This window comes from Bubalus bubalis, chromosome X (assembly GCF_019923935.1).
Source record: "Bubalus bubalis isolate 160015118507 breed Murrah chromosome X, NDDB_SH_1, whole genome shotgun sequence".
NCBI classification, from domain to species: Eukaryota; Metazoa; Chordata; class Mammalia; order Artiodactyla; family Bovidae; genus Bubalus; species Bubalus bubalis.
The window spans coordinates 105,773,124-106,061,481 of NC_059181.1; the positions used below are offsets into that span (position 1 = coordinate 105,773,124).

Here is a 288,358-nt window from a genome sequence, read left to right on the forward strand (position 1 = left end):
ATTACTCTGCGTAATCTTGTTCCGACCTTCCAAGACCTCTTGGCCAAGAAGAGAAAAACCCAAGGGCAAGAGTTTGCAGCCAAATCACCCAGTTTTCTCTGCTGAGAGACTGAGCTCATGCGATTGATTGATGGCTCCCTTCTCCAAGATTACCCTCAAGGAACTATAGAAGTCTGAGACACACACAGAGGGAGAGAGACAGACACACACATACACACACACACACAGGGAGAGAGACACAGAGACACACACACACAGAGGAAAGGGAACTATTGAAATTAAGACAGTGGGATACCATGCACAGATAGATTAATTGAGCAATGAGATAGATTAGAAAATGCAGAGATGCACACTGGCTGGTGTGTAATTGTGGTATCTGATACAAGTGCCATGTTAGGTGAGTAAAGAGAAACTTTTTATTAAACTACAGTTAGGAAGTGTTTGGAGAAGGCAATGGCACCCCACTCCAGTACTCTTGCCTGGAAAATCCCATGGATGGAGGGGCCTGGTAGGCTGCAGTCCATGGGGTCGCTAGGAGTCAGACACTGAGCGACTTCACTTTCACTTTTCACTTTCATGCATTGGAGAAGGAAATGGCAAGCCACTCCAGTGTTCTTGCCTGGAGAATCCCAGGGACGGGGGAGCCTGGTGGGCTGCCGTCTATGGGGTCGCACAGAGTCAGACACGACTGAAGCGACTTAGCAGCAGCAGCAGCAGCAGGAAATGTTTATTTATATTGAAAGAGAGGAACCTGGAACCCTTCTGCATGCCATATGCAGAAATAAATGTATTCCAGATGGATTGAGGACTTCTTTGTCAAAAACACAACTTCAAAGCTTTTGACTAAAAACATCAGCAAAGAACTTTTAGACTTTGGGATAGAGAAAGATTTCTTAAACAATGCAGACAAATCATCGACTGTAAAAAATATTAATCAGCTTGACTTTAACATTAAGAGATTTCACTCATCAAAAGGCAAACTAAAAAAGCAAAAAAGACCAGATGTGACTTGCGGAAAATATTTTCAATACAACTGATGAAGAATTCCTATTATGAATATATAAAGGTCTACAAATTAATAAGAAAAACACAAACAACTCAGCAGATCAATGGGTAAAAAAAAAAAAAAACATGAGTAAGCATTTCACAGATGGAGAAACACACATGAACAATAAACATATGAACAGATGTTCAACCTCATTAGTGATCAAACCACAAGGAAATACCACTGTGCCTCCATTAAATTGTCACAAATTTAAAAGTCTAACAATATCAAGTGTTAGAGGAGATAAGAACCCATGTGAGTTCTTGAACATTGCTGCTGAGAGTCTACATTTGGCAGTACTATTTAGGAGAACAGCTTTGTGTTTCTTCAAATTGAACATGCATCTCCCCTCTGAGCCAGCAACCCCACTCCTAGATGTATATATTGATGCAATTCCAATAAAAGTCTCAACAGATAAGTTTTGTGAAACTGGAAAATCTCATTTTAAAATGTGTGTGGACTTGTAAAGAACAATGTGGAGGGACTTGGCTTCCAGATAGCGCAACCTATAACAAAGTTATGTAACTAGGAGAGTGTAGGACAGGTGCAGAAAGAGACAAATAGACCAATGGAACAGAAAAGAGACAAGAAATGGTGACATGACAAGAGGTGTTGCAGACCAGTAGGGAAAGGACACACTTGCACTTAGGGCAACTGGGCATACTGGGAATCAAAACAGAAACCAAGACTGGTCACAGGTGAAGGCACACAGGCTATCGAAACTATGGCAGCCAGAGAACTTCAGAGGCAGGGAGTCCTCAAGCAAAATGTAGTTGAAGTTTTTCCTGAAGCCAAGCTCAGAGTGGAAAAGTACTGGGAAGGCAAATGGGCTGACTCTGAGGAGGGCTGGTCATACAGCTGGTCTTCTTTTCAACATGCGCTCGCCTGTTTCTGGCCGGCTAGTTCCAGTTCAGTGTGCTCAGTGCTCAGAATGAGGCCTTGCTCCCGAGAATTTATTGCTTCTTGGAATTTATTGCAGCTATCTGCTTTTCTAAATTCCTAGAACTGCTTTGAGGCACAGAAATTTAGTTCAGAGTTCACGACTGGAAAAACATGGTTTCTCACAATTTTCTTTAAAAACTAAAATTAGACTTGATCTCACCTCAAAGAAAACTTTATCCCGAGGAGCTGAAGGATGTAAAGGTGAAAGGCAAAACTGTTAAACTTTTAGAAGACAACATGGGAGACGTCCTTTATGACTTTTGCGTGGAAAGGGGTCCTTAAACAGATGCAAGGAAAATCATCGCCAAATCACAAAAACCACCACAATATTGTAAAGTCACTAGCCTCCAATTAAAATAAAAAAATTATCGCCAAATCAGACAACATTAAAATCAAAATACAACCCTCAGAATGAGGGATGGTATGTTCCACATTTCTAGCCTACAACATATTAGTATACTGAGTATACAAAGAAGTCCTACTGATCAGTAAGGAATAAATGAAGCTAAAATTAGAAAAATGGGTGCAATTCATTAACAGGCATTTCATAGGAGAGAGATAAATGTCCTATCAACAGGAGAAAAGATCTTCAATGTCATCAGTTGTCAGGGAAATGCCAAGTAAGAAAACAATAAGATACTATTTTCTATCCACCAGATTGGAAAAAAAAAAAAAATGAAGACTATGATGTTATACAGAGAAGGCAATGGCACCCCACTCCAGTACTTTTGCCTGGAAAATCCCATGGACGGAGGAGCCTGGTAGGCTGCAGTCCATGGGGTCGCTAAGAGTCGGACACAACTGGGCGACTTCACTTTCACTTTTCACTTTCATGCATTGGAGAAGGAAATGGCAAGCCACTCCAGTGTTCTTGCCTGGAGAATCCCAGGGACGGGGGAGCCTGGTAGGCTACCGTCTATGGGGTCACACAGAGTCGGACACGACTGAAGTGACTTAGCATAGCATAGCATGATGTTATATCTTCTCAAGGGTGTGGGGTTATGGGGGCACTTGGCCTTTGACTCAGAAAGGCAATCACAGATGACACTCTTCAGAGAGACTCTTGCACGTGTATCCTACTAGACATGTGCAGTAATACTTCTGGAGGCTTTATTCAGAATAGAAAAGACAGAAACAACACACATGTCTATCCACCGTCAATGGGCTAAATGAGTAGAGGTCTTTTCATACAGTTGGGTTACAAAGGGGTCACTGCAGCTCCAGGCATCCACGTGGCAGAAGCTCAAAACCAAAAAGAAGAAAAGCACAGAAGAGAGTGCACGCCTGTGGTTTCATTTTCAGAAAACTTAAAAACAGGCAAGGCTCTGGCATGAGGAGACTGGATGAGGATTACAGGGGGTGGGGAGGGGGGGCGGTGAAGAGGGGCTGCTGATCCTAAAGGGGAGAAGGACTGTGAATGTGTCCGCTTTGTGTAGTCTCCAAACTGTACACCTTTGACTTGTGCTCTTTGCTGTAGGTAGGTTATATTGCAAAAGAGAAGCTTGAAAAGTCTGGGGCAGCAAGTTTAGGGAGACTTCAGGAATTTGTAAAATCCCAGCAAAATTAAATAGTGGATTGCCTAACATAACTGGCATGAACTGCAGCCTACCAGGCTTCTCTGTCCATGGGATTTGCCAGGCAAGAGTACTGGAGTGGGTTGCCATTGCCTTCTCCAAACTGGCAAAAACATAAAGCAAATCAAGGACACAACAGAATATTCAAGAGAACAGGAGGGGGAGGTCTGTGAGCCTTGCACAAGTGTGGCATGGTAGCACGCCTGCAGCCTCTGACCCAGCCATTCCCCATTCAGCAATTTGCCTTAAGGAACAACGTGAGCAAGATAAAAAGGACTGTGAAGGTGTGTGTAAGGAGGCAGCTTAGATTTCCCTCCCCAGCCCCCATGTGCTGCTTAGTGGGGGAAAATGTAAGTTCACGTCCTGGCTGATTGAAAGCTCAACACAACCTGGTCAGTTCAACTTCCTCTTCAAGTCTGATCAAAGGATGGTCTCCTCCCACTGAGTGGAGTCTGAGACGGAGGGTGTGTGCTGGGATCTCACCCCTGTATCAGTCAGAACATCCTTTTGATACATGAGGCAGGGTGCTCAGGGCTGGTACACTGGGATAACCCTGAGGGATGGGATGGGGAGGGAGGTGGGAGGGAGAGTCAGGATGGGGAACACCCGTACACCCATGGCTGATTCATGTCAATATAGGGCAAAAACCACCACAGTATTGTAAAGTAATTAGCCTCCAATTAAAATTAAAAAAAAAAGAAAACAAGTATACAACTCACTAGTTTTTAATAAATTAACAGATTTGTGTCAGCTTTCCAGTTTTTATATACCTATGCTGTTTAAGTTGCATGTAATTTAAATAATTCTTAAGTGTCTATTTACCTCAAGAATAAATGATAAGTATATTAAAAAAAAATAACACCTGTTCGGTATTTCTCTTTGCATTTTTTGAGGCAGTAAATTCCTAACCTCCTGTGGTTTGCCCAGACACCAGCCCCTGGCTTGCTCAGGGGCAAAGTCCAGGAGGCATTCTCTAAGCTTCAGTTCTTTCCCACTCCTCATCCAATCACTGTTCAAATCCTGATGGCTCTCACTTCTCCCTCCGTCCAGATTCTGACACTGACTGCAACTCTGCCAATCCCTACCTTGGTGCCAACAAGGCTATGTCTCGCCTGGATTTTGGCAAACCTCCTGGCTGGTCTCCCTGCTTTGGACCCTATCAACATGGCGACTGAGATGACCCTTTAAAAACACCCATCAAATGACTTTCCCCACATTCCATGGGCTCCAAGGAGAACCCAGATCTTTTCTGAGGCCCACCAGGTCTTAACTCTGCCCCGGGCAGACTCTCACCCTAGCCCCCTGGTGCTGCTGTGTCTTCCACTCTAGCCAAGCTCGCTGTCTGCCTTGTTACTTGGTCAGAACAGGAGGTGTGCCATAGTGTTCACGGAGTGAGTGATTTCCAACTCGGAACAGCAACTTCAGTGCAGTTCAGTTCAGTCGCCCAGTCGTGTCCGACTCTGCGATCCCATGTACCGCAGCACACCAGGCCTCCCTGTCCATCACCAACTCCCAGAGTTTACCCAAACCCCTGTCCATTGAGTTGGTGATGCCATTCAACCATCTCATCCTCTGTTGTCCCCTTCTCCTCCCGCCTTCAACCTTTTCCAGCATCAGGGTCTTTTCCAATGAGTCAGTTCTTTGCATCAGGTGGCCACAGCCAAGAGGAAAGCAAATGAATAATGTGTAAAACTATCACCTGCATTACATGTATAATAGTGAACAAGTAGGAACCCCCTAGGTCTTCCCTGGTGGCTCAGCTGGTAAAGAATCTGCCTGCAGTGTGAAAGACCTGGGTTCGATCCCTGGGTTAGGAAGATCCCATGGGAGAAGGGAAAGGCTACCCACTCCAGTATTCTGGCCTGGAGAATTCCATGGACTGTATAGTGCATGGGGTAAGTTATTATGGAGTGGTGATTAAATGACTTCAGTTGAATCCACTGCAAGAAATACTATGCGGCACTTACTGACACAGAAAGATAGCCACCATGTGTCATAGAGTGAAGGAAAAATTAGGCTACAAAATATGATAGGTTGGTGAAAGAAAGGATCTCAGTGAGCGACTTTCTGTGATTGTGTATACATCAGCATTCACTCGATTAAAAAAGCCCATGTTTACATTTGTTTCAGAAATGCCTGTTCTACTCTTTTGTGCAAATCCATGTTAGCCTGTGAAAGGCTCTTAGAAGTGCTGGAGCAAAGAAATACGTTTACATTTATTTAATTCAGCATCTCTCCAGCCTAATTGGCCACACAGTCTTATTGTCTCATAACATTTATTAAAATGAAGCTATTACTTTGAGAACAGATTTTGGGAAACTGTTAATATAAGAATAGAAAAAAGTTTGAAAGAAGATACACCAAGATGTAAAGAATGTTTTTTTCTGGGTGCTAGAATTATGGGTATTTTCTCTTCTTTCTATATTTTATGATTTTTTTTTTTGCGATAAGTATGTATTATTTGGGGCTTCTCAGATGGCTCAGTGGGAAAGAATTTGCCTTCCAATGCAGGAGACAAGGAGAAGGCAATGGCACCCCACTCCAGTACTCTTGCCTGGAAAATCCCATGGATGGAGGAGCCTGGTAGGCTGCAGTACATGGGGTCGCTAGGAGTCAGACACGACTGAGCGACTTTCTTTTCACTTTTCACTTTCATGCATTGGAGAAGGAAATGGCAACCCACTCCAGTGTTCTTGCCTGGAGAATCCCAGGGACGGGGGAGCCTGGTGGGCTGCCGTCTATGGGGTCGCACAGAGTCAGACACGACTGAAGTGACTTAGCAGCAGCAGCAGGAAACAAAGGTTCGGTCCCTGGATTGGGAAGATCCCCTGGAGGAGGAAATGACAACCCAGTCCAGTATTCTTGTCTGGAAAATCCCACAGACAGAGGAGCCTGATGGGCTACAGTCCATGAGGTCACAGAGAGTCAGACACAACTGAGCATGATGTATGATTTTATAATTAAAACAGTAATGAGTCTCTTATCATTTTGTTTCAATTGCATGTTTTAAAGGAGAAAATAAAGACAAAGATCGTTTAAGATGTAAGATGATTTAATTTTACCTGGTAGATACTTCCTTATTGTACACAAATATCACACTCTCCACTCTCTTGGAATCCAGCAAGCTAAGCATTACACTTGTCCATTGAATCTTCTCATACATCATTGGACTGGTTCACCTATTAGAACACTGGGAAAGGAAGAGACAATGATGACTGCTGAAGTGAATTTAAATTCCAACACACTGTATTGGTCTGCAGAGTTACTTTGTCATTATATCACCTTTCCCAAGATAGGATTTTGGACTGCTTTTTGTGTTAGTATGAACCAAGTGATTTCATATCGTGAAAAGGCTTTCATGACTTGAGAAAGTAAGAGTGTGGGATTGGATGTAGAGGTAGAGTAGAAGTAAGTTCAGATAGTTTTTCTTGTTTTGAAGTTTCTTTTTAAAAACTTCCTAATTAAACAATTTGTTTTGTTGTGGAAAGATTGAAAAGGGCAGACAAAAATAAACCTGAAACTAAGTAACAACAATCGTGATTATTAAAATCACCTATTCACTACCTGAAGGAGATAACCAATGTCCAAATCTTTGGTTAGATCCTTCAAGGATTTTTCTTTCCCTGGAAGTAGTTTTTTTCACAATAAATTGGCTGGAATTGTATATCCTCCATTACAATAGGTGTTTTTTTCACTCAACAGTATTTCATGACTCTGATTCCATGGGATTAGTATGAATGTTCACGGCTTACTTTAACCAGCCAAGAATCATTTCAGTTGGTTCTATTCCTTTACTAGTGAAAACCATACTAAAAATTCCTTATACAAGTATTTCTGCATCTCATGATTGCCACCAGAGAGGTGAGAATTCTCCAGGCTTCAGTGGGGATTTGCTTAGCTACCCAGTGGCTATCCCAAGCCTTCATTGTAGCCACCACTAATGCTTATAGAGGGTTAATAAAGAGGCACAGAGAAACTGCTTGCGGTCCTTACTGCGAAATGTAATCATAGAAAATCAAGTATTAGTGCCAGTCCACAGTGGGCTCAGTCCCAAGTGCCCATCTTTCTGTGTGATTTGAGACTCAAGCTTTCCTTTGTTTCCACCACATGTGACAAAATTATGCCTTGAAGTATTTGTTTCTGTTGTATTATTTTGGTCCTTTTTCTACCAAAAAATTCATGGATATGTCTCCTACATCTATCATTTTTTTATCTAATCTTACTTTCACTGAAGTCTTTGTTTATTTGATAGAGCCAGCTTTGGGGGTCCTGCTTTCCCTATCTCCTTTTATATTTTGTCATCCACGTCTTTTTTTTACCCCCTCTTAACGTCCTTGCTTGTTCCCAGCAACGGTTTATTGGTTTTTCTCCCCAGGCTGAGCCATTTACTTCAAAGAAGGAAGTCTTTCTCTTGGCATGTTGCCTAACTATCTTCACAGAAATCCTTCAGATGTTTCTGAGGCAGCTGGCCTGCCGGCTGGAGTTGGAGCCACAAGGACTTAAAAGATACAGAATTGCGTGCATCTTGGTTTGACTCCCGGCTCTTGCAGTTTCGACATGCAATCTTCCTCTGGGCTTGGCAAGGAGGGACAGGATTGGTGAATACAGAGCCTGTACTTCCTGGGGTGGCCTAAATCCTGCAGCTGCCACTCAAGGTGTACTGATAAAGGGAAGAGCACTCCGAAGGGGCCACTCAAGGCCTTGCTGTGCTTGCAAGAAAGTTCAGCTTCTCCCTTCCCCGCTGCCCTGCACGGGCGTGGATCCCTGATAAGGGATCCTGATAAGATGCTGCACACTCCCACTGCCCAGCCTGTTTCCAGAGTGTTTGCTGGTCTCAAGTCCTGGTGTGGCTCCTCTCGGGAAAAAGAACTTTGAACTGAAATCAACCCATGTGCCCCTGATCACCACCTCTGCCATCTTCCATACAGTGAAGGAACAGGAAGTGGACAACTGCCATCAACCCTCCCTTTGGAAAAGAGGAAGACTGGGAGGCATGTAACAGTCCCTGCTCTGTAGTCATTCTGGAATCCTGCTGGTCAGACACTCAGCACGCAAACTCTTCCATCAAATTGAGCTCCCTGGCCCACCAGGGCCCATCCTCTGGGAGGCTCCTCTGGTCTACTGTTCCCTGCGGCTGCATCTGAAGTGTCAGGGAGAAAGCCTCCTAGGGGCCTTCAGAGCCCCTGTCCTTCTCAGGTCCAAATACTGCTTTACAGCTCAAACAACAAATAAGCTCACTGAGTTCTGTGTGGCTCCAATCAGTCTAGTGTGCTGAGAACCATATCCAACTTTGCTTCCCAGACATGGTTCTCCATCCATGGGTGTCTTGAGGTTGTCAGGAACCACACCCTTCACCTGATCTTTGACCACAGCCACTTGATTAGATTCTTCAGTTTGAAAACAGCCCTCCCCTACACAAAGCCTTTTCAATCCAAGTTTCTCTACGTGGGCTCTGTCTCACCTCAGAGTCCTGATACATCAGGCTGTAATTATTCAATCGTGTTATTTCTCTCTCTCTAGTAACCAGTACAGAGACTGGCAAGTGGTCGTCTCTTAGCTAAATACTGATTAAATTAATGAAATTGAGGCTTGTCTTGGCTTCCCCGGTGGCTCAGCTGGTAAAGAATCTGCCTGCATTGCGGGAGACCTGGGTTTGATCCCTGGCTTGGGAAGATTCCCCTGGAAGAGTCCCTTCCCATGGGAGAAGGGAAAGGCTACCCACTCCAGTATTCTGGCCTGGAGAATTCCATGGACTGTATAGTCCATGGGGTTGCAAAGAGTCAGACACGAATGAGTGACCTTTACTAATTAGGTAAGCTTAAGTGTTTGGTTAGAGATTTCAAGAATCTCTGTGGCTTCACGTGATTTAATAGTAAATATTTTGGTCCATTTTTGAGGCAATGAAGTGAAGTTTCTCAGTCATGTCCAACTCTTTGCAACCCCATGGACTGTAGCCTACCAGGCTCCTCCGTCCATGAGATTTTCCTGGCAAGAATACTGGAGTGGGTTGCCATTTCTTTCTCCAGGAGATCTTCCCGACCCGGGGATTGAACCCGGGTCTCCTGCATTATAGGCAGACACTTTACCGTCTGAGCCACCAAGGAAGTCCAGGCAATAGAGAAGAGTTAATCATTTGTTTATCATGTATGATTCCTATACCCAAGGGAAGGATAATTAGAAATTAATTAAGTTACTAAAAAAAAAAAAGATCAGTTGCAAATACCGGTCTTTAAATGTCACCTGTCAAGGGATGGAGCAGAATGGAGAAAAAAAGAGAACGTGGAGGAGAATTTTTCAAAGAGGGGGTCACATGGCCATTCCTGCCTCTCCCTAGGTACATGTTCCCTCCCTTCCCTCCTCTTCCAGAAGCTTACGTGAGGCAGCAGAGGATCCCCAGTATTGCTGACATAATAAGAAAAATAAAAATGGCTGCTGGAGGGATGTGGCTCCTGATGAGATTGCAGAGATAATCCTTGAAGTTGCTCAGCCAGGACCTGGAATTTTCTTCAGGAAGAGAACAGATGTTCACTGAGTCAATAATGAAGTTGGGATACAAACTCTGGTTCAAGTTCAGAGTTGTCCCAGATCTGACATTCTTATAGTGGCCCAGGGCTCATATTTTTAATGACACTGTTAAGCTAAGTGGTTAAAGGAATACACATTTGGAAAAAAAAAGTGTATCCTCAGATGGTTTCATCTTTGCCTCTGGTATGTCAAACAGGAGCAATTATCTCCATGAATCAATGTGGAACTTTGTGAGAAAGGAGCTTGATTTCATAACTACCTGCCTAGAGGGTGTTTGGGAGGCAAAGGCCCCTGCATGTCTGGTGAAGAGAAGAGACAGTCACCAGCCCCAGAAGCACCCAGAGGGGACAAACAGGCCTTGGAAGCTGGCAGAAGGAACTTCACAGAGTCTGGTGATCAAGGAGAGAGGTAGGGTAAACACACGTGTCTGTGACCTGAAGTCACGAGGGGTCACTGCTCACCACAATTCACTTTCCAGTGCCGGGAAGGACTCAAGCAACACACTGGGCTCTGGGAGCACCTAAGTTTCGGGTCAGTGACCTATTAGCATTGGCTAATTTTGCTAATTTTACATTTTGCTTCCTTCCTCAAGTCCTTCCTGACCCCTCCCCCACAAACAACTGTAATTCTCCCTTTGTCCTCAGGGCGCATTTGTCATATTTCATGGAAGGTTGACACCTATGGGTGGGGCTGCCCACCTGTGAATGCCTAATCCATGTCATTTAGCACACGGATTGGTGCACGGTAGGTGGGCTCGTGTTGGTTGAACTAAATTGAACCCAACCAGGAATAATGGACATGAAGATTAAAATAAAATAATAAAATAAAATAAAAATAATGAAGATTATTTTTAAATACAAAATCAGTTTTTCCTGACCTTCGATGGGAATCTTAGGTCCTATGGAGGCCGGAACTTGCATCATAACGGCAAACACACCCACTGAGTGTTGTGGCAGTGACACAGAGGAAGCAACAGTCTCCAGCAAGAGGCAAGTCAGAGAGCACAGCAGAAATGTGATGCTCAGCAGCTTCAGGGCTTCTACAGACTCCCCTGTGCCAAGGCCAGATGGTTTTTCCCTTGGCTCTTTGCAAGCCTGCTTTGTCTGAAAAGTTAAAAACGATGGTTTAGTTTTTTATCACAAAACTACAGCTGTTAACGAACATAAAAATCCACTGACTGACACTGCTGAATCCTGAACACAGTTTCCCAAGCAAAAGACATTCTGCATCCAAGAAAGAACACAGGACAGAAATTTACCGAGCTTCAGCAGATGAGACACCTGCCGTTCCCTCCTAACCAGGTCCCCCTTCAGCCTTCTCCAGCTCAATGAGTGGGAAACACTGTAAGTCGTTCAGGCCAAAATTGGTGTTGTCTTTGACTCCATTTTTTCAGTCCCACATCTTTTTTTGTGTGTGTTTTGCTTTGTTGTTGAGTTTATTACTGCATGCATGCTAAGTTGCTTCAGTCGTGTCTGACTCTCTGCGACCCTGTGGACAGCAGCCCATCAAGCTCCTCTGTCCATGGGATTCTCCAGGCAAGAATACAGGAGTGGGTTGCCATTTCCTTCTCCCGATAGGTACCTAGTCCCTGAAATTCTACTTGTGGTGTTAGTGCCCAGGGTTTATTTCTAAATCAGCAAATAAGCAGTGTAAATGGTTAACCTGGTATAGATTTCATGGGATCAGGGGGCACAGTCCGTCATGGGGGTGGCCCAGGAATTCTGCAGTCAGTGCAGCTGATGTGAAGGGAGTCACAGGTCACAAGAGTTTATAGCTTCCTGCTTTCTGCCATTTTTATGATGATTAGGGACCAAGTCCACTGACTACCACATAAGCAAATTCCATGCTGTGCAGTGGTAAGTTCCCATCACACATGTGCCTGTTTGAGTCAGCTTTGTTGACGAAACTTGGGAGAAAATAGAAGTATATTTTTGCAGAAACTGTGTGGTTTGGGGTCTAACAGCTGATCTATCAGAAGAATTGGGTCGGCTTGGTCTCTAAAGTGTATCCATATCTTGCCACTTTTCACCACCTCCACTGCTACCCATCGTCTGTCTCTCTGTTATCATCCTTGCCTCTTTTCAGCTTCTTCTCCACTGAACAGCCAAGGAGATGTCACTTTGTTGTAAGTCAGATTGGGCCCTACAAACTGCCCTGATCTCATGTCTTATCATCTCCTTTTGATCACTCCACCTCAGTCTCATTTCCTCAAGAACAAGCCACGCACGCTCCTCTCTCTTTGGTTCACATAGGCTGCTCAGGTGCTCAATAATATTTTTTTTGAATGAATAAATGGATGGGCAGACTTTTTTCATTGCTGATCATCCCCACCCCCTTTTTACTTATTACATACAACCCAACAGTCTAGAAAAGTTTAGTTATAAAAAGATACCATTTTCTCAGCCATCCTTGCTGCTAGTAATGGCTACAGGCCCCACTTTTGGACACTGAAGCATAATGGAGATTTGATGGGTGGCTTCCGGGAAAACTTTCTGCTGTCTTGGGAAAAGATATGGTGCTACCGTTTACCATTTATTCTGCCTTGAACATTCTCTAAGTGTTACCTGAACTGGAGGAGTCATCTTGTGATCAGCAGGAAAAGCATGAGAAGATGACCTGGATTTGGCTTTGACAATTTTAGGCCATGAAACCTACACCTTTATCTGCCCACCTCTCAACTGCTAGCTCTGTGAAAAATAAACTCGTATCCGAGCTTTCTATTACTTAAGACATTTACAACTGATATACTCAACCACTGCTGAGACCTGTGTCAGGTAGGGAGGTGAAGAAGCCAGTGAATCTGGCCTCAGTCTTCAGAAGAAGCTGACCTGAGCCTTCTTTTAAGGCTTCTGAAATTCCAAATAGAATTCTCTTCCCTTTTATGATATCATTGACTGCACTTGACCTTCCCCCAGTCTCTATCTGACAACTAAGCATACAGATGTTTTCTTCAGTCTATGTGGAAACATCTGTGCTGATACTAAAACCCATCTTTATGGTAGCCGTATCCTCTTGGCTTGAAGAATTCTAAGATATTTTGTTTGCCACATGGCATCAACTACACCATAAAATAGTGCATATATGGCAGTTTAATAGATGGCATTTCATTTCAGTGGGGAAAAAGGGATGGTTTAATACAATGATTGGTTATTCATTTGAATGTACTCACTGAAGTTAGAGTCATACACACAAAAAAATTCTAGATGGATCAAAGACTAAACAAAAATAGAACCATACACATGTTGGAATAAAACATGAGTTTTTGTAATATGGGTATGAAAAAATTTACTCTGAACATGTTGTAAAACCCCAAAGCCATAGGTGTAACTACTGATAAATTTATTGCATAAAAATGTAAAGCTTTCATACAGAAAAACATTGTAAAGAAAGATCAAACATTAATGACAAATTAAGTGAAAAATTCCATAACATGTAAGACAAATAATAGGTTAATGTTAACGTACAAAGAACTGTTGTTACAAATCAAATTTTTAAAAAGGATGATCAGATCCATAGAACTGGCATAAATGATGTATTAGTCAGAAAAGCAATGGATAAATAAATTGTCCTCAATATTCATTGGAAGGACTGATACTGAAGCTGAAACTCCAATACTTTGGCCACCTGATGCAAAGAACTGACTCATTTGAAAAGACCCTGATGCTGGGAAGATTGAAGGCGGGAGGAGAATGGGACAACAGAGGATGAGATGGTTGGATGGCATGACCGACTCAATGGACACGAACTCCGGGAGTTGATGATGGACAGGGAGGCCTCGCGTACTGCAGTCCATGGGGTCGCAAAAAGTCGGACATGACTGAGCAACTGAACTGAACTGAAATAAATTGTAATGTATAATGGATTGAAACTGAATGTGAAAGTCACTCAATCGTGCCCGACTTTTTGCAACTCCATGGAATTCTCCAGGCCAGAATACTGGGGTGGGTAGCCTTTTCCTTCTCCAGGGGATCTTTCCAACCCAGGGATCAAACCCAGGTCTCCCACACTGCAGGCAGATTGCACTCAGATTACCAGCTGAGCCACAAGGGAAGCCATAATGGATTACTATACAGCAATTAAAATAAGCCACTAGGAAATATATACAAGGGTTGTTTCCTGTTTGGAGCTGTTTCGAATAGTGCTGCCCTGTCTCTTGTTTCACGTGGCAATTCTGGGTCTAGGTCATTACCCAACAGAATTGTCATAGGGTATCTGTATGCTCAACTTTTGTAGATAATGTCAGATTGTTTTCCAAAATAATTATACCAGTTTGAGTTTATTTTTGTATATGGTATGAGGAAATGTTCTAATTTCATTCTTTTACATGTAGCTGTCCAGTTTTGCCACACAACTTATTGAAGAGACTGTGTTTTGCCCATTGTATATTATTGCCTCTTTTGTCAAAGATAAGGTGCCAATAGGCACATGACTTTATTTCTAGGCTATCTATCCTGTTGCATTAGTCTATATTTCTGTTTTTGTGCCAGTACCATACTGTTTTGATGACTGTAACTTTGTAATACAGTCTGAAGTCGGGGAGCCTGATTCCTCCAGTTTTGCTCTTTTTTTCTCAAGATTGTTTTGGCCGTTCATGGTCTTTTGTGTTTCCACATAAATTTTAGAGTTGTTTGTTCTAGTTCTGGAAAAATGCCATGGGTATTTTGATAAAGATTGCCTTAAATTTGTAGATTGCCTTGGGTAGCGTGGTCATTTTAACAATATTAATGTTTCCAATCCATGAACACAGTGTCTTTTGTCCATCTGTCTGTGTCATCTTCAAATTCTTTTATCAGGGTCTTGTAGGTTTCTGAGTACAGGTCCTCCATTAGCCAAAGTATTTGGGGGACAAATGAAACCACTAAAGTCCTAAAAGTGATCCCAGGACATCTTGGCGATACAAATGCAGCATCTACCTCTCAAATCCACTCATTTCTCACATTAGGCTCACCAGATTCTGCCACAGCTTCTCCAGGATTCTGGTTGGTCACAACTTCTAGAAAACGTATAAAAGGGGGATTAGTGGGATGTGCCAGAGCCCAGACTGCTGCCTTAATCCTAAGAGATGCCTGAATGAATCACTTGAGTGCCAAGCATATTTGTCTTTGCTTTTCCTGTGTACCAGCCATCCTGAATACTCAGAAACATCAGGGTTTATTACTCTTTCTAAAGTGGAAATGCGCATCTGTGAGAAAAGAAAGAGAACAGTGCTAATGGGTGTCAAGATTAAACATCTCTCTCTCTCTCTCTGCTACTGGATCAAGGTTACACTTCTAATTTTTTTAAATGTTAACTTCACCTCATAACATATCACTTTTTGCTGCATTTTACATGAAATCTGGTTTTCTAACTCACTCGGTTGTTTTTCTAAGCTGTCTATCTTGCCATTCAGTGGCTCAATTTGTTTCTGTAAAATTCCATTAGTTCAGTTCAGTTCAGTCATTCAGTCGTGTCCAACTCTTTGCAACCCCATGAATTGCAGCACGCCAGGCCTCCCTGTCCATCACCAACTCCCGGAATTCACTCAGACTCATGTTCATTGAGTCAGTGATGCCATCCAACCATCTCATTCTCTGTCGTCCCCTTCTCCTCCTACCCCCAATCCCTCCCAGCATCAGAGTCTTTTCCAATGAGTCAACTCTTCGCATGAGGTGGCCAAAGTATTGGAGTTTCAGCTTTAGCATCAGTCCTTCCAAAGAACATCCAAGACTGATCTCCTTTAGAATGGACTGGTTGGATTTCCTTGCAGTCCAAGGGACTCTCAAGAGTCTTCTCCAACACCACAGTTCAAAAGCATCAATTCTTTGGCGCTCAGCTTTCTTCACAGTACAACTCTCACATCCACACATGACCACTGGAAAAACCATAGCCTTGACTAGACGGACCTTTGTTGGCAAAGTAGTGTCTCTGCTTTTGAATATGCTATCTAGGTTGGTCATAACTTTCCTTCCAAGGAGTAAGCGTCTTTTAATTTCATGGCTGCAATCACCATCTGCAGTGATTTTGGAGCCCCCCAAAATAAAGTCTGTTTCCACTGTTTCCCCATCTTTTTCCTGTGAAGTGATGGGACCAGATGCCATGATCTTAGCTTTCTGAATGTTGAGCTTGAAGCCAACCTTTTCACTCTCCTCTTTCACTTTCATCAAGAGGCTTTTTAGTTCCTCTTGACTTTCTGCCATAAGGGTGGTGTCATCTGCATATCTGAGGTTATTGATATTTCTCCCGGCAATCTTGATTCCAGCTTGTGCTTCTTCCAGCCCAGCGTTTCTCATGATGTACTCTGCATATAAGTTAAATAAGCAGGGTGACAGTATACAGCCTTGACATACTCCTTTTCCTATTTGGAAACAGTCTGTTGGTCCATGTCCAGTTCTAACTGTTGCTTCCTGACCTGCATACAGGTTTCTCAAGAGGCAGGACAGGTGGTCTAGTATTCCCATCTCTTGAAGAATTTTCCACAGTTTATTGTGATCCACACAGTCAAAGGCTTTGGCATAGTCAATAAACAGAAATAGATGTTTTTCCAGAACTCTCTTGCTTTTTCCATGATCCAGCGGATGTTGGCAATTTGATCTCTGGTTCCTCTGCCTTTTCTGAAACCACCTTGAACATCTGGAAGTTCACGGTTCATGTATTGCTGAAGCCTGGCTTGGAGAATTTTGAGCATTACTTTACTATCATGTGAGATGAGTGCAATTATGTGCTAGATTGAGCATTCTTTGGAATTGCCTTTCTTTGGGATTGGAATGAAAATTGACCTTTTCCAGTCCTGTGGCCACTGCTGAGTTTTCCAAATTTGCTGGCATATTGAGTGCAGCACTTTCACAGCATCATCTTTCAGGATTTGAAATAGCTCAACTGGAATTCCATCACCTCCACTAGCTTTGTTCGTAGTGATGCTTTCTAAGGCCCACTTAACTTCACATTCCAGGATGTCTGGCTCTAGGTGTGTGATCACACCATCCTGATTATCTTGGTTGTGAAAATCTTTTTTGTACAATTCTGTGTATTCTTGCCACCTCTTCTTAATATCTTCTGCTTCTGTTAGGTCCATACCATTTCTGTACTTTATCGAGCCCATCTTTGCATGAAATGTTCGCTTTGTATCTCTGATTTTCTTGAAGAGATCTCTAGTCTTTCCCATTCTGCTGTTTTCCTCTATTTCTTTGCATTGATCACTGAGGAAGGCTTTCTTATCTCTTCCTGCTATTCTTTGGAACTCTGCATTCAGATGCTTATATCTTTCCTTTTCTCCTTTGCTTTTCACGTCTTTTCTTTTCACAGCTATTTGTAAGGCCTCCCCAGACAGCCATTTTGCTTTCTTGCATTTCTTTTCCATTGGGATGGTCTTGATCCCTGTCTCCTGTACAATGTCATGAACCTCTGTCCATAGTTCATCAGGCACTCTACCTATCAGATCTAGTCCCTTCAATCTATTTCTCACTTTCACTGTATAATCATAAGGAATTTGATTTAGGTCATACCTGAATAGTCTAGTGGTTTTCCCTACTTCCTTCAATTTAAGTCTGAATATGGCAATAAGGAGTTCATGATCTGAGCCACAGTCAGCTCCCGGTCTTGTTTTTGCTGACTGTGTAGAGCTTCTCCATCCTTGGTTGTAAAGAGTATAATCAACTGATTTCGGTGTTGACCATCTGGTGATGTCCATGTGTAGGGTTTTCTCTTGTGTTGTTGGAAGAGGGTGTTTGTTATGACCAGTGCGTTCTCTTGGCAAAACTCTATTAGTCTTTGCCCTGCTTCATTCCGTATTTCAAGGCCAAATTTGCCTGTCACTCCAGGTGTTTCTTGACTTCCTACTTTTGCATTCCAGTCCCCTATAATGAAAAGGACATCTTTTTTGGGTGTTAGTTCTAAAAGGCCTTGAAAGTCTTCATAGAACCGTTCAACTTCAGCTTCTTCAGCATTACTGGCTGGGGCATTGACTTGGATTACTGTGATACTGAATGGTTTGCCTGGGAAACCAACAGAGATCATTCTGTCATTTTTGACATTGCATCCAAGTACTGCATTTCGGACAATTTTGTTGACCATGATGGCTACTCTGTTTCTTCTAAGGGATTCCTGCTCACAGTAGTAGATTTAATGGTCATCTGAGTTAAATTCACTCATTCCAGCCCATTTTAGTTCACCGATTCCTAGAATGTCAACGTTCACTCTTGCCATCTGTTTGACTACCTCCAATTTGCCTTGATTCATGGACCTAACATTCCAGGGTCCTATGCAATATTGTTCTTTACAGCATTAGACCTTGCTTCTATCACCAGTCACATCCACAACTGGGTATTGTTTTTGCTTTGGCTCCATCCCTTCTTTCTTTCTGGAGTTATTTCTCCACTGATATCCAGTAGCATATTGGGACCTACAGACCTGGGGAGTTTCTCTTTCAGTATCCTATCATTTTCTCTTTTCATACTGTTCATGGGGTTCTCAGGGCAAGAATACTGAAGTGGTTTGCCATTCCCTTCTCCAGTGGACCACATTCTGTCAGACCTCTCCACCATGACCCACCCGTCTTGGGTGGCCCCACATGGCATGGCTTAGTTTCATTGAGTTAGACAAGGCTGTGGTCCATGTGATTAGACTGACTAGTTTTCTGTGAGTATGGTTTCAGTGTGTCTGCCCTCTGATGCCTCTCACAACACCTACCATCTTATTTGGGTTTCTCTTATCTTGGACGTGGTGTATCTCTTCACGGCTTCTCCAGCAAAGCACAGCCGCTGCTCCTTACCTTGGACGAGGGTTATCTACACACAGCCGCCCCTCCTGACCTCAGGCATGGGGTAGCTCCTCCCGGCCGCCTCCCCTGATCTCGGGTATGGGGTAGCTCCTCCCGCCCATTGCCCCTGACCTCGGGTGTCGGGTAGCTCCTCTCGGCCACGCTTCTGCACAGTCCTTTGCAGCTGGTGGGCTTCCATCATTCACATTTAAATTGCCAGTAGCCCAGAGATAAACCCACGCACCTATGGACACCTTATCTTGACAAAGGAGGCAAGAATATACAATGGAGAAAAGACAATCTCTTTAACAAGTGGTGCTGGGAAAACTGGTCAACCACTTGTAAAAGAATGAAACTAGAACACTTCCTAACACCATACACAAAAATAAACTCAAAATGGATTAAAGATCTAAACATAAGACCAGGAACTATAAAACTCCTAGAGGAGAACATAGGCAAAACACTCTCCGACATACATCACAGCAGGATCCTCTATGACCCACCTCCCAGAATATTGGAAATAAAAGCAAAAATAAACAAATTGGACCTAATTAAAATTAAAAGCTTCTGCACAACAAAGGAAACTATAAGCAAGGTGAAAAGACAGCCTTTAGAATGGGAGAAAATAATAGCAAATGAAGCAACTGACAAACAACTAATCTCAAAAATATACAAGCAACTCCTTCAGCTCAATTCCAGAAAAATAAACGACCCAATCAAAAAATGGGCCAAACAACTAAATAGACATTTCTCCAAAGAAGAAATACAGATGGCTAACAAACACATGAAAAGATTCTCAACAGCACTCATTATCAGAGAAATGCACATCAAAACCACAATGAGGTACCATTTCACGCCAGTCAGAATGGCTGTGATCCAAAAGTCTACAAGCAATAAATGCTGGAGAGGGTGTGGAGAAAAGGGGACCCTCTTACACTGTTGGTGGCAATGCAAACTAGTACAGCCACTGTGGAGAACAGTGTGGAGATTCCTTAAAAAACTGGACATAGAACTGCCATATGACCCAGCAATCCCACTGCTGGGCATACACACGGAGGAAACCAGAATTGAAAGAGGCACGTGTACCCCAATGTTCATCGCAGCCCTGTTTATAATAGCCAGGACATGGAAGCAACCTAGATGTCCATCAGCAGACGAATGGATAAGAAAGCTGTGGTACATATACACAATGGAGTATTACTCAGCCATTAAAAAGAATACATTTGAATCAGTTCTAATGAGGTGGGTGAAACTGGAGTCGATTATACAGAGTGAAGTAAGCCAGAAAGTGATGTTGGAGAAGACTCTTGAGAGTCCCTTGGACTACAAGGAGATCCAACCAGTCCATTCTGAAGGAGATCAGCTCTGGGATTTCTTTGGAAGGAATGATGCTAAAGCTGAAACTCCAGTACTTTGGCCACCTCATGTGAAGAGTTGACTCATTGGAAAAGACTCTGATGCTGGGAGGGATTGGGGGCAGGAGGAGAAGGGGACGACAGAGGATGAGATGGCTGGATGGCATCACTGACTTGATGGATGTGAGTCTGAGTGTACTCCGGGAGTTGGTGATGGACAGGGAGGCCTGGCATGCTGCGACTCATGGGGTCGTAAAGAGTCGGACATGACTGACTGAACTGAACTGAACCTAGAAATAAAAACACCAATACAGTATGCTAACGCATATATATGGAATTTAGAAAGATGGTAACGATAACCCTGTATGTGAGACAGTAAAAGAGACACAGATATATAGAACAGTCTTTTGGACTCTGTGGGAGAGGGAGGGGGCGATGATTTGGAGAATGGCATTGAAACATGTATAATATCATATAAGAAATGAATTGCCAGTCCAGGTTTGATGCCGGATACATGATGCTTGGGGCTGGTGCACTGGGATGACCCAGAGGGATGGTATGGGGAGGGAGGTGTGGGAGGAGGGGTTCAGGATGGGGAACACTTGTACACCCGTGGCAGATTCATGTTGATGTATGGCAAAACCAATACAATATTGTAAAGTAATTAGCCTCTAATTAAAATAAATAAATTAAAAAAATAAATTGCCAGTAGAAAAACAGAACTCTCAAAGGCATTTGGTTTTACATGTCAATATTTTATTCAACTGATTATTGACTATTCCAGCAGGAAGACAAAAGAGCTGGTTCCAAGAACATTTGAAAAATAGAGATGTATGCAGTCAACGGGAAGAGAATGCTACAAGAAGATGATTGAGGTCAACATCAAAGTGGTTAACCTTTTGCAGGCAGTCAAACCACATCATTTGGGGGATTAACATCTCTACCAGGCTATACAGCAAAGCAGCTTACTGATTTCTGTAAATTAATTTCTAATTTTCACTGACTTTTCCAGGACAGTAAACCATTTCAAAACTTATCTAGGAGGGGTGTGGCAAGGCGGGGGTTCCTCTTGGAAAGGGCATGTGGCTGACTGGAGGAATTTTCTCTCTGCTTCCACCAGCTCAGTTTCCTTCTGACTTCCCAATATTTAACTCTGTAAAGAGGGCCTCTAGTTTTCAGTCACGGTACAGAATTTCCTAGTACATCGTGTTGGGTCTCCTACCCGAGAGAGCCATGGAGTTTCCTCATTTTTCTGAGGAAATGTTAAAAACATGTCCTTTAGAAGCCTAGTTTGGTCTTGACCCTTCTTCATCACCACAGAGGAGGAAGTGACTGCCGCTTCTGTAGGAGAATGCTTTCCACATGACTCCAGAGAACACAGTCCCCATGGCAATTGATTTGGGTGGCTTCAGGGCACAGCTGCTGGCATAGAGGCATTGAAATACAGCGAAAACCGATGGCTCTGTGGGCAGCGCAGGGCAGGAAGTCACCTGGCGGAAGGGCTCACAAGGATGCTGCATCTCAGTTAGGAAAGGCTGAGGGACAGGAGGGAGGCACTGGGCCTCAGTACTGCTGCTGCGCCTCGCAGCCCAAAAGCTCCAGCCTCAGGGCGATATGGTGTGCCCAGCTCCGCGGGTGAATCCGAAGGAAGCGGGTAAACAAAGGGGGGTCTAGAGCATTCACCACGGGGGTGAAGGAGTCTTGATTTCCCTGAAAAACCTAAAAGAGGAGAGACAGCATGTGTTGGTTGACAGGAAAAGAATTACAATGCTTATACACCTTCACTGGCCTCCTGCATGGTCTGGAACTCACCAATAGCTCTTCATGGGCACCCACCCCAAAGCTGAGGATGGAAGCTTTTTTCATTTCAGGTTGAGGGATCCAAGCTTCCCATAGTTCGATAGTCCGGGATTGAACCCTGGGAGGTGACTGAATGACTTAGTCCCCTGAATGACTTAGTCTGTGCCTGGGAAAGGGCGTATGACATCTAGAATTAAGAGCCTTCTTGCTAACCTGTAGGACTTCCCTGGTGGCTCAGATGGTAAAGCATCTGCGTGCAATGTGGGAGGACCCAGGTTTGATCCCTGGGTCAGAAAGATCCTCTGGAGAAGGAAATGGCAACCCTCTCCAGTACTCTTGCCTGGAAAATCGCATGGACAGAGGAGCGTGGTATGCTACAGTCCATGGGGTCGCAAAGAGTCAGACACGACTGAGCGACTTCACTCACTCATTCACTCACTTGCTAACCTTCTGTGGAGCCCTTGCTTCCAGCTATGGCTTACCTCTGAGAACATTCTCACCCACTTTCTCAACTAATTTAAGGAAGCTGTAAACATCATGGCATTTTACTCTCAACTACTTCAACCTGCCAAGACTTTGGGTTTAAACATTATCTCTTTAGAGAGCTCTTCATCTTCTGAAACAGGACTCTTGTTGACTCAGTCTCATCTAGGTCACTTTTCTTTACAGCATTTGTTATCTTTTCATTTATCTTTTTACCTGCTTATTGACCATTACCTCTGTTTTCACCACCAAATGTCACTTCCATGACAGCAGAAGCCTTGGTCACTGATCTTCCATACATGCAAGAAATGCAGTATATACATAGCAAACATACTATAAACATTTGCTAGAGTTTGTATGTTTGATAAAACTTTTGGGAAACAAAGACATTCTTGGATAAATATGTTTGGTAAACTTTTGAAACCTGTACATCTTCTGTTAGGGTTATTCCTTGTTGTTTCCCCCTCAAGAAACTGAAAGAATAACAGAAGGAACACTCACATCTTTAATGTACAACACACTCCTAGTCTCTGGTCTGTTTTTGTCCTTCATAATGTTGACATTTAAAAAGGCCTAGGATCATTGTGTTGATAACATCCCACATTTTAAATTTCTGTGACTATTTTCTTAATTATTAAATCTTAGTTCAACATGTTTAGTGAAAATATTAACTAAATGATGTGTCTTTCCCACTGTATCATATCAAAGGACACATGATACTGATTCCTTCAGAGTTTGAGCCTTACTTAAGGTGGTATCCACCACATCTCACTTAAATAAAGGTAATTACTTTCCTTTCCTTACAATATGTGGGGTGAGGCTTTAATGCTGTATAAATATTCTCACAAAGGAGAAAAGGAAAGATATAAGCATCTGAATACAGAGTTCCAAAGAATAGCAAGGAGAGATAAGAAAGCCTTCCTCAGTGATCAATGTAAAGAAATAGAGGAAAACAATAGAATGGGAAAGACTAGAGATCTCTTCAAGAAAATTAGAGATATCAAGGGAACATTTCATGCAAAGATAGGCTTGATAAAGGACAGGAATGGTATGGACCTAACAGAAGCAGAGGATATTAAGGAGAGGTGGCAAGAATACACAGAAGAACTATACAAAAAGATCTTCATGACCCAGATAATCACACACCTAATGGTGTGATCACACACCTAGAGCCAGACATCCTGGAATGTGAAGTCAAGAGGGCCTTAGAAAGCATCACTAAGAACAAAGCTAGTGGAGGTGATAGAATTCCAGTTGAACTATTTCAAATCCTAAAAGATGATGCTGTGAAAGTGCTGCACTCAATATGGCAGCAAATTTGGAAAACCCAGCAGTGGCCACAGGACTGGAAAAGGTCAGTTTTCATTTCAATCCCAAAGAAAGGCAATTCCAAAGAATGCTCAAATTAGCACACAATTGCACTCATCCCACACGCTAGCAAAGTAATGCTCAAAATTCTCCAAGCCAGGCTTCAACAATACACGAACCATGAACTTCCAGATGTTCAAGCTAGATTTAGAAAAGGCAGAAGAACTAGAGATCAAATTGCCAACATATGTTGGATCATTGAAAAAGCAAGAGAGTTCCAGAAAAACAGCTACTTCTGCTTTATTGACTATGCCTAATCCTTTGATTATGTGGATCACAACAAACTGTGAACAATTCTTCAAGAGATGGGAATACCAGACCACCTTACTTGACTCCTGAGAAATCTGTATGCAGGTCAAGAAGCAACAGAACTGGACATGAAACAACAGAATGGTTCCAAATTTGGAAAGGAGTACGTCAAGGCTGTATATTGTCACCCTGTTTATTTAACTTCTGTGCAGAGCACATCGTGAGACATGCTGGGCTGGATGAAGCACAAGCTGGAATCAAGATTGCCAGGAGAAATATCAATAACCTGAGATATGCAGATAACACCACCTTTATGGCAGAAAGTGAAGAACTAAAGAGCTTCTTGATGAAAGTGAAAGAGGAGAGTGAAAAAGTTGGCTTAAAACTCAACATTCAGAAACGAAGATCATGGCATCTGGTCCCATTACTTTATGGCAAATAGATAGGGAAACAGTGGAACCAGTGACAGACTTGATTTTCTTGGGATCCAAGATCACTGCAGATGGTGTTTGCAGCCATGAAAGTAAAAGACACTTGCTCCTTGGAAAAAAATCTATGACCAACCTAGACAGCATATTAAAAAGCAGAGACATTGCCGACAAAGGTCAGTCTAGTCAAAGCTATGGTTTTTCCAGTAGTCATGTATGGCTGTGTGAGTTGGACTATAAAGAAAGCTGAGCGCCGAAGAATTGATGCTTTTGAACTGTGGTGTTACAGAAGACTCTTGAGAGACCCTTGGACTGCAAGGAGATCCAACCAGTCCATCCTAAAGAAAATCAGTTCTGAATATTCACTGGAAGGACTTATGCTAAAGTTGAAACTCCAAAACTTTGGCCACCTGATGGGAAGAACTGACTCATTGGAAAAGACCCTGATGCTGGGAAAGATTGAAGGCAGGAGGAGAAGGGGGCGACAGAGGATGAGATGGTTGGATGGCATCACCGACTCGATGGACATGAGTTTGAGCAAGATCCAGGAGTTGGTGATGGACAGGGAGGCCTGGCGTGCTGCAGACCATGGGGTTGCAAAGAGTCAGACACGACTGAGTGACTGAACTGACTGACTGAAGATGTTCCAGCGTCACCTAGCATCTTCATGGCTCCAGTCTTGGCATCTCTGAGAGGCAAGCTTCCTTTTACTAGGACATGCTATTTGGAAACCAAGACTCTTCTGGGTTAGCTGAGGCTCTGCTCCAGGCCAAGGCTCACATACACTGTGTCTTCTCAGGTTGGACATTTTAATCTTATGGCAGAGAGCAGAGTCAGAAGAGAGTGAGCCAAATACATGATCACACTGAAAGTTTCTGTCCGAAATTGGTGTATATCATGTGCATTTACATTACGTTGGTCAAAATGAGTCCTATTCTCAAAGCCAAAGTCAGTGAAGTTGTCAAAGAAGGAGGAAGTGAAAAATCAAGGATAATGCCTTTTACCTCATCTGCTATTTCTGTTCACTTGTCACCAGCAATACAGTGATTTTATGTGGCAGATATATAAGAGGTTTGGGTGGCTGGGTAGGTTTCTTAGTCCGTGAGCAACCTCTATTGTTGATAGAGAAAAGTGTAATTTTTTAAATAGATGGGGCAAGAAGATATGTCTTGTGATGGTTTTTGCTTTTCCAGAAAACTTTATTTCCACCACTTGACTTCTTTTTTTGTTAATCACCAAGCCTCCAAGAGATCTATCCTCCTTCACCAGAAACAGTGCCACCTCTAGTCCCACATATTTTCCATTCTTTTCCTTTCAGATCTCCAGAAGCCAAAGCTATGACACAGGAGAGCTCAAATATTAGTATTTTGTCACTGAGGGTCAGACTTTGTCTTTTTGGAAGTGATTTTCTCTGTGTTCTATCACAGTCTCTCCTGGACTCTCCTCTGCAGAGCTGGCTTTACATGTTTATTTTCCACTTACTTTTTGTAAATTGAAACTTACAGCATTCTTTGTCTTCTAGTTATTCTGTAAGTTATGAGTGGTTTTATTTGCAATATTTAAATATATATAATAATTTATATATATTATATAATATATATTTATATATAATTTATAATATATTTATACATATATATTTAAATATAGCTACAGAGAGATATATTTGGTAAAGATTGAAGGCACGGGGAGAAGGGGACGACAGAGGATGAGATGGTTGGATGGCGTCACCGACTCAATGGACATGAGTTTGAGCAAGATCCAGGAGCTGGTGATGGACAGGGAGGCCTGGTGTGCTGCAGTCCATGGGGTTGCAGAGTCGAACATGACTGAATGGCAGCCATTCTGTCCGACGTGAGATGGTACATCATTGTGGTTTTGATTTGCATTTCTCTGATAATGAGTGATGTTGAGCATCTTTTCATGTGTTTGTTAGCCATCTGTATGTCTTCTTTGGAGAAATGTCTGTTTAGTTCTTTGGCCCACTTGTTTTTTTGTTTTTTTTTTTGTTTTTTTTTATCACTTCACTGCTTTATTTTATTATTATTATTTTTTTTTACTTTACAATATTGTATTGGTTCTGCCACACATCAACATGAATCCAGCATGGGTGTATGCGTGTTCCCCATCCTGAACCCCCCTCCCACCTCCCTCCCTGTACCATCCCTCCGGGTCATCCCAGTGCACCAGGCCCAGGCATTTGGCCCACTTTTTGTTTCGGTTGTTTATTTTTCTGGTATTGAGCTGCATGAGCTGCTTGTATATTTTTGAGATTAATTCTTTGTCAGTTATTTCCTTTGCTATTATTTTCTCCCATTCTGAAGGCTGTCTTTTCACCTTGCTTATAGCTTCCTTCGTTGTGCAAAAGCTTTTAAGTTTAATTGGGTCACATTTGTTTATTTTTGCTTTTATTTCCATCACTCTGGGAGGTGGATCATAGAGGATCTTGCTGTGATTTATGTCAGAGAGTGTTCTGCCTATGATTTCCTCTAAGAGTTTTATAGTTTCTGGTCTTATATTTAGATCTTTAATCCATTTGAGTTTATTTTGTGTATGGTGTTAGGAAGTGTTCTAGTTTCATTCCTTTACAGGTGGTTGACCAGTAAATGGATTGTCTTTTCTCCATTGTATATTCTTGCCTCCTTTGTCAAAGATAAGGTGTGTGGATTTATCTCTGGGCTTTCTATTTTGTTCCATTGATCTATATTTCTGTCTTTGTGCCAGTACCATACTGTCTTGATGACTGTAGCTTTGTAGTATAGTCTGAAGTCAGGCAGGTTGATTCCTCCAGTTCCATTCTTCTTTCTCAAGATTTTTTTGGCTATTTGAGGTTTTTTGTGTTTCCATCCAAATTGTGAAATTGTTTGTTCTAGTTCTGTGAAAAATACCATTGGTAGCTTGATAAGGATTTTGTTGTATCTATAGATTGCTTTAGGTAGTATACTCATTTTCACCATATTGAGTCTTCCATTCCACGAATATGGTATATTTCTCCATCTATTTGTGTCCTCTTTGATTTCTTTCATCAGTGTTTTATAGTTTTCTATATATAGGTCTTTTGTTTCTTTAGGTAAATTTATTCCTAAGTATTGTATTCTTTTCATTGCAATGGTGAATGGAATTGTTTCCTTAATTTCTCTTTCTGTTTTCTCATTGTTAGTGTATAGGAATGCAAGAGATTTCTGTGTATTAATTTTATATCCTGCAACTTCACTATATTCATTGATTAGCTCTAGAATTTTCTGGTGGAGTCTTTAGGGTTTTCTATGTAGAGTATCATGTCATCTGCAGACAGTGCGAGTTTTATTTCTTCTTTTCCAATCTGGATTCCTTTTATTTCTTTCTTCTATGATTGCTGTGGCTAGGACTTCCCAAACTATGTTGAGTAGTAGTAGTGAGAGTGGTCATCCTTGTCTTGTTCCTGATTTTAGAGAAAATGCTTTCAGTTTTTTGCCATTGAGGATAATGTTTGCTGTGGGTTTGTCATATATAGCTTTTATTATGTTGAGGTATGTTCATTTTATGCCTGCTTTCTGGAGCGTTTTTATCCTAAATGGGTGTTGAATTTTGTCAAAGGCTTTCTCTGCATCTATTGAGATAATCATATTTTTACCTTTCAATTTGTTAATATGGTGTATTACATTGATTGATTTGCAAATATTGAAGAATCCTTGCATGCCTGGGTTAAAGACCACTTGGTCATGATGCATGATCTTTTTTAATATGTTGTTGGATTCTGTTTGCTAGAATTTTGCTGAGGATTTTTGCATCTATGTTTATCAGTGATATTGGCCTGTAGTTTTCTTTTTTTGTGGCATCTTTGTCTGGTTTTGGTATTAGGGTGATGGTGGCCTCATAGAAGGAGTTTAGGAGTTTACCTTCCTCTGCAATTTTCTGGAAAAGTTTGAGTAGGATAGGTGTTAGCTCTTCTCCAAATTTGTGGTAGAATTCACCTGTGAAGCCATCTGGTCCTGGGCTTTTGTTTGTTGGAAGATTTTTGAGTGCAGTTTCGATTTCTGTGCTTGTACTTGGTGTGTTCAGATTTTCTATTTCTTCCTGGTTCAGTTATCGAAGGTTATACTTTTCTAAGAATTTTTCCATTTCTTCCAAGTGGTCTATTTCATTGGCATATAATTGCTCATAATAGTCTCTTGTGATTTTTCATATTTCTGTGTTGTCTGTTGTGATTTATTCATTTTCATTTCCAATTTTATTGATTTGGTTATTCTCCCTTTGTTTCTTGATGAGTCTGGCTAATGGTTTGTCTCCATTTCTTCCAAGTGGTCTATTTCATTGGCATATAATTGCTCATAATAGTCTCTTGTGATTTTTTGTATTTCTGTGTTGTCTGTTGTGATTTATTCATTTTCATTTCCAATTTTATTGATTTGGTTATTCTCCCTTTGTTTCTTGATGAGCCTGGCTAATGGTTTGTCTATTTATCTTCTCAAAGAAGTAGATTTTCATTTTGTTGATTTTTGCTATAGTCACCTTCATTTCTGCTCTGATTTTTATGATTTCTTTCCTTCTACTAACTTTGCAGTTCTTCTATTCTTCTTCTTCCAATTGATTTAGGTGTAAAGTTAGGTTGTTTATTTGATGTTTCTCTTGTTTACTGAGGTAGGCTTGTATTACTATGAACTTCCACCTTTGTGCTGCTTTTACTGAATCCCATAGGTTTTGGGCTGTCTTGTTTTCATTTTCATTTGTTTCTATGCATATATTGATTTCCTTTTTTATTTCTTCCATGATCTGTTGGTTATTCAGAAGTGTGTTGTTTATCCTCCCTATGTTTGTATTTTAATAGTTTTTTTTCCTCTTGTTGACATCTAATCTTACCACATTGTGATGATTTGTTTTGAATTACAATTTGTATATATTGTGTGTGTGGTATCTTCATTCTTTTGCATGTGACTATACAGTTTTACTGGGGCTTCCTAGGCGGCTTAGTGGTAAGGAACCCACCTGCCAATGCAGGAGATGCAAGACATGTGGGTTTGATTCCTGGGTCGGCAGGATCCCCTGGAGAAGGAAATGGCAACCCACTCCAGTATTCTTGCCTGGAAAATCCCATGGACAGAGGAGCCTGGTGGGCTACAGTCCATAGGTTGCCAAGGTATTTGATTAGTCAGCTCTCCTGGGTCTCCAGCTTGCTGACTCAACCTGCAGATCTTGTCAGCCTCTATAATCATGTGAGTCAATTGGTTCTGTTTCTCTGTAGAATCCTTACTAACATACTCATATAAGTGGAACTATACAACATTTGTAGTTTTATATATGCTGTATTTCATTTAGCATGTTTTCAAGGTTCATCCATGTTTTAACATGTATCAAAGATACACCCTCTTTAAAATAGGAATCTCCTCTAAAACATATATTATCAATACTCTAGTCCACTACACTGCCAGAAGCATAAGTGTTTAATTCAGCCTTGAGGGAACAAGCAATTCTTCTTGGAGGAGATCATGTCTATCTGAGGCTTGAAAAAATGAGCCAGGTGAAAGGGTCAATAGTAAGCACCTAAAAAAATGTCCTAGGTAGAAGAAATAGTATGTATACAAGTGTAGTGTGAGAAAGAACATGCTGTTTTTAGAGACCTGAGGGTTTCTTAGTATGAGTGGGACTTAGAGAGTAAAGCAGCAAGTGGCAAGAGACTGCACTAGGAGATTGGTAAGGTTCATGCCATGGTTAATTCTTGCTGAATCTAAGTTGAGTTGTTGCTGCTGATACAGATCATTAAGCATTCTGTGAATAAACTCTTATTTTTCTTCACTCCTCTGATGCTTGCCACAATCTTGAATGACATCAACATCCCTGAGGATAATCAACTTTTGGCTCTACTCTGCCTTTCATAGTGTCCTAAATGTCAAGTGCTAAGAGAAGTTTTGTGCCTATGAGATCAGCATACCTTCACTTTGCCATTCTGAAGAAATGGAGTCCAGTTATGGCCATCTTGACTACTGGATATGAGGAACTCCTTCACATACATGCTGGTAAGCAGAGATTTCACCCCTTGGGTGATTATTCCTGTAACTCTCATTGTCTTCTGGAAGTCCACTTGTAGCCACTCTTTTGGATTATTCACCTGGGGAAATTAGAGTAGTGTCTTGTTGATCACTATTTGCTCCCAGAAATCACCAAATGCCTTCTTAATCATAACTCAGCACTTATCACTCTGTATTAATTATGTTTGCCAGTCCCCCGTATTAGACTCAAAGCAAGCAACTGGGGTTGCCCACTTATAGCTGCCCAGTAAGTGTTCACTGAATGAATGTATGAGCAATATACAGACTGACAAATATTAGCCCAGTACTGCATACAGATATTTTGTTTCCAGGAGGAAATGATCCCTTTCCCCCAATGAATGTTGTGTGAATGCCCATGGCACATCCACTAAATATCTGTGGGGTTTTCCGTGCATAGTCACCTTTCCTTGACACTCTTGGTGGGAACAACCAGATGACGGAAGTAGCTGAAGAAAGAGTTCAGAGCTGTCCCTATTCTTTCCCAACCACTGCTCCTTATTCTGAATCAGTTAAATGGTAAATTTGTTCCCTCTTACCTGGGGTCTCCAGGCATTTGTCCTCCCTTGAAGGTTAAGTCGGGCTTGTGAAGGAGACCAGGTGGCAAACATGTTGCGTAAGTGGGATGAGGCAGTAATCTGTGTATCTGATATAGCTTTATTCTCCATTCCCAGTGGCATGTTGCAACCTTGAAGAAATGGAACAAGAGTGTCATCACAAGAACAGGTTGCAGCCAAAGTTCTGCCTCCACTGACATTCTAGTTGTCATCACATCATTTTCCAGGCATTAACTTTTGCATGTTACTGTTAACATGCCCTGGATTTTCTGGTCAGCTCTGCTAAGCTCTGTTGGGCTTTGATTTGCCTTGTTAATAGTCTCGTAGGCTATGGCTGACCTTGGGGAATTCCATGGTTAGGATGAGCAAGTGATGGGTTTGCCCAGGACTGTACTGGTTTTAGCATTGAGACTTCTGTGTCCTGGGAAACACCTCCCTCCCCGTCTCAGGAAAACTAGTATGGCTAGTCATACTACCCATGGTTGGGAGAGGGAAGTACATGGGATTACTTGAAACTTACTGTTTAAATCACAGCCCATCAACTCCATGCGAAGAGTGCTGCGGATGCTGTAATGTGTTGGGTGCAAACGGATATATCTAGCAATAATTGGAGGGTTAAAAATATTGTGTTTTACTCCAGATGAATCGACATTGCCGAAGAACACCTGTAAAATGAAGAAAGAATAAGAAGCAATTCCTCCCAATTAAGTTTTTTCTTCTAAATTTGTTTGTGCATGTCTCAACAGCTCCCTGGTGGCTCACATGGTATAGAATCTGCCTGTGATCCAGGAGACTTGGGTTTGATCCCAGGGCCAGGAAGATCCACTGGAGAAAGGAATGGCAACTCTCTCCAGTATTCTTGCCTGGAGAATTCCATGGACAGAGGAGCCTGGTTGGTCCAAGGCCATGGGGTCACAAAGAGTCAGACATGGCTGAGTGACTAACACATTCACTTTTCAACATCACCCAACACTCAAAACCATCCTGGCTAGACAGGTGTTAGAATACAAAGGATGAAGGAGAAAAATTATAGGAAGAAGAGTGGATCAAGGGAAATTATGTCTGTGCAGGTGAAGTAGTCTACCCTTGGGGTAGACTGTAAAATGTTCATCAAACTCCTAATTTATCCACCCCCTCCTTTCCAACTTCGTAACCATAAGTTTGTTTTCTACGCTTGTGACTATTTCTGTTTTTAAATAAGTTCATGTGCACCTTTTTCTTTAGATTCCACATATAAGCAATATCATGTGATATTTGTCTTTGTCTGTCTGACTTACTTTACTCATTATGTCAATCTCTGGGCACAGCATTATTTTTGATAAATAGATCAGCTTCATTTTAACCTCAATTCTTATGTCTTGATTAGGAAGACATAGGAAGACAAAGTATCTAGATATTTAATGCAATCCCTATGGAACTCACAATGCTCCATTTTACAGGAATGTAATAGCCAACCCTAAATAGATATGGAATTTCAAGGGACCCTGAATAGCCAAAATAATCCTGGAAAGAAGAAAAAAGTTGGAGGACTCAATTCTGGATTTCAAAACTTACTCCAAAGCTATAGTTATTAAAACTGTGTGGTATTAGAGTAAGGATAGACACACAGCTCAGTGGAATAAAGAATCTGGAAATAAACTCATCAATTTATTCATGTATATAAAGCCCAAAGAGTTGAAAACAAGCATTCAAAAAGAACCCGTACAGGAATGTCCACCACAGTAGGCACAAGAGAGGTCACCTAAATGTCCATCCACTGCTGAGCGGATACAAAACATGTGTGGTCTAGCCATACAGTTCAGTTCAGTTCAGTTCAGTCAGTTCAGTCGCTCAGTCATGTCCAACTCTTTGTGACCCCAAGAGTCACAGCACGCCAGGCCTCCCTGTCCATCACCAACTCCCGGAGTTCACTCAGACTCACGCTCATCGAGTCAATGATGCCATCCAGCCATCTCATCCTCTGTCGTCCCCTTCTCCTCCTGCCCCCAATCCTTCCCAGCATCAGGGTCTTTTCCAATGAGTCAACTCTTCAGATGAGGTGGCCAAAGTACTGGAGTTTCAGCTTTAGCATCATTCCTTCCAAAGAAATCCCAGGGCTGATCTCCTTCAGAATGGACTGGTTGGATCTCCTTGCAGTCCAAGGGACTCTCAAGAGTCTTCTACTACACCACAGTTCAAAAGCATCAATTCTTTGGCGCTCAGCCTTCTTCACAGTTCAACTCTCACATCCATACATGACCACTGGAAAAACCATAGCCTTGACTAGATGGACCTTTGTTGGCAAAGTAACGTCTCTGCTTTTGAATATGCTATCTAGGTTGGTCATAACTTTCCTTCCAAGGAGTAAGCGTCTTTTAATTTCATGGCTGCAATCACCATCTGCAGTGATTTTGGAGCCCCAAAAAATAAAGTCTGACACTGTTTCCACTGTTTCCCCATCTATTTCCCATAAAGTGATGGGACTGGATGCCTTGATCTTCGTTTTCTGAATGTTGAGCTTTAAGCCAACTTTTTCACTCTCCACTTTCACCTTCATCAAGAGGCTTTTTAGTTCCTCTTCATTTTCTGTCATAAGGGTGGTGTCATCTGCATATCTGAGGTTATTGATATTTCTCCCGGCAATCTTGATTACAGCTTGTGTTTCTTCTAGCCCAGCGTTTCTCATGCTATCCTCTGCATATAAGTTAAATAAGCAGGGTGACAATATACAGCTTTGATGTACTCCTTTTCCTATTTGGAACCAGTCTGTTGTTCCATGTCCAGTTCTAACTGTTGCTTCTTGACCTGCATACAGATTTCTCAAGAGGCAGGTCAGGTGGTCTGGGATTCCCATCTCTTTCAGAATTTTCCACAGTTTATTGTGATCCACACAGTCAAAGGCTTTGGCATAGTCAATAAAGCAGAAATAGATGTTTTTTCTGGAACTGTCTTGCTTTTTCTATGATCCAGCGGATGTTGGCAATTTGATCTCTGGTTCCTCTGCCTTTTCTAAAACCAGCTTGAACATCAGGAAGTTCATGGTTCATGTATTGCTGAAGCCTGGCTTGGAGAATTTTGAGCATTACTTTACTAGCATGTGAGATGAGTGCAATTGTGCTGTAGTTTGAGCATTCTTTGGCATTGCCTTTCTTTGGGATTGGAATACCATACAGTGGAATACTATTCAGCCAGGAAAAGGAAAGAAGTGCTGATTTGTGCTACCACGTGCATGGGCCCTATGCTCAGTGACAGCAGCCAGACACAGAAGGCCACCTATTTATTGTTTGCTTCCATCTCTGGGAAGTCTCCAGAACAGGCAAAGGGCTGTGGATAGGAACCTGATGAGTGCTTGCCTGAGGACTATGGGGGTGGGGTGGGGGAAACTGCAGGAGAAGGCAGTGGGGAGTCACTGCCTGGTCGGTACAGGGGTTTCTCTTTGTGGTGGTGCCAACGTTCTGGAACTAGACACAGTGGTGATGGTGGCCCACCACCACCAGTGTATACTTGGTGCCACTGGGTGGCCTACTGCCTTCTCTGTACAAAGGTCTCCTCCCGTGGAAAGGGAGAGTTCTGACAAAGAGAGGGTCCAGTGGGCAGGGTGAGCAGGATTCTGCCAGCGTCATGTCTTTGCAGGCTCAGGCCTGTGGGGGTTGGGATGGGGTAGGGGGCATGGGAAATTGGTGATCTCAGGGAGTCTGCCTGTCACAGACTGTGTGCCCCGACCAATGAGGGGCCAGTCCATGGTTGCTAGGATACGGAGTAGAGGTCTGAGAGTACCGGTTGTCTTGAGAGGATGGGACCAGCTGACTCATCCCGCCGCATCTCATTTCACCGCATCTCATCCTTCCACATATCATCCCACCACACCTCATCCCACTGCACCGCAAAGCGAGGCCTCGGAGAAAGTGGGCTCAACGGTCAGCATGCCAAGTAAAAGGGGCCGTTGAAGGTCATTTGGTCTCCACTCCCACACCGCCCGTGCCGAGTTGTCTTTCTCCATGAGCCACATGGAGAGCCTCCTGTGGGAAGGCCACTATGCCCAGCGCCTGAGCTCGTCCGCACCCATCTTCCTAGCAGCCATCATGTAGCACCTGACTGCCAAGGTCCTAGAGCTGGCAGGCAACGAGGCCCAGAACAGCGGTCAGAGGCACATCACCCCAGAGCTGGTGGACACAACAGTCCACCATAACATTCTGCTCAGCGGCTCTTTTGGGATGACAACCATCTCCCTGGTGGCCCTAGCCTGGCACTAGCTGCTCAACCACAGCTGGGTCCCGGGTTCCTGGCCCCCAGACGGGCCTCCCCCCGGCTGTCGGGTGCCAGGCCTGCTCACTGACCGACCGCACAGCCCGGTGCCTCGGGCCCAGTCATGTCGAATCAGTGTTTCAAGACATCCCTGTGTGTGCTTCAGTCACTTGGCCTGGGAGGTGGTGGTGGGACACCCCTCCTTCGAGAGGTGGGGGTCGGGGGTCTGACTGGAGCGGAGGGGGAGTGTTGTGGGTATGGGTGGAGTCAGGGATGGCAGGCAGAGAGGAGCGGTCGCCCACGGTGACAGCGCATGCGGTGGCCGTGGTGAGAGAAGCTGGCTGTGGCGGGGGTGCAGTGGAGTGGAGTCTGTAGGGGAGGCCGGGGAAAGGAGGGCTCCCCCGTTGGATCTGAGCAAGTAGGAGCAAGGCCAAGTCCCCAGAGGGACCGGGGTCCTGGTGGCGATGTTCAAGACCGAGAGGACGGCATCGTGGTAGGGTGAAAGTGCCAAGGTGACAGACCGCCCCGCAGCGTGGGATGCAGGGATGGTGGACAGCGTGCTTGACAGGGGTTCCCATGGCCATAGGGCCTAGATGCCCATGGGGGCAGGGGCCTAGACCACAAGACTGCGGCAGAATGGGGACTGGGGTGGGCGGGACACAACCCGCACGTATGCAAAGTCGGAATCAGGGTCACGCGGGATCACCAGTTGACTTTTTGGTCCTGTGCCTTTAGAGATGCCTGGAGATGCCCTGCTTGGCAACCTGCGGGAGCAAGCTATAACCTAGCAACGGCCGGCTCCCCGCCAGGACCCGCTATTTGCATACGGTGCCAGCAGCCAATCACGGCCCCATCTCCGCGCCCGCTCTTTTGCATATCACCCCAGCGGCGGGAGCGTCAGGGCGGCCGCACCGGCGCCGTCGCGCTGTGGGCCCGAGCCGGACGCATGGCACGTCGCCGGTCGCCGCCCGGTCGCGTCAGCGCGCCTGGAAGCGCCGGGGCGGCGAAGATGGCGGCTTCCGCAGCCGGCCTGGGCGGCGGTGGCGCGGGCCCAGGGCCCGAGCCAGGGGATTTCCTGGCGCGCTACCGCCAGGTGTCCAACAAGCTCAAGAAGCGGTTCCTGCGGAAGCCGAACGTGGCGGAGGCCGGCGAGCAGTTCGCCCAGCTCGGCCGTGAGCTGCGCGCCCAGGAGTGCCTGCCGTACGCGGCCTGGTGCCAGCTGGCGGTGGCGCGCTGCCAGCAGGCGCTCTTCCACGGGCCCGGCGAGGCGCTGGCGCTGACAGAGGCCGCGCGCCTCTTTCTGCGGCAGGAGCGCGACGCGCGCCAGCGCCTGGCCTGCCCCGCCGCCGCTGGGGAGGCCCTGCAGGCCGCTGCCGCCGCGCTGGGCGCCGCCGTGCGCCTGCACCTGGAGCTCGGGCAGCCGGCCGCGGCTGCCGCACTCTGCCTCGAGCTGGCGGCCGCCCTGCGCGACCTGGGCCAGCCGGCCGCCGCCGCTGGCCACTTCCAGCGCGCCGCGCAGCTGCAGCTGCCCCAGCTGCCCCTGGCCGCCTTGCAGGCCCTCGGCCACGCCGCGTCCTGCCAGCTGCTGGCGCGGGACTACAGCGGCGCGCTGGCGCTCTTCACGCACATGCAACGCCTGGCACGGGAGCTCGGCGGCCTCCCGTCGCAGCCCCCGCCCCCGCAACCCGCAGCCCCCGGCCCTCCGCTCCCTCCCGGCGCGGGGCCGCCGGCTGCCGCCGCCCCGGCCGCGCTGGGCGCCTTCGCCGACGTGCTGGTCCGCTGCGAGGTGTCCCGTGTGCTGCTGCTGCTGCTCCTGCAGCCGCCGCCCGCCAAGCTCCTGCCGGAGCACGCGCACACCCTGGAGAAGTATGCCTGGGAGGCCTTCGACGGCCACGGGCAGGACAGCAGCGGTCCGCTGCCCGAGGAGCTCTTTCTGCTGCTACAGTCCTTGGTCATGGCCACGCACGAGAAGGACACGGAGGCCGTCAAGTCGCTGCAGGTGGAGATGTGGCCCCTGCTGAGCGCCGAGCAGAACCACCTCCTGCACCTCGTTCTGCAGGAAACCGTCTCCCCTTCTGGCCAGGGGATCTGACGAATCCCTGACAGGAACCCAGCCACGCTGTGCCTGTTCCTGAAACTCACGCACCGGCCTGAGCGTTTGCGGGAGCATGAAAGATCTTGATCCCGGCGCTTCTGCCTCTGCAGTGTATCTTACTTGTCTTGCCACCGGAGGAATGTAGTTGACTAAAGTCACCTTGTTTCCATAACAGTGGCAGAAAAAAAACCCATATAATAGAATCGGAGGACACAGCTCACCTCACCAGAAATTTCAACATAAATTTGAGAATCCCTTGGGTTCCTTTCACCCAATTGTCCCCCCAACCTGCTTCCCACCCCCGCCCCCCCCCCCCCAGAAGGCTCCCCTTTCCCAAATCCTTGTTTCACACAGGATTTATTTGCATAGCTCTGGCTCGGAACTCTAGCTGCATGATTTTTTTCATGGTGATTTTGATTCCTTAGTATATTGTGAGCCTGCGTGATCGTCCAGTTCCTCCTTTGTTCAATGCGCCTCATACGTTGGAATCATTGTATTCAGTACTCCGCGGTTGTCACTACAGCCCTCAATACATGATAAAGCCTTTCTGACACTCCTGACTTGTGGTTTAGATTTATCTCCTCTGTTAAAATGGGAATAGCTTATCTACTTGTCAGAAGGCAGAAGCACAAACAGATAGTTCCCTTTTAGATCCGAGGTGGATTCATTCACTCAAAATGGACACTGCCTATGAATCTACAGAGATCATTCGCGATGTGGTCCTTAGCTGCAATGTGTATGTTTTCGGTACAAACGGGGTGGGCCTGGGAGTACGGGAGAGGGCGGGGTGAGCTCCAGTGCAATGGTGTCAGATGTGCACTGGAGTTTTCAGTTGCGGTTGTTCTGAGAGTTCCAGGTAATCCATATGGGCAGGTTTTACTTGTAGTATGGACCCTTCTACAAATCTTCAACTCAAATATATCAAATCAGCATGCTTCTTTGGTCTAATGTGATCACGTATATGCCAGACTGTACCCTTGGTCCCCAGAAGCAGGATGGCGTTCCATTTTTAGACACTAGATTTCTGGTCCAAATGATACATGCAAACTGACTTAGCTGTTTTCTCAGGTTTTCTTTAGCGCTGAGTGTGGTGACAAGAACTCTTTAGAATATATTCTCATTCTCAGCCATTCAGTTTGGGAAAATGCATCTTTTAGGCTGAAGTTGTAGACAGCACTAATCTTTTGTGGGTGAGTTTTAAGCACTCAGTTTGGGAATCTATCTTGCTTTTGCATATTTGGTGGGGAGGGGGAATATGTGGAGTGTTGTATGAGATAAGTGCCCCCAAATGGGTGGGACTTTTAGGGTATGCTTTTGGACCTCTATTTCAGCAGTGTGGAAGCAATGGCTAAGCAAGTATAGGGGAGCCCACTGGAGACATATGCAGGCACCCCTCCTGTGCCCTCACGTGGCTGCCAGGCAGGGTCCTTCAAAGCCCTAAAAGCCCAGTCCAACTTATTGCCAAGGCGGTGAGGGTGCACGCTCCCTTGTGTGTTTGCTTTTTCCGGGACACTCAGCCCTGGCTGCCTCCCTTACTGTCCTTAGGACAAGAATGCTCAGGAATGAATTATGGAGTGTGCCTGGTGAGAGCATTTGGGTTTAGGTGCAAAGTAAAGCCTCCTTTGTTGTTGTTGTTTAGTCACTAAGTCATGTCTGACTCTTTGTGACCCCATGGACTGTAGCCCCATGGACTGTAGCCCACCAGCCTCCTCTGTCCATAGGATTTCCCAGGCAAGAATACTGGAGTGGGCAGCCATTGCCTTCTCCAGGGAATTTTCTCAAGCCAGGGATGAAACCTGCATCTCCTTCACTGGCAGATAGATTTTTATTACTGAGCCACCAGTGAAGCCCTTAAAAGCTTGCTTTGAGGGGGTGAGGTGAGGAATTACCACAGAGCCTGGATTTGCATATTCAAGCCTAACTTTAGAAAACACTAAAGGCTGTTTTCTGTTTGCCATTGGCTCATTTATGTGTCTTCCTTAGTCACTTTGTAGTACAGAGAGCTGGGCTAAGGCCACATCAGTTATTTTGACAGAATTTTCTTGCTATATATCATCACCTGGTGTCAACATTAACACTGATTTCTAACACAACCAAAGATAAATATTTTAAAAGGACAGGATTAGTGTTCTTTTAAACTTGAAAACCAGAGGGAAAGATCTGCATCACTGGCAGTTCAAAATTCACATTCAAAACATTATGAAATATTTAAAATAGTGGCCAGTGAAGCAATGATCTTTAAAAGGTGTTGGGTTCTTTTACTCCCTTTATGAGGGACTTCTGTGATGAGACGTTGCTTATGAAAAAATATTTTGCATGTGAATGGTTGCCCAGGTGGTTTACACCTGGTTTCCTGGGGTTTCCAGGTGGCACAGTGGTAAAGAATCTGCCTGCCAATGCAGGAGATGCAGAAGACTCGGGTTTGATCCCTGGGTGGGGAATATCCCCTGGAGAAGGAAATGGCTACCCACTCCAGTATTCTTGCCTACAAAATAAAATGGACAGAGGAGCCTGGCAGGCTATAGTCCTTGCGGCTGCAAATGACTGAGGGACTGAGCATGTGGATGGTACAAAGACTTTTAAACATTTGAGAACCATTATACTGGAGGAAGATGACTAAGACTGAAATGTGTAAATTAATCAGGCATGCTCTGGGATGACAGAGTTCTGGTTAGTGTGAACTGTAGAGACATCTCTATTGCCATTAGACTAGACCACCAGTCCAGAAACTTGTTTGGTAGAGGAGATGGAGATATTTCAGTTTTTCTGATCCAACTAAACATTCAGTGACTAATATACTATGACTAAGGAAGGTTTTCCCAGGAATGCAGCACTGAGTTGTACTGGAGCCAGCTAGGACTAGCTTGTGAGACGCAATTGTGGCTGGCTGCTCCCAAGTCTGCATTCAGTGACCTTGCATCAGCAGCTTGAAATCAGGTATGATGGGAAATATTTACATCATGGAAATCCGCAAATGTTACAAATAAAGGCCCTTCCCCTGACTGTCCTCCATTTTGCCCCAGAGCTGGTTGTTAAACATTCGCCAGCCCACCATTGAATGAGAGTATAATTTACAGCAAAGAGAATAAACGTGATCATATCCAAGATGCTGAAAAAGCACTTGATAAGTTTCTACAGCCTTTCCAAATAAAGTAGGAGCAAGAAACTTTTAAAATGTGATAAAAAATATTTGAAACTAACAGTGAACATTATATCAAACTGAAATATGGGATCCATTCCCATTAAAGTCAGAAGCAAGAAATACTCATTTATAATAAAGATAATTTATCTGTATACATATCTATCAAACTTCAGGCAAAAGAACAAAGAGCATTTTGCTCACCACCCAAGTCTACAAAGACTGATCTGCTGCAGCTGGTGATAGGGTACTGGGTGTTTAGAGGAAGAGATTAACAGGATAACAGGATGAGGCACTGTGTGTTTCAGAACTTAAACACTGTGTGTTTCAGGAAACTCAAGATGATAACAGGATACTCTGTGCTTTGGACAGACAGGTCCTTAAGTAGTTAATATGCATTTCAAGAAGAATTGTAATGAACCCTGCTTTTTGCATCTTCCCATACATAGAAAAACAGTATAACCATGAACTTGAAACATCTGTTCTTTGTGAGTAGCAGTAATATTTCACCAAGATGTATGTCTGACTACATGTATGCCTTAACAGCAAAACATGTAAACTAGCTTCCCCTCACCTCTTCGGAGCAGCTCCCAGAGCTATGTGAGAGACTTGTCTCCCAGACTATAGTCCTCAGTAAGACCCTGAATAAAATTTAACTCACAACTTTAACATTGTGCATTTTTCTTTTAGTTGACAATACAATATATACATATTTATGTGTCTGTGTATATATCTCTGATTAAACATATATTAATCACAAAAACATTTAGAGTGATTATTATTTTCTGTTTACCAGGGCCTGTTAGCACAATCCCCTGGAGAAGGAAATGGCAACCCACTCCAATATTCTTACCTGGAGAATTCCATGGACAGAGGAACCTGGTGGGCTACAGTCCATGGGGTCACAAGAGTCTGACATGGAAGTCATCATAATGTCTTCCATGTAATGGAGCAGTATGGTGTTCTGTGGGATGTCAATATATTTGGGGTCCCTAGGGTCTATATTGGGCTTCCTTTGTGGCTCAGTTGGTAAAGAATCTGCCTGCAATGCAGGAGACCTGGGTTCAATCCCTGGGTTGGGAAGATCCCCTGGAGAAGGGGATCCACTTCAGTGGCTACCCACTCCAGTATTCTGGCCTAGAGAATTTCATGCGACCATGGGGTTGCAAAGAGTCGGACAGGACTGAGTGACTTTCACTTTCATTTCACTTTCAGGGTCTATATTATGATAAGGAACAAAGGAACTGGCATCGCTTTGAGGCATCAACCATAAAGTTCATACTCTTGTTCCCACTTCGTAAATGCAAATCTATTCTGACTTTCGTTGTCCGTGTCAATGAAGAAGAAAGCACCCTTCAGGTCTGTGGTTCCATATCAGGTGCCTGGTGCTGTGTTAATTTGCTCCAGAGGAGATACCACACTTAGAGTTGTGATTTTTTTTTATCACCACCTAACTAAATTTGTGATGATCTGTCACTTTTCCATGACTCATCTGGCTTTTGTTAGTGGCCACTTAGTGGCCTAAGGAGACTAGCCACTGGGTTGGAAGGCAACTATTCCAGGTGGAGCAACTGAAAGACTTGTGTGCACAGCAGGGATGACTGCTTCAGAGACTGGGGAAAGGTCACCTCCTTCAGCAGAGAAGGTTTAGGGCAATTTAGAGGTTTGCAGTTCACAGCCTCATGCATGTCTGCCTAAATGTACCCACCCCAGGTCTCAGAGTTCCACCCGTTTCCACCAGTGCCATTACCTTAGCATAACAACCATATCAGGGCTGACCATTTAATTGTGACTGAAACTCTGTGATTCACATGCTTTGCTCCTAGGTTTGGTATCTGCTCCTTGGTCCAAGTATCTGCCTATAACCCCAGGACATGGACGACTCCTCCAGAACTCCATGATTCCATCAAGAATCTATCTATCTATCTATCTATCTATATATATGTTCATGGATGTTCTTTGTATATATTCATAACATTTAATTTCTTTTCCCCCCTATGTATGCTGAAAAAGAAGATGCATACTCAATTGTGTCCAACTCTGCAACCCTGTGAACTAGAGCCTGCCAGGCTCCTCTGTCCATGGGATTTCCCGGGCAAGAATACTGGAGTGGGTTGTCATTTTCTTCTCCAGGGGATCTTCCCACCCAGGGATTGAACCCGAGTTTCCCATGTCTCCTGCATTGCAGGCGGGTTCTTTACCACTGAGCTACCTGGGAAACCCAGACATGAAAAAAATACAGGTCACTCTACTGTCAGATGATGCTAAACTGGTTGCCATAGCAACCAAATGCTACTAACTTCCCAATGTCTTCCTTCCTTATCTGAAACTCATCCTATTGTATCACCAATGACAATCTGAGAAATTGTGATGCCACCACATGTCATGGGTTATTCAACATCCAATCTTCTCGCCAAGTAAGGAATTATACCTGTCTTCCTTGAATATATTAGCAACATAATCCTAGAATTCCATTTGTAGTGTCTGTTTCCTGGGGCTACATAAGAGATATTTCATACTACCTTTTTTGTCCATAGGTCCATCATCACTCTATTGCCCATGAGTGGAAAATGCTTTTTGTGGGGGCCAAGATGTTGAAGCCGAAACTCCAATACTTTGGCCACCTGATGTGAAGAGCTGGCTCATTTGAAAAGACCCTGATGCTGGGAAAGATTGAAGGCAGGAAGAGAAAGGGACAACAGAGGATGAGATGGTTGGATGGCATCACTGACTCAATGGACACGAGTTTGGGTAAACTCTGGGAGTTGGTGATGGACAGGGAGGCCTGGTGTGCTGCAGTTCATGGGGTCACAAAGAATCAGACACAACTGAGTGACTGAACTGAAGTTTCTAGAAACTGTGAGTGTTTGTTCCATATCTGAAATCTGTCAAAAGCTCCTCAAAAGATTCAAGCATTCTCTTGAAAAGGACTAATTACATACCATTAAGGTCCCAGTGGAGTTCCCCCGATAACCCTGCCACCGCTGTCCATCGAGGCTGTACATGATGATAAACTGAGAGATGTACAGGCTGGAGAACTTCTGCCGGGCACCCTGAGTCAGGATGCTGTGAATAATCATCGGCGCCAACAGATCCACCTACCGATGAAAGCAACACTTGATTTTACATGGAGGTATGTGCCATATTCTGAAATGATTTCTCTGCTTAAGAAGAATCTACCTCAATAGAGAGAAGCCCAATATTCTCTTGGAGGTGCAAGTGCAACAGAGACCAGTGTGGAAATGTAGATGTGTGGGAAGCTGTGGAATCAATGACGGGAAGTGTGTTCACTGAGTTCCCAGGCCACGCCCTGACAAAGGAAATCACTTTGGAATCATTGAGCCCCACTTTTCTCTATATACATCCTTAGTGCTGCACACCTGGACCCCATAGAAGGTGCCTCCCTGACACACCAACCTCTGACTGGACAAAGCCATTTGCCTTCTCTGTCCCCAGACTACCCCCCTCCCACCATCACTATCAGTGCTAAATTACTGTCCCTCCTGCAAGTGTTAGTGCAGAAACTCTTTCTCCTGATTAGCCTTTCCTAACTCATCCAGAGAACTTTCGGGTGGCTTCTTTTCTGCTTCCAGTCCACTTTGTATATAATTTCACTATAGTAAATTATTGCACCGCATTGTGAACTTTTCTTTGCTTTTTGCTTTCCTCGTTAGACTGAGATCCTGAAGGCAATAAGCCTGTCTGAGTCACCTAACCTCTTTGTGTCTCAATTTCTTGCTCTGTACAGTGGATTTAATAATGGTATTTATCTCAAAATGTTACCAGAAGGATTACAGAGTTAATACATGCAATGTGCTGAGTTCACTGCTGGTGCATACTAAACACGTAATATGTTAGGTTTTACATTCTCTCTAGCCCTGGCACCTAACAGGGATCTGATGGAATATTGATCCTTAGTAGTAAGGAATGGTTGGGTCTGAAAGAAGGGGGCATGAGTCATACAAGCATTACAGGAATTTTGACATCAGTTGGTACCCTAATTTCTCCCAGATGCCTGGCACACTCAGCTAGGACTGGTCTGGACTCTTGTACTTAATGACGATCTTTCTCAGTTGACTAAGCTCTATCTATACATCATTCATTGATTCATTCATCAAAGAATATATTTTTAGCATTTGTTATGTGCCAAGCACTCTTCTTGGAGAAGGAAATGGCAACCCACTCCAGTATTCTTGCCTGGATAATTCCGTGGACAGAGGAATCTGTCAGGCTACAGTCCACAAGGTCACAAAGTGTTGGATACGACTGAGTGACTGAGCACAAGCACTTTTCTGGGTACTAGCAACAGAGTTGTGAACAATAAAAAAAAGCCCTGCCCTCATGGAACTTACACGGAGAAGGAGAAGGGTGTGCAAGGAAGGAGGCATGTTTGAACATTAGTCCTGACTGCTCACATGTTGACATGATAATATTTTTGGATATGCTGGATTAAAGAAAATGTATTATGATTTTTTTTTGGTAGAGCCACATGGTCTGCAGGATTTTAATTCATTGACCAGGGATTGAACTCAGGCCCCCGGCAGTGAAAGCACTCAGTCCTAACTACTGGATCACCAGGGAATTCCTGAGACGATGTATTATTAAAATGAATTTAACATGTTCCTATTTTAATGCAGCTACTAGAAAATGGAAAATTACACATGTACTTAGCATTTATGGTTCACATGATATTTCTGTTGGCCAGCGCTACTCCAGAGGACATGGGGAAGGGAAAAAAGATGAAAGACTGAGTCATTGAAAAAAAAAATTGAGTTAATGTAAGGACACTTTCAGTAATGACTCCAAGTTGGTTGACCAGATTTGGCCTAACTTTAGCAGGCTTTTCTTACTACTCTGTGGTGTAGAATTTGTGAAGAAGACAGCTTTGGTTTTAGAAAAGGAAGAAGCCACATTTTCTTGCCTTGTGGGACCAGGGATCAAGCCATTTGTTTTTGTGTTAACATGAAGGAATTGGAGGACTCAAGGATACCTAGGCAATTGAAGACATCTAAAAAAAAGAATACGCGGTCTTTGGAGGTGGTAAATTTGATGTTATAGAAAAATATTCAGAGATTCTAATCCCAGTAGAAAGATTAAAAACACAGTGTAGGACTTCCCTGCTGGCACAGTGGTAGAGTCTGCCTGCCAGCGCAGGGAACATGTGTTTGATCCCTGGTCCTGGAAGATCCCACGTGCCTGGGGACAGCTAAGCCCATGAGCCACAACTACTGAGCTTGTGCTTTAGAGCCTGGGAACCAAAACTACTGAAGCTGGTGCTCTGCCACAAGAGAAGCCACCACAGTGAGAAGCATGCACACAACTAGAGAGCAGCTCCCGCTTGCCACAATTAGAGAAAAAAACTGTGCGATGAAGACCCAGTGCAGCAAAAATAATTAAAATACAAAACACAGAGCACTCAATTCTATTCCTGAGTCTTTCAGTCTTGACTCTTTTGGTACAAATCATAAGCCACTCTGTTCTTCAGTTCTTTCCTTGTCTATTACTTGGGGTTTGATGAAAATGACTTAGGCAGGAAGGAGGTCTACAAGGCATTGAGCTTGCCAAAGGAATGTGTGATGTGATGGAATGCAATGCATTTTCTAACCTTGATCCAAGGAGAGGGATCCTTGGTGCTCCAGGCGTTGATTGATCCAGAATAATGAAGTCTGGCCAGCTTTGGGGCCCACTGTCCTTTGCTCGAGAAAGGGAAGAGAGATTAGATTCAGCTGGGTTGGTCCTGTACACGTGGGAATAAAATTACTCTCTTGAGAAAGGTTAATCTTAGCTGTGAAGACAAAGGTATAAAGCAGAGTAGTATCAATGACTACTGAAGTGTTTGGCTTGTCCTTCTTGTCTATTTTATTTTCTAAAATTTAGTAAGTTTGTTGATTGTTTGTACCTCTAGTTAGCTAATACTAACGTGTCACCAGCACCATCAATTAGTATTATTTCTCTATTACATAATCCATGTTCACTGGAGAAAAATTAGAAATAAAAAGAAAACATAAGTTAAAAAAAATAAAAGAAGTATAAAACATCATCCATCCAAAGAAAAATAGTACTATTTTGGTATATATCTCTCAAACATCTTTTTCAAATGCTTTTTTTCCCCTCTAAAATGGAGTTTGGCAAACTTTTTTTCTGTAAATAATTTAGCCTTTATCATCTGGTGTTGTGACATTTAAATGCTGTTGTAGAGTGAAAGCTACAGAGACTTCCCTGTAGCTCAAATGGTAAAGAATCTGCTTGCAATGCAGGAGACCAGGGTTCAATCCCTGGGTGGGGAAGATTCTCTGGAGAAGGGAATGGCAATCCACTCCAGTATTCTTGCCTGAAGAATCCCATAGACAGAGGAGCCTGGCAGGCTACAGGCCATGGGGTTGCAGAAAGTCGGACATAACTGAGCAACTAACACACACAGACACACACACACACACATAGTGAAGGTGCCCACAGATAATTGTAAATGAATAAGTGTGGCTTCTTTATGAACACTGGAATTAGAATTTCATATAATTTTCACATGTCATGAAATATTCTTCTTTTGTTTTTTCCCCAATCATTTAAGAATAGAAAAATAATTCTTAGCTTGAAGGCCATACAAAATCAGGTGATGGACTGGATGTGACCTGTGGGCTACAGTTTGAGAAAAATGCAGCTTCTTGCTACAGCAAAGAGAATGGATTGAAGGGAAGCCACGTGGAAGGCAGGCAGGACATTTAAAGAGGCAGAGGCATTACTTGGGTGAGAAGAGAAAATAGATTGAGAGGCACCTATGGAGTAGAATTTACAGAAGCATGAAGATGGATTGTTTATCTGAATTTTTCCAACAGAAATAAAAAAACATATAATCAGCTCAGTGCTTTGAGAGAAAGGAATACTGTTTACCATATTGTCCTGAAGCTGTAATCTGAAAATCTCTAATGCGTCCAGAAGCCATTCCCAGTGGAATTTGACACTCTGAAATCAAACCAGGGGAGCACAATTGTTAGAAGTGCAGAAATAGAGCTTCACAAATGCAGGTCAATGAGAACACCAAGAAATGCTCATATTTTTTAGTGTTTACTACATGGCGAGAATTGGATGCAAGATTTTTTATTGTACTATCTCATTTAACTAGTTCCAACAGGAAGGTGCTAGAACTACTCAGATTTTGCAGCTGAGTAAAGCAAAGACATTACTTTGCCAACAAAGGTCTATCTAGTCAAGGCTATGGTTTTTCCAGTAGTCATGTATGGATGTGAGAGTTGGACTATAAAGAAAGCTGAGCACCAAAGAATTGATGCTTTTGAACTGTGGTGTTGGAGAAGACACTTGAGAGTCCCTTGGACTGCAAGGAGGTCCACCCAGTCCATCCTAAAGGAGATCAGTCCTGGGTGTTCATTGGAAGGACTGATGTTGAAGCTGAAACTCCAATACTTTGGCCACCTGATGGGAAGAACTGGCTCATTGGAAAAGACCCTAATGCTGGGAAAAATTGAAGGCAGGAGGAGAAGGGATGACAGAGGATGACATGGTTGGATGGCATCACCAACTCAATGGACATGAGTTTGAGTAAACTCCGGGAGTTGGTGATGGACAGGGAGGCCTGGCATGCTTTGGTCCATGGGGTCGCAAAGAGTCAGACATGACTGAGCAACTAAACTGAACTGAAAACTAGGGTCCATACATAAGTAGACCCGTGGTTCTCTTCTTGTTGAGGATTAAAACTCAACTTCTTCCAGATGATATTTGAGAGTTACACTTCATAAAGGGACCAAAATTAAGCTTCAATATTTGCTCCTGGAGCTCTTGGGACTTCAGTGTTAAAGTGTTCAAAGCTTCAAGCAGATACACCCTCCTCTGAGGATTCTGATTTCTGCCTACAATATTCATTTTAGATTTGGTAATGACTGTGAGCTTGTATGCAGTTCTTGGCAAAGGCTACCCTTCGAGGGAGGTGGAAAGCAGTTGAGTGCCCAGTGCCACTCACCCTTGCTGTACACCAGGAAGAGAGTGCTCATCCCAGCTTGTAGGTGCTCGCCAATAAGACATTCTATCCGCCAAGTCCCAACCTTGGATGGTAGCATTTCCACCGTCTCAAAGACACCTTAGCAAAACCAGAAGGCAGAAAAGTGACTTCCTTTCACCAAAACGGGCATAAGACACATCAGATTATGCAGAACATCAGAGGAGATCTAGCCAAGTCAGTTGCACCACTCTTTGACCTAAAGTGCCTGTGATGTAACCTCTGCAGCTGGAGACACTGGTGGTGAAGTTCTGACCCTGGGGAAAGGGAGAGTAAGAGTACCCGGATGCTTCAGGGGTGGAGACGGGAGAAAGCTACTGCGTTAGGACTGGCCTGCACTCTCAAGGCTTAGCAGAGCCAGAGGTGGATTTCTCATTGACAAGATGTGGGCTCCCTGCCTCAATGAGTAAAGTAACCCCAGGAACAAGAAGCTAGAGGTGAATGCTGAGGGGCTGAAGGCTGAGTGATAAGTGACCGTCTAGAATAAAAGTGGAACCAACCAAGTCAAGAGGATTTCATGTAAGAGGGTCCCCCAAAGGAGTTTCTGCAGAGCCCCTGAAAGTACCCCACCAGAGAAAAAGTCCTCTTTAAATATCTGCCTTGCTTCCCTGAGAGCTCGGTAAAGAATCCGCCTGCAATGCAGGAGACCCTGGTTTGATTCCTGGGTCAGGAAGATCTGCTGGAGAAGGGTTAGGCTACCCACTCCAGTCTTCTTGGGCTTCCCTGATGGCTCAGCTGCGAAAGAATCCGCCTGCAATGCAGGAGACCTGGGTTTGATCCCCAGGTTGGGAAGATCCCCTGGAGAATGGAAAGGCTACCCACTCCAGTATTATGGCCTGGAGAATCCCATGGACTGTAGTCCATGGGGTTGCAAAGAGTCAGACACGACTGAACGACTTGCACTTTGGCTTTTCACTTTCACTTTAAATATCTGCCAGGTGCAGACAGTGGTGCTATCCCTTATCTCTCCCCCCTCCAAGCTATGGTTCAAAGCAGAAACCAGCCAGGGGTGGAGGGGGAAGCATAATAAGCATAAGAAGGAGACATTGAAGTTAAAATCAAGTTCCGAAGCTAAAGGCCAAATTAGTGATCTGGAAGAGAAACCTAAGGACATAATGCAAAAAGGCAAGCAAATAGAATGAAATGAGGGAAACTGAGTCATAGAAGATGAAGAAGTCCAAGACTTTTCTAATGAAAGTTCTGCAAGGAAAGAAAACAAAGGTGGGGGGCGGGAATCAGAGAAATGATAAGGAGAAAAATCCCCTAAAGCTTAAGAATGAAATGCATGATTTCAGAGCGAAAGGGCCCACTGAATGCCAAAGCAGAGCACTTGTCATGAAACCCAGAAGGAGGTGCCTCTTGCAGAAAATCTAGAATAAAACCTTATAAAAGGAAATTCAGAATTTTGATGAAGAATGGAATTTCCCCGGCAGTACACTGGTTACGACTCCATGCTTCCATTTCATGGGGCGGAGGTTCCATCCCTGGTCAAGGAATTAAGATCCCACATGCCGTGTGGCACAGCCAAGAAAAAAGGGGAAATTTTTTCTTTGATTAATGTATTGAAGTTGACGTTATGATGTCTGACTTGAATTTTCTTTGTGATGTGAAGTGACTGCAGGCCTGTTCATTACTCAAGAGTCAGCAAGAAAAGTCACTGGGCTTATCAGAATTTTTACACAGAAACAGAAGTTTACTTCCACTATTAAACCTATTTTTTTTCTTCCTTCTGTTTTGCCTGCACTGTGAGGTATAGGGGATCTTAGTTCCCTGATCAGTGATCAAAACTGTGCTCCTTGCGGTAGAAGCACCGAGACCTAGCCACTGATCATCAGGGAAGTTCAGAACCTGTTTTAAAGGAACATTCAAGAATTAAGATGATATTCTGTTTTGATCAACAGTGGGAGCAGTGTTTAATCAAAATTTGGTCTTCATACATAAACCAATCACTCTTTGGGAATCACTAATTGGTGATTCCAATTAGTGATTGGAACCAATCATTATTGGTGCCCTGTGGGATTCGAGTTGGGAGAAAAATCCTCTTTTCCTAGGAAAGTGCTGGGACATCCATTGTCCATGGATTCTGCTCTGTTTCCTTTACAGCACATTATCTGTATCTTAAATGATCATGTTCGTTTGCTACATTCTTTATGATCTCTCTGCTTTGTTCAAGGGACATATCCCCAGGGCCTAGACCTTGAAAGGAGCTCCTCAGCAAGCACAGGAAGTTGAAGACAGAGCGCAAACTGGTTTGTACCTGGGTAGAGATTGTAGACCGCCATTTTATACTCCTCCGTTTTTCGCACAGTGAACACATGGCCACTGAAATGGATGGAATGGATATTTTCATTGCTGCCCATGCTGAGCAGATACCACCTAATCCTTTGATGCTGAGCCATGACTAAGCCAGGGAGTGTATCCATCACGTAGCCATTGATTGCTGGAGAAAGAACACAGAGAAAGCTGTTACCGTCTATTGTGCCAGGGTCTTTCCCTCCATTCCAGCCAAGAGGATGGATTCCTAGGAAGATTGCACTCTCATCCATATACTCTCAAATCATACAACATCCCAGCCTCAGGCTCCAGGCTCACTTCACGGCGAATGAGATTTGGGTGTGGACTGTATTACCATGGAAGCGATACTTTTCTTGAAAAGTAGGGTCCTCTGGCTGGACATGGCAGGGCGCCCCGCAGTTCCTTGCCATGTTTTCGGCAAAGTACCAGCTCTTGGTTTCATCAAAAATGGTGAAAAACAGAGCAAATTCCTGTATTGTTACTTGTCTCCCATGAGCAGCACTCAGCGTGTCCATGCGGCAGATCAGAATGGGGCCAATCAAGCCTGAGTGCACATCTTTTTCCTGAAAGGAAAGACACTAGTTCTAGGAGCGAATGTTCTCTCACTCAGGAACCAGAGGGGATTTCTCATCAGCTTTTATGACGCTCCACCCCATTCCGCAGCTTTCCACAGGACAATTCTTCCTCTTTAGTAGATTCCTGGGTGATATGTCTAAAACATAAATATGTTGCTGCTGCTGCTGCTAAGTCGCTTCAGTCGTGTCCGACTCTGTGCAACCCCATAGATGGCAGCCCACCAAGCTCCCCCATCCCTAGGATTTTCCAGGCAAGAATACTGGAGTGGGTTGCCACTTCCTTCTCCAATGCATGAAAGTGAAAAGTGAAAGTGAAGTCGCTCAGTCGTGTCCGACTCGTAGCGACCCCATGGACGGCAGCCTACCAGGCTCTTCCATCCATGGGATTTTCCAGGCAAGAGTACTGGAGTGGTGTGCCATTGCCTTCTCCATAAATATGCTAACACCTCCTCTACTGAAAACTTCCCATTATGCTGGGGATAAATACCACACTTCTTAGCAGCTGACACAAAGACTTTTTCTTTTGTTTTTTTTAAACACTTTAGTTTTTGGCTGCATCTCAGGGCATGTGGGATCTCAGTTCCTGACCAGGGATTGAACCTGTGTCCCCTGCAGTGGAGGCACAGAGTCTTAACCATGAGACTGCCAGGGAAGTTCCGAGACCCTTTCTATCAAAGCAGGAAAGGGCCAGCACAAAGGAACCCTGCTTACCAGATCAACGTCAGAAAAGTAAGCCCAGGCTTTGCAGTCAAACTCATCTTTGGTGGGTGCCATATGGTGCTGCACTTTCCAAAAGTAGCTTTGGGTTTCATTAGGCTTGACAAACTTTTTTCGAGGTTCTGCTCCTTGTCTCTGATCTCCGTTATAAGAAATAAGGCTAGAATAGAAGGAGTAGGGACGAGAGGCCTGGTTTTTGAAAGTTACCTGCAAAGCAAGAGAGAAAAAGGCAAGTATTATGTTTTAGGATCTTGTAAAGTTCTTACATCCCTAATAACAATGCCTATTTAGGGGGTGTTATCCAGGTTTTCAATACCTGGAGGAATCGGTATGTTATTAGAACCCAAACCTAAAGATCTGTGAAAGAAACTGAGACATTTTTCATTTCCACAGTCTTTAAGACATGAACTCACAGTTACAAAGGAGAAAATTGCTAAATCCTTAAAAGAAAATCTAAAGTAAAAGATAATATATGACCACAGGGGTTTTAAGGGACCATAACCCCAGGAACTGATGCTCTTAAAGTTCTTCATGACAAATGCCAGAATGATTACATATCCTCTTTATACAAGACTTTTTTTTTCAAATTAAAAAGTTATACATTTTCATGGGACGTATGAAAAGTAAAATTCAAGTCAGAATAAATTCACTCACAATCCTGTAATTTTAGATCCTTCTATATCCTTCCTGTAAACAATCAGTTGGGACAATGGATGACTGTTTCTAGAAAAAAAAATAAAACTACCTTGATCTTTGGCTCATACAGCGCCAAAGCAAATTCTAGTCTACAGGAATTATTATTGGATTAAAAAGTTAGATGTTAAGAAATTAAACTGTAAAAGAAAGTTGAAGAAAGTATAGGTGATTTTAAGAAAATAAATCTCTGTATAGGGAAGGATTTTTATAAACATAAAAGCTATCAAAGTGTCATAAAGGAAAGATTTATGGGTTACTACTTAAAACTTCAAACATATTTTATTTTAAAAATCACTATATATAAAATTGGGCTTCCCTGGTGGCTCAGACAGTAAAGAATCTGCCTGCAATGTAGGAGATGTGGGTTTGATCCTTTGGTTAGGAAGATCCCCTAGAGGAGGGCATGGCAACCCACTCCAGTATTCTTGTCTGGAGAATCCCATGGACAGAGGAGCCTGGCAGGCTGAAGTCCACGGAGTCATAAAGAGTCAGACACAACATATATAAAATTAAAAGAAAATAAACTTGGAAAAATATTATTCACTAAAATGACCAATGATCATTAATATATCAATGATCTATAATACATATGGTAATACAAATTAACAAGAAAAGCATTCGCTCCAAAAAATTCAACTATGCAAAGAACATTAACAGATAATTTGTTAGAGAAAGTCTTAAAATGTTCCTGAACATTGCACTTCTGGAATTTTATCCTGGGAAGAGTTGTGATAACATTATTACTTAAACAGTGGGAAAAAAAGAGAAACTATCTAAAAGGTTGTTCAAAGAAAAACAGTTAAATAAACCATAAAATCATATAATGAACTAATATTATTTCAGTTGAAAAACATATGTAGTGTTTTTAATAACATAAGGAATGTTTATAACATTTATTTTAAAAAGAAGTAGAATGATGAATTGTATAATTTTGAATACATAAAGAGAATACATAGGAAAAACATAAGAACATACAGAAAAATGATAATTATGAGGTTATTTTTCAATTTTCTTATCTCCTAAAAGTATAGAAACTTTAAAACTTTTTGAAAGTGTGAAAAGAGTATTTTTATAATCAGAAATTTAAAAAAAAATATGGATCAATTTTTTTGTAATCCTGTTTTCCTCAACTTACCATGATATTGTCTTCCACTTCTGCTCTTATATATGGTCCCAAGAGTCCCAGGTGTTCATTTAGTTGTCCACGGTATACGGCCTGAGTAAAGGAGCCATCAGTAAATTCCTCGAATACCACCTTTTTGAACTGAGGGACTCCTCCATTCTGAGACCTGGTGAAAAAAAAAAAAAAACAGAGGAAAAGGTGAGTAGAAATGAGGTACATTTGATAGAACCGATGATGAATTCCTACTTTTGCATTCCATCCCCTGTAATGAAAAGGATATCTTTTTTGGGTGTTAGTTCTAAAAGGTCTTGTAGGTCTTCATAGAACCATTCAACTTCAGCTTTTTCAGCATTACTATGCCCCAACAGGCATAGGCTTGGATTACCGTGATATTGAATGCTTTGCCTTGGAAACGAACAGAGACCATTCTGTCGTTTGTGAGATTGCATCCAAGTACTGCATTTCGGACTCTTTTGTTGACCATAATGGCTACTCCATTTCTTCTGAGGGATTCCTGCCCACAGTAGTAGATATAATGGCCATCTGAGTTAAATTCACCCATTCCAGTCCATTTTAGTTCACTGATTCCTAGAATGTTGACGTTCACTCTTGCCATCTCCTGTTTGACCACTTCCAATTTGCCTTGATTCATGGACCTGACAAGCTTGTTTTTTCCCCTATATTTTGCCATTTTTTCTATTGAGAAATCTGATTTTTTTTCTTATTGATTCAAAGGAGTACTCTATATATTCTTGATGTAAGTCTTTGATGGTCTTTTGTGCTGCAAACGTCTTTCCTTCTGCGGTTAATTTTCCATTCCCTTTTTGTTATCTCTTGATGAGCATAAGTTGGTAATTTTAATGTAGTGAAATTTATTTAAAATTTTCATAGTTAATTATTTTTGTATCTTGATATCAATTCTTTCTTTTCTTACCCTGACATTGTTGAGATATTCTCTTATTTTTTCTTTCTAAGAGGTTTATGGTTTTACATTTATATTTAGACTTGGAACCTACAGTGAGTGGGTTTTTGAGCATGGTATGAATTAGGGATCCAATTTAATGTTTTTCCATATGGATATCAAATATTTCCAAAACATTTATTGAAAACTGCACTTCTGTGACACCTTTTTCATAAGTCAAATGCCTATATATGTGTGAATCTAGTTTTGCATTTCCTGTTCTGTTTCACTGACTTATTTGTTTACTCCTATGCCAATTATTACTCTAAGTTCAGTTCAGTTGCTCAGTTGTGTCTGACTCTTCATGACCCCTTGGACTGCAGCACACCAGGCTTCCCTGTCCATTGCCAACTCCTGGAGCTTGCTCAAACTCATGTCCATCCAGTCAGTGATGCCATCCAACCATCTCATCCTCTGTCATCCCCTTATCCTCCTGCCTTCAGTCTTTCCCAGCATCAGGGTCTTTTCCAGTGACTCGGTTCTTCACATCAGGTGGCCAGAGTATTGTATATTCAGCTTCAGCATCAGTCCTTCCAATGAATATTCAGGAGTGATTTCCTTTAGGATTGACTGATTTGATCTCTGTGCGTTCCAAGGGACTCTCAAGAGTTTTCTCCAACACCATAGTTCAAAAGCATCAATTCTTCAGTTCTCAGTTTTCTTTATGGTCCAGCTCTTACATTACCATAGCTTTAAAATAAGTCTCAATGTGTTATATAGCAATTCTTCCTATCTTGTTCCTTTTGTTCAAGAGGGTCTTGGCTAGGGACTTCCCCGGTACTCCAATGTTTTAACTGCTTGAGTGTTCAGTACAGTATTGAATAGAAGTGATGATAATGAAAAGTGGTGATTTGTTCCTGATAACTAAAGGAAAGCTTTCAATGGATCAGCATTAAATATGATGCCTGGTGTACATTTTTGTAGATACTCTTTCTCAAGATAATGTAATTTATTTCTATTTTACATAAATGACACCTTATATATATTTGTAATGAATTAAAATTTCTTGTTTTGTGGCACAGCATATGATCTACTTTATTAAATACTCCATGTGAACTTGAAAAAAATATTAATGCTGCACTTGCTGGGTGTGATTTTTTTTTTACTTTATTTATTTTTGGCTGCCCTGGGTCTTCACTGCCGCTTATGTGCTTTCTTTAGTTTTGGAGAGCGGAGGCTACTCTCTAGTTGCAGTGTGTGGGCTTTTCATTGCAGTGGCTTCTCTTGTTGTGGAGCGTGGGTTCTAGAGCATGGGCTCAGTAGTTGTGGTGCATGGGCTTAGTTGCCCCAAGGCATGTGGAATTGTCCCAGACTGGGGTAGAACCTATGTCCCCTGCATTGACAGGTGGATTGTCAACCACTGGACCACCAGGGAAGTCCCTGGGTGTGCTTTGTTAATTATGTTCAAATCTTCTACAATTGATCCTTGACCAACAAAGGGATTAATCTGAGTATAATTTATAGTTACCCCTCTCTATCCTTGGTTCCTTGGTATCTAAGGATGCAAGCAACCTCAGACTGTATAGTACTGTAGTATTTACTACTGAAAAGTACACTCGTTTAAGTTGACCCTTTTAGTTCAAACTGCTGTTGTTTAAGAGTCAAGTTCTTTATTGATGGTTTGGACATCAGTTAAGTTCAGTTGCTCAGTCGTGTTCGGCTCTTTGTGACCCCATGGGCTGCAGCACGCCAGGCCTCCCTGTCCATCACCAACTCCTGGAGTTTACTCAAACTCATGTCCATTGAGTCGGTGATCCAATCCAACCATCTCACCCTCTGTTGTCCCCTTCTCCTCCTGCCCTCAATCTTTCCCAGCATCAGGGTCTTTTCAAATGAGTCAGTTCTTCACATCAGGTGGCCAAAGTATTGGAGTTTCAGCTTCAACATCAGTCCTTCCAATGAATATTCAGGAATGATTTCCTTTAGGATGGACTGGGTGGATCTCCTTGCAGTCCAAGGGACTTTCAAGTGTCTTTTCCAACACCACAGTTCAAAAGCATCAATTCTTTGGTACTCAGGTTTATTTATTTTTTTTTTGATGTTTATAACATTATTTATTTTGCATATTTATTATTATACTTGTTAAGAGATTTATTTCTGTTTTGCTTCATTTCTTTTATTTTGTTTTTTTTTTTCCTGTTTTTTAAATATAAATTTATTTATTTTAATTGGAGGCTAATTACTTTACAATATTGTACTGGTTTTGCCATACATGAACATGAATCTGCCATTGTACTCAAGTTCCCCATTCTGAACCCCTCTCCCACCTCCCTCCCCATACCATCCCTCCAGGTCATCCCAGTGCACCAGCCCCAAGCATCCTGTATCATGTATCAAGCCTGGTCTGGTGATTCATTTCGCATATGATATTATACATGTTTCAATGCCATTCTCCCAAATCATCCCACCCTCGCCCTCTCTCACAGAGTCCAAAAGACTGTTCTATACATCTGTGTCTCTTTTGCTGTCTTGCATACAGGGTTATCGTTACCATCTTTCTAAATTCCATATATATGTGTTAGTATACTGTATTGGTGTTTTTCTTTCTGGCTTACTTCACTCTGTATAATCGGCTCCAGTTTCACCCACCTCATTAGAACTGATTCAAATGTATTCTTTTTAATGGCTGAGTAATACTCCATTGTGTATATGTACCACAGCTTTCTTACCCATTCATCTTCTGATGGACATCTAGGTTGCTTCCATGTCCTGGCTGTTATAAACAGTGCTGCAATGAACATTGGGGTACAGTGGGATTGCTGGGTCATATGGCACTTCTATGTCCAGTTTTTTTAAGGAATCTCCACACTGTTCTCCACAGTGGCTGTACTAGTTTGCATTCCCACCAACAGTGTAAGAGGGTTCCCTTTTCTCCACACCCTCTCCAGCATTTATTGCTTGTAGACTTTTGGATAGCAGCCATTCTGACTGGCATGAAATGGTAAATCATTGTGGTTTTGATTTGCATTTCTCTGATAATGAGTGACGTTGAGCATCTTTACATGTGTTTGTTAGCCATCTGTATGTCTTCTTTGGAGAAATGTCTGTTTAGTTCTTTGGCCCATTTTTTGATTGGGCCGTTTATTTTTCTGGAATTGAGCTGCAGGAGTTTCTTGTATATTTTTGAGATTAGTTCTTTGTCAGTTGCTTCATTTGCTATTATTTTCTCCCATTCTGAAGGCTGTCTTTTCACCTTGCTTATTTTGTTTCCTTTGTTGTGCAGAAGCTTTTAATTTTAATTAGGTCCCATTTGTTTATTTTTGCTTTTATTTCCAATATTCTGGGAGGTGGGTCACAGAGGATCCTGCTGTGATTTATGTCGGAGAGTGTTTTGCCTATGTTCTCCTCTAGGAGTTTTATAGTTTCTGGTCTTACGTTTAGATCTTTAATCCATTTTGAGTTTATTTTTGTGTATGGTGTTAGAAAGTATTCTAGTTTCATTCTTTTACAAGTGGTTGACCAGTTTTCCCAGCACCACTTTTTAAAGAGGTTGTCTTTTCTCTGTTGTATATTCTTGCGTCCTTTGTCAAAGATAAGGTGTCCATAGGTGCATGGATTTATCCCTGGGCTTTCTATTTTGTTCTGTTGATCTATATTTCTGTCTTTGTGCCAGTACCATACTGTCTTGATTGTGGCTTTGTAGTAGAGCCTGAAGTCAGGCAGGCTGCTTCCTCCAGTTCCATTCTTCTTTCTCAAGATTGCTTTGGCTATTCGAGGTTTTTTGTATTTCCACACAAACTGTGAAATTATTTGTTCTAGCTCTGTGAAAAATACCGTTGGTAGCTTGATAGGGATTGCATTGCATCTATAGGTTGCTTTGGGTAGTATACTCATTTTCACTATATTGATTCTTCTGATCCATGAACATGGTATATTTCTCCATCTATTAGTGTCCTCTTTGATTTCTTTCACCAGTGTTTTATAGTTTTCTATATATACGTCTTTAGTTTCTTTAGGTAGATGTATTCCTAAGTATTTTATTCTTTTTGTTGCAATGGTGAATGGAATTGTTTCCTTAATTTCTCTTTCTATTTTCTCATTATTAGTGTATAGGAATGCAAGGGATTTCTGTGTGTTGATTTTATATCCTGCAACTTTACTATATTCATTGATTAGCTCTAGTACTTTTCTGGTGGAGTCTTTAGGGTTTTCTATGTAGAGAATCATGTCATCTGCAAACAGTGAGAGTTTTACTTCTTCTTTTCCAATCTGGATTCCTTTTATTTCTTTTTTCTTCTCTAATTGCTGTGGCCAAAACTTCCAAAACTATGTTGAATAGTAGTGGTGAGAGTGGGCACCCTTGTCTTGTTCCTGACTTTAGGGGAAATGCTTTCAATTTTTCACCATTGAGGATAATGTATGCTGTGGGTTTGTCATATATAGCTTTTATTATGTTGAGATATGTTCCTTCTATTCCTTCTTTCTGGAGGGTTTTTATCATAAATGGATGTTGAATTTTGTCAAAGGCTTTCTCTGCATCTATTGAGATAATCATATGGCTTTTATTTTTCAATTTGTTAATATGGTGTATTACATTGATTGATTTGTGGATATTGAAGAATTCTTGCATCCCTGGGATAAAGCCCATTTGGTCATGATGTATGATCTTTTTAATGTGTTGTTGGGTTCTGATTGCTAGAATTTTGTTAAGGATCTTTGCATCTATGTTCATCAGTGATATTGGCCTGTAGTTTTCTTGTTTTGTGGCATCTTTTTCAGGCTTTGGTATTAGGGTGATGGTGGCCTCATAGATTGAGTTTGGAAGTTTACCTTCCTCTGCAATTTTCTGGAAGAGTTTGAGTAGGATAGGTGTTAGCTCTTCTCTAAATTTTTGGTAGAATTCAGCTGTGAAGCCGTCTGGACTTGGGCTTTTGTTTGCTGGAAGATTTCTGATTACAGTTTCAATTTCTGTGCTTGTGATGGGTCTGTTAAGATTTTCTATTTCATCCTGGTTCAATTTTGGAAAGTTGTACTTTTCTAAGAATTTTTCAATTTCTTCCAAGTTGTCCATTTTATTGGCATATAATTGCTGATAGTAGTCTCTTAGGATCCTTTGTATTTCTGTGTTGCCTGTTGTGATCTGTCCATTTTCATTTCTAATTTTATTGATTTGATTTTTCTCCCTTTGTTTCTTGATGAGTCTGGCTAATGGTTTGTCAATTTTATTTATCCTCTCAAAGAACCAGCTTTTGGCTTTGTTGATTTTTGCTATGGTCTCTTTTGTTTCTTTTGCATTTATTTCTGCCCTAATTTTTAAGATTTCTTTCCTTCTACTAACCCTGGGGTTCTTCATTTCTTCCTTATAGTCCAACTCTCACATCCATACATGACTATTGGAAAAACTATAGTCTTTACTAGGTGAACCTTTGTTGGCAAAGTAATGTCTTTGCTTTTTAATATGCCATCTAGGTTGGTCATAACTGTCCTTCCAAGGAGTAAGCATCTTTTAATTTCAAGGCTGCGGTCACCATCTGCAGTGATTTTGGAGCCCCTCAAAATAAATCTGACACTGTTTCCCCATCTATTTGCCATGAAGTGATGGGACCAGATGCCATGATCTTAGTTTTCTGAATGTTGAGCTTCAAGCGAACTTTTTCACTCTCTTCTTTCACTTTCATCAAGAGGCTCTTTAGTTCTTCCTCACTTTCTGCCATAAGGGTGGTGTCATCTGCATATCTGGCCATCAATGCTTTTTAAATCAGCTGTCTCTAAAAACAACTGGAAATTTATCTATTTCTCTAATTCTGTCAAGTTTTACTTGGTGTATTTTAAAGCTGTATTATAAGTGAAGTGAAGTTGCTCAGTCGTGTCCGACTCTTTGCCACCCCATGGACTGTAGCCCACCAGGCTCCCCCGTCCCTGGGATTCTCCAGGCAAGAACACTGGAGTGGGCTGCCATTTCCTTCTCCATATTATAAGGTTCATAGTAACTTAAGAATGTATGGCTGCCTATTGAATTGGCTCTTTTATATTATAACATTTCCTCTTTATCTCTACAGAACTCTTGCTTTAAAGTTTACATTCTGAAACGGAGCAGGACTCTATGATCCTTGCCCCTCCCCACCATGTCCTCTACCTGCCTTTTGCCTGTGGAAAACTTTAGTCAAAGAATAAATTTAATCAGAGAAGTGAGAAATGCTGAAACAAATGAAAATAGTCTAAGGAGACTAAATAATAATCATGTAAATTATTAAGCATAGTCAAGGACCTTTATTTCCTTTGGACAAGTTTTCAAATGCTATAGATACCATTCTGAGTCATATCCTGTGCACTCTCTTATAGATACCAAAATACCAGGTGGAGAAGTTAACTACATGATCACCAGACTTTACCCAAGCCTTGAGCTGCTGCAATTCTGAGAACTGACTACAAGGAAGTAGGAACAAGTGCACCCCAGAACTGCATATTAACTGTACCTAAAACAGTGAAGATGATGCTAGTCAGACCACTGATGACCAACTGAAGATGACTGTTGGAGATGATTATGCTGTTTCTGCATGTAGACCCCCCTGCTCCAACTCTGTCTATAAAGCTCTCACCCCTGCTTGTTGGGGGGTGGGGAGTCAGCCTTTGGACAAATGTCTGCCATCTTCCCCCACCCAGTTGCCGGCATCTGAAATAAAGCACCTTTCCACCAGCCTGGCCTGTTTACTGGCTTTTGAGCAACGAGCAGCTGGACCCCACCCACATACCTTTTGGTAACAGATTTGGCGACAAAAGTGGGGCTGGCTACTGCTGGCTATGGCTTGTTAAGGCTGGCCACTGCTGGCTATGGTTGGTTATGGCTGGCTACTGCTGGCTATGGCTGGTTATGGCTGGCTACTGCTGGCTATGGCTGGTTATGGCTGGCTACTGCTGGCTATGGCTGGCCACTGCTGGCTATGGCTGGTTATGGCTGTCTCCTGCACTTTTATGGCACCTGGCGTTCCTGGGTCTTCCAGGGGAGAGCTATAGCTATGACAATGTATAAGCCTGCTGCTCATGGCTAGCTAGCCCCAGGTAGGGGATTTGGGGGACATTCCTAGCAGTTGCCAAAGCCATTTGATTTGAGGATCCTCCCTGTTTCTACCCTGCTCAGCACTGACTGCCAACTTATGCTTTTCTTGGTGGAATGGAAACTTGCACTTGGGATGAGATGATGAGCTCCAAGACCAGGTAAGTCCACCGGTGTGCACACGGGCAACCTTCCCATTTGTGAGTGCTATTTGGGCATTCTGGCCAATTGATTCTGACTGCTATGAGGACTGTGAGCAATAGTGCTGTTTGGGCATTCTTGCCAGTTAGTTCTGATGTGTGTCTGATGTTGAGAACTGTTTGGGACACGAGGTACTGTTTGGGCATTCTTGCCAGTTGGTTCTGACATGTGTCTGATGTTGAGGATCGTTTATGAACTCTGACTGCTATTTGGGCATTTTTGCTAATTGGTTCTGATGTCTGTCTGCCATTGAGGACTGTTTGTGAGCATGAAGTGCTTTTGGGCATTCTTGCTAATTGGTTCTGATATCTGACTGCTGTTGAGGACAGTTTATGACCACCGAATGTCATTTTGGTACTTTGCCAATTGGTTCTGACATTTAACTACCACTGAGGATTGTTTGTGTTGGGTTTGGGACTTCGTACCAGACACCCTCAGAAAGGGTTTATGACAGATCTGTCATTTGGTGTGTGGGTGTGTATTCCATTTGTATGATTGGTACTCTTGCTGTCTTATGTAGAATGGGAAATTCAGGTTCAATTCAATAAGAAAAATTTTAGTTGTGAATTTATGACTAAAAAAAGAAAGATGATTTTTTTTTTGGACAATGTATGGCTACAGTATTCTTTAGACTCTGGAGAAAACTGGTTAAGATGAAACTCTTGAAATTCAAAAAACCCATTCTTTTTGCATATGCAGTTAGGGAAAGCTAACTTGATAAAACACTTTTTTCAGACCCTGGGAAAACAAAAATATGCCTGGGAGTAAGTTTGAGGTTGATGCTTATCATGTCCTTAAAAGACAAACACAGTCCACTTTGCCTGGATCTTCAGCCTTGGGTTAATTGTGCAAAGAAAACAAGGAAAAAAGCCTTTAAAATTGAATGTATAATTTCGCTATTCTGGCTATAATCTATAAACTGATTACCGACTTTTGTATTCTCCTAAGACCAAGAGGGAAGCTTAAGATGTTTTGATTTATTAAACAGGCATATTGTACCACTGAATAAAAATTATGCTATGAAAAAAAAGTGTTTTCTGAGGTTATGAAATATGTTCTTAAGTTTGCCAATCAGAAAATGCTGGTGTAACATTTCAATCACTTGTTTCTTGGTTTTATTAAAATTTTCAAGGGTTAAAATTGTGATGTGTAAAAATGATAAGCAAAACATTTTGGTATGTAAAGCAAGTAGGATATGTGCTCTCAACAAAGATATAAAGAATGGAGGTATCTTTGTTGAGGAAAAATGATGACAATAATTTTGTCCTATAGTTGTTTGTTTCTAGATGAGGAAATACAGGACAAAGTTGTTTGGATCTAGAAAGTGACCAAAGGTTTGTGAAAAAGGAATTTTGAAAAAAAAAAAACCACAGAATTGTGTACATTACCAGGATTGAGATTAGACTAAATTTAATTAGTTATAGGGATTTTATGAACAGTAACCTGATGGAAGACTGAAGTTGGTTTTTCTCTCTTAAGAAAACAAAGTTCTCCTGAAATATTTCTCTCTTAAGAAAACAAAGTTCTCCTGAAATATTGATCTGATTTTGGTAACAGAGACTTTTAATGGAAAGTCATTTTTTTTTGTTTCTAATCATACTTTTGACCCCAGTGTTCAGGATGAAAAAACTGTCCAGTAAAGTTGTCATAGAGTATAGCTACTCATGATGTGTAGCACTGCTGGCTTTATGTGTACTACTTAAAGCACATGTCCATGTTTGTGTGACAGTTGGGTATGAATGCTAAAATGTATGGCCTATAAAGCATTTCCCTATTAACCTCTGAGCCTGTTCATGATACCTGATTAGTTTTCCCCTAACATGGACAACTAGGCAAATATATACATAAAAAGGAGCACCAAGGGACATGGATAGACCCAGAGCAGACAAATGAACCACTCTGGCAATGTTGGGAAAATATATTGATTATCAGTACTCTCTATGGAAAGAATTACAACTTAAAAGGGAAAAATGATGGAAAAAATATTCACATATTGAGGTATGGAAAAGTCATTCCGGCCAATAACAGGATTTAATTTGAACTTTAGGCTAACCAAAACAGCCTGTTTGTAGCCTATTAAACATACATTGTACATCTACTTTAATCATAAAGACAAAACAGAGAAATAGTACGAAGGTGGATTTTGATTATTATACTCACTGTAATATGTCTAGTAATTTTCAAATGTTTGTCCAGGTACAATGAAAGTTTATTGCCTTTCTTATTCAGTATCTGTTCCTCCTCAGGATTGAGGCGTATCAAAGAAAAAGGGGGATTTAAACAGAGCAGGACTCTATGATCCTTGCCTCCCCCCATGTCTTCTGCCTGCCTTTTGCCTGTGGAAAACTTTAGTCAAAGAATAAGTTTGATCAGAGATGTGAGAAATGCTGAAACAAAGGAAAACAGTCTAAGGAGACTAAATAATATAATGTAGCCATTAAGCATAGTCAGGGACCTTTAGTTCTTTTTCAAGGGCTATAGATGATATTCTGAGCCATATCCTGTGAGTTCTCTTATAGATACCAAAACACCAGGTGGAGAAGTTAACTACATGATCACCAGACTGTACCCAGGACTTGAGTTGCCACAATTCCAAGAATTGACTGCAAATAAATGGTAACAAGTGCAGCCCAGAACTGCAGATTAACTGTACCTAAAACATTGAAGATGATGCTAGTCAGACCACTGATGAAAAATTGAAGATGACTGTTAGAGATGACTGTGATTTTTCTGCTTGTAACCTCCCCACCCCCAACTCTGTCTATAAACAGTCTCACCCCCTGATTGTCATGGGGTGGGGGGTTGTGGGATTGGCCTTTGGACAGATGTTTGCCACCCTCCCCATCACCAGTTGCCAGCATCTGAAATAAAGCAAACTTTCCTTTCCACCAGCCTGGCCTGTTTACTGGCTTTTGAGTGGCGAGCAGCTGGACCCTACCGACACACTCTTTTGGTAACAATTCTACTTAACTTAGATCCTTAGATTTTAAGTGTGTCTCTTATTAACAATATATAGTTTGTGCAAATTTTTAAGGAAGTCTGACACTTTTCTGTTTTGTTTTGAAAATTGTTTTAAACCAATTAAATTTGGGCTGGGCTGGGTCTTCGTTGAGGTGTGTGGGCTTCTTGTTTAAGTGCCTTCTCTTGTTGTGGAGCATGGACTCTAAGTGTGTAGGCTTCAGTAGTTGCAGCATGCAGGCTCAGAAGTCGCGGCTGGTGGGCTCGAGAGACCGGGCTTAGTTGTCTCATGCTTGTGGGATCATCCCAGACCACGGATCAAACTCATGTCCCTTGCATTGGCAGGCAGATTCTTAGCCACTGGACCACCAGGGAAGCCACATTTTTATGTTTTAACTGATACATTTAATTTATCTACATTTACTTAAAAAATAGTTGGAATTAAGTCTATCCGATTTTTTAAAACATTGAAGTATAGTTGATTTACAACATCATATTGGTTTTAGGTGTACAACATGGTAACTCAACAGTTTTTTTTTTTTTAATAGATTATACTCCATTTAAAGTTACCACAAGATAATGGCTGTATTTCTCTGTACTGTACAACACACTCTTGCAATCTATCCTTTTTATATATAGTAGATTGTAACTTTCAGTCCCCTAGCCACATCCCTCTTCTCCCCTCACCCTCTTCTCACTGGTAACCACAAGTCTGTTCTCTATATCTATGAATCTGTTTTTGTTTTGCATATTCATTTGTTTATTTGTCAGCTTCCACATGTACGTGATAACATATGATAACATAAGCATAATACCCTCTAGATTCATCCATGTTGTTGGAAATGGCAAAATTTCGTTATTTTTCATGACTGAGCAATATTCCAGTGTGTATGTATACCACACCTTCTTAATCAATCATCTGTTGATGGATACTTAGGTTGCTTCCATATCTTGGCAATTCTAAATAATGCTGCTATGAACATTGGGGTGCATGTATCTTTTTGAGTTTGTGTTTTCATTTCCTGTGGATATACACTCAGGAGTGGAATTTCTGAATAATTTGGTAGTTGTTTCTTCTCTAATCACTCTTTCCTTTTGGGATTTCAATTAAAAATATGTTAGTCCTTCACATTCTATCCTCTTTCTTAGTCCTTCACATTCTATCCTCTTTCTTCTGATTAAATGTTGTTGTATCACAGACTACCTCAAAAATTTAGTGGCTTAAAACAACAACTGTTTTTTATTGTACTTGTCAATTCTGTTAAGTCTGGAGTTCCAGCAGGGCATGGCAAAGTAATAGTTTCACTCTTCGTGGTGTCTAATGTCACTCATTGGTATTCAACTGGCATCTGGGCTGGTCTGGAGGGTCCAAAATGGCTTCATTCACATGTCTATTGCCTTGGTGGAGAATGCTGGAAAGTTGGACTCAGTCAGGACTCTCGGTCAGAGAGAGCGTCTGAAGGGATAGACATAAGCTGCATGATAGTTTCTGAGGTTGTTGTTGTTCAGTCACTAAGTTGTGTCCAATTCTTTGTGACCCCATGGACTACAGCACACCAAGCTTTCCTGTCCTTCACTCTCTCCCAGAGTGTGCTCAAACTCAGGTCCGCTGACTCAGTGATGCCATCCACCCATCTTATCCTCTGTCACCCCCTTCTCCTCCTGCCCTCAATCTTTCCCATCAGAGTCTTTTCCAATGAGTCAGCTCTTCACATCAGGTGGTCAAAGTATTGGAGCTTCAGCTTTAGCATAAGTCCTTACAGTGAATATTTAGGGTTGATATCCTTTAGCATGGACTGGTTTGATCTTCTTGCAGTCCAAGGGACTCTTAAAAGTCTTTTCCACCACCACAATTTGAAAGCAATTCTTTGGCGCTCAGCCTTCTTTATGGTCCAACTCTCACATCGGTACATCTGTACTTTCTGAGAAAGCCTTGGGAATCACATAGCATCACTTCCACTATATCTACAGATCACACGTTTCTGTTATATTCTATTCATTGCCAGCACAAATCAAAAGGAGGGGAATTGGACTACCTTTTGAAAGGGAGAATGGCAAGGTCACATTGTACAAGAAGCATGTAGGACAGGATATCTTGGGACATCCATCTTTGGAAAATAAAGCTGTCTATAATCTTTGGGCTTCCCAGGTGGCACTAGTGATAAAGAACCTGCCTGCTAATTCAGTTCAGTTCAGTCACTCAGTCGTGTCTGACTTTTTGTGACCCCATGAATGGCAGCATGCCAGGCCTCCCTGTCCATCACCAATTCCTGGAGTTTATTCAAACTCATGTCCATTGAGTCGGTGATGCCACCCAGCCATCTCATCCTCTGTCGTCCCCTTCTCCTCAAGCCCTCAATCTTTCCCAGCCTCAGGGTCTTTTCAGATGAGTCAGTTCTTCTCTTCAGGTTGCCAAAGGATTGGAGTTTCAGCTTCAACATCAGTCCTTCCAATGAACATTCAGGACTGATTTCCTTTAGGATGGACTGGTTGGATCTCCTTGCAGTCCAAGGGACTCTCAGGTCTCTTCTCCAACACCACAGTTCTAAAGAATCAATTCTTCAGTGCTCAGCTTTCTTAATAGTCCAACTCTCACATCCATACATGACTACTGGAAAAACCATAGCCTTGACTAGATGGACCTTTGTTGGCAAAGTAATGTCTCTGCTTTTTAATATGCTATCTAGGTTGGTCATAACTTTTCTTCCAACGAGCAAGCGTGTTTTAACTGCATGGCTGCAGTCACCATCTGCAGTGATTTTGGAACCCCCCAAAAAAAGTCTGACACTGTTTCCACTGTTTCCCCATCTATTTCCCATGAAGTGATGGGACCAGATGCCATGATCTTCGTTCTCTGAACGTTGAGCTTTAAGCCAACTTTTTCACTCTCCTCTTCCACTTTCATCAAGAGGCTCTTTAGTTCTTCTTCGCTTTCTGCCATAAGGGTGGTGTCATTTGCATATCTGAGGTTATTGATATTTCTCCTGGGAATCTTGATTCCAGATTGTGCTTCATCCAGCCCAGTGTTTCTCATGATGTACTCTGCATATAAGTTAAATAAGCAGGGTGACAATATACAGCCTTGACGTACTCCTTTCCCTATTTGGAGCCAGTCTGTTGTTCCATGTCCAGTTCTATGTTGCCTCCTGACCTGCATACAGATTTCTCAAGAGGCAGGTCAGGTGGTCTAGTATTCCCACCTCTTTAAGATTTTTCCACAGTTTGTGGTGATCCTCACAGTCAAAGGCTTTGGCCTAGTCAATAAAGCAGAAGTTGATATTTTTCTGGAACTCTTGCCTTTTCGATGATCCAATGGATGTTGCCTATTTGATCCCTGGTTCCTCTGTCTTTTCTAAATACAGCTTGCACATCTGGAAGATCACGGTTCACATACTGTTGAAGCCTGTCTTGGAGAATTTTGAGCATTACTTTGCTAGTGTGTGAAATGAGTGCAACTGTGTGATAGTTTGAGCATTCTTTGGCATTGCCTTTCTTTGGGATTGGAATGAAAACTGACCTTTTCCAGTCCTGTGGCCACTGCTGGATGATACAGGTTTGATCCCTGGATTGGGACGATCCCCTGGAAGAGGTCATGGCAACCCATTCCAGTATTCTTGCCTGGAGAATGCCAAGGACAGAGGAGCTTGGCTGGCTATAGTTCATGGGGTCACAAAGTGTCGGACATGACTAAAGTGACTTAGAACACATAACCTTTATTATCTCTTTTTTATATTACATTTTAAAATCTATGCATTCTGCATTTCATATTATTTCTTTTTATTTACCTACTACTTCACCAATTCTTTCTACATGATGCTTTCGAGTTTTAATTGTATCTGGTGATTCTGAGATCTTCAGTCTGTGAGTTTGTATTTGGCTCTCTATTGTTTCTGTGGCCTCTTGCTTACTTCTCTTGTTTTGTACCCAGCATTTTTGTGTTCTGGAAATTGTATCTCGAATATTTGTGAAAATAACCTGAGGCCTAGAATTTTGGTTTCTTCCATGAGAGGTTTTATGTGTTCTACCAGATGTCTGCAGGCACTGCCAATTCAAGACTTGCTTAAATTATGATCAAGGATAGGGATTTCATGGACAATACACATGACCGAAAACTGGGCTATAAGTCAATGAAGTACAAGTTTAACTGGTTTACCATTACTTTGAGGATGTAGCCCTTAAAGCAGGCATGGTTTACAGCTACTTTTATTTCATTATCATCCCATGAAATCTTATTTGAATGTTAGTAATATGATTATAATGCTCTAATTGGTATCTTTTAGCACAAACCACTTCTTTGGTTTCAAGACTCATATATCAAACTGCCTACTCAACATCTGAACTTGGATATCTAGTAGGCATGTCAAATTAAATATGTACAAAACAGACCCTTGAATGTCTCCTCAAATAAATCTGTTCTGCTTCATGGCTTTCACATCTCATTAAATGTCACCAGCTTCCACCTAGTTGCTCAGGAGAAAAACAAAACATTTTTCAGTTTTCTCTCACCATTCCTCCCCATCCTCAATCTAACAGCAAGCCTTCTCTGCTTATCTTTAAATTATACTCAACATCCTTACATTTCTTTTTACTTTCACCCTCACCACCCTGTTCAATAGAATGGGAAAGACTAGTGATTTAATCAAGAAAACTGGAGATACCAAGAGAAAATTTCATGCAAAATGGGCACAATAAAGGACAGAAATGGTATGGACCTAACAGAAGCAGATGAGATTAAGATGAAGTGGCAAGAATACACAGAAGAACTGTACAAAAAAGGCAGTAATGTCCTGGATAACCACGATGGTGTGGTCACTCACCTCTGCCCTACCCCTGCACACACTTCTTTACTGTACTCCACTCATGCTGGTCCTTTTTTGTTCCTCAAGCATGCTAAACTTGTTTCATTTGCAGGGTCTTTGGATTTCTTGTTCCCTCTACTGAAAATGTCTTCTCTCAAACTTTGGTTAGCAGACCTCGTTTTTGTTTGTTTTTTAATTTATGTGACTGCACTGGGTCCTAGATGCAGCATGTGGGATCTTTATTTGTGGCATGTGGGGTCTAGTTCCCTGACCAGGGATTGAACCTTGGCACCCTGCATTGGGACTATGGAGTCTTAGTCACTGGACTACCAGGGAAGTCCCTAGCTGACCTCTTATCATCATTTAGGCATCAACTGCACAAAGAGAATGTTTCTCACCACCACAGTGAAAGTAACACCCCCTGTCACTCTCTACCATATCATTCAATTCTACCTTTTGAACAGCACCAAGATTCCCTTATTTAGCTTTTTACTACTTTATTGCCTTTTGCTTTTCCCAGCAGAATATAAGCTCCTGCTTTGCTATTCTCCAGTGTCTGTGCAAGTGCCTGGCATGTAGCAGGTGCTCAATAAATACTTGTTGGCTGATTCACCCTCCTTATGTTTATCTTTCAAATTTCTCTGTGTGTTCTCTTCCCTGACCAACCTCCTTCTGCTCCCTTAACACTGAAATTCTCCCATTTTGCCCTCTGGATCCCCAGTACTTTGGAAAACGACCTCCCCTGCCACCTCAGTCCCATTACCACACACTTCACTGCTTCCTGCTGTGTCTATCAGGGCGCACTCAGGAGATTAAGCCTTACCCAACAGCTCATAAGCTGTTAGGTGAGGCTGACTTCCTTTCTGTTCCACGTGGCTGCTTCTTGACTCTGACCTCTCAACCCTTTTGTTAGACCCTCTTCTCCATCCCACCAGAGTAAGAGTTCCATGCTACCTGGATTTACCATCCTGTAACCCTCATTGTTAGTGTCACCACCTAACCTCCCATTTGCTCCTCAGCTTCATCTAGACTTTGCCACTTGCTTCTCAGCTTCCTCTATAAAACAGTCTTTGGAGTCTTATTGCTGCAGATTGATTGTGCCTTCCCTATTGTTTCAGTACCTGGTCAAGTCAAAGGTCACAACAGTAGCACAAAGGAATAATCAATGGACCCATACCTGTTTCTTAGTGCGTGGGGGGATCTACTCATCCCATAATCCCAGAGCCGCTCCACTGCAGCAATAAAATAGTGGCGTGTTCTCTTTTGAAAGCTGCGGGGGTCCTGATTTTCATCTTCACCATAAATGTCAAAATCTTCTCTCTTTGTTTCAATTGACAAAGTATCATCATAGTCAGTTTTGTCTGGCTCTGGCTGAAAAGTAGTAAGGGTTATCTCCCTTTGATGGCGTTTCAAGATTGGTGGATTTTGACAGCACACCCTTCCAGTCCCTCCTTGCTTTGGCCAGGGAGCTTCTCTTTGGGCCTTATCTTCTCCTTCATTTGTTACTGCTATTGAATAATAGTTTTCACTAGGGTCTAGGGGCAAAGTGATATCTTTTGTCTTCAAAGACGTGAGTTTGTGTGACCTCTCTAGGGATTTCCAGTCTTCTTTTGGTATCAAGGTAGCTGATTGGTTATCCCAAGCAAGGAGACCCAGCAGCTTGGAGGGAATCTCTTCAGAGCTCTCTGTTGTCCATTTCAGAGATGGCACTTTTCCAGGCCTGTAGACTTTATTCAATTTAACAAGTCCCTGTGTTTTCTGAAGGAAGATCTCTTCCCTGAGATCCAGGTGGGCAGGAGAAACCTTGCTAGTTTTTGTAGGCAAGTCTTCCTGATGAACAACTTTCCCAGATGCTTCAGACAAGCCTGGTTTCAAAAGAAATGCGTTCTCAAGTTTTTTGTACATGAGTGGATTTGTGGCCTGTTTCCCCAGAGTACTGCTCTTTCTTTGACTTCCGATCACTTCCAATGTTAGGAAAGCTAAAGAAAGGTTATTTTTCTTGGCTCCGTGTAAGAAATGACTGGTTTCTTGGACCCCAGAATGACTTGCCCCCAAGTTATAACCACAGGTTGATGCTGGAAGATGAGAAGAGTTATCTTGGGGTGGGATCTTGGTCACATCTGTAGGTCTAATTGACCTATGACTCCTCAGAGAACAATCTGGTAAGGACTGAGTAATGGTCCTTTTCTCCATCTTGTTGTGTTCTATCTGTGTGAAGGTACCCTGGGTCAAACGTTTCATGCTTTTGGACCACTGAGTTGAGGTGTCATTCAGAGTTACCCCCCTTTCAAGCTTTACTTCTTCTTGTGGGAGTCTGGATTGTTTCAAACCCCGCTTATCACGGTGAGGAACTGCATCCTGCTGACTTGGGATAGGAGACAGTCTTGTAGTGCTTGGAGATTTCTCTACCATTTGTTTTGTTTGATTCCCTAAGCCTTCCACGTTTGCTTCCACCCTTCCTTTTGAGAAATGGGCTGCATGAATTCTGGCTCTTTTTGCTGAATCACTTAATGACCTGTTGTCTTGAAGTCCTGGAGCATATGTCTCTTCATCTAAACCTCTGACATTTTGCTTAGTGCTCAGTGAAAAGAGATTCTTCAGGAAATTCTTAGTTCCAATCACTGTATACACCTGAGGCAAAACTGTGTTCTCGGGGATTAATGTCTCTTTCCTTTCTGTTTCTTCCTGGGATTTTTTTTCTTGATTGTCTGTATCATTTTCTTGGACATTAGCCAAGTTAGTAATAACTATGCTTTTGGTATTTGGAAAAATCATCTCTTTGAGGCTGGTGTTGTTGCTAAATTCATCCTCTCCTGCTACTACCTTATTCTTTTCTGATAAGACATTCTGATCTTTCACAGAGTTTTCTGATACTGATGATGTTAATTGCTTTGGACTGGGCCTTTGCCCAGAGCTTAGGGAGTTCTTGTCATGGGTCCTTTTTATCACGTTTGTTGAATCTGGCAAAAACAGAGTCTTGAAGAATGGTGTATCTGGATATTTTGTATCTAGTGGCTCAGGGCCTTCTTTTTCTTGGTGGATCATTTCCCTTTTTTTGGATGAAGTAGTTTTATTTGACATATCGCTTAGTCCAAAAGATGTAGTATTTTTGTGCATAAACAATTCATCATGAATCAAAGAAGTCACTTCTTGAAAGTTGGTATTACTGTCTATTACAATATCTTGCCAGACTGATGTACTATTCTCAATTAATACTGTTGGGTCATCAATGTGAGTCTTTCTATTAGTTGTTGAGTTAGCTGGTGCCTTGTCTGTCTTTACCAAAGAGATATTCACTTTAAATAAAGCATCATCTTTGTTCAATGACACAGGTCCATGAACTCTTTCCTCTTTAAATAGCCTATCACTCTCCAGTGATAATGCATTTTCTCCCAGTGAACTTTCTTGACTATTCATTAAAGCTGCTTCTAACAACTTGGAATTATTATCTTCTTTACTCAAGCCCAAAGGTACACGTGACCCAATAACATGAGATAAATTTTTGCCAAATACAATGGCACCTAATTGACTATTAAAATTAACTGGCATATTTGGGGGTCCGAAGGAACCTCCCTTATTAGTACCTGCTGACAACTTGTCTGATGGAATTGTTGGTAAAGGCATTAGATTGTTTGATGAACTTGAAATTTTTAAATTAAGTTTGTTCAACTCTGCCATTATAGTTGTTCCCAAATTCTCATTTAATCTTACTGGCAGTTCTGGCTCTTGAGTAAATACTCTTTCCCCACTGTGATGCAGCTCTGGTCCAAGATGTGCCACTTCAGATGGGGATGGGCCCTTGTTTCTTTCTGTTGGTCCAGGCAAATGATCAGTAGCCTCATTTCTGGTTTCTTGGAGATCAGATAAGGATAATCTGTGTGGAGTAGGATTCTGTCCCAAGAGCATCAACAGATCACTAGAGGAGACACTTTGTTCTGTAAGCAGCTGCATTTTCTCTCCAGACTGAGGGTCAATCTTCTCCATGTCATTTTCTGGAGTCATGGTGGGTTTGAATTGCTTTTGCCTAGTGCTAGGGTACCTTGAATTCTTGGAGAAGCTTCTGGGTTCAATGACATTGTCTTCACTCAGCAAGGTTGGAATATCTTCATATGTGTCATAATAATCGCCAACGTTCCTGTCACAACTATCAACCTTCAGTAAGGCTGTCATGCCTCTGTTTCGAAAGTCTGAGTTGTGGCACCCCAGAACCCACAGACCTGGAGATGAGGAAGAATAAGATTCTGATTACTCATAACTCAAGTCACAAGTAAGATCTGTGCTAGAGGTTCTCTTCCATTCCCAGAAAAATGAAAAAAAAAAAAAAAAACAACTACTTAGTACCATTATATTGCCAGTTGTTATGTTAAATGCCAGACAGACATAACAGTAGTCCAACAATGATAGTAAAAGTGTTTTTTGCATTGCTGCTGTTGTGGCATATCTCTTTGTGACCACAAGAAAGGGCTGTGATTTTAAATGAATATATATTGGCATAAAAATGGAGAAATGTAATTAACATACACAAGAGTGGTGAGTCTTACTAGTCACATAGAACTCGGGTGATGACAGTGACTTAATTCTGGAAATTTTACATAGGGCAGCTGTTTTCACTATACAGCACAGTGCTGTAGGTTCTACAGTAACATTATGTGCTCAGTGCTCAGTCGCTCAATTGTGTCCAACTCTGTGTGACCCCATGGACGGTAGCCTGTCAGGCTCCTCTGTCCATGGGATTTTCCCAGCAAGATTACTGGAGTGGGTTGTCATTTCTTCCTCACTGCCTGGGGTCAAGTCCCAGCACTACAATTTATCAGCTGTGTGACTTTAAGCAAGTCCATTGAGGTCTCTGAGCTCCAGTTTTCAAATTTATAAATGACTCATTATTAGTATTTAATAATGCACTCAAATCACACAACACAATGCCAAGCATCCACTATGACCAATGTGTAGGATAAGTAACCATAAGGGAGCATGACTTAGGTTTAGGATACACATAACATAATAACTCATCACAGTGCTAACAGTATCAATTTCTACTATGAACAGGATTATCTGAGTGAAAGAATTTTATGGTGATGAAGTATATGCATAAGCATAAATGGAAACAAATACACCTTTACTAAGCTACCCATCAGGTAAACGAATGGTCTTATCAAGTTACAGAAACAAAATCTTAACTGAAAAATTTTCTCAAAGTATATTTCAGAGCCCTATTAGACAATAGGGTGCCCATGAAAAATCTTCTGTGTTCAGACATTTTGGAATTAATTCACATTGCATTCTATGTGCAGCCTGATAATCACTCAAACAGGAAATGAGAATAAAGAGATTTTCTAATATACAAGGATTCAAAGTATCTACCTCTAATTCAGCCATTCTCAAGATGTGATTAGAGAATGTTTTCTACCGAAATAAAGGAGTATATTAAAAAATATGAAGACATGGGATACAAGAACCCAATTTCATGATATGTAAAGCATATTTTTGATTTTACAAAACCATTTTGGGTTAGAGTATATCAGAACTGGTGTTGGAATGAATAATTTAAATCAAGTTATTGACTAAAAATTCCACTTTTATAACTTCAATCAGTTCAGTCACTCAGTTGTGTCCAACTCTTTGCAACCATGGACTGCAGCACACCAGGGCTCCCTGTTTATCACCACTCCCAAAGCTTGCTCAAACTCATGTCCATCGAGTCAGTGATGCCATTCAACCATCTCATCCTCTGTCATCCCCTTCTCCTCCCACCTTCAATCTTTCCCAGCATCAGGGTCTTTTCAAGTGAGTCAGTTCTTTGCATCAGGTGGCCAAAGTATTGGAGATTCAGCTTCAGCATCAGTCCTTCCAATGAACATTCAAGACTGATTTCCTTAAGGACTGACTGGTTTGATATCCTTGCCGTCCAAGAGACTCTCAAGAGTTTTCTCCAACACCACAGTTCAAAAGCATCAATTCTAAAGCACTCAGCTTTCTTTATGGTCCAACTCTCACACCCATACATGACTACTGGAAAAACCATAGCTTTCTTTGATTATATGGACCTTTATCAGTAAAGTATTATCTCTGCTTTTTAATATGCTGTAAAAGTTTGTTATAGCTTTTCTTCCAACCTAGACAGCATATAATAAAGCAGAGACATTACTTTGTCAACAAAGATCCGTCTAGTCAAGGCTATGGTTTTTCCAGTGGTCAGGTATGGATGTGAGAGTTGGAGTATAAAGAAAGCTGAGCACCAAAGAATTGATGTTTTTGAACTGTGGTGTTGGAGAAGACTCTTGAGAGTCACTTGGACTGCAAGGAGATCCAACCAGTCTACCCTAAAGGAGATCAGTCCTGGGTGTTCATTGAAAGGACTGATGTTGAAGCTGAAACTCCAATACTTTGGCCACCTGATGCGAAGAGCTAATTCTTTGGAAAAGACCCTGGTGCTGTGAAAGATTGAGGGCAGGAGGAAAAGGGGATGACAGAGGATAAGATGGTTGTATGGCATCACTGACTCAATGGACATGGGTTTGGGTGGACTCTGGGAGTTGGTGATATACAGGGAGGCCTGGCGTGCTTCAGTTCATGGGGTCGCAAAGAGCTGGACATGACTGAGTGACTGAACTGAACTTCTTCCCAGGAGCAAGTGTCTTTTAATTTTGTGGCTGTAGTCACCATCTGAAGTGATCTTGGAGCCCAAGAAAATAAAGTCTGTCACTGTTTCCATTGTTTCCCATCTATTTGCCATGAAGTGATGGGACCAGATGCCATGATCTTAGTTTTTTGAATGTTGAGTTTTAAGTCAGTTTTTTCACTCTCCTCTTTCATTTTCATTAAGAGGCTCTTTAGTTCCTTTCTGTTTTCTGCCATTAGGATGGTGTCATCTGCGTATCTGAGGTTATTGATATTTCTCCCAGCAATCTTGATTCCAGCTTGTGCTTCATCCAGCCCAGCATTTCACATGATGTACTCTATATATAAGTTAAATAAGCAAGGTGATAATATACAGCCTTGACGTACTCCTTTTCCAATTTGGAACCAGTCTGTTGTTCCATGTTCAGTTCTAACTGTTGCTCCTTGACCTGCATACAGATTTCTCAGGAGGCAGGTAAGATGGTCTGGTATTCCCATCTCTTTAAGAATTGTCCAGTTTGTTGTGATCCACACAGTTAAAAGGCTTTAGTGTAGTCAATGAAACAAAAGTAAATGTTTTTCTGGGATTCTCTTGCTTTTTCTATGATCCGACGGCTGTTGGCAATTTGATCTCTGGTTCCTCTGCCTTTTCTAAATCCAGCTTGAACATCTGGAAGTTCTCAGGTTCTCGGTTCATGTACTGTTGAAGCCTAGCTTGGAGAATTTTGAGCATTACTTTGCTATTGTGTGAGATAAATACAATTGTGAGGTAGTTTGAGCATTCTTTGGCATTGCCTTTCTTTGGGATTGGAATGAAAATTGACCTTTCCCAGTCCTGAAGCCACTGCTGAGGGTTCCAAATTGCTGGCCTATTGAGTGCAGCACTTTCACAGCATCATCTTTTAGGATTTGAAATAGCTCAGCTGGAATTCCATCACCTCCACTAGCTTTGTTCATAGTGATACTTCCTAAGGCCCACTTGACTTCACTCTCCAGGATTCTGGCTCTAGGTGAGTGATCACACCATCATGGTTATCTGGGTCATGAAAATCTTTTTTTGTACAGTTCTTCTGTGTATTCTTGCCACCTCTTCTTAATATTTTCTGCTTCTGTTAGATCCATACCGTTTCTGTCCCTTATTGTGCCCATCTTTGCATGAAATGTTCCCCTGGTATCTCTAATTTTGTTGAAGAGATCTCTGTCTTTCCCATTTTATTGTTTTCCTCTATTTCTTTGCACTGATCACTGAGGAAGGCTTTCTTGTCTCTCTTTGCTATTCTTTGGAACTCTGTATTCAGATGGGTATATCTTTCCTTTCCCCCTTTGCCTTTTGCTTCTTTTCTTTTCTCAGCTATTTGTAAGGCCTCCACAGACAACCATTTTGCTATAACTTAGCTAAATCTAATACTTCCTCTCCCTGAAAAAGACAGTAATGGGTGAGAAAAGGGGAAATGAAACTCCATAAACAGGTTTGGAATGACATCCACCATGCTCTGAGAAAGACCTGGGATCGAGAATAGTGTCAAGAACTTTAGTTATATCTGTACTGGTTGAAATTTTGTAATGACAACATCTTTTTGTATTACATGTGTGAATAAAAATATATTAGATCATTATAGTAATTAATAAATTTCAATCCAAGAGCTTAAATGAGAGTTCAAAAAAACCTCAATTAAATAACCAAATAAAAATAAATTCTATATATATATATATATATATATATATATATATATATATAGAATTTGAAATAAGAAAGGAGATATAACCAGAGATGCAAAGAAAATTAAATTATAATTCCCTTGGAGAAACAGCTGCCAGTCTCCTACTCCGGCTTCTGACACAAGCATATGCTTTGTCTTTCTGCTTTTGTTTTGTCAATGGTTTCTTTTTCTGTACAAAGCTTTAAGTTTAATGAGGTCCCTTTTATTTATTTTTGCTTTTATCTCCTTTGCTTTAAGAGATAGAACCAAAAAATATTGCCACAGCTTATGTCAAAGAGTGTTTTACCTATGTCTTTTTCTAGGAGTTTTATAGTATTCAGTTTAGGTCTTTATTTTGAGTTTATTTTTGTATAATATACAAATTCTGTAACGTAATACATTAGAGAATTTCTAATATCATTCTCTTATATGTATCTGTCCAGTTTTTTTTTCAGTATCTGGAGACTGTCTTTTATCCTTTGTATATTCTTGCTTCCTTTGTGATAGATTGACCATAGTGTGTGAGTTTACTTTTGGGCTGTCTACTCTGTTCCATTGATCTATGTCTCTTTTTTTTGTACTAGTACCATACTGTTTTGATAACTGTTGCTTTGTAGTCTGAAGTCAGGGAGGATGATTCATCTAATTCTGTTTTTCTTTCTCAAGATTATTTTGGCTAATCAGTGTCATTTGTTCTATGAAAAATGGCATTGGTAATATGATAGAGATTTCATAGAATCTGTAGATTTCCTTGGGTAACATGGTAGTTTTTACAGTACTGATTCTTCCCATCCAAGTACATGATCTATCTTCCTATCTTTGATTTCTATCATCAGTGTCTTATAGTTTTATGAGTACAGGTCTTTCATCTAACTCTTTGTGGCCCCATGACTGTAGCCTGCCAGCCTCCTTTGTCCATGGGATTTTCCAGGCAAAAATACTGGAGTGGGTTGCCATTCCCTTCTCTAGGGGATCTTCCCATCCCAGGGATTGAACCTACATCTTTGTATCTCCTGCATTGGCAGGGGGTTCTTTATCACTGAGCCACCTGGGATCCCTTTGTCTCCTTAGGTAGGTTTATTCCTAGATATCTTATTTTTTATGATGCAATTGTAAATGGGACTGTTTCCTTATTTCTCTTTCTGATAGTTCATTGTTAGTGTATAGAAATGCAACAGATTTTCTGTATATTAATCTTATATCCTGTGAAAAGTGAAATTGAAGTCACTCAGTTGTGTCCAACTCTTTGTGACCCCATGGACTATATAGTTCATGGAATTCTCCAGGCCAGAATACTGGAGTGGGTTGCTTTTCCGTTCTCCAGGGGATCTTCCCAACCCAGGGATCGAATCCAGGTCTCTCGCATTGCAGGCAGATTCTTTACCAGATGAGCCACAAGGGAAGCCCTAGTGGTGTTATATCCTGTAACTGTACCAAATTCTCTGATGAGCTCTAGTAGTTTTTTGGTGCTGTCTTTAGGATTTTCTATGTACAGCACCATGTCATATGCAGATAATGATGGCAAATAGTGACAAAGAGTGACATCCATTGGTGGGTGAAACTGGTTCTGAGGCTAGAGCAGGCTCACTAAAGGGCAAGACTAGGGTCCAGGGGATTCTAGGCCTGGTGCCTGCCCATTGGTGGGCAGAGCTTGGTCCCAGGTTCTCTGGCTGGAGGTCCTGGATCTGGTGCCTGCACAATTGTGTGCAGGGACAAACCCTGTGCCCTCTGGTGGGCAGGGCCATGTACAGGGGCTGCTGTGGTCTCAGGGGGTTCTTAAGGCAACCTGTCTGTTAGTGGGTGGGCTGTGTTCATGCCCAGTTATTTGCTTGCCATCATGTGTCCCAGAACTGGCACCTATAGATGTTGAGCCAGGACGGGACTGCATTTTCTTGCTAATAAGCCAGACAGAGGATTCCTCAATGGCATTTGCAAGCACCAGTGTCCATGTGGTAGAAAGAGCTCCCTAGAATGGCTGCCACCAGTTTATATGTCCCCAGGAGGAGTTGCAGTTGCCCCCTGCTTCTCCAGGAGACTCTCCAAAATCCGTAGGTGAGTCTGACCCAGCCTCCTATTCCTGCTTTTGCCCTGGACAATGTGAGAGTGAAGTCTCTACTTCCCCCAGATCTATGAGACTCTCAATTGTATGCATTACTGGCCTTCAAAGCCAAGTGCTTGGGGGCTTGTCTTTCTGGTCCAGGATCCCTGGACTTGGGAGTCTGATATGGGGCTAGATGTCTTACTTCTTTTGAGAGAGCCTCTGCACCTGTAATTCTTCTCCTATTTGTGAAATGCCCACCTAGGGATATAAGACTGGACAATATCATGATGTCTGCCCTACTGTCTTATTGCGGTTCCTTCTTTATAGCTTTAGTTGTAGAAGATGTGCTCTGGTAGGTGCAAGTCTTTTCCATTAATGGCTGTTCTGAAAATAGTTGTGATTGTGGTGTGCCTGTGAGAGGAGGTGAGCTCAGGGTCTTTCTACTCTGCCATTTATTCATGAATGGACACTTAGGTTCTTTCCAGGTCTTGGTTATTATGAAGAGTGCAGTGATAAACATGGGAGTGCAGGTATCTCTTCAGGATCCTGATTTCATTTCCTTTGTATATATACCCAGAAGTGGGATCGCTGGATCAGATGGTAGTTCTCTTTTTAACTTTTGGAGGAATCTCCACACAGTTCTTCATAATGGCTACACCAATGTACATTCCCACCAATAGTGCACGAGCATGCTTTCTCTACATCCTTGCCAACATCCTTATCATCCTCTGACTTTTTGATAACAGTCATTTTGACAGGTATGAACTGATATCTTACTGTGGTTTTGATTTGCATTGCCTGATGATTAGTGATGTTGAGAACATATTCATATACCTGTTCATCACTTCTTTATCTCTTTTGGAAAAATGTAATGGTATTCCATAAGTCCTGCAGGCTTTCTTCATTCCTTTTTTTCTCCTCTTGACTCAATAATGCCAAAAGATTTATCTTGGAGTTTGCAGATTCTTTCTTCAGCTTAATCAAGTATGTTTTTAAAGCTCTCTGATGCCTTTTTTCATTCACTGTATTCTTTAGCTCCAGGATTTCTGGGTTCTTTCTTTCTTTTTCAATGTGTGATTCAGCAGCTCCAGTTCCAGAGAGGGTACAACAGCATAGACCACATGCAGCTCGGTCAGCTGAGGTCAGTGTCAGCAAAGATTATGGAGGGTCCTTAGTTGTCAAAGCTGTGAGTGTCCATGATGGTGGTGAGGGTTGTTGACCTCCTAGGTGGTGAAGGCTGCTGGGGTTCTTTTGTTCTTCTTTTCACCCACAGACTGAGGCCCTAGCTGAGGGGATTCTTGGTGCTGGGTCTGGCATGTGAGAACACAGGCCTGGGTAACAGTGCTGGTTTCTGGGGCAGAGACATGCATGCATTTGTGATGATTCCACTGTTTGGAGTGCGGGTGCCTAGTGTGACAACGGAATTCACTGTGCCTGTGTTTGGAGCCTGAGCACACCTGCTGTGGTGGTGCCAGTGTCAAAGGTGCAAATGGGCCATTAGCCAAAAGTAAACCATATGCTGGGCGCATGGCAAGTCTCACCACATTTAAAAGAACTGTAAGCATACAGAGTCTGTTACATGACCACAGTGAAGTTAAAATAAGAAATCAGTAACATAGAACAGGGGCTTTATTTAGCTTGAGCTTTATAATCAAGATAGAAAATTTCCCCCCAAGACACATAAAGTAGAGTTTCAATTTGTCTTTAGAATTTAACTCATCACCAAAGTAGTTTACAAGCTTCTGAAAATATTGATATTTTAAATAGCATTTTCTGCCTACACACACACACATACACACTTTCTTTGGTTTAGACAATTACAATCATAATATGTATACTGTTTTATAACATTTTTGCATGTTTTAAATTTATTCATTCATTGAAAAAATGTGTATTAAGCATCTACTATAGGCCAGGCACTATAAACATTGGGGATTCAATGACAAACAAGATGACAAGGTCTCTGAGACCTTGCAACTTAGATGTAAAGCAGATAATGAAGATATAAACATGAAGAAACAAGATACTTTCAGAGGTATTATTGGAGTTCTGTCAGGGTCTTCTTCACTCACTTCCCACAAAAATACATTACTGAAGTATAAGATGAGTTTCTGGATATGAAGGTGAATCTATGGTTTTATATGATAAGATTGGTTTTGATTCCCTAGAAATTTCCCCATGAGAATTTATCTCCAGAAAAGTCATAAGTGTAAGAGAATAACTACAATCTGTTAGGTTTAGACAGGGTCAGTGTTCCTCCTGATCACCAGACTGCTGCTGCTAAGTCGCTTCAGTCGTGTCCGACTCTATGCGACCCCATAGACGGCAGCCCACCAGGCTCCCCTGTCCCTGGGATTCTCCAGGCAAGAACACTGGAGTGGGTTGCCATTTTCTTCTCCAGTGCATGAAAGTGAAAAGTGAAAGTGAAGTCGCTCAGTCGTGTCCGACTCTTAGCGACCCCATGGACTGCAGCCCACCAGGCTCCTCCATCCATGGGGTTTTCCAGGCAAGAGTACTGGAGTGGGGTGCCATTGCCTTCTCCGGATCACCAGACTGGGTGCACTCAAAAGCTTTGCCTTTGAGTCATTCTGGAGGGAGGCAGATGAGAAGTTGACAGCCACGTTCATCCTGAAGGCTTCACAGTGGTTTGATGGTATGTGTGCATATAAGAGGAGATTATTATGCACTTCCCAACAAAACCAATGTTCACAAGGCACACAGAAACATATTTAGCCAGACCCTGTGTGTTAACTGCAGGTATAAATGTATATTCACCACTACAGTCTAATAAACACACTTAAAAGGTTGGCTCACAGCAAGTAAAGGCACTTTTTTAAAGCAAAGACTTTTAACTTAAACATTTGCTGTGGTGCATATGTGCATGTTCAGTCATGGCCAACTCTTTGCAACCCTATAGACTGTAGTCTGCCAGGCTCCTCTGTCCATGGGATTCTCCAGGCAAGGATACTGGAGTGGGTTTCCATGCCTTCCTCCAGGGGATCTTCCCAACCCTGGGATCAAACCTGCATCTCTTGCATCTCCTGCACTGTGGGTATATTCTGTCCCCACTGAGCCACCTGTGAAGCTCATTTGATATGGTTCTGCCATTAAAATGCCTTGCAATTACTAAAATCACCTGAACCATTTAGCATGTGATGTGCTAGTAGGCAGATGTGAGCTAGTGGGCAAAAGACCATGTGAATGGCCAGTGAAGCAAACACTGCTGTTAGTAAAAGAATAATATAAATAACTAACCTGGATTTTCCATTGACATGAAGACAGTTTCTCCTGAAAAGGGGAATAGGGTGAGTGTATCTTCATAGACCATTTTGTGTTTGAAGGTATATCCAGAGAAGAAGACAGAGAGGAAGTCAATTTGGGCTCCAACACTTAGAATGTACCAGTATGCCACCTCATGCAAACAAACCGACAGCTGCAAGCTATCAAAAACATAGCCATTGATGCCTGCAAAAGAAATGGAGAATAGAAGATTTTAGCAGTATCTGGATTTATTATTTTTTGTCATGATATGATTATAAATGATTATAAGTTATGCTCCATATCTTATTTTCAAAAAGAGATAACATTATACCTTCCAAAAAAGCAACCTGTAATGCTTGATCAGCTAGGTTTCATCTCAAAGTGAGGAAAGTTGTAGACCATGGTAATGATGCATTTAGGTGCTATATGGTGGGTGGCAGGTTAATGAGGAGGAGGGCATTTGCATGGTCTCAGTGTATCTCCCTACACACTGAATATTAGATGCAAAGAGAAAAATAATAACTATACAGAGGGAAAAAAAAAAAACAAGAAAATCTTTGATCTGGTGATTAAAATTATTATCTGCTAATGTTCCAAATTCAAGGAAACACATTTCAAAGAATCAGGACAACTAGATCCAGGACTACAGCCTGAACTTGGAAGAGGAAATGCTACAAAGAACAACATTAATTGATACAATTGGAATATTGGCTGTCAATTAGATAAATGTATTATATTATATATTAGATAATGAATCAATGCTACATTTTCTGAATTTCATAACTCCACTTTGATTATGTAAGAGAATATATTCATTCATAGGAAATACACAATGGAGTATTAAAAGATAAAGGGATATGATGTCTACAGTCTATTCTCACGTTGAAAGTAAGTTATAAAATATGTATATAGAAGAAAGAGAATGATAAAGAAAACATAGCAAAATCTTAAAAATGAGTGAATCTGGATAAAGTGTATATGGGAGTTCTCTATTATTCTTGTGGTATTTCTGTAAGTTTGAAATTATTTCTGAGTGAAAAGTAAATAAAAGTAAAATAGATTTCAACTTATTAAGAGAATAGTTTCTGAAAGCCTCTTTCATATATGTCTATCCAATCAATAGATATTTGTCTACTCTGCAAGGTGGTGGCCCACAAATCCAGACACTAGCTTAGTGCAACTGAGAATCAAAGTTTCTTCTCTTCAAAGTGATAAAAGGTATTTTAAAGCTATTGTAATTATAAGCATGGTCTTAATGCAAGTATGGTCCCTGGTGGCTCCAATGGTAAAGAATCTGCCTGTGATGCAGGAGATCTGGGTTCCATCCCTGGGTTGGGAAGATCCCCTAGAGAAGGGAATGGCTATCCACTCCAGTATTCTTGCCTGGAAAATCCCATGGGCAGAGGAGCCTGGCAGGCCACAGTCCATGGAGTCGCACAGAGTTGCAGGTATAGATGATTATATCAATCAGAACATAGAGTCCAGAAACAGATACAGATATAAATGGAAATTTAATATATTATAAAGGGAGCATCCCAAAACAGTAGCAGAAAGAATGAACTATTTGGTAAATGCTAATGGAAAAGATGGCCGTTCATATGGAACCACAAAAAACCCTGAATAGCCAAGTGAAAGTGAAGTCACTCAGTCGTGTCCGACTCTTTGCGACTCCATGGATGGTAGCCTACCAGGCTCCACGATCCATGGGATTTTCCAGGCAAGAATACTGGAGTGGGCTGCCATTTCCTTCTCCAGGGGATCTTCCAAACCCAGGGATCGAACCTGGGTCTCCTGTGTTGCAGACAGATGCTTTACTGTCTGAGCCACTAGGAAAGCCCAAAGCAATCCTAAGAAAGAAGAACAAAACTAGAGGTATCACACTTCCTGATTTTAAACTATACTCCAAGATGTAATGATTAAAACAGTATTGCAAAAAAGAAATAAACAGTATGGCACTGGAATAAAGAGAGACACATAAATCAGTGAAAAACAATCAAGAGTCCAGAAATAAATGCTCACATATATGGCCAACTAATAAATGACAAGTGAGCCAAGAATATTCAATGGGGAAAAGATAGTCTCTTCAATAAATTGTGTTGGAAAAACTGAATAGCCACATGCAGAATGAGTTTGGACCCTTTCATTACATGATACAAAAAAAATTAACTTGAAATGGATTAAAGACTGAAGAATGAGACCTAAAACCGTAAAACTAGAAAACATAGGGAAACTCATTTTTGCAATGATTTTTTGGATATGACACCAAAAGCACAAGCAACAAAAGCAAAAATTAGTAAGTGGAACAGCCAACACAATGAAAAGGTAACCTATGGAATGGGAGAAAATATTTGTAAATCATATATCTGATAAGGGATTAATATGCAAAATATATAAAGAACTCATATAATTCAGTAGGAAAAAAAAAACACACAATCAATTAGATTTTTAAAATGGACAGGGGAACTGGATATTTCCCCAAAGAAGACATACAGATGATCAACAGGTATAGGAAAAGATGCTCAACATTACAAATCAAATGTGATCCTCCATGAAATGTCAGAGAAAGAGAATTACTTTATGATTCCACTTACATGTGGAATGTAAAAAAAGATGAGCTCATAGAAACAGAGAGGAGAATTGTGGTTATGAGGGGCTGGGGTGTGTGTTGGGGAAATGGGTTGGTGTTGGTCAAAGGGTACAAACTTCCAGCTATATAAGAGGAAAAAGTTCTGAGGATCTAATGTACAGCATGGTGATTTTGTTAGTGATACTGTATTTTATATACTTGAAAGTTGCTAAGAGATTAGATCTGAAGTGTTCTCATCACAAAAAAAGAAAAGGCAATTATATGATCTGCTGGAGGTGTTAGCTAAAATCATTGTGGAAATCAAATCATTTTGCTGTATATAAGTGTATGAAGTAGACACACTGTATGCCTTAACGTTTAATACAATGTTGTACAACTACTTTATATTAATAATGCTGGAAACAAAACAAAACAAACAACAGCATTCTGTGTATAATGGGTAAAATTTCAAAGGCAAGTCCCTTCCAACAATGAAAACAGAAGTGTGTAGAACTTCCAAAATAGTAAAGAAAAATTAGAATTTAAAAGCATTTAATGGATCAAAAAATTAAAAAGAAGAAACTTAAAATTTAGAAAAAAGGAAATACAAAATTAGACAACACATATAAATCCCATGCAGATAGCACAAACTCCCCATATATGCAGAGTACATCATGAGAAACACTGGGCTGGATGAAGCACAAGCTGGAATCAAACTTGCCAGGAGAAATATCAATAATCTCAAATATGCAGATGACACCACCCTAATGGCAGAAAGCAGAGAGGAACTAAAGAGCCTCTTGATGAAGGTGAAAGAGGAGAGTGAAAAAGTTGGCTTAAAGCTCAACATTCAAAAAAATAAGATCATGGCATCTGGTTCCATCACTTCATGGCAAATAGGGAAAAAGTGGAAACAGTGGCAGACTTTATATTTTGGGGGCTCCAAAATCACTGCAGATGGTGACTGCACCCATGAAATTAAAAGATGCTTACTCCTTGGAAGGAAAGTTATGATCAACGTAGACAGCATATTAAAAAGCAGAGACATTACTTTACCAACAAAGGTCCGTCTAGTCAAGGCTAGGGTTTTTCCAGTAGTTGTGTATGGATGTGAGAGTTGGATTATAAAGAAAGCTGAGTGCCCAAGAACTGATGCTTTTGAACTGTGGTGTTAGATCCAACCAGTCCATCCTAAAGGAAATCAACCCTGAATATTCACTGGAAGGACTGAGGCTGAAGCTGAAGCTCCAATACTTTGGCCACCTGATGCGAAGAGCTGACTCACTGGAAAAGACCCTGATGCTGGGTAAGATTGAAGGCGGGAGGAGAAGAGGACGACAGAGGATGAGATGGTTGGATGGCATCACCGATTCAATGGACATGAGTTTGAGCAAACCCTGGAAGATTGTGAAGGACAGGGAAGCCTGGCATGCTGCAGTTCGTGGGGTCACAAAGAGTTGGACATGACTGAATGACTAAACAACAACAGCAATGATAGTTCTATCTTTACATTCGAGAGGAACCTTCCAGACTGCTTTCCATAATGGTGGTACCAACTTCCATTCCCATCAACAGTGTACAAGGGTTTCCATTTCTGCACATCCTTGCCAACACTTGTTATCTTTTGATAACAGGCATTCTAATGGATGTGAGGTGGTATTTCATTGTGATTTTGATTTGCATTTCCAAACTGTCTTCCAGAGTGACTACCTGATTGTACATGCATGAGGGTTCCTTTTACTCTGCACTCTTGCCAGTATATTTAATGTTATCCATTTTGTTTTATTTTAGCAGTTAAAATAGCCCTGGAGTGGTAGCTCACTGTAGTTTTAATATGCATTTCCTTAATGGTCAATGATGTTGAATAACTTTTTCATGTGCCTTCCATATATCTTTTCTGGTAATGTATTTATTCAAATCTTTTATCCATTTTTAGGGGTTTGTTTTCTTACTGCTGAGTCTGAGAGTTTAGATATGTATATGTGATTAGCAAATATTTTCTACCAATCTGTGGCTTGTCTTTTCATTGTCTTTAACAGTATCTTACATAGAGCAGTTTTTCCTTTTGGATGAAATTCAATTTATCAGGTTTTTCCTCATATGAATTTTTATTTTGGTGTTATTTATCAGAATCCTTTGCCTAACTCCAGGTCATGAAAATTTCCTTCTATTTTTTTTTTTAAACTTTTTGTGGTTTTACATTATGCATTTAGATCTATGATCCATTTTGAGTTAATCTTTAAGTGTGAGATTTAGGTTGAGGTTCATCTTTTTTTATATGGGTGACTAACTGTTCCAACACTATTTGTTGAAAAGACTATCCTTTCTCCATTGAATTGCATTTCCATCTTCATCAAAAATCAGTTAGCTGCATGTGTGTGGGTCTATTCCTGCACTATAAATTCTATATCATCCAACTTTGTGAATACAATGCTATCTTGGTTACTGTAGCTTAATGTGCTGTGCTGCGCTTAGTCGCTCATTTGTGTCTGACTCTTTGCAACCCCATGGACTGTGGCCCACCAAGTTCCTCTGTCCATTGGGATTCTCCAGGCAAGAATACTGGAGGGGGTTGACATGCCCCCCTCCAGGGGATATTCCCAACCCAGGGATTGAACCTAGGTCTCCTGCATTGCAGGCAGATTCTTTACGATCTGAGCCACCAGGGAAGCCCAAGAATACGGAGGTGGGTAGCTTATCTATTCTCCAGGGGAACTTCCCGACCCAGGAACTGAACCTGGGTCTCCTGAATTGCAGGTGGATTCTTTACCAGCTGAGCTACCAGGGAAGAGTAAGTCTTAAAACCAGATAATATAATATGAGTCCTCCAACTTGATTTTTCTTTTCAAAATTGTTTTGGCTATTCCTGTGCCTTTGCATTTCCATATGAATTTTATAATATACTTTTCCCAACCAACAAAAAATATCATCATGGGATTTTATTGGAATTGCATTAAATCTATAAATCAGTTTGGGAACAGCTGACATTTTCACTTCATTGAGTCTTCCAATCCGTGAATGTTGTATGTCACTCCACTTATTTAGATTTTTTAAAATGTCTTTCATCAGTGTTTTGTAATTTTCAGTGTACAGATCCTGCACATTTTGTTAGATTTTGGCCTAAGTATTTCATTTTTTGAGGCATTATAAATGGTATTATTATTTTTTAATATAAACTTATTTACTTTAATTGGAGGATAATCACTTTACAATATTGTATTGGTTTTGACAAACATTGACATGAATCTGACACGGGTGTACATGTGTTCCCCATCCTGAACCCCCTTCCCACCTTCCTCCCCATACCATCCCTCTGGGTCATCCCAGTGCACCAGCCCCGAGCACACTGTATCATGCATCGAACCTGGACTGGCGATTCGTTTCATATATGATATTATACATCTTTAAATGCCATTCTCCCAAATCATCCCATGCTCACCCTCTCCCACAGAGTCCAAAAGACTGTTCTATACATCTGTGTCTCTTTTGCTGTCTTGCATACAGGGTTATCATTACCATCTTTCTAAATTCCATATATATGCATTAGTATACTCTATTGGTGTTTTTCTTTCTGGCTTACTTCACTCTGTATAATAGGCTCCAGTTTCATCCACCTCATTAGAACAGATTCAAATGTATTCTTTTTAATGGCTGAGGAATACTCCATTGTGTGTATGTGCCACAGCTTTCTTATCCATTCGTCTGCTGATGGACATCTAGGTTGCTTCCATGTCCTGGCTATTATAAACAGTGCTGCAATGAACATTGGGGTACACGTGTCTCTTTCAATTCTGGTTTCCTTGGTGTGTATGCCCAGCAGTGGGATTGCTGTGTCATATGGCACTTCTTTGTCCAGTTTTTTAAGAAATCTCCACACTGTTCTCCACAGTGGCTGTACTAGTTTGCATTCCCACCAACAGTGTAAGAGGGTTCCCTTTTCTCCACACCCTCTCCAGCATTTATTGCTTGTAGACTTTTGGATCGCAGCCATTCTGACTGGCGTGAAATGGTACCTCATTGTGGTTTTGATTTGCATTTCTCTGATAATGAGTGACGTTGAGCAGCTTTTCATGTGTTTGTTAGCCATCTGTATGTCTTCTTTGGAGAAATGTCTGTTTAGTTCTTTGGCCCATTTTTTGATTGGGCCGTTTATTTTTCTGGAATTGAGCTGAAGGAGTTGCTTGTATATTTTTGAGATTAGTTCTTTGTCAGTTGCTTCACTTGCTATTATTTTCTCCCATTCTGAAGGCTGTCTTTTCAGCTTGCTTATAGTTTCTTTTGTTGTGCAGAAGCTTTTAATTTTAATTAGGTCCCATTTGTTTATTTTTGCTTTTATTTCCAATATTCTGGGAGGTGGGTCATAAGAAGATCCTGCTGTGATGTATGTCGGAGAGTGTTTTGCCTATGTTCTCCTCTAGGAGTTTTATAGTTTCTGGTGTTACATTTAGATCTTTAATCCATTTTGAGTTTATTTTTGTGTATGGTGTTAGACAGTGTTCTAGTTTCATTCTTTTACAAGTGGTTGGCCAGTTTTCCCAGCACCACTTTTTAAAGAGGTTGTCTTTTCTCCACTGTATATTCTTGCATCCTTTGTCAAAGATAAGGTGTCCATAGGTGCATGGATTTATCTCTGGGCTTTCTATTTTGTTCTGTTGATCTATATTTCTGTCTTTGTGCCAGTACCATACTGTCTTGATGACTGTGGCTTTGTAGTAGAGCCTGAAGTCAGGCAGGCTGCTTCCTCCAGTTCCATTCTTCTTTCTCAAGATTGCTTTGGCTATTCGAGGTTTTTTGTATTTCCATACAAATTGTGAAATTATTTGTTCTAGCTCTGTGAAAAATACCGTTGGTAGCTTGATAGGGATTGCATTGCATCTATAGGTTGCTTTGGGTAGTATACTCATTTTCACTATATTGATTCTTCTGATCCATGAATATGGTATATTTCTCCATCTATTAGTGTCCTCTTTGATTTCTTTCACCACTGTTTTATAGTTTTCTATATATAGGTCTTTAGTTTCTTTAGGTAGATATATTCCTAAGTATTGTATTCTTTTCGTTGCAATGGTGAATGGAATTGTTTCCTTAATTTCTCTTTCTATTTTCTCATTATTAGTGTATAGGAATGCAAGGGATTTCTGTGTGTTGATTTTATATCCTGCAACTTTACTATATTCATTGATTAGCTCTAGTACTTTTCTGGTGGAGTCTTTAGTGTTTTCTATGTAGAGGATCATGTCATCTGCAAACAGTGAGAGTTTTACTTCTTCTTTTCCAATCTGGATTCCTTTTATTTCTTTTTTCTGCTCTGATTGCTGTGGCCAAAACTTCCAAAACTATGTTGAATAGTAGTGGTGAGAGTGGGCACCCTTGTCTTGTTCCTGACTTTAGGGGAAATGCTTTCAATTTTTCACCATTGAGGATAATGTTTGCTGTGGGTTTGTCATATATAGCTTTTATTATGTTGAGATATGTTCCTTCTAGTCCTTCTTTCTGGAGGGTTTTTATCATACATGGATGTTGAATTTTGTCAAAGGCTTTCTCTGCATCTATTGAGATAATCATATTGTTTTAATCTTTCAATTTGTTAATATGGTGTATTACATTGATTGATTTGTGGATATTGAAGAATCCTTGCATCCCTGGGATAAAGCCCACTTGGTCATGGTGTATGATCTTTTTAATGTGCTGTTGGATTCTGATTGCTAGAATTTTGTTACGGATTTTTGCATCTATGTTCATCAGTGATATTGGCCTGTAGTTTTCTTGTTTTGTGGCATCTTTGTCAGGTTTTGGTATTAGGGTGATGGTGGCCTCATAGAATGAGTTTGGAAGTTTACCTTCCTCTGCAATTTTCTGGAAGAGTTTGAGTAGGATAGGTGTTAGCTCTTCTCTAAATTTTTGGTAGAATTCAGCTATGAAGACATCTGGTCCTGCGCTTTTGTTTGCTGGAAGATTTCTGATTACAGTTTCAATTTCCATGCTTGTGATGGGTCTGTTACAATTTTCTATTTCTTCCTGGTTCAGTTTTGGAAAGTTTTACTTTTCTAAGAATTTTTCCATTTCTTCCAAGTTGTCCATTATATTGGCATATCATTGCTGATTGTATTTTTGTAATTTAAGTTTCCACTACTAGGCTATTGTTATATAGAAATTTATATGCCAGCTTTGTATTATGCAATTAGAATAAACTCAGTTCTAGGGACTTTTTTTGTGGATATCTGGAGATTTTCAATGTAGATAATCATGTCATATTCAGTTTTATTCCTTTACTTCCAATCTGCATGCTTTTAAATCTTTTTAATTTCTTTCCCCAATTTACCTGCTGCTGACTACTTTTCAGGGTTTTCAGACAGCTGCTCAATGCATGCTATTAAGGAAAAATCCAGTCGGATAGACAGAGTGATTCCATTCTAATCAGAACCAGAACTTCAGAAGACACACATATTTAATTTAAATGGCTTCAATCAGATCGGCTTCAAAAAGACTGTGGTAGTTATGCACTAGCATTGTATGATAGTATTCTTTTACTCACAAGCCCACTAGTAATAGGGCTTCCCTGATGGCTCAAATGGTAAAGAATCTGCCAGCAATGTAGGAGACCCAGGTTCAATCCCTGGGTCAGGAAGATCCCCTGGAGAAGGGAATGACAACCCACTCCAGTTTTCTTGCCTGGAGAACCCCATGGACAGAGGAGCCTGGCAGGCTACAGTCCATAGGGTCACAAAGAGTCAGACGTGACTGAGTGACTAACAACAACCACTAGTAATAATTGTATTATAATTTTGCCAGTCTGATAGGTATAAAGTGTTATCACGATGGTATTCTATTTTGCATTTCTCTATAGTGAGATTGGAATTTTTTTCATATTTTTGACCATTCTGACTTGTGTGAATGTATAAACACATACACATATGTGCTCCCACCCAAATTCTTATGGTGAAGTTCTAATCCCTAGTACCTCTGAATGGGTCTGCATTGAGAGATAGCATCTTTAGACAGGTAATTCTTTAGAATGAAATCATTAAGTTTCTTCTGAGTCCTCCTCCTTGGCTGGTAGATGGTCTTTCCTCTGTGTGTGCACATGTCTGTCTACAACTTTCCTTATAAGAAGAAACCAATCTTGTTGACTCCTTGATCTTAGACTTTGAGTCTCTAGAACTCTGAGAAAATAAATATCTCCTGTTGAATCCCCAGTTTGTGGGATTTTGTTATGGCAAGCCTAGCAGACTACTACAACATATATGTGTTTATATATGATTATACATTCATGGAAAAATATGTTTAAACATGGGGCTATGGTTTTTCCAGTGGTCATGTACGGATGTGAGAGTTGGACTGTGAAGAAAGCTGAGCACCAAAGAACTGATGCTTTTGAACTGTGGTGTTGGAGAAGACTCCTGAGAGTCCCTTGGACTGCAAGGAGATCCAACCAGTCCATTCTAAAGGAGTTCAGCCCTGGGTGTTCTTTGGAGGGAATGATCCTGAGGCTGAAACTCCAGTACTTTGGCCACCTCATGCGAAGAGTTGACTCATCAGAAAAGACTCTGATGCTGGGAGGGATTGGGGGCAGGAGGAAAAGGGGACGACAGAGGATGAGATGGCTGGATGGCATCACCAACTCGATGGATGTGAGTTTGAGTGAACTCTGGGAGTTGGTGATGGACAGGGAGGCCTGGCGTGCTGCAATTCATGGGGTTGCAAAGAGTCGGACACGACTGAACAACTGAACTGAACTGAACTGGGCTCCCTGAACACAAAATGGTTAGTGGAAAGGTATAAGATGGAAGGAGGTGAGCAGATAAAAGGGAAGAGGAAGCCAAAAAATATATAAAACATCATGTTTTACACTTAAAATATATACAATAAAGCTGAAAAAAAGATGTTGCATTTTTTTCATGTACAATGTCTTGATTAATTTGACTGTTAAACTGTTACAGCTGGCAACTGTTTTACCAGCTATATGTATATATAAAATTGCATATTCCCTTTCTATTTCATGTGTAATTTACTGATTGAGTACATTTCATATTAAGGTGTATGTATGCTTGGGTAAATGAAAATTGTGTCTCTTATTTAATTTATCCTTTAAAATAAACTTCTCTAGATATTTGATGCCTGCTAAAAGAAAATATATATGCATTATGTGATCATATTTATGCATTTATATAAAATTGCACATGCTCATATATAATAATTTTAAGGAAATATGACTCTTGTGGGGCTTATAAAGTAATGCATTAACTGCACATGTATTTGGCAGTTTCAACTTCCCTTTATCCATTACCCTTTGGACTCAAATGCTGAATCACTTACTATGCATGACATTGGAGACTTGGAACTCTGGATCCTGGGGCTGTACTCCATTGGGGAGGAAGCGCTGAATATTCTCTGTGAGGTACCAACTTTTATTCTCATCAAATACAGAAAACAGGATGACATTTCTCTTGTCTGACATCATCTGTTAATTACATGCATTGAAAGAAAGAAAGAAATGTTACTATTACTATCAGGTAGAAATTAGCAGCCTGTGATGGAAGTGATGGCATGCATATGATATATCCATAATCCTCTGTATCAATGCCATTTTTCCCCAAGGGTCACTATTATGGCATGTCCCAGGGCCTAGGATTGGGAGTGGATGCTATGAGCAGTGAATGTACGTTTAAAGCAAATGTGTCCTCAGGGCAAGAGGTGACTGGACCCATTAAACTTGGTTTCTTCTGGACTCGAGGTCATATGCTGGCTGATATTTTTCATGGAGTCTGTAGCCTCATTCTCTCTAGGTTTAGATTAGAGGATTTTCACTCTTTAAAGACCCAAGTGATTATTCAAGGTCTTTCTTAAACAATTTAGTCAAATCAAGTAAGATGAATGTCTTCCTAAACCTTCATCTAGCAAATGTCCTTCCACAAGGCTAACTATAAAAAATTAAAAATAGAAAACATAAATTTAAATAACAAAGTTAAGATGAATCATAAATGTTTACTAACACTAATACTTTTTAGTTTTATGTTTACACAGTTTAAAGTTTTTTTTTTTTGAGAGGAGCTGTTTGTATCTGAACCAAAGTTACAAGCTGTCACTTGCTAATTAAATCTGTTAAGATTTAATGTATAAACTTCACTAACATGTTCAAAAGCAGGGACTTTACTTTGCCAACAAAGGTTCGTCTAGTCAAGGCTATGGTTTTTTCCTGTGGTCATGTATGGATGTGAGAGTTGGACTGGGAAGAAGGCTGAGCACCGAAGAATTGATGCTTTTGATCTGTGGTGTTGGAGAAGACTCTTGAGAGTCCCTTGGGCTGCAAGGAGATCCAACCAGTCCATCCTAAAGGAGATCAGCCCTGGGATTTCTTTGGAAGGAATGATGCTAAAGCTGAAACTCCAGTGCTTTGGCCACCTCGTGCGAAGAGTTGACTCATTGGAAAAGACTCTGATGCTGGGAGGGATTGGGGGCAGGAGGAGAAGGGGACGACAGAGGATGAGATGGCTGGATGGCATCTCTGCTTCGATGGACGTGTCTGAGTGAACTCTGGGAGTTGGTGATGGACAGGGAGGCCTGGCGTGCTGCAATTCATGGGGTCGCAAAGAGTCGGACACGACTGAGCGACTGATCTGATCTGATCTGAACATGTATAAATTTCATTTTGTATACCCTTTACTACAGAAATGAAAATGCTGAGGGGCAAAGATAGGAAAATATAGGTATGTTTCTGTCCTCTTCCAAAAACTGATGGGAAAACTATAATTAGGAAAAATTAGTCAGGAAAGGTACTTGTCCAAATGTATGCCGCTCTGGGTTTGTGTGCCAAATGTTTTATATGTATTAAAGTTCATGAAATGTTTTCAGACTAGTCAGTCAGTTCAGTTGCTCAGTTGTGTCCAACTCTTTGCAACCCCTTGGACTGCAGCACGTCAGGCTTCCCTGTCCATCACCAACTCCCAGAGTTCACTCAAACTCATGTCCATAGAGTCAGTGATGCCATCCAACCATCTCATCCTCTGTCGTCTCCTTCTCCTCCTGCCTTCAAACTTTTCCAGCATCAGGGTCTTTTCAAATGAGTCAGTTCTTTGCTTCAGGTCGCCAGAGTATTTGAGTTTCAGTTTCAGCCTCAGTCTTTCTAATGAATACTCAGGACTAATTTCCATTAGGATGGACTGGTTGGATCTCCTTGCAGTCCAAGGGACTCTCAAGAGTCTTCTTCAATACCACAGTTCAAAAGCATCAATTCTGTGGTGCTCAGCTTTCTTTATGGTTCAACTCTCACATCCATACATGACTACTGGAAAAACCATAGCTTTGACTAGACAGGCCTTTGTCAGCAAAGTAATGTCTCTGCTTTTTAATATGCTGTCTAGGTTGGTCATAGCCTTTCTTCCAAGGAGCAAGCATCTTTTAATTTCATGGCTGCAGTCATCATCTGCTGTGATTTTGGAGCCCAAGAAAATAAAGTCTGTCACTGTTTCTACTTTTTCCCCATCTATTTGCCATGAAGTGATATGACTCGATGCTAAGATCTTAGTTTTTTGAATGTTGAGTTTTCAGCCAGCTTTTTCACGCTCCTCTTTCACCTTCATCAAGAGGCTCTTTAGTTCTTCTTCCCTTTCTGTCATTAGGGTGGTATCATTTGCATATCTGACGTTATTGATATTTCTCCTAGCAATCTTGATTCCATCTCATGCTTCATCCACCCCAGCATTTCTCATGATGTACTCTGCATATAAGTTAAATGAGCAGGGTGACAATATATAGCCTTGACATAGTCCTTTCTCAATTTGGAGCCAGTCTGTTGTTCCATGTCCGGTTCTAACTGTTGCTTCTTGACCTGCATACAGATTTCTCAGGAGAGAGGTAAGATGATCTGGTATTCCCATCTCTTGAAGAGTTTTCCACAGTTTATTGTGATCCACATAGTCAAAGGCTTTGGCATAGTCAATAAAAAAGAAGTAGGTGTTTTTCTGGGATTCTCTTGCTTTTTCTATTATCCAACGGCTGTTGGCAATTTGATCTCTGGTTCCTCTGTCTTTTATAAATCCAGCTTGAGCATCTGGAAGTTCTCAGTTCACATACTTTTGAAGCCTTGCTTGGAGAATTTTGAGCATTACTTTGATAGTGTGTGAGAAGAGTGCAATTGTGCAGTAGTTTGAACATTCTTTGGCATTGCCTTTCTTTGGGATTGGAATGAAGACTGACCTTTTTAGACTAGAAGGAATCCTTTATATCATACATAACCAAATAGACATACAGTCAAGCCTCAGCAATATGACAATGAATTATTTTGAAGAATTAAGCTTGTTAAAAGATGCTTGCTACTTGGAAGAAAAGTTATGACCAACCTAGACAGCATATTAAAAAGTAGAGACATTACTTTGCCAACAAAAGTCCATCTAGTCAAAGCTATGGTTTTTCCAGTAGTCATGTATGGATGTGAGAGCTGGACCATAAAGAAAGCTGAGTGCCAGAGAATTGATGCTTTTGAACTGTGGTGTTGGAGAAGACTCTTGAAAGTCCCTTGGACTGCAAGGAGATCCAAACAGTCCATCCTAAAGGAAATCAGTCCCGAATATTTATTGGAGGGACTGATGCTGAAGCTGAAATTCCAAAACTTTGGCCACCTGATGTGAAGAACTGACTCATTTGAAAAGACCCTGATGCTGGGAAAGATTGAAGGTGAGAGGAGAAGGAGATGACAGAGGATGAGATGGTTGGATGGCATCACTGACTCTATGGACATGAGTTTGAGTAAGCTCCGGGAGTTGTTGATGGACAGGAGGCCTGGCATGCTGCAATCCATGGGGTCACAAAGAGTCAGACACGATTGAGCAACTGAACTGAACTGAACTGAAGCTTATTAAATTCAGAGTATTTAAGTTTATTTTTCTAAAACAGCAGAAGTGGTCCAAATTCTAAGCATATTCTGAAATATTTTATACATTTCCTCAATTTTACTCAGGCTTCCCTGATAGCTCAGTTGGTAAAGAATCTGCCTGCAATGTATGAGACCTGGGTTCGATCCCTGGGTTGGGAAGATCCCCTGGAGAAGGGAAAGGCTACTTACTTCAGTATTCTGGCCTGAAGAATTCCATGAAATCCATGTGGTCACAAAGAGTTGGACACGACTGAGTGCCTTCCACTTCACTTCAGTTTTGTTCAACAAATATTTGTTGAACTACTAAATGCCATGCACTATGCTAGGTGTGTTCATTTAGAGGTGTTTTGAGTCAATCACAATGCGATATCCAGGGGAGACATCTAGGTAGTCATATAGATTTGCAGGTAATCTAAAAGTAATCTAAAAGTAGGTGGTAACTGATTATGTAAAAATGGGCAAGATCACTTCGAGAGAGAAATTTTAGGCTAAGAATGAGTGTTATAGAAATAATCTAGGGCCCAGGCTGTCCTGTCCATCCAGCAGGCAAGTTTATTACACCGAAGTCAATAAAAGCTATCATAAATCCAGCTCACTTCTTTTACTGCTCAATATTGCAGACTCCTATATTTTCTGTACGCTTTAGGCTGACATCCACTGAGAGCAGAATATAGGAGATATTATTTGGAAATGCATATGCCTCTTCATTCCATTTCAGCTTCAGACTCAGCACTTGGAAAAAGATGAACTCACCTGGTTTCCTCTTTGATCTACAGATTCTTTGTAGCAGATGAGGAGGGGGCCAATGAGTCCTGAAGCTAGATCTTTCTCTAAGTTAATGAAACTCGAGTAATATCGGGTCAGACACCGAGGATCTGATTTAGTTGGCCCATCTTCTACAGTCACTGTCCATTTATACTTGAACACTTCTCCTGGCAGAATTGGCATGTCTTTCAAATGTTTCACACCTACCCACACCCAACCCCAAAATAGCTTGATTAGAAGTATAACAAGGCATATATTGGTGATTATGTCATTATTGCAATGGCTCTACCAATTTATATGTACATATGAAGTTTCCCAGTAAGTGAAAACTGAATTTGCCACCTCTTATAAGTTTAAGATTCATGCAACTTTTTATAATAAAAATAGGTACAGGAGATTTCTGCTAGCATGTTAGTTTGAGTTGAAATGGGCAGGTCTCCCCACTCTGACAAATACAAAGAAATAATAGATTATATTTTGAAAGATTTTAAATGTATAACTGAAAATGCATCAAGAAGGAAAAAAAAACTCAAGTGCCAAAAAAAGAAAGACACATCAAAGCCAGATTGGGCTGAATTGATGCCACAGGATTGGGCTATGAAGTTTTAACTCACATGTGGTATCAAGACTTGTGGCATCTGGTGTCTGTGAGGAATGGAAGCAGTAATTGAAATATGCTGTTGGGCTACTGTCAACAAAGGTCCGTCTAGTCAAGGCTATGGTTTTTCCAGTGGTCATATATGTATGTGAGAGTTGGACTATAAAGAAGGCTGAGCACAGAAGAATTGATGCTTTTGAACTGTGGTGTTGGAGAAGACTATTGAGAGTCCCTTGGGCTGCAAGGAGATCCAACCAGTCCATCTTAAAGGAGATCAGTCCTGAATGTTCATTGGAAGGACTGATGCTGAAGCTGAAACTCCAGTACTTTGGCCACCTGATGTGAAGAGTTGACTCATCGGAAAAGACTCTGATGCTGGGAGGGATTGGGGGCAGGAGGACAAGGGGACGACAGAGGATGAGATGGCTGGATGGCATCACTGACTTGATGGACATGAGTCTGAGTGAACTCCGGGAGTTGGTGATGGACAGGGAGGCCTGGTGTGCTGCGATTCATGGGGTCGCAAAGAGTCGGACACGACAGAATGACTGACCTGAACTATTGGGCTAATGGGTCCTCAGAACAAGGACTGCCTGATTTTCATAATAAAAACTCACTTTTGAATATGCTTAATACCTGAGTATCTAGTCTATAACCATTCCCTATGCCTACATAATAGGGAGTGAGGGTAGGTGTGTATTAGAGGAAAGGGAAAATAGATTGTTTCTTAATATATCCTGCTGTGTGAGTACTTTCTCTACAGTTTGGTCACCAATGCTTTTTGTGTGCCAGGTGCCCAAATGATGGTCTTCTCTTACGGGAGGCATATCCTTTTCTTGGAGTGACCATCAGGACCCCAGCACTGGGCACTTCCATGCCATGAGAGAGGATTATTTCAGCTATTTTTTTGTATCCCTCCTCTCCCCAACCAGCTCTGGTTACACCCAGTGATATATCCAAAAGCCTATTAATTCTGGCTTCCCTCACACTGCCTTCTCAGACAAGGTATCTTCAAAAAGAGATCAAGCCAGCTACTTGCAGCCGTATCTACTTACAGAAAAAAAAACACACATGCATCCTTGGGAGGTCAAACAGGAAGAGCAAGCTGCCTCACTCTTACCCTCTCTTCTGCAGAGTTCTCCACATAAAAAGCAAGTTACTAGGAACTGGATTTGCGGATGCCCCCAAATTTCAGAGTGCACATTCAATATCTACCCAGAATTCTGTTTCTGTGCCCTTCTCCCATAAAGGAATGCAAATCAATTTTGCATTTGAATTTTGACCAGCAATCATGAGGATTAGAAAACAGAGGATTGAAAGTTATTTATAACCAGCCTAGCTATCCATCATATCATACTGAAGGACTCATAGAGTTTATCTCCTATATACTAAATGCACTCAGAAGTATATTGAAGTTATACTTCCAGAAAAACAAAAGAAATAACAATAACAATCCAGAAATGTACAAGATAAGAGAGGTAATGGCACTAGCCTATAAGTCCAAGTAAAGAAATCCAGAGATGGCAGCTTTGTAGCAGGCCTAGCAAGCATATCATCCATATTAGAACAGTAAGCTGGTGAACAACAAGAACATCTTTAGAAGAAAAAAAGATCAGATACTAATAAATAGCATGATTAAGAAGCTGGAAGACCTAAGGGATATGGTGAAAAGTCATATATTTCTTCTCTTGATAAAAGAAAGTCTTTCTTCAGGAATACAAACACAAAATATATAAGATTAGCATGGTCTTAATATACTGCATATATTGAGACTTGCCTGGTGACTCAGTCAGTAAAGCATTTGCCTACAATGTGGGAGACCTCGGTTTGATCCCTGGGTCAGGAAGATCCTCTGGAGAAGGAAATGGCAACCCACTCCAGTACTCTTGCCTGGAAAATCCCATAGATGGAGGAGCCTGGTAGGCTACAGTCCATGGGGTTGCAAAGAGTCAGACACGACTGAGCAACTTCACTTCACTTCAATATACTGCAAGCTAAAACTCACCATGATTTTGAACTACTGGTAGAGAATAAAGAAGGATAATGCATTTGACTGTAACAGTAAAATCATTGGAACTGTAGACAAAAGAATAACCATAGCACACCACCTAGTTCTGCAGTAACCTCATATTCTTATAATAAAAAATACATACTACAATAATATAAATGCTGGTTTTTGACTTTTAAAGTTTAAAATAAATATATAGAAAAAGCAAGGAGTTATTTAAAATTAAAGAACAAAATGTAAATGTTATCAGCTTTAGTTTTATAAAAGTAAAGGTATGGCTGGCAGCAGTTGAGAAATGGAAGAACAGATGAGAGGAAATGGCAAAGGGAACAGTTGTTAGTACTCTTAGTATAGTATCATAATGATATAAAAAGTAGGTATTTAGCATATTTTTAAAATTCTGCCAATTGAGGAACTAAAACAGTGATAAAAGTCTAAAACAACTGGAATAGGAAGAGGTATAATGCTAAATCCTTATTTAACACAAAATTAAATATATAATGTTGTAACTATAAATATACTACTACTACTACTAAGTCACTTCAGTTGTGTCTGACTCTGTGTGACCCCACAGACGGCCGCCCATCAGGCTTCCCCGTCCCTGGGATTCTCCAGGCAAGAACACTGGAGTGGGTTGCCATTTCCTTCTCCAAACTATAAATATATATTTATATAAATAACTGTATATAAATATATAAAGTTGTTAAACAAAAGAGTAGCAAATAAATGATTTTTTTTGAGATACAGAGGTAACTGCCAAAAATCTAAAGCAGAAATGCTTAAAAATGAAGGTTTTCCAACCCAGAATTCTATGTCCAGCAAAATTATCCTTCCAAAGTGAAGGCAAGGACTTCCCTGGTGGTCCAGTGGTTAAGAATCCACCTGCCAATGCAGGGAACACAGATTCGATCCCTGGTCCCTGGAAGATTCCACATGACATGGAGCAACTAAGCCCCTGCATCCCAACTACTGAGCCCATATGCCCTAGAGCCCATGCTCTGCAACAAGAGAAGCCACCGCAATGAGAAGCCCACACACCACAACTAGAGTAGCTCACTCTCTGCAACTAGAGAAAGCCTGCAGGGAGCAATGAAGACCCAGCACAGCCAAGCAAATAAATAATTTATAAAATAATTAAATAATTATTTTACAAATACATAATTTGTAATAAAAATTAATAATTATTTTACAAATAAAAAAGTGAAGGTAAAATGAAGGCATATTTTTAAATAAAATAAAACTTAAGAGAATTAAGGATGGGGTGATACATGTGCATGATTGTAGTTGTTGTTGAGGCTCTGTCCTCATCTGTATCTACAGGTAAGTAAGACCTAGAAAATTGAGGTAAAGCTTACCTTTTGGAAATCTCCCTGAGTGCAAAGGACTGACATCAGTGATTCCATGAGGGTAGATGTTATATGGCCGGCTTGCTTGATTCTTAAATATAATCTGAAAGTATAAATGAGATATAAGGTTGAGCACTAAGACAATTAGGATCAAGAAGCAAAATGTGGCCTGTCTCCAGAAAATAAAAGCTGCCTTGTATTTACAGTATAGGGGTTTAAGCCTAGATAGAGCTCAAAATATGCGTTCTTTTGGTTAAATTGCTCAGATAGCTACTTAGGTTTTTCACTAAAGGCTCATTTATTTTAAATTATTTAAAATTCACTTATTTAAAATTATTTTAGTTGCTTCAGGAAGAATTCCTTGTACCTTCTGATACTAGTACTTGAAATCTGGATGTCTGCTGAGGACACTGCTTTCCCTCAGTCTTTTGCACAATTTGGGCACTGAGTTCCCAATAGTGGAGAAGAAAATAGTGGTTCAAGTGATAAAACCTTCACTGGATGAGCAGGCAGGACCAGGGGGACAGTTGATTAGAGCATTAAGCAAGGGTGGCAGCTGGCATCATGTGACTACCTGAGCTTTCCAAAAGAGATGAAGAATAGAAGAGTGATAACATGGGAGCATCATTAAGCACCCTGAACTTATCAACCAGGCTCTATACTGAGGTTGTGTGATATGAGGATAAAAAAAAAAGAAAAAGAAAAAGAACTTATATTTGCAGGCTTATCTTACACACACTCATTTGGGAAAAGCCAACTGACAACCTATTCCTTGCCTGCCCCTAAGCAGCAGAATGATGTAGGAGAAAAAACACACAGCTCTGTGTGATTTAATTAATTAATTATTTAATTAAATTAATCAATTATATATATTCAGTTCAGTTCAGTCACTCATTTGTGTCTGACTCTTTGTGGCACCATGAACTGAAGCATGCCAGGCCTCCCTGTTCATCACCAACTCCCAGAGTTTACTCAAACTCATGTCCATTGTGTCCGTGATGCCATCCAAGTATCTCATCCTCTGTCATCCCCACTCCCGCCTTCAATCTTTCCCAGCATCAGAGTCTTTTCCAATGAGTCAGCTCTTCACATCAGGTGGCCAAAGTACTGGAGTTTCAGCTTCAGCATCAGTCCTTCCAATGAACATTCAGGACTGATTTCCTTTAGGATGGACTGGTTGGATCTCCTTGCAGTCCAAGGGACTCTCAAGAGTCTTCTCCAACACCATAGTTCAAAAGCACTAAATATAATTATATATTAATTAATGTAATATCATTATTAATGATAAATTAATGGTAAAAAATCTCAAACAGATGCTCAAACTACCTAGCTATACTATTATGTTTTCCTAGAAATTAATCTTCCCACTTACTCAGCTACTTTTTGCTTCCTGATCCCATGCTCAGGTGCTTCTTTTTTTCACTGAGAAGAGAGACACATTCAGAAAAGAAATTCCTCATCCTCCCACCCTCAAGTCTACCAACCTAGATGCATATATGACCATATTTTCTCCTGTTAAAATCAGGTCCTATCTAACGACGACAACATCTCCTCCTGTGTACCAGTACATAATGAAGTGCCATTTTAAAAACTTCCTTTTGGAATAGAAAAGAGAACCCAGAATTAGATCCACACAAGTACAGTCCATTGATCTTTGACAAAGAAGCAAAGACAATCAAATGGAGCAAAGACGGTTTTTTCAACAAATGAGGCTGGAACAAGTAGACATCCACATGCAGGAAGAAGAAGAGGAGGAGAAAGGAGGGGAGGAAAAATAATCTAGATGCAGACCTAACCTTGCACAAAAATTCAGAAAAATAGATCACAGAGCTACATAATTGATTTGGAATTTTTATGTGAGATTTGCCCCTACCCTTCCATTTATTTATTTTTCAATCATTTAGTATCATCAATATAGACTCATGCATATTTATTTTATAATTTAAGGAATACTTTACCACTACTTTATTTATTTGATTGGTTATATTCTTCTGGTTTGGCCATTAGAAGCTCCTGTATTCACTTGACATTATTCTCATTCTTTCATTTTTTGAGCACTTTCTTCCTTTCTGAAACCACAAGATGCTCCAGGCTCATCTTGTATCTTCCCTGGCCCAGCCCTAGAATCATCGCTTCCCCAAAGGGCTTTAGTTCCTTTCACTCAGTTCAGTTCAGTTCAGTTCAGTAGCTCAGTCATGTCCGACTCTTTGCAACCCCATGAATCGCAGCACGCCAGGCCTCCCTGTCCATCACCAACTCCCGGAGTTCACTCAGACTCATGTCCATCGAGCCATCTCATCCTCTGTCGTCCCCTTTTCCTCCTACCCCCAATCCCTCCCAGCATCAGAGTCTTTTCCGATGAGTCAACTCTTCACATCAGGTGGCCAAAGTACTGGAGTTTCAGCTTTAGCATCATTCCTTCCAAGGAAATCCAGGGCTGATCTCCTTCAGAATGAACTGGTTGGATCTCCTTGCAGTCTTCTCCAACACCACAGTTCAAAAGCATCAATTCTTTGGCACTCAGCTTTCTTCGCAGTCCAATTCTCACATCCATACATGACCACAGGAAAAACCATAGCCTTGACTAGACGGACCCTTGTTGGCAAAGTAATGTCTCTGCTTTTCAATATGCTATCTAGGTTGGTCATAACTTTTCTTCCAAGGAGTAAGCGTCTTTTAATTTCATGGCTGCAGTCACCATCTGCAGTGATTTTGGAGCCCCCAAAAATAAAGTCTGACACTGTTTCCACTGTTTCCCCATCTATTTCCCATGAAGTGATGGCACCAGATGCCATGATCTTCGTTCTCTGAATATTGAGCTTTAAGCCAACCTTTTCACTCTCCTCTTTCATTTTCATCAAGAGGCTTTTTAGTTCCTCTTCACTTTCTGCCATAAGGGAGGTGTCATCTGCATATCTGAGGTTATTGATATTTCTCCCAGCAATCTTGATTCCAGCTTGTGCTTCTTCCAGCCCAGCGTTTCTCATGATGTATCCTGCATATAAGTTAAATAAGCAGGGTGACAATATACAGCCTTGACGTACTCCTTTTCCTATTTGGAACCAGTCTGTTGGTCCATGTCCAGTTCTAACTATTGCTTCCTGACTTGGATATAGGTTTCTCAAGAGGCAGGTCAGGTGGTCTGGTATTCCCATCTCTTGAAGAATTTTCCACAGTTTATTGTGATCCACACAGTCAAAGGCTTTGGCATAGTCAATAAAGCAGAAATAGATGTTTTTCTGGAACTCTCTTGCTTTTTCGATGATTCAGCAAATGTTGGCAATTTGATCTCTGGTTCCTCTGCCTTTTCTAAAGCCAGCTTGAACATCTGGAAGTTCACAGTTCACGTATTGCTGAAGCCTGGCTTGGAGAATTTTAAGCATTACTTTACTAGTGTATGAGATGAGTGCAATTGTGCGGTAGATTGAGCATTCTTTGGCATTGCCTTTCTTTGGGATTGGAATGAACACTGACCTTTTCCAGTCCTGTGGCCACTGCTGAGTTTTCCAAATTTGCTGGCATATTGAGTGCAGCACTTTCACAGAATCATCTTTCAGGATTTGAAATAGCTTTGCTGGAGCAGCCGTGAAGAGATACCCCATGTCCAAGGTAAGAGAAACCCAAGTAAGACAGTAGGTGTTGCAAGAGGGCATCAGAGGGCAGACACACTGAAACCATAATCACAGAAATCTAGTCAATCTAATCACACTAGGACCACAGCCTTGTCTAACTCAATGAAACTAAGCCATGCCCGTGGGGCCACCCAAGACAGGCGGGTCATGGTGGAGAGGTCTGACAGAATGTGGTCCACTGGAGAAGGGAATGGCAAACCACTTCAGTATTCTTGCCTTGAGAACCCCATGAACAGTATGAAAAGGCAAAATGATAGGATACTGAAAGAAGAACTCCCCAGGTCAGTAGGTGCCCAATATGCTACTGGAGATCAGTGGAGAAGTAACTCCAGAAAGAATGAAGGGATGGAGCCAAAGCAAAAACAATACCCAGTTGTGGATGTGACTGGTGATAGAAGCAAGGTCAGATGCTGTAAAGAGCAATATTGTATAGGAACCTGGAATGTCAGGTCCATGAATCAAGGCAAATTGGAAGTGGTCAAACAGGAGATGGCAAGAGTGAACATCAACATTCTAGGAATCAGTGAACTAAAATGGACTGTAATGGGTGAATTTAACTCAGATGACCATTATATCTACTACTACGGGCAGGAGTCCCTCAGAAGAAATGGAGTAGCCATCATGGTCAACAAAAGAGTCCGAAATGCAGTACTTGGATGCAATCTCAAAAATGACAGAATGATCTCTGTTCATTTCCAAGGCAAACCATTCAATATCACAGTAATCCAAGTCTATTCCCCAACCAGTAACACTGAAGAAGCTGAAGTTGAATGGTTCTATGAATACCTACAAGACCTTTTAGAACTAACACCCAAAAAAGATGTCCTTTTCATTATAGGGGACTGGAATGCAAAAGTAGGAAGTCAAGAAACACCTGGAATAACAGGCAAATTTGGCCTTGGAATATGGAATGAAGCAGGGCAAAGACTAATAAGAGTTTTGCCAAGAAAATGCACTGGTCATAGCAAATACCCTCTTCCAACAACGCAAGAGAAGACTCTACACATGGACATCACCAGATGGTCAACACCGAAATCAGATTGATTATATTCTTTGCAGCCAAAGATGGATAAGCTCTACACAGTCAGCAAAAACAAGACCAGGAGCTGACTGTGGCTCATATCATGAGCTCCTTATTGCCAAATTCAGACTTAAATTGAAGAAAGTAGGGAAAACCACTAGACCACTCAGGTATGTCCTAAATCAAATCAAATCCTTTCACTAGAGAATGGTAATTAGAAACCAAGATCTGGAAAAAAAAAAGAAAGAAACCAAGATCTGGGTGTGCTCATTGCTACTGGGGTGTCACTGTTCCCAGGATCTCTTAGGAGGAAATAAACTAATTCAAATATATGCACACATATGTAATTATTTCTGTATGTATCCATCTGTGTCTATAGGCAAACATGAACCTATAGTAATGTCGCCAACTCTAATCCAGTATCATATGATTTATTCTGGCCTTTTCCTTTTATTTATAATTACCCTCTCCCTGGTGGCTTCCCTGGTGGCACAGGCGGTAAAACGTCTGCCTGCAATGCGGGAGACCCGGGTTTGATTCCTCAGTTGGGAAGATCCCCTGGAGAAGGAAATGGCCACCCACTCCAGTACTCTTGCCTGTAAAATCCCATGGACAGAGGAGCCTGGTCGATTACAGTCCATGGTGTTGCAAAGAGTTGGACATGACTGAGGGACTTCACATGGTCATAGTCATACCCTCTCCAACAGTGACAAATATAGCTCCCACTATCATTAGTATCCAACCAGTCCATTCTGAAGGAGATCAACCCTGGGATTTCTTTGGAAGGAATGATGCTAAAGCTGAAACTCCAGTACTTTGGCCACCTCATGCGAAGAGTTGACTCTTTGGAAAAGACTCTGATTCTGGGAGGGATTGGGGGCAGGAGGAGAAGGGGACAACAGAGGATGAGATGGCTGGATGGCATCACTGACTCGATGGACGTGAGTCTGAGTGAACTCCGGGAGATGGTGATGGACAGGGAGGCCTGGCATGCTGCAATTCATGGGGTCGCAAAGAGTCCGACACGACTGAGTGACTGAACTGACTGATCATTAGTAAAGTCATTCATTTACTTAATCTTCAAATAATAACCTGGGGCTTCCAAGATGGCTCTAGTGGTAAAGAATCTGCCTGCCAATGCAGGAGACAGACATAAGAGACATGGGTTTGATCCCTCGGTCGCAAAGATCCCCTAGAGGAGGAAATGGCAACCCACTCCAGTATTCTTGCCTGGAGAATCCCATGGACAGAGGAGCCTGGTGGGAATATGGTCCATGGGGTCACAAAGAGTCGAAAATGACTGAGTGACTTAGCACACACACAAATAATAACAGTTTTGTTTATTCCTTTCCAACCTTAAAACTTTATCTTTTTCTCCTAAGGATATTGGCTAGGATTTCTAGTTGAATATTAAATAAAGGTGGTGATACCTGTTAACTGTTTCTTATCTTGGTCTTAAACAAGGATTTCTGAGTTTCACCACCAAGTATGATGGTGACTATGGATTTTCTGTAGAGCTTTATCAGGATTAGGATGTCACTTGCAATCCCAATTCCTATGACTTTTTATTATGAACAGATTTTGAATTTTCACAAATATTTGTATGAAACTATTGAGATTACCGAATGATATTTTACCTTTTTATGTGTTACTGTAGTATATTACCATATTTGATTTTCTAAAGTTAAATTCATCTTGTTGTTCAGTCGCTCAGTTGTGTCCAACTCTTTGTGACCCCATGGACTGCAGCACGCCAGCCTTCCCTGTCCTTCACTATACCCCAAAGCTTGCTCAAACTCATGTCCATCAAGTTGGTGATGCCATCCAACCATCTCATCCTCTGTCGTCCCCTTCTCCTCTTGCTCTCAATCTTTCCCAGCATAAAGGTCTTTTCCAATGAGTCAGTTCTTCACATTAGGTGGCCAAAGTATTGGAGTTTCAGCTTTAGCATCAGTCCTTCCCATGAATATTCAGGACTGATCTCCTTTAGGATGGACTGGTTGGATCTCCTTGCAGTCCAAGGGGCTCTCAAGAGCCTTCTCCAACACCAAATTCAAAAGCACTAAATTCATCTAGTACTCCTCAGATAAATCAGTTAGATCATAATATATTTACAATCGTTTTTATATATTGCGCCACTGGGTTTATTAACTTTTGTTTAGGATTTTTTTGAATCCATGTTTGTAATACAACTGGTCTGTAACTTTAATTTTCCTTTCTTATACTGTCCTGGTCAGGTTGACAACTAAGGTTGTGCTAGCTTATAAGTACTGGTGGGTCTTTACTTTTCTCTGATACTAAACTTCCCTGGAGGTCCAGTGGTTAAGAATCTGCCTGCCAATGCAGGGGACATGGGTTCTCTCCCTGGTCTGGCAAGATTCCACATGCTGCAGAGCAACGCGTGTACCACACATGTCTGCAACCTGTGTACCACAGCTACTAAAGCCTGCACTCTGCAAAAAGAGAAGCCACCACAATGAGAAGCCCATGTACAACCACAAAGAGTAGCCCCTGCTTGCCTCGATTAGAGAAAGCCAGAGCAAAGCACCGAAAACCCAGCGAAGTCGTAAATAAACTTAAAAATTTGCATATAAATTATATATCCCTTGAATATTGGGATAAATAGCCAATAAAATAGTGATCCTTTCTAGGTTAATAGTGATTTTCTTGCAACACATTCAAGATGTGACTTCAGTGTCTTCTGGCTTCCTTTGTTGCTTTTGAGAAATAGGTTGTGAGTTTATGTGGCAGTTTTAAAATATGGTTCCGAAATTCTTTGACATTCCTCCCATCAGAGGTAGGCCAAATTTTCCCTCTCCTTGATTCCGGGTGGGCTTTGACTCTGATTATGCCATAAAATGCTGTGTGACTTCTGATGCTGGGTCGTCAAAGGTGAGGCACTTTCTGACTTGTTTAGTGGAACACCCAAAGTTGGAGACCAGAGTCGCTAATGTGCTTTCTGCCCTACAAATAGGCCTTCCCTAGAGATTTCATATAAATTAAATCATGTAAGTGTTTTTTTGCTTGCCTTCTTTAATTTATCATAATACTTTGAGTTTTATCCATGTTGTATCATGTATGAGTAGTTCACTTCTTTTAATTGCTGACTAGCATTCCAATTGGCGTGCTGCGATTCATGGCGTCGCCAAGAGTCGGACACGACTGAGCGACTGAACTGAACTGAACTGAACTGATTCCAATTATATGGAAATACTACATTTTGTTTATTTATTCACTAATTGGTGAACATTTAAATGGCTTCCAATTTGGGGCTATTAGGAATAGTGCTGCTGTGAACATTCACATACAAGTCTTTGTGTGGACCTATATTTTCATCTTTCTTGAGTATATGCCTAGAAGGAATTGCTGAGTCACAGGGTAACTCTATTTTTAATGTTCTGAGGAATGGCCAAACTGTTTTTCAAAGTGGCTGTAAATCTCAGACTGGATGTAACTCTTTCCTATCAGAGTTTATGAGACTTCCAATTTCTCTACGTCCTCGCCAATGTTTGTTATTATCTGCCTTGCTGATTATAGCTATTCTGAAAAAGTGCAAGTGTTAGTCACTCAGTCGTGTCTGACTCTTTGCGACTCCATGGACTCTAGCCCACCAGGCTCCTCTGTCCATGGAATTCCCTAGGCAAGAATACTGGAGTGGGTAGCCATTCCCTTCTCCAAGGGATCTTCCCCACCCAGGGACTGAACCCAAGTCTCCTGCATTGAAGGTAGATTCTTTACCATCTAAGTCACCAGCGATTTTGATTTGCATTCCCCCAATAGCTAATGGGCTTCCCTGGTGGCTCAAATGGTAAGGAATCTGCCTGCAATGTGGGAGAGCAGGTTTGATACCTGGGTGGGGAAGATCCCCTGGAGGAGGAAATGACATCCCACTCCAGTATTCTTGCCTGGAGAATCCCATAGACAGAGGAATCTGGTGAGCTACAGTCCATGGAGCCTCAAAGAGTTGGACACAACTGAGCAACTAATCCTTTCCTTTTCAAAGCTAATAATGTTCAGCATCTTTTCATGTGCTTTTTGGTCACTTCTTTGTACATTATCTTTGGAGAAATGTCTATACAAATACTAAAGGACCCAGGATTATTATTTTTTAGTTGGATTATTTGCCTTTTTATTATTCAGCTGTAAAAGTCCTTTATATGTTCTGGATACTATTCTTTTCATCAGATATATGATTTGTAATTATTTTCTCCTATTCCATGAGTTGTCTTTTCACTCTCGGGTTGGTGTCTTTGAGGCACAGAAGTTTTTAATTGTGATTAACTCCAATCTTTTATCTTTTGTTGCTTGTTGCTTTTGATGTCATACCTAAGAAACTATTGTGTAATCCAAGGTTACAAACATTTACTCCTGTATTTTCTTCTAAGGGTTTCATAGTTTTAGCTCTTACATTTATATCTTTGATCTACTTTTAGTATGGTATGAAGAAGGGGTCAAATCTCTTTCTTCTGCATGTGGGTATGCAGTTGTTCCAGTATTCTTTCCCCATTAATTGGTCTTGGGACATTTGTGAAAAGTCAAACGGTCACTTCTTACACTGTTGGTGGGAATGTAAATTGGTGCAGCCACTATAGAAAACAGTTTGGAAGTTCCTTTAAAAAACTAAAATAGAGCTACCATATGATCTAGCAACCCCATTTTTGGGGATATATCGAGAAAAGATGAAAACTCTAATTTTAAAAGATACATGCGCCGCAATGTTCTTTGCAGCACTATTTACAAAACCCAAGGCATGAAACAACCCAAATGTCCATCGACAGATGAATGGATAAAAAAGATGTGGTACATATATACCATGCAATATTGTTGCTATTCAGTCACTAAATCATATCTGACTCTATGGGACCCATGGACTGTAGCACACCAGGCTCCTTTGTCCTCCACTACTTCCTAGAATTTGCTCAAACTCATGTCCATTGAGTTGGTGATGCCATCTAACCATCTGATCCTCTGTCACTCCTTTCTCCTTTTGCCTTCAATCTTTCTCAGCACCAGGCTCATGTAATATTTCTCAGCTGTAAAAAAGAATGAAATAATGCCATTTGCAGCAACATGGATGAACCCAGAGATTATCGTACTAAATGAAGTAAATCAGACAAAGACAAATACCATTTATCACTTACATGTGGAATATAAAATATGACACAAATGACTGTATTTACAAAACAGAAACAGATTCACTCATAGAAAACTAGCTTAAAGTTATCAAAAAGGAGAGAGGAAAAGGGGGATAAATGGGATTAACAGATAAAAAGTATGATACATAAGATACACAGATAAGCAACAAAGATTTACTGTATACCACTCTAATGGCAGAAAGTAAGGAGGAACTAAAGAACCTCTTGATGAGGGTGAAGAAGGAGAGTGAAAAAGCCAGATTAAAACTAAATATTACAAAAACTAAGATCATGGCATCCAGTACCATCACTTCATGGCAAAAAGATGGGGGAACAATGGAAACAGTGACAGACTTTATTTTCCTGGGCTCCAAAACCACTGCAGATGGTGACTGCAGCCCCAAAATTAAAAGATGCTTGCCCCTTGGAGAAAAGCTATGACCAACCCAGACAGCATATTAAAAAGCAGAGACATTACTTTGCTGACAAAGGCCTGTATAGCCAAAGCTATGGTTTTTCCAGTAGTCATGTATGGATGTGAGAGTTGGACCATAACAAAAGCTGAGCGCCGAAGAATTGATGCTTTTGAACTGTGGTGTTGGAGAAGACTCTTGAGAGTCCCTTGGACTGCAAGAAAATCAAACCAGTCAATCTTAAAGGAAATCAGTCCTGAATATTCATTGGAAGGACTGATGCTGAAGCTGAATCTCCAATAGTTTGGCTATCTGATGAGAAGAGCCAACTCATTAGAAAAGACCCTGATGCTGGGAAGGATTAAAGGCAGAAAAAGGGGATGACACAGGATGAGATAGTTGGATGGCATCACTGACTCAATGGACATTAGCTAGGGCAAACCTCAGGAGATTTTGAAGGACAGGGAAGCCTGGTGTGCTACAGTCCCTGGGGTCACAAAACATTGGATACAACTTGGTGACTTAACACAACAACAACAGGAAATTATGCCCAATATTTGTGATAACCTATAATGGAGTATACTATGCAAAAACACTGAATCGCTATACTGAAATTAACATATCTTAATATTGTAAATCAACTATACTTCAATAAAAAGTCGAGTCTCCATAGATACGTAGGTTTATTTCTGGACTCTCAATTGTTTTCCGTTGATCTACATATCTAACCTTATGCTGGTACCACTCTTTCATGATTACTGTAGCTTTGTGGTAAGTTTTGAAATTGAAGTATGAGTCCTCAAACTTCGTTTTTTCTTTTTCCCCAAGATTCATTTGTCTATTAGGGGACCTATGCAATTTCATCTGTATTTTAGGATCAGCTTGTCAATTTATGCAAAAAAGACAGTTGGGATTTTGATAGGGATTTAATTAGATCTATAGATAAATTTGGAAGAGCCTTAAAAGTAAGTGGCTCTTTCAATCTATAAATATTATATGTTTATCCATTTATTTAGATATTTAAAAATTATCTCAGTAACAATTTTTGCATTTTTCACTTTACAATTTTTTACAATATATTTTTCACATTTTTATAGTTTTTTACAATACATTTTTTCAGTTTTCAGTGTCCAAGTCTTATGCCATTTTTGTTAAATTTATCCCAAGTTATTTCATTCTTTTTATGTTATCATGAATGAAAGCTTTCCTAATTTTCTTTGCAGATTTTTCATTGAAGTGTAAAGAAATACAACTTATTTTTAATATAGATCTTGTATCTCGTAACCTTGCTGTGCTTGTTTATTAGTTCCAGGTTCGATGCACGATACTGGATGCTTGGGGCTGGTGCACTGGGACGACCCAGAGGGAGGGTATGGGGAGGGAGGAGGGAGGAGGGTTCAGGATGGGGAACACAGGTATACCTGTGGCTGATTCATTTCGATATTTGGCAAAACTAATACAATATTGTAAAGTTTAAAAATAAAATAAAATTAAAAAAAAAAGATGCTTGCTCCTTGGAAGAAAAGTTATGACCAACCTAGACAGCATATTAAAAAGCAGAGACATTACTTTGCCAACAAATGTCCGTTTAGTCAAAGCTATGGTTTTTTCAGTAGTCATGTATGGATGTGAGAGTTGGATCATAACGAAAGCCGAGCACTGGAGAATTGATGCTTTTGAACTGTGGTGTTGGAGAAAACTCTTGAGAGTCTCTTGGACTGCAAGGAGATCCAACCAGTTCATCGTCAAGGAAATCAGTCCTGAATATTCACTGGAAGGACTGATGCTGAAGCTGAAACTCAAATACTTTGGCCACCTGAGGAGAAGAGCTGACTCATGTGAAAAGACACTGAAGAGCTGACTCATTGAAAAGACACTGATGCTGGGAAGATTGAAGGCAGGAGGAGAAGGGGACGACAGAGGATGAGACAGTTGGATGGCATCACTGACTCAATGGACATGAGTTTGAGTAAACTCCGGGAGTTGGCGATGGACAGGGAGGCCTGGCGTGCTACAGTCCATGGGGTTGCAAAGAGTCAGACACGACTGAGTGACTGAACTGAACTAAAACTTTTTAGTAGATTCTTTAGGATTTTCTACATAAAAGATTGTATCATCAGCAAATACAGTATTACTTCTTTCTTTCCAATCTAAATGCCTGTAACTCCTTTTTTTTTTTTTTTTTTTTGCTTTACTGCATTGGCTGCCAGTACAGTGTTAAATGGGCTTCCCCCCATGACTCAGTGGTAAAGAATCTGCATGCCAATGCAAAGACGCAGGAGACATGGGTTCAATCCCTGGGTCAGGAAGATCTCCTGGAAAAGGAAATGGCAACCCACTCCAGTATTCTTGCCTGGGAAATTCCATGGACAGAGGAGCCTCTGGCTACAGCCCATGGGGTCACAAAGACTTGGACATGACTGAGCAACTGAACAATGACAACAACAGTGTTAAATAAATATAGCAAGAGTGGACATCTTAACTTGTTCCTAATTTCAAAGGGAAAACATTTAGTCTTTCACCAAATTATAAATTTTCCTTAAATGTTATTCATTAAGTTAAGGATCTTGCATTGTTTTACTAGTTTACTAAGAGTTTTGTCTATCATGAATGGGTAATGGATTTCGCCAAGCCCTCTTTCTTCACCTATTATATGATTTTTGTCCTTTGTTCATTAATATGTTGAGCTGTACTAATTTTCATATTTTAATCATCCCTACATTACTGAGATAAATCTCACTTGATTATGGTATATGATCTTTTAAAAGTGTTGCTAGATTTGGTTTAATAATGTGTTGTGGAGGATTTTTGCAATTATGTTCACAAGAAATTTTGGACTTTAGTTTTCTTTAAAATTTTGAGACTTGTTTCATGGCCTAATGTATATATAGTCTATCCTGGAGAATGTTTTGTGTTCATTTGAGAAGAATATGTATTCTATTGGAGTTGGGTGGCCTGATCCATAGATGTCTTAGACCTAGTTGGTTTATAGATGAAATGAGATTAGCCATTTGTTGATAAATGGTGAAGCTGAGTGATGGATTCAAGGAAGTTTATTTTACTATTCTCACTACTTCTGAATAAATTTGATAATTTCTGTATACAATGTAAAAAATAATCCTCCAGTTTTCACATTAACAGAAAAGCCTCACAGGATTCAGCATATGTAAGTTCACAACACAGAGAAATGAAAGAATAAGGTTCACCAACACGAAATGCCGGGTTGAATGAAACACAAGCTGGAATCAAGATTGCCAGGAGAAATATCAATAAGCTCATATATGCAGATGAAACCACCCTTACAGCAGAAATTGAAGAGGAACTAAAAAGACTCTTGATGAAAGTGAAAGAAGAGAGTAAAAAAGCTGGCTTAAAATTCAACATTCAAAAAACTAAGATCATGGCATCCAGTCCCATCACTTCATGGCAAATAGATGGGAAACAATGGAAACAGTAACAGATTTTATTTTTTTGGGCTCCAGAATCACTGCTGATGGTGACTGTAGCCATGAAATTAGAAGATGCTTGCTTCTTGGAAGAAAAGCTATGACAAACCTAGACAGCATATTAAAAAGCAGAGACATTACTTTGCCAACAAAGGTCTTTCTAGCCAAAGCTATGGTTTTTCCAGTAGTCATGTATGGATGTGAGAGTTGGACCATAAAGAAAGCTGAGTGCCAAAGAATTGATGCTTTTGAACTATAGTGTTGGAGAAGACTCCTGAGAGTCCCTCCAAGGAGATCAAACCAGTCAATCCTAAAGGAAATCAATCCTGACTATTTACCGGAAGGACTGATGCTAAAGCTGAAGCTCCAATACTCTGGTCACCTGAGGCAAATAACTGACTCATTGGAAAAGATTCTGATGTTGAGAAAGATTGAAGGCAGGAGGAGAAGGGGACGACAGAGAATGAGATGGTTGGATGGCATCACTGACTCAACGGACATGAGTTTGAGCAAGCTCTGGGAGTTGGTGATGGACAGGGAAGCCTGACATGCTGCATTCCATGGGGTTGCAGAGTCTGACACAACTAAGCAACTGAACTGAACTGAGGTAGACTTATATATCTTGATATGAAACGATATCCAAGATATATTGTTAAACTTTTTAAATCAAGGTACAGAACAATTTTCAGGGACTTCCCAGGTGGCTCAGTAGTAAAGAATCCACCTGTCAGTTCAGGAGCCACAGGAGACATGGGTTCAATCCCTTGGTTGGAAGCATCCCCTGGAGGAGGAAATGGCAATCCACTCCAGCGTTCTTGCTTGGAAAATTCCATGGGCAGAGGAGCCTAGTGGGCTACAGTCCATGTAGTTGAAAAGAGTCAGACACAAGTAAGGGACTGAACACACTTGCACAGAACAATCTACATCATGCTTCTGTTTTTGTGTGAAATATATGCACATGTATTGGTGTAGTCTTAGTTGCTCAGTTGTTTCAGATTCTTTGCAACCCCATGGAATGTAGTATATATAGTTTATACATGTCTTTGTATAACTTACATTATTCCTGAAAGGGAATATGAAAAACTGACAGCAATAATTGCAGCTCAGACTAGGGTACTAGAAGTCTGGGAGGAAGGTAAGTTTCCTTTTGTTTTGCATACACTTTTTTGCCTTTTGAGTCACTTTTACTAATTAAAAACAGGTAAATAAAATTCAAAAAGAAAAATGTACAATAATAGCTAACTAAAATTTTAAAGAAGGGCAATGAAGAAAGATGTGCCCTACAAATATCAGAACATATTACAAGATTGTAGTCATTAAAACAGTATAGTAACAGATCAGTTAAAGAGAACAGATTTCAGCATTTTAGTATATAATCAAAAGAACTTACCAGGTGGCTCAGTGGTAAAGAATCTGCCTGCGATGCAGGAGACCTGGGTTTGATCCCTGGGTCAGGAAGATCCCCTAGAGAAGGGAATGGCTACCCACTCCAGTATTCTTGCCTGGGAAATCCCATGGACAGAAGAGCCTGGTGGGCTACAGTGCATGGGTTCGCAAAGAGTCAGACACCACTAAGCATGCATGCATATAATAAAAAAGGCATTTTTCAATTAGTGAAGAAAGGTTGATTGGGCCAAATTGCTGTCACTTGCAGAAATCCTTATTTGACACTATGCTCTATACCCAAAAGTAACTTCCAGAACAATTAGAATGCTTATTATAAAAATAAAACTGTAAACACAAAAAGAATAAAATATAGTAGACTATTTTTATCATCTCTTAGGGGTAGTGAAGATGCTCCTAGGAAGAAAACATAAACAAAAAATATTCAGAAAAATATAAATGTAAAGACTGATAAAAAGATCTTGACTATATTAAAACTGAAAATCTTTATAGGGAAAAAGGCATCATAAAGGAGTTAAAGTACAAGTGACAGACTGAGAAAAATACATGAAAGATAAATAATAATGTGCTAATATCTGTAATACATAAAGCCTTTTACAAATATATAAGCAAAAGATGGCCATTTCTAACAAAATTTCACGGTGATAAGAGAACAGACTCTATGATTTCAATATCTTTAGACCATTAAATTTTTACACCTTGCTTTATGTCCCTAGATATCTTCCAGGGTCTCCTAGTTTATAGTCTATAGGGACTTGAATAGAATTCGTATGCTACTGTTGTGTGAAAAATTGTATAAACTTCAATTATGTTGAATTGGTTCACAGTGCCTTTCAGGTCTACTATATGTTTCTCCTTCTCTGTATATTCATTTTATTAATTTTTGAGAGTTTGGTATTGAAACGCCAACTAAAATCTTCATTTACCTACTTAAAAAATAATTGCAATATATAGAGGAAGTATATGTATTTCCCAAGTCTCCTGTAAATGCGTTATCATACTTTCATAATTTAAAAAAAGAAAAAAAAAAAAAAAAGGAATGCTGCCTGCCATATCAGTAATCAACGGATGTTGCAGTCATCAGCAATTGCAGTCACCCTCAACAGTGAGACCTTGGGGTACTTAGGCTGGAAACAAGGAATGCCTGCCATCTAGTGGTCAGCAAACTGAAGCCACCCCCAGTGGTGCAGGTTGAGGAAACTCAGGATGTGAAAACACAGGATCCTGGCCCCAGATACCTGAGGTGCAGATCAAAGGAATGATTTCACTGAGCACACTCTGGGATCTTCCCATGCACAGAAAAGCCCTAAATTCCTCAACTTGACATATCTAGTTGTCTTTAATTAGCAATAAATCTTTTGACAGTCTGACTACCTGCCTCTTGCTGGAAAGAAAGAAAGAATGAAAGAAAGAAAGAGAAAGAAAGAAAGAAAGAAAAAGAAAAAGAAAGAAAGAAAGAAAGAGAAAGAAAGAAAGAGAAGTCGTTCAGTCATGTCCGACTCTTTGCAACCCCATGGACTGTAGCCCACCAGGCTCCTCTGTCCATGGGATTTTCCAGGCAAGAGTACTGGGGTGGGTTGCCATTTCCTTCTCCAAGGGATCTTCCCCTCCCAGGAATCGAACCCGGGTCTCCTGCATCATAGGCAGATGCTTTACTATCTGAGCCACCATGGAAGTCTTTGTTGCAAAGATTCCTATATATCATGGCTCCCCTCCTCAGAAGAGTTCTCTCAAAGTTATTTGAGATGCTGTCTCCCCAGCCCAAGTTCTAAGAATGGTGACTTAATAAAATGTAACTCTCCACTTTTTAGGTTGTGCATTTTTTTCCCTCATTGACATGACCATCTATCTGTAAACTGATTGTGAAAAAATATCCCTGCTTTTTTTAAACCATTGTTCTCTGCAGCATAAGTGTTACTAATATCTTCCATCAAGGGTCATGAAATGTTTTCTGGAAAGGGATGGGTAGATAGTAAATGCTCTAGGTTTTCTGGGCTATATCTACTCTCTGTTACATATCCTTGTTGTTTTTTTCCTTGCTGAGTTACTTTAGTCATGTCTGATTCTGTGCAACCCCATGGACTGGAGCCCGCCAGGCTCCTCTGTCCATGGGGATTCTCCAGGCAAGAATACTAGAGTGGTTTCCATTTCCTTCTCCAGGGGATCTTCCTACCAGGGATCAAACCCACATCTCTTATGTCTCTTGCATTGGCAGATGGGTTCTTTACCACTAGCACCACCTGGGAAGCCCCATTCTTTTCCTTATAGCTCTCAAAAATGTAAAATCCTTCTACGTTCACAGGTTCTCCAAAAGTAGACTATGAGACAAATTTGGCTCACAGCCCTTAATCTGCTGATTCCTGTACTATATAACTAGTGGAAAAAGTTGTAGAAGGATATGTATGAAAGTTTAAGCAATGAGTATTTCAATGGAGTGGCAGGTTTAATGGGTGGCATTAATTTTGTTTCCTATGTATGAATATTTTAAAACAAATTTATAATTTACATTTATTTGTGTAATATTTATACATTTTAAAAGATGATGCCCATTGAACATGAGGCTGAAACAGGAAGTTGCAGAAAACTCACAACTCTCCAGCCTTTGTCTTCTTACCCAAGCTTATATCTTTTCTTCAACTTACCAAAAGTGTGTCTCCAACTTCTCCATAAAGTAAAGGCCCCAGGATCCCTGATTCATGCTGAATAGCTTCACGAGTCTTAAATGTTCCATCTGTGTAAGCTATAAATCGTACTTTTCTGTACTTCCTACCAATCCGCTGAGGACCATGGTTCAGATACAGACTTTTATAACTTCTGTATGAGACACAAAAAGATAAGACGTTGGAATGAAGCATGCCAGGTAAAGGACAGGTTGCTAAAATCCAACTTTAAAACAGCTGATATGATTTCATCAAGGAAGGGTGAGAAAAATCTAGGTATCCCTGGTGGGAATTTCTGAAATATGTTAATGCTTTTGGTCTGCTGAGCCGGAGAGAGGACTTCCCCTGTGCCTCAGAAGGTAAAGCATCTGCCTACAATGCAGGAGACCTGGGTTCGATCCCTGGGTCAGGAAGATCCCCTGGAGAAGGAAATGGCAACCCACTCCAGTACTCTTGCCTGAAAAATCCCATGAACAGAGGAGCCTGGTAGGCTACAGTCCATAGGGTCCCAAAGAGTGGACATGACTGAGCGACTTCACACTTGCCTGTACCTAACCCTACACATGGCTTAAGGGTTTGCTGTTTTGAGAAACTGGGAAGAACTTTTGGATTATGGGGAAGAGATAACACCAAGAGCCAAAAGTTCCTTACCTGTCACTGGAGGTGAGGACCGAGGGGGCATAGTCCCAGTCATCCTCTTCAGCAGCAATGTAGTGGACCCAGGTTTTAGGATGCTTCTTTGCAACTGAGCGCATTTGGATAAAGGGAGGCGCACTGTCGCCATCAAACCTGACCACATCCATGTCAGAGTCATCCAAACCATCATCATAATCTTCTTCTTGGTTATTTTTCATCCATAGTCGGGGTTCCTCTGGGCAACTATCTACTTTGACATAAGCTTCCATACCATCTGAAGTCAGACAAAACCAACGTGAGGTTCAATGAGGTTTTCTGGCCTCAACTCTTCTGACTTTGTTTTCTCTTATGCCTTTAAGGCCTTCTCCTAAGGGTTCTAACCTCCTATATGTTTTACCTTCCCTATAGCTGGTACTTTCGGGTTTCTTCCTGTGGTCTTTGCACTCACCATTTCCCTTCTGCCCGACTCTCCTCCAATCTATGTTTGACTCCTGTTTCAAGATTTCCTCATTTGCTTTTCTTTCCCTTCTGGAACTGGCTCTGAGCCTATCACTTCCCAACTCTCAAATTGTAAATAAGAAGGCCTGAGGAATTGCATATTTTCAGCTTTTGGAAACCTAGGTCAGACTAATTCCCCACCCCTACAGTTACCTAATAATTTTTATATATAGTCCATTGAATTGTGATACAAACCATAGATTTAGTAGCTTGTCAAGAAAAATCATAGTATAGATATAAATTTTAAGACATATCCAAAGTTAATAAAAATATGAAAAGGTTCAGCTTAGAATTAAGGAAATACATTATATATTTTAAGAGCATGTCCAACTGTGGCTAGCTGTAAGCCTTAGAGCAAGTCTATTAAGCAATCTTAATCTCATTTGCATGCTTTATAAAATGTAAATAATAATAATCCCTCCCCTATCTAATGCCATAGGACAGCTTTGAATAAAAATTCTAAGAAAGGAGACCTATTTACTGGGTGATGGGGAACAAGGCAGATTTCAGGAGCAGCAAGCACCTAGTGTGGATTCATGTGGCCTTAAACAAAATTCAGTCTAGATCTAAAAATGAAGGATTTTGTATGAGTTCCAAAAAGACAAATCCTTGTTTTTTTTTCTGAAAAACAAGGATTAAAATCAGCATAAAGAAGGGTCAAAAGAATAAGAAAAAGAAAGAGAACATAAAACAAACTCTTCTTAAACAGAATCAGGCTTCAAACTAGGTCATGAGCAGCCTGCATACAAGTAAATGACCTTTCCCTGTGTGCCTATAGGATCGACTTTCTGTTACTTGTCCGGTATGACACATTTTATCTTGTCAAAAATCCCATAATTATTATGTAACATATCAGGAAAAGAGGTTCCTATGTTTCATCACTACAGAGGACTAGAAACAAAGTCACTCACAGAAAATAAGTGGGAAAAAGTGCAAGATCAAATCTCTTTTTCAGGGCAACAAAGGAACCTGAGGGGAAGGTTAATACTAGATTGACAGGAATAACAAGTGCTGTTCATCATGAAAGATCAGGCCTCCCCAACATTTCTTTCCAATAGCTCTCAATGGCCACAATAGAGGAGGAGACAAAGAGAGTTGTTAGACTGATCCAAGATTAAGAGTTAGCAGAGTAAATATACAAGAAGAAAAATGGGGACGAGCTGATCATGTAACATGAGTTTTCATAGCCTATAGCTACAAATGAGCTCACTCACATTAACGATAATTTGCAACCGTAGGTACCATCGTCCCAACTTCCTTAGATAGGATCTTTGACCCTTTGCAAAGTCAAGTCATCCTTGAAAGCTTCACGTGGTGCCTCACGTGTGTTTACCAACTTCCACTCCCATGTTGTTTCTCCTGATGTCTCTCATCTCTGACCGAGTATCTACAGCGTGCCTCCTTGTATACCAGTTGTCTGGTGTCTCATATGGAGCACCACAATATCCTTTTGTATTTGTTATATATTGGGGCATCATTACTGACATCCTGGAGCCTTTAGGATTACATCCTAGATTCCATGACCCCAAATTGCTCTCTCCATAGTACTGAAGCCTACTTAATGTTGGGAAAACAACATTAAGTAGGCTTTAGTAAACAACAACATACTCTCCTCCTCACATTTGCCACCTCATTCTTCACTAAACCATTTCCCTTCCCTTGATCACAGGTAAACCCCCAAGTCCTATTTACTAATAATCAAGCCCCCTTATATTCAAGGTGAAATATTTAAAAGAAGAGCTGGATATTTCTAATACTCGTTTTTTAAGATCTATAGACATTACCATGTTGGTGGGAAGAGATACGACAAAACAGTAGAAACTGGCCACAGTCCATCAGGACTGTCTGAGCGGTAAGGAAAGTTATTGGTGAGATCTCCAAGGAAGCCTGGCGATGGTTCCTCACGAGAAATGTGTGGCCCTCGAGGAAAATTGAGTGCACTTCCGGGGTGGTGCCCATTCCAATCACGTGCCAATAGACTGATTTCTTATGGCATCCAATCAGACCTGGAAAGTAAGAATAACATAACTAGAGCCAAGAAGCAGAGAATCTGAAATGGAAAACACTTTCTAGGATAGGATGAACAAACTCTGTGTACAAATTTTTATTATCTTGACTTGAAACCCAACTTTCCAAGGACACGGGGGTACTCTCAAACTAACAGCTCTTGCTAAAGTCATCAATGACTGTTGTGCTTCTGAATCCAATGGATCGTTTTCAGTCTTCATCTGCATCTGTTAACCATTCATTCCTTCTTGAAATTCTGTTTTCCCATGGCCTCTGTGCCAACAGACTTTTGTTTACCTAAGGCTTCAGTTCAGTTCAGTCGCTCAGTTGTGTCCTACTCTTTGCAACCCTATGAACCGCAGCACACCAGGCCTCCCTGTCCATCACCAACTCCTGGAGTTTACCCAAACTCATGTCCATTGAGTCGGTGATGCTATCCAACCATCTCATCCTCTGTCATCCCCTTGTCCTCCTGCCTTCAATCTTTCCCAGCATCAGGGTCTTTTCAAATGAGTCAGCTCTTCGCATCAGGTGGCCAAAGTATTGGAGTTTCAACTTCAACATCAATCCTTCCAATGAACACCCAGGACTGATCTCCTTTAGAATGGACTGGTTGGATCTCCTTGCAGTCCAAGGGACTCTCAAGAGTCTTCTCCAACACCACAGTTCAAAAGCATTCCTAAGGCTTAGATCGCTCCTTCTTTTGTTTCACTCTGTGACAGCTCCTCTTTACCCATCCATTAAATGGTAGATGACCTCAGGGCTCATCCCTAGCCTAATTATTCTTTTGTTAAACAAATTTTCTCCCTGAATAATATCATTCAATCTCACAGGATTAATGATCATTCATATGCTGATAACTCCCCTGTTCTCCCAGAACTCCAGACTTGCACAATCACCTTCTCAACATCTTCACCTGGATTCCTCAGGAAACACACAGGTATAAAAACATATTTTTCGTCTTTACCACCTCATCTTCTTCCAGAGTTCCTTATTTCAGTGAATGGTATTAATACAAGCCTGGATTCAATTCTGCAAGTGAGAGTTATTCTTGTCCCTACTCTCACTTCTCACATCCAACCTAACACCAGTTATGGCAATATCATTAATAACTGTAATATTTACTGAGCACTTGCATAATATCAAGCACTGTTCAGGATATTTTACAAGTTTGAACTCCCAATATTTCCCTGGTAGCTCAGACAGTAAAGCATCTGCCTACAATGTAGGAGACCCAGGTTCTATCCCTGGGTTGGGAAGATCCTCTGGAGAAGGAAATGGCAACCCACTCCAGTATTCTTGCCTGGAACATCCCATGGATGGAGGAGCGTGGTAGGCTACAGCCCACAGGGTCGCAAAGAGTCGGACACAATTGAGCGACTTCACTTTCAACCCTATATTATGAATGAAGAAACTATAATTGTCATCCCTTCCTTAAAGGAGAGGAAACTTATGCACAGAGAGGCAATTTATGTGATATATGAGAGCAGGGACTTATATGTTTTGAAAGTTAATTTCTTTTCTAAACCTGAAGTCTTGCATATTAATTACAGAATTGTTGAATATCATTAATAACTGCAATATTTACTGATCACTTGCATAACATCAAGCACTGTCCAGAGTATTTTATAAAAACTAAGATCATGGCACCCAGTCCCATCACTTCATGGCAAATAGATGGGAAGAAAATGGAAACAGGGAAAGATTTTATTTTCTTGGGCCCCAAAATCACTGCAGATGGTGACTGCAGACATGAAATTAAAAGATGCTTGCTCCTTGGAAGAAAAGCTATGACAAACCAGACAGTGTATTAGGATGCAGAGACATCACTTTGCCAGCAAAGGTCTGTTTAGTCAAAGCTATGGTTTTTCCAGAAGACATGTATGGATGTGAGAGTTGGACCATAAAGAAGGCTGAGCACCGAAGAATTCATGTTTTCAAATTTCAGTGCTGGAAAAGACTCTTTGAAAGTCCCTTGGACAGCAAGATCAAACCAGTCCATCCTAAAGGAAATCAACCTTGAATATTCTTTGGAAGGACTGATGCTGAAGTTCCAATACTTTGGCCAACTGATGGGAAGAGCTGACTCATTGGAAAAGACCCTAACACTGGGAAAGACTGAGGGCAGGAGAAGAAGGGGGTGACAGGATGAGATGGTTAGATAGCATCACTGACTCGATGGACATGAGTTTGAGCAAACTCCAGGAGACACTGAAGGACAGGGAAGCCTGGTATGCTGCAGTTCACGGGATCACAAGGAGTCTGATATGACTTAGTGACTGAACAACAACAAAAACCTTGTTTCAATTAAGTTTGTATTTTAAGAAGTATATTCTTAATTTTGTAAGCATGTTGGAGAAGGAAATGGCAACCCACTCCAATATTCTTGCCTGGAAAATTCCATGGAAAGGAGCCTGGTAGGCTACAGTCCATGGGGTCGCAAAGAGTCGGACATGACTGAGCAACTTCACTTTCTTATTCTGATTGTTTCTTTTTCATATAATCCTATTATTACTTTTGTAAACTTACTAGAGGATCTGTTTATTCTACAAGGATGTAACTCAGGAACATCCAGAGGGAAGTGACATATAGGGCAAGGCCTGGGGAAGGGCTCAGAGCTTCCATGCTCTCTCCAGGCACCTCTCTCCCAGCATCTCCATGGGTTCATGCATTATCTAATTTACTTTGCTTATCTTGCATATTGTCTTTGTGTTTCAGGCTTTCCTTCAAGTATCTGTTCATCCTTGGATGCCCACTTAGAAAGGAAAAGAGAAATCGGTAAGCTCTGTATACACTAAGAAAAGAAAAGAAAGTGAAGTCACTCAGCCGTGTCTGAGTCTTTGCGACCCCATGGACTGTAGCTCACCAGGCTCCTCCATCCATGGGGTATTCTAGGCAAGAGTACTGGAGTGGGTGGCCATTGCTTTCTTCAGGTGATCTTCCCAACCCAGGGATCGAACCCAGGTCTCCTGCATTTGGGGTAGGCACTTTATCATCTGAGCCACTGTATACACTTCAGTTCAGTTCAGTCACTCAGTCATGTCCGACTCTTTGTGACCCCACGAACCGCAGCTCACCAGGCCTCCCTGTCCATCACCAGCTCCTGAGTTTACCCAAACTCATGTTTGTACACACTGTATACACTAGCAGTCCTTAATTTTTTGATGACTGCGAGAAGGACTGGTCACCGTACCATAAGATCCCCCAGAGGCCAGAATTCAATATCTGAGGACAACTGGAGAAGAGATCTCTGGTGGTGAATGTAGAAGATCCTGAGGATTCTTGAGCAGGCTGTACATACCTGGCAGAGACCTGTTTATATAGCCATTGATGGTGTGCAGTGCAGGTGCAGAATCCATAACACGTGTCAAGGACTCATTTTTTCCCGAGTGCCAACTTTTCCCTGTTGAGAAAGGACAGAAACAGAGGGCCAGTTAAGTGTCTGTCTCATGACTGACCCTCCCTTTCCCCTTCCCTCCCTCCCATCAGGCAAATAAGGCTCACATCTTTTTTGTCAGCGGAGATGACTTGCCCTCAAAGTCAGTAGGCAAAAGGGAGAAGACAATTACCAAAAGGCAGACCCTTATTGCTCGGACTGATGCTATCTGTCTATATTTATCCATGACAGTAGGTAGAAGGGAATAATGACAAATGATCACTAGGAGAAGGGAGAATATTGGTTAGTTTGTATCATGATGACTTCTATTCACTGGTTGACTTATGTTAGAGGGAGAACATGAAAATCCTCCTAAGAAAAGGCTGCCAGTACCTGTCCCTGTCCTACTTGCTTCATCCAGTCTGTAATAATGAAAGCCCATGGACAGGAAACCTTCCCAACCTTGTCACTGAAATTAATAAAAGTGAAAGAAGCAGAAATATTATTATTAGCAGTGCCTTGAGGTTGCCCTCAAGAACTGACTCATTAGAAAAGACCCTGATGCTGGGAAAGATTGAAGGCAGGAGGAGAAGGGGACAACAGAGGATGAGATGGTTGGATGGCATCATAGACTCAATGGACATGAATTTGAGTAAACTCAGGGAGTTGGTGATGGACAGGGAACCCTGGCATGCTGCAGTCCATGGGATCACAGAGTTGGACACGACTAAGTGACTGCACTGAACTGAGGTTGCCCTTCTATACAAAAGACAAACTTTCTGAAGCACCGAACCTTTGGTGAACTCTCATAAGTTCATTTATCCGGTCATCCACTCATGTGTTCATTCAGTCAAACATGTTTACTGAGTACTACTGAGCATTAGGGCTTCCCAGGTGGCTCAGTGGTAAAGAATCCCCTTGACAATGCAGGAGATGCAAGAGACGCGGGTTTAATCCCTGAGTCGGGAAGATCCCCTGGAGGAGGAAATGTCAAGCCACTCCAGTACTCTTGCCTGGAGAATCCCATGGACTGAGACTAATGGGCAACAGTCCATGGGATTGCAGAGTCAGACATGACTGAGTGACTGAGCACAGCACAGCACACTGAGCACTAGCACTGATGACAAAGAAGTAGACACAGCCTATGCCTTCAAGGTGCTTACAATGTAGCTCAAATAGACAGAGACGTGGACCATTATTACAAAGAATGAAGAGTGAAATATAAGAGATAAGAACAGAGTATTATGGGACCAGAGAAGAGAAGGCACTTCACTCTGCTTGAAGAGAAAGGAACAGGAGGTAAAGAAGATCAGTATGGTTTAGTGTGATAAGCAGGAAGCTCAAGTGCTGTGGAAATACATAAAGAAGCATCTAACAGAGGCTAGAAGGAGTGGAAACTTACTTGACATGAAGCTGGAGACACGCTTTCCAGGCCAAGGAAATGGCATGAGCAAAGGCCTGAATGCTAGAAAAAGCATAGCATGTGTGGGTGTAACACAAAATGTGTTCAGTGTGGTTGCAATGGGAATGGTGAGACAGCAAGAGGAGCAAAACAAAGCTAGACAGGTCATCGGGGATGAGGCCACATATTATTGTGTAAAGAAGTTTCCATTTTGCCTTGTGAAACTGAAGGATTTTAAAGACTGGTGTGACAAGATCAGATTCACATTTCAGTAAGCTCCCTTTGGCTGCTACAGTAAGAACAAAGTGTTGGGGGCACAAAAAGACAAGAAGACTAGTTGGGGGAGAGGTGATAGGGGTCTCAGTTCAGAAGATGGCAGTGTAGGAAGATCCAGAGGAGAGAGAAGGTGATAATAGAACGATTCTATCAGGAGGAGAAGAAAGCAGAAGTACTAACACCACCTTATGTCCTGAAAAGTGAAAGTGAAGTGAGAGTGTGTCCTCAGAAAAGTGTCGCTCAGTTGTGTCCAACTCTTTGTGACCCCATGGACTTGTCCTTGGAATTCTCCAAGCCAGAATACTGGAGTGAGTAGCCTTTCCCTTCTCCAGAGGATCTTCCCAACCCAAGGATTGAACCCAGGTCTCCCGCATTGCGAGCAGATTCTTTACCAACTGAGCCACAAGGGAAGCCCAGGAATACTGGAGTGGGTAGCCTATTCCTTCTCCAGGGGATCATCCCAACCCAGGAATTGAACCTGGGTCACCCACATTGCAGGTGGATTCTTTACCAACTGAGCTATAGGGAAGCAAGGTCCCGTGTTACTGAATTGAAATCAGTCAATCCTCACAACTATCCTATGAAAAAGTAGATATTATTTCAACTTTAAAATGGAGGAAACTGAGACACAGAGGGGTTAAGTAACTTGCTAAAGTTATTTAAAAAGTAAGAGATGAAGATAAGAAAAAGCATACTCACAGAAACACAGAAGATAAGGGTGACTGCAAGGGTTTTGGGAAATGGGGAGATGTTGGTCCAATGGGACAACCTTTCACTTTTAAGACAAACAAGTTCTGGGGATCTAATGTACAGCACGATGAGCAAACTACATTGAACACCAGAAATAAGCTCAGGGAATAGATCTCACACAAAAATGATAACTATGCGGCCAGACAGGTTAACTTGACTGTAGTAATCATTTCTCTATCTATATTTATCTAAAATCATTTCATACACCTTAAATATATATGATTTGCAGTAAAAATTTTCTTTTAAAGAGGAGGCATTGAGAAAATAAAGCAATAGGTCACTTCAAAAGGGCTTGTAGGACCAAAACCAGGAGCTCTTAAATGCTGTGACCAAAGACTGAAATTCTCCATAAGATGTGATAGCCACTCAATTGTGCTGTTTTCCTGAGTAGAGACAGATGCCTCAGCCACTTGTGTCCATGATTGGTGATGTGTGGAAAAGTAAATAAATGCACCCCAAGTTTCACCAAGGGCTTCCCTAGTGGCTCTGCAGGAAAGAACCTGCCTGACAAAGCAGGAGACGGATTCGATCCCTGGGTTAGGAAGGTCCCCTGGAAGAGGAAAAGGCAACCTGCTCCAGTATTCTTGCCTGGAGAATCCCACAGACAGAAGAACCTGGTGGGCTACAATCCATGGGGTCGCCAAGAGTCGGACATGACTGAAGCGACTTAGCACACATGAAGTTTAACTAAAACTAACAAGCAAACAAAAAAAAATTACATACAAGAGACGCTGTGGGGGGCAGAGGCCTTGCCCCTTCCCGTCCTTCAGACCAGAGTTACTTGTGCAAAACTGCTGCACCTCAACTCAGCTGGGAGAAGGTGCACAGGTCACTCACCGCAAGAAGGCACTGGGCGCCCGGAGCAGAGACGTGGCTCACCCACTGGATCAGCAAGTGCTCCTGCGTGGAGAGCTCCACCCACTTCCACCCACCCGCTTCCACCCACCGGCTTCCACATAAAGTAGCCTTGCCCTGGGACTGTGGGAAGAGTGTGTGCTCTAGAACCCAAGCTTGTACCTCTCCCGCCTTGATCAAATCATTAAGCTTTCCTTTCCTTCTACATGAGCAAAAAAGGAAAGTGAAAAGTCTTTGTTGACAGATTTAATGAGAGACAAGGCCATCTGTTACCCAGCTCCTCTCTCTTCTTACTTCATAGCTGCCCATGGAAGTCTGCGGGCATTTTGTTCTTGGCTTTCATTTTCATCCCTATCTACATCATTCCATTCACAGCCCTCATGCTCAAGTACCATGTTACATTAGTCTATTTCATTTCTTTCAGCAGACCAAAATTGGATTGCAGATCACTAACCTTCATCAAATACAGCAAACAGTAGTACGAATTTGTGCAAGGTCTGTGTCCTTTCTTTGATCAGAGTTCCTGAAAAAGAAGTGAGAGCATTTATCTTCTATAGAAAATCCTATCACAGGAAAATGACACTAGGAGGACACATGACTTAATCAACTGCTTTGTCTCTTGATCTGTTATTAACTTCAATTCAGTTCAGTTCAGTCACTCAGTTGTGTCGGACTCTTTGCAACCCCATGGACTGCAGCCCGCCAGGCCTCCCTGTCACCAACTCCTGGAGTTTTCTCAAACTCATGTCCATTGAGTCAGTGATGCCATCCAACCATGTCATCCTTTGTCATCCCCTTATTAACTTAACCATAGCATAATTTTCTTGGTGTCACATCTATACCAGTGCTCCTAAAATTATCTGGGGTAAAGGACTTGATAAAAAGTTTCAAATTTGTTGCACACCATTACTTTTATAAAAGATGACAAAAATTAATTACTAAAAAAAGAAAAATAATCAAATGACAAGTCCATATAATCATATTTGATGTACATGTATATATTCACAACAAACATACAAAAGAAAAACTGCAAAAATCATACACATTGCTTATGGAAATGTGCATATATGTAAATAATAAATTAAATATATTTTCTATTAAAATACAGAAAAAATGCCAACAAATTTCCATCTAGTCAAAGCTATGGTTTTTCCAGTACTTGTGTAGGGATGTGAGAGTTGGACTAGAAAGAAAACTGAATGCCAAAGAATTGATGCTTTTGAACTGTGGTGTTGGAGAAAACTCTTGAGAGTCCCTTGGACTGCAAGGATATGAAACCAGTCAATCCTGAATGAAATCAGTCCTGAATATCCATTGGAAGGACTGATGCTGAAACTCCAATACTTTGGCCACCTGATGCAAAAAACTGACTCATTGAAAAAGACCCTGATGCTGGGAAAGATCAAGGGGACAACAGAGGATGAGATGGTTGGATGGCATCACCGACTCGATGGACATGAGTTTGAGCAAGCTCCGGGAGTTGGTGATGGACAGGGAGGACTGGCATGCTGCAGTCCATGGGGTCACCAAGAGTCAGACATGACTGAGCGACTGAACTGAATTGATAGAAAATTTCTATTATGCTTTTAACTTTTTTTTTAACTTCTGCAATTGTAAATTAAAAGTTATGAGCAAAGTAACAATTATCCATGTTAAATACCTATACTCATACTTAAAGTGAACACCATGTATATCAATATTTAAAGTTATCAATGTTACAAATGACCTTGCTTCATGGTTTAACTGTTGAATTTGTTAGTTGTCTTTCTTTCTTTTTTCATTTGATTGGGAAGTGCAGGTTTATTTTGAGTAGGAAGAGTTTTGTTTATAATGTTCTTTTCTCTCTCTTTTACTCTTGATGCTTAGAAAGTAAAAGTTAAACTGGATGAAGAAAGTAACTCACCCATACAAATTTAAAATACAGATAAAGCTGTCTGAAAAGACTTTAAATCTTCTTACAATATTTTTATAATTATCAAGCAGTGAAATTGGTATCTTTTAGTAGGTTAATGGATAAATAAACTTCGGTCCATCTAGACAACAAACTATTATTCAGCCCTAAAACGAAATAGGCTATCAAGCCATCAAAAACATGGAGGAAGCTTAAATACACAGTACAAGTGGAAGAAGCCAATATGAAAAGGCTACATACTATTTGACATTCTGGAAAAGACATTCTGCCAAAACTATGGAGACAATTTAAAAGACAGTGCTTGCCAGAGGGTAGAAGAGGGAAGGATATACTATGACATATATATCATACTATATGATACTATATGATATATGACATTATATGACATATGATACCATATGATACTACTATAATGGACATATGTCATTACATGTACAATCCAAGTGCACAACATAGTGATTCTGTATTTCTTTACATTCCAAGATGATTACAGCAAGTCTAATTGCCATCTATCACAATACAGATTATTACACTGTTATTGACTCTCTTCCCCATGCTGTACATTTCATCCCTGTGACTCATTTATTTTGTAACTGGAGATCTGTACCTTTCAGTTGCCCTCAACTATTTCACTCATCCCTCAACCTCGCTCCCCTCTGGCAATCACCTGTTTGTTCTCTTTTTCTACAGCTTTGTTTCTGTGTTATTATTTTTGTTCATTTGTTTTGTTTTTTAGATTCCATATATAAATGAAATGATACAGTATTTGCCTTTCTCTGTCTGATTTATCTCACTTAATGCCCTTTGGTCCATCCATGTAGTCACAAATAGCAAGATTTCATTCTTTTTTATTGCTGAGTAATCTTCCCCAAGGGCTTCTCTGGTGGCTCAGATGGTAAAGAATCTGCCTGCCAATGCAGGAGACCTGGGTTCGATCCCTGGGTCAGGATGATCCCCTGGAGAAGGAAATGGCAACCCACTCTAGTATTCTCGCCAGAGAATTCCATGGACAGAGGAGCCTGGGGGGCTACAATCCATGGGATCACAAAGAGCTGGACATGACTGAAGTGACTTAGCACACACAGAACAGTGCAGGAGATTCTCTATTTCTCCACATCCTCACCAACACTTGTTATTAATGGCCTTTTTGATAATAGCTATTCTGATAGGTAGGACTTCCCTGGTGGCTCAGTGGGTAAAGCGTCTGCCTACAATGTGGGAGACCCGGGTTCGATACCTGGGTCGGGAAGATTCCCTGGAGAAGGAAATGGCAACCCACTCCAGTATGCTTGCCTGGAAAATTCCATGGACTGAGAAGCCTGGTAGGCTACAGTCCATGGGGTCGCAAAGAGTCGGACACGATTGAGAGACTTTGATAGGTGTGAGGTAATATCTCAAAGTTTTGATTTGCATTTCCTTAATGATTAGAGATGTTGAGTATATTTTCATTTGTTCATTCATTTGGCACTAGGTTGTACACTGGAGAGGGAAATGGCAACCCACTCTAGTACTCTTGCCTGTAAAATCCCATGGACAGAGGAGCCTGGTAGGCTACAGTCCATGGGTTTGCAAAGAGTTGGACACGACTGAGTGACTTCATTCACTCTGTGCACTTGTAACTATAACAGTGTTGTTGGTTAATTATATTTCAATAATTTTAAAAATTATATTTCAATAAATTTTTAAATGTTTTTTCACAAACATTTCAATAAAGTTTTTTTTAACTTTTTTTTTTTGTCCACACTGTGCAGCTTGTAGGATCTTACTTCCCCATCCAGGGATTGAACCCAGGCCCTTGGCAGTAAGAGCACAGAGTCCACAAGATGGCTAGAGAATTCCTAATAAAAAATATTTTTATAAAAGGTTTAATTGATTCCTCCAGTTCCATTCTTCTTTCTCAAGATTGCTTTGGTTATTTGAGGTTTTTTATATGTATTTGCATACAAATTGTGAAATTATTTGTTCTAGCTCTGTGAAAAATACCGTTGGTAGCTTGATAGGGATTGCACTGAATCTATAGATTGCTTTGGGTAGTATACTCATTTTCACTATATTGATTCTTTTGATCCATGAACATGGTATATTTCTCCATCTATTAGTGTCCTCTTTGATTTCTTTTGCCAGTGTTTTATAGTTTTCTATATATATAGGTCTTTAGTTTCTTTAGGTAGATATATTCCTAAGTATTTTATTCTTTTCATTGCAATGGTGAATGGAATTGTTTCCTTAATTTCTCTTTCTGTTTTCTCATTATTAGTGTATAGGAATACAAGGGATTTCTGTGTGTTGATTTTATATCCTGCAACTTTACTATACTCATTGATTAGCTCTAGTACTTCTCTGGTGGAGTCTTTAGTGTTTTCTATGTAGAGGATCATGTCACCTGCAAACAGTGAGAGTTTTACTTCTTCTTTTCCAATTTGGATTCCCTTTATTTCTTTTTCTGCTCTGATTGCTGTGGCCAAAACTTCCAAAACTATGTTGAATAGTAGTGGTGAGAGTGGGCACCCTTGTCTTGTTCCTGACTTTAGGGGAAATGCTTTCAATTTTTCACCATTGAGGATAACGTTTGCTGTGGGTTTGTCATATATTGCTTTTATTATGTTGAGGTATGTTCCTTCTATTCCTGCTTTCTGGAGAGTTTTTATCATAAATGGATGTTGAATTTTGTCAAAGGCTTTCTCTGCATCTATTGAGATAATCATGTGGCTTTTATTTTTTCGATTTGTTAATGTGGTGTATTACATTTCTACTACAAAGCCACAGTCATCAAGACAATATGGTAGTGGTGCAAAGACAGAAATATAGATCAATGGAACAAAATAGAAAGCCCAGGGATAAATCCATGCACCTATGGACACCTTATCTTTGACAAAGGAGGCAAGAATATACAATGGAGAAAAGACAACCTCTTTAACAAGTGGTTCTGGGAAAACTGGTCAACCACTTGTAAAATAATAAAACTAGAACACTGTCTAACACCATACACAAAAATAAACTCAAAATGGATTAAAGATCTAAACATAAGACCAGAAACTATAAAACTCCTAGTGGAGAACATAGGCAAAACACTCTCCGACAAAAATCACAGTAGGATCTTCTTATGACCCACCTCCCAGAATATTGGAAATAGAAGCAAAAATAAACAAATGGGACCTAATTAAAATTAAAAGCTTCTGCACAACAAAGGAAACTATAAGCAAGGTGAAAAGACAGCTTTCAGAATGGGAGAAAATAATAGCAAATGAAGCAGCTGACAAACAACTAATCTCAAAAATATACAAGCAACTCCTGCAGCTCAATCAAAAAATGGGCCAAAGAACTAAATAGACATTTCTCCAAAGAAGACATACAGATGGCTAACAAACATATGAAAAGATGCTCAACATCACTCATTATCAGAGAAATGCAAATCAAAACCACAATGAGGTACCATTTTACGCCAGTCAGAATGGCTGCTATCCCAAAGTCTACAAGCAAAAAATGCTGGAGAGGGTGTGCAGAAAAGGGAACCCTCTTATACTGTTGGTGGGAATGCAAACTAGTATAGCCACTATGGAGAACAGTGTGGAGATTCCTTAAAAAAACTGGACATAGAAGTGCCATATGACATAGCAATCCCACTGCTGGGCATACACACGGAGGAAACCAGAATTGAAAGAGACACGTATACCCCAATGTTCATTGCAGCACTGTTTATAATAGCCAGGACATGGAAGCAACCTAGAAGTCCATCAGCAGACGAATGGATAAGAAAGCTGTGGCACATATACACAATGGAGTATTCCTCAGCCATTAAAAAGAATACATTTGAATCAATTCTAATGAGGTGGATGAAACTGGAGCCTATTATACAGAGTGAATTAAGCCAGAAAGAAAAACACCAATACAGTATACTAATGCATATATATGGAATTTAGAAAGATGGTAACGATAACCCTGTATGTGAGACAGCAAAAGAGACACAGATATATAGAACAGTCTTTTGGACTCTGTGGGAGAGGGCGAGGGTGGGATGATTTGGGAGAATGGTATTGAAAGATGTATAATATCATATATGAAACGAATCGCCAGTCCAGGTTCGATGCATGATACAGTGTGCTTGGGGCTGGTGCACTGGGATGACCCAGAGGGATGGTATGGGGAGGGAGGTGAGAGGGGGGTTCAGGATGGGGAACACGTGTACACCTGTGGCAGATTCATATTGATGTATGGCAAAACCAATACAATATTGTAAAGTAATTAGCCTACAATTAAAATAAACAAATTTATATTTAAAAAATAAACAAAAATAAAAGCAGGGGCCATGCTCCTAGGAGGAAAAAAAAAAAAAGAATAAACTACAAATGACTGTAAAAAAATAAATAAAACAAAAGGTTTAATTTAAATGACTATGATTTTTAACATAAGAACTTATAAGCACGTATAAATTCTTGCTTTTCTCAGATTTTTGCTTTGGGGTTACAGATGACAAACTAACCTCCCGAAATGGCCTATACACCATTCAGTTCAGTTCAGTTCAGTTGCTAAGTCATGTCTGAATCTTTGCGACCCCATGAATTGCAGCACGCCAGGCCCCCCTGTCCATCACCAACTCCCGGGGTTCACTCAAACTCACATCCATCGAGTCAATGATGCCATCCAGCCATCTCATCCTCTGTTGTCCCCTTCTCCTCCTGCCCCCAATCCCTCCCAGCATCAGGGTCTTTTCCAATGAGTCAACTCTTCGCATGAGGTGGCCAAAGTACTGGAGTTTCAGCTTCAGCATCATTCCTTCCAAAGAACACCCAGGACTGATTTCCTTTAGAATGGACTGGTTGGATCGCCTTGCAGTCCAAGGGACTCTCAAAAATAAATAAATTTATATTAAAAAAAAAAAGAGTCTTCTCCAACACTACAGTTCAAAAGCATCAATTCTTTGGCGCTCAGCTTTCTTCACAATCCAACACTCACATCCATACATGACTACTGGAAAAACCATAGCCTTGACTAGACGGACCTTTGTTGGCAAAGTAATGTCTCTGCTTTTGAATATGCTATCTAGGTTGGTCATAACTTTCCTTCCAAGGAGTAAGCGTCTTTTATTTTTTATTTATTTTATTTTATTATTATTATTTTACTTTACAATATTGTATTGGTTTTGCCATACATCAACATGCATCCACCATGGGTGTACACGTGTTCCCTATTTTGAACCCCCCTCCCACCTCCCTCCCCATACCATCCCTCTGGGTCATCCCAGTGCACCAGCCCCAAGCTTCCTGTATCCTGCATCGAACCTGGACTGGCGACTCGTTTCTTATATGATATTATACATGTTTTGTGGGAGAGGGATGGGGGGATGATTTGGGAGTAAGCATCTTTTAATTTCATGGCTGCAATCACCATCTGCAGTGATTTTGGAGCTCCCCAAAATAAAGTCTGACACTGTTTCCACTGTTTCCCATCTATTTCCCATGAAGTGATGGGACCAGATGCCATGATCTTAGTTTTCTGAATGTTGAGCTTTAAACCAACTTTTTCACTCTCCTCTTTCATTTTCATCAAGAGGCCTTTTAGTTCCTCTTCACTTTCTGCCATAAGAGTGGTGTCATCTGCATATCTGAGGCTATTGATATTTCTCCCGGCAATCTTGATTCCATCTTGTGCTTCTTCCAGCCCAGCATTTCTCATAATGTACTCTGCATATAAGTTAAATAAGCAGGGTGACAATATCCAGCCTTGATGTACTCCTTTTCCTATTTGGAACCAGTCTGTTGTTCCATGTCCAGTTCTAACTGTTGTTTCCTGACCTGCATAGAGGTTTCTCAAGAGGCAGGTCAGGTGGTCTGGTATTCCCATCTCTTGAAGAATTTTCCACAGTTTATTGTGATCCACACAGTCAAAGGCTTTGGCATAGTCAATAAAGCAGAAATAGATGTTTTTCTGGAACTCTCTTGCTTTTTCAATGATCCAGTGGATGTTGGCAATTTGATCTCTGGTTCCTCTGCCTTTTCTAAAATCAGCTTGAACGTCTGGGAGTTCATGGTTCACGTATTGCTGAAGCCTGGCTTGGAGAATTTTGAGCATTAGTCACACACTTAGATGTACTATTTACCTTCATGGAGGTTTCAAGGAACCTAATGCAAAATTTGTATAAAGGACTACTGAGACAGCCCATAGGATATGTGAAGCATAAAGCAGAAGAAGAGAAAGTGAAAGTGAAGTCACTCAGTTGTGTCCGACTCTTTGCGAACCCACGGACTGTAGCCTTCCAGGCTCCTCTGACCATGGAATTCTCCAGGCTAGAATACTGGAGTGGGTTGCCATTTCCTTCTCCAGGGGATCTTCCCAACCCAGGGATTGAATCCAGGTCTCCAGCATTGTATGCTGACTCTTGACTGTCTGAGCCACCAGGGAAGAGAAGAGATACCTAATTCCAGAATTTGGCTTTTGTTGGCCATTAGAGTGCCTTGTGGCTACATGGGATGCATAGATCCTACCATGCAGTTCTATTCATCTCAGAGACTATTCTCCTTTCCATGGCCATGATTCTAAGCAAAAGAAACCTGTTTCAGATTAAAGAGTGAAGCACCATTTTTTATGAATTGACACAGATGTTTGTACTTCCTACTTTTTCTTATACTTACCTTCCCTACAAATTAGCAGGGCTCCAATGAGACCTGAGTTCACGTCTTTCACCAGGTCCACATGAGAAAGATATGAGTAGGTGAGACATGGTGGGTCAGAGGCTGTTGGACCATTTTCTTTCAGGATCTGCCAGACGTAGGTATGACTTTTACCAGGAGTGACTTTGTCATCTTCCTTCTCCCTTTGGCTGGTTTCATCTTTATATGCAGCACCTAAATCAAGGAGGGATAAAGTTGTCCTTTCTACGCCCACTGCTCACTCGAGGAGGCATCAAGTTTATTGTCACCAGTAGACTCTATGCAAGAAGCAACTTTTCTGAAACAATTTGGAATACTAAACAGCAGCAGCTATAAATGAAGAGAAGCCGCCTTATATATTTCAGAGGAGTTCTTGACCACTAGGGCAAATGTGAGTGGTTGAGTGGTTCTGTGAGAACTTCAGATTGTAACAATAATACTGCTTCCATTATTCCATCTTTTTACCTAATTCAAGTCAGTTCAATTCAGTAGACAAACATTGGGTATGTGCTTTGTTTCAGACTCTTTAGTAAGCACTGGTGAGGGTCAGGGAAGGGTGAGATGCAGAGATTTTTTTAACAGATATTTTCTTGCTCTCTCATTCTTAGTGATGTTAAAATTGACCTCTGAATGATCTGATACCTTTATTCTACAATGAGCACTATATGTGTTCATTCTTAAAGCAGTGTTATTGGTTCTAGGTCATTTCACTGGACAGAAGTAGAAAATATTCAAAGGCACTGACCATAACGCTTACACTGTTATTGAACTATTTTTCTAACAACTCGCCTTGGTTTCTTGAATTCATAATGGTCTCTAGGACTCCAGAGCATTCAAGGCATTCAGGGTGTTCTTCATTTATACTCCATCTTACCCCACAATAGCTATACATCTAATAGAGGGACCTCTCTAACAGAGCACAGGAGACCCCTGCATTGACTCACTACAAAAGCAGCCTCTCTTATAAATGGGTATCCCTCCACTGGGCATTAGGGACAATTGGCTTAATCCAGAAGCAACAGGGGACCAATATTGGTGCTTAGCAGACCCTGGTGGACATTTAGAAAAACATGAGCTGCACTTCGGGATGGAGAGTGTCATCATGTCTCTGTGTGATTGTGGGTTGGTAGCAAATTCTGAATAGTGAAAACATTTGGATAGGAAGAGAGGGGATCACGGAGGGGTAAAAAGGGGGCTTCAACTGTGTCTTCTGTTTAATTTCTTAAAATAAAGTAGGCAAAGACAGCAAAATGTTAAGATTTGCCAAAGTGCAGTCTGGATGGGAGGGCAGTTTGGAGGAGCATGGATACATGTATCTGTATGGCTGAGTTCCTTCTCTGTCCACCTGAAACTATTGCAGCATTGTTTGTTAATCAGTTATACTGCCATACAAAAGAAAAAGTTTTCAAAAAAGATTTCCCAAAGTGAGCTAGGGCTTCCCTCAAAACTCAGTGGGTAAAGAATCCGCCTGTAATGCAGGAGACCCTGGTTTGATTCCTGAGTCGGGAAGATCGTTGGAGAAGGGGTAGGCTGCCCACTCCAGTATTCTCGGGCTTCCCTGGTAGCTCAGCTGGTAAAGGATCCACCTGCAATGTGGGAGACCTGGGTTCGATCCCTGGGTTGGGAAGATTCCCCTGGAGAACTGAAAGGCTACCCACTCCAGTATTCTGGTCTGGAGAATTCCATGGACTTTATCGTCCATGGGGTTGCAAAGGGTAGGACATGACTGAATGACTGTCACTTTCAAAGTGAGCTAATGGGTACATGTTTGTTGGCTCTATTATTTCCTGTACCTTTTTTTGTTTGTTTGAAATATTTCATTAGCAAAAGAATCCCCTTTCACCTAATAGTATAGTTGGGAGAGGGATGAGGGGTTAATGAGAGGTCAAGAGTGTGTGAAAACTGCATCTGTCTTGATGAGGACAGTGAGTGGATTGGGAGGATATCTGGGCAGTGGTAAGGCACCACTTAAGGCGAGGTGCAAGGTTTATTTCAACTATAGCCATTTGCTTGGTTGCTAGTAGAAGAGATGGAGAACAGATTTCACCAGGGTAGCAGTTTAGCCAAGAGAATAGAATAAAAATCAAGGAGGCCAGGAACCTGTGGATCCCAAGGAGAATGAAGAATTCTTGGAGTGGGGAGGGAAAGAGTGACGGCTGGCAAAATAGGAGAATGTTGACAGCTGGAACCTGAGATCTTGGATTCGACTCAGGTTGCTCACAACAAGGTCTGTCCTTCGGTATAGACAAAGGTGATTTGTCCAGACCAAGTGAAGTGGTGCCTGGGCAAAAGCATTGTGCATAGCCTTGAAAGTTGCCATGTCTACTCAGGTATGTTTCCTTTGGGAAACCTCTGTCTTCAGAGTCTTACTTGAGCTTCTATACCAGCCACCTGCAAATACTCTGAGAAGAATGCGTTTTGTGCAATTGCCATCTTCTGTTATATTCCGAACAACACTGTTGGGAACATTCGAGAATGTTCTAGAAAGCCCTCTATTCACCCCCCCCCCCCCGCAGCTGTATCAGCCTTGCCCCAGGCATGGTCAAGGGCCCCAGAGCCTGACCTGCTCAGACACCCCAGCTCAGTGACCCCTGGGCATGAGTACTCAGCCACAGGCCAAATGCTGTGCTTCAGAGGCTACTGCACTGCACATTCTCGTGCTTTCAGTTGCTTTTTCCTTCTCCTGATCTTGGCTCAGCAGCTTTGGGTCGGCACCTGTTAACTTGTCTGTCCCCATGCTGTCTTTCATAGCCTCATTGTGTGGCCTTACTTACAGCCTAGGGTGGTGTTAGAACCCTACTTGTCCAGAAAATAATTTAAAAGAATTTCTCTAGCACCGGGTTTCCCTTTTCAGCTCAAGACCAAACTTGAAATTTCCCTGGATCTGCTTTTAACTCTCCTTCTGGCTCCTTTGACAGACATTCCATGGGAATTAGCTGTCCTGACATACATCTTATGCTTTTAGATTCTATTAGCTAGAAAAAGTCACGTGGTCATGTCCAATACTAATATGGTAGGGAAATGTACTACTCCTGCTCTGGAGGAAGGGATGGCCATTTGCTGAACTGAAATACAATTTCCCAGAGTTTTGGTTTGGGAGATTAACATGACAGGCTTACAAAGCAGCTCAGTGGTTGCCTGGGGCTGGGGGTGGGAATGGGGCTTGAACAGCAAGACCAGAACTTCTTGACACGGTTGGTGTTGGTGGCCCCATGACTGTGGCCCCATGACTGTCTGAATTGAGCCAAAGTCATCAAACTACTTTAAATGACTGAATTTCGTGGTATGTAATTTAAACCTCAATAAAACTGTTTTAAAATGCTATCGGAAAACCATACACAAAAATTCATTTGTGATGGGTTATAGGCTTTGGCATGAAAGGCAAAATAATAGAACTTCTAGAGGAAAGCATGGAAGAAATCCTTCATGACTTGGGGGTAGGCAAATGGCTTAAACAGGACCCAAAGTCTAACATACAAGGAAAATATGTGATACCTTTTTTGTGTGTTTCATTAATGTTTGAACTTTCATGCTTCACTAACTTTAAGAACTGTACCAAAAAAATTATCAAAAGAGTGAAAATTCAAGCTACAGACTGGAAGAAGATATGTAAATATTTCTATCTGTCAGAGGATTTGTATTCAGAATATATAAACTAACTCTACAAATCAATCAGAAAAAGATAAACAAATCATTGTCTTTGTAACAGGAAAAGCACTTAAACAGTTGATCAGATAGTTTATTAAAGGATATCAGAAAGGTCAATAAGCATGCAAAGTTATACTTAACATCATCATGGATTTACCTTACATGCTGGGGCCCCTAGGCTAATCTAAGGAGGCCAAGAATTTGTGGATGATAACATATAAACACACAGGCTTGTGATAGGACTATAAATCACATGGGCATGAGGCCACTGACTCACTGTGTTGTTCCTGGACTGTTGTATGTATGAGAGATTAGATAGACTATTTTCCTAGAACTCACAAGGCTTAGGGTACAAAACAGTCATCTCTATACTGAGCTCCTAGGTGCAGAATTGGGGGAACCCTGGTCTCTCTAAAATGCGCCTAGATTAGTTCTGGACACCTTCAAATAGATAAGCCTCATGGAAATAGCCTGTTAGGCATCGGGCAGAACCTGGGATGCCTTTTCCTCTATATCCATGCCTGCTCCTATCTTTCACCTTCCCTCAGTCCACGTCTGCCCTGACCTCAGGAGTACAACCGAGAAAGGTAGTACTCTTCATTTTTGCATGAGAACTTAGTCAACATCGAAGCATAGTCAGACCATACAGTACAGGACATGTGCTCCAATAATGTACTGATGATTTGCTTGAATCTTCTTGATCTGTATATGTCATAGTCCATCTGGGCAATATCAGGGTCCACTGTGATATTCCCTTTCATTCCTTCTTGCACTGTGGGGATTGTGGCCAAACAGGTTTTTTTTTTTTTCTTTCTTTCTTATAATGAAGTCAGCTTGTGCTTCAGCTAGTTGGCCCTAACCACATGGTGACATCCCTATTTTAGCAACTGGGAGAAGGGGAGAGAAAGGAAATGTCTGAAAAATCTGAATCTAAGGAAGGAGAAGGAGAATTCGGTTTCATTGCTACACCAATGGCCTTGATCTTCCCTAGGAAGTTTTCTCGGCATAAGAAGGCAGATAAAGTGGGATTTTAGGATCTGTGGCCTATTTCCCCAAGGGATAACAAAGGACAGAGACAAGCTTTGGGATAAGACCAAAATAACAATGTTCTTGACTTCATGCAATGGGCCTAGGTTTGAATCCTGACTCCACCCTTCATTAGCTGTATGACCTTATACTCAATACTCTTCTGTCCATAGTATGACTGAACCATAGGAGGGCATTTGACTCACCTTCAGAAGATTTCCAGTAGGATACGCCAATAGCATGAAGACTAACAGGATGAGAAGCCATATTCTTAAATGTAATGACCACGGTGTCATAAACCTCAGCCTGGATAGTTGGACCCAGCAGACCTGCAATGTCATTTGGAAGGATGTTTAGTTGGTAAGTCATGTCCGACTCTTTTGCGACCCCATGGACTATAGCCCGCCAGGCTCCTCTGTCCATAGGATTTCCCAGGTAAGAATACTGGAGTGGGTTGCCATTTCCTTCTCCAGGGGATCTTCCTGAGCCAGGGATGGAACCCACATCTGCTACATTGGCAGGCTGATTCTTTACCATTGAGCCATCAGGGAAGCCACATTTGGAAGGTAGCACTCCAAAAAAATATGTTATCACAAAAATGATGGTCAAAGTCACAGGAGAGAAGCAAGTCCTTCAGATTACTGATAAAAAGTAGTAGCCAAATGAATACATTAACTTCTATAACCAGCCCAGCCTTACAGTTGTCCTGAGGACAGATTTCCGGCAATGCATTCAATGCATTGATTCATTCAACTAATAATTGGGTTCCTACTATATTCTATAAACCATCCTAGGCACTAGACAAGAAGTAATTAAGAAGATAGGTCATAGAGATCAAATTAGAGAGACATTAGTAAAATTGAATGTCGCTCAGTCATGTCCAACTCTTTGTGACCCCATGGACTGTATCCATGGAATTCTCCAGGCCAGAATACTGGAGTGGGTAGCCTTTCCCTTCTCCAGGGGATATTCCCAATCCAGGGATCAAACCCAGGTCTCCCGCATTGCAGGCAGATTCTTTCCCAGCTGAGCCACCAGGGAAGCCCAAGAACACTGGAGTGGGTAGCCTAGCCCTCCTCCATGGGATCTTCCCAACCCAGGAATTGAACCGGGGTCTCCTGCATTGCAGGCAGATTCTTTACCAACTGAGCCATGAGGGAAACTATTAAATATGTAAATAAACAGGAAAACTTTAGGTTGTTATAAATGCTGTAAACCATGGTGGCGTACTAGAAAATGATGAGGCAGCAACCAGAAGATACTTTAAAGATAGCAAAGTAACCTGTGGCTGAAGCAAAGTGAATAAGATAGAAGATAGCAGAAAAGAAGGTTATAGAGGCAGGCAGGGAATATAACATGTAAGACTATGGAGGTTACAGGAATTTAGAAGAAGAAATGGATTGGAGACTTGTTTTTGAGGAAGACATACAAAATAATAATATTTTGAATGAATATTTATAATATTAATAAAAATATTAATAAAAAGAAACATCAGTTAAATAGAATTCGAGAACCAGAAGGGGAACTCTCATGCCCTGTAACAATAGCAGAGCCCAAGGAGGAAAAAATTCCTCATCATTGTTGGCAAGGACTCAATCAATGAGCAGCCGTGGACTCTCTGTTTTCCTGAGCCCTTCCAAGTTCCTTTACCCCTCTGCGAACTGTGCTCTTCTCTTCTTGTTATTCGAGGACTTGTTTGCAACTTGCTGTGGTTTCAGACACGAAACTGCCATCCTCTGCTGATCCTCAAGAAACCCATCTTTTCTGGAGAGACATCTGATAGTCTATTTTAGGTCAGCAAGTCAACAAGACTTGCTCATGAGTTGCATGTTGAAGATGGGGCGGGAGGGAAGCATGAAAGACATGGGAACCAGGCATGACTCCTGTGATTTTGATTTGTGCAACTGAGTGGTCATCAGGCCATGGCACAGAAAATTTTGAGGAAATTGATGACTTACAGACAGTCATACTAGATATAAGTGAAAGTGAAAGTGAAGTCCCTCAGTCATGTCCAACTCTTTACAACCCCATGGACTGTAGCCTACCAAGCTCCTCTGTCCATGGGATTTTCCAGGCAAGAATACTGGAGTGGGTTGCCATTTCCTTCTCCAGGAGATCTTCCCAACCCAGGGATTGAACCCAGGTCTTCCGCATTGTAGCAGACGCTTTACCGTCTGAGCCACCAGGGAAGTCTATACAAAGTATAGTTCAGTTCAGTCATTCAGTCGTGTCCGACTCTTTGTGACCCCATGAACCGCAGCACGAGGCCTACAAATGGCTTTACTGAATGGACTGGATTTAGTGGGATGAAAATATGAAACAGGTTTCTTTTTCATAGTTTTTAATTGTATGTAGAATTTCCCTTTCTCGCATTTTGAGCAATCCCAATTTTCCCCCAAGTAACCTTCACATACTAACAGTATTATCGTAGGTACTAAGAAATCCAGTCTGGCCTCATAGCAAACTTTTGATGTTCCCTGCAATTCAGGGATTCCCCCCTCCTCCAGTTCAGCTCTGAAATAGACTCAGAAATCAGTAATGGGGAGAAAAAGATATTTGGTTAGCAGGTTCACTGCTTTCTCACCTTCCCTCCCCAATCACCTTACTGCCTCTGGACTTTCTAAGGTTGGAGCTTAGGACAGGAGTGGAAAAAAGGCATAATTATAAGATTTTTTCTTGGTCATTCAGCGATAATGTGGCTTTGGTACCCCCTGCATGTGGCATAGGCCAAATTTCTACATCTTTCTTTCTTAGAGAACTTATATGAGTTCTTCGAGAACTCTCTCCCTCTCAGTATGGTGACATCCTACTCCATTTCCCCCTGGCCTGTGATATGCCCTGTCCAGTTTTCACTTTATCTCTCCTCTCATTTTGTGCTTCTGAGAGTGCAATCACGCAGATCTTCTCTGATGGGATCACCTAGCCCTGGCAAAAAGTCCTCTCAGGCAGGGTCTTCTTGAGGCAAGTTTTGTCCAATAATCTTCCTGGTCTCACACCTAACAGTGGTGGTGCAGTTAGCTTCTGCCATATCCCACTCTCCTTCTGATGCCATCAGGGGAAACTCTGCGAGACTTTGGCCTTGAAAGTTTTTTCCAGATAAAAATGAGGCACGAATCAGTATCCTCCAAGTGCCAAAAATTCTCTCAAGTTTTCTAAACGTTTCTGCTAAAGCCTCCCTCACTGCAGCTTGACATGGTGGGGAGGGGAGATCCTTCCTCTCCGTGGGGATATATACAAAATACCAAAAATGCTTTCACAGGAAATCCTCAAACCTAAAGTTTTTCATAAGTTCCTAGCCTTCTTTTATAAAACTTGAAGGTATATGATGGCCTAAAGGTTGCTGAACCAATTTGGAGCACTATCTGAACAAGTCTTGAATAGGTGGGCTGTTATCTTTCTTTAGAATTTGGGACTACTTGTCAGCTATAATTCTCAGAAATAATTCTAAGACAGGAAATCTTAACACCTTGTTACATGCTTATTTGGGCTTCCCTGGTGGCTTAGCTGGTAAAGAACCTGCCTGCAATGTGGGAGACCTGGGTTCGATCCCTGGGTTGGGAAGATTCCCCTGGAGAAGGGAAAGGCTACCCACTTCAGTATTCTGGCCTGGTGAATCCCATGGACTGTATAGTCCATGGGGGTCACCAAGAGTCGGGCACGACTGAGCAACTTTCACTTTCACATGCTTATTTGACATCTAAGTGGAGGTATCAAACAAGCAGTCTGAACTGAAGATATAAACTCGGGGGTTACTGGCATATATGATCTTTTAAAGCCATGAGCATGGATAAGACCAACTAGCAATTGAAAGCAGGGAGAAAAAAGAAAATGAACCCAGGTCCAAGATAAAGGGCACTTGAACATCTAAACACAGGAGGAGATCCAGGAGATCCAGAAGACTGAGACCATTTGGTCAGTGTATTTCCCCAAGAGGTGGTAATAAGGGAAGGCTGACGAAGAAAATATTTTCTTTGGCAGCTGCCCTCTTAAAAAACTGCAGTCCAAGGCTGGGTAATCCTTGCAAGGAAATAAGACACCCAGTTTCACAAGAGTCAATCTTGTTTACATTACCCATCCATGGTGGCCTGGGCTTGGCGATGTTGAAAAGTTGATCCGTGAACTCTACAAACACAGTCTTTCTGTACATGACTGAGGTGTTGAATGGAAAAGGTTTGGGCACTCTGGGAGGAAACCTGTGTGAAGAGAAAAAGTCATTCATTTGGTTGACCCTTCTCTGAACCTGCTTGGAAAAATAGCTGGAGGTCATGCTTCCATCCCACTCTCCTCTACCATAAATAAGGCAGACTGGAAATGGTATCTGGATCCCTGCTACAGACTGAATGTTTCTGTGCAGAACCCTCATGAATGGGATTAGTGCCCTTATAAAGGACCCCCAAGAGAGATATCTCACCTCTTGTAACCATGTAAGTTACAACCAAAAATGGCATCTCTGAACCAGCAGGAGGGCTGTCACCAGACACCAAATCAGTTGGCACTCTGATCTTGGATGTCTGGCTTCCAGACTGTAAGAAATAAATGTCTATTGTTTATAAGCCACCTAGTCTATGGTATTTTGTTATAGACGCCTGGACAGACCAGGACAGGCTGTCGCTGGAATTCTCCAGGCCAGAATACTGGAGTGGGTAGCTGTTCCCTTCTCCAGGGGATCTTCCCAACCCAGGGATCGAACCCAGGTCTCCCACACTACAGGCAGATTCTTAACCAGATGAGCAAACAGGGAAGCCCAAGAATACTAGAGAGGGTAGTCTATCCCTCCTCCAGTGGATCTTCCTGACTCAGGAATCGAACTGGGTCTCCTGCACTACTGGCAGATTCTTTACCAGCTGTGCTACCAGTGAAGCCCAGACAATTCGTAACATCTGTCAAATCAAAGAGCAAATCTTTCCTCATAGCTTAGTTGGTAAAGAATCTGCCTGCAATGCAGGAGACCCGGGTTCAATTCCTGGGTCAGGAAGATCCCCTGGAGAAGGAAATGGCAATCCACTCGAGTAATCTTCCCTGGAAAATCCCACGGACAGTGGAGCCTGGAGGGCTACAGTCCATGGGGTCACAAGAGTCGGACATGACTTAGCAACGAAACCACCACCACCATCAAATCAAAACACTGTTTTCAAAAGTCATCTGACACATTAAGTGCCATACAATAAGAAAAAGCATAAAATCAATACTCATACACTACAAGCCAAAAAAACCTTTGCCAAAACAATAACTATAACATCCTTCAATTTTATCTCTAAAAAATACTACAACTTTCATCTAAGTACCTTGAATTCAATTTTGTCAGTATATACCTAAAATTACCAGATACCGCCAATTATCCAAGGTGGTTCAGTGGTAAAGAATTCACCTACCAATGCAGGAGACACAAGAGACATGAGTTCGATTTCTGGGTTGGGAAGATCTCTTGGAGAAGGAAATGGCAACCCTCTCCGGTATTCTTGTCTGGAAAATTCCATGGACAGAGGAGCCTGGTGAGCTACAGTACACGGGTTCGCAGAGTTGGACACTACTGAGCATGCGCGTGCGTGCACACACACACACACACACACACACACACACACACACACCCACCCACATCCATTTACGCATGGATCAGCTACTGAATCAGATATTTCATAATTATGTTCAATTCAGTCACTCAGTCATGTCCGACTCTTTGCGACCCCATGAATTGCAGCACGCCAGGCCTCCCTGTCCATCACCAACTCCCGGAGTTCACTCAAACTCACATCCATCAGGTCGGTGATGCCATCCAGCCATCTCATCCTTTGTCATCCCCTTCTCCTCCTGCCCCCAATCCCTCCGAGCATCAGAGTCTTTTCAAATGAGTCAACTCTTCGCATGAGGTGGCCAAAGTGCTGGAATTTCAGCTTTAGCATCACTCCTTCCAAAGAACACCCAGGACTGGTCTCCTTTAGAATGGACTGGTTGGATCACCTTGCAGTCCAAGGGACTCTCAAGAGTCTTCTCCAACACCACAGTTCAAAAGCATCAATTCTTTGGCGCTCAGCTTTCTTCACAGTCCAACTCTCACATCCATACATGACCACTGGAAAAACCATAGCCTTGACTAGACGGACCTTTGTTGGCAAAGTAATGTCTCTGCATTTCAATATGCTGTCTAGGTTGGTCATAACTTTCCTTCCAAGGAGTAAGTGTTCTTTAATTTCAAGGCTGCAGTCACCATCTGTAGTGATTTTGGAGCCCCCCAAAATAAAGTCTGACACTATTTCCACTGTTTCCCCATCTATTTCCCATGAAGTGATGGGATGCCATGATCTTAGTTTTCTGAATGTTGAGCTTTAAACCAACTTTTTCACTCTCCTCTTTCACTTTCATCAAGAGGCTTTTTAGTTCCTCTTCACTTTCTGCCATAAGGGTGGTGTCATCTGCATATCTGAGGTTATTGATATTTCTCCCGGCAATCTTGATTCCAGATTGTGCTTCTTCCAGCCCAGCATTTCTCATGATGTACTCTGCATAGAAGTTAAATAAGCAGGGTGACAGTATACAGACTTGATGTACTCCTTTTCCTATTTGGAACCAGTCTGTTGTTCCATGTCCAGTTCTAACTGTTGCTTTCTGACCTGCATATAGGTTTCTGAAGAGGCCTGTCAGGTGGTCTGGTATTCCCATTTCTTTCAGAATTTTCCCCAGTTTATTGTGATCCACACAGTCAAAGGCTTTGGCATAGCCAATAAAGCAGAAATAGATGTTTTTCTGGAACTCTCTTGCTTTTTCAATGATCCAGCGGATGTTGGCAATTTGATCTCTGGTTCCTCTGCCTTTTCTAAAACCAGCTTGAACATCTGGAAGTTCACGGTTCACGTATTGCTGAAGCCTGGCTTGGAGAATTTTAAGCATTACTTTACTAGCATGTGAGATGAGTGCAACTGTGCTTGAGCATTCTTTGGCATTGCCTTTCTCTGGGGTTGGAATGAAAACTGACCTTTTCTAGTCCTGTGGCCACTGCTGAGTTTTCCAAATTTGCTGACATATTGAATGCAGGACTTTCACAGCATCATCTTTCAGGATTTGAAATAGCTCAACTGGAATTCCATCACCTCCACTAGCTTTGTTCTTAGTGATGCTTTCTAAGGCCCACTTGACTTCACATTCCAGGATGTCTGGCTCTATGTGAGTGATCACATCATCGTGTTTATCTGGGTCGTGAAGATCTGTTTTGTACAGTTCTTCTGTGTATTCTTGCCACCTCTTCTTAATATCTTCTGCTTCTGTTAGGTCCATACCATTTCTGTCCTTTATCGAGCCCATCTTTGCATGAAATGTTTCCTTGGTATCTCTAAATTTCTTGAAGAGATCACTAGTCTTTCCCATTCTGTTGTTTTCCTTTATTTCTTTGCACTGATCGCTGAGGAAGGCTTTCTTATCTCTTTTTGCTATTCTTTGGAACTCTGCATTCAGATGCTTGTATCTTTCCTTTTCTCCTTTGCGTTTCACTTCTCTTCTTTTCACAGCTATTTGTAAGGCCTCCCCAGACAGCCATTTTGCTTTTTTGCATTTCTTTTCCATGGGGATGGTCTTGATCCCTGTCTCCTGTACAATGTCATGAACCTCCGTCCATAGTTCATCAGGCACTCTATCTATCAGATCTAGTTCCTTAAATCTATTTCTCACTTCCACTGTATAATCATAAAGGATTTGATTTAGGTCATACCTCAATGGTCTAGTGGTTTTCCCTACTTTCTTCAACTTAAGTCTGAATTTGGCAATAAGGGGTTCATGATCTGAGCCACAGTCAGCTCCTGGTCTTGTTTTTGCTGACTGTATAAAGCTTCTCCATGTTTGGCTGCAAAGACTATAATCAGTCTGATTTCGGTGTTGACCATCTGGTGATGTCCATGTGTAGAGTCTTCAACTCAATGAAACTAAGCCATGCACTGTGGGGCCACCCAAGATGGGCAGGTCATTGTGGAGAGGTCTGACAGAATGTGGTCCACTGGAGAAGGGAATGGCAAACCACTTCAGTATTCTTGCCTTGAGAACCCCATGAACAGTATGAAAAGGCAAAATGATAGGATACTGAAAGAGGAACTCCCCAGGTCAGTAGGTGCCCAATATGCTACTGGAGTTCAGTGGAGAAATAACTCCAGAAAGAATGAAGGGATGGAGCCAAAGCAAAAACAATACCCAGTTGTGGATGTGACTGGTGATAGAAGCAAGGTCTGATGCTGTAAAGAGCAATATTGTATAGGAAGCTGGAATGTTAGGTCCATGAATCAAGGCAAATTGGAAGTGGTCAAACAGGAGATGGCAAGAGTGAATGTTGACATTCTAGGAATCAGTGAACTAAAATGGACTGTAATGGGTGAATTTAACTCAGATGGCCATTATATCTACTACTGCGGGCAGGAATCCCTTAGAAGAAATGGAGTAGCCATCATGGTCAACAAAAGAGTCTGAAATGCAGTACTTGGATGCAATCTCAAAAACGACAGAATGATCTCTGTTCGTTTCTAAGCAAAGCATTCAATATCACAGTAATCCAAGTCTATGTCCCAACCAGTAACGCTGAAGAAGCTGAAGTTGAACAGTTCTATGAAGACCTACAAGACCTTTTAGAACTAACACCCCCCCCCAAAAGATAATTATGTTAATGTTCCCCAAATGTTATTCTTTGCCTCAATTATTAAAAGTCTTTTAGGTTAAGGCCGATACCCAACTTTTTCCTGTCTCCCTATCTGACAAGTTAGGTTTACATGTCCTCGGGCCCAGTCTAGTTTGAGTAATCAAAAGGACTAAGGTGAATCGTAGCATAGAAAGCCCCAGCCAAGCTGGCAGAAAATACAAAATGGTTGTAGGTGATTATTTCTACTCACTGATTTTCATGTGCCAATTTTTGTATCCCATGGAGTAGTTTTGCAGTTTTCTACATGCCATAGAAGGCTCTCTTCCTGGTTTATGCTCTGACCACCTAATTCTTGTCTGTCATCATATTTTTACCAATTGGTAATCTTTCAACAAGCCAAGGAAGTGTAGGCAAGAGGCATGGACATTTGAGTTATAAAGATTCATACGGAGAAAACAAAGCTCTTGCCTTGACAGAAAGCTTTCATGTGGAGAGTCAAAAAAATTGAGCACTCACCCCCTGCAAATGTATATTCATTCACTTATAAACCATGTACTGCATGCCACTGTACCATCCCAGGACACATGCTAGAAATATGCAAAAAGAGAGGCTTTAAAGGTATATAAATAAATGTAGAGTGGGTGTTGTTTCTTGTCTTATTGCCCCTCAGGGGTTTTTGCAAAACAGGATATACAAGAGATTGAGAATGGTACAAAGGACAACAATAAAGATAAATTGCTAAAAAGAGCGGCAGCTTCTGATTGTGGGTATTGGTATACTTGGAGTGATAGGCACACTATACTTGGGATTACTATGAAGTGAAATAAATAACAAGGCATCTCGCATTTATTACTTACTTCTTTCTCAACCTTATGCTAAAACAAAAATTTCAGCATTCCTTTAAGGAGTAGCTGCACCAGAGAATAATTTATTCTCATAAGAAATTTTTTTGTTTGTTTGTTTTCTTAGAAGGGTTTTAGTGGGAATACTGATGTAGAAAAGGCAAATGCAATCTAAAATGGTAAAAGTTGCTAAATTGGAAAATCACTGACCTACAGGGATTGTAAACTTTTTCCAACTTTTTGTTGCAGTAAAACATACAAAACATAGTATTTACTATCTTAAACATTGTTAAGTATACATCCCATTAGTACTAAGTATATTAATTTTATTAAAATAACAATAACCATCCCAACCACCCTTCTGCATAACTCTTTTTACCTTGCAAAACTGAAAGTCTAACTCCTCAGTGCCCACTTCCTCCAGGTCCTGAAACTATTAGTCTACTTTCTGTCTCTATAGAGTTCACTACTGTAAGCACCTCATGCAAGTGAAATCACACAGTATTTGTCTTTTTGTGACCGGTTGATTTCACTGAGCAGAAACTCTTCAGTGTTCAATTATTTTGCAGTAGATGTAATAATTCTCTTCTTTTTCAAGCCTCAATACTATTCCATTTGATGTATATATCACGTTTTTTTTTTTTTTATGTATTCATTCATCGATGGATATTTGGGTTGCTTCCGTGTTTTACTTATTGAGAATAATGCTACTATGAACATGGGTGTACAAACAGCTCAAGACTCTGCCTTCAATTATTTTGAGTCCATACTCAGAACTAGAATTGCTGAGTCATATGACAACACGAATGGAAGGGCAGGGAAGAGTGGCAAGAAAAGGGGTAGACCCAGACAGACACACGGGACAGCCACTCATGGAAGGATGCTCCATGAGCCCGAGATGGGGTCAAGACCGAGGAGGAAGGATCAGCCAAGGAAGTGAGGTAGACGTCTCTTCAGAAAATGGAAGGGTTTGGCTGAACCTGAACATGGGAGCATGCACTTAACATTTACCTTCCTCCACGTAAAGTCAAGATGGTCGGAAGCACAAAAGAAAGTGGCCAAGTGATGCAGAGGCGCAGAGGAAGACCTCTGCAGCCTTGCAGGGGTCAAGCATCAAGACTGACTGCAAATACTCTTCCCAAGTGTGCGTGGACCTCTCTCAGGGAGGCTGACTGAGGAGGCCAAGAGGAGGAAGGAAGGAAGACCTCATCTTGAACTTTGAATAAAGATGTCATTGAGAGGTGCCATCAGGGGAGCTAGGAGACCATTCTTCTGGCCCTTTTCAAATGCGATCTAGTGAATTAAAAGATAAGTGACTCCCCGCCTCCCTCCCATCCCAGAGAGCCTTGCATCTCAGTCCATCCCAGGCTTTCCAGATCGCCCCAGAAAGCACATGCCCAGCGAGCAGCTTGGCCAGCCCAAGGCCGGGACAGATGACTCTGTGCTGGCTGAGGGCCTGAAGCCAGCATGCTGATAAGGAAGCCCTTCCAGTAAAATCAGCTGATTCATGGAGCATGGAGTGGAGACCTGCATGGATTGGGGCGAATGAACGGATCCTCAACAGCCCATCTCATCTAGTCCTGCTACACGGTCGCTGGTACCTCACGTTACACTTACAGCCATGTCAGGGATCCCTGGAAACCAGTTGCTAAGGGGGGAAAAAACTCTGAGCTTTATTTCTAGATGGGTCAGCTTGCTGTGGGGCTTCCCAGGTAGCTCAGTGGTAAAGAACCTGCCCGCAAAGCAGGAGATCTGGGTTCGATCCCTGGGTTGGGAAGATACCCTGGTAGAGGAAATGGTAACCCACGCCAGGATTCTGACCTGAAGAATCCCACGGACAGAGGAGCCTGGTGGGCTACAGTCCATGGAGTCATAGAGTCAGACATGACTGAAGTGACTGATCACACACACACACACAGCTTGATACCCAGGGGCAAGCCAAAAATGGACTGACGCTGTATTACAGCCCCACTCAGGGTTGGACTTAACAGAGAGTGGAGAAGGAATATCCCCCAATGGGCCACAGTTTGGCTAAAGTTGTTGCTTCTTCACTTTGAACAGAAAGAGAAACAGCCCAGTGTTCAAATATATTGAGACTGATGGACAGCAGCAGATAGCTTGACTGTCTGTTCAGGAGCCTAGAAGGAAAAGGACTGGAAAGTCAGGGACACTAATGTCTGGGGCCAAAGCATATTAGTCAGTGGGTGCAAAATAAAAAGACCTGCATGTCCTATGTTCATGCCTCAGACAGTATCTATTGTGGAAGAAGCATAAAAGAATAACATAGACAACATGACTGACTGTTACCATTAGCCAGCCTTGACACATGTCATCTCTGTGCTGTCAAGATATAAGCTAAATGGCTATGGAGAGAATTAGTGAATGGACCCAAAAGCAAAGTTTCCCACTGACTAAGGCTGCAGCCATGAATTAAAAATAAGCTTACTCCTTGGAAGAAAAGTTATGACCAAGTTAGACAGCATATTAAAAAACAGAGACATTACTTTGCCAATAAAGGTCCATCTAGTCAAAGCTATGGTTTTTCCAGTAGTCATGTATGGATGTGATTGTTGGACTATAAACAAAGCTGAGCACCGAAGAATTGATGCTTTTGAACTGTGATGTTGAAGAATTTTGAGAGTCCCTTGGACTGCAAGGAGATACAACCAGTCCATCCTAAAGGAAATCAGTACTGAATATTCATTGGAAGGACTGATGTTGAAGCTGAAACTCCAATACTTTGGCCACCTGATGCGAAGAGCTGACTCATTTGAAAAGACACTGAAGAGCTGACTCATTTGAAAAGACACTGAATAGCTGACTCATTTGAAAAGACACTGATGCTGGGAAGATTGAAGGCAGGAGGAGAAGGGGATGACAGGATGAGATGGTTGGATGTCATCACCGACTCAATGGACATGAGTTTGAGTAAACTCCAGGAGTTGGTGATGGACAGGGAGGCCTGGCGTGCTGCGGTTCCTGGTGTCACAAAGAGTCGGACACTACTGAACAACTGAAGTGAACTGAACTGCAGGCTCATTTAACTAGTGTCATCTCTAAAAATCCAACCCACCAGCAAGAGAAACCACTGCTGAGTTCCCAGTTGGTCCATCACGCACACTAGCCAAATATTTGGTGGCAAAATGATTGCCTTAAATCCCTTCCATCCTAGCAGGGCTGGTGCTTCAGTCTGGTGGGAAGTGACATGTATTCCAGGGATATGTTAGCTTTCCTGCCTGCTGGGTCTCAGCTAGCACTGGCACCTGAGGACTCACCGAGGGTTTGATTCACTGATTCAGGATCCCATATGGCATCCTAACAGATTGGGACCAGTGTACAGCAAAGGAGGTGATGCAGTGAGCCCACGACCATGGCATTCACTGGATTTATCGGATGCCACCCCATCCAGATGCTGGGAGGGATTGGGGGCAAGAGAAGGGGACGACAGAGGATGAGATGGCTGGATGGCATCACTGACTCAATGGACATGAGTCTGAGTGAACTCCGGGAGTTGGTGATGGACAGGGAGGCCTGGCATGCTGCAGTTCATGGGGTCACAAAGAGTCGGACACGACTGAGCGACTGATCTGATCTGATCTGATCTGACCCCATCCAGAAACTGCCAGACAGAGAAAGGAATTGGAGGACCTCTCTACCTAAAGCTCCACGAAGCTAGAGGGTCAGCCTCCAAGGTGCCGGATATGCATTGATTCAGAGATGCTTTTGGGGCCCCAATGAGAACACAGGGATTTAGGAACCAAAGAATGACAGCAAACAAATCTCTTTTCCCCTATGACTCCCCCGAGGAGTCTGTGCCGCCCGTCCCCGCCTGTAGCTCTGTTTGGGCTCAGCGATTCCAGAAGGTCCTTGCAGCTAAACACAGGGGTCTCACTGACTGAGAAGCCAGGGGCGCCCCTTGGGTACCCAGGACTACCTTACCCAAGGAGCGGCGCGCCAAAGGAGCCCACGGGGAACCGCCACGAAGAGGAGGTGGGTACCGCCCACCGGGAGGCGGGCAGGACTGGGTCACACCCCTGGGCAGCCCCCACAGCTGAGGGGCACAGTGCAGCGGCCCCTGGGACCTGGAGCAGTTGCCCCCGATACACGTGAGGACATGGAGGGTGAGTGGGTGGGGGCCGTGATGGAGACGAGGTTGCGGGGGTGGAGAATGGCTCGGAAAGTGCTCGAACCCGGCCACCTGGGCTCTGGGTGCTGCTGGAGGCCCACCCCCACCCCCGCCCCCGCCTAGAGCTCAGGTCTCTTCTAGAGGCCGATGCCCCGCCTACAGTGGCCTGGACGTCTCCTCTCCAAAGCAGCCCACGGGCCCTTCCCAGGGAGGCCACACCCACCCCAGAGCAGACCGCACCCCTTTCTGGAGCAGGCCTCGCCCCTCTTCAGAGCAGGCCACACCCCCTCCCAGGATAGTCAGGGTTCAGTGGAACCGGTGGCTGACTTTATTTTTTGGGCTCCAAAATCACTGCAGATGGTGACTGCAACCATGAAATTAAAAGACACTTACTCCTTAGAAGGAAAGTTATGACCAACGTAGACAGTATATTAAAAAGCAGAGACATTACTTTGTCAACAAAGGTCCATCTAGTCAAGGCTGTGGTTTTTCCGGTAGTTATGTATGGATGTGAGAGTTGGACCATAAAGAAAGCTGAGCGCCAAAGAACTGATGCTTTTGAACTGTGGTATTGGAGAAGACTCTTGAGAGTTCCTTGGACTGCAAGGAGATCCAACCAGTCCATCCTAAAGGAGATCAGTCCTGGGTGTTCATTGGAAGGACTGATGTTGAAGCTGAAACTCCAATACTTTGGCTGCCTGATGCGAAGAGCTGACTCATTTGAAAAGACCCTGATGCTGGGAAAGATTGAGGGCAGGAGGAGAAGGGGACAACAGAAGATGAGATGGTTGGATGGCATCACTGACTCAATGGACATGAGTTTGGGTAAACTCCAGGAGTTGGTGACGGGCAGGGAGGCCTGGTGTGCTGTGGTTCATGGGGTCGCAAAGAGTTGGCCATGACTGAGTGACTGAACTGAATGGCTGATCATTACGGAGATACAGGGGCCTGGTGGCCTTGGCCCAACCGGGACAACTCAGAAGGGTCATCTGAGCTCCAGAGTTCCGTGGAGGGCTGGCCTGCACAGCGGCCCAGTTTCTCCCTCTGCCCACTCCTGCTTCCTCGGGTATTGATCCCAAGACAACTCTAAATAACGTTCCTACAGGACAATCTCTATCTCACAGTCTGCTTCTAGGGAACCCAATCTGTGACACTAATTAATATTTCAATGTGCTCTAATTTCATCCATCCCTGGAAATTTCCATGGCACTAGCTTTGGCATAGACCTACAGGGCTTTTAGTCATTGAACCTTGAGTTGATTTGTCCCATCTCCTGGCAACCTTGAGGCACAGTCATCAACTCCTCCCTAGTTTGTTCCCTTCTCCTCTGCCTAGTCCATCTCCTTGATTCTGCTGAGTCTGCCTTACCCAGTTTCTCTGAAGTTGCCAGTGGTTTCTAACAAGACTCAGATCTATGTCCAGAGATAGGTATTTTGCTACACACTAGCACAGTGCTTTCACTTTAATATTTCTGACTAAAATGAAAATCTAAGACATAAAAAGTGTTTACTAGATCAAGAGCTTGGAAGACCAGAGAAGGAACAGGATCACCAGTACACAGAAACAATTTTTTTCTCTCTCTGAGGGGAAAGGGAAAAATCAAAAGCTAGATAAAAGAACAAGGTTGTGCAACAGAGAAAACAGAAGGCCTAGGCCCTAGTCAACTGGGACGTGATTTATAACTCTGATTCAGCATAATCTGCACAGTAAGTGACAAAATGTTCCTAGGTTCACAGGTTTTACTCTTTCCTAACTTATGTGGGGTTTTGTTTGTGTATTTCCCTTGGGCTTTGATATATAAATCTTGCCAAATATATTTCGCAACAATGTCCTTGACGTGAACTGTTCTTTCACATTTTATCTAAAATCCATCGGAAAACCTATTATATTCCCTGACCTTTGCTTAGAAGAAGTTGAGCAGCTGCAGGAATAGATAATATAAAACTGAATTTCCCAGATGTTTATTTCAAGTCTTGGCAGAGGTTGTCAGGATATGTTCAGAGTCAGCTTATCCTGTTAATCAGTATCAAAATAATCTGGACTATAAAATGGTATCATCAAAATAAAATTCTATCAACTTTTTCCTGGTAAATACATGTGACTACCTATAAAACAAAAGAAATCTAGATACTAAATAAATCGTTTTCTCCATTCAGTTTTATACAGACTGTGATTCACTATACCTCAACCTGCACGCTATAATACAAGCACAACATATTAAGTACAATTATCTCAACACTAATTTTTAAATAGTCCAATATTAACAGATAAATGGCCAATGGTTCATTTAGATACCAGGCTACTGATCGTCTGGGCCTCTACTTCAGGATCAGTCACACTGCACAACCACAGGCTTGGATCCCTTCCTTAAACTATACACAAAAATTAACTCAAATAACTCAATATAAGAGCTCAAACTATAAAACTCTTAGAAGAAAGCACTGGTATAAATCTCTGTGACTTTGGATTTGGTAATAGCTTTTTAGATATGATACCAAGAACACAAGCAACTAGCAGGAAAAAATAGATAAATTGGAATTCATCAAAATGAAAATCTTTGTGCTGTGAGAAAATTTTGAAAACAAGTGTACTTGTATCCAGAATATATAAAGAATTCTCAAAACTCAACAATAATAAGACAACCCAATGTAAAAACAGGCTAAATATTTGCATCATTGTGTTATTAAATAATATACAGGAATGGTCAATCACAAATGTAAAGACGCTCAGTATCTTTAGTATCAGAGAAATGTAAAATTAAACATACAGTAAGATATCAGTCATTAAAATAACTAAAATACTTAAATACATTAAAATAACTAAAATACTAAAATACTTCAGTTCAGTTCAGTCACTCAGTTGTGTCTGACTCTTTGCGACCCCATGAACTGCAGCATGCCAGGCCTCCCTGTCCATCACCAACTCCTGGAGTTTACCCAAACTCATGTCCAATGAGTCAGTGATGCCATCCAACCATCTCATCCTCTGTCTAGCAACATCACATACCCAGTATGTGTTGCAACTGGCACTTTCATGCATTGTTGATGAGAGTACAAAATGGTATAATCATTCCAGAAATCTGTTCATAGTGTCTTATAAAGTTAAATGTGCATTTTCACATGATCCAGCGATCTCACTCATCGAATATGCAGCTAAGATAAATGAAAGCAGATGGCCACACAAACACTTGTACAGGAATGTTCACAGCAGGTTTATTTATATTAACCCCTGGAAACAAGTCAAAGGTTAACGTGGCAGTGAAAAGGTATACATTGTGATATATTCCCTCAAAAGAGCACTAATCAGCAATAAAAAGGACAGAACAACTTCATGTGACAGTCAGCATTAAAAAGGACAGAACAACTTCATGTGACAGCCTGAGCAAATTTCCAAATCACAATGCTTAAGATAAAAATCCAGATACTGAAGAGTGCATACTGTATGAATTTACTGATATAAAAGTCTTGTAAAGTCAAAAGCAAATTTGTAATTCCAGAAAGGAGCTTGTTGCCTGGTGCCAGGTCAAGGTAGAGAGACTTACTAAAAGGTTGCAGGATGATTGATTGGGGTGGTGTTTATGTAACTGGTATGATTTGTCAAAACTTCTCAAACTGCACATTTAAGAATCTGTGTGTTTCACTATATGTAAATTATACCTGTGGTAGGGAAAATGTCTCTCATGACCTCTGCCCCTTGGCATTATGCTCAGGAATATGTTCTGTTATGTGGTAGAAGAAACTTGACAGATGGAATTAAGGTTGTTAATCAGTTGGTCTTGAGATGGGAGAGGATCTTGAAATGTCTGGGTGGGTCCAATGTAACCATGAGGATTCTTAAAAGTGGAAGAGGGAGACAGAGCAGAAGTTTTAACAGATGTCATGGAAATTGAAGTTAGATCTGAAGCATGAAAGAGACTTGATGTACACTTGTTAGCATGAAGATAGAGGGCACTGCATGGAAACTGAAAGAAGGAACTAAATTCCAGTTGAGCCTGGAAGTGGGTTTCCCCCCACTCCCCCAAGCTGGAGCCTCCAGTAAGGACCATAGCCCTGTAAACACCTTGATTTTGGCCTTGTATGATCCCAAGTCGAGTTCCTAGTTGAGCCCACCTGGATTTCTGACCCACTGAAACTGTGAGATAATAAGTAGATGTTATTGCAAACTGCTACGAACAAAGCTAGTGGAGGGGATGGAATTCCAGTTGAGCTATTTCAAATCCTAAAAGATGATGCTGTGAAAGTGCTGCACTCAATATGCAAGCAAATATAAAAACTCAGCAGTGGTGACAGGACTGGGAAAGGTCAGTTTTCATTCCAATCTCAAAGAAGGGCAGTGCCAAAGGATGTTCAAACTACTGCACAATTGCACTCATTCCACATGCTAGCATGCTGCTAAGCTAAGTCACTTCAGTCATGTCCGACTCTGTGTGACCCCATAGACGGCAGCCCACCAGGCTCCCCCGTCTCTGGGATTCTCCAGGCAAGAACACTGGAGTGGGTTGCCATTTCCTTCTCCAATGCATGAAAGTGAAAAGTGAAAGGGAAGTTGCTCAGTCGTGTCCAACTCTTAGCGACCTCTTGGACTGCAGCCTACTGGGCTCCTCCATCCATGGGATTTTCCAGGCAAGAGTACTGGAGTGGGTTGCCATTGCCTTCTCATGCTAGCATAGTAATGCTCAAAATTCTCAAAATGCTCAAGCCAGGCTTCAACAGTACGTGAACCAAGAACGTTCAGATGTTCAAGCTGGATTTAGAAAAGGCAGAGGAATCAGAAATCAAAAAGCCAACATCTGCTGGATCATAGAAAAAGCAAGAGAATTCAAGAAAAACATCTACTTCTGCTTCATTGATGATGCTAAAGCCTTTGACTGTGTGGATCTCAGCAAACAGTGGAGAATTCTTAAAGAGATGGGAATACCAAACCACCTTACCTACCTCCTGAAAAACCTGTATGCAGGTCAAGTAGCAACAGTTAGAACCAGACATGGAACAACAGACTGGTTCCAAATTGGCAGAGGAGTACAACAAGGCTGTATACTGTCACCCTGCTTATTTAACTTATATGCAGAGTACATCATGAGAAATGCTGGGCTGGATGAAGCACAAGCTGGAATCAAGATTGCCATGAGAAATATCAATAACCTCAGATATGCAGATGATACCACCCTTATGGCAGAAAGAGAACAGGAACAAAAGAGGCTCTTGATGAAAGTGAAAGAGGAGTAAAAAAGCTGGCTTAAAACTCAACATTCAAAAAACGGAGATCACGGCATCCTGTCCCATCATTCATGGCAAATAAATGGGGAAACAATGGAAACAGTGATGAACTTTATTTTCTTGGGCTCCAAAATCCCTGCAGGTGGTGACTGCAGCCACAAAATTAAAAGACACTTGCTCCTTGGAAGAAAAGCTATGACAAAACTAGATAGCATATTAAAAAGCAGATATATTGCTTTGCTGACAAAGGTCTGAATAGTCAAAGCTATGGTTTTTCCAGTAGTTATGTATGGATGTGAGAGTTGGACTATAAAGAAGGCTGAGCACCAAAGAATTGATGCTTTTGAGGTGTGGTGTTGGAGAAGACTCTTGAGAGTCCCTTGGAATGCAAGGAGATCCAACCAGTCCATCCTAAAGGAAATCAGTCCTGAATATTCATTGGAAGGACTGATGCTGAAGCTGAAACTCCAATACTTTAGCCATCTGATGCGAAAAACTGACTCATTGGAAAAGATCCTGATGCTGGAAAAGATTGAAGGCAGGAGCAGAAAGGGAAAGAAATTTTACATAGTCATTAAATTGACTTGCACAGGATTCCATTAGGTGTTAATGAGTGAGAAAAATGTATAGTATCCTATTTTTGTAAAACAATGACAAAGAAAACCTTTATTTGCATATATGTGCAAACATGTGTGTTCATGAATCTATATTACCATACTAGGGCTACCCGATTGGGGATAATCAAGAAGAAGGTTCAGGTAGAAGAAATGTAGGTAGCAAAGCAAGCAGAACAAAAAAGATTGTAATACTTGTATTACATGACCATATATAATATTTACATTACCATCAAGTATGTACTGGGCTTAAAACTTTATAATACACATTTAAAGAAAACACAACAAAATTGTAAATAAATGTTTTCAGCATTCAACTCAATAAGCAAACAGTTAGATCAACAAAATGAACCAAAGGAAGTAAGGAAGAAGAAATGAACTGATGAAAGTAAAAGTGGAAATTGATGGACCCAAAAGACGCAAGTTCCTGACAAAAGCGATAAAATCCAGAAACGTCCTAAAAGTATTACTTGTAAGAGAGGTAACGAGAACATACACAAGCTAAGAACAGAGATATAACTACAGACACAAAAGAGGTTAACAATATCACATGACTACTATGTGACTTGATTCCAATACACTATAAAATCTAGGCATAATGGATTGCTTTCTAGGAAAATGTATATAAATAAACATCGACCGAAGAATAGGTAGAAAATCTGACTAAATCAATGACCACAGATAATATTGGAAAGATTACTTAATCCTACTCTCCAAAATGTGCCAGAACCCAGAAAAGATGAAAAGCTTCTGAATTCATGGTTAATACTATCTTTACACCAAAACTGGGTAATACTGATGGGTCTTGTTGCTCTTCTCCCTGATAGAAGTTTTGTTCCATCTCTTATGCTTCTTGCCTCTCTGCCCTCACTCTATCCCACTCTCCAGTTTCCAGAGTGGCAGCATGTGACAAATAGGTTATATCTATGAAAAGGATTGGCAGTGACTTGGAAATGCTCTTTAGGGCTTCAGTAGTATCATAGCCACTGTAACCCATGTCTGTATCTTCCGCCAGCCAGAGTCCCACACCCACCATCCTGCCCAGCATCTCAAGAACCTGGGTTTACCTCGTGTTCACATGCAGCTCACTGAGCAGTTCACTTCGCATATAGTCCCAGGAGAGTTCCACTGCACCCAGGTAGTATCTTCTGATGGCACCGAAGCTGCATGGCCAGAGGCACAGAAAGAAGCAGGTAGAGAGCTTGATGTGCATGGCTCTGATGGCTGGAAAATGTTCTACTGGAGAAGTGAAAAATCAGTTCTCTAAAAACATCCTAGGCTTCCAGGAGGCAAAAAAAAAAAAGGTAAATTTTCTATGATTTCGTGAAAAGTTCCAAAATTTTCGGAAAGGACATTAGGGGACTTAAGAACAGCATGAGAGCTCAGCAGTGGCAGATAGGATTGCTTCCTTTTGGGTGATGGGAAGCCACCACAGGAAGAAGTGAGTAGGAAGAGGAAGGCTGAGCTCAAGCTTAACCCGTTCACCTCTGAAAGCAGCAGGGGCCCAAGACTGTTGCTTTGATCAGAACCTTGGAGAAAAGGAAGAAGTGGGCTCAGGTGAAGAGGAGGACCAAGCTGTCTTCATATTCCTGGTGGCCTCCAACCCTCTTTCTTACCAGCAGGAAGAAGAGACACTCAGGATGTCAAAGATTCTGGAATCTGTGCATGAGCAAGAGCAACCCGCATGCTAAGAGTTGCCCCTGCTTTTCCCCTTGCCCCTCATGCAGACACCACTGAATGACCTTTAAAACTATAAAGCAGATCCAGTCACTTCTTTGCCCAGAACCCTCCACTGGCTTCTGACCTCATTCAGAGCAATAGCTTACATTTGGACCATGTCCTAGAGTCTTCCCTAAGGTATTCTCTGGTGGCTCAGATGGTAAAGCATCTGCCCACAATGTGGGAGACCCAGGTTCGATCCCTAGGTTGGGAAGATCCCATGGAGAAGGCAATGGCCACCCTCTCCAGTACTCTTGCTTAGAAAATTCCATGGATGGAGGAGCCTGGTGGGCTACAGTCCATGGGGTCACAAAGAGTGGGACATGACTGAGGGACTTAACTTTAGAGTCTTCCTGATGGTTTGCATGTCCTTTTCCCCTACCTCTAAGGTTTCACCTCAGTCTGGCTACTGGCCTTCTTGTTCTAAAACACTGAGCACCTGAATCTTAGCACCTGCCATCTCCTCTACCTGAAACACCTTTCCCCAGGTCACCACATGGTTCCACTCTCCTGGCTCAAGTTTTGCCTTCTAATGAGCTCACACGTGGACCAGCGCCTTGACACTATATGCTCTCTCCCTACATGGCTTCATTTTCCTACAGAGCACTCAGAACTACCTAGCATCCATGTATTTATGTTTCTGGCACCATTTCTACCTGATGCTTCTTTTTTTTCCAAAATGTGACTTTTGGTTTATTTTTTTAAATATAAATTTATTTATTTTAATTGGAGGTTAATTACTTTACAATATTGTATTGGTTTTTGCCATACATCAACATGAATATGCCACGGGTATACACGTGTTCCCCATCCTGAACCCCCTTCCCCATACCATCCCTCTGGGTCATCCCAGTGCACCAGCCCCAAGCATCCAGTATCATGCATCGAACCTGGACTGGCGATTCATTTCATATATGATATTATACATGTTTCAATGCCATTCTCCCAAATCATCCCACCCTCTCCCTCTCCCACAGAGTCCAAAAGACTGTTTTATACATCTGTGTCTCTTTTGCTGTCTCACATACAAGGTTATCATTACCATCTTTCTAAATTCCATATATGCTTCTTAAGGTTGTTTACATTTGGCCAGAGTATAGGCTGTATTCCCTTACATAAAAATATAGCCATGCTGCACTCAAGCAGAAACCCTACTCAGTTTAATGCATATTAGCAGGCGTGAGAGCCTCCTCTAAGGGTCTCAAAGTACAGGAGCTAATAAGAATCTTTGTCAGGGTTTCTATAAGAAGTGTTATCATGCAGAGTCCAGTTGTACACAGATAAGAATTGGCTGGGAGAAATTGGCAAGGTATTGTCAGGCTTGGAAACAATCAGGAAGAAACCCCCTTGGTTAAATATTTGCTGAGACCTTCTCTCTGGCAGGCACAACTTTGCAGAGATAATAGTGGGCATGTAATATATTCCAGGAAGTCTTCTAAGTGCTTTCTAAGGCAACAAGCATTCTTGTCTTCATCAGACAGGTCATGAAACTGAAGCATGGAGAGGTTAGGGATCTTGGCCATGGTCACACAGTTTGTAAACTGTAGCATTAAAAAACCATTTAATCTAGCTCCAGAAGCCATGCTCCTAACCCTTTTTCTATACGTCCATGCTTCAGAGATGAATAAAATCCAGTTCCTGCCTTATGGGAGTCATAGCATAGCCCCGTAGATAGAAAAGTAGATACATAGTTACTATGAGGGTCAGTTGCCTAGTCGTGTCCGACTCTTTGAAGCCCCATGGACTGTAGTCCGCCAGGCTCCTCTGTCCATGGAATTCTCCAGGCAAGAATATTGGTGTAGCCACCTCTGCCAGAGGATCTTCCTGATCTAGGGATCGAACTCAGGTGTCCTGTGTTGCAGGCAGATTCTTTACAGTCTGAGCCACCAGGAAAGCCTCTAGTTACAAAAGAGTGTGATAACTATGGCAGTGACGCTGGCGACTCTTGGACATGAGTTTGAGTAAGCTCCAGGAGTTGGTGATGGACAGGGAAGCCTGGCGAGCTGCAGTCCATGGGGTCGCAAAGAGTCGGACACGACTGAGCGACTGAACTGAACTATGTCAGATGCTTTACACATTATGTGACTTAATCCTCACAGTGAGACTGCAAAGTAAGTACAGGTGCACCATCTAAGGGGCAGAGTGGTTAAGTGGTTCCCCAAAGAGCACACAATGGCTCATTTGTCCTAATCAGACATGGTCCTACGCAAACACTGTCCCAGGCACCGGGTGCACAGCAGGGAAAACCATCAACTGAGAGAGGCTAAGCAATACCTGTAAGACAGAGGACCCTTATGTATGTCTGAACTGCGCCCAAAAAGAAAGTAAAGTATGAGAAGGGGAAGGAGGGATGAACCAGGTCGCAATTTTAAATGCCGATGGTCATGGGATGCGTACCTTAACGCGCAAATATAAGAAGCTTACATTTCAGTAAGGGGCCTGTGACTTGTACACTGAAGGCTCTAGGGAGTCATGGTAGGGTTCTGAGCAAGGGAGGGTCGTGATCTCTGGCCACAGCCGTGAGGATCGGGTTTAATGGTACGAAAGCAGGTGGCCTGTTCGCTGAGGGCCATTTGGGCTGAGACGGAAGCATTGGAACAACAGCAAGGTTTCTGGCAGGGCGGTGTCGCCGTGAACTAGGACGGAGTCACAACAGCTGTCGCTGTCGCTTGGGGCTGGGGCAGTGATAAGTACGTGCTCAGTGTTGACATGAACAACCACCACGAGCCCGCCTTTGAACTTTTTCGTAAAGGAAGGAGCGAAACAGCGTTCGCGAAGGAAAGGCCGCGTAACGTTTAGCGGGGAACCGAAAGGAACCCTTCTCCCAGCGACTGGCGAGCGGGACCGGAAGTAGGGAGCCAGCGCGGCTGCAAAAGGCCTTCTGCGCACGCGCGGCCTGGCCCGCCGGGGGCGGGGCACTGCGCTTGTAGCCCCGCCCCCGGGGCTCTGTGACGCGCCAGCGCGCCGAGAAGGGGAGGGGACAGCCCGCGCCCCGCCCGGCCTCTTCCGCCGCCGCCGTGGGAATGGAAACATCTATCCAACGTACCGGAAGCCAGCTCGCGCAGAGGGCGGCGGCGCGCCACTCCGCGTCCTCCCGCGGCGAAGCCCCGCGGGTGTCATCGCGAGACGAGCTCGCCGAAATGGCCGCCGCCAGTCAAGGTAAGGGCGGGCGCGGGCCCCCGGTGGCGCCGCGAGGAGCCGCCTTCCCGGGCTCCGGAAAGGGATGGGCTCCGCTCCTCCCAGGCCAGGCCGCGCCCTCCGCCCCAAGGAACCCGCGCGGCGCAGGGGCGGGGGAGGGCGCTGGAGCTCCGGCCGGGCCTAGCCAAGGTCAGCGGCCGCGCTGGAGCCGACCTTTTCCGGGGGTTCGGCGCGGGGCAGGCTCCTCCGCCTTCCGGCCCCGCCCCGGCAGCCTGGGCCCGGCAACTTTTGGTTTGTGTTCTCGGAAGCTGTCGGGAACCCAGAGACTTCAGGCGGGTCATTCTGTGTGCGGGCTGCCCCTCCTGGCGCTTTGATGGATTTGAAAGCGGACACAGGATACGGTTCTTGGAAATCGTCTCTGTAGTCTGCATACTCAGGAGTCTCAGAAAAAGACAAAAAACAGAGTCCCTGTAATCAAATACACAGTGGACCAAGTCTTCCTGCTTCTTGTCCCACTGTGAATGCTACAGACTATATTCAGTTCAGTTCTGTTTCATAGGGCTTCCCTGGTGGCTTAGATGGTAAAGCGTCTGCCTGCAATGTGGGAGACCCGGGTTCGATCCCTGGGTTGGGAAGATCCCCTGGAGAAGGAAATGGCCACCCGCTCCAGTACTCTTGCCTGGAAAATTCCATGGACGGAGGAGCCTGGTGGGCTACAAGTCCATGGGGTCCCAAAGAGTTGGACACGACTGAGCGACTTCACTTTCACTGTCTTACAGAGCCATCTCCGAAAACTCATATGTACTTGTATGAGTTTTATAAATTTACATAAACAGGGTTACAGAAATTCTGTTTAAAATACAAGAATGGAACGACTCAGAATTCATTCATTCTTATTTGCCATGTTTCACTGTTATCTGTACTCTTCGGTTATGGACAGCTGTCATGTCCATGTGGTGGAGATAGCCCCACGCCAATTCCAGCTGCGCATTCAGTGCCGTCACAATTTCGTGATGTCACGCCCTGGTTGTGCGTGTCCAAGACAGACACAGACACAGACACACACACACACACACACACACACACCAGTCTGCCCCCGCCCCAGTTCTGCGTTCAGCGCCGTCACAATTCCATGATGTCATGCCCTGGCTGTGGGTGTGCAACACACACACACCAGTCTGCCCCCCCACACACACACTAGTCAGCCCCCACCCCAGTTCCTCATTCAGCGCCATCACAATTCAGTGATGTCATGCCCTTGCTGTGCTTGTGCAACACACACACACACCAGTCTGCCCCCCCCCCACAGCAGTCTACCACTCCACACCAGTCTGCACACACACACACACACACACACACATACACACAGACCAGTCTGCCCCCCCCACACACACACCAGTCTGCCCCCCCCCACAGCAGTCTACCACTCCACACCAGTCTGCACACACACACACACACATATACACACACACCAGTCTGCCCCCCCCCCCCCATACCCCAACCTGCACATGTGCACACACACACACCAGTCTGCCTCCACCCCAGCTCCGTGTTCAGCATCGTCACAATTCAGTGATGTCATGTCCTGGCTGTGGGTGTGCACGACACACCAGCCTGTCCCCACCCCATTGCGATCCTTCCACATTTCCCAGCACACCACGGAATTGCAGTGACTCTAAGGTGTTGGTAAAGAGTCAGCCTGCAATGCGGGAGACTTGGGTTCAGTATCTGGGTCAGGAAGATCCCCTGGGGAAGGAAATGGCAACCCACTCCAGTGTTCTTGCCTGGAAAATCCCATAGACAGAGAAGCCTGGTGGGCTACAGACCACGGGGTCACAAAGACTTGGACACAACTGAGTGATGAACACTTGCAAGGTTTTGGTATCCATAAGGGAGTTTCTGCAGAGCAGACTGCCCTCAATTTACTTAAAATGTGTAGCGAATAAGATATTTGCACCTAGGAAATTGTGGTGAGAAACCTTGAGGTTGACAGTAGGGATTTGTCTGTATCATACTGATGATCAATAATCCTGTAATCCTTTCTGCCCCAACTGGCAAGCAAGGCTACTAACTTCTCCACATAGCACTTGGCAGCATTTGTTCAATGACTGAGTGACTTTGGGTGAACTCAGTGTTTCTGATTTGACCCATTTGGGCTGGAGCCCTCTCTTGAGCTAAGGGTCTTGACATTAAAACAAAACTCAAAACTCTTGCTTGTTTTCAGTGATGTTCTTTGACCCAGGGAGAGATTTTCTTCTTCAACACAGCATTAATGTGTTGTGGTTACATTGGAAGAAAAATTGTCATTTAACTACTGCTTAGGCCATACAGGGCTTCCCAGGGGGCTCAGTGGTAAAGAATCTGCTTGCCAACACAGGAGATGCAGGTTCGATCCCTGGGTGGAAGGAAATGGCAACCCATTCCAGTATTCTGGCCTGGGAAATCCCATGGGACAGAAGAGCTTGGCGTGCTACAGTCCATGGTGTCACAAAGAGTCAGACAGGACTGAGCAACTGAACAACAGCAGGCCCTAGAAAATCCAGTTCCTTAAACACCCGTAGTTTGGTTTTGTTAAATTGGGATCTGTGGTCAGCCTTGAATTAATTCTTCAATTATATTTTGGGCATTGTGTCAAGTAGGGATTGACCTTTTGTCTTCATTAAGTACAGATACCTAGTAGTTCTCACACAATGTGTTGAAAACTTTATTTCCCTAGTAAATAACTTTCGTGCCGTGTTACTGACAATCAAATGACTATATGTGTAGATCTACTTCTAGACTCTGGGTTCTCATCCATTGGTAGATTTTTCTGTGCTTATGTCAGTTCTGCACTGGCAAATAGAGTAGTTGTATAACTTGAAATTAGTTACCTCTGTGTTACTGTAATTTTGTAAGAATTCTCCTACCAGTTTTTCCTGGGTCCTTTGGGGGTTTTCCAGCTTGAGTGGAGAAACTGGAGTACTCATTCTAAATTGTGGAGATTTTTTCCCCCTCCAAGATATTTGATGATTTTCGTCTGATTTTCAGAAGTTGCTGGTCAGAATTTCCGAGTGAATTTGCTATTTAAAACAGATAAATATTTGGAGGTTCTTATTACAACTGTCTCTGTTTCCTTAAATGTCTCTTAATCTAGGGTAGGGATGTTAGTGATTTATTGTGACAGTAACTGTTTTCTTAACCAGTATCTTAATTCTTGTAGGAAACTTTGAGGGAAAGTTTGAGTCACTGGACCTTGCAGAACTTGCTAAAAAGCAGCCATGGTGGCGCACGCTCTTTGGGCAGGAATCTGGGCCTTCAGCCGAAAAGTATAGTGTGGCAACCCAGCTGTTAATTGGAGGTGTCACTGGATGGTAAGTGATGGAAATGATGTCCAGTGTCTGTTTTTGGCACAATGCAGTGTTTTGGTCATATAAACCATCTCCTGTAACCAATGAAAACACGTTAACTTTTGTGAAATTGATCAGTGTTTTGGTCATAGAAACCATCTCCTTTAACCAATGCAAACACATTGACTTTTGTGAAATTGATCAGTGTTTTGGTCATAGAAACCATCTCCTGTAACCAATGAAAACACATTGACTTTTGTGCAATTGATCACCTCATGTGTCATATACATTTACACATAATGGTCAAGTGCTATTTAATGGTTACACATGGTATTCACTACTTGCCAGGCGCAATTTTAAGGATATAGATCCCGCATTTCCTGCTCACAACAACTCTGAAATGGGTATTGCTATGATCTATCGTCATTTCATAGAAACTAAGGCTTAGAAAGCCAGTTTCCCTGAGAACTCAGTTGGTAAAGAAGCTGCCTGCAATGCAGGAGACCCCAGTTCGATTCCTGGGTTGGGAAGATCCCCTGGAGAAGGGATAAGCTACCCACTCCAGTGTGCTTGGGCTTCCCTGGTGGCTCAACTGGAAAAGAATCTGCCTGCAATGTGGGAGACCTGAGTTCGATCCCTGGGTTGGGAAGATCCCCTGGAGAAGGGAAAGGCTACCCACTCCAGTATTCTGGCCTGGAGAATTCCATGGACTGTATAGTTCATGGGGTGGCAAAGAGATGGACACAACTGAGCGACTTTCATTTCACAAGACCTGAAAAGGTGTACTTGTCCAGAACAACATAGTTAGTGCTTTGAATCACTATAGATCACTTGGCATCTTCTAGAATCATATGTGAATGGAATTATGCAGTGTGTATTCCTTTTTTTTAAAATCTGGCTTCCTTCACTGAGCATACTAATTTTGAGGTTCAGCTGTGCTATTCTGTGTATCACTAGTTCATTCCCTTTTATTATTTTTTTTATATTTAAGTTTTTTTATTGTATATATATTTTTATTTTCTTTAAAAATATATATATATTTTTTATTTTAATTGGAGGCTAATTACTTTACAATATTGTATTGGTTTTGCCATACATCAACATGAATCCACCACGGGTGTACACGTGTTCCCAATCCTGAACCCCCCTCCCACCTCCCTCCCCATACCATCCCTCTGGGTCATCCCAGTGCACCAGCCCCAAGCATCCTGTATCCTGCATCAAACCTGGACTGGCGATTTGTTTCTTATATGATATTATACATGTTTCAATGCCTTTCTCCCAAATCATTCCCCCCCCCCCACAGAGTCCAAAAGACTGTTCTATACATCTGTGTCTCTTTTGCTGTCTCGCATACAGGGTTATCGTTACCATCTTTTTAAATTCCATATGTATGCGTTAGTATACTGTATTGATGTTTTTCTTTCTGGCTTACTTCACTCTGTATAATAGGCTCCAGTTTCATCCACCTCATTAGAACTGATTCAAATGTATTCTTTTTAATGGCTGAGTAATACTCCACTGAGTGTATGTACCACAGCTTTCTCATCCATTCATCTGCTTATGGACATCTAGGTTGCTTCCATGTCCTGGCTGTTATAAACAGTGCTGCGATGAACATTGGGGTACACGTGTCTCTTTCAGTTCTGGTTTCCTCGGTGTGTATGCCCAGCAGTGGGATTGCTGGGTTGTATGGCAGTTCTATTTCCAGTTTTTTTAAGGAATCTCCACACTGTTCTCAATAGTGGCTGTACTAGTTTGCATTCCCACCAACAGTGTAAGAGGGTTCCCTTTTCTCCACATCCTCTCCAGCATTTATTGCTTGTAGACTTTTTGATCACAGCCATTCTGAATGGCATGAAATGGTACCTCATTGTGGTTTTGATGTGCATTTCTCTGATAATGAGTGATGTTGAGCAGCTTTTCATGTGTTTGTTAGCCATCTGTATGTCTTCTTTGGAGAAATGTCTGTTTAATTCTTTGGCCCATTTTTTGATTGGGTCGTTAATTTTTCTGGAATTGAGCTGCAGGAGTTGCTTGTATATTTTTGAGATTAGTTCTTTGTCAGTTGCTTCATTTGCTATTATTTTCTCCCATTCTGAAGGCTGTCTTTTCAGCTTGCTTATAGTTTCTTTTGTTGTGCAGAAGCTTTTAATTAGGTCCCATTTGTTTATTTTTGCTTTTATTTCCAATATTCTGGGAGGTGGGTCATAGAGGATCCTGCTGTGATTTATGTCGGAGAGTGTTTTGCCTATGTTCTCCTCTAAGAGTTTTATAGTTTCTGGTCTTACGTTTAGATCTTTAATCCATTTTGAGTTTATTCCCTTTTATTGCTGAGTATTAGTCCACTGTATGGATAAAATAGTTCGTCCATTCCCCTTGATGATACTGGTTTGTTTGCATTTTGGGGCTAAAACTGCTGTTCACGTTTGTGTACCCATCTTTGTATGACTATATGCTTTCCATTTCTTGTGGGTAAATACCTCGAAAAAGTATGGTTGAGTTATAGTAGGTGAATGTCTTAACTTTTTAAGACTCTGTCAAGCAGTTTTCTAAAGTACCATCTTACGTCTCCCCCAGCAGTGTATTAGAGTTCCAGTTTCTCTACATCCTAACACTTGGCATAATATCTTTTTTGTTAAGTGTAGTCGATTTACAATATTGTGTTACTTTCAGATACACAGTGTAGCGATTGAGTATTTCTGCTGGTTAAATGCCATTCTTACAAGATAATGTAAGAATTCTGACAAGATAATGGCTCTATTTTCCCTGTGCTATACAATATATCCTGGTTGCTTATCTAGTTGATATATGGTAGTTCTAATCCCCTAGCCCTATCTTGCCCCTTCCCACTTTCTTCTGCCACTGGTAAACACTGGTTTGTTCTCTATGTCTTTCAGTCTATTTCTGGCATAATGTGTTTTTGACTACAACCATCCTAGTGGCTGTGAAGTGATATCTCACTGTAGTTTTAATTTACATTTTTCTGATGAATAATGATACTGAATTTTTTTTTCATGGGCTTGTTTTTACTATCCATCTATTTTTGGTGAGGTATGTTTAGGTATTTTCTACATATTTTTATTGGGGAGTTTGTTTTTTCTCACTACTGGGTGGTGAGATTTCTTTATATTCTGGATACATGTATTTGCAAATACATGATTTGCAAATATATTCTTCTATTTTATAGCTTTTTATTATTTTGACAGTGTCTTTCAAAAAACAGAAGATCTTAATCTTGAAATACCACTTATCAACTCTTTATTTTATAGCTGTGGCTTTTGGTGTCATGTCTGAGAATATTTACCTAATCCAGGGTCACCAAAAGTTTCTTCTGTGTTTTCTTCTATATGATATATAGATTTAGATTTTTCATTTAGTTCTGTGTTCTGTTTTGATTAACTTTTGTATATGTTGCTGTGAATCGTTGTTCATCACTTACATTATAGAAATGCAATTGCATATTGATCGTGCACACTGCAGGCTTGACAGAGTCACTAGTTTGAAGAGTTGGGGGTCCCCAAGACTACTCTCATGTGTGAGAATTGCCTTGGAGGATCCACAGAACTCACTGAGAGCTGGTATATTCATGGTTATGATTTTTTACCGCAAAAGGATAGAGATTAAAATCAACCAAGGGAAGAGCCACATGGGGCAGGGTTCAGGAAAGTGGAGTCTGTATGTTTAAAACAGGTTTCTTGTAGACAGCATGTAGGTGGGTCTTCCTTTTTTCATTCCACTTTGACAATCTGTTCATTTTAGAGTGCTTAGATGGTTTCTGGAGAAGGAAATGGCAACCCACTCCAGTATTCTTGCCTGAAGAATCCCATGGACAGAGGAGCCCAGTGGGCTACAGTCCATGGGAAGTGACTAACACACAGGCTGTTTACATGTAAGTTTATTTTCCTTATTATCAGGTTTAAATTTATTATCGTGGTATTCTTTTCTTTTGGATCAGGTGTGTGTGTGTAATAAACATAGGGATACTGTGTATACTGGAGAAGGCAATGGCACCCCACTCCAGTACTCTTGCCTGGAAAATCCCATGGACGGAGGAGCCTGGTAGGCTGCAGTCCACGGGGTCGCTAAGAGTCAGACACGACTGAGCGGCTTCACTTTCACTTTCACTTTCACTTCACTACTGTGTATATGCATATATATATATATATATATTTTTTTTTAATTAAGGTGAAATTCACCCAAAAGAAAACTGACCTTTTAGAGTGTACAGTTCAGTGACATTTAGTCCATTCACAGCTTTGTGTAACCATGGCCTCTTTCTAGGTTCAAAATAAATCAAATCATACACTCTGTGACCTTCTGTGTCTGGCTTTCCCTGAGAGCATGTTTTTGATGTTCATTCACGTTGCAGTGTGCATTGGGACTGCTTTCCTTGTTACAGCTACATCTCACCAACACTATTTTCTCAAGTAAAAAAATTATTATAGCCATCTTAGTGGGCGTGATCTGGGTCTGACATGGTGACTACTGATGTTGAGCATCTTTGATGTGTGTGTTGGCCATCTCTGCCTCTGATCTGGAAAAATGGAGTTGTTTTGTCTTTCTGTTCTTCAGTTGTAAGAATTCTTTGCTTGGGATATTTGACTCTTGCCAGGGCTGCAGTCCATGGGGTCGTTAAGGGTTGGACATGACTGAGCAACTTCACTTTCACGCATTGGAGAAGGAAATGGCAACCCACTCCAATGTTCTTGCCTGGAGAATCCCAGGGACAGGGGAGCCTGGTGGGCTGTCGTCTATGGGGTCGGACAGAGTCAGACACAACTGAAGCGACTTAGCAGCAGCAGCAGACCTGAATGAAAACATTTTATTCTATTAAGTTGTCTTTCTAGTTTCTGGATAAAGTCCTTTCTGGAAAATTTGATTTATTGAATTGGCTGTACTGGATCTCTGTTGCTGTGTGTGGGCTTTCTCTAGTTGCAGTTCCCAGGCTCTGGGCATAGAGGCTTGGTTGCCTTGTGGCATCTGGAATCTTCCTGGATCAGGGATTGAACCCGTGTCGCCTGCATTGAACATTCACAACGGGACCTCCAAGGAAGTGCCATAATGTCCTTTAATGGACAGAATTTTTAGTTTTGATGAAGTCCAGTTTTCTTTGTGCTTAGTTGTTCTGCTGCTGCTGAGTTACATGAAAAGTTAAACTGAAAGTGGCTCAGTTGCATCCGACTCTTTGCGACCCCAGGGACTTATAGTCCCTGGAATTCTTCAGGCCAGAATACTGGAGTGGGTAGCCTTTCTCTTCTCTAGGGGATCTTCCCAACCCAGGGATCAAACCCAGGTGTCCCACATCGCAGGCGGATTCATTATCAAATGAGCCACCAGGGAAGCCCGTAATTCTGTTTATGTCCTTTCTTGGTTTATTAGCTATGTCTCTTCATTGTGTGATTTTCGTGGTTGCATTAGGGTTTATAGGATGTATCTTTTATTTATCAGAGTCTGTCATCAAGAGAAATACCAGTTCACATAGACTGGTGCTCTTATAACAGTATACTTCCATTTAATTCCTTTACCCTTGATTTTCATACATTTAACATGTATGTGTTATTAATCCATAATACATTCTTATTATTTTTCATTGAATATTTAATTCGTATATTTTAAACAGGAGCCTGGCAGGGTCTCTGGGGTTGCAGGAGTTGGACACGACTTGCGACTAAACCACCACATATTTTTAAATAATGAAAATGAAACCTTTCAATTTACTTTCACAGTTTCTTTTGCTCATCATGCTTTTGTGTGTATCTGCATTTCTAGCTGGTATCATTTTCCTCTGCCTGAAAGATTTCTTTTTAGTATTGTTTGTTCTTTTGGTCTGCTAGTGATGATTTCTTTTTCAGATTTTGTGTATCTGAGAAAGGTCTTCATCTTTGTTTTTTGCAAGATATTTTTACTGTATTCAGACTAGAACATTTTCCTCATTATTTATTCAAATATTTTTCTATCCTTCAACAATTCCCAATAAGACAGATATTACACTGCTTGAAATTTTCCTGTGGTTCCCTGACACTTAGGTTTTTTAAAAGTTTTTATTTTGAGATAACTATAGCTTCACGGTGGAGAAGGCAATGGCACCCCACTCCAGTACTCTTGCCTGGAAAATCCCATGGATGGAGGAGCCTGGTAGGCTGCAGTCCATGGAGTCGCTAAGAGTCGGACACAACTGAGCGACTTCACTTTCACTTTTCACTTTCATGCATTGGAGAAGGAAATGGCAACCCACTCCAGTGTTCTTGCCTGGAGAATCCCAGGGACGGTGGAGCCTGATGGGCGGCCGTCTATGGGGTCGCACAGAGTCGGACGTGACTGAAGTGACTTAGCAGCAGCAGCAGCAGCAGCAGCATAGCTTCACGGGTGCTTGTTAAAAATAACCCAGAGAGAGCCCATCCTCCAGCTTTCCCCAATGTATAACTGTAATTCAGTATTACAGGCATGTTCATGTATTTTTCTGTTTCATTTTGATAGTGTTTATTGCTGTGTCACGTTTACTGATCTTTTTTCTACGTTGATCTAAACAGCAATTTGATCAAGCATAGTGTTCATCTCAGACACTGTAGTTTTCACCTCTAGAAGTTTGATTTTCATCTTGGCAAAATATGTTCCTTGTCTCTACCTATTATATACAGCCTTTGCTCTAGCTTCTTGAACACATGAAATACAGTCAGAGTAACTGCTGTTTTTGTCCGTGTTGTATCTTTGGTGCCACATCTAGGTTGCTTTCAGCTGATTTATTTTTTCCTTCTTTATGGGCCTTTTTTCCTACTCTGCACGCCTGGTAATTTTAATTAGATAGCAGTATTGTGCATTTTACCTTACTGGGTGCTGGATATCTTTTTTATTCCTCATATAATTGATTCTGGCTCTGGGGCACATTGACAGACTGCTCTACCAAATTCCACATGTGTCCTATACTTTATTCTCTAGAGCTAATTTTAAAGATGAAAAGGGCCTCCCTTGGTGGGCCAGTGGCTGAGACTTTGTGATCCCTGGTCAAGCGAGTACATCCCATGTGGAGCAACTGAGTTCACATGCCATGACTGACATGTTGCAGCGAAGGCCAAATGCAGAAATATACATGCCACTGCGGTCTGCATCATCATTCGGGGAAGAATCCTGTCCCATTTCCGATGCGAGTCCTCTAGGCTCGAACACAGTTATGTTTTTCTTCCCTCCATCACATGACCTTAGTGCAGACCCCCAGCACGTCTCCTCCGTTTTTCTGATCCATTCTCCACCATGTTGCCAGAGTTCTCTGAGAAATGCAGGTTGTGCCTTTCAAGGGATAATAGCCAGGACATAGAAGCAACCTAGATGTCCATCGACAGACGAATGGATAAGAAAGCTGTGGTACATATACACAATGGAATATTCAGTTCAATTCAGTTGCTCAGTCGTGTCCGACTCTTTGCAACTCCATGAATCCCAGCACGCCAGGCCTTCCTGTCCATCACCAACTCCCGGAGTTTATTCAAAATCCTGCCCATTGATTTGGTGATGCAATCCAGCCATCTCATCCTCTGTTGTCCCTTTCCCCTCTTGCCGCCAATCCCTCCCAGCATCAGGGTCTTTTCCAATGAGTCAACTCTTTGCATGAGTGGCCAAAGTATTGGAGTTTCAGCTTCAGCATCAGTCCTTCCAATGAACACCCAGGACTGAACTCCTTTAGAATTGATTGGTTGGATTTCCTTGCAGTCAAAGGGACTCTCAAGAGTCTTCTCCAACACCACAGTTCAAAAGCATCAATTTTTCAGCGCTCAGCTTTCTTCACAGTCCAACTCTCACATCCATACTTGACCAAAAAAGATATCCAGCACCATAGCCTTGACTAGATGGACCTTTGTTGGCAAAGTAATGTCTCTGCTTTTGAATATGCTATCTAGATTGGACATAACTTTCCTTCCAAGGAGTAAGCGTCTTTTAATTTCATGGCTGTAGTCACCATCTGCAGTGATTTTGGAGCCCCAAAAATAAAGTCTGACACTGTTTCCACTGTTTCCCCATCTATTTCCCATGAAGTGATAGGACCAGATGCCATGATCTTCGTTTTTGAATGTTGAGCTTTAAGCCAACTTTTTCACTCTCCTCTTTCACTTTCATCAAGAGGCTTTTTAGTTCCTCTGCACTTTCTGCCATAAGGGTGGTGTCATCTGCATATCTGAGGTTATTGATATTTCTCCCGGCAATCTTGATTCTAGCTTGTGCTTCATCCAGCTCAGCGTTTCTCATGATGTACTCTGCATAGAAGTTAAATAAGCAGGATGACAATATACAGGCTTGACGTACTCCTTTTCCTATTTGGAACCAGTCTGTTGTTCCATGTCCAGTTTTAACTGTTGCCTCCTGACCTGCATACAGATTTCTCAAGAGGCAGGTCAGGTGGTCTGGTATGCCCATCTCTTTCAGAATTTTCCACAGTTTATTGTGATCCACACAGTCAAAGGCTTTGGCATAGTCAATAAAGCAGAAATAGATGTTTTTCTGGAACTCTCTTGCTTTTTCGATGATCCAGCAGATGTTGGCAATTTGATCTCTGGTTCCTCTGCCTTTTCTAAAACCAGCTTGAACATCTGGAAGTTCACGGTTCACGTATTGCTGAAGCCTGGCTTGGAGAATTTTAAGCATTACTTTACTAGCATGTGAGATGAGTGCAACTGTGCAGTAGTTTCAGCATTCTTTGGCATTGCCTTTCTCTGGGGTTGGAATGAAAACTGACCTTTTCTAGTCCTGTGGCCACTGCTGAGTTTTCCAAATTTGCTGACATATTGAATGCAGGACTTTCACAGCATCATCTTTTAGAATTTGAAATAGCTCAACTGGAATTCCATCACCTCCACTAGCTTTGTTCTTAGTGATGCTTTCTAAGGCCCACTTGACTTCACATTCCAGGATGTCTGGCTCTATGTGAGTGATCACATCATCATGTTTATCTGGGTCGTGAAGATCTGTTTTGTACAGTTTTTCTGTGTATTCTTGCCACCTCTTCTTAATATCTTCTGCTTCTGTTAGGTCCATACCATTTCTGTCCTTTATCGAGCCCATCTTTGCAGGAAATGTTCCCTTGGTATCTCTAAATTTCTTGAAGAGATCTCTAGTCTTTCCCATTCTGTTGTTTTCCTCTATTTCTTTGCATTGATCACTGAGGAAGGCTTTCTTATCTCTCCTTGCTATTCCTTGGAACTCTGCATTCAGATGCTTGTATCTTTCCTTTTCTCCTTTGCTTTTCACTTCTCTTCTTTTCACAGCTATTTGTAAGGCCTCCCCAGACAGCCATTTTGCTTTTTGGCATTTCTTTTTCTTGGGGATGGTCTTGATCCCTGTCTCCTGTACAATGTCACGAACCTCTGTCCATAGTTCATCAGGCACTCTGTCTATCAGATCTAGTCCCTTAAATCTATTTCTCACTTCCACTGTATAATCATAAGGCAATTAATTTAGGTCATACCTGAATGGTCTAGTGGTTTTTCCTACTTTCTTCAATTTAAGTCTGAGTTTGGCAATGAGAACTCATGATCTGAGCCACAGTCAGCTCCCGGTCTTGTTTTTGCTGACTGTGTAGAGCTTATCCATCTTTGGCTGCAAAGAATATAATCAACTGATTTCGGTGTTGACCATCTGGTGATGTCCATGTGTAGAGTCTTCTCTTGTGTTGTTGGAAGAGGGTATTTGCTATGACCAGTGCATTTTCTTGGCAAAACTCTATTAGTCTTTGCCCTGCTTCATCCCGTATTCCAAGGCCAAATTTTCCTGTTACTCCAGGTGTTTCTTGACTTCCTACTTTTGCATTCCAGTTCCCTATAATGAAAAGGACATCTTTTTTGGGTGTTAGTTCTAAAAGGTCTTGTAGGTATTCATAGAACCGTTCAACTTCAGCTTCTTCAGTGTTACTGGTTGGGGCATAGGCTTGGATTGCTGTGATATTGAATGGTTTGCCTTGGAAATGAACAGAGATCATTCTGTCGTTTTTGAGATTGCATCCAAGTACTACATTTCGGACTCTTTTGTTGACCATGATGGCTACTCCATTTCTCCTAAGGGATTCCTGCCCACAGTAGTAGATATAATGGTCATCTGAGTTAAATTCACCCATTCCAGTCCATTTTAGTTCACTGATTCCTAGAATGTCAACATTCACTCTTGCCATCTCCTGTTTGACCACTTCCAATTTGCCTTGATTCATGGACCTAACATTCCAGCTTCCTATACAGTATTGCTCTTTACAGCATCGGACCTTGCTTCTATCACCAGTCACATCCACAACTGGATATTGTTTTTGCTTTGGCTCCATCCCTTCATTCTTTCTGGAGTTATTTCTCCACTGATCTCCAGTAGCATATTGGGCACCTACCGACCTGGGGAGTTCCTCTTTCAGTATCCTATCATTTTGCCTTTTCATACTGTTCATGGGGTTCTCAAGGCTGAATACTGAAGTGGTTTGCCATTCCCTTCTCCAGTGGACCGCATTCTGTCAGACCTCTCCACCATGACCCATCCGTCCTGGGTGGCCCCACATGGCATGGCTTAGTTTCATTGAGTTAGACAAGGCTTTGGTCCATGTGATCAGATTGGCTAGTTTTCTGTGATTATGGTTTCAGTGTGTCTGCCCTCTGATGCCCTCTCACAACACCTACCGTCTTACTTGGGTTTCTCTTAGCTTGGACGTGGGGTATCTCCTTACCTTGGATGAGGGGTATCTCCTCACGGCTGCCCCTCTTGACCTTGAACATGGAGTAGCTCCTCTCGGCCCTACTGTGCCTCAGCCATTAAAAAGAATACATTTGAGTCAGTTCTAATGAGGTGGATGAAACTGGAGCCTATTATACAGAGTGAAGTAAGTCAGAAAGAAAAACACCAGTACAGTATATTAACACATATATATAGAATTTAGAAAGATGGTAAGGATGACTATATGCAAGACAGCGAAAGAGACAGATGTAAAGAACAGTCTTTTGGACTCTGTGGGAGAAGGCGAGGGTGGGATGATTTGAGAGAATAGCATTGAAACATGTATATTATCATACATGAAATAGATCGCCAGTCCAGGTTTGATGCATGAGACAGGGTGCTCAGGGCTGGTGCACTGGGATGACCCAGAGGGATGGGATGGGGAGGGAGGTGGGAGGGAGGTTCAGAATGGGCAACAGATGTACACCCATGGCTGATTCATATAAATGTATGGCAAAAAACACTGCAATATTGCAAAGTAATTAACCTCAATTAAAATAGAAAGGTATTTTCTCAAGACCACAGAATTAAGTAGGTAGAGCCAATATCTCAATCTGGGTCTTTCTGAGTCTCTACGTTTCCTCCCTCTGGAGGGGACTGGCTGTATGTCCTATGCAGCAGGAAGTTGGCTGGATCGTCCCAATGTAAGACGTAAATGTTGTCAGAAGTCCACGTGTGTGCTTCTCTGACAGCTGGTCCCTTTGCTTTTTGTAGGTGCACGGGTTTCATATTCCAGAAGGTTGGAAAACTGGCTGCAACGGCTGTGGGAGGTGGATTTTTTCTGCTTCAGGTCTGTATGGGAAATGTTCCTGGATGCTTGGCTGTTCCCCTTGCCCATTCGGAATGTAGCCGGGGGAGGTGTAATCTAGCCCTGGCTCTGTGACACTGAATGGTTTCATGTACCTTTTGAAAGGCTGATGACTTTTTGAATCAAACTTCATCAAGTATCATGAGATGGATTCTTTTGTCATTTATAACATGGGAACATGAGTATGTATTCCTTATCATCTCTCCCTTCCAGGGTTTTTAAGACTGCTTGAAAGATGAAGCAGGTGTGGTTTTAAAAATCCCCAGTGTGATGCAAGCGCCCTGTGATCTGACTTATTCTTAGACACTAAGCTGGTGAGACATGAGGGCTAAATGACCCTACGGTCAGGTGGTCTGTGCTGTGCCTTGGCCTGGAGTTTGTATTTGAATAACTGCCTGCTGGTTCCCTGAGGCCACCCCTGTTTACTTGGTTTGCAAACCTGACTCCACATTGGAATCACCTGGGCGTTTGACACAACACCAAGGCTTGGGGCCTGGCCTGCCCACCTCCATCTGATTTCAGAACTTGTGGCTTCCTTGGTGGCTCAGCTGGTACAGAATCTGCCTGCAGTGTGGGAGACCTGGGTTCAGTTCCTGGGTCGGGAAGATCTCCTGGAGGAGGGCAGGGCAACCCACTCCAGTATTCTGGCCTGGAGAATCCCCGTGGACAGAGGAGCCTGGTGGGCCACAGTCCATGGGGTTGCAAAGAGTCGGATGGGACTGAGCGACTCAGCCCAGCACCAACATACTGGTCTATTGGAATATTTTCCAGCTTCTGAGGTGCAGCTGAGCTGGCAAATGCCTGCTCTGTAGGAGCCATAGTTCGTAGACTTGTGCTGGGGTCCCATTTTAGCAGGGTAGTCCCACGTGAAATTCACAATTTGAGTGACTTTTCCCGATGGGTCAGGGTGCACCAGGGATTCAGCTGTCACTGTCCTGGTGTTGAAAGGTGTGAGAGGGAAGGAAGGCTGATGACAACCCAGAAGGAAACAGGAAGGAGTGAGGAGGGGCTTGTCGTTATCTTCCTGGGTGATCACGGACTGTGTGGCAGGTGGGACACGGGTCTGTCACCAGGGTAGTCACAGTGTTGGGAGAACAGGGCTTGTCATTTGACATAAGGATCCAGTTTTCTCTCTTATCTCTGGATGACTGTCCTAGCTGCCTTTAGCGAATGTCTTCCTTTATTTGTACCACTGCCTCTATCATATGTGCAGATTCATCTATGGGTGGATTGGACTCTGTCTGCTTTGCTGGTCCTTGATAGTTGGCAAGACAGGTTCCTGCACGTATTCTTCAGGGTCATTGTGGCGGCCTCTGTACCTTCACTTCTCCCATTTAAATATTAGGACAGTTTCCTTGGTGTGTATGCCCAGAAGTGGGATTGCTGGGTCATATGGCAGTTCTCGTGTACCCCAGTGTTCATTGCAGCACTGTTTATAATAGCCAGGATATGGAAGCAACCTAGATGTCCATCAGCAGACGAATGGATAAGAAAGCTGTGGTACATACACTCAGTGGAGTATTACTCAGCCATGAACATGGAGTAGCTCCTCTCGGCCCTACTGTGCCTCAGCCATTAAAAAGAATACATTTGAGTCAGTTCTAATGAGGTGGGTGAAACTGGAGCCGATTATACAGAGTGAAGTAAGCCAGAAAGAAAAACACCAATACAGTATACTAATGCATATATATGGAATTTAGAAAGGTGGTAACGATAACCCTGTATGCGAGACAGCAAAAGAGACACAGATGTATAGAACAGTCTTTTGGACTCTGTGGGAGAGGGCGAGGGTGGGATGATTTGGGAGAATGGCATTGAAACATGTATAATATCATATGTGAAACGAATCACCAGTCTAGGTCTGATGCATGATAAAGGATGCTTGGGGCTAGTGCACTGGGATGACCCAGAGGGATGGGATGGGTAGGAAGGTGGGAGGGGGTTCAGGATGGGGAACACATGTACACCCGTGGCTGATTCATATGGTAAAACCAATACAGTATTGTAAAGTAAAATAAATAAAAATTTTAAAAAATATATTGAAAGAATTAAATGTCACAGGCTTGTGAATTCCTTTCAGAGATTTTGTTTCCATTTTGATTGGAATTGCATGGGAACCATATAGATAAATTGGGGGAGAATTAAAATCTTTTATGAGACTGCGTCATCTAGCTGTGAACACCGACTGTCTCTCCATTTCTTTCGGTCTTCTGTAGCGTCTTTGCCTAGAATTTTATTTTTTCCATATAAATCTTGTCCATCTGTGGCTCAGTTTTATTCCTTATAAGAGCTTGCCTTGCTCTTATGCCTTTCCTCAGCCACTCACCCTTAGTCCTAAAGCTCTCTCGATTGGACTCAGTGATACAACTCCTGATGTGATACAACATCATCTTATGTGTTTATCTGCTGTCCAGAGCTCATTTTTGGTGAAGTATCTATTCAGGTCTTTTGCCTGTTTTTTGATTGTGTTTTCTGTTTCTGTTCTTATTATTCTGGCCTATTATTCTCTGTGTCCATCTCTTCTGTGTATCTTCTCCAATATCCCACTGTCTTGATTGCTGTGAAATCAGGTAGTGTGATTTGGCTGTTCTAATTTCTTTGTCTTCTTATACAGATTGAGAAGCAGCTTGTTTAGAAAAAGCTCTAAAACAGCTTGCTGTGTTTGGGTTTGCAGTAACTCTGGCCTAATCTGGGGCTTCCCTGGTAGCTCAGTTGGCAGAGAATCCACCTGCAACGTGGGAGACCTGGGTTCGATCCCTGGGTCGGGAAGATCCCCTGGAGAAGGGAATGGCACCCACTCCAGTATTCTGGCCTGGAGAATTCCATGGACTTTATGAGGTCACAAAAGTAGGACATGACTGAGTGACTTTGACTTTCTTTCACTGGCCTGATCACTTCTATTTTGAGTCTTCCATTCTGTGTACATGGCCTGCCCCTCCATTTATCTGGGTCATCTTTGAGTTCTGTCTTCAACATTTTGTCGTTTTCAGCATAGAGATATTCTGTATGATTTTTGTGTAGATTTGCACCTGCTGCTGCTGCTAAGTCACTTCAGTCGTGTCTGACTCTGTGCGACCCCATAGACGGCAGCCCACCAGGCTCCCCCGTCCCCGGGATTCCCCAGGCAAGAACACTGGAGTGGGTTGCCATTTCCTTCTCCAATGCATGAAAGTGAAAAGTGAAAGTGAAGTCACTCAGTCATGTCTGACTCCTAGCGACCCCATGGACTTCAGCCTACCAGGCTCCTCCATCCATGGGATTTTCCAGGCAAGAGTACTGGAGTGGGGTGCCATTGCTTTCTCCGGATTTGCACCTAGTATTCAGTCATTTTGCAACTCTCGTAAAATCTTAACTTTTATTTCCCATTTCCAGTTCAGATTGCTAATATTAACATTGCTAATACAGTTGATTTTGTGTATTCATCTTAGTAGTGTAGATCCTGGCTACATTAACTTTTGGGGGTGTAGGAATTTTGGGGTTTTGTTGGATTCTTCGCAATTATATAGAAAAACATGTCAACAAATAGTGACAGTTTTTTTTTTCCTTTCTCACCTGGTTGCCTCTTACCCCTGGATATAGCCAAACCACTCTCTTACAAAGCTGCTGGTTAACCCTCTCAGGAAAAGTGTGGTAGGAGTGTCCATTGCCCTATCTCCTTCGTAGCACTGTGCTTTCAGTAGTTTATCTATCTCCAATCTGATAAAAAGTTATGGTACCTTGTTAACTGTAATGTTAATTTCCTTGATTACTTACGAAGTTGAACTTCTCCTTTATGTTGGCCACTGTCTTCTGTGAGTTGCCTTTTATCTGTTTTTCAAGTGAGTTTCTTCCTTACTGATCTCAAAAAGAATCTTACTTTTTATCAGTATTAGTGATTTTTTTTTATTCATGTGTACTGCAAATACTTTGTCCAGCCTGGTTTGGGTGATGGATTAGTTGGTGGTGCCATTAACTAGAGGACTTGAGGGTGAGCAGCAATGCAGGAGAAGACTAGACAGTGGAGAAGAATTTCAGTTTCAGATATTTTGAGCTATCCAGAGAGGTAAAATCATATCCAAAATTGGAAGGAGAGAAGTGTTATGTTTGGAGGGTTGGCTGTCTCTTTGTTCCCTGGGTAACACTAGTCCATCAGGAAAAGTCATGCCTGAATCAGTCTTATCCTGTTCTCACATTCGTGATGAAATGCTTCTCACTAAGTCTGTGTGTGTGCCTGTCTTGAGTAAGGGAAGTAGTCATATCCTTTAGGTATATTTGGATGGCTTCTCTTTGTGCCGCTTGAAAGAAATCACTCATGAGGAGTCTCTTTGGGGCCAGGTTCTAGAAGATTTCTGACTAGAAGTGATTACTACCTGACAGCCTTGCTCTGTTCACGTGGTCAAGAAAGTCTGGCTTATGTTGGCTTTAAGGTTTCTTTACCTTACCTCTCTACTTACAGTTCTGATTTTCATTTGCTATTGTATTTTTTAAGCTAACTTAAAACTTTATCAAGGTGGGTAAGAGTTAAGGTAAAAGAATTGCCAGTAGTCATTGAAGGCTTGTCTGTCGATTTCCTGTGCCAGGGATTGGGCCTTGCACAATGGACAGATGATGAGGAGCTGTGGCGCTAATATAGTTATACCAAAACCTGGATGGCATATGTCTCCAAAAAATAGAAATTCAGAAGGGTTTTTGATAAAGGATTTTAGTAATTTATCCTGAACAAGAGAAATAACCAGACTGTGTTTCTCCTCTCTTGCGGTCATTTTTGACACTAAAGCTTGCAAACCATACTGGCTACATCAAAGTGGACTGGCAGCGTGTAGAGAAGGACATGAAGAAGGCCAAGGAACAGCTGAAGATCCGCAAGAGCAACCAGATACCTACAGAGGTCAAGAGCAAAGCAGAGGAGGTGAGACTTCATTTTGTTTCTGTGCAGCCTAAGGGTGTAGTCAACTTTGCCTGTACAAAAATGGAGAAGACATACCAGTATGTCAGCCTGGGATGGAATATCTTTACCTCAGAGGCATTTTCAAAGGGTAAACCTACAAGGACCAGTAGAAGGTTTGGTGACTTTTATTGGGGATGCAGGCACACATGTGGGTTGATCATCCCTTGAACTAGTTCTTGTCAGGAAGTGAGGAGGTTGAGGATGTATGTTTTACAGCTACTCTGATCATTTTGATGGGCTTCCCTGGTGGTTCAGATGGTAAAGCATCTGCCTGCAATGCAGGAGACCCGTGTTTGATCCCTGGGTTGGGAAGATCCCTTGGAGAAGGAAATGGCAACCCACTTCAGTACTTTTGCCTGGAAAATTCCATGGACAGGAGCCTGGTAGGCTACAGTCCATGGGGTCACAAAAAGTTGGACATAACTGAGCAACTTGACCTTCCTGATCATTTTGAGTCATACTTTTGGGTCCATACCCATCTCTGAAGTGTCCAGAATACGTAGCCCAGGGGTTGGTAAGCTTTTTTTGTAAAGGGTCAGATGATACATATTGTCAGCTCTGTACGCTGTGTGGTCTCTGTCACAACTATTGAATTACAGGGTGTAGCGTGAAAATAGCCAGAGACGATGGGTAGGCAGGTGGGTGTGGCTGTGTTGCACCAAAATTTTATTTAAAATAAAATTTGGCCCTTGGGCTGTAGTTTGCTAATCCCTGATCTAGCGTACAAAATCAGGTCAGATTATATTGGCTGATACTGGAGGGACAGGAGAAGACTGTCTCTTTTTAAAGATATACTATATTTTGTTAGGTCTTTATGATCTTTAGAAAATTCTCAAATACCGCAAATAAGTAAAGGCACTTAACTGGAGGAAGTAGACCAGGATCAAGGTGTTAAGAAGGTGCCTGATTAATTCTGCAAGGACCCAAGAGACCAGGAACACGTCAGCAAATGTTTTCAAGTTGGAAAGCAGTTAGACGAGGCATAGATGACTTAGCAGAATATGAAAATACTGAACAGACAGCTCTGTGTGGTGGTAAGTGCTTGGCCAAAGCTGTCCATTTGCCATGCTACTCAGATATAAAAGATAATGACATTTGGCCATTTGCAGCTACACGGATGGACCTGGAGATGATCATACTGAGGGAAGTAAGTCAGAAAGAGAAAAATCCCCTATGATAGCACTTATCAGTGGAATCTGAAATATGACACAAAGGAATCTCTCTATGAAATAGAGACAGACCCCCAGAGAGAACAGACTGGTCGGGGAGGGAAGGGGAGTGTGGGATTAGCAGCTACAGATTATTAAAAACTGTATGGGTTTTTTTGAATGGGTACCAGCCCGGGCCTATTGTGTAGTACAGGGAACTGCATCCAGTCTTCTGGGATAAACCGTAATGGAAAAGAATATTTTAAAAAAGAATATATGTGCACAACTGAGTAACTTTGCTGTGTCTAACTTTGCCCAACATTGTAGAAAACCTATACTTCAGTAAAATGAAAAAACAAACCAAAACAATGAAGTTATCCATTGCCCAGAGTGGCAGGTGGCCTTTGTCGGGGGCTCACATACTTAGATAGTCCTTCCCCCTTCCATCCCCCTCAAGCTCAAGGTTACGAAAGTTGCACTTTTTTCACCTCTAAATTATTTTTTATTCGGACATGTACAAAAATAATGCATGGTTTCAAAAGCTTTTTTAATGATACAGAAATGTATACAATAAAAAATAATATTGTTCATGTTTGATTAGAACCTCCTGGTGACTTAACAGTGAACACTTGTAAACTAACCAGAAGGTTTGGAATCGGTTCATTCATTCTCCAAGTTTTTGCTTTCCTCTTCTGAGGGAGGGTGGCTGTTCTTGCAGCGAGCCTATTGTCATATTTGGGGTCAGTGTGTAGCAACCAGGAGGCCATCAGGGATTTCAGCGTGAACAGTTGCAGTCAGATGGTGGGATTCAGAGCCAAGGTGTACCAAGTTGAAGCTCATTAGTAAAGAGCATGAATGCAAGCAGGTATTTCAGAAAATGGTATGATTGTTTTCATCCCCGTCCCCCGCCCCAGGGCAGATGGCAAGAGACAGTGCTTCTAATAAGGGGGCCAGGGAGGGGGCACTTAGGTTCAGGAAATTAGTAAGCTAGGCTTCAGGGTGTGTTCCTGGTGAACACTTTTCTAAGGTGGTGTTTGCATGTGGGAGAAGAGGGTGTCCGTCTGCCCTGCTCAGCCAAGTGCGGTCTGAGATGGAGGTTGATCATGGACACATGTGGGAGCCGTAGGGCTCCGAATCTCAAACAGGCGGGACCTTTCACTGGAGGCAGGAAGCTGCGGGAATCAGAGAAGAAATCTGATTTCAGAGGAGGGTGTCTGGCTAGACCCGGCAGATTGTGGGTGGGAGGATCGTGTGGACAGGTTGGGAGGAGAAACCTCTGCCAGCAGCTTAGCCTAAGACCTGTCAGCTCGCCTTCAGATCCCCATCCTCCCCAATAACAGTGTCCTCAGCCGAGTAATCCACTGTGCTGTCTTCTGTTCCTAGGTGGTGTCGTTTGTGAAGAAGAACGTTCTAGTGACTGGTGGCTTTTTCGGAGGCTTTCTGCTGGGCATGGCGTCCTAGAGGGGATGACTTCACCACCATTAGTCCTAGCTTTGCCAACCAGCAGCCTCTCCACTCCACCCTAGGACAGCAAACTCCTCCTCTTCCTCCTCCCTGCCATGGCGTATCTGAGTGGCTTTGTAGGCATCTGGTGGTTCAAGTTGGGAAGGCTCCACTGTGAGCTTGACGGCAATGGAAGAGACCATAGATATTAGCGCTTATCTAGCACACTCCCCCGGGACTCATCTGTAGGTCAGCAAGTATATTCCTTTCTCGCATAAGATACTTAACAGAACATAGGACAAGATGACACGCTGAGTGGATCTTCAAAGGTTGCCCCACACTTGATTTGGAAAAGACATTGCAAGCATATAACATACCTCGTTAAGTTTTGCATGGAAAGGAACTGAATACACTGGCGTTTAAGCATGAAAGATTTTGCAGTTGTGGTGTCTACTTTCTCTTTTAGTAGATTTGAGATTACAGAAAGAGAACTACTCTTAGTGCGTGACAGTTGAAAAATCCGAATATGGAATGAACTTGTCCTAAAGTGACATTCGATGAGCTGAATCTGTGTTTGGTGGGAAGGCCTTTGGGGAAACCAAGCAGTCGATAACATTTAGGATGGTCAGACTTAGTGAATCATTTAAAGGCGTTCAGATATTATCTAGGGATGTTTTCCACCACACAGGGTAATGCATCTCATGGCTGTTTCTAAAGGGTTTATTGATGGTAAAATAAATGACTTTAGGTGTAAGAGGGAAGAAGCTCTTGGGTTTTTATTTAATAGAAAGGGTTTGAAGCTTTGAAATGCGAACTTTTCTTTACGTCCGGTCAAAACGTCAGGGGTAGCCTGTAGCTCCTCTGTGTCAATTCTGTTTCTTTATCCAGAGTTTTAAAATGGTGGCATTTCCAAGCATTAAAAATTTAGAACAGTAGCATCAAAGGTATCTACTGTCTCATGATGACCCCAACTCTTTGAATTTATCTTTAGAATTCAAGTTCATACACACACCCATCCTTAGAAACAAGACATTTTTCTGTAACGACCTTTTACCATGTCTGGAATATCCAGTGCAGAAAGGCAAGGCTGTGTCTTCATCATTGTATACATGGAGTCAAGCACTTAGTAGATACTCAGTCTGTTGAATATATGAGTAATGAGGTCATAGAAAAGTATGTGGAAAATGGAGTGATCAGCAGGATTTTTGAGACTTGATGAATTCTGAGAATGCCGAAAACTCAGAATTAACTTCTTAAACTTGCAGGTGATCCCTTGAAAAATGTATGTTTTCAATGCCTTCCTTTTAAAATGTTTGCCTTTTAACTTGAATTTGGAAATTGTAGCTACTAGCGGATGTGGAATTTTTTAGAATTCATCCGTTTGCATTTTTCTCCTTATTGTAATATTTTAAGGCAACATTAAGTAGTTTTGCTTGTAACATATGTGGATTATATACAAATCATAATGGTATGAGCCACATTGTCCTATATTTTTGTATAAACTCAAAATTTTTTCACTTTTTCTTATGCTCAGACATATGTAAACATACAAATGTTCAAATATATATGAAAGTACAGTGACCCCCATGGACGCACCACCCACCTATAATGATCATCAAAATATAGTTTATCAGTGGCTTTGAAACAAATACCAGATGTGTCCCTTTATTATATTTTGGTATGTGTCTTAAACGGTAAGAACTCTTAAAAATCATAAATACATAGATCCACTATTAGACTCATGTGACCCCACCCATGCCAATGGAATACTGGGGCTGCAAAAGCTAACTGAAGTGTCCTGTGCCCCTCTGGGTTGCAGGTTGGGGTGGGTGGCCTGTCTCTGGTTTCCCTGTCGTCCCTGGTACGGTTGAGGTCAGTATTACAGGTTACTCTCATCATAGTACAGTGAGAATGGCCTGGCCTTCTGCCTACTGTGCGGGGCTACCACTGGTAGCCATGCTAAGTGGGTGCTGATGTTGGAGAGTGGCAGGGCTCTGGTGCACAGTGCTGGTGGGACTTAGTGGAGTCCCCCCAGGCCTTTAGGGGTGCCTCTAAATGGATGCTTTTGAACTGTGGTGTTGGAGAAGACTCTTGAGAGTCCATTGGACTGTAAGGAGATCCAACCAGTCCATCCTAAAGGACATCAGTCCTGAATACTCATTGGAAGGACTGAGTCTGAAGGTGAAACTCCAGTACTTTGGCCACCTGATGTGAAGAGCTGACTAATTGGCAAAGACCCTGATGCTGAGAAACATGGAAGGTGGGAGGAGAAGGGGACAACAGAGGATGAGATGGTGGAATGGCATCCCTGACTTGATGGACATGAGCTTGAGGAAGCTCTGGGAGTTGGTGATGGACAGGGAGGCCTGGTGTGCTGCGGTCCATGGGGTCACAAAGAGTCAGACACGACTGAGCGACTGAACTGAGCTGAACTAAATGGAGGCCTTGTTGCCAGCAGCTTGGTTTCAGACGGTGAAGTGAGGGCGGTTTTCCCCCAGAGCAGCTTGCCGCCCCTTCCTGCGAAACATGCCAGGACTAGGCAGCTGCACCCATTGATTCTGTGTTTGCCCGTGACTGGCAAGGCCTGTTTAATGAGGCATGTGTTTTCCTCTAAGGCCCAGAATCCAGTACTGTGCTGGGCCTCCTTTTTAGTGATGGGGGCTGAAGAGACGGCAGCTTCTCTTGAAGCCTTTCCAGTCGTCCCTGGAAAGGGACGTCTGCTCCCCATTGCTCAGAGCTTCCCTCCCTCTGTCCTGGCCTGTGCCACCTCTGACAGCTGGCGGCTTTTCTCCCTTTTCACTCCTCACCCCTGAGCCCCCTTGTGCACCTGCTGTTCCCTGCCACTCTTGGGGTACCCTGGGACCAGCTCAGATGAGCTGTTCGCAGAAGAGGGGAAGAGGGGCCCAGGGTTCACTTTCTGGCTACTGTCTGCTCAGGGCTGACAGATAAGACTCCTGTGTCTTCAGTTTTGCTAAGGCTCTGTATCCTCATGGCCGGCATGGCTGAAATTGGAGCAACCTGACTGTGATGCACATCACTGTGATTATTATAACATGCAGATAAGGCCCCTCCCACCACCCGTCTGGGTCACGTGTCTGCTCCCACATCCCGACACTTGGCCTCAGGGACATTCATCAATAGGACGGGGTGGGGTATTCACTCTCAGGTGTGGCCTGTCACCTGGGTAAGAGCCCCGCCTAATGGACCTGCCAGGACCCAGGACATGATGAATGACTTCCATAATTCTAGCTTACATGGTTTTGAAAACGCTTAACTATTGTCAAAGTGTCCCCTCCATCATCTTTCTGGTTTTAAGACTGGGCTCTTACTTTGAACATCTACATTTTTGTAGTTCGGGAAATGCCATGCATTGGATTTTAAAAATTGTCTTAGGGATAGATTGGCAAGATCTGAGTATCATTGGTATTCCATGATGATCTCAGTTTCTTCTCTGAGGGAAACTTTCTTAAAGCCAGTTGTGGACCCTGCAGACAAAATTCGAGTCCTCCCCTTTCTGGGGAGGTCTCCACCAAGTTACTTCATTTCTTTTCAAAGAAGCTTCATTTCTTTGTCATGGTTCCAAGTCTGGGGCTTGCTTGATCACGTATGCAATAGTAGTGTGATCTCTTGGAGACATGGGCAGAAAACCAAATCATACAGTGTGGCGTATGTCTGTTATGCTTGATACTTCTTAAGCATCTTACTGTGAAAGTGCTGCACTCAATATGCCAGCAAATTTGGAAAGCTCAGCAGTAGCCACAGGACTGGAAAAGGTCAGTTCTCATTCTAATCCCAAAGAATGCTCAAACTACTGCACAATTGCATTCATCTCACACTCATCTCACATGCTAGTAAAGTAATGCTCAAAATTCTCCAAGCCAGGCTTCAGCAATACGTGAATTGTGAACTTCCAGATGTTCAAGCTGGTTTTAGAAAAGGCAGAGGAACCAGAGATCAAATTGACAACATCCGCTGGATCATCAAAAAAGCAAGAGAGTTCTGGAAAAACATCTATTTATGCTTTATTGACTATGCCAAAGCCTTTGACTGTGGATCATAATAAACTGTGGAAAATTCTGAAAGAGATGGGAAAACTAGACCACCTGACCGGCCTCTTGAGAAACATGTATGCAGGTCAGGAAGCAACAGTTAGAACTGGACATGGAACAGACTGGTTCCAAATAGGAAAAGGAGTACATCAAGGCTGGATATTGTCACCCTGCTTATTTAACTTATATGCAGAGTACATCATGAGAAATGCTGGGCTGGAGGAAGCACAAGCTAGAATCAAGATTGCCAGGAGAAATATCAATAACCTCAGATATGCAAATGACACTGCCCTTATGGCAGAAAGTGAAGAAGAACTAAAGAGCCTTTTGATGAAAGTGAAAGAGGAGAGTGAAAAAGTTGGCTTAAAGCTTAACACTCAGAAAACTAAGATCATGGGACCTAGTCCCATCACTTCATGGCAAATAGATGGGGAAACAGTGGCTGACTTTATTTTTCTGGGCTCCAAAATCACTGCAGATCGTGATTGCAGCCATGAAATTAAAAGATGCTTACTCCTTGGAAGGAAAGTTATGACCAATCTAGACAGCATATTAAAAAGCAGAGACATTACTTTGCCAACAAAGGTCTGTCTAGTCAAGGCTATGGTTTTTCCAGTGGTCATGTATGGATGTGAGAGTTGGATTATAAAGAAAGCTGAGTGCCGAAGAATTGATGCTTTTGAACTGTGGTGTAGGAGAAAACTCTTGAGAGTCCCTTGGACTGCAAGGAGATCCAACCAGTCCATCCTAAAGGAGATCAATCCTGGATGTTCATTGGTAGGACTGATTTTGAAGCTGAAACTCCAATACTTTGGCCACCTGATGTGAAGAGCTGACTCATTTGAAAAGACACTGATGCTGGGAAAGATTGAGGGCAGGAGGAGAAGGGGATGACAGAGGATAAGATGGCTGGATGGCACCACTGACTCGATGGACATGAGTTTGGGTAAACTTCAGGAGTTGGTGATGGACAGGGAGGCCTGGTATGCTGTGATTCATGGGGTCGCAAAGAGTCGGACATGACTGAGCGACTGAACTGAACTGAAATGTAGTTGTAAAATGTTTCATTAAATTGTTTTACTATTAACAGAAGACATTGAAATGATTTTATGAGAATGTAGCCCTGTTTTCCTGGTCTCTTAAGGCAGCATTTTTCCAAAGGAGAATGTTCCCCTCCTTTGAGAGATGCTATCTGCAAAATCGGGTTTGCTGGTAGAGTTGGCAAGTATTACATATAGTAGTCCTTTCCAGGGAATCATACTTCACATGAGCTTATGAAAAGCTTTAGCCTTGCAGGAAAGAAACCTGTTGATTTTTGTGGAACCTGGTATTCCCCGAATTTAGCTTACCAGGCAAGCGTTTTTTTCTCCATTACAGTAATTCTTAGAAAAGCTGATTTAAAGAACACCTGGTCTCAAACAATAGTGGTATTTGAATATCAGGGACTATCTGAGTTTATTCACAGCAGTGTAGACTCTAGTGTACTAAAAGAGGGGAGGAAGGATCATCCCTGTTCTGGCTTGAAATCCTAACCCCTTAATACCCAAGGTGATGGCATTTGGAGGTGGGGCCTTTGGAGGTAATTAAGTCATGAGTGCAAGGCCCTCATGAGTGGAATTAGTGATCGTATACAATAGACTCCAGAGAGTTCCCTTGTCCCTTCACATGAGGATATGGTGAGAAGGCTGCCGTCTATGAATCAGGCAGAGGGCCATCACCAGACACTGAATCTCAGCACCTTTATCTTGTATTTTCTGCCTCCAGAACTTTGAGAAATAAATGTATGTTGTTTAAGCCACCCAGTCTATGGTCTTTTGTTACAGCAGCCTGAATGGACTAAGCTTTTGCTTAAAAAGTCATTGTTTTCCTTTTGCAGGGGGGATGGTAGAGGGATGATGTTTCTAGCACCTGAGGAAAGCAAATGGCCTGTTCAATACTGCTCCCCCCTCAACCACTGCATGAAGTCAATTGTCAACAGGCTTTCTTCAATAGCCTTATGTTAAAACCATCAGTATCCATTGGAATATGTTTTGATTATAAGGCCATACAGTGTAGGTAAACCACTTAAGAATTCTAGTTCTGTCTGCCTGGTTTCCAATGAACTGTTCCCTCCAGTTCTCTCATAAGAGTCACTGAACAAATTTGAAGTGGCTTCTTCTGACTAGGCACTTACAATGGGGGAACGCAGAAGTGGAAAGAGGTGTTCTGATTGGCATCTGGAAGGATACATGGCTCAATTATTGGCCATGGAGTCACACAGGTGACAGGCTCAATCCCACAAAACTGCACCCACTTGTTCAGATGCCTATTCCAAACCCCGGTTGTCACCCTCTGCTTCTGATCAACTAGCTGCACATCTGAGGTTCCCAACAATACCTCCTTGGGTTCAACAAATTTATAGAGCAGCTCACAGAGCTTGGGGGACATTTCACTTCAGTGCTTACCAGTTTATTATAAAGGATATAGATGGACAAGCAGCCAGGTGAAGAGGTACCACGGTGAGGTCTGAGCCGGCTCTGACACACAAGAGCTTCTGTCCCCACAGAACTGCAGTGTGTTCCCTCCCGGCATGTGGATGCATTGTGGTTCAACAAGGAAGCTCTCTGAACCCCATCCTTTTGAGTTTTTAAGGAGGCTTCATTACACAGTGTTAAAAAACACATGGACTTCCCTGGTGGTGCAGGATAGGAATCTACCTGTCAATGCAGGGGACACAGGTTTGATCCCTGGTCCAGGAATATTCGACATGCTGCAGAGCAACAAAGCCCATGGTCCTTAACTACTGAGCCTGCACTCTGGAGCCCAGGAGCTGCAACTATGGAGCCTGCATACTACAACTGCTGAAACCCATGTGACTAGAGCCAGTGCTCTTCAGCAAGAGAAGTCATAGCAATGAGAATCCCGTGTACCACAATGAAAAGTAGCCACTGCTCTCAGCAACTAGAAAAAGCCCATGTGCAGTAATGAAGATTCAGCACAACTAAAAATAAATACATAAATTATTTACAAGCTCTTATATATACCCAATATCAGTCAGTTTAGTCGCTCAGTTGTGTCTGACTTTGTGACCCCACGGACTGCAGCATGCCAGGCTTCCCTGTCCATCACCAGCTCCCAGAGCTTGCTCATCCTTATGTCCATTGAGTCGGTGATGCCATCCAACCATCTCATCCTCTGTCGTCCCCTTCTCCTCCTGCCTTCAATGTTTTCCAGCATCAGGGTCTTTTCCAATGAGTCAGTTCTTTGCATCAGGTGGTCAAAGTGTTGGAACTTCAGTTTCAGCATCAGTCTTTGCAATGAATATTTAGGAATGATTTCCTTTAGGAAAAGAAAAGCTATGACCAACCTAAATAGCATATTAAAAAGCAGATACATTACTTTGCCAACAAAGGTCAGTCTAGTCAAAGTGACTAAACTGACTGATATTGGGTATATATAGGAGTTTTAAAATAATTTATGTATTTATTTGTAGTTGTGCTGAGTCTTCATTACTGCACATGGGCTTTCTCTAATTGCTGTGAGCAGGGCCTGCTCTTCATTATGGTGCATGGGCTTCTCATTGCTATGATAGTAGGAGACTTTAACACCCCACTCACATCAATGGGCACATCTTTGAGACAGAAAATCAATAAGGCAACAGAGATTCCTAAATGATAACAACAGAACAGTCACACTCAATTTATGTTTTCAGGACATTACATCTAAAAAAACCCAGAAGACAAATTCTTCTCAAGTGCACATGGAACATTCTCTAGGACTGACCAAAAACTAGGGCACAAAACAAGCCTCAATAAATTTAAGAGTATAGAAATTACCTTTTCTAACCACAATGGCATGAAACTAGAAATCAACCACAGAAAAGGAAATGAGTAAAAAATGACTACATGGAGGCTAAACAACGTGATACTAAAAAAACAATGGGTCAACAATGAAATCAAAGAAGAAATTAAAAATCCCTCGAGGCAAATAACCATGAAAACATAGCCATACAAAATCTATCAGATATAGCAAAAGCATTCTTACAGGGAAGTTCATAGCAGTACAGGTCTTTAAAAACAAGAAAAATCTCAAACAACCGAACTCACCACCTAAAAGATTTAGAAAAAGAAAAAACAAAACCTAAAGTCAGCATAAGGAAGGAGATAATAAAGACCAGAGAGGAAATAAAGATTTCAAAATTTAAAAAGTCAATAAAACCAAGAATTGGTTCTTTGAAAGAGTATAGAAAATTGGCAAACCTCTGACCAAGCTCATCAAGGAGAGAGAAAATAGACAAAATAAGAAATGAAAGAGGAAAAACTATATAACTCATACTGCTGCTGCTGCTGCTTAGTCGCTTCAGTTGTGTCCGACTCTGTGCGACCCCATAGACGGTAGCCCACCAGGCTTCCCCGTCCCTGGGATTCTCCAGGCAAGAACACTGGAGTGGGTTGCCATTTCCTTCTCCAATGCAGGAAAGTGAAAAGTGAAAGTGAAGTCACTCCGTTGTGTCTGACTCTTAGCGACCCCATGGACTGTAGCCCTCCAGGATCCTTCATCCATGGGATTTTCCAGGCAAGAGTACTAGAGTGGGGTGCCATTGCCTTCTGCAGATAAACCCTGCTGCTGTTGCTGCTGCTAAGTTGCTTCAGTCATGTCAGACTCTGTGCGACTCCATAGACGGCAGCCCACCAGGCTCCTCCGTCCCTGGGATTCTCCGGGCAAGAACACTGGAGTGGGTTGCCATTTCCTTCTCCAATGCAGGAAAGTGAAAAGTGAAAGTGAAGTCGCTCAGTCGTGTCCGACTCTTAGCGACCCCATGGACTGTAGCCCGCCAGGCTCCTCCATCCATGGGATTTTCCAGGCAAGAGTACTGGAGTGGGATGCCATTGCCTTCTCTGATAACTCATACTGCAGAAATACAAAAAAACAAAACAAAACAAAAAACCATAAGAGAATACTATGAGCAATTATATGCCAATGAATTTGACAACCTAGATGAAATGGACAATTTTTTAGAAACATACAGCCCACCAAAACTGAATCAAGAAGAAATAGAAAAAAAGACAACCTGAAAAGACCAATCATCAGAAATGAAATAGAATCTATAATAAAAACAAATCCAAAACACTCCCTACAAACAAAGTTCAGGACCAGATGGCTTCATAGGTGAGTTCTACCAAATATGCAAAGAAGCTCCTATACTGATCCTTCTCAAAGTTTTCCAAAAGACAAGAGGATGGAACACTTCCAAAATCATTTTATGAAGCCACCATCACCTGATACTGAAACTAGACAAAGACACTACCAAAAAAGAAACAGTCCAATATCTTTGATGAATATAGATGCAAAAATTCTTAATGAAGTATTAGCTAACTGAATCCAGCAACACAAAAAGAAAAATCATACACCATGACCAAGTTGGATTCATCCCAGGGTCACAAAGATGGTTCAGTATGCACAAATCAATGTGATATACCACATCAACAAAGGACAAAAACCACATGATCATTTCAATAGATGCAGAAAAAAATGAAATAAAATTCAACATCCATTTATGATTAAAACTCTTACTAATGTGGGTATAGAGGGAACATACCTCAACATAATAAAAGCTATTATGTGACAAACCCACAGCTAATCTAATACTCAGTGGTGAAAAGCTGAAAGCCTTCCCACTAAAATTTGAAACAAGACAAGGAAACCTTCTTACTTCTCTTAACATTATATTTGAATTCCTAGCCACAGCAATCAGATAAGAGAAAAAAAAAAAGGTATTCAAATTGGTAGGGAAATGGGTAAAACTACCATTGTATAGGTGACATGATATATATATATGCAGAAAACCCTAAAGACTCCACACAAAAACTACTAGAACTGATCAACAAATTCAGCAAGGTAGCAGGATTTGGGGAGAAGGCAATGGCACCCCACTCCAGTACTCTTGCCTGGAAAATCCCATGGGCAGAGGAGCCTGGTAGGCTGCAGTCCATGGGGTCGCACAGAATCGGACACGACTGAGTGACTTCACTTTCACTTTTCACTTTCATGCATTGGAGAAGGAAATGGCAACCCACTCCAGTGTTCTTGCCTGGAGAATCCCAGGGACGGGGGAGCCTGGTGGGCTACCGTCTATGGGGTTGCACAGAGTCGGAAATGACTGAAGTGATGTAGCAGCATAGCAGCAGGATTTGGAGAAGGAAATGGCAACCCACTCCAGTGTTCTTGCCTGGAGAATCCCAGGGATGGTGGAGCCTGGTGGGCTGCTGTCTATGGGGTCGCACAGAGTCGGACATGACTGAAGCGACTTAGCAGCAGCAGCAGGATTTAAGATTAACATACAGAAATCAGTTGCAGGGAGTGGAGGAGGGAGCGGGGCGGGGCGGGTTGCGGGGGAGAAATTGTTTGCATTTCTTTACACTAACAATGAAATATCAGAAAGGGAAGGTAAACAATCTGTTTTAAAATTACATTTAAAAAATACTTAGGAATAAACCTGACCAAGGAGGTGAAAGACATATGCTGAGAACTAAAAGAACATTCTTTTAGTTCCACTTCCCTGGTGGCTCAGTGATAAAGAGTTCCCCTGCAATGCAGGAGCCATAGGAGACATGGGTTCGATCCCTGGGTCCAGAAGGTCCCCTGGAGGAGGGCGTGGCAACCAACTCGAGTACTCTTGCCTGGAGAATCCCATGGACAGAAGAGCCTGGTGGGCTACAGTTCATAGGGTCACAAAGAGTTGGACACGACTGAAGTAACTTAGCACAAAAAAATATTAACAGAGGAAATTGAAGATGATTCAAGGAAATAGAAAGATATCCCATGCTCTTGGATTGAAAGAATTAATATTGTTAAAATGGCCATACTACCCAAAGGAATCTACAGATTTAATGTGATCACTATCAAACAAATTACCCATTATATTTTTCACAGAACTAGAACAAATAATCTTAAAATTCATTTGGAACCATAAAAGACCCCGAATTATGAAAGCAATCCTAAACAAACAAACAAAAAAAAAACCAAGCAGGAGGCATAGCCCTCCCAAACTTGAGACAGTATTACAAAGCTACAGTAGTCAAAGTAGCATGATATTGACACAAAAACAGGCATATAGATCAATGGAACAGAATAGAGAGCCCATAAAAAAACCTATACACCTATGGTCAATTGTGTAAAATGTGTACTCAGTCACTTAGTCGTGTCTGACTCTTTGTGACCCCATGGACTACACAGCCTGCCAGACTCCTCTGTCCATGGGATTCTTCAGGCAAGCATACTGGAGTAGGTTGCCATTTTCTTCTCCAGCAGATCTTCCCCAACCCAGGGATCAAACCCAGGTCTCCTGTGTCTCTTGCATTGGCAGGTGGATTCTTTACCACTCAGCCACCTAAGAAGCCCTAATGGTCAATTAATCTTCAACAAAGGAGGTAAGAATACACAATGTGGAAAAGACAGTTTCTTCAGGAAGTGGTGCTGGGAAAGCTGAACAGCCACATGTAAATCAATGAAGTTGGAACACACGCTCTCACCATATAAATAAACTCAAAATGGCTTAAGGACTTAAACATAAAACATGACACCATAGAACTCCTGGAAGAGCTCATAGGCAAAACATTCTCTGACATTAATTATTTCAATGTTTTCTTAGGTCAGTCTCCCAAGGCAATAGAAATAAAAGCAAAAATAAACAGTGGGACCTAATGAAACTTATAAGGTTTTGCACAGCAAAGGAAACCACAAACAAAATGAAAACACAACTTACAGACTGGGAGAAAATATTTGAAAATGGTGCAACCAAACAAGGGCTTAATTTCCAGAATATACAAAGAGTTCATACAACTCAATAAGAAAAAAACCAATGTCCCAGTTGAAAAATGGGGAGAATATCTAAATAGACATTTCTCCAAAGAAGACATACAGATGGGCAATAGGCACATGAAAACATGATAAAAAAAGATGATCAACATTGCTAATTATTAGAGAAATGTCAATCAAAACTACCATAAGGTACCACCTCGCATCAGTCAGAGTGGCCATCATTAAAAAGCCTACAAATAACAGGGAATTCCCTGGCATCCCAGTGGTTAGGACTCCACACTTAAGGGAATGGGTTCAACCCCTGGTTGGGGCACTAAGATCCTGTAAGTCGTACAGTGTGGCAAAAAAAAAAAAAAAAAAAAAAAAAAAAAAGTCACAAATAACAAATGCTGGAGAGCGTGTGGAGAAAAGGGAGCGAGAGCCCTCCTATACTGTTGGTGGAATGAAAGTTGGTACAGCTGCTATGGAAAACAGTATGGAGGTTCCTCAAAAAACTAACAATAGAGCTACCATATGATCCAGCAACACTCTTGGGCATATATCTGAAAAATATGACAACTCTAATTTGAAAAGATACATGTACCCCTATGTTCATAGCAGCACTATTCATAATAGCCAAGACATGGAAACAATCTAAACATCCACTGAATGGATAAAGATATGATACTTACGCAGTGGACTACTTACTACTCAGCAATAAAAAGAAATGGAATTTTGCCATTTGTAGCAACGTGGATGAACCTAGAGATTATCATACTAAGTGAAGAAAGTCAGGAAAAGATAAACACCATATGATATCACTTATATGTAGAATCTAAAATATGGTACAGAGGAACCTATCTGCAAAGCAGGAGACTCATGGACACAGAGAACAGACCTGAGGTTGCCAAGGGTGGGGGATGAGACTGGGAGTTTGGGATTCGGTAGATGCAAAACTATTATATTTATGATGGATAAACAACAAGGTCCTAATGTATAGCACAGGGAACTATATTCAGTATCCTGTGATAAACCATAAAGGAAAAGAATATGAAAAAGAATGTATATATGTGTATATCTGAATCAGTTTGCTGTACCACAGAAATTAACACATTGTAAATCAACCATACTTCAATAAAAATTAAAGAAATAAGAAGGAGAAACTGAGACTAGCCTTGAAAACTCCTTGAGCAGACAAAACCAGTTTAGTCACACAAGCAAGGCTTAATTTAACTTTGGGAGACTAACCTGACCTAGGTCATTTCTTGCTTATGCTTCTGAAAATCGTAAGACAAAGTTGAACTGTTTTCCAAGGCTGATATGAGGTAACCACTGACCAATTCCCTACCGTTTAGGAAAATTCTAATAACATAAGCAGTCACTGCCAAGCAAAAACAGTCACTTCTGTCATGCTATGTAAACTACTTTATAACAGTACACCCCTGGGCCTCATCCCATGTTTTGGTTTAAGTGCTCTATGTTTACAAACTGTCTTTTTGGTGTGTGTGCAAAAACGTTCATTAATTACTATAGTGATAGTGAAGTTGCTCAGTTGTGTCCGACTCTTTGCGACCCCATGGACTGTAGCCTACCAGGCTCCTCTGTCCATGGGATTTTCCAGGAAATAGTCCTGGAGTGGATTGCCATTTCCTTCTCCAGGGGATCTTCCCAACCCAGGGATTGAACCCGGGTCTCCTGCATTATAGACAGACGCTTTACCGTCTGAGCCACCAGGGATCATTAATTACTACTTTGATGATTAACTGACTTTGTTATTTTTCTGTGATTTTTTTGGTAAATTATTCATTCATTTAAGTTGTGCTGGGTCTTCATTGTTGCATGGGCTTTTTTCTAGTTGCGGCAAGCAGGGGCTACTCTCTAGTTGCAGTGCACGAATTTCTCATTGTGGTGGCTTCTCTCATGGGACACAGGCTCTAGGGCACTCAGGCTTCAGCAGTTGTGGTACATGGACTTAGTTGCTCCTCAGCATGTGGGATCTTCCCGAATCAGGGCTTGAATCTGCATCTCCTGCATTGGCATGTGGATTCTTATCCACTGCGCCACCAGGGAAGTCTTTCTGTGATCTTTTAACAAGTCACAAAGATCACCATTGATTGTGACAAGTCACAATTGACCAAATCATTGGTCATTGGTGATTGAACTTAGTCTTATTCAGCCTCTCACCCATATTCCCTCCTCAGAGGTCAGGGTGGGGGTGGAAACTGAAAGTTACAACCCTCTAACATTGCAGCATGGTTCCCCTGGCAACCAGCCCCTATCCTAAAGTTATCTGCTGCTGCTGCTGCTAAGTCACTTCAGTCGTGTCCAACTCTGTGTGACCCCATAGATGGCAGCCCACCAGGCTCCCCCATCCCTGGGATTCTCCAGGCAAGAATACTGGAGTGGGTTGCCATTTCCTTCTCCAACTGGTGTGCTCCAACTGCAGCACGCCAGGATTCCCTGGTGTGTGTCTTCCAGAGTTTGCTGAAACTCATGTTCATTGAGTCGGTGATGCCATCCAGCCATCTCATCCTCTGTTGCCCTCATCTCCTCCTGCCCTCAGTCTTTCCAATGAGTCAGCTCTTTGCATCAGATGGCCAAAGTATTGGAGCTTCAGCATCAGTCCTTCCAATGCATATTCAGGGTTGATTTCCTTTAGGATGGACTGATTTGATCTCTTTGCAGTCCAAGGGACTCTCAAGAGTCTTCTCCAGCACCACAGTATGAAAGCATCATCTTCAGTGCTCAGCCTTCTTTACGGTCCAACTCTCACATCTGTACATGATTACTGGAAAAACCATAGCTTTGACTATATGCAGCTTTGTTGGCAAAGTGACGTCCCTGCTTTTTGATACACTGTCTAGGTTTGTCATAGCTTTTCTTGCAAAGAGCAAGTGTCCTTTAATTTCATGGCTGCAGTACTGTCCTCAGTGACTTTGGAGCCCAAGAAAAGAAAATCTGTCACTGTTTCCACTTTTTCCCCATCTCTTTGCCATGAAATGTTGGGTCTGGATGCCATGATTTTAGTTTTTTGAATGTTGAGTTTTAAGCCAGCCTTTTCATTCTTCTCTTTCACCCTCATCAAGAGGCTCCTTAGTTCCTCTTTTTCTTTCCCTGATTGTACTTATCACTTAGGAAATTCTAAGAGTTTTAGGAGCACAGTGCAAAGAATGGAGATAAAGACCAAATATATATTTTGTTATAAAGAAAGCAGCTCTTTTGCCCTTTTCCTATTTGCCCATTTCTGGTTCCCCTGTAACCTTAAAAGAACCTGATCATAGGAATGAGATCACCAGGCAATTTAAGCAAACTCCTGACTTATGTGTCCTGAATGCACACCATGCCTCGCCTAACTTGTTGATTCTTTTCCTAGACAGAAGTAGGTAGGCCTCCACCCCCAGTAGCCCCCATAAGTAATCCTGCCAGCAAGATAACATCTGAAGAGTCAGCTAGTCTGCACACAAAGGAGAAGGATGCAGAAGCCAACCTCCTGCTTAAATGGTTCCCTGAGATTCTTCCCCCTTTTCCCTTTAAAAACTGTCATGGCTGATCAGAATCTTCAGAATTGGAGTGAGGACAAGAGTCCACCTCCTCCCCAGCTTGCCTGCTTTTCTACTGACACTTGACCCTCCATTATCACCTTTCAAACAAGCAGCCAAGTCTGCCTTTAGTAACAAGAAAGCAAAACATCACATATATCAAACCAAAAATGTTCACTGAAAAGATTTATTTTAGCAGCTGTTTTATCCCATTCTACACATTTGTTCAATATATTTATATTTGTTCTGCATAGATGGCATATTAACTTTTATAGTTGACTTTTTCATTGGATATTTGCTGCTACCTGGCCTGAAGAAAGAGTCAGGAGGATAAATAAAACCCGCATGGTGGAAACGTAGAGCAGCGTTTTGGTTCTCGGCAGAACTTTACTGTGGTGTGCACTTCAGTGTCTGCTTTTCTTCCTCTTCTTTCTCAAATCCTGAGCAGATGAGAGATCTTCCCTTGGGATATCGAGCACAACACTTACGCAGTTCTTCGATGACAGCCTGACACTTAGATTCCATGTAGTTGTTGGCTGAAAAACAGACAGGCAGACCCTAGTCATGATCTTATAGAACTCAGGCACAGGGACGTTGAGACCTGAACTTCCCAGTCCTTTTCACCTTAATGTGCCTACAGACATGGAAGAAAGAGGATGTAACCACATCTACTGAATTCTTTCTGATTTAGAGACCCATCGACAGCTTAATAAGGAAGAAGAGTATGATTTACAAAGTGCTCAGAAGATATTTTCACATCTAATTTCCTTTTCTTTAAGGCTGATTACTTATGTGCCTTTTTCTAGGGCAGCGGTTTCTAACCTCCTCTCTTTTTTAGGGAGGAGTCACTCATCCCTTGCACATTAGTTTGCACTCAGTTTAAGGTGGCTGCTGGATGTTCCCAAACAAACCTTTGCATTAGGGGTTGAGAAACTGCAGCTTCAGCCTTTTTAACAGCTGAGCTAAGAATAAATTTATTTGGGGGGTTCCCAGGTGGCACTAGTGGTAAAGAACCCACCAGCCAATGCAGGAGACATGAGAGATGCAGGTTCGATCCCTGGGTTGGGAAGATCCCCTGGGGAAGGGCATGGCAACCCACTCTAGTATTCTTGCCTGGAGAACCCCACGGACAGAGGAGCCTGGTGGGCTATAGTCCAATGGGTTGCACAGAGTCAGACATGACTGAAACGACTTCCCATGCATGAGCTAAGAATGGTTTTTATAGAAGGTTGTAAACACACACCCACACTGACCCACACCCACAGCCACATACACCTACCCAAAGACCTCCTGACCTCCAAAGCCTAAAATGTTTCCTGTTAGGTCCTTTATATAAAACATTTGCCCCAAAGATAGACCCTAAGTCTAGGAGGACTTTATCTAAAGGTTCTAGGTAAGCTATAGTTGATTTGAGTTCCCTATTACTAAAATGGGATGCATGGGAGTTAGTCTGGGATAGGAAAGACAATTCTGATTAGCAAGAGTATGGTTGGGTGGCTAAGTCCAGGTTTGGACCCAGACCAAAGGAGTTCCAATCATCACTGTGCCCCTTACTAGTTCTGTGACCCTGGACAAGTTACAAAGCTTATATCCATCTCACGGGTGAAAGGATTAAGTCAATGTTATTTAAAGTCCTTTCAGTTGCGATTGTCATACACTGAGTATTTAGTGGTCTCTATTTCAGTCCTTTTGGCTCTCACTGTAGCAAGGGGGTGTAACCAGCTCTAACTTGATGTGTGTTCTCCTTTAGCCATATGATGCTAATTTAAATCAGGAAAGAATCAGAATCACCTAAGAATTTATCTGGGAGAAGAAATTGTGAAGAGCATTCTTTGCGGGCAGGTGGTGGATGACCTGGGCCCATGGTAGTGAAAGCATGGAGTCCTAACCACTGGACTGCCAGGGAATTCCCCGTCCTTTTTCATCAATTTGGAGAAGGGAAAGAAAAGGATGAATAAAATGGCATTCTTATTTTCCATTAACATTTCAGATTAAAAGATTTAAAAAATATTGCTTGCATCATAAATGGAAAAGTCCAAGAATCAAAGTTAAAGGTCAATGGAAATACACAAACAAGGGTTTTCTTTGGTGGTGAGTCTTTGGGTGAATTCTGAACATTTTCTCTTCTTTCATTTTTATGTTTTTGTGGGCATCCATGTCTATTACTTTAATAATGGGAAAAAATGATTAAAAAAAATCAGTTTTCAAATTCAGATAGCCTTGTAGCTTTCTGCTAGTAATCATTGGCTGATTTAAAAAACTAAAATCCTCTAGTATTTGGTCCAACAAAATGGACAAATCATATCAAATATGCTTTAGCTGAAATTAACTTTTGCCTTTAAGAGTTAGTTGCTGAATCCCAATTGTATTTTCACCCCCACACCTTCTAACCTGACTGCTCTTAAAAAGTGAGTTGTCGGCCACCAAAGTGAGTTGGTAAAGTATGACCAACTCATTTAGAACTGCTGCTGCTGCTAAGTCGCTTCAGTCGTGTCCGACTCTGCGCGATCCCATAGACAGCAGCCCACCAGGCTCTCCCGTCCCTGGGATTCTCCAGGCAAGAATACTGGAGTGGGTTGCCATTTCCTTCACCAATGCATGAAAGTGAAAATGAAAGTGAAGTCGCTCGGTCGTGTCCGACTCTGTGCGACCCCGTGGACTGCGGCCCACCGGGCTCCTCCGTCCACGGGATTTTCCGGGCAAGAGGACTGGAGTGGGGTGCCATTGCCTTCTCCACATTTAAAACTAGTCTTTTTTAAAAAGGACTTTGCTCATCTTAGTGATTCTCAACTCTGGCTGTGTATTAAAATCACCTGGTTAATGATTTCGACTGAGGCCTACCCAGACCCCAGCTGCAGAGAGTGTGATTTAATTGTTCTGGGCAAGTTTTTGAAGTTCTCCAGGTGATTCTAAATGTACAACCAGGATTTGTTAACCCTAAGCTTAGGTCACATTGCTTATTTTCTGCCATCTTTGCTTTATTTTCTGCCATCTTTGGTGATATAATGAGGAAAATCTTGAGGATAAATTAATTACAGAAATATTATATTCTGAGTGGAGTTAGTATTGTCTGATGATAAAAAGAACACTTGGTTTCTTGTTAGTTCACAGATAAAGTGGAAACAGAGAAAAAGCATTTAACGTACTACCTTGTAAACATTTCTGTATTTCACAGGCTTGTTTCTGGCACGGATCCTTCTGCGGCATATCCAGAAAACTAAAATAAGAAAAATGATTTTTATTTTGTTTTTTATACATAAAGACTTTAAAGCCCCTCTAGATGGAATTTTCTTCTGAGACAAGCAGTATGCTCTTACAATTGCTGGAAAACAATTACACTACAATGTTCTTCCCATTCAGAGGATGAATATGCTGTATTTGTGTAATATTCCATTTGGTTTGGAAGATATAAATAGCTTGGAAAAAAACCCTTGAATTCAACTCATCTTGACCACTGTAAACCAACATTGGGCTAGAGGAGCCAGAGCTGCAACCACAGAACCACCTTTATAAATGATTTAACTCCTTGAGCCTTTTCCTTATTATTGATGTACAAAATAGGGATCATACCTACCTGAAAGCACTGATGGAAGGATTAAATGTCATAAAGGCAATAAACTGCATAGAAGGCAGTAAGGACTGAACACATGATAGCTATTATTCCCGAGATTTTTTAACAAGTAAAACCTTACTTTTAACGTACATAAAGTGCTATGAGTATTTTAACTCAGGAAATGTCTTTATCAGGTAGTGAATCAGCAATATTCGGTGCTATTACTACTTCCTGAGAAAGGTGCTAGGTAAGCAGTTAAAATTTTTCGTGGAGTTCTTACAGAAACCAACTTCAGATATTTGAAACCAGAGAATAAACTTAAGTGCCCCTGATTCTGATCAGCAATTTCTAATAATGTGAAGACACCATTTCAGAAAGGAAAAAGGCCCAGGAGCCTTGGTAGCTATTTCATGAATGCAAATAATCTTTTTCTCTTTTTTTCCCCTCAGAGCCCCCTAACTTCTCAGTAGATCTGAGTTAGGTCAGTACTGGGATGGGAAACACTGGCGCAAAACCTAGGATATTTACAGGATGGGAGAAGGAAAGGCAGGTGAATTGCTGCAGGGCAAATTAGCGACAAAGAGATGCTGATGCTGCTAGCAGTTGCTCTCTTCTCTCTAAATCAGTACCAAGTCCTTGGTGATCGGGGCATCTGTTCTGTAGCAGGTGCTGACTTTTGTGGGATTCATCAGATCCCAGGTCCAGCGGATGATGTCCATTAACGGGTCTATGGCAATTTCCAAAGGAGTCAATGGCAAGTTACATATCCTAACTACATGCTTGTGTTGGCTTGCTTTCTACCTGCATAACCCTTCCTCTGCAGTTCCACTTTCCATGTTCTTCATGGCCCTTTCTAAACTTCTGTGTTCTTGAGCAGTTTTTCACCCCACGCCCCCCCACCCCAGGCCCACAGGTGGGTGCACTGCAGTGGTGAATGTCGTGATTGTCATTTACTGAACAGAACAGTGGAGCATCTCTTCCTAGAATCCCAGCACCTGGCGGGGGGAGGGGTGGAAAAGAAAAGATCATTAACATCACCACGATCAGAGCGAAAAAGAAGCAGCAGGATAGGGACAGGGAGAGAGAGAAAATACGTACCCGGTTAATCATCAGGCAAAAGCTTAAGCAACAGTTCCTCTACGCCCCTGACCTGCCAGAAAAAGAAAAGTTTATAGAGTACTCTGTCATAAGAGGCCCAGGACAATGAAAAAAAAAAAAAAAAAAACATGATTAAGCAACAGGCCTACCATTAAATGATGCTGGATTTGCCACAAGCGAGAGTTGTTGTCCATGTAGCGCTCCTCGGGGTAGAGTTGCCACATGAGAGGTAGCTGGGAGGTGAGAAGGTGGCTTGGCCTGGCTGCATCACCTAAAGGAACCTGAACTTGCTGAACTCGGGCCCTTAGGAAGCTCGTCTCCTGGTGGAGAGAAGCGATCACACAGAAAACCAGAGACTTCAGGATGGTGCGACGGATGTACTTGAAAGCAAAAAATCAATCAAGAAATCCGCAAAGGAGAAACAATTACCTCTTCCAGGACGGCCACCCACGTGCGCTGGTACTCGTCGCGGTAGACACCCTCTTGGTGAACCCAGAGGCGATCGGGTGGGGCCCCCACATCCTGTCCTGCCATCCTGGGCTTTGGGGTCCAATGCTAGCCCTGCTTTTCTCCACCTAAGCCTGCAGCACCCGTGCACAGGACACAGGTGTGACTTTGGGCCTTGGATTGAACACACCCATGAGCCAGGGGACCTGGTACTAGCAACCACCAACTAGAAGCCAACCTCTTTGACGCTTACTTGCGCCGTCTACACTGAACCCAGGGCATCTGAAGCTCGTGGCCGGTTTGAAACTTGGGGCAGAACCTTGAGTAAGGCTGCTGACGGCGAAGCACTCGAGAACTCGGGGAGGGAAGGGGTTCTGGGGGCATGTAGGAACAGTGCTATGGGAAGCCAGGTGTTGGCGGGGGGGTGGTCTCGCAGTCTTTGCATTCCGCAAACAGCATCTGACAAAATGTAGTGAGCCATGGAGTATGCACAGCAGTGCACAGAAGAACACACTTATTGGGGCAGGAAAGCAGTAGAACAGATGCATGCATGCCATCCGTCCCCAAGTAAAAGCCCTTTCCAAGCAGTTTCCATCTTAAAAGGTAAGACTGTGCAGGTCAAATCATGTAATCATGTGTGTGGCTTTCTAAATGGCAATCAGAATTTTGTTTTAAAAGGCAAACGACCTGTTAAGCAGCTTTCTTAGAAAGCTTACTTATAGGGGCTAGGCATTTCCAAAAGGCAGTTTTCTTTTTAGCGAAAATATATAAGGTCATATCATGGAATGTTTCAGTTCCAAGACAGTCTGGGGTTGTGATGGTTAAGAGTTGATAGACAGCAAAAGAGGTTATACCCATCTCGTTTCATTTTAATGCTTCGGGGTGTCACAGGAGCCCATTTTCCCACAGACGGGTGGCTTTACATTCTGTTTTCCCAAGTCAGAAAAGCAGAAAAGCTCACCTGCTCTTTGAGAGGTGTAAGCGAAGCACACCTTTGGGGCCAAATCTTCTGTAACACAAACTCAGCTCTACTGTAAGGATCCTCTGCCCACTTCTGGATCGGATTTCAGGGTCTCACAATACCTCGACCTGCACTTTGCAGGAATGAACCTTTGGGGGCCAAGTTTCAGCATCACGGGGTAGCTTCCCTGGATGTCTACATTGGGCAGGGTGCAGACATGCCATTGGGGAATCCACTACAAAAAAACAGAGGCCTTCTATTCCCACTGGCTGACCATTAGGTAGGAGAGGGACTGCAATATGGCTTGGGAGGTTGCTAAACCCTCAAAATGAGACTGTCAGGAGCAAACAAGAAGCCAGAATGCAGGGTGAAGTCCGAGAGGAGAACTAACTGAGCTGAACCCAGCCTTTGCCAGAACAAGCTGAGTCTGATTTGTTGTTTTTCCTTAACATTGTTAGTTTACCTTCACTGAAAGGTAGGTGGAAATATGTTTGAGAGAGGGAGGAAATGGTTTGATTGGCATGAATAATCGATTTAAGAGCATCATGGTTGCTTTGCCCATTGTACCCTGAGTGGACCTGATTCTGAGCCTATCATACCTTTTGTCTTATAAGTAAGTGTTAGTTGCTCAGTCATGCCTGACTCTTTGCGACCCCATGGACTGCAGCCCATCAGGCTCCTCTGTCCATGAGATTTTCCAGGCAAGGATATTGGAGTGGGTCACCATGCCTTTCTCCAGGGGATCTTCCCAACCCAGGGATTGAACCTGGGTCTCCTGCATTGCAGGCAGATTCTTTACTAACTGAGTTACAAGGAAAGCCCTTTGTCTTATATGGCTCTCTTATTTCAAACTCATCAAAGGCAGAATGCCTTCTCCTTAACCAAATCCCGATTTCTCTCAGTGGCAACACAGCCTCTCCTTATCCTGCAGATTCAAAACTTATGACTTATCCTGGACTTCCTCCTCTTCTTCAGTGGGTACATCCCACCTGTCACCAATGCCATCCAGTGCCACTACCACTATTATTTGAGACCAACTTCACCCCAATACCAGATTCATTGTGTCTAGTGCTGTATCCATGTTCTCCCTGTCCAGTTCATCTCAGCAGCTCAGTTGTGTCTGACTCTTTGCGACCCCATGGACGGCAGCACACCAGGCCTGCCTGTCCATCACCAACTACCGGAGTTTACCCAAACTCATGTCCATTGAGTCGGTGATGCCATCCAGCCATCTCATCCTCTGTTGTACCCTTCTCCTCCTGCCCTCAATCTTTCCCAGCATCAGGGTCTTTTCCAACGAGTCAGCTCTTTGCTTCAGGTGGCCAAAGCATTGGAGTTTCAGCTTCAACATCAGTCCTTCCAATAAACAGCCAGGACTGATCTCCGTTAGGATGGACTGGTTGGATCTCCTTGAATTCTCCCTGTCCACTCACCTATAATATGCCTTCCCAGGCCTCTCTGCCTATCTCAGTGCCATGACCACAGAGGGTACATGTCTGCCTCCTTGATGAAAACATCTTGCCTCTGATGTGTACTGAACATTTATGTCTAAAATCACATTTTGGCCACTAATTATAAATCACTTTGCATTTTGCTCTGCTTATTTCACAAGTCCTGTCCCCGCCCCACCCCAATATAGTATTATAAGCACTTGACAGAAGGAATAACACAGTACTGGGCAGTACTGGGGCACTGTGAGCCTCAAATGCTAGTCAGTGTTCCTGGGAGTGGATGGACATGGTATGCTGAGTAGACAGACAAAAGGCCATATAAACATGGGTAGAGAGTGGTTCATTCTCTGGGTCGATTAGATAGCTGTTATTTTGTTCAAAGCCTTTTTTTTCCATTTCGCAGACACAACTATTCTGCCTCTCTTCCCCGTCCCCCACCCCACAGCTTTGGAAAGGAGTGATCCAAGAAAAGAAAAACAGTAAATAGGAATGTCAAAAAGAGAGTCAAGTCAGAATTTTGATACAGAAGAAATCGGTGTTTCCCCCGCCCCCCCCTTTAAAGTAGAAACCCAGCGTTGAGGGTTTTAGGGCCATCTCAACTTCACAGGTAGGCCCTGACAACAACTAACAGACTGCCACACTGACATTTACATGTTTTGAAGGAAAAGCAAACATTTACTGGTTACCCTGACTTTGAAAGGAGATATTTCCAGCAGAATAGAGGGCCAACCAATTGGATGGGCTAAGTTAGGAAGAATCACTACCAAGAGGCCTGTGAACCTCTGCAAAATATTCTGAGAGGAAAGGCACCACGTGTACTGCTGTGACCCACAGGACAACATGCTGGGCATTGGTGGGGTGAGCCTGGGGACAAACCCCAACATACAGCCCTGGACTGCCACTCGGAGACATGTGACGGCCCAGTGGAAGGCAATTGCAGGGATCAAGGGACTGAGAAGCTGCCCTGTGAATGCAAATCAACAAGAACTGAGAAATGCAAAGGCTCAGTGAGAGGGATTAAGAGCAAAGCCCCCAGAATCACCAGAGAAGGCAATGGCACCCCACTCCAGTACTCTTGCCTGGAAAATCCCATGGACGGAGGAGCCTGGTGGGCTGCAGTCCATGGGGTCGCCCAGAGTCAGACACGACTGAGCAACTTCACTTTCATTTTCACTTTCATGCATTGGAGAAGGAAATGGCAACCCACTGCAGTGTTCTTGCCTGGAGAATCCCAGGGACGGGGCAGCCTGGTGGGCTGCTGTCTATGGGGTTGCACAGAGTCAGACACGACTGAAGCAACTTAGCAGCCCCAGAATCACAGGTTGTATGAATGGAACACAGTCTCCCTAGAGGTGATCCTTGGAACGCTGGCCCCTAACTTTTTCTTGGTCAAGTAAGTTTGGGAATCTTAGGGAAGCATAAAGCACCTAAGGATAATAAAAGCTCTGGCAAGTTATACAGGCACGAAACTTTAACATTCCCCCTGGTTTATCTGACTAGAGAACATTCTTCTGTATATGACACTTGTGCATAAACTTCAGGGCCCTGTGAACTAAGATGAATCTCTGAAACCTTGAGATAAACTTAGGTACAAAGTGCAATACAATACATGGAATATAAACCTGTTGCACTAAACTCAAGGTATACTACCAGATACAAATTCAAGTGGACTCAAAAAAGTGTTTACAGGGATTTCCCTGGCAGTCTAGTGGTTAAGTCTGTGCTCCCAATTCAGGGCTCACGGGTTCCATCCCTGGTTGGGGAACAAAGGTTCCTGCATGCCTCACCGTGTGGCCAAAAAAAGTGTTTATATTCCTTAATTACCCATGAATGTAGGGCTTCCCTGGTGGCACTTGTGGTAAAGAATGCACCTGCCAATGCAGGAGATGCAAGAGACGTGGGTTCGATCCCTGGGTGGGGAAGATCCCCTGGAGGAGGAAATGGCAACCCACTCTAGAATTCTTGCCTTGAAAACTCCATGGGCTGAGGAGCCTGCCAGGCTACAGTCCATGGAGTCACAAAGAGTCAGACATGACTGAACGACTGAGCATACCCATGAATACACTAAGAAAGATTGCCCTCATGGGGGTTACCCTGATAGTAACCTGAATATGACCAGGGACCATACTGGCCTAGATAGACTATTTCGTAGTAAGGCGGTTTGTAAACTACTTTAAATAGGTGACAGATCACAAAGAAGGACTTCCTTAGGTATGTAAGTAAAACCATTATTTTTCATGTATAGAATGAATTATTGTGTCTTTTTAAAATATACAATTTGGCTTAACTTCCAGGTGTTTGAACAGCTTTCAAACATAAATCAGTTGAATACACTTATTTTATTTGAAGTGAATTAATAAACTCATCTAATTACAATGAGTGAAGTTATTAATATCAAGAATGCCAGCCCTGGAGTCAGCCTGGCCTGTATATGAATGCTGGTTTTGCAACTTACTAGCTCTGTGACCTCGGATAAGTTGAGCTCTCTACACTCCAGCTTTCTAAAATGTTAAATGATAAAAGAACATATTGATCATGATTGTCAGCACTTACTTAGCAGTTTCTACATGTCTTATATATATTGACCCTTGCCAGCTTCACAATCACTCAGTAGATACTACGATTACCTTCACTTAAAGATGACGGAAGTAAGGCACAGAGAAGTTAGCTAACTTGCATGAGGTAACACAGCTAGGAAGTTGCAGACGCTGGTTCCAACTGGGGCAGTTTACACATATGAGACATAGAGATGCTTTGTAGTCTAGCACATAATAAACTTTGACATAAATGTCGGTAGTTTTTTTTTTTTTTACTCCAATTAAACTTTAGAGCTGTCTAATACACCCATGAGCATTATAAAAGAGAATGTCAATGTTGAATGTGAGATTGAGGAACACCAACCATAGACAAAAGGTGTTTTTCTTCTCTTTTAGTGCTGCCTAAAAGTGGTTATAAACGGAAGAAGTCCCATCAGAAAACAATAATAACAGCCATTCGTGCACCATCAGCGCAGGGCACACTAGCCGCGAAGAGCAATTGAAAAGAATATATGCTGTAAAATCGAAGCTTAAGAGCAAAATCGGATAGGTCGAATGTAATCGCACACTTGAAATGTCGCCCCTGCTTCACCATTAGCAAAATGAATAGTGGAAGGATCTGCAATATGATTCTTAAACTTTAGGTAAACAATGGAGGTTGCTGGCATAGATGTTCCTGATAGTTCCACGGGACGTTGGCCCTATTTGTGGGGAGATTGGGGTTGGAACTGACTTGGGAGAAGAGCAAAGCATCAACACGTCCTCCAGCAGCACCCTGGGCGTGTTCCCTTTCCAGTACTGGCCTGTTCGCCTGGCTCCCAGACTACACACGAAACCGGTCAAACCAACAGGCACTGACCGGCTGTAGCGGCAGCACGGCATAGATTGTCTTTGATTTAGACTCGTTCAAGAACCCGCGTGTAATTTCTAGGCTGGGCAGTTGGGAGATGCGTACTTTCCCTTATGGCGTGTTTATCACACCTCCAAAGAAAATGACTTTTACGTATAATTTCACCGGGTCTGATATCACCGAGACAAGGCGAGCTGAGGAAACTCGTGCGTATCTGCGGCGATCTGAGATACATCTGACCTCGAATCGAAACTTGAATTCCCCTTTCCCTTTCCCTGTATCGAACACAGAGATACCTAAAAGCCTTCGGAGAAAGTAGCAGCCACCAAGCTTAGGAGTGATACTTTTCAGATACAGTGCAGCACTGTTTCTGCCAAGAGGTTACTCACATGAATATAGTGTTTCTTGGGCTAATTAATCCGCCTCAAGAGCAGCGAGGCTACAACTTCAGGTCACCCACCCCGGGCCACTCAAGCCGAGATCGGGACGTGAGCCCGGGGAGAGCCGAGGCGCATTCCGAGCCGAGGTCACCGAACCGAAGTTACCGGCCGGTTACCGGAAGTGGTCCAGTGAAAGAGTGGTCCCAAATTCAAGGCCCCTAACTTGGAAACAAAATAAAAGAAAACCTTAACTCGGGACCCAATTTTCAAAGAGCGTCCCCTGGGCGCGAGAAGGCCGGCGGGGGCAGCGATGCCGCTGGCGGGAGGTCCCCGGAGCGTGTAGGCCGCGCACGGCTCTTCTCGGCGGGCGGGCAAAATGGGCGCCGGCGAGCAGGAGGCGCTGGCCCGGCCGTCCGCCCGTTCCTCACACACAACGTCCGCCGGCGGCCCGACAGCGCCGCCTCCCTGCCGCCCCCCGAGCCCGGCCCCACGTCCTGCCCGCGGCCGGCCACCGCCCTCCGCCCCAACGGCCACGCCTGCCTCAACCGGGGCGGGCGTTTCCCAGGTACCGCTGGGCCGGCCCCGCCCCCGCGTCCCAAGCTCCGCCCCCGCGCTCCCGCCCGCCCCTCCCCGCGCCCCACGCCCCGCCCCGCCCCAAGCCCCGCCCCCACTCGCCCGCCCTCCACCCACCCCGCACCCCGGGCCCCGCTCCCACGTCCCAAGCTCCGCCCCCGCGCGCCCTCCCGCCCCGCCCCACCCCGCGCCCCAGGCCCCGCGCCCCAGGCCCCGCCCCCCGCGGAACCCGCCCGGCCCGGCTGAACGGCGGGTTGGCCAGGGCCTAGCTGGCCGGAGGCGGACGTGAGCGGGCCGGGCCAAGATGGCGGTGCAGGTGGTGCAGGCGGTGCAAGCGGTCCATCTCGAGTCAGACGCCTTCCTCGTGTGTCTCAACCACGCTCTGAGCACGGAGAAGGAAGAGGTGATGGGGCTGTGCATTGGGGAGGTAAGTCAGCCGACCAGCCCTGCCAGGACCCTGCCGAGCGGTCTCCCCACGTCCCCGGGCGGCTGCTGGCCGCGCCCGGGGCTCTGGAGGCCACAGGCCCCCTCGGCTCATCCTTGGATAGGTCATCCCCCTTGCCTCTGCTCGCTGAAGGCTTCTGGAGCCTTCCAAAAGCCCCCAGCGGTCCCCATCAAGCCTTTGGGAGAGGCGGGCGCAGGGGAGGGAAGATTTGCATTTTCTCCTGGGTGTGCTCAGTCCTGGCCGACTCTTTGCGACCCCGTGTATTGCAGCCCGCCAGGCTCCTCCGTCCGTGGCATTCTCCAGGCAAGAATACTGGAGTGGCTTGCCATTTCCTCCAGGGGATCGTCCCCACCCAGGGCTCGAACCTGGATCTCCTGCATCTCCTACATTGGTAGGCGGGTTGTACTGTGTGGCTTTTCTTTAGATCTGGAGTTACCACCTCAGTGACCAAACCCGCGAGTCAGACCAGAAAGAATCTGTTATAATGAGGACATCAGTGTATTAGGAAGCAGGCGTCCACGATTAGGGCCTTCACTGTTCCGTCTAGGAGTCATTTTGAGGGCATCAAATAACCTAAGACAGGTGAGGCTTTCTTTCCAAGACTCCCAAATTTCCGCTGTGTTAAATATTGCAGAGGGCGAAAGAGACCGAGCTTACTTGTTGATAATCCAAAGAGTTGTCCAGGCTTTCATGCTGGTGTACAGGAACCTGTCACCTGATTTTCATTTTATCTGCATCGTGTACCTCTAATACAGTTAATGTGATCAATAATCTTTTCTGCTCTTTCCCACTCTAGTTAAATGATGACTTAAGGTAAGACTCTATTTGTTTATTCCTATCTTTTGATTTCTTTGTTACTGTTAACGCCAAATTATCACAGCTTTCCCAGTATTTTGGACTGGATGTATTCTAACTTACCTTGATGACTCTGGAGCTCCCTCAATAACCCAGTTTCAATTCCACCCACCTCTGAAAGTTGTTTTCCACCTGACTTTCTAGTTAGGAGGATTGGCAGTTGAGATATGGATGTGAAAAATATGGTTGCGGGAACCAAGATCCTAAGTGAAAGCTCTTTGGGGCAGATAGCCTGCATGGGAAGGGGCTGTGTCCCTCTATTAATCCATTTCTCTGTCTACATTGTCAGTGGCTTTCTGCCTCCCCCTGGTGGACCCTACAGTGATCTCCAAGGTCTCCAGCAGCTTGAATGCTTTTGGTGGTGAAAGCTTTGGGTTACCTTTATTGAAACGTCAAAGCATAGCAGAATTTCTCCTTGGCAAACTCAAGTGCTTAATATCCAACATTATAGGACTTTAGCTTTGATCATGAAAAGTGTGTGCTTGCCACTTAAGCATGTGTCTCAGACTCCTCCTAACAGTCATGAGCACAGCTCTAGTCTCAGTTTATTTCCCTCCTCTTCCTCTGTCTTTACTGTTTCATTGCAAAAACTGCTAATCCTGTTACTTTGCTTTGAGACCTTTTTTTTTATATTCCCAAGCTCAGTTCCTTTTTTTCTAATTTATCCCCAAAAGGAATGACCCCAAATTTACATATACTGGAACTGAAATGCGCACAGTTGCTGAAAAGGTACGTGTGCTCTCATTTTGCATGATGCAAACTTGCACTTGGGGATGGATTTCTGTCTGTTTGATGGTCTCAGCCAGGGATGAACCTGCTTCCTGCAGACCTTCATTTGTGGCTGGCAGTGGGGGGGTGGGTGGGTGTTCTCTCTAGTAAAATCAGATGAAGAATCTCCTCACTAGGAATGGGACCTATTCTTCACAGGAAATTTTTCCTACTCCATCGAAATGAGTAACTGCCATCAGCTGTCCTCCTCGCTGGCCTCTGCTGGGTTTGTGGCCCTTCTCCTATCTTCCTTGAGACTTTGGCTGGTTCACATCCCTGTTATCTTTTTATCCCAAGTCCCAACAGTCACTCAGGCAACCCCTCTCTGCTTACAGGCAACCTGTCTGCACTTCTGCTCCACCTTTTCTGTTATTCTCGTTTTTGTGGTTGAGTATCATGCTTCTCAACCTAATTGTGCAGTTCAGTTCAGTTCAGTTGCTCAGTCGTGTCCGACTCTTTGCAACCCCATGAACTGCAGCACGCCAGGCCTCCCTGTCCATCACCAACTCCCAGAGTTTACCCAAACTCATGTCCATTGAGTTGGTGATGCCATCCAACCACCTCATCCTCTGTCGTCCCCTTCTCCTCCTGCCCTCAATCTTTCCCAGCATCAGGGTCTTTTCCAATGAGTCAGCTCTTCACATCAGGTGTCCAAAGTATTGGAGTTTCAGCTTTAGCATCAGTCCTTCCAATGAACACCCAGGACTGATCTCCTTTAGCTCTAGGACCAGTTAATTCCACCCCCCCCAAGTGTGTTGCAGACCACCACTTCTGTAAAATACAATAAAAGTGAATTCTGTCCTCCCATGAAGCAGATGATGAAGGTGATAAAAGCTATCAGGCAACAACTCCATCTAATTATTACCCGCACATACAGTCCTCTCCATGTTAAACCACTTTGCCTTGCTTCTTCCCATAATTAGGAAAGAAATTTACTCCTGTCTAAAGCTATAGCTTCTTCACAGACCTTGCTTCTCAAATATCCTTTCTCTCTTTTGAGTTTTCAGCCTATTCCTGTGATCTGGCTTTTTTCCCTTAGAATACAGCTGTGCTTCAATTACTGTCTTTTTCAGAAAGGAAGGAAAAATAACATCTCAATTCTGTCTGTCCCTGTAGTTAACTTATTTTGTGTCCTTCCTTTAATAGCTGTGTCTACCTATTCCTTCCTTCTCTCCCTCTCATCATTTATGGACTTTTCCTCCTCTGCCTCAAATATGGTATTCTCTGAGTTTCTGCCTTTATCTCCTCTTCCCAGAATGTCTTCTTGGCCAACATGAACTTCCCTGTGGCTTTATCTGCAGCAGACATTGAGGTTAGACAAATCGGTCTGCAAACACTTTCTGTGATACTTATGGTGTGACTTTGGGCATGTGACTTCACATCTGTGAGCTTTGCTTTCCTTATCTCTAAAACAGGGATAATAATAGCTGCCAGCTTCCTAGAATTGAGAGAGTTGGATCTATGTAATGTGTGTAAAACATCATCTGCAGAATGGGTATTCCAGTAGTACCAACCTTCCTGGGTTATGGGGAGAGTTCAATTAAGTTAATACATGAAAAGCACTTTTCCAAATGCCTGACACGTGGCAGGTAGCCAGTAAAATGTTGGCCATTCTGACTGGTTGCTAATGCTTGGTAGATGCTAGTTAGTATAAATTACCCCATGCTCCAGAACTTCATACTTCACTGCCTTCTGGACATCCATGTTTAGTGTTCAAAACTTTCCTCTTCCCCAAACCCTCTCCTCCAACATTCCTCCTGCCATAGTAGTTCCCATACCTAGCCGCATCTTGGAATTGTGCAATAGTCTCTACAGAATCCCAATTCTGACTCAGTTTTTGGTGAGACCTGTGTGGCGGCAGTCTGCAAAGGTCCCCAGGTGATTCTCACGTGCAGCCACGTTTGGGAACCACAGCGTCTCCACGGTCTCCTTGCCAGGAGTCTCTCCTGCCTGTAGGCTTTTCTTGTGACTGCTTAGGATGTGATCTTTTGAGAACAGCACTCTGCTACAAGTCTGCTGAAAAGGCAGTGGGTTTTCTATTTTTTTTTTAGGATGAAGTCTTCTTAGTGAAGCAGTCAGGATCTTTCCTGACTTTATATCTGTTTCTCTCCTTACATGTCTCTAGGTTGGTTCAAGTTCTAACCATGGCAAATGATGTCAGTTTCCAGATGATGCTGTGCTGTTTCACTTCTTCTGTCTGCTGGGTATTATGTTTGGGCTTCTTGCTTATCCTTCTCTGTTTGGCCTTAAAGGAACCTGCCCTGACTTGTAGCATATCGATTAGGGTACATCAGGGATGTTGTCTTTGAGTTGTCGCCCTGCCTGTCTCTCTTCCCGGATGTGACTACTGTATCCTGTTTATCTTTGTATACTTTAGCCCTCATGCAGTGCCTCACATATCGTACAGACTTGATAAACACATTTTGTTTGAATTAGCATACCTCCCGTGCAGTAGGAAATTAGGGTTACCTGCCCAGGATCCCTGGAGTGCCATGCCACTTGTTGGAAAGGGCCAGATGGTAAATATGTTTAGCGTTGGGGGCCATACAGTTTCTGCTGTAGTTCCTCTGCCAGCATGGTGCAGAAGCAGATACTGGAAGATAAATGAATGAACATGGCCAGATTTGGCCCGAGGGAGACCAGGCCAGCCATAGTTTGCTGACCTTTGATCTGTACCAAGGCAGAAGCGCAAAAGGAACTGGAAAAGGGTAGGGGCTGATCTAGTCCAGCTGGAATATCTTCTTTCCTGTGTGACTATGACCATAACAGTCTGTTCCTCAATCCCTTCAGCTCCGTGTGACTTTCGCAGACATCTGTCAGTCCTCTGTGACTTCTGTGCTTATTTTGTTTTCTTTTTGAGACCTGGGCTGGTCTCACCACCCTATACTAAACTTCTTTTTTTCATTCCTGTTAGGCACTAAACCTTTCTCTGAGTAGAGAAAGAGAGAAAATTCACCCTGGGCAGCAACTCCTGTTAAAATAGTTTAATGATGTAATTTGATTTTTTCAGAGTCCATGTCCTCATCTTGAATTCTCTGTCAGTTTGTACCATGCACGTTCAATATGAAACTTCATGAGTTGAGCAACCTTATCTGTCTAGTTAATGTTGGCATGAGATATCTTTTTCCATCCATTTGTTTTTAGCCTTTTTGTGTACTAATATTTGAAAGTGTCTCTTATTGGCAGCCTGTAGTTTTTAAAAAAAATCTAGTCTGATAATCATTTGAATTGGACTGTTTAGTCCAAATACATTTACTGTAATTATATATATATAACATGCACGCCAGACAGATCTATAGATATATATGTTATAACTGTCATATTTTTGCTTTCTATTTGACCTTCTTTTTTTTCTTTTTCTCTCCTTCCTTGCATTCTTTTGGATTCATCAGTATATTATTTCCCTGTGATCCTCCATTAATTAGATATAACATTTTTTACTCTTTTTGTAGTTATTATCCTACATGTTACAGTAGGCATTCTCGATTTGTTAGTCTAATACAAATTACTGTTCTTAATATTTCCCTGATAACAGTAGAACTTTGAACATTGAAATTTCGTTTACATCCTCCCACCTTTTGGATTACTATTTGCGTGGATTTTATTGATATGCTATTTAAGCCCCACATGACATTGTCATGCTGTTCTGTACAGTTAGCTGTATTTGTATTTACTCATATTTTACCCTTTACAGTGTTCTTCACTTTGTCATACCTGAGATTTTCCTTTCTCTTTTTAGTGTTTCTGGGCTGATAATGATCTCTCGGTTTTTTTGCACATGAAAATGTCACCCATTCTCTTTATGCTTGGTTGTTTCTGTTCCAAAGTCAACTCTTGCCTTGTTGCTCCTTGGAAAGTTGAATTTATTTGTCTCTACTTTTATTTTCTTTTCTTTTTTGTGTTAAAGGTAACAATGATTTATTTGGCTGCACTGGGTCTTAGTTGTGGCATGTGGGATCTTTAGTTGTGGCCCACTGGATGTTTTTCATTGTGGCATGTGGAATCTTTAGTTGCAGCATGTGAACTCTTAAGTTGCAGCATGTGATATCTAGTTCCACAACCTTGGATTGAACCCAGGCCCCCTGCATTGGGAGTCCAGAGTCCTAGCCCCTGGACCACCAGGGAAATTCCCTGATTTTCTTTATTGTATCCTCTGTGCCTGCCAGATACTGTACGGTGGCTGGGGTTAGAAAATAACTAAAACATGTTGCTTGCCTTTAAGGAGCTTGTGTTCTAGTAGTTGTTGTTCATTTGCTAAGTTGTGTCCAACTCTTTGTGATCCTATGGACTGCAGAACGCCAGGCTCCTCTGTCCTCCACTACCTTCCATCGTTTGCTCAAATTCATGTCTCTTGAAGCTCCAGTACTTTGGCCACCTAATGTGAAAAGCTGACTCATTGGAAAAGACCCTGATGCTGGGAAAGACAGAAGGCGGGAGAAGGCGACGACAGAGGATGTGATGTTCTGGTAGTTCAGCTCAGTCATGTCCAACTCTTTGCGACCCCATGGACCGCAGCACGCATCCATCTCCCAGAGTTTACTCAAATTCATGTCCACTGAGTTGGTGATGCCATCCAACCATCTCATCCTCTGTCGTCCCCTTCTCCTCCTGCCTTCCATCTTTCCCAGCATCAGGGTCTTTTCCAGTGAGTCAGCTCTTCGCATCAGGTGGCCATTGTATTGGAGTTTCAGCTTCAGCATCAGTTCCTCCAATGAATATTCAGAACTGATTTCCTTTAGGATAGACTGGTTTGAGCTCCTTGTAGTCCAGGGGACTCTCAAGAGTCTTCTCCAACACCACAGTTCAAACGCATCCATTCTTCATTGCTCAGCCTTCTTAATGGTCCAACTCTAGTAGAGGAGGAGATTGTCAACAAATAGAACACATGTAAGCTCTAGCAGATATGTGTGTGCAATAAGCGAAGTTGTGTGGGAGGGGAGAAGGACTCATTCTTTATAGGATGAGCAGGGAATTTAAAGTCTATGAAAGAGTTCATGAGGTGAAAAAAAAAGGCATGAAAAGGAACCACAGGTGAAGCACAGTAGCCGCACGTGCCTCAAGCCTGCTTTGATGCATAGTATAGGGTCTATTACTTACTTCAAATGTCTCAGATTTCTCCCTCATCCTTGCAGTGTCTGGCAATTCCATACTCACCTGTTCTCCTGAAACTCTTCAACCATTTCATCGTTCTGCTTTTGATCCCTCTGTCTCCCTGCCTCATTCCTCTTACTGTACCCCATCCTAAACCATGGGTGCACCCCAGGATTCACCCTGGACCTCTGTTCCCTGTCCTCAAATAATTCCTTGCCTTGATTTCCCGACTTTCATCTGAGTTCAGCTCATCTGAAAACGCTCTCATCTTCCCTCTCTTAGAGCCTTTCTAAGCTTAGATGTGCCTCCTCTGTTCTGAGTTTCAACCTTGACAGTTTCCTGGCCTGCATCACTTAGGCTGCATAGGCTCCAAAATCTTGCAGATTCTTCTTAATGATTATCTAGTCTGTTTCTTCCATCTTGGACATACACACAGGCTGGTACTTCATGGTCAAGCAATCTGAAATAGTCTCCTTCCTTGGATGTCATCCTGCAGACCACAACTTGCTACCCGAGACCTTGTATATTTCCACTCTAACAATTCTCAGCCTGTCTGCCATTCCACCTCGAGTTCTCAATTTCAATCAGTTGGCCAGTTTGTCTCCCAAACATCTTACTGACATTGATTTGGCATCTATGGAAATTCTGTCTATCTGTGCACATACACACAACAATTAGGAGATAAGATACACTCGGCTGCCTTTTCTGGAAAGCTTTTTTTTTTTTTTTTTTTTCCAATATAAGTGACTTGTTTTCTCTGCACTTCTGTAGCATTTATTTACTGCATTATTTTAATGTAGTTTCACATATGATTCTTGCTGTGCAACCACATGTTAGGTGGTCGGCACTCAGCCTTGTATTTTTGCACATAGTTGGAAATCAAATGATTATTACTTGATTGTTGCCAAAGTCTTCCCTTGGTATAAATCTCACATTGTGTTTGGAAATGTATATATTGAGTTTGGATGTATTTGAAACATTCCATCATGCATGAGAAAAATCCCAGTTTTCTAAGATGGCAACTTTTTAACCTGATAGTGTAATACGATGTGTCCTCTAATTGCAGGAGGAGATAATTATTGGAGAGAGACAGAAGTAAACATTTCTGTGGATTTTCCTGTAGGTTGACACCGTCAGAATTGTTCACATTCATTCTGTCATCATCCTGCGACGTTCCGATAAGAGGAAGGATCGTGTGGAAATTTCTCCAGAACAGTTGTCTGCGGCTTCAACAGAGGCAGAGATATCCTTACTGGTCGATAAGAAGCGTTTATGTGCTCTTAGGCTTCCAGGTTCCTCTGTTTGCTCCTTTTCTGCCCGGTGACTGTTTCCCAGTTCTCATATTTACCCCTTAGATCCAGTTGCTTGGTTAAGTGATCAGATGGGGCATTTGCTTCCCACAATTCTGGATTCCACAGGTCAACCATAACAAATCAAATTTGCATCAGTGGTTTTAATAATTTATCATTCCTTTGGAATAAGTTAATCTTCTAGTCAATTGAAAAGTAACTTTGAAAACTAGAAAACATTCATGGTAGAAACTTTTAAAAGGTACAATAGTGTATACAAAATAAGTATTTCCCTCCAGCTTCCATGCCCCAGTTCCCCAACCATTCCTCCCTGGCCATAACCAGGACTATCACATCTTCATGTGTCTTTATGGTTGAATTCTTTGCATACAGAAACATATAAGAATGTTTTCTTTTTTACAAAGTTTTGAATACATATGGTAGCTGTAACGATACATAACAGTATACCTAGAGAATTGTCCACCGATATAGAGAGATACCTCACTCTTAAGCCTGCATAACACAGCCCTGGATGGTTGGGCTGACCTCATGCAGATGTTGAGGTTATTTTCAGTCTTTTACTGATGGTGCTGCAGTAGAAGCATGGAGCCCTAACCACCAGACCACCAGGGAATTCCTTAAAAAGTCGTCTTAGACTTAGTTGTGTAGAAAGGCCTGTTGGGTTTCAATGTAAGACATTTGCAGGAAAATGAACTAGCAACATAAGGGGACAGCTTTTTCTTTTCAGCTGAGTTCTTATCTCAAGTTAGAGCCTCAGATAGTTACAGCACGTGGGCTTAGTTGCTCAATGGCATGTGTGATCTTCCCGGATCAGGGATCGATTCTGTGTCTCCTGCACTGGCAGCCAGATTCTTCACCACTGAGCCACCACGGAAGCCTACACATGACTTTTTCAAAATTTTGCACTTCTTAAGAGAATGAGGATAGATTGGACCAGAGAGAGAATAGAGGATTACTTAAGTTAATCATGTGACATCCAAATACTAGCTAAACTGGATTAAGAGGTTATAACTGTATCCAAGAATGGAAACCAAATGAATTCTGCTTTTTTTTTTTTAAAAAAAAAAGAAACACCTTCGTCTTTAGATGTAAAGTGTGGGAAATTTTGGTATTGACCTTTGACCTTTTTAGACTTGTTGACATTAAATTGTAATGGGTTTATTTGAAACTTTAAGATGCTCTCTGAGCCCTTATTAGCATCATGGATTCTGTTTCCACAAGTTGAAAATACCTTGACAGACACACAGGTTGGCTGAACTGACGGGTCGTCCCATGAGAGTTGTGGGTTGGTATCACTCCCATCCCCATATAACTGTTTGGCCTTCACATGTTGGTAAGTATTTTGGGGTTGCAGTGTTTATTGTTTTTAGAAATGAATATCATTTTTCCTTCTCCGCTACATGGCTTATGGTTTCTCCAGGGGATCTTCCCGACCCAGGGATCAAACCCTGGTCTCCAGCATTGCAGGCAGACTCTTTATCATCTGAGCTACCAGGGAAGTCCTCTCTTTAAGCAGATGTCCTTATTTTCATTTTGCGGTTTTAAAAGTACTGACTTATGTCATATCAATTTGTTGTTCACAGAGATAAAATTTCAGTGCTCCATTTTGACACTGTTCAGGAAATCAGGACTAAAACCTGACAACTGGCTGATATCCAAATAGAATCTTATCGCTAATAATAAATAAACTGTAACCGAAAATTGCTGATTGTGCCTGTCTAGTACACTCCCATTCGGAAGAATCAAAGATGTGAAGGGGGACATTTACAAACTTGATGTTTACCTTTTCTCTTTGACATATATATCATCCTAGCTCTTGGTGCTCTGAACCTGCCTTCTCACCCCTCTAATTAGTATAATTTAACAAAATCATTTTCTCTCCTTTGATTTTTATCCCTTTTCTCTAATCATGGTCATCTTTTGTCTGTACCTGACTCTTTGGAAAGATGTAGAATAACTTAACTTGCAGAAATGAATGTTTTCTCCTCTACCCCATGAGTTAGAGGTCTCCCCTTTCACGTCAGTGAGGAGTAAGCAGATCTGAGGTTTGAACCAGATCTGTCTCCTAGGTCTGTGGTCTTTCCACTGTGAGGTTCTCGTCCTAGCCATAGTCATCAGTGGATTAGAACACTTCTATGTTCATCTACCCTGTGACGTGAATTACCCCAAATTAGGAGTCGTGGTTCTTCATGTGGTGAAGGCTACCTCTCAGTCACCTGGAAGAGCTTTTCTAAAATGAACCTGCTCTAAATTTATCTTTCCTCACCCTGTTTGTTATTGCCACAATCCCAGGGAATGGATCGAAACACTTTGATGGAAAAGAAAAAGTTGGAAGCTGGAACCTGTGGCAACAAGAATAGTGGTATTTTTAACTTTGATTTAGACATAATTTGAGACTTGAAGTTGATAATATAGTACACAGAATTCCTGAATACTCTTCCCCAAGATTTGCCAAATGTTAACATTTTGAAACATTAGCTGTATCACTGTCTACATACATGTATGTATATGCATGTGTGTGTGAGAGTAAGTTGCAGACCCTAATCCCCCTTTACCCCCAAGTACTCTTTTGGTATGACTCTCTTAAATACAAAGAATTCTCTTATATAGTCACAGTGTGCATTTATCAAAATTGATAAATTAATATTGATATCCTACAATTATTGAAATTACTGACATCGTTCAAATTTTTTTATTGGCTTATCAAACTGAGCACCTGGAATTTGCTGCATGCTGGCAACTGTTATAGTATTTGCAACTATTTACGTTGTATTAGGTGTTATATTAGAAGGAAATGGCAACCCACTCCAGTATTCTTGCCTAGAGAATCCCAGGGAGAAAGAAGCCTGGTGAGCTGCCATCTGTGCGGTTGCACAGAGTCAGACACGACTGAAGCGACTTAGCAACAGCAGCAGCAGCAGGTATTATATTAATAATAGATGATTTAAAGTATATGGGAGAATGTGCCTAGGTTATATGCAAATATTGCACCATTTTATTGAAGAGACTTCGGCCTCTGCAGATTTTGGTATCTGCCCTGGGAGTTGAGTGTCCTGAAACAAATCCCCTGCAAATACTGATGGATGACTCTATATGGCATTTTTGTCCCATGCTTATTACAATACCGAAAAAAGATGCCACAGTATTCATCAGTAAAACTCTTTTAAGGACAAAGAGAGAGTACAACTGAATATCTAAAGTTGTAGGGCAGACACCATTTGAATGATTAACAAGAAAAATCCATTAGGTCTCTCAACTGCCATCTCAAGAGAGTTTGTATGGTCGAACTGTGAGTAGAACTAAAGAAAAAATCATCTCCCAGCTAAACTGCTGTATACAGCTTATCTCCAAACAGCCATTTCAGGATCGAGTCAAACAGTGGCCCTGTATTAGCAGGCCTTGGAAAAAAATGAGTGATGAATTTTTAAAAAGGTTGATTTAAAGTATGTACAGTACATACATTTCAGAGGGAAAGAATCCCTAGCTATGTTAACAAATGCAAAGAGTAAATGATATTTTTTTCTCCATTCAAGAAAAGGAAGGGAGACAGAAGGCTCTGAGAATGGGGTGTGTATGTGTGTAACAAGAATTGTAATGCTGTCACACCTACTCCTCACCCCACTGTGGTCTGGCTTCTAGCCTATTACTGTTGAAGTGGATAGTGCCAAAGTCACCAGAGACATCCAAATTGAAAATCTTGGAAACATTCTAAGTCTCCATATTATGTAGCATGTAACTCTACAACCACTCTCTACTTCTTGAAACACTTTTCAGATAATCATGAGGGCTGCGTGGCTCTTAAGGGAATAAACTAAGCTCACTGGGAGCTGAAAGGCCTCCTCCCAGACAAGACGGCTACTAAGTAGTAGAGTCAGTATCTGAACAGAGGTTTCTGTGAATTGGAGGCCTCGGATTCCCCAGGGTCTGCTTTGTGTGAAGTGGGAATGCTATTTATGAAAACAGGAAATGGAAAAGGAAGCTTAAGTTTGGTGGTGAGGAAAGAGACAGTTGAGTTACGTCATACCCGTGCAACTAACTTACCCAAATTTTACCTAAAGGGCATGGTTTCCAAAGGGCTTCCCTGGTGGCTCAGATGATAAAGAATCTGCCTGCCATGCAGAAGACCTGGGTTCAATCCCTGGGTTGGGAAGATTCCCCTGGAGAAGGGAAAGGCTACCCACTCCAGTATTCTGGCCTGGAGAATTCCATGAACTGTATAGTGCATGGGATCGCAAAGAGTCAGACACGACTGATTGACTTTCACTTACTCATGGTTTCTAAAAGAAAAAGAGAAGCAGTTGAAATAGCACAGCCTATATCATAAATCTCATGAGACTTGGCACTGTTTTTAAGTCACTCTTACATTTGATTTCCTGTCTCTGGAAGTGCATAGTAAGAGGAGAAATGTGACTGTAGGTATGTTCTTAATTTTGATACCTGCTCAGTCGTTTTGTAAGAAATGAAGCACTGTTAGAGTGATGTCATTGTTAGTTAATTTATCACCAGAGTTGCTGGAGCCCATCAACCTCCCATGACAAACATAGGCTGTGGTTTTAATTAAGCAGTTTTCTATAACCAGTCAATTAAAACATTTACATTTCCTAAACAAACAATCTCTTCTAGAAATTACAAGTCAATACTCCTCAGAATCATCAACAAACAATTTTTTTTTTGATATTACATTTCCACGCTCTTCTTAGCAAACCAACTAAGATGGAAACTCTGTTAGGACAAGAGCCAGAATAAGTGAAGGCGGAACCAAAATTTGGGATGGCTAACTCAGGGCTCGTATTCTAAAGACAAATTGTGCATATCATCTCTCATCTTCTGTCATTTACTCTCAACTTGCCTGAAACAGAGACCACAGGCCCCAGAATAAAGGTTTTTAAGAGAATGAGAGATTATATATGCAATTGTTTCACACCAGGAAATGGAAAGTGGCATTCTGTTGTGCCTTGAGACCATCTGATGCTAAAAGAAAAACTGGACAACACAGTTGCAGGAAGTTCTCTTAGACTGCCATCCTTTAGACTAAAGTGTATCTTTTGGGTTCAGCCTTTCGGTTGTAATTGACAAGGAATTAAGGTATCTGATGAAAAGATGTACATCAAGGTAAAGGGTGAAGAGTTTTTATGTTTCAAGGCGCATGATTAGACCTCATGGAGAAGGTAACAGGGGATCTAAAACCTGCAGGAAGTAAGAATGGGCCTTGCAAATATCTTGGGGAAGAGCATTCCAGGCAGAGAGGAATAGTCACTGCAAAGGCCCCGAGGATGAGCATGGCTGGAGTATGTGATGAGAAGCAGGAACGCCAATGTGGTTGGAGCTGAGTGACAGAGGGGGACACTGGTGGGAAGTGAGGGCGGGGAGGTAATGGGGGGGACCCTGTGAAAGGTTGCTGCCATGAGCCGTGACTGACGCCAGGATGCGTGGCCCCCAGACCAGAGGAAATCAATCCAGGGCCAGTGGTGAGGCTTGATCACTCAGAGCTTTTTGTGTATAATACAGTGTTATTAAAGTCTAAAAGAGATGGAGAAAGCTTCTGACACAGACATCAGAAGGGGGCAGAAAGAGTGCCTCCTCGCTACTTTTTAGCAAGGAATTATATACCTATTTTCCAGTAGTCATTTATGGATGTGAGAGTTGGACTATAAAGAAAACTGAGCGCTGAAGAATTGATGCTTTTGAACTGTGTTGTTGGAGAAGACTCTTGAGAGTCCCTTGGACTGCAAGGAGATCCAACCAGTCCATCCTAAAGGAGATCAGTCCTGAATGTTCGTTGGAAGGACTGATGTTGAAGCTGAAATGCCAATACTTTGGCCACCTGATGCGAAGAACTGACTCATTGGAAAAGACTCTGATGCTGGGAAAGATTGAGGGCAGGAGGAGAAGGGGACGACAGAGGATGAGATAGTTGGATGGCATCACCGACTCAATGGACATGAGTTTGGGAGTTGGTGATGGACAGGGAGGCCTGGCGTGCTGTGGTTCATGGGTCACAAAGAATCCGACACAACTGAGCGACTGAATGGAACTGAACTATATACCTATGAGCAAGTTGCTAATCAGAGAAAGGAAACCAAAACAGAGCGGCACCAGGCACCTCACCCACAACATGCATCTTGAGATCGCACTGGCAAAGGGTGATTCATCCCTGGGCCATAAAACAGTTGCCAGAAATCTTGAAGACAGGCAAATGTCCAAGCAAATACATAGTTCCTTATGATAGCTTCAGAAAGACACTTCCATGAGAAAAATGCATGGCTGAGCTCAAGGTTTGAGATGGAGTTAAGTTCATGCAGAACCAGGTGTTGCCATGACAACACAGGATGAGAAGTTTGCTTCCTCCTGCCATTTGGGGACCTCTGGCCTCCGTACTGAGGCCATGAACACTCTCCCCTGGAAGGATGGAGTTGCTGCTGATTGAGAAGGGGATGCATTTGGAATAGCAGATCCTGTGGAGGAAATCCAGTTTGTGCTTTCAGACATGTTGAGTTGCAAATAATGTGGTAGGCAAGTGATGCTCACCTAGTCTGGCTTTTGGCCCATAAATCATCTATGTCAGGAGTTCCCTTTTTACTTAGGAAGATGGTAGGTAGAAGTCCTGATCCAGATAAAAAGGTATAAATGAAAGTATCTTTAAGAACATCTGAGCCTCAGTGGTGGCTCAAAGGTTAAAGCATCTGCGTGCAGTGCGGGAGACCTGGGTTCAATCGCTGGGTCAGGAAGATCCCCTGGAGAAGGAAATGGCAACCCACTCCAGTATTCTTGCCTGGAGAATCCCATGGACAGAGGAACCTGGCAGGCTACAGTCCATGGGATCGCACAGAGTTGGACACGATTGAGCAACTTCACTTTCACTTTCTTTAAAGACATCTAAAACAAGGTAAATGGGCATAAGGCACCAGATGAAACCATGCTCTCTGCACCATTTTGCTTGGATCTTTTGTATCTATAAATAGTGGTCTGAAGGCTTTAGACCTTTTATCTTGGCCTCTGTTCAGTGTTTGGTAATTTTTAATCCTTTCAAATGTTATTTGGTGTTTATGATTTCCTTTTCAAAAATTACATAACCATTTAGTGAGATTTTGTTTCTGTTCCCTGGAATGTAGTGTTTAATTCTACTGTAGTCACTTTTTAGAAAAACTTTTTTATTTTGTATTGAAGTTTAGGCGATTAACATACAATGGTGTGATAGTTTCAGGTGGACTGCAAAGGGACTCAGCCATACATATACATGTATCCATTCTCCCTCAAAGCCCCCTCCCATCCAGGCTGCCACATGACATGGAACAGATCCATGTGCTATACAGTAGGTCCTTGTTGGTTATCCATTTTAAATATAGCAGTGTGGACATGGCCATCCCAAAGTCCTTAACTATCCCTTCCCCTGTCCTTTGCCCTGGCAGCCATAAGTTTGTTCTCTAAGTCTGTGAGTCTGTTTCTTTTTTTTTTTTTTTAACTTTTTATTTTGTATTGGGGTATAGCTGATTATACCATCAGTTCATTTCAGTCGCTCAGTTGTGTCCGACTCTTTGCAACCCCATGGACTGCAGCACGCCGGGCCTCCCTGTCCTTCACCAACTCCTGGAGGTTACTCAAACTTGTGTCCATTGAGTCGGTGATGCCATCCAACCATCTCATCCTCTGTCGTCCCCTTCTCTTCCCGCCTTCAATCTTTCCCAGCATCAGTGTCTTGTCTTTATTTATTTATTTATTTTTAATTTAATTTTATTTTTAAACTTTACATAATTGTATTAGTTTTGCCAAATATCAAAATGAATCCGCCACAGGTATACATGTGTTCCCCATCCTGAACCCTCCTCCCTCCTCCCTTGCCATTCCCTCCCTCTGGGTCATCCCAGTGCACCAGCCCCAAGCATCCAGTATCGTGCATCAAACCTGGACTGGCAACTCGTTTCATACATGATATTTTACATGTTTCAATGCCATTCTCCCAAATCTTCCCACTCTCTCCCTCTCCCACAGAGTCCATAAGACTGTTCTATACATCAGTGTCTCTTTTGCTGTCTCGTACACAGGGTTATTGTTACCATCTTTCTAAATTCCATATATATGCGTTAGTATACTGTATTGGTGTTTTTCTTTCTGGCTTACTTCACTCTGTATAATAGGCTCCAGTTTCATCCACCTCATTAGAACTGATTCAAATGTATTCTTTTTAATGGCTGAGTAATACTCCATTGTGTATATGTACCACAGCTTTCTTATCCATTCATCTGTTGATGGACATCTAGGTTGCTTCCATGTCCTGGCTATTATAAACAGTGCTGCGATGAACATTGGGGTACACGTGTCTCTTTCCCTCCTGGTTTCCTCAGTGTGTATGCCCAGCAGTGGGATTGCTGGATCATAAGGCAGTTCTATTTCCAGTTTTTTAAGGAATCTCCACACTGTTCTCCACAGTGGCTGTACTAGTTTGCATTCCCATCAACAGTGTAAGAGGGTTCCCTTTTCTCCACACCCTCTCCAGCATTTATTACTTGTAGACTTTTGGATCGCAGCCATTCTGACTGGTGTGAAATGGTACCTCATAGTGGTTTTGATTTGCATTTCTCTGATAATGAGTGATGTTGAGCATCTTTTCATGTGTTTGTCAGCCATCTGTATGTCTTCTTTGGAGAAATGTCTATTTAGTTCTTTGGCCCATTTTTTGATTGGGTCATTTATTTTTCTGGAGTTGAGCTGTAGGAGTTGCTTGTATATTTTTGAGATTAGTTGTTTGTCAGTTGCTTCATTTGCTATTATCTTCTCCCATTCTGAAGGCTGTCTTTTCACCTTGCTAATAGTTTCCTTTGATGTGCAGAAGCTTTTAAGGTTAATTAGGTCCCATTTGTCTATTTTTGCTTTTATTTCCAATATTCTGGGAGGTGGGTCATAGAGGATCCTGCTGTGATGTATGTCAGAGAGTGTTTTGCCTATGTTCTCCTCTAGGAGTTTTATAGTTTCTGGTCTTACGTTTAGATCTTTAATCCATTTTGAGTTTATTTTTGTGTATGGTGTTAGAAAGTGTTCTAGTTTCATTCTTTTACAAGTGGTTGACCAGATTTCCCAGCACCACTTGTTAAAGAGATTGTCTTTAATCCATTGTATATTCTTGCCTCCTTTGTCAAAGATAAGGTGTCCATATGTGCGTGGATTTATCTCTGGGCTTTCTATTTTGTTCCGTTGATCTATATTTCTGTCTTTGTGCCAGTACCATACTGTCTTGATAACTGTGGCTTTGTAGTAGAGCCTGAAGTCAGGCAGGTTGATTCCTCCAGTTCCATTCTTCTTTTTCAAAATTGCTTTGGGTATTCGAGGTTTTTTGTATTTCCATACAAATTGTGAAATTATTTGTTCTAGCTCTGTGAAGAATGCTGTTGGTAGCTTGATAGGGATTACATTGAATCTATAGATTGCTTTGGGTAGTATACTCATTTTCACTATATTGATTCTTCCAATCCATGAACATGGTATATTTCTCCATCTATTAGTGTCCTCTTTGATTTCTTTCACCAGTGTTTTATAGTTTTCTATATATAGGTCTTTAGTTTCTTTAGGTAGATATATTCCTAAGTATTTTATTCTTTCCGTTGCAATGGTGAATGGAATTGTTTCCTTAATTTCTCTTTCTGTTTTCTCATTATTAGTGTATAGGAATACAAGGGATTTCTGTGTGTTGATTTTATATCCTGCAACTTTACTATAGTCATTGATTAGTTCTAGTAATTTTCTGGTGGAGTCTTTAGGGTTTTCTATGTAGAGGATCATGTCATCTGCAAACAGTGAGAGCTTTACTTCTTCTTTTCCAATTTGGATTCCTTTTATTTCTTTTTCTGCTCCGATTGCTGTGGCCAAAACTTCCAAAACTATGTTGAATAGTAATGGTGAAAGTGGGCACCCTTGTCTTGTTCCTGACTTTAGAGGAAATGCTTTCAATTTTTCACCATTGAGGATAATGTTTGCTGTGGGTTTGTCATATATAGCTTTTATTATGTTGAGGTATGTTCCTTCTATTCCTGCTTTCTGGAGAGTTTTGATCATAAATGGATGTTGAATTTTGTCAAAGGCTTTCTCTGCATCTATTGAGATAATCATATGGTTTTTATTTTTCAATTTGTTAATGTGGTGTATTACATTGATTGATTTGCAGATATTGAAGAATCCTTGCATCCCTGGGATAAAGCCCACTTGGTCATGGTGTATGATCTTTTTAATGTGTTGTTGGATTCTGATTGCTAGAATTTTGTTAAGGATTTTTCCATCTATGTTCATCAGTGATATTGGCCTGTAGTTTTCTTTTTTAGTGGGATCTTTGTCAGGTTTTGGTATTAGGGTGATGGTGGCCTCATAGAATGAATTTGCAAGTTTACCTTCCTCTGCAATTTTCTGGAAGAGTTTGAGTAGGATAGGTGTTAGCTCTTCTCTAAATTTTTGGTAGAATTCAGCTGTGAAGCCGTCTGGACCTGGGCATTTGTTTGCTGGAAGATTTTGATTACAGTTTCAATTTCCGTGCTTGTGATGGGTCTGTGATTCATTTTGATATTTGGCAAAACTAATACAATTATGTAAAGTTTAAAAATAAAATAAAATTAAAAAAAAATAATAAAGTGTTCCTTTCCCCAAAAAAAAAAAAAAAAAAAAAAAGATTTTCTATTTCTTCCTGATTGAGTTTTGGAAAGTTGTACTTTTCTAAGAATTTGTCCATTTCTTCCACGTTGTCCATTTTATTGGAATATAATTGTTGATAGTACTCTCTTATGAGCCTTTGTATTTCTGTGTTGTCTGTTGTGATCTCTCCATTTTCATTTCTAATTTTATTGATTTGATTTTTCTCCCTTTGTTTCTTGATGAGTCTGGCTAATGGTTTGTCAATTTTATTTATCCTTTCAAAAAACCAGCTTTTGGTTTTGTTGATTTTTGCTATGATCTCTTTTGTTTCTTTTGCATTTATTTCTGCTCTAAGTTTTAAGATTTCTTTCCTTCTACTAACCCTGGGGTTCTTCATTTCTTCCTTTTCTAGTTGCTTTAGGTGTAGAGTTAGGTTATTTATTTGACTTTTTTCTTGTTTCTTGAGGTGTGCCTGTATTGTTATGAAGTTTCCCCTTAGGACTGCTTTTACCGTGTCCCACAGGTTTTGGGTTGTTGTGTTTTCATTTTCATTCATTTCTATGCAAATTTTGATTTCTTTTTTGATTTCTTCTGTGATTTGTTGGTTATTCAGCAGCGTGTTGTTCAGCCTCCATATGTTGGAATTTTTAATAGTTTTTCTCTTGTAATTGAGATCTAATCTTACTGCATTGTGGTCAGAAAAGATGCTTGGAATGATTTCTATTTTTTTGAATTTATCAAGGCTAGCTTTATGGCCCAGGATATGATCTATCCTGGAGAAGGTTCCATGTGCGCTTGAGAAAATGGTGAAATTCATTGTTTTGGGATGAAATGTCCTATAGATATCAATTAGTTCTAACTAGTCTATTGTACCATTTAAAGTTTGTGTTTCCTTGTTAATTTTCTGTTTAGTTGATCTATCCATAGGTGTGAGTGGGGTATTAAAGTCTCCCACTATTATTGTGTTATTGTTAATTTCTCCTTTCATACTTGTTAGCATTTGTCTTACATACTGTGGTGCTCCCGTGTTGGGTGTATATATATTTATAATTGTTATATCTTCTTCTTGGATTGATCCTTTGATCATTATGTAGTGACCATCTTTGTCTCTTTTCACAGCCTTTGTTTTAAAGCCTATTTTATCTGATATGAGTATTGCTACTCCTGCTTTCTTTTGGTCCCTATTTGCATGGAAAATCTTTTTCCAGCCCTTCACTTTCAGTCTGTATGTGTCCCCTGTTTTGAGATGGGTCTCTTGTAGACAACATATGTAGGGGTCTTGTTTTTGTATCCATTCAGCCAGTCTTTGTCTTTTGGTTGGGGCATTCAACCCATTTACGTTTAAGGTAATTACTGATAAGTATGATTCCGTTGCCATTTACTTTATTGTTTTGGGTTGGATTTTATACACCGTTTTTGTGTTTCCTGTCTAGAGAATATCCTTTAGTATTTGTTGGAGAGCTGGTTTGGTGGTGCAGAATTCTCTCAGCTTTTGCTTGTCTGAAAAGCTTTTGATTTCTCCTTCATACTTGAATGAGATCCTTGCTGGGTACAATAATCTGGGCTGTAGGTTATTTTCTTTCATCATTTTAAGTATGTCTTGCCATTCCCTCCTGGCTTGAAGAGTTTCTATTGAAAGATCAGCTGTTATCCTTATGGGTATTCCCTTGTGTGTTATTTGTTGTTTTTCCCTTGCTGCTTTTAATATTTGTTCTTTGTGTTTGATCTTTGTTAATGTGATTAATATGTGTCTTGGGGTGTTTCGCCTTGGGTTTATCCTGTTTGGGACTCTCTGGGTTTCTTGGACTTGGGTGATTATTTCCTTCCCCATTTTAGGGAAGTTTTCAACTATTATCTCCTTAAGTATTTTCTCATGGTCTTTCTTTTTGTCTTCTTCTTCTGGGACCCCTATGATTCGAATGTTGTAGCGTTTAATATTGTCCTGGGTCTCTGAGATTGTCCTCATTTCTTTTAATTCATTTTTCTTTTATCCTCTCTGATTCATTTATTTCTACCATTCTATCTTCTAATTCACTAATCCTATCTTCTGCCTCTGTTATTCGACTATTTGTTGCCTCCAGAGTGTTTTTAATTTCATTTATTGCATTATTCATTATATATTGACTCTTTTTATTTCTTCTAAGTCCTTGTTAAACCTTTCTTGCATCTTCTCAATCCTTGCCTCCAGGCTATTTATCTGTGATTCCATTTTAATTTCAAGATTTTGGATCAATTTCACTATCATTATTCGGAATTCTTTATCAGGTAGATTCCCTATCTCTTCCTCTTTGGTTTGGTTTGGTGGGCATTTATCCTGTTCCTTTATCTGCTGGGTATTCCTCTGTCTCTTCATCTTGTTTAAATTGCTGAGTTTGGGGTGTCCTTTCTGTATTCTGGCAGTTTGTGGAGTTCTCTTTATTGTGGCATTTCCTCACTGTATGTGGGTTTGTACAGGTGGCTTGTCAAGGTTTCCTGGTTAGGGAAGCTTGTGTCGATGTTCTGGTGGATGGAGCTGTATTTCTTCTCTCTGAGAGTGTCCAGGAGTCTCCGGCACAGGCCCAGGTCGACAGTGGGCTCATCAGTGTCTTTTCAAATGAGTCAGCTCTTCGCATCAGGCGGCCAAAGTATTGGAATTTCAGCTTCAGTATCAGTCATTCCAGTGAATATTCAGGACTGATTCCCTTGAGGATGGACTGGTTGAATCCCCTTGCAGTCCAAGGGACTCTCAAGAGTCTTCTCCAACACCACAGTTCAGAAGCATCAATTCTTTGGTGCTCAGCTTTCTTTATGGTCCAACTCTCACATCTATACATGACTGCTGGAAAAACCATAGCCTTGACTAGTCGGACCTTTGTTGGCAAAGTAATGTCTCTGTTTTTTAATATGCTCTCTAGGTTGGTCATAGCTTTCCTTCCAAGGAGTAAGTGTATTTTAATTTCATGGATGCAGTCACCATCTGCAGTGATTTTGGAGCCCCCAAAAATAAAGTCTGTCACTGTTTCCACTGTTTCTCCATCTATTTGCCATGAAGTGATGGGACCAGATGCCATGATCTTCGTTTTCTGAATGTTGAGCTTTAAGCCCACTTTTTCACTCTCCTCTTTCACTTTCATCAAGAGGCTCTTTGGTTCTTCACTTTCTGCCATAAGGGCAGTGTCATTTGCATATCTGAGGTTATTGGTATTTCTCCCGGCAATCTTGATTCCAGGTTGTGCTTTCTCTATCCCAGCGTTTCTTATGATGTACTCTGCAAAAAAGTTAAATAAGCAGGGTGACAATATACAGCCTTGGCATACTCCTTTCCCGATTTGGAACCATATACCAATTTGGAACCATTATACCATAGGCTGATAATATAGCTGATCATACCATATGGGAAGACTATAGCCTTGACTATATGGACCTTTGTCAGCAGAATAATTTCTCTGCTTTTCAACACACTGTCTAGGTTTGTCATAGCCTTCCTGCCAAGAAACAGGTGTCTTTGATTTCATGGCTGAAGTCACCATCCCCTTCTGTTTGCCATGCAGTAATGGGGCTGGAGAAGGCAATGGCAACCCACTCCAGTACTCTTTCCTGGAAAATCCCATGGATGGAGGAGCCTGGTAGTCGGCAGTCCATGGGGTCGCTAAGAGTCGGACACGACTGAAGCAATTTAGCAGTAGCAGCAGCAATGGGGCTGGATGCCATGATCTTAGTTTAATATTTAGTTTTAAGTCAACTCTTTCACTCTCCTTTCACCCTCCTCAAGGGGCCCTTTAGTTCCTCTTTGGTTTCTACCACTAGAGTGGTATCATCCACATATCTGAGGTTGTTAATGTTTCTCCTGCCTGTCTTGATTCCAGCTTGTAACTCATCCGGCCTGGCATTTCTTATGATGTGCTCAGTATATAGGTTAAACAAACAGGGTGACAGCAGACAGCCCTGTCGTACTTCCTTCTCAATCTTCAACCAGTCAGTTGTCCCATACAGGGTTCTAAATGTTGCTTCTTGACTCTCATATGGGTTTCTCGGGAGACAGGTAAGATGGTCTAGTATTCCCATCTCTCTAAGAGCTTTCCACAGTTTATTATGATCCACACAGTCAAAGGCTTTGGTGTAGTTGATGAAACAGAGGTAGATGTTTTTTTGGAATTCCCTTGCTTTCTTTATGATCCAGCTAATGCTGGCAATTTGATCTCTGGTTCCTCTGCATTTTCTAAATCTAGCTTGAACACCTGGAAGTTCATGGTTCACATATTGTTGAAGCCTAGCATGCAAGATTTTAAGCATGACCTTACTAGCATGGGAGATGAGTGTAGTTGTCCGATGGTTAGCATATTCTTTAGTATTGCCCTTCTTGGGAATTGGTATGGCGACTGATGCTGAAGTTGAAACTCCAGTATTTTGGTCACCTGATGCGAACAGCTGACTCATTGGAAAAGTCCCAGAGGCTGGGAAAGATTAAGATGAGATGGCTGGATGGCATTGCCGACACAATGGACATGAACTTGGGCAAACTTCGGGAGGTGGTGAGGGACAGAGAGCTTGGCATGCTTCAGTCAATGGAGTCGCAAAGAGTCAGACATGACTGGGTGACTGAACAACAGCAACAGTAGCTGATTCACAATGTTGTGACAACTTCAGGTGGACAGCAGAGGGACTCAGCCATCCATATACATGTATCCATTCTCCCCCAAACTCTCCTCCCATCCAGGCTGCCACAGAACATTGAACAGAGTTCCCTGTGCTATAGAGTAGGTCTTTGTTGGTTATCTATTTAAAATATAGCAGTCACTTCTATACAATGGTTTCCTAGGTAATAGTTCGACACTGCCATTCTTTAATATCAGATCTAATATATTCACTTCTTTAGAAGCTGTCCATGAAAAATTTATTCTCAGAAATCTTTTTTGTCTCCTTTCCATGCCTTTTTATTTTCTTTTGGAGTCCTCTTACAAGAAATTATCAAGTGTTTTGGGGCTAACAGAAGTTTTCCATCTTCTTTCTACACTCCATTTCATAGCAGGGCTAGTCATGGGCTAGGCAGCCTAGAATCATTAGTACATTTTATTATTTAATTGCTGACTCCCATAGTATTTCCCTAACAAACGAAAAAGCTTTTACTTTGACAAGAGTATTGTCATTCCAGTATATCCCCGTTGTCCTTTTAGAATCTGAATCTTTGGTATCTTTATATTTTCACGTCTGGGAGATAGAGTTCACTGACAGTGGATTTTTATCTTTGTTTCTTTGCAGATGTCCGCACACAAGCCATGTACCAGATGATGGATCAAGGCTTTGTAGGACTTATCTTTTCCTGCTTCATAGAAGATAAAAATACAAAGGTATTGTGTGTGCATGTCTCTCTGTGGGTGTAGGCATGTAGGCACGTGCAGGTATAAACATACACACAGAACAGAGAAATATCTTTGGGAATTTGCATAGTATGTCCAGGGAAGGTTTCAATGAGCAGGGTCATTGAGTCAGGACCTGAAGAAAGTGAGGGAGCAAGTCTTGTGGATTTCTTGGGGGAAGAGCATTCCAGGCAGGGGAAAGAGCCAGTGAAAAGACCCTGCGGTGAGCGTGGAACATTTTGGGGGACATCGAGGAAGTCAGTGTGGCTGCAACACGACCCTCTGTCCCAGCTTGCCTTCATCAGTCCCCGTTTCACCCCATTGCCCCCAGTCTCCTATTCAGGCCACACCTTTCCTTCTTAGAAGTATCGTTTGGATAACTCGTGTGCTCATCCTCCAGTGAGGTCTGGGGTGGGGGGTGCTGGTGGGCACATAGGGAAGGAGGGGGTGCAGAATCCATGACATCCATAAAACCAGTTAGGGAGAAACTGCAGTAACTGGGGAAGAGATAATGGACATTTGACTACAGCAGTAGGAGTAGAGTCAATGAGAAGTGGCCAGATTCTATGTATTTTTTGGTGGCTAATCATAATAACAAGTGCCACCATTTATCACGTATTGTATGGCACTTAGTCATTATGTGTTTGACATAAATATGCTCAGACCCTGACAACAGCCTCTGAGGGTTATTATTATCCATATTTTCCGGATAAGTAAACTGAAGCTCAGAGTAGTTAAGCAGCTCAATCAATGGCTAGTCTTGCCATTCTTGGGGAAGATCCTCTGGAGAAAGACATGGCAACCCACTCCGGTATTCTTACCTGGAGAATCCCATGGACAGAGGAGTCTGGCGGGCTATAGTCCATAGGGTTGCAAAAAGTCAGACATGACTGAAGCAACTTAGCACACACACCATTCTCTATTTAGAGTGCCTCTGTTTGAGTTTTATGTTCTGATCAAGAGCTTTTACTATGTGTCACTGCAAATGAAAAGAAAATTTCACACTGCAAGTGTGAATTTTGCCAGCTCACCAAGTGTGTTCTGTTGTTTAGTACATTAGTTATAGTCTCAGGATCTATGTTCATAGTGAATAGTCTTCATAATATCGCTCTTGTGAAAACATTAAAGTTTAGTATCTTGAACTTCATAGTTCATTTGGAATGCTTCTGGCTTTGGCATTATAAATTTATTTACTGTCATTACAGATAGTTACAGAATCAGTTTGTCAGTTTCCAACAAAGAAGTCTGAATGGTCTCCTCAGTTTCTTGGGTCTCGCATTTGTGACCATTTCTCTGCTGTCATATGAGCAGATGTTTCATTGTAGCCATTTCATGTTGACTGAGTATTTTATCCTTCTTACAGAAACTGATTTATGCATATTTCATCTTTAGAAATCTCTTCTAACCTTCCAGTGTCAGAGGGGCATTTGAGTTTTAGGTTAGAGTCTACTAGGTTGCTGTACTTTTTCAATACTAATCCTCTGTGTGACTTTAATTTCTTTTTTTCTTTCTTTTTTTTTTTTTTTTTTTTTTTTTTTTTTAAGACTGGACGGGTACTCTATACTTGCTTTCAATCCATACAGGCCCAAAAGAGCTCAGAGTAAGTATGAAAGAGATATATGTATGTATTGGTGGGTTAATCTCCAGTCCACGGAATTGATTGTTTTGTTTCATTTTATTAATGTTTCTCTCATTAGTAAGACATGAAGAATTCTGTAGTCTATTTATACTTACTAACATCTCTGTGAGGAGTTAGCATCTTTTTATTTTTTTTTATTTTTTTATTTTTTTACAAGGCAGCACTTCAATACTAATTTTATTATCACTTAAAAAAAAAAAAGAGTAAAGGACTTGAAAGATACATTATAAAAGAAGCTTAATATCATCTTTTTAGTATCTTGGATACTGTGGATCTACAAAGCTAGGCTAACATAAGCAGTCTGGACATTGCAATTACATCATTACAGCCCTGTCCCAGATTTCCTTTCCAGTATTATTCTAAACTGAGTTGCACTGTTAACTTTTCTTTTCTCTGATGAATTGTGAAACAAAGACTGAGTATGTAGTCTTACAGATTTGTATAAGCTCTTTTTTTTTTTAATTTTATTTTATTTTTAAACTTTACATAATTGTATTAGTTTTGCCAAATATCAAAATGAATCCGCCACAGATTTGTATAAGCTCTTGTGTTTCCTGTGCCATGGACTTGATTTTAGACTTACAGCATCTCATTGAAATGTTTACCTAGCTTACTTCCTTCATTGAAATTTAGTTCAAGCTAAATTAGCAAATACAGTATCTACTTTATGCCATACACCGTGGCCTGCACCAAGTAGGCAGAGATGAAAGCCACGTTCAATATCTTATTAGGAGATAGAAGCAAAGAATGCTTCAGATTTTTTTCTTACAGTATTGGTCAATTTCTTATAATATCATTGTTTGAAAGAGCAAAGACCTGGGGAAAAGAACAGATGTCTCTCAGTACAGTACTGATTAAATAAATTATGATATATCTAAATAATAGAATAATATTTGACTATTAAAAATAGGAGACTCAGGAGAGATACATAAACATCTCCAAGATACATTGTTAAATAGTAATAGGCAAGATACAAGAATAGTATGTATAGAATGCTATACCATTCATGAATATCCGGACCAAAACACATCAGTCACCGCAGCAGAGAGGAAGTGGGAAGACTTCATTGTATTTTCACATGGGTTTGGAATGTTGAATCATACACAACGGTTACAGTTTTCATCACAGTAATAGATGTATGTGTATAAAAATACAGAATGGTACACATTTTATGATCAATAGTCTTACTCCTCAGGAGGAACAACTTCTTTCTCCAAATCTTGTTTTTAGTTCTTCTGATATTTCCTTTGATATCTCTAAATAACATACTTTTGATATTCTTTCTTGATTTACTAATTTTAGATATTAACTCTTCTCACAAAGGAGGATTTAGCCCACTGATACCGCCTCATCTCCATTCTGCCCAGTGTAGTTATATTCCTCCTTTCTGTTCTTCTGTTGTTACTTTTCTAATCTTAAGTAGTTTGCTGCTTTACTTATCCTATCAATAGCAGATAACAGACAATATCTTTTGACTCCCTACTGTTACTGACAGATTGAATCAGTATCCAGAAACATCTCAACAAAGACAATTCCAAGACCAGAGGACTTCACTGGTTAATTCTGCCACCCAGTTAAAGAAGGATTAACACTAATCCTTCTCAAACTCTTTCCAGAGGCCAAAGATGCTATTGGATTCAGTGTGGTAGTATTTTGTTGAGGATTTTTGCATCTGTACTCATAATAACATTTTATAATTTTTTGTGATATCTTTGTCTAACTAGTTCTTATGTTGAACATCACTTGTATGCCAGGGTAAATCCCACTTGATCATGGTGTATAATCTTTTTAATATGCAAAAATCCTCAACAAAAGACTACCATACTGAATTCAACAGCACATAAGAAAATCAGTTGATTAATACTCCATGTTAATAGAATGAAGAGGGGAAAAAAAACACATGATGCACAAAAAGCATTTGAAAAATTTACAAGTCATAATAAAAACACTAAAAAAACTAGGGATCTAGGGAACATGTCTCAATATTTATGGGCTTTTATGAATCCCACAGCTAACATTTTACTCAATGTTGAAAGACTGAAAGGTTTCTCCCATAAGATCAGGAACAAGACAAGGTTGCCCACTTTTATCACTTTTACTCAACATTTTACTGGTAGTTCCAGCCAAAACAATTAGGCAAAAACAGAAAAGGCATCCAAATTGGAAAGTAAAAAGTAAAACTATTTGCTGGTGATGTGATCCTATATATAGAAAATGTTAAAGAAACACCCCAGAGATACTAGAGTTGATAAACAAATTCAGAAAAGGTGCAGTGTTCAAAATCAGTTCTATTTCTATATACCAGCAATGAACCATCAAAAAAAGGACACTTTAAAAATCTATTTATGATGGCATCCAAAATAATAAAATACCTTGGAAAAAATTTAACCAAGAATGGAGACTTATAAAGTTAAAACTAGGATACATTGCTGAAAGGAAGAATACCTAAATATATTAAAAGACATCCCTTGTTCATGAATCAAAAGACATAATATTGTGAAGATGACAGTACTTACCCGAGTTTCAGTAAAATCCGTACAAAACTCCAATGGCCCTTTTTCCAGATATGAAAAAGATGATCCTCAAACTCATGGAATTCCAAAGTGTCCTGAAGAGTCAAAATATCAAAAAAGAAGAATCAAATTCGAGGAATCATACTTCCAGATTTCAGAACTTACTACAAAGTTTCACTAACTAAAGTTTGTGGATCTGGAAAAAGTAGAGACATAGAGACTAATGAAGTAAATAAAGCTGCTTATCTATGGCCAGTTGGTTTTCACCAAAGATGCTGATGTCATTCAATGAGGAAAGAAGAGTTTGTTCAATAAGTGGTGCTGGAACAACTGGTTATCCACATACACTAGGTATAAAAATGAAATCAAATCAATGACCTAAACAGAAGAGCTAAAACTATGAAATGCTTAGAAGAAAACATAGTGGTAAATTTTCCTGAAAGAAAATTTGTAGAAAGAAAGCTAAGCACCGAAGAATGGATGCTATTGAACTGTGGTGTTGGAGAAGAGTCTTGAGAGTCCCTTGGACTGCAAGGAGATCCAACCAGTCCATCCTAAGGGAGATCAGTCCTGGGTGTTCATTGGAAGGACTGATGTTGAAGCTGAAACTCCAATACTTTGGCCACCTGATGCGAAGAGCTGACTCATTTGAAAAGACACTGAAGAGCTGACTCATTTGAAAAGACACTGATGTTGGGAAAGATTGAAGGCAGGAGGAGAAGGGGACAACAGAGGATGAGATGGTTGGAGGGCATCACTGACTTGATGAACATAAGTTTGGGTAAACTCCAGGAGTTGGTGATGAACAGGGAGGCCTGGCATGCTGAGGTTCATGGGGTCGCAAAGAGTTGGACATGACTGAGCGACTGAACTGAACTGAAATTTTCATGACATTGGATTTGTTAATGGAATCTTATATATGACACCAAAAGCATGGATAACAAAAGAAAACAGATAAACTGGATTTCATAACAACTTTTCTGCATCAAATGACATTATCAAGGAAGCCAAATGACAACCTATAGAATAGGATAAAATATTGCAAATCTGATATCTGAATGAGTCTAGTATCCAGAATGTATAAAATGACATCTTAAAAATTTGCACAGGACTTGAATAGATATTTCTCCAAAGTAAATGTGCAAAAGGTCCACAGGCACATGGAAAGATGCTCAACATCATTAGTCATTTGGAAAATGCAAAGCAAAACTATAACAAGATCCCACCTTAATCCACTGAGTTGACCATAATATTAAAAATGGAGAATAACAAGTGTTGACAGAGATGTGTAGAAATTGCAGCCTTCAGGCATTGCTAGTGGGGAATGTAAAATGGTGAGGCTGCTGTGAAAAAGTATCGGGGAAGTTTTCCAAAAAGTTAAACACAGAATTCTCATATGACCTAGCAACTCTATTCCTAGGTATATACCAAAAAGAATTAAAAACAGGTACTCAAACACTTCGACATGAATATTTACAGCAGCACTGTTCACAATAGCCAAAAGTTGGAAATGACCCAAATGTCCATCAACTGATGAATAGATAAAATTTAGTATTGATATATGCATTCAGTGGACTATTACTCATCATAAAAATATGAATGAGGTACCAAAACATACTACAATGTGGAACGATCTTGAAAACATTAATGCTAAGTGAAGGAAGCCAAACAAAACAGGTCACATATTGTAGGATTTCATTTATATGAAGTATCCAGAATAGAGACAGAAAGACTGGTGTTTGGCATGGGTTGGTCAGAGGGAAGGATGGGGAGCAGTTGCTTTAATTGATATGGGATTTTATTTTGGGGTAATTAAAAATTTTTAGAACTACATAGAGGTTGTGGTTTTACAACACTGTAAATGTACTAAATTCTATTGAATTGTTGCCTTTAAAATGGATAATTTTATGTTATGTAAATTTCACCTCGATTTTTAAAAATGGGCAAAGGACTCGAATTGCCACTTCTCCAAGGAGGATATACAGTGACCACAGAGATAGCTGCCCAACATCATTATTCTTTAAGACCTGTAATGAGATACTAGGATGGCTGTGGGCTTCCCTTGTGGCTCAGATGGTAAAGAATCCACCTGCAATGCAGGAGACCTGGGTTTGATCCTTAGGTCGGGAAGATCCCCTGGAGAAGGGAAAGGCTACCCACTCCAGTACTCTGGTGTGGAGAATTCCATGGACTGTATAGTCCATGGGGTTGCAAAGAGTCGGACACAGCTGAGCGACCTTCACTTTCTTTCACTTTCACTCTCCTGGCTTGCAGATGGTTGCCTTCTCATTGTGTCCTCATGTAGCCTTTCCTCCATACATGTGCATGCCTGTTGTTACTTTGCATGTCAAAGTTTCCTCTTCTTATAAGGGCACCAGTCAGACTGGACTTGGACCCAACCTTAACTGTCATTTTATTTTAATTACCTCTTCAAAGGCCCTTTCTCCAATGCCGTCACCTTCTGAGGTACTGGGGCTTAAGGTTTCAACATTTGAATTTGGGTGGAGGTGGGGCACAATTCAGACCATAACAGGGAGTGACTGCTTAACAGGTATGGGCTTTCATTTGGGGTGATGAAACTATTATAGAATTAGGTAACGGTAATGGTTGCACAATGTTGTGAATGTACAAGTACCTGAATCACAGACTTAAAATGGTTATAGTGGTGAATTTTATGTTCTCTGAATTTTACCTCCAAAAAACAGCTGGAGAGACCTGTACACTAAAAGGTCTATCAATCATAATAGTCCTAGAAAGTAGAGTTTGGTGCTGAAAATCCCCCTCTGCCCACTTCTATTTAACTTTATGCCTGAAGTCTTAGTGCAATAAAGCAAGAAATAAAAGGCATATGAATTGGAAAAGATAAATCGATCCCCATTTGCATAAGACATGGTTGTCTGCATAGAAAATCCCAAGGAATTTATAAAGAAATTTCTAGAACTAATAAGTGATTTAAATGATATCAACAGGATGCAGCGTCAACACACAAAGGGAATATTTCTATATGCTAGCAATAGAAAATCGGAAACAAATTTTTAACACAGTAATACAAGAAATGAAACAGGTGTAAAAATGTATCAAAATCTATCAAATCTACATGCTGAAGACCACAGAATGTTGATGAAAGATATCAAAGAAAACCTAGTTAAATGGAAAGACATACCATGTTTATGGACTGGAAGACTCAGCAGATTAATAGTCAAGATTTCAGTTCTCAAAATAATCTATAGATTTAGAGCAATAGTCAAAAGTTCAGCAAGAGTATTTTGTAGATACAAACTGATTCTAGCATTTATATGGAAAGGCAAAGGAAGTTGAAAACCTTCATTTTGAAAAGGAAAAATAAAGTTGGTGGAATCACACTACCCAGCTTTAGGACTTATTATGAAATGATAATAATTAAGACAGTATGGTATCGGTTAACACATAAACACCTAGATTAGTGGAACAGAATCGTGTTCAGAAATAGATCCCCACAAAGATTTTTGACAAAACTGAAGAGCTATTTAGTAGAGAAAGGAGGACAGTTTGACTACCATATACAAAATAAACGTCAATCTAAATCTCATACCAAACAAAAATTTAAAGGAATCGTAGGTCCAAACTGAAAACAGTATGGAAGTTTTAGGGGAAAAGATAGAAAATCTATAGAATATTGGGCTTGCCAACAATTTCTTATTCTTGGAACTGAAAGCATTTTCCATGAACTCATTTGCAAGAGAAAAGCAAAGTCACAGATGTAGAAAACAAACTTTTGGTTACCAGGGGGAAAAAGGAGGGTGCAGATAAATTGGGAGATTGGGATTGACATATACATGCTACTATATATAAAAAAGATAACTAATAAGGATCTACTATACAAAAACTAAGATTATGGCATTTGGTCCCATCAATTCATGGCAAATAAGATGGGCAAACAATGGAAACAGTGAGAGACTTTATTTTCTTGGGCTCCAAAATCACTGCAGATGGTGACTGCAGCCATGAAACTAAAAGACGCTTGCTCCTTGGAAGAAAAGCTATGACCAACCTAGAGAGCATATTAAAAAGCAGAGACATTACTTTGCCAACAAATGTCTGTCTAGTCAAAGCTATGGTTTTTCCAGTAGTCATGTATGAATGTGAGCGAGTTGGACCATAAACAAAGCTGAGCACTGAAGAATTGATGCTTTTGAACTGTGGTGTTGGAAAAGACTCTTGAGAGTCCCTTGGACTGCAAGGAGATCCAACCAGTCCATCCTAAAGGAAATCAGTCCTGAATATACATGGAAGGACTGATGCTGAAGCTGAAACTCCAATACTTTGGCCCCTCATGTGAAGAACTGACTCATTTGAAAAGACCCTGATGCTGGGAAATATTGAAGGCAGGAGGAGAAGGGGATGAGATGGTTGGATGGCATCACCCAACTGAATGGACATGAGTTTGAGCAAGCTCTGGGAGTTGGTGATGGACAGGGAAGCCTGGCATGCTGCTGTCAATGGGGTTGCAAAGAGTTGGACATGACTGAGTGGCTGAACTGAAAAACTGAAATTGAATACAGCACGGGGAACTCTTCTCAATCAATACTCTGTAATGACCTATATGGGAAATGAATCTTAAAAAGTTTGGATATATATATTTAACTGATTCAGTTTGCTGTACACCTGAAACTAACACAACATTGTAAATCAACTACAATAAATTTTTTAAAAAACATTTTCCATAAAAGAAATATGTGAACACCTCATCAAAATAAAAAACTCTACAGAATGAAAGAAACTAAAGATAATGTTTTCATTATCTTTACAGTAGCTACGGTAGGAAAATATTTCAAATCATTTATCTGACAAAAGACTTGTATATAGAATATACAAAGAACTCCCAAAACTCAACAATAAAAAAGGAAACAACCCAATAAAAAATGGGCAGAAGATATGAGCAGGTACTTCACCAAGAAGTATGTAAGAATGGCAAGTAAGCACATAAAAAGATGAACTGAACATCATTGTTCTGGAAAAGATACTGTACTGGGGAAGTGAAAATTGAAACTGCAATGAGATACCCCTACATATCTGTTGAGGTCCTTTAATGGACCAAAACCTGGTGGTCTGAAGTCGACGATAAGAAAGTGAAAGAGAGAGAGAAGCTGATATTCCTTGGTTTACGCAGTAAACCAATAAAGCTCTTGACACAGAGCTTGCACGGCTTCATGTAGGTACCAGGCACGCTCTCGAGAGGGTGAAGGCACAGTGCACCTTCTCGAGAGGGTCTTAGAAGCCCAGGCAAGAAAGTGAGCTCAGCGGGCTTCTGCACTTCAAAGAATTAGCCTGAGAGAGAGAGAAAGAAAGAAAGACACGGGGACCCAAGCTCTGATGGAGCAAAGCTGTTTTATTCAACATAGTGTGGGTATATATACTGTCTTATAAGGTAGCTATTTTCAGCAAAGATAAAAAATCAAAAGTCAAGACTTACAAGTTATCATAAGGCAATCCATATCAGAGAGGGTTGTAAATAATTACTTTTACCATATGGTTCATAAAAAGGAAGAGGGTTGTAAATAGTTACTTATCACCGTATGGAAAAACTAATGAAGGAAATGCATGCATTCTCAGCCGTGGGAGCAGCTTGCCAACTCCTCTTAATGCCTGAATATTCAGGAATTAATAAGGAACAGAGGATTCATGACATATCCAAAACAGCACGCAGGAAGCCTCCTGTTAAATGCTTCCTGACACATACCCATTAGAGTCACTAAAATAAAACTAACAGTGCCAAATGCTGGCAGGGATACAGACCAGAATTCTCATGATGCTGGTAGAAGTGTACAATGGTATTGTCACTTTAGAAAACTCTGACAGTTTTGTATAAAGTTTAATGTACACTTAATGTGTGACCCAGGAGTCTTACTCCATAGAGAACTGAACACAGTTTCACACAAACCCTGTTTGTATATGTATATGTATGTATGTATATATATTTCTTAATTTATTCATAATTGCCACAAAGTGGAAGCAACCCAAATTCCTTCAATAGGTGAATTGTTTATGAAAGTCTAAGACTTCCACTGAAGAACTAATCAGCAGTAAAAAGGAATGAACTTAAAAGAAATTTACATTTAATTGCCTGCCTGGGGTCTTAGTTGTAGAATGCAGGATCTTTAGTTACCACATGTGGGATTTAGTTCCCTGACCATGGATTGAACCCAGGTCCCCTGCATTGTGAGCTCGGAGTCTTAGCCACTGGACCACCAGGGAAGAGTCCCAGGAATGAACTTTTGATAACAAGCAACAACTTGGAAGAATTTCAGAGTCTGAGTGAAAGAAGTGAGTCTCCAAAGGCTACTTACAGTGTGATTGCACTCATATGATAGTCTCATATCAAAATTAAGAAATAGAAAACTTATTCAGTCTAATTACTAAAGTAGAGACTGAAAATTGTGATTAAAGATATATGATTTTAAAAGACAGCCAGTTTACATGGCTTTACAGCTAAATTCTAACCTTTGAAGGATGGATGGGTCTAATTCAATTTGTACATTATCACAAACGATATGAAAAGCTTAAAAGTTCCTCCATTTTTAAAACAGCTAGAATAATTTTAACACCAAAACCCGGTTCAAGATAACATAGAAGAAAACTATTGACCCATCTCATCTATAGATGTCAAACTTTAGAAAAAAATATCAGTAAATATAACTGTATTAGGGAACAATCCACAATGACCAAGTTCAGTTTAATCCACATATATAAAGTCCATTCAGCTTCAGGAAATTTCAGGGTAATTCAGGATGTTATATAATTCTTTACATTAACAAACTAAAGGAGAAAAAGCATATGGTTAGATCAATAGATACTGTGGAGACATCTGCTAAAAGTCATCCAACCAGTCCATTCTAAAGGAGATCAGCTCTGGGTGTTCTTTGGAAGGAATGATGCTAAAGCTGAAACTCCAGTACTTTGGCCACCTCATGCGAAGAGCTGACTCATTGGAAAAGACTCTGATGCTAGGAGGGATGGGGGGCAGGAGGAGAAGGGGATGACAGAGGATGAGATGGCTGGATGGCATCACCGACTTGATGGATGTGAGTTTGAGTGAACTCCAGGAGATGGTGATGGACAGGGAGGCCTGGCATGCTGCGATTCATGGGGTCGCAAGGAGTCGGACACGACTGAGTGACTGAACTGAACTGAACTGAATGGAAACTTAACAGGTACTTGTAACAACTCTGTTTCCCCTTTTACTAATGAGGAAATGAGCTTCAAGGTTAAAAAACTTGGTTGGAGTCCAAGGCTGGTGTACAGGGTCATTTTCAACGTCAAATGTTAATTTTCTCGAACTTTTTAAAAAATACTCATTTGGCTGCATGTGTCTTAGTTGTGGCATGTCTTAGTTGAGGCTTGAGGGCTTGGTTGCCTGGTGGCATGTGTGATCTTAGGTGCTCTGTTAGTGCAGTAGGGAAGAAAACCTATGACCAACCTAGACAGCAAATTAAAAAGCAAAGACATCACTTTGTCGACAAAGGTCCATCTAGTCAAAGCTATGATTTTTCCAGTAGTCATGTATGGATGTGAGAGTTGGACCATAAAGAAAGCTGAGCGCCAAAGAATTGATGCTTTTGAACTGTGGTGTTGGAGAAGACTCTTCAGAGTCCCTTAGGCTGCAAGGAGATCCAACCAGTCCATCTAAAAGAAATCAACCCTGAATATTCATTGGAAAGACTGTTGCTGAAGCTGAAGCTCCAATACTTTGGCCGCCTGATGTGAAGAGCCAACTTATTAGAAAAGATCCTGATGCTGGGAAGGATTGAAGGCAGGAGGAGAAGGAGAAGACAAAGGATAAGATGGTTGGATGGCATCACCGACTTGATGGATGTGAGTTTGCACAAACTCCAGGAGATGGTAAAGGACAGGGAAGCCTGGTGTGTTGCAGTCCCTGGGGTCACAAAGAGTTGGACACGACTGAGCAATAACTATGTGTGATCTTAGTTCCCTGACCAGGGATGGAACCTGTGCCCCCTGCAGTGGAAGGTGGATTCTTAACTACTAGACTGCCAAGGAAGTCCCTCAAACATTAATTTTTACCAGTCTGACAGATGAGTTAACAGTATGCCACCAGTAAAGTGGATTTAGTGAGAGTGCCCATTTCCTGTTTGGCAGTTCTGAGTTGCCCATTCATATTCTTTACTTTTCTATATAGAGTTATTCTTTCTCCCTGCTGATTTGCATAATTTCTTTATATGTTCTAGAAATTTCATCTTTTTGTCTGTCACATATGTTGCAAAAATTTACTCCCAGGCTGACTTCGTTTATTGTGTCATGTATCAGGCGAAAGCTTTAAAACAATGAATCACTGTTATCCTTCATTTTATTTATGCTTTTTGCTTTTCTTCTTTCAAAGACCTTTCTTTTCTTCATGATTATAAATAATAGTTGTATGTATTTTCTTCTTATAAAAACCTATAGAACCTATATTATGGACCTATAGATTTGAATAGCAGATTGGGTGGCAAATAACATTCTTTCTGACTATAATGGGAATACTTCTGATGTTCCACCATTAAGTATGAGTTGTTATGATTATGTTGTATTTAGAACCTATATTAAGGACCTATCGGAGAAGGCAATGGCACCCCATTCCAGTACTTTTGCCTGGAAAATCCCATGGACGGAGGAGCCTGGTAGGCTGCAGTCCATGGGGTCACTAAAGTCGGACACGGCTGAGCAACTTCACTTTCACTTTTCACTTTCATGCATTGGAGAAGGAAATGGCAACCCACTCCAGTGTTCTTGCCTGGGGAATCCCAGGGACGGGGGAGCCTGGTGGGCTGCCGTCTATGGGGTCGTACAGAGTTGGACACGACTGAAGTGACTTAGCGATTATGGACCTATAGATTTTGAACCTATATTTTGGACCCATAGATTTGAATAGCAGAGTTGGGTGGCAAATAACATTCTTTCTTACTCTAATGGAATACTTCTGATGTTCCACCATTAAATATGAGTATCTTATGATTTTGTGGTAGACACCCTCTATTCCTTTATTAAGTTAAGGAGGTTTCTAATTCTAATTTACTGAGAATTTTTAATAATTGTCTTGAGTTTTATCAAATGCCTATTTGTCATTTCCTGAGATGATAATGAGGAGAGTGAAAAAGTTGGCTTAAAGCTCAACATTCAGAAAACTAAGATCATGGCATCTGGTCCCATCACTTCATGGCAAATAGATGGGGAAACAGTGGAAACAGTGTCAGACTTTATTTTTTTGGGCTCCCAAATCACTGCAAATGGTGATTGCAGCCATGAAATTAAAAGACACTTACTCCTTGGAAGGAAAGTTATGACCAACCTAGATAGCATATTCAAAAGCAGAGACATTACTTTGCCAACAAAGGTCCGTCTAGTCAAGGCTATGGTTTTTCCAGTGGTCATGTATGGATGTGAGAGTTGGACTGTGAAGAAAGCTGAGCACCGAAGAATTTATGCCTTTGAACTGTGGTGTTGGAGAAGACTTTTGAGAGTCCCTTAGACTGCAAGGAGATCCAACCAGTCCATCCTAAAGGAGATCAGTCCTGGGTGTTCTTTGGAAGGACTGATGTTGAAGCTGAAACTCCAATACTTAGGCCACCTCATGCAAAGAGTTGACTCATTGGAAAAGACTCTGATTCTGGGAGGGATTGGGGGCAGGAGGAGAAGGGGACGACAGAGGATGAGATGGCTGGATGGCATCACCGACTCAATGGACATGAGTTTGGGTGAACTCCGGGAGTTGGTGATGGACAGGGAGGCCTGGCGTGCTGCAATTCATGGGGTCGCAAAGAGTCGGACATGACTCAGCGACTGAACTGAGATGATAATGTGGTTGTTTCCCTTTAAAGTTGGAAATGATTTACATTGAAAGCTTTTAAAACAGTGAACTGTTGTTACATTCCTGAGATAAACCCTACTTTGCCATGATATATTGTTCTTTTAACAAAGTAGATTCTAGTTGCTAATATTTGGTTTAAGATTGTTATATCTGTGTTCATATGTGAGATTAGTCTGCAGTGTTCTTGTCTTGTACTAATCTGGTTTTGGTATCAGGATTATTAGGTTATAAAATAAGTTGGATTTTTTTCTCTTGTTTGGAAAGACTGCATAGCATAATAAGAACATGGCTCTATAGTCAGATGCTTTGGATGGAATCTTGATTTTCTGCTATCTTGATGTCTAACACTATAGGTTACTTTCACCTATTTTTGAACCATATGTAAATAGAGCCATATAATATGTACTCTTTTGGGTCTAGTTTCTATCAATCAGTATTATGTTTGTGAGGTTCATCCATGTGGTTACATGAAGCAACAGTTTAGTTATTCTCATTGCTGTATAGTGTTCCACTGTCTGAATATACCATACTTTGTTTATTCATTCTTTATTGAGAGATAATTTCAGGTTTTAAAAGGCTTTTTACAAATTATGGTGCTACAAATATTCTTGTGAACAGATGTACATTTACTAGATATTTCTGTTGGGTACATATCTAGGAGTGGAATGCATATGTATAGTTGTATATATTCAGCTTTAGTAGATAATTCAGAAGTTTTCCCAAAGTGTCTATTGCTTTTCACTCCTAACACCAATGTTGGAGAGTTGCTTCCTGCACATTCCTGCTAATACTCAGTAACATCTGTCTTGTTCATTTTTGCCATTCTGGTAGAGTATTGCACTGTGGCTTTACTTTGCATTTTGTTGGTCACTCGTAAAGTTGAAAACTTTTTCTTTCTTTTTTTTTAGTTCTAGAATTTTATTATTACATGAACAGCATCTGTCTTATACACATATGTGCGCTTCTCTGGTGGCTCAGCTGGTTAAGAATCTACCTGCAATGCGGGAGACCTGGGTTGGATCCCTGGGTTAGGAAGATCCCCTGGAGAAGGGAACGGCTACCCACTCCAGTATTCCAGCCTGGAGGATTCCATGGAATATAGTCCACGGGGTCACAAAGGGTCGAATATGACTGAGTGACTTTCACTATACACATATATAATCCTTGAATTAAACTATGTGTTCACATCCCCCAAATAGATTAAGCCCTATATTCCTAACCCTAAAATTAAAGTCAAATAATCAGGATGTTTTTATTCAGGTCCATAACATGTGATAACAATTTATTAGGTTGTGTTAGTTAAAATTACATTTGGTTGAGAACAAAGTAAATTTTTTAAAAAATAATGCCTTTAGCAAAGTTAAAGTTTAAATCTCCATCATGGGGAAAAAAAGTAAACAAGTTGACTGTTTTACCTAGGTAAATATGTACTCAGTCACTCAGTCGTGTCTGACTCTTTGTGACCCCATGGACTACACAGCATGCAAGGCTCCTCTGTCCATAGGCTTTCCCAGGCAAGAATACTGGAGTGGGTTGCCATTTCCTTCACCAGGGTATCTTCCCGACCTAGGGATTGAACCCATGTCTCCCGTGTCTCCTGCATTGGCAGGTAGATTCTTTACCACTGAGCCACCTGGGAAACCTGAAATATGAATTAAATATCAGCACAGTCAAGGAATAGACATATCCAACACTTCTGAAGTTTCCTTTTGTTTTTGTTTTGTTTCATTTAATTTTGTTTTCATGATAAGAAGACAACATGAGAACTACACTCAACAAAATTTGAAATCCACAATACTGTATGTCCACTGAATAACTATGCCTCTTTCCCCTACCCACATCCGCTGGCAACCAGTATTGTATGCTCTGCTTAGACTATATTAGATTCCTTATATAAGTGGAATCATGAAGTATCTGGCTTTCTGTGATGGCCTGTTCAATTGGGTACAATGTCCTCCAGATTCATCCATGTTGTTGCAAATTGTAGGATTTCCTTGTTTTTTAATATTGAATGATATTCCTACACACACACACACACACACATATATATTACACTTTATAATATGTATGCATATGAAAGTTTTATCACTCATCTAGATAAAACTTGGGTTGTCTCCATATTTTGTTTATTGTGAGTAATGCTGCAGTGATCATGAGAGTCCAGATATCTCTAAGATCCTGGTTTCATTTCCTTTGTATATATGCCCAGGAGTGTAATTTCTAGATCATATGTTAGCTCTGTTGTTAGTTTTTTGAGAAACCTCCATACTCTTTTTCCCAACAATGGCACACAAGGGTTTATTCCAATTTCTCCAACTCACTGCCAACACTTATCTTTTTTAATATTAGTCATCCTAACAGGTGTGAGGTGATATCTTGTAGTTTTCATTTGCATTCCCTGATGAATAGATAAATTGATTACCTTATACCTGGTGGACTTTTGTATGTCTGGAGATTTCTGTCCAAGTCCTTTTTCCATTTTTAATTGGATGTGTGTGTATGCTCAGACGCCTAGTCATGGCTCTTGGCGACCGCATGTACTATGGCCCTCTAGGCTCCTCTGTTCATGGGATTTCCCAGGCAAGAATACTGGAGTGGGTTGCCATTTCCTTCTCCAGGGGATTTTCCCGACCCAGGGATCGAACCCACAACCCCTTCATTGGCAGGTGGATTCTTTACCACTGAGTCACTTGGGAAGTTAATTGGATGACTTTTATTTTTGCTTTAAAGTTGTAGGAGTTCATTTTTTATTAGTTTTTATTAGAGTATAGTTGACTTACAATATTGTGTTAGTTTCTGCTGTATAGCAAAGCGAGTCAGTTATACATATACATATATACACTCCTTTTTAGATTCTTTTCCCATACTGTATGGCTTATTACAGAGTATTCAGTAGAGTTCCCTGTGGTATGCAGTAGGTGCTTATTGATTCTGTATTTTATAAATAATAGTGTGTATATGTTAATTCCAGTCTCCCAACTTATCCCCCGGCCCCCCCGCCTCCGCCCACTTCCCCTGGTAATCGTTAAGTTTGTTTTCTACATCTGTGACTCTATTTATGTTTAGGAATTCGTTATATATTTTGGGTATTAACTCTTTAGGAGATATGTGGCTTGCAAATTTTTTTTAAATTTTTTATTGCAAGATATTTGCTTTACAAGTTGGGCTGGTTTCACTTGCAAATATTTGATGCCAGTTCTTAATTTTAATACATATCATTTCCCCCCCACTTTGGAGCTCTTTGTATGCTGTTTAAGAAAATTTCTCCTGCTGCTGCTGCTGCTGCTAAGTCGCTTCAGTCGTGTCCGACTCTGTGCGACCCCATAGACGGCAGCCCACCAGGCTCCCCCGTCCCTGGGATTCTCCAGGCAAGAACACTGGAGTGGCTTGCCATTTCCTTCTCCAATGCATGAAAGTGAAAAGTGAAAGGAAAGTCGCTCAGTCGTGTCCAACTCCTAGCGACCCCATGGACTGCAGCCTACCAGGCTCCTCCATCCATGGGATTTTCCAGGCAAGAGTACTGGAGTGGGGTGCCATTCTCTCCTCCAGGGGATCTTCCCGACCCAGGGATTGAGCCTGTGTGTCCTGCATTGGCAGGTGGATTCTTTACCACTGAGCCACCAGCGAAGCCCTTCCTCACTATTTAAATCTCTTTGTTTTTTTTCCCCCCCCTGGGTTTTCTCTGAGTCAATTATGGTAATTTATATTTCCTAGAAAATTGTCCATTCCATCTAACTTTTCCATTTTCTTGGCTTGAGGAAATATACATATTTAAAAAATATTTTTATTTAAAAATATTTTATTTTTATTTATTTTTAGTAAATGTTTAATTAAAAAAAAGTTTTTTTTTTAAATGTTTCATTTTCTTTGTAGCATTTATCACTGTGCTGTGCTGTGCTGTGGCTTCAGTCATGTCTGACTCTGTGTGACCCCATGGACTGTAGCCTGCCAGGCGCCTCTGTCCATGGGATTCTCCAGGCAAGAATACTGGAGTGGGTTGCCATGCCCTCCTCCAGGGGATCTACCCAACCCAGGGATGGAACCTGGGTCTTCTGCACTGTGGGTGATTTCTTTACCGTCTGAGCCAAGTAATTTAATTTTTCATTCATTATTTATGGTCTCTCCACTAGACTGTTGTCTCTCTGACTGTGGGGCCTATGTCAGGGCCTGCCACACAGTAGCCATTCAGTAAATGTTTCTCGGGTGAATGATTGTGTGATATTTCTTTTAAGTATGTCCCCTTTTCCATTGCTAATGCTGTTTACTTGCTGTTTTCTTGATACTGTTTGCAGAGGCTTATCTATTTTGTTGGTCTTTTCAAAGGACCAGCATTAGGTTCTCTTGGTCAACTCAATTTCTTTATTTTCTTTTTAAAAAAATGTTCCGTTTTTCCCTTTAGCAATTTCTTCATTTTATTTTCTGGATGTTTTAATATTGCTGTGTTGTTCTTATTTTTATCTTATTCTAAATTCTTGAGGTGAAAACTAGGTTTATTTTCTGTCTCCCTTGTTTTCTGATAAATACATTTAAGGCCATAAATTTTCCTTCTCACTTGTCTCCATTACATAGGTTTTGTTGTATAGTAGTTCCAGTGAGGTTTTTAAACTTCTAACTCATTTTGTTTTCTGGTTTTATTTCCTCTTCAACTTGAGAGTTATTTAGAAATACATTTAAAAATTTCCAGGTGTGTGGATCTGCACTGGAGTTTGAAGGGATATTTTTTCTTCTTATGTTAACTTTTAACAGTACGTGATGGTAGCTGTTGCCTGTGTGATATCAGCTTTATGGAAGTTTTTTGGTTATTTCCTTTGTTACCTAGAACAGGGAGATCCACAAAATACAGCTTGTAGGCCACATGGGCCTGGTGCCTATTTTGGAAATCAAGTTTTCTTGGAATATAGCCACGCCCATTTGTTTACATACTACCTATGACTTGTTGCGTGCTGTGGCCCATGGGGTCGCGAAGAGTCAGACACAACTGAGCAACTGAACTGATGACTCGTTTCCAGTTAACAACTGGAAAGCTGAATGGTTGTAACAGAGACCTTGGGGCCCACACAGCTTAAAAAATTTACTATTTGGTCTGTCCATGAAAAGGTTGTTGCCTGACTTAAAACATGGTCAACTTTCATAACTTTTTCATACGAATTGAAAGATATGTGTATTGTCTTGAGTCTAAGTCCCTTATAACCTTGTATGACTGTGTGTGTGTGAGTTTATTCCTTTACTTAGGATTCCCTGGTGGCTCAGACAATAAAGCATCTGCCTGCAATGCGGGAGACCCGGGTTCAATCCCTGGGTCAGGAAGATCCCCTGGAGAAGGAAATGGCAACCCACTCCAGTACCTTTGCCTAGAAAATTCCATGGATGGAGGAGCCTGGTGGGCTACAGTCCATGGGGTCGCAGAGTCAGACACGACTGAGCAACTTCACTTTATTCCTGTACTTTATTCTGTTCCATTGGTCTATTGTCTGTTTCTTATGCCAGTACCATAGTCTTCTGATTACTGTTGCTGTTCTACAGATCCTTATTTCCTTCCTCATTGAGAGAGATGTATATAAACCTCCCATTGTAACTAAATTTGTTTACTTCCTATAGTTTAATCATGGTAAGCTTTATGTGGGCTTCCCTCATGGCTCAGCTGGTAAAGAATCTGCCTGCAATGCAGGAGACCTGGGTTCAGTCCCTGGGTGGGGAAGATCACTTGGAGAAGGGAAAAGCTACCCACTCCATTATTCTGGTCTGGAGAATCCCATGGACAGAGGAGCCTGGCGGGCTACAGTCCACGGGGTCGCAAAGAGTCAGACACGACTGAGTGACTAACATACTGACTTTGTGTATTCTGAAGCTGTATTGTTCGTGCATAAAGAATGGATAAAGGTTCATAACTTTTTATATTTTTTCTTCCTAAACTATGAAGTGTCTTTCTTTGTCCCATCTATTTATGCACATATTTAAATATGCCTTGAATGCTTTCTTTGTAAAGAATATTATTATTTGATTCCTGTAGCTGTTACACAGTAATAGTTGAACCTCTTAGGATGAGGAGGTTCAACTATATATATTAGGAAAAATAATAAATAAAATTAAGAAATATTCTTGCTTGGGTAGAAGAAGTCTGGAGATAGTTGTTCCAGGACTCTGTGATATTATCAGACTCCTACCTTCTGCTTCACCATCTTGGTGTATGGTTTCCATCCTAAGGTCCCCTCGTGGTCCCCGAGACTTCTGGAGCTCCAGCCAGCACATCTCCATTGAGGGACAGAAGGAGGAGGAAAGGTAGGAGGACAAAAAGGATCTGGGCCCAGGTCTGCTGGTTTCTAATAAGTAACCCTCCCAGACAGTCCCAGAAAACAATTCCATTTTCATCTCCTTGGCAGAATTTAGTCAGGTCCCCTCGCCTGATCTCCCAGGGAGGCCTGTCAAGATACCTCTGTCCTGGCTGAAACTTGGCCTTCTGTTACCAAGGAGATTTTAATTGGTGCAGCCAGCAATCTCTGTCACTCCCTGTTTGCATTTTGCAGTTCTTGTCAGTGTCCTTTCCTGTTATAACTTTTTTTTCCCATCTCTTTATTCTCAACCTTCCTCAGTTATTTTGTTTTGAGTATGTCTCTTGTAAACAGAATGTAGCAAGATCTTGAGTTATTTGCTTTTAAGCAATCAGAACATCTGTCTATTATTAGGTGAATGCAATGCATTCATTTATTATTGTTGATACATGTGGCAATATGATTACCATTATTCTTTCTGCATTCTTTTTGTCATACATCCTGCTTAATTCTTTTTACCTTTCCTTCTCTTTGTTACTCTGATGGAGTTTTCCGTTACCTGTTTTTTTTTTTTTTTCAGTTTTAGAAATTGTCCTTATTGTTTTCATTCTTTTAGTCATTACTCTTCATGTTTTACAACATTGTTTTGAAATAATTGCAGATTTACAGAAAGTTGCAAGACTAGTACAAAGGATTCCTGTGTACCTTTTACCCAGCTCCCTCAAATGTCAGAATTTTATCATATTTCCATTATCTTTTTTCTTTATACCGATGCATTATTTTTCCTGATCCATTTGAAAATAAGAACACAGGCCAGTTATTCTGGGAAAATGTCCTTTGTTTTGGATTTGTTTATGTTTTATCATAATTAGATGGAGATTATGCAGTTTTGGCAATAATACCACAAAAGTGATATTGTGTTCTTAGTGATTTGTTTTAGGAGGCACATGATATCAGTTTGTCCCATTATATGTGACCGGAGCTTTGCATGTGCTTAATGTCTATGAGGTTTTCCACTGTAAATTTTTACCACTGAAATTAGTAAGTATCTTGTGGGGAGTTTTAGCATTCATTAAATGAGTCTTTCCTAATTATTTATTACTAAAATGGTTATCAAAGGCAATGGTCTAATTCCATCATTCCACCTACATTTACTAGTTAGCATTCCACTGCAGGGAAGGGCTTGTCCTTCTTGCTATTTGTTTATTTATTTACGTTAGTGTGGACACCTGGATTCTTATTTTACTAATAGGTTTTAACCCATTATTGTCACCAGCTATTTTGAGACACACATTGTTTCAGAATTGGCCATTGGAAGCCCCTCCTATGTTCTCTTGACATGTTCCCACCATTCTTTGAGTACTACCTGATATTCTAACACAAGAAGATGTTGCAGCTTCATCTCTTCCTTTTCCTGCATTCAGTCCTAGATTTAGCATTTCTCCAAGGAACCCTGGTTCTTTTTATTTTTTAAGCAGTTTTACTGAGGTATAATTGACATAAACTACACGTTTAAAGTATACAATTTGATAAGTTTTGACATACATACCTATACATACCATCACCACAATCAAGACGATAAAGACATCCATCATCCTTCAAATTTTTTATGCCCCTTTGTAATTCCTCCCTCTTGCCATTTCATGTCCCTCCTCAAACCCCAGGAAACCCTGGCTTGCTGTCACTAAAGATTACTCTGCATTTTCTAGAAATATGCATATATGTAGAGGCTCAGCAGTAGAGAATCCAATGCAGGAGATGCAGGAGACATGGGTTTGATCCCTGGGTCAAGAAGATCCCCTGGAGGAGGAAATGGCAACCCACTCTAGTATTCTTCCCTGGGAAATCCCATAAATATAGGAGTCTGGCAGGCTACAGTCCATGGGATCACAGAGTCAGACATGACTGAGTGACTGAGCATGCACACACACACACACATAGAATATGCAGTTTGTTTCCTTTCAAACAACAGAATTATTTTGAAATTCATCCATGTTATAGGATGTATCAGTAGTTCATTATTTTCATTATAGAACAGTATTAAATATTACAGCTAATGCCACAGTTTCTTTATCCATTCACCTGTTGATAGACATTTGAGTTACTTGCAGTTTTTGTCTATTACAAATAAAGCTGCTTTGAACATTAGTGTGCAAATCTTTGTATGGGCATATACTGTCTCTTCCCTTGTGAAATACCCAGGATCAGACTGGCTGAAGCATATGGTAGGTGTATATTTAACTTTTTCAGAAATTACCAGGCTGATTTCTAAAATAGCCTGCTGGGATTTTTTTATTGGGATGATATTGACTCTGTTGATCATTTTGAAGAGAATTGATATCTTAAGATACTGAGTTTTCCAGTCCATGAACATGGTATATGTCTCCATTTATTTAGGTCGGGAATTCTCTCAACAATTTATTGTCGTTTTCAGTGTATAGGTCTTGCATATCTTTTGTCAGACTTATCCCCACATATTACATGTTTTTATCATCCTGTTTTAATTTCATTTCCTACTGTTCTTTGCTGCTATACAAAATACATTTGATTTTTTTATATTGATTGTATCCTACAACTTGGCTACATTCACTTGTTAATTTTAGTAATTTTTTCTGAAGAGTCTGTTGGATTGCCTATTAATACATAGATCATCATCTGTGATTAAAGGAAGTTTTACTTCTTTCTTTCCAATCTGGATGTTTATTTTTCTCACCTTACTGCATTCAATGAGAGCTTTAATAAACTGCTGAATGCAGGTTAAAGACAGTGAGAGCAGTCATGGTAGCCTTCTTCTTGATCTATGGAGAAATCAGCATTTCAGCATTAAGTATGATGTTGTTGTTCAGTTGCTAAGTCCTGTCCGACTGACTCTTTGCGACCCCATGGACTGCAGCACACCAGATTTCCCTGTCCTTCACCAACTACTGGAGTCTGCTCAAACTCATGAACACTAAGTTGGTGATGCCATCCAACCATCTCATCCTCTGTTGCCCCCTTCTCCTCCTGCCTTCAATGTTTACCAGCATCAGGGTCTTTTCCAATGAGTCTGCTCTTCGCATCAGGTGAACATGGTATTGAAGGATCAGCCTCAGCATCAGTCCTTCCAATGAATATTCAAGGTTCATTTCCTTTAGGATTGACTGGTTTCATCTCCTCACAGACCAAGGGACTCACAGAGTTTTCTCCAGCACCACAGTTGGAAAGCGTGAATTCTTTGGCACTCAGTCTTCGTTATGGTCCAGCTCTCACATCCATATATGACTACTGAAAAACCATAGATCTGACAGTACAGACTGTTGTCAAAGTGATGTCTCTGCTTTTTAATAGGCTGTCTAGGTTTGCCATAGCTTTTCTTCCAAGAAGCCCAAGGAGTCTTTTAATTTTGTGGCTGCAGTCACCATCTGCAGTGATTTTGGAGCCCAAGAAAATAAAGTCTGTCACTGTTTCCATTCTTTCACCATCTATTTGCCATAAAGTGATGGGACTGGATGCCATGATCTTTGTTTTTTGAATGCTGAGTTTTAAGCCAGCATTTTCACTCTACTCTTTCACCCTCATCAAGAGGCTCTTTAGTTCTTCTTCACTTCCTACCATTAGAGTGGTATCATCTGCATATCTGAGGTTGTTGATATTTCTCCAAGCAATCTTGACTACAGTTTGTGCTTCATCCAGCCCAACATTTCGCATGATGTACTCGGCATAGCAGTTAAATAAGCAGGGTGACAATATACAGCCTTGACATACTCCTTTCCCAATTTTGAACCAGTTCATTGTTCCATGTCTGGTTCTAACTGTTGCTTCTTGGCCTGCATACAGGTTTCTCAGGAGGCAGGTAAGGTGATCTGGTATTCCTACCTCTTAAAAATTTTCCACAGTTTGTTGTGATCCACACAGGCTCAGATGATAAAGAATCTGCCTGAAATGCAGGAGACCTGGATTTGATCCCTGGGTTGGGAAGATACCTTGGAGAAGGAAATGGAAACCCACTCCAGTCTTCTTGCCTGGAGAATCTCTGTGGACAGAGGAACCTGGTGGGCTGCAGTAAATGGGGTTGCAAAGAGTTGGACACAACTGAGTGACTAAGCGCACACACAGTCAAAGACTTTCACGAAGTCAATGAAGGAGAAATAGATGTTTTTCTGGAACTCCCTTGCTTTTTCTATGAGCCAATGGATGTTGGAAACTTGATTTCTGGTTCCTCTGCCTTTTCTAAATCCAGCTTGTACATCTGGAAGTTCTTGGTTCACATGCTGTTCAAGCCTAGCTTGAAGGATTTTTTTGAGCATGATCTTGTTAGCATGTGAAATGAGCGCAATTGTGCAGTAGTTTGAACATTCTTTGGCATTGTCCTTCTTTGGGATTATAATGAAAACTGATTTTTTCCAGTCCTGTGGTCACTGCTGAGTGCTCCAAATTTGCTGGCACATTGAGTGCAGCACTTTAACAGCCTTATCTTTTAGGATTTAAAATAGCTCAGCTGGAATGCTATCACTTCCACTGGCTCTGTTCATAGTAATGCTTCCTAAGGCCCACTTGACTTCACACTCCAGGATGTCTGGTTCGAAGTTAGTGACCACACCATCGTGGTTATGCAGGTCATTAAGATGTTTTTGGTTCAGTTCTTCTGTGTATTCTTGCCACCTCTTCTTAATCTTTTCTGTTTCTCTTAGGTCCATACCATTTCTGTCTTTTATTGTGCCCATCTTTGCATGAAATTTTCCCTTGGTACCTCTAATTTTGTTGAAGATATCTCTAGTCTTTCCCATTCTATTGTTTTTCTCTATTTCTTTGCATTGTTCACTTAAGAAGGCTTTCTTGTCTCTTCTTGCTATTATTTGGAACTCTGCATTCAGATAGATATATGTTTTCTTTTCTCCTTTTCTTCTCAGACAACCATTTTGTGTTCTTGCATTTCTTTTTCTTTGGGATGGTTTTGGTCACTACCTCCTGTACAGTGTTACAAACCTCCATCCATAGTTCAGGCACTCTACCAGATTGAATCCCTTGAATCTATTTGTCACCTCCACTGTATAATAGGGGATTTTATTTAGGTTATACCTGAATGGCCCAGTGGTTTTCTCTGCTTTGTTCAGTTTAAGCCTAATTTTTGCAATAAGGAGCTCATGATCTGAACCACAGTCAGCTTCCAGTCTTGTTTTGCTGACTTCTCCACATTCGACTGCAAAGAATATAATCAGTCTGATTTTGCTGTTGACCATCTGGTGATGTCCATGTATACAGTCATCTTTTGTGTTTTTGGACAAGGGTGTTTGCTATGACCAGTGCATACTCTTGGCAAAACTCTGTTAGCCTTTGCCCTGCTTCATTCTGTACCCCAAGGCCAAACTTAACCTGTTACTTCTGGTTATCTCTTGACTTCCTACTTTTGCATTCCATTCTGTATGATGAAAAGGACATCTTTTCTGCTGTTAGTTATATAAGATCTTGTAGGTCTTCACAGAACCATTCAACTTCAGCTTATTCAGGATTAGTGGTCAGGGTGTAGACTTGGATTGCTGTGATACGCCTTGGAAACAAACAGAGATCATTCTGTTGTTATTGAGATTGCATCCAAGTACTGCATTTCAGACTCTTTTGTTGACTATGAGGGCTACTGCATTTCTTCTCAGGGGTTCTTGCCCACAGAAGTAGATACAATGGACGTTTTAATTAAATTAGCCCATTCCTGTCCATTCTACTTCACTGATTCCTAAAATGTCGAAGTTCACTCTTGCCATCTCCTGTTTGACCACTTCCAATTTACTTTGATTCATGGACCTAAAGTTCCAGGTTCCTATGCAGTATTATTCTTCACAGCATCGGCCTTCACTTTCACCACCAGACTCATCCAAACTGAGCATCATTTCCAATTTGGCCCAGCAGCTGCATTCCTTCTTTCAGTTCATTTAAGTTCAGTTGCTCAGTCGTGTACAACAACTCTTTGTGACCCCATGGACTGCAGTATGCCAGGCTTCCATGTCCATTGAGTCAGTGATGCCATCCAACCATCTCATCTTCAGTCATCCCCTTCTTTTCCTGCCTTCAATCTTTCCCAGCACCAGGGTCTTTTCAAATGAGTCAGCACTTTTCATCAGGTTGCCAAAGTAATGGAGTTTCAACTTAAATATCAATCCTTCCAATGAACACTCAGGACTGATCTACTTTAGGATGGACTGGTTTGATATTCTTACAGTCCAAGGGACTCTTGAGAGTGTTCTCCAACACCACAGTTCAAAAGCGTCAATTCTTTGGCACTAAGCTCTCTTTATAGTCCCACTCTCATATCCACACTGGAAAAACCATAGCCTTGACTAGATGGACCTTTGTTGACAAAGTAATATCTCTACTTTTTAATATGCTATCTAGGTTGGTCATAACTTTTCTTTTTTTAATTTATTTATTTTAATTGGAGGCTAATTACTTTACAATATTGTATTGGTTTTGCCATACATCAGCATGAATCCGCCACAGGTATACACGTGTTCCCCATACTGAACCCCCCTCCCACCTCCCTCCCCGTACCATCCCTCTGGGTCATCCCAGTGCACCAGCCCCAAGCATCTTGTATCATGCATTGAACCTGGACTGGCAATTCGTTTCATATACAATATTATACATGTTTCAATGCCATTCTCCCAAATCATCCCACCCTCTCTCTCTCCCAAAGAGTCCAAACGACTGTTCTATACATCTGTGTCTCTTTTGCTGTCTCGCATAGTTACCATTACCATCTTTCTAAATTCCATATATATGCATTAGTATGCTGTATTGGTGTTTTCTTTCTGGCTTACTTCACTCTGTATAATAGGGTCCAGTTTCATCCACCTCATCAGAACTGATTCAAATGTAATCTTTTTAATGGCTGAGTAATAACTCCATTGTGTATATGTACCACAGCTTTCTTATCCATTCATCTGCTGATGGACATCTAGCTTGCTTCCATGTCCTGGCTATTATAAACAGTGCTGTGATGAACATTGAGGGTACACGTGTCTCTTTCAATTCTGGTTTCCTTGGTGTGTATGCCCAATAGTGGGATTGCTGGGTCATAAGGCAGTTTTGTTTCCAGTTTTCTAAGGAATCTCCACACTGTTCTCCACAGTGGCTGCACTAGTTTGCATTCACACCAACAGTGTAAGAAGGTTCCCTTTTCTCCACACCCTCTTCAGCATTTATTGCTTGTAGACTTTTGGATAGCGGCCATTCTGACTGGGGTGAAATGGTACCTCACTGTGGTTTTGATTTGCATTTCTCTGATAATGAGTGATGTTGAGCATCTTTTCATGTGTTTGTTAGCCATCTGTATATCTTCTTTGCAGAAATGTCTGTTTAGTTTTTGGCCCTTTTTTTGATTGGGTCATTTATTTTTCTGGAATTGAGCTGCAGGAGTTGCTTGTATATTTTTGAGATTAGTTGTTTGTCAGTTGCTTCATTTGCTATTATTTTCTCCCATTCTGAAGGCTGTCTTTTCACCTTGCTTATAGTTTCCTTTGTTGTACAGAAGCTCTTAATTTTAATTAGGTCCCATTTGTTTATTTTTGCTTTTATTTCCAATAATCTAGGAGGTGGGTCATAGAGAATCCTGCTGTGATTTATGTCAGAGAATGTCTTGCCTACATTCTCCTCTAGGAGTTTTATAGTTTCTGGTCTTATGTTTAGATCTTTAATCCATTTTGAGTTATTTTTGTATATGGTGTTAGAAAGTGTTCTAGTTTCATTCTTTTACAAGTGGTTGACCAGTTTTCCCAGCACCATTTGTTAAAGAGATTGTCTTTTCTCCATTGTATATTCTTGCCCCCTTTTTCAAAGATAAGGTGTCCATAGGTGCGTGGATTTATCTCTGTGCTTTCTATTTTGTTTCATTGATCTATAATTCTGTCTTTGTGCCAGTACCATACTGTCTTGATGACTGTGGCTTTGTAGTAGAGCCTGAAGTCAGGCAGGGTGATTCCTCCAGTTCCATCCTTCTTCCTCAAGATTGCTTTGGCTATTCGAGGTTTTTTGTATTGCCATACAAATTGTGAAATTATTTGTTCTAGCTCTGTGAAAAATACCGTTGGTTGCGTGATAGGGATTGCATTGAATCTATAGATTGCTTTGGGTAGTATACTCATTTTCACTATATTTATTCTTCATATCCATGAACATGGTATATTTCTCCATCTATTAGTGTCCTCTTTGCTATCTTTCACCAGTGTTTTATAGTTTTCTATATATAGGTCTTTAGTTTCTTTAGGTAGATATACTCCTAAGTATTTTATTCTTTTCATTGCAATGGTGAGTGGAATTGATTCCTTAATTTCTTTTTCTATTTTCTCATTATTAGTGTATAGGAATGCAAGGGATTTCTGTGTGTTGATTTTATATCCTGCAACTTTACTATATTCATTGATTAGTTCTAGTAATTTTCTGGTGGAGTCTTTAGGGTTTTCTATGTAGAGGATCATGTCATCTGCAAACTGAAATTTTTACTTCTTCTTTTCCAACTTGGATTGCTTTTATTTCTTTTTCTGCTCTGATTGCTGTGGCCAGAACTTCCAAAACTATGTTGAATAGTAGTGGTGAGAGTGGGCACCCTTGTCTTGTTCCTGACTTTAGAGGAAATGCTTTCAATTTTTCACCATTGAGGATAATGTTTGCTGTGGGTTTGTCATATATAGCTTTTATTATGTTGAGGTATGTTCCTTCTATTCCTGCTTTCTGGAGAGTTTTTATCATAAACGGATGTTAAAATTTGTCAAGGGATTTCTCTGCATCCATTGAGATAATAATGTGGCTTTTATTCTTCATTTTGTTATTGTGGTGTATTACATTGATCGATTTGTGGATATTGAAGAATCCTCGCACCCCTGGGATAAAGCCCACTTGGTCATGGTGTATGATTTTTTTAATATGTTGTTGGATTCTGATTGCTAGAATTTTGTTAAGGATTTTTCCATCTATGTTCATCAGTGATATTGGCCTGTAGTTTTATTTATTTTTTTTTTGTGGCATCTTTGTCAGGTTTTGGTATTAGGGTGATGGTAGCCTCATAGAATGAATTTGGACGTTTACCTTCTTCTGCAATTTTCTGGAAGAGTTTGAGTAGGATAGGTGTTTACTCTTCTCTAAATTTTTTGTAGAATTCAGCTGTGAAGCCATCTGGACCTGGGCTTTTGTTTGCTGGAAGATTTCTGATTACAGTTTCAATTTCTGTGCTTGTGATGCATCTGTTATGATTTTCTATTTCTTCCTGGTCCAGTTTTAGAAAGTTGTACTTTTCTAAGAATTTGTCCATTTCTTCCAAGTTTTCCATTTTATTTGCATATAGTTGCTGATAATAGTCTCTCATGATCCTTTGTATTTGTGTGTTGTATGTGGTGATCTCTCCATTTTCATTTCTAATTTTATTGATTTGATTTTTCTCCCTTTGTTTCTTGATGATTCTGGCTAATGGTTTGTCAATTTTATTTATCCTTTCAAAGAACCAGCTTTTGGGTTTGTTGATTTTTGCTATGGTCTCTTTTGTTTCTTTTGCATTTATTTCTGCCCTAATTTTTAAGATTTCTTTCCTTCTACTAACCCTGGGGTTCTTCATTTCTTCCTTTTCGAGTTGCTTTAGGTGTAGAGTTAGGTTCTTTATTTGACTTTTTTCTTGTTTCTTGAGGTATGCCTATATTGCTATGAACCTTCCCCTTAGCACTGTTTTTACAGTGTCCCATAGATTTTGGGTTGTTGTGTTTTCATTTTCATTCGTTTCTATGCATATTTTGATTTCTTTTTTGATTTCTTCTGTGATTTGTTGGTTATTCAGCAGTGTGATGTTCAGCCTCCTTATGTTGGAATTTTTAATAGTTTTTCTCCTGTAATTGAGATCTAATCTTACTGCATTGTGGTCAGAAAAGATGCTTGGAATGATTTCAATTTTTTTGAATTTACCAAGGCTAGATTGATACCCCAGGATGTGATCTATCCTGGAGAAGGTTCTGTGTGCACTTGAGAAAAAGGTGAATTTCATGGTCATAACTTTTCTTCCAAGGAGTAAGTGTCTGTTTATTTCATGGCTGCAGTCACCATCTGCAGTAATTTTGGAGCCCCAAAAATAAAGTCTGCCACTGTTTCCACTGTTTTTACATCTATTTGCCCTGAAGTGATGGGACCAGATGCCATGATCTTTGTTTTCTGAATGTTAAGCTTTAAACCAACTTTCTTACTTTCCTCTTTCACTTTCATCAAGAGGCTCTTTAGTTCTTCTTCGCTTTCTATCATAAGGGTGGGGTCAGCTGCATATCTGAGCTTATTGATATTTCTCCCGACAATCTTGATTCTGGCTTGTGCTTCATCCAGCCCAGTGTTTCTCCTGATGTACTCTGCATATAAGTTAATAAGCAGGGTGAAAGTATACAGCTAGATGTACTCCTTTTCCTGTTTGTAACTAGTCTGTTGTTCCACGTCCAGTTCTAACTGTTACTTCCTGACCTGCATACAGATTTTTCAAGCGGCAGGTCAGGTGGTCTGGTATTCACATCTCCTGAAAAATTTTCCACAGTTTATTGTGATCCACACAGTCAAAGGCTTTGTAGTAGTCAATAAAGCAGAAATAGATGTTTTTCTGGAACTCTCTTGGTTTTTTGATGATCCAGTGGATGTTGGCAATTTGAACTCTGGTTCCTCTGCCTTTTCTAAAACCAGCTTGAACATCTGGAATTTCACAGTTCACATATTGCTGAAGCTTGGCTTGGAGAATTTTGAACATTACTTTGCTAGCATGTGAGATGAATGCAGTTGTGTGACACTTTGAGCATTTTTTGGTATTGCTTTTCTTAGGGATTGGAATGAAAACTGACCTTTTCCAGTCCTGTGGCCACTGCTGAGTTTTCCAAATTTGCTGGCGTATTGAGTTCAGCACTTTCACAGCATCATCTTTTAGGATTTGAATTAGTTCAACTGGAATTCCATCACCTCCACTCGCTTTGCTCATAGTGATGCTTCTTCATAAGGCCCACTTGACTTCACATTCCAGGATGTCTGGCTCTAGGTCAGTGATCACACTATTGTGATTATCTGGATCGTGAAGATCTTTTTTGTACAGTTCCTCTGTGTATTCTTGCCACCTTTTTTCAATATCTTCTGCTTCTCTTAGGTCCATACCATTTCTGTCCTTTATCAAGCCCATCTTTGCATGAAATGTTCCCTTGGTATCTTTAATTTTCTTGAAGAGATCTCTAGAAAGACTCTTGAAGAGTCTTTCCCATTCTGTTGTTTTCCTCTATTTCTTTTCGTTGATCGCTGAGGAAGGCTTTCTTATCTCTTCTTGCTATTCTTTGCAACTCTGCATTCAGATGCTTATATCTTTCCTTTTCTCCTTTGCTTTTTGCTTCTCTTCTTTTCACAGCTATTTGTAAGGCCTCCCCAGACAGCCATTTTGCTTTTTTGCATTTCTTTTCCATGGGGATGGTCTTCATCCCTGTCTCCTGTACAATGTCATGAACCTCAGTCCATAGTTCATCAGGCACTCTATCAGATCTAGGCCCTTAAGTCTGTTTCTCACTTCCACTGTATAATCATAAGGGATTTGATTTAGGTCATACCTGAATGGTCTAGTGGTTTTCCCTACTTTCTTCAATTTCAGTCTGAATTGGGCAATAAGGAGTTCATGATCTGAGCCATGGTCAGCTCCTGGTCTTGTTTTTGTTGACTGTATAGAGCTTCTCCAGCTTTGAGCTTCTCCAGCTTTGGCTGCAAAGAATATAATCCATCTGATTTTGGTGTTGACCATCTGGTGATGTCCATGTGTAGAGTCTTCTCTTGTGTTGTTGCAAGAGGGTGTTTGCTATGACCAGTGCATTTTCTTGGCAAAACTCTATTAGTCTTTGCCCTGCTTTATTCCGTGTTCTAACACAGCAGATATCAAATTTTGTTGTACATGTGATTCTTTTGTTTGCATTTTGAATGGGTTTGTTTTTCCCACCATGACTCTTTTAGTTGTATATTTGAAGGCTATTATTTCTGTATTAACATTTTTTATGATCCTGAGTTTTTTCGTTCCTTGGGTTAATTTTACATTTGATTCTCTAGAGCTTTACAGATAAATATTATGTCTCACCTGTTAATAGAAGTTGTTTTACTCTCCAGTTCTTATGCATCTGATTGACTGTCTTAGGTGCTACTGCATTGCCTAGTATCTCCTTTATATTTATATAACACTGGAAAATAGTAGGCAGTCTTACTTTGTTTCTCATCCTGGTGTAAATTCCTGTAGTATTTCACTATTAAATAAGAAAGCTGAGTGCCGAAGAATTGATGTTTGAACTATGGTGTTGGAGAAGACTCTTGAGAGTCCCCTTGGACTGCAAGGAGATCCAACGAGTACATCCTAAGGGAGATCAGTCCTGGGTATTCATTGGAAGGACTGATGTTGAAGCTGAAACTCCAATACTTTGGCCACCTGATGTGAAGAGCTGAGTCATTTGAAAAGACCCAGATGCTAGGAAAGATTCAGGGCAGGAGGAGAAGGGGATGACAGAGGATGAGATGGTTGGATGGCATTACTGACTCAATGGATATGAGTTTGGTAAACTCTGGGAGTTGGTGATGGACAGGGAGGCCTGGTGTGCAGCAGTTCATTGGGTTGCAAAGAGTTGGACACGACTGAGTGACTGAACTGATACATATGCTTTCCTATTAAGAAAATTAAGGAACTGAAGATGGTGGAGTAGATGGATGTGCGTTCATCTCCTGTAAGAACACCAAAATCACACTAGCTGGTGAACAACCATTGAAAGGAGGATGTTGGAACCCACCAAAAAATAAATACCCCATGTTCAGGGACAAAGGAGAAACCACAACGAGATGTTAGGAGGGGTACAATCATGTTACAGTCACACCCCATATCTGCCAGAGACTCTTGTGCTGTGCTAAGTCGCTTCAGTCATGTCAGACTCTTTGCGACCCCGTGGACTGTAGCCCACCAGGCTTTTCTGTCTATTGGATTCTCCAGGCAAGAATACTGGAGTGGGTTGCGCTCTTCCTGAACCAGGGATCGAACCATTGAGCCTATAGCCCTACCATGAAGACTGCAGACTCCAGGACTGGGCCGCCTCAGGCCAAACTATAGGGAGGGAACACAACCCCACACATCAGCAGAAAATTGGATTAAAGATTTACTAAATATGATCCTGCCCACCAAAGTAAGACCCACAGCCAGCCCCTCACGTTAGGAAGCTTGCACAAGTCTCTTATCCTCATCCATCAAAGAGCAGACAGATTGAAAACCACAATCACAGGAAAGGTGCCAAAATGATCACATGGATCACAGCCTTGTGTAACTCACTGAGACTATGAGCCATGCCATGCAGAAGAGCTGGCAAGAATACACAGAAGAACTATACAAAAAAGATCTTCACAACCCAGAGAATCACAATGGTGTGATCACTCACCTAGAGCCAGACATCCTGGAGTGTAATGTCAAGTGGGCCTTAGGAAGCATTACTATGAACAGAGCTAGAAGAGGTGATGGCATTCCACCTGAGCTATTTCACATCCTAAAAGATAATGCTGTTAAAGTGCTGCACTCAATATGCCAGCAAATTTAGAGCACTCAGCAGTGGCCACAGGACTGGAAAAGATCAGTTTTCATTCCAGTCCCAAAAAGGGAATGCAAGAGAATGTTCAAACTGCTGCACAAATTGCATTCATTTCACTTGCTAGCAAGGTCATGCTCAAAATCCTTCAAGCTAGGCTTGAACAGCATGTGAACCAAGAACTCCCAGATGTACAAGCTGGATTATGAAAGGGAGAAGAACCAGAGATCAAATTTCCAGCATCCATTGGCTTATAGAGAAAAGAAAGGGAGTTTCAGAAAAACATCTATTTCTCTTTCATTGACTATATGAAAGCCTTTGACTGTCTGGATCACAACAAACTGTGGAAATTTTTTAAGGAGGTTGGAATACCAGATCACCTCAGCTGCCTTCTGAGAAACCTGTATGCAGGTCAAGAAGCAACACTTAGAACCTGACATGGAGCAATGAAGTCATTCAAATTTGGGAAAGGAGTATGTCAAGGCTGTATATTGTCACCCTGCTTATTTCACTTCTTTGCAGAGTACATCATGAGCAATGCTGTGCTGGATGAATCAGAAGCTGGAATAAGGATTTCCAGAAGAAATATCAGCAATCTCAGATATGCAGGTGACACCACCCTAATGGCAGTAAACAAAGAGGAACTAAAGAGCCTCTTGATAAAGGTGAGAGAATGAAAATGCTGGCTTAAAACTCAACATTCAAAAAACGAAGATTTGGTATCCAGTCTCATCACCTCATGGCAAAGAGATGGGGAAAAATGGAAACAGTGACAGAGTTTATTTTCTTGGGCTCCAAACTCACTGCAGATGGTAACTGCAGCCATGAAATTAAAAGATGCTTGTTCTTGGAAGTAAAGCTGTGACAAAGCTACACCACGTATTGAAAAGCAGACACATCACTTTGCCGACGAAGTGGCAAATAATCATAGCTCTGTTTTTTCCTGTAGTCATTTATGAATGTGAAAGTTGGACTGTAAAGAAGGTTGTGTGCTGAAGAACTGATTCTTTTGAACTGTGATGTTGGAGAAGACTCTTGAAAGTACTTGGACAGCGTGGAGATCAAACCAATCATTCCTAAAGGAAACAGATTCTAAATATTCATTGGAAGAACTGATGCTGAAGCTGAAGCTCCAATACTTCAGCCACATGATGTGAAGAACTGACTCACTAGAAAAGACCCAGATGCTGGGAAAGATTGAAGGCGAGAGGAGAAGGGGACGACAGGATGAGATGGTTGGATGGCATCACCAACTCAATTGTTTTGTGTTTGAGGAAGCCCTGGGGGATGGTAAGGCTTTTGTGCTTCAGTCCACAGGGTCAGAAGGAGTCAGACACAACTTAGCGACTGAACAGCAAATTAAGAAAATATCTATAAATCCTTCATAATTACCTCTTTTTTTTTTCTGTGTTTGTTCAGGAATGACTGTTGAGTTGTGTTAAGCTTTTCAGGACCTATGAAGGTAATTCAGGCTTTCTTTAGATCTGTTAATATGGTATATTATATTGATAGATTTCCTACTATTGAACCAAGCTTGGCTTCCTGGGAAAATATGCTATGAGGTTTTCCTAATGTGTTATTGGGATGTTTTTGCCAATATTTTTAGTTTTTGCTTTTGTATCAAGTCATAAGTGATAACTTTTTGGAATTTTTTTGTATTATTAGGTTTAGGTTTCCATATCATGCTTTGTTGGGATAGTTCCTCTGTTTCTTTTATGGTAGTAGATCTACTTATGCTTTTTTTTCCTAATGAGGTCAGTTTTTATTGACCTGTATTTTCTTAAGAACTTATTCATTTTGTCTCATTTTCAAATTTATTTGCATAGAGATCTATCTACCAGAGAGTCTCTTATGGTATTTTAAATCTCTTCTATTTCAATAGTTACCTCCCCCTAGTCATTGTTAATTTCCCCCCAAACATTTTTATGTATTAGTTTGTTCCTACTCACATTCTCACAAATTTTTACTTTATCTTTCATTATTTCCTTTATGTTTTTTCTTTCTCAAATCTTCTGAATTTTATTTCCTTATGTTTTATTTTGGTTATTATCCTGTACTTTATCTTAACCTTTAGAGTTTAGAATTTATTTAATATATTTTTTGTCTTTCATTTTTATTGATGTAAGTGCTTAAGGCTGTGAATTTCCACTGGTCTCAGCTTTAAGTATATCCCATGCTAGGATAGTAGCAGTATTTTTATTTTCATTATTTGTTAAAAAGTGGTTTAATTTTGGTTTTCATTTTTACCCACCCATTGTATTCCTGTCTTTTTTTCCTTCTATTTGGTATCTATGCTATAGCTTTTCTGAAATGGTCCTGATCCATAATATAAAAAAAAAAAAAAATAGAACTCAAACCTGAAGCCCTTCATTGTTTGCCTGTTTCTCCAGCCATTGCCTGGCTAACACTCATCTTTGAGGACTAAGCTCAAGTTTAAGAATTCTTCTCTGATACCTGTCAACCTTCAATGTCAATCCAGTTAAGTACTCCTTCTGAGAAGTAAATGGAATCCCTTCAGCTGTAGACTTCAAAACTCTATTCTGACTTATGAGTTCCAGCAAACTCGAGAGCTTCTTCATAACCTTAGTTTGGTTTGTTGATTTTAGCTTTTCAGTGGAAGTGTAACACAGAGACAGAAAAGCACACTAATTATGTGTCCAGCTCAATCAGTTTGCATAAAGATACCTACATAACCTCAACACAGGTCACGAATGTGCCTATGAAGCTAAAATATATATCAGGAAATAGAAACTTACTAGCTCCCCAGAAGCCCCTTGTGTGGCTGCTCTCGATTGCTAAGCCTTTGCTCCTTTCCAAAGGGAACCATTACGCTGATTTCTAAAAATACAGATTAGTGATTCTGTCTCATAATGGCTGCTTTAAAGTTTTGTCAGATATTTCCAGCATATGTTTCATTTTGCTTTTTTGTGTCATTCATTATCTTCTTCCATGCACGATAAGATTTCTGTGGTTCTTTATATGTTGAGTAATTTCGGTTCCTAGCTTGATTATTTTGGATATTACATTGTAAGTTCTGAAGTCTTGTTTATATCCATGGCTTGTATGGTATTTTGAATTTTGGTGTCCTTCCCTAATCCACCTGTTATTATTTGCTTTGCAGAGTTCACAAGTAGCCAGGCCTGGAATTCTGTCTGGGTTTTAGAGTTGAATTCAGTGCAAGATAAGGATAGTATGTGTTTATTTCATCTTGTGTGTGAAGTCATCCAATGTTTTGAGGTCTAATAATATACTTACAAATACCCTCTGAATCAAAGAATAAATCAGAAGGGAAATCAGAAAATATTTTGAGCTGAATGATCATTTTTGTAAAAAAGTAAAATTTGGGATGCAACTAAATGGGTACTTAGAGGGACATTTATAGGTCTTTGGATCTTTCAAAGAGAGCAGTCAAATTAATAAGCCCCCAGGAAGACCAATCAAGGTAAAAATACAGAGCATAAACTTACAAATGTAGAGAATGTAAAAGGGAAAATCACTTGTAATCTTACATATTTTGAAAGGATAAGAATATATTATGAAGAATGTAAGTTAAATGGATTCATTCCTAGAAAAGCACAACTTTCCAAAAATCAGAGCATATGCAGAATACATCATGCAAAATGCCGGGCTGGATGAAGCTCAAGCTGGAATCAAGATTGCCAGGAGAAATATCAAGAACCTCAGATATGCAGATGACACCACCCTTATGGTAGAAAGTGAAGAGGAACTAAAGAGCCTCTTGATGAAAGTGAAAGAGGAGAGTAAAGAAGCTGGCCTAAAACTCAACATTCAAAAAACTAAGATCATGGCATCTTGTCCCATCACTTCATGGCAAATAGAAGAGGAAGAAGTGGAAGCAGTAACAGATTTTGTTTTCTCAAGCTCCAGAAGTACTGCGGACAGTGACTGCAGCCATGAAATAAAAAGATGTTTGTTCCTTGGAAGGAAACCTATGACAAAACGAAACAGCATATTAAAAATCTGAGATATCACTTTGCTGACAAAGGTCTATATAGTCAAAGTTATGGTTTTTCCAGTAGTCATGTACAGATATGAGAGTTGGACCATAAACAAAGTGCTAAATAATTGATGCTTTTGAATTGTGGTGCTAAGATCACTAATGCGTTATAGTCTATCAAATGTTTAAAGAAAAAATAACAATCTTATCCACGCTGTTTCAGAAAATTGAGATGTGGGAAGACTTTGTATGCAGTCAACATAACCCTTACATCAAAATCTAGAAAGGGTAATTAAAGAAAAGAACATTTGGAACATACTCATTTACAACTAAGATGCCAACGTCCTGCCACACCCAGTATACAAAAGTTAACCTAAAATGTGACAAAGACCCATATAGAGAAGCTAAAAGTATAAAACTCATAGATTTAAATCTTTGTAACTTTGGACATGGCAAGGGTTACTTAAATATGTCACCAAATGTACAAGCAATAATTTTTTTTAAAAAAGATAAACTTGGTAAAAAATTTAAAATTTGGTACACTGAAGGACATTATGAAGAAAGTGAAAAAGTCCACACAGAATAGGAGAGAATACATGTAAATCATATATTTGATCATGGTATAGCATCCAGAATATGTAAAGAACTCTTACTCTAAACAATTAAAAGACAAGCAACTCAATTTAAAAACAGGCATTTAACATGGAACTGGAAGTCCTAGTCAGAGCACTAGGCAAGAAAAGGAAATAAACAGCATCCAAATTGCAAAGGAGGAAGTAAAATTATCTCTGTTGACAGATGACATAATATATGTAGAAAGCCTCAAAGACACCACTAAAAAACTATAAGAAGTAATAAATTCAACAAAGTTGCAAGATATTAAATCATACAAAAACATCTGTTTTGTTTGTATACACTAACAATGAACAATCCAAAAAGTAAATTAAGAAGAAAATCCATTTACAATAGCATCAAAATGAATAAAATACTTAGGAATAAACCTAACTAAAAAGTGAAAGACTTATACAATGCAGACTACAAACTGCTGCTGAAGAAAAGTAAAGAAGACACAAATAAATAGACATCCCATGTACATGGATTGAATAAGTTGACATATTATTGACCAGAGATGTATCAGTACATCTTTTGTTACCCAAACATTATTGACTGGAGTGTTTCAATATTCATTTGCATAACAAATCACCAGCCACAGGCATTAGTTTCTGCGAAAATCCCCAGGTCAATAATGTGTTAATATTGTTAAGATGTAAATACCACTCAAAGTGATTCACAGAATTAGTGCAATCACTAACAAAATCCCAAAAGCGCTGGTTTTTGTTTGTTTACAGAAATAGAAATGCCGATCCTAAAATACATATGGAATCTCCAGGGACCCTGAGTGGCCAAAACAATTTTTAAAAAGAATGAAGTTTGAAATCTCACACTTTGTCATTTCAAAACTTACTAAAAAGCCCCAGGAATCAAAACAGTGTTGTACCAGCATAAAAACGGACATAAAGATCAAAGGAGCAGAATAATAAATCCCAAATTAAACTGTCACATATGTGGTCAAATGATCTTTGACCAAGTTTCCAAGAATACTTGATGTGATGGACTTCCCTGGTGGTACTGTGGATAAGAATCCACCTGCCAATGCAAATGACATGGGTTGGATCCTTGGTCTGGGAAGATTCCACATGTTTCGGAGCAGCTGAGTGCATATACCCCAACTATTGAAGCCCTCGTGCCTAGAGTCTGTGCTTTACAATAAGAGAAGCCACCCCATCGAGAAGCCTGCATACCACAAAAACAAAGAGTAGCCCTCGCTCAACACAGCTAGAGTAAAGCCTATGTGCAGCAACCAAAAACAAATAATTTACAAAGAGAATGTTAATTAAAAAAAGAACATGATGGGAAAAGGACTTCTCTTCAATAAATGATGCTAGGAAAAATGGAGAGTTGCATACAAAAGAATCAAGGTGGGTCCCTACCTTGTACAATATGCAAAAATTAACTCAAATGGAATAAAAACAGAAATGTAAGACTGAAAACTATAAAAGTCCCAGAAGAAAATCGGGAAAGCTCATGAAATCTAATTTGGCAATGACTTCTATTAGGGGACTTCCCTGGTGGCTCAGATGGTAAAGCATCTGCCTTCAATGTGGGAGACCCAGGTTCAATCCCTGGGTCGGGAAGATCTCCTGGAGAAGGAAATGGCAACCCACTCCAGTATTCTTGCCTGGAAAATCCCATGGATGGAGGAGCCTGGTAGGCTACAGTCCATGGGGTCGCAAAGAGTTGGACATGACTGAGGGACTTCCCTTTCACTCTTAGATATTACACCAAAAGCACAGGTTACAAAAGGAAAAACAGACGAACGCACTACATTAACCTTAAAAGCTTTTGATCATCAAAGGAAACAATTGAAAAGGCAACCTACAGAATGGGAGAAAATATTTTCAAATCCTATATCTGATAAGAGGTTAATAACCAGAATATATAGAGAATTCCTACAACTGAATGACAGAATAACTTAATTTAAACATGGGCAAAGGACTTAAGTAGACATTTCTCCAAAGAAGATAAACAAATGGCCACTAAACCTGAGAAGATGCTCAGCATCACTAATCATTAAAAAATGCAAATCAAAACCACTGTGAGACATTACTTCACACACTTTAGGATGGCCATTATCAAAAACACAGCAAAGAACAGATGTGTGGTGAGGATGTGAAGAAGTTGAAAGCCTTCTGCTGTGTTGGTGGGAATGTAAAATGGTGTAGTCAGTATGGAAAAGAATACAGAAGGTCCTCAAAAAAAACAAAAACAAAGCAAGAACTGCCATATGACCAGCAATGTCACTTGTGTATATCCAACAGCACTGAAAACAGAATCTCAAAGAGATATTTGCACACCCACATTCATTACAGCATTATTTAAAATAGCCAAGACTATGGCTCAGATCATGAGTTCCTTATTGCAAAATTCAGACTTAAATTGAAGAAAGTAGGAAAAACCACTAAGCCATTCAGGTATAACCTAAATCAAATCCCTTATGATTATGCAGTGGAACTGAAAAATAGATTTAAAGGATTAGACGTGGTAGAGTGCCTGAAGAACTATGGACAGAGGTTTGTAACACTGTAGAGAAGGCAGTGATCAAAACCATCCCAAAGAAAAAGAAACACAACAAGGCAAAATGGTTGTCTGAGGAGGCCTTACAAATAGCTGAGAAAAGAAGAGAGGCAAAAGGAAAAGGAGAAAAGGAAATATATACCATCTAAATGCAGAGTTCCAAAGACTAGCAAGGAGAGATAAGAACGCCATCCTCAGTGATCACTGCAAAGAAATCGAGGAAAACAATAAAATGGGAAAGACTAGAGATCTCTTCAAGAAAATTAGAGATTCCATGGGAACATTTCATGCAAAGATGGGCACAATAAGGGACAGAAACGGCAAGGACCTAATAGAAGCAGAAGAGATTAAGAAGAGGTGGCAAGAATACACAGAAGAAATGTGCAAAAAAGATCTTAATGACCCAGATAACCATGATGGTGTGATCACTCACCTAGAGCCAGACATGCTGGAATGTGAAGACAGTGGGCCTTAGGAAGGTGATGGAATTCCAGCTGAGCTATTTCAAATTCTAAAAGATGATGCTGTTAAAGTGCTGCAGTCAATATGCCAGCAAATTTGGAACACTCAGTAGTGGCCAGAGGACTGGAAAAGGTTACTTTTCATTCCAATCCCAAAGAAGGGCAATGCCAAAGAATGTTCAAACAACCACACAATTGCACTCATTTCAGATGCTAGCAAGGTCATGCTCAAAATCCTTCAAGCTAGGCTTGAATAGCATGTGAACTGAGAACTTCCAGATGTTCAAGCTGGATTTAGAAAAGGCAGAGGAACCAGAGATCAAGTTTCCAACATCCATTGGATCATAGAAAAAGCAAGGGAATTCCAGAAAAGCATCTACTCTGGTTCATTGACTACGTGAAAGCCTTTGACTGTCTGGATCACAACAAACTGTAGAAAATTCTTAGAGAGATGGGAATACCAAACCACCTTGCTCATTTCCTGAGAAACCTGTATGCAGGTCAAGAAGCAACAGTTAGAACCAGACATGGAACAGACTGGTTCCAAATTGGGAAAGGAGTACATCATGGCTGCATATTGTCACCCTACTTATTTAATTTATATGCAGAGTACATTATGTGAAATGCTAGGCTGGATGAAGCACAAGCTGGAATCAAGATTGCCAGGAGGAATATCAATAACCTCAGATATGCAGATAACACCACTCTAATGGCAGAAAGTGAAGAGGAACTAAATAGCCTCAAGATGAAGGTAAAAGAGGAGAGTGAAAAATCTAGCTTAAAACTCAACATTTCAGAAAACTAAAATCACGGCATCCAGTGCCATACTTCATGGCAAATTGTTGGAGAAAAAATGGAAACACTGAGATAGACTTTATTTTCTTGGGCTCCAAAATCACTGCAGATGGTGACTGCAGCCATTAAATTAAAAGATGCTTATTCCTTGGAAGAAAAGCAATGACAAACCTAGACAGCATATTAAAAAGCAGAGACATCAATATGCTGATAGAGGTCCATATAGTCAAAGGTATGTTTTTTCCAGTAGTCATGTATGGATGTGAGAGTTGGACCATAAAGAAGTCTGAGCACTGACAAATTGCTGCTTTTGAACTGTGTTGTTGGAGAAGACTCTTGAGAGTCCCTTGAATAGCAAGGAGATCAAACCAGTGAATCCTAAAGGAAATCAATCCTGAATATTCATTGGAAGGACTGAAGTTTAAGCGCTGATACTTTGGCCACCTGATGCGAAGAGCCAACTCATTTGAAAAGACCCTGATGCTGGGAAGGATTGAGGGCAGGAGGAGATGATGGTGACAGAGGATGAATGGTTGGATGGCATTATCGACTCGATGGACATGAGTTTGAGGAAGCTCTGGGAGACAGTGAAGGACAGGCAAGCCTGGCATGCTGCAGTCCAGGGGGTTGCAAAGAATTGGGCATGACTGGATGACTGAACAACTAAAAAGATGTGGAAACAACCTATATATACGTCATTTTGTGGAGAGATATTTTGAATGACATTTTTAAAAACTTCCATGTACAGATGTTCATTGATAGCATATAGAAACTGATCTGTGTCTATGTTAATCTTGTACTTTATGACCCTGCTAAACTCATATAGATAGTCATGTTGTGTGCAATAGAAGAAACACATACAGGATTTGTATGTTGAATAAAACTCATGAATAAAATCAAAGATATAAATAAATAGATTTACTATGTTCATGGGTTAGAAGAGTCAGAGCAGCAAACATATCAATTCTCTCCAAAGCTATAGATTTAATAGCAATCAAATTCCAGCAGAAAAAAATATAATTGTGGTTTACTACTGCAAAGTGTTTTGGGTATTTCTTTTATATGCAAAGGTCTTATGAGCCAATAAAACTTTCAAAGTAAAAAAAAAATTTTTTTTTTGAGATCAGACCTGCTATTCTAAAATTTTATGAAAGGGCAAAACAACCTTAATAGCCAAAAAGATCTGGTGAAACGTGTATAAATTTGGAGGAATCACATTCCCAGATACTGAGCTGCTATTAAGCTATAATAATCAAGACAGGTGGTATTGGTGAAAGGATCAGAAATCCAAAGAGCAGAAGAGAGATTATTGAAAGATACCCTCTTTTATAAAGATGCTAATTGACCCCATTCATGAGGGCTCCAACCTCATGGCCTAATCACCTCTCAAATGCACAGATATTGGAGGCCACATGAAGACAGAGACAGAGATAGGAGTTAGGCTGCTAGAAGCCAAGAATCTCTTCAAGCCACAAGAATGTGCCTGTGGCCAGGAAGGGTTTCCCATCTAGAGCTTTCAGATGTGGGGCCGTAATAGGTTTTTGGGGGCGAGGTGATGGGGGAGTATTAAGGGTTTTCTACATATAAGATTAACGCTTCTGCAAACAGAGAGAGTTTGACTTCATTTTTTCCAGTTTGGATACCTTTATTTGTTCTACCTGCAGAATTGCTCTGGCTCAGAGATCTAATGTTATTTTGAAGAGAAGTGGTAAGGGGGCCAGACATATTCTGCTGGGTGGTAAAGAGAGAGAAGGGAGCTAGATCTTATGTTGAGGTACCACCCTGGGCCAATGAAGTCACAGAGTACCAGGGACCCTCAACTTTGGATGCTCCATTGAACCCACTGTTAGGTGGAGATTAGGTGTATTTGGGGTGAGAAGTATTTAGAGGTAGATTGGTTGGCCTTGGAGTAACAAGCCTACTCTAGCATGAAAATGGAAATATTTGTATATTATGTACCTATTTCCTTCCAGGGGAGAAAATGGGAAATCAGGTGAACACTGAATTAGAACAAGTGATTATTTATATAAGTAATCCCTTCCATGTAACAAAGCTGATGGAGCCATTGAAGAGTCTCTAGTTCCTCTTCCCCCAGGCTTTGTGATCAGTGTTCCACCTCATTGGCAACTTTCTGAAAACAGTATTAATAAGCTATTTCCCTTGTCTGGGAAATGAGTATAAGGACTTTATTTTCTATGAGAATACTGGCTCTGCAAATGTACTTCCAAATTGCTCCCCACATGAGCTCAGTTTGAACCATATCCCCTTTGGAGTTACTAAATGAGTTATAGGAATGTTTAATGTTTGAAGCATACCATGTCCAAAAATTTCTTTTAAAACTATAGAAAACTTCAGATTATGACAACTCAGCATTAAAAACTTACCAACTTCTTGGTATATATCCAAAGGAAGTGAAATCAGAGTCTCAAAATAATATCTGGGGTCCCATGTTCATCGCAGAATTATTTACAGTAGTCAAGGAATGAAAACAACCTAAATGTATGTCAGTGGACAAATGGATAAAGAAAATGTGGTATATGCCTGCATATGTGTATATACATACCATTTTCAACAACATGGATGAACTTCGACTACATTATGCTGAGTGAAATAAGTCTGAGAAAGACAAATACTGCAATGCATGCCCTCACTTGCTAGGCTGGATGAAATACAAGATGAAATCAAGATTGCCGTGAGAAATATCAACAAGATGCCTGTGTGCTAGTCGTGTTCAACTCTTTGCAACCCTTTGGACTGTAGCCAGTCAGGCTCCTCTGTCCATTGACTTTTCCAGGCAAGAATACTGGAGTGGGTTGCCATTTCCTTCTCCAGGGGATCTTCCTGACCCAGAGATCGAACCTGTGTCTCCTACATTGCAGACGGATTCTTAACCTGCTGAGCCATTGGGGAAGCCCATCAACAAGATGATACAACTCTAATGGCAAAAAATGAAGAGGAACTAAAGAGCTTCTTGGCAAGGGAGAAAGAGGATAGTGGAAAAGCTGGCTTAAAACTCAACTTTCCAAAAACGAAGATCATGGCATCCAGTCCCATCACTTCATGACAAATAGAAAGGATAAAAGTAGAAGCAGTGACAGATTTTGTTTTTTGGGCTCCAAAATTACTGCAGATGGTGACTGCAGCCATGAAATTAAAAGACCTCTTGCTCCTTGGAAGGAAAGCTATGACAAACCTAGACAGCATATTAAAAAGCAGACATCACTTTGCTGACAAAGATCCGTATAGTCAAAGCTATAGTTTTTCCATTAGTCATTTACAGATGTGAGAGTTGGGCCATAAAGAAGGCTGAGCACCAGAGAATAGATACTTTCAAATTGTGGTACTGGAAAAGCCTCTTGAGAGTCCCTTGGACAGCAAGGAGATGAAACCAGTCAATCCTAAGGACAGTGAACTCTGAATATTCCCTGGAAGGACTGATGCTGAAGCTGAAGCTCCAATACTTTGGCCACCTGATGTGAAGAGCCAACTCATTGGAAAAGACCCTGATGCTGGGAAAGATTGAAGGTGGGAGGAGAAGGGGACGACAGAGGATGAAATGGTTGGATAGCATCACCACCAACTCAATGGACATGAGTTTGAGCAAACTCAGGGAGATAGTGAAGGACAGGGAAACCTGGTGTGCTACAGTCCATGGAGTCACAAAGAGCTGGACACAACTGAGCAAAGAACAATAAAAACAATGCTCTTACATGTGGAATCTAAACCCATCAAGCTACTAGACACAGAGAGGAGAATGGTGATGGCAGGGGTGGTAGAGGGGAAAATGAGGAAGTGTTGGTCTAAGGGTATGAGTTCGGGAGATCTAATGTCAACATGGTGAGTATCTACTTGAAATTTGTTAAGGGACATCTTAAATGTTAAATCAGCACAAAAATGGTAATTATGTGAGCTGATAGATATGTTGATGCACTTGAGTGTGTTGATCGTTTCACAATGTGTGTGTGTGTGTGTATATATATATATATCATGTCAATTTGTATACCTTAAGAAGTGTAGGTATATAAGACAAATAAGAATTATATATATATATATATATATGTATGTATATGTATATATATAAAATTTGGTGGCTCATACCGTAAAGTGCTGCCCGCAATGTGGGGGACCCAGGTTCGATCCCTGGGTTGGGAAGATCCCCTCAAGAAGGAAATGGCAACCCACCCCAGTACTCTTGCCTAGAAAATTCCATGGATGGAGGAGCCTGGTGGGCTACAGTCCATGGAGTCGCAAAGAGTCAGACACGACTGAGTGAGTTCGTGTTTTTTCTTTCTTTCTTTTCTTATATAGTTTGTCAATTTATTTGCCAACTATACCTCAATAAGTTCAGTTCTGTTCAGTCGCTCAGTCATGTCTGACTCTTTGCGACCGCATGGACTGCAGCTCACCAGGCCTCCCTGTCCATCACCAACTCCTGGAGTTTACTCAAACTCATGTCCATCGAGTTGCTGATGCCATCCAACCATCTCAGCCTCTGTCATCCCCTTCT

The 288,358-nt window shown here is 41.5% G+C and overlaps 8 protein-coding genes and 3 non-coding genes across 20 annotated transcripts in view; 5 read left to right on the forward strand and 6 right to left on the reverse strand.

The window, feature by feature from the left end:
• Positions 1 to 9,593: 9,593 nt before the first annotated feature.
• Positions 9,594 to 9,665, reverse strand: TRNAY-AUA. The gene has a single exon. It is a non-coding gene; the product is annotated as a tRNA-Tyr (tRNA).
• Positions 9,666 to 9,931: 266 nt separating this feature from the next.
• SMIM9 (small integral membrane protein 9) lies at positions 9,932 to 12,668 on the reverse strand. The gene is made up of 3 exons (XM_006060856.4): positions 12,651 to 12,668; positions 10,964 to 11,189; positions 9,932 to 10,065 (listed from the first exon to the last, which is right to left on the reverse strand). Exons 1-3 carry the CDS (start codon positions 12,666 to 12,668, stop codon positions 9,932 to 9,934), a joined length of 378 nt encoding a protein of 125 aa, XP_006060918.4.
• Positions 12,669 to 20,909: 8,241 nt separating this feature from the next.
• F8 (coagulation factor VIII) lies at positions 20,910 to 167,697 on the reverse strand. Of its 4 annotated transcripts, none has more exons than XM_025276848.3 (27): positions 167,559 to 167,697; positions 163,861 to 164,072; positions 147,456 to 147,577; positions 143,591 to 143,713; positions 138,693 to 138,905; positions 130,606 to 130,674; positions 126,794 to 126,895; positions 123,270 to 123,491; positions 121,003 to 121,261; positions 120,334 to 120,505; positions 102,650 to 102,743; positions 98,677 to 98,891; positions 94,368 to 94,512; positions 83,480 to 83,689; positions 71,043 to 74,082; positions 53,965 to 54,118; positions 52,128 to 52,340; positions 51,176 to 51,404; positions 50,804 to 50,986; positions 48,511 to 48,627; positions 47,427 to 47,498; positions 46,144 to 46,229; positions 43,481 to 43,636; positions 31,601 to 31,745; positions 31,063 to 31,211; positions 30,409 to 30,585; positions 20,910 to 21,894 (listed from the first exon to the last, which is right to left on the reverse strand). In XM_025276848.3, the coding sequence occupies exons 2-27, from the start codon at positions 164,004 to 164,006 to the stop codon at positions 21,739 to 21,741; spliced, it is 6,969 nt and encodes a 2,322-aa protein (XP_025132633.2). In that variant the 5' UTR covers positions 164,007 to 164,072; positions 167,559 to 167,697; the 3' UTR covers positions 20,910 to 21,738. The 4 variants fall into 4 exon arrangements, with proteins under 4 accessions (XP_025132633.2, XP_006060916.2, XP_025132634.2 ...); XM_006060854.4 differs by having other exon boundaries at positions 163,861 to 164,032; positions 167,559 to 167,696; XM_025276849.3 differs by having other exon boundaries at positions 163,861 to 164,067; positions 167,559 to 167,695.
• LOC102414917 (histone H2A-Bbd type 2/3) lies at positions 34,983 to 35,700 on the forward strand. The gene is given in 1 exon segment (XM_025276853.2): positions 34,983 to 35,700. A coding segment is annotated over 1 exon segment (330 nt). The 3' UTR covers positions 35,313 to 35,700.
• On the forward strand, positions 36,014 to 37,959 carry F8A1 (coagulation factor VIII associated 1). Its single transcript, XM_025276852.3, has one exon. It carries the CDS (start codon positions 36,251 to 36,253, stop codon positions 37,394 to 37,396), a length of 1,146 nt encoding a protein of 381 aa, XP_025132637.1. The 5' UTR covers positions 36,014 to 36,250; the 3' UTR covers positions 37,397 to 37,959.
• On the forward strand, positions 129,571 to 129,695 carry LOC112582409. Its single transcript, XR_003106946.2, has one exon. It is a non-coding gene; the product is annotated as a small nucleolar RNA SNORA25 (small nucleolar RNA).
• FUNDC2 (FUN14 domain containing 2) lies at positions 167,506 to 190,793 on the forward strand. The gene is made up of 5 exons (XM_006060853.4): positions 167,506 to 167,671; positions 170,850 to 171,000; positions 182,428 to 182,503; positions 187,278 to 187,409; positions 189,980 to 190,793. Exons 1-5 carry the CDS (start codon positions 167,536 to 167,538, stop codon positions 190,055 to 190,057), a joined length of 573 nt encoding a protein of 190 aa, XP_006060915.1. The 5' UTR covers positions 167,506 to 167,535; the 3' UTR covers positions 190,058 to 190,793.
• A 12,739-nt stretch (positions 190,794 to 203,532) lies between these two features.
• On the reverse strand, positions 203,533 to 203,604 carry TRNAY-AUA. The gene has a single exon. It is a non-coding gene; the product is annotated as a tRNA-Tyr (tRNA).
• Positions 203,605 to 205,579: 1,975 nt separating this feature from the next.
• On the reverse strand, positions 205,580 to 216,767 carry CMC4 (C-X9-C motif containing 4). 4 transcript variants are annotated; one of them, XM_006060851.3, is made up of 3 exons: positions 216,693 to 216,767; positions 208,556 to 208,623; positions 205,580 to 205,942 (listed from the first exon to the last, which is right to left on the reverse strand). In XM_006060851.3, exons 2-3 carry the CDS (start codon positions 208,611 to 208,613, stop codon positions 205,794 to 205,796), a joined length of 207 nt encoding a protein of 68 aa, XP_006060913.1. In that variant the 5' UTR covers positions 208,614 to 208,623; positions 216,693 to 216,767; the 3' UTR covers positions 205,580 to 205,793. The 4 variants fall into 4 exon arrangements, with proteins under 4 accessions (XP_006060913.1, XP_006060911.1, XP_025131606.1 ...); XM_006060849.3 differs by lacking the exon at positions 216,693 to 216,767 and adding an exon at positions 209,589 to 209,891; XM_025275821.3 differs by lacking the exon at positions 216,693 to 216,767 and adding an exon at positions 209,761 to 209,883.
• MTCP1 (mature T cell proliferation 1) lies at positions 205,872 to 216,830 on the reverse strand. 2 transcript variants are annotated; one of them, XM_025275820.2, is made up of 7 exons: positions 216,693 to 216,830; positions 210,487 to 210,638; positions 210,207 to 210,377; positions 210,058 to 210,109; positions 209,914 to 209,954; positions 208,556 to 208,623; positions 205,872 to 205,942 (listed from the first exon to the last, which is right to left on the reverse strand). In XM_025275820.2, exons 2-4 carry the CDS (start codon positions 210,589 to 210,591, stop codon positions 210,062 to 210,064), a joined length of 324 nt encoding a protein of 107 aa, XP_025131605.1. In that variant the 5' UTR covers positions 210,592 to 210,638; positions 216,693 to 216,830; the 3' UTR covers positions 205,872 to 205,942; positions 208,556 to 208,623; positions 209,914 to 209,954; positions 210,058 to 210,061. The 2 variants fall into 2 exon arrangements, with proteins under 2 accessions (XP_025131605.1, XP_044792827.1); XM_044936892.1 differs by lacking the exon at positions 209,914 to 209,954.
• A 629-nt stretch (positions 216,831 to 217,459) lies between these two features.
• The window catches only part of BRCC3 (BRCA1/BRCA2-containing complex subunit 3), a 76,124-nt gene continuing 5,225 nt past the window's right edge, over positions 217,460 to 288,358 (forward strand). The window contains exons 1-8 of one of the 3 annotated variants that reach the window (XM_006080914.4): positions 217,460 to 217,683; positions 218,498 to 218,514; positions 219,231 to 219,285; positions 225,539 to 225,658; positions 226,971 to 227,058; positions 241,578 to 241,666; positions 243,220 to 243,275; positions 261,876 to 261,950. In XM_006080914.4, the coding sequence (XP_006080976.2) occupies positions 217,561 to 217,683; positions 218,498 to 218,514; positions 219,231 to 219,285; positions 225,539 to 225,658; positions 226,971 to 227,058; positions 241,578 to 241,666; positions 243,220 to 243,275; positions 261,876 to 261,950 (623 nt within the window). In that variant the 5' untranslated portion in view covers positions 217,460 to 217,560. The remainder of the gene's footprint in view (positions 217,684 to 218,497; positions 218,515 to 219,230; positions 219,286 to 225,538; positions 225,659 to 226,970; positions 227,059 to 241,577; positions 241,667 to 243,219; positions 243,276 to 261,875; positions 261,951 to 288,358) is intronic. The other 2 variants (XM_025277142.3, XM_025277141.3) reach the window with 2 other exon arrangements.

Excerpts from the sequence above, each read along its gene's own strand:
- SMIM9 (XM_006060856.4), bottom strand. Across the intron at positions 10,066-10,963 it reads ACCTAAGATTCCCATCGAAG|AAAATTCCAGGTCCTGGCTG; the intron begins GTCAGGAAAAAC and ends CTCTTCCTGAAG.
- F8A1 (XM_025276852.3), top strand. The coding sequence starts at position 36,251 with ATGGCACGTCGCCGGTCGCCGCCCGGTCGCGTCAGCGCGCCTGGAAGC.
- F8 (XM_025276848.3), bottom strand. The coding sequence starts at position 164,006 with ATGCACATCAAGCTCTCTACCTGCTTCTTTCTGTGCCTCTGGCCATGC. Across the intron at positions 123,492-126,793 it reads TATAAACAGGTCTCTGCCAG|GTCTGATTGGATGCCATAAG; the intron begins GTATGTACAGCC and ends CTTACTTTCCAG. Across the intron at positions 94,513-98,676 it reads TAGATCAAAGAGGAAACCAG|ATGATGTCAGACAAGAGAAA; the intron begins GTGAGTTCATCT and ends TGTAATTAACAG.
- FUNDC2 (XM_006060853.4), top strand. The coding sequence starts at position 167,536 with ATGGAAACATCTATCCAACGTACCGGAAGCCAGCTCGCGCAGAGGGCG. Across the intron at positions 167,672-170,849 it reads AATGGCCGCCGCCAGTCAAG|GAAACTTTGAGGGAAAGTTT; the intron begins GTAAGGGCGGGC and ends TAATTCTTGTAG. Across the intron at positions 182,504-187,277 it reads GTGGATTTTTTCTGCTTCAG|CTTGCAAACCATACTGGCTA; the intron begins GTCTGTATGGGA and ends TTGACACTAAAG.
- CMC4 (XM_044936893.2), bottom strand. The coding sequence starts at position 209,030 with ATGCAGTTTATTGCCTTTATGACATTTAATCCTTCCATCAGTGCTTTC. Across the intron at positions 208,624-208,980 it reads CCTTCCATCAGTGCTTTCAG|TTTTCTGGATATGCCGCAGA; the intron begins GTAGGTATGATC and ends TTCTTATTTTAG. Across the intron at positions 205,943-208,555 it reads AATACAGAAATGTTTACAAG|CCAACAACTACATGGAATCT; the intron begins GTAGTACGTTAA and ends TCTGTTTTTCAG.
- MTCP1 (XM_044936892.1), bottom strand. The coding sequence starts at position 210,591 with ATGGCAGGACAGGATGTGGGGGCCCCACCCGATCGCCTCTGGGTTCAC. Across the intron at positions 210,378-210,486 it reads GGGTGGCCGTCCTGGAAGAG|GAGACGAGCTTCCTAAGGGC; the intron begins GTAATTGTTTCT and ends TCTCTCCACCAG. Across the intron at positions 210,110-210,206 it reads AAATCCAGCATCATTTAATG|GTCAGGGGCGTAGAGGAACT; the intron begins GTAGGCCTGTTG and ends TTTTTCTGGCAG.